This window comes from Barbus barbus (genome assembly GCF_936440315.1).
Source record: "Barbus barbus genome assembly, chromosome: 46".
Lineage (NCBI taxonomy): Eukaryota > Metazoa > Chordata > Actinopteri > Cypriniformes > Cyprinidae > Barbus > Barbus barbus.
Window position 1 is genome coordinate 23,577,658 of NC_136724.1, and position 288,358 is coordinate 23,866,015.

A 288,358-nucleotide genomic window follows, 5' to 3' on the forward strand; every position below is an offset into this window, starting at 1 on the left:
TTTAATTCTTCATGCAGTGATCTGGGTATTGTTTAGTTATGCAAACAATATTACAGAGTATTGAGTAAAACTAAAAATGTGGAAGGTTTTGTAGATTTTAAATTAATATTTCACATTCATGAGACCAAATTTAAATTAAAATGTAATATTATATTAAATTGTATTATACACGTATATCTTTTAAAATTATGTATGCATTTACAATAAGGTCAGTAACAGATCAATTACTGAACGTATATTTAAAACGATGAAATAAAATGAATAAATAAGATTTTTATTTGATTCATTTTCATTGGCTCGCCATTGGCCCGTATAAGGAGTCAAACTCACTGATTGGACGCGCCGCGTGTCTATCAAAAGTGCGCCAGTTGGACAGGCGGCATCAGACGCGAAGACGCTCCGTCCGCGCCGTGATTGGCTGACACGGCTGTCCGTCTGCCGTTTCTGGCCTGCGATTGGCTGAGAGTGTCAGAGGGCGGTGACGTGTGTGTGCGGTCAGTGAAGAGCGCAGGGCGGATCAGCGCGAGGCCGTGACACCGACACACGCGCGGAAAACTCTCGGAAATCAACGGAAACGGTGAGAATAAACTTAATAAAATCTGTTAACTCTACTTTATAATTAAGTTGATCCGTAGACAGAGTGAGGCGGGAGTTTGTGCGCGCTGAGGGCGGTTCTCGTGGGTCAGTGACACTGCTGACAGAACTGTCTGCTAATTTATTTATTTATTTGTCTGTCTGTCTGCTAATTTATTTATTTTCCTGTCTGTCTGAGTCTGTGTTTCTGAGCAGCTGGTTTGACAGACTAACTCCTTGTGAAACTTGTGTAAGTGTGTTAAAATAACTGATTCCGTTGATTTGACATAATTCTGATCAGATTGATTGATTAAGATAATCTTACTGTCGATCTATCAGACCTGCTGCTGATTTCAGATCAATTCAAGCTTGAAACTGTTGTTTTTGATTCTGTATGTGACCTGGGAGTTGTGTATTTGTTAGTATAGTTGTGTGTGTGTGTGTGTGTGTGTGGCCTGTCGCACAATATATGACTTCACTCATATATTGACCAGGAATATTAATTATTCAGCATTTCCTAATTTTTTTCTGACAGACTTGGATAATCAGTGAATGATTCAGATGTATTTTTAGCAGAATAAGTTTCTGTGGAGATCATAGCAAAGGCATCAGATGAGATATGAACCGCTTTCTGTCCATCAGTTTGTCATAATTCATCTTTCTGAGGAGTTTGTTGTGTGTTTGAGCTGAATCCTATATGATCCATCCTGCTGAGGATTTAGATGTGACACAAGCATCAGAGGATTACAGGACACACACACACACACACACACACACACACACACACAACCAGGCAACCGACATTTGTACATGCTCACATATTGGTACGGCATGCAATTTGTGCCAAAAACCTGTCAACTGCTTTGTGCAATACATGCATGTCTACTGTTACTGCCTTTGTTTTATTGGTGTTGTCTTCCTTGTCATGCATTCAGCTCAGTTTGATGCTTTATAAGTTACTGTGAGGTTCTGCAATATAGATTATAGATATCCAGATAAACATCTTGTACATTTTTTAATATGGAGTTTTCTAATCATTTAGATACATTGTTCAGTAAATTTGAATTAATCTATGGCCTGTAGTAGGTTTCTTTTTTGTGCTTTGTCATAATATTCAGAGTAGAAAGATGTTAAGGACTTATTATTGAAAAATAAATCAAAGCTTTTTTTTTTTTTGATTGATTGAGAAAACATCAAACAGTCTTTCCATGTTGCATCGGTCTAATTTGTCTTCTGCCTAGTGACAGATTAATTCACACTTACAGTCTGAGTTTGATTTAACACATGCCAGATATTTAAGATACAGGAAGAGCATTTCCTTCCTTTTATAAAAGTAGAGATTTTGCTATCCTAGTTATGCATGATTGCATGGTTAGTGGCATTTTATTATTTGAATTTAGCATTGATTTTCCCCCTCTGTCTGCAGCCCAACCAGAACTGACCTCTGACCCATGGTTTAATAAGCACTATTATGCTTTGTCTGATTCTTGATTGTGTTTATTTTTGCTCATCATGTTGTTAGTTGTGTATTACATTAAAGGCTTTAGACATGCAGATGTTTCTCAGGCATCTTATTTGTATATTTTAGATGTAGATGAGTTGGTTTCTTCATCAGATTTGGAGAAATGTAGCATCGCATCACTTGCTCACCAGTGGATCCTCTGCAGTGAATGGGTGCCGTCAGAATGAGGTGGTGTGGATTACTTGTGAATGATTGTGATGTTTTTATCAGACTCTCATTCTGACGGCACCCATTCACTGCAGAGCATCCATTGCTGAGACACTGATGCAATGCTACATTTCTCCAAATCTGTTTTCATAAACTACAATCTTGGATGGCCTGAGGGTGAGCACATTTTCAGCAAGTTTTCATTTGGGTGTACAATTCTCTTAATGTACCTTGATCTAATATGGTCTGACAGTAAGCAGTTGTATTTTTAGTATGTTAACACAGATTAATACATGCTGCAACAAATGTATTGCTCAATATTACTTAATCCTAGTTAATGCATGAACTAATGGGACCTCATTGTAACGCACAGGCCGTTTGTGAGTCAAGAGATCAGCCAATATTGAGTTACACTTCACAGGTGAGCTTTATGAATGAATTTGCATTGTTTATGAATGACTTATTTGAATGTTTTTTGCTTGAATTCCATGCAGCCGGGTCACAGCTAACTGGACTCATCCGGTTTTGTTAGTTTTTGGCTTCTACTGAAGTGTCCTTGCGTGATTCATGGGTAGTTCAGCATTAGGTTTTATCATCTACACACTGATATAGCTCATAAACTGTGTCATACTCATAACCTGCATGAGGAAGTGAAAGGAGAAGGGTTTTTTTATATGAGATTCATTGTAGGAGCTTCTTTTTTTTGTGTGTCAGATAGTTTTCAAAGAAGAGATCGTCGTTCAGTGATTTGATAGTCTTCTTAGAGACTTCTGCTCCAATGAAGGTGTAAATAAAACAGCCTGTGTGTGTGTGTGTGTGTGTGTGTGTGTGTGTGTGTGTGTGTGTGTGTGTGTGTGTGTGTGTGTGTGTGTGTAAGGATCGCTGAGTCACAAAACCACGCCCACTCTTCCTGACGGATTCAGAGAGAGAAACCGAATCAGTGGCTGTTGGCGTGTATGTAATTGGAGAGATTGATCCGCCGGCATGTTATTATGTAAACTGTGCGGGTCATTCTAATGCTTATATATAAGAATAACTCATTAAAATGATCTCTGAAGGACCATGTGACACTGAAGACTGGAGTAATGACGCTAAAAACTCAGCTTTGCATCAAAAGAATAAATTGCAGATTAAAATATATTCAAATAACAAATGGTTCTTTTAAATTGCAATAAATTTAGCAGTTTTTAGTGGAATTATGATCAAATAAATGCAGCCTTGGTGAGCAGAAGAGTCTTCAATGTAAATGTCCTGATAGATGTTCATTTGACTCAGTTTCTTGCATTTCTTTGTGGTTTTATATAGCTTCATCTTCAGCTGTTGGTGTGGCTCTTTGTTTCCATGGCATTGTGGGTGGAGCTAAGGAGTGTCTCATGAATAATGTATTAGTTAAGTGTTTTTCTGACAGCCCAGAAATATACGTCCTATTTCACCAACCAGCATTCAAATGATTAAAACGGGTAATTACCTGTGTTTGTTTTGTCTGAATGTTGGAACACTGGTTAGTCTTTTTAGTTTTCCATAACTCACAGTTAAAATAAAATAAATAAATAAAAAATCCAAGTGGTAAATAAAACAAAGATCATTGGAGTATGTTTTATAAGAAAATTCACATGAAAATTTCATGTTAAATTAATGTTACTTGCTGTTTCTTTGTAATTGTTTGTGAAATTCACTAGCATTTTCTGAATTTAATATTTTTAAAATTTTTATATTTTGCATAATTTGTTTAATTTGTATTTATTTATTTATTTATTAATTAAAGTTTTTAGTGTATGGTTCCATGTAAATGTTATTGTTTGTTTATTTTTTTTTTGTCCCCCTAAATATTCAAAGCACATAATAGCAGGGCGTATTTAATTATTTCTTTATACTTTTGTTTGCATATTTTTTATTAACTTATTTATTTAACTTATTTTGTGTTATACATTCGTAAATTTAAAAATAAACAGTTATTAATATTAGTTTGATTGTATTTTTTTCTCAAAAACAATAACATTGTACTGTATTTATTCACAATTTTGTTAAAAAATTATATGTGCATATTTGGGCATAAAACAAAAATAAACTTTTATTTTAGTTTTGTGCATGCATCCTTATTTTCTTAAAGAACTTGCCAGTGTGGATAAATATAATAATTGTGCATGTTTATGTTCAGTTTATTAGTTGAATGTTCTGGATTGTATTTGCCCCGTAGCGTCATGTTGAATAAATGTGATAGATTAGTGCACATGAAGACCCTGGTGATCTGTAATCTCTGACGGCCCGCAGCGGGACGATCTCAGAGCTTTACGCACAATCATCCGCTGGGAAATCTCCAAAATCACCATTATCAAGCCGGTCAGAGAGGAGAGAGAGATTTGAGACAGACGTAATGAACAGAACATATGACTGAGTGAAAAGACATGGGTGATCGTAGCTTCCAGTCTTAATTTAGCTTTCAGACTGAAGTTAATGAGAACTGTTGTCAGGACTGACTTTAGTGCAACAGTCATTTAATAGTAACTGTTTTTTGTTTGGTCTGTCACCAACTGGTTGCATCAAACCCCTTAATTTAAGAAAAACCTTAGTGATAATACCCTTACATTTATAACTAAAGTTTATCTTAATTTTAAGTTTGTTGTAAGTGGACCCTGGTCATTTTTGCTGTTTATTCTAACCATAGACAGAAAGGCCTCATCTGATGATTATGTAAAATGAGCAGTTGCTATTTATCTGGTACTTAGTGTCTCAAACAGATCTTTCAAAGATAATAAGCTTGATGACCTTTGAAACATGCAGGTTCATAAGGAGTCGGCACACCAGTAGGGCTGTAATCAACCAAAGAAAATCTTGGTCGACTGAAGTCCTGAAACTTTCGACTAAAAATCGACTAAAAATGACGTTGTGGAGAAAAAAAAACGTACGTTACATTAATTAGATACGCACTGTGCTCAGTACTTGGTAGCCTTGTTGTCTGCCTAAATTAATTATAAATAAACATAAAAAACTAATAGGCTATTTGCAGTATATTAAATCGTTTTTGACCTAATTATTTTGCACTGAAATGAGTCTGACACACGAGTCTGTCGTCTCTGACAGCGGTGCATCACGTGCACCTGCGCAATATCACAGCCTGTGATTTCTGAAAACAGTACTATGTTGTCAACTAGTGATATCACAAGAACTTTTGAGGAATGTGCAACATAATTTAGAAAATTATTTTTGTCATATGTTATAAGTACAACTGTCAGACACTATCATTTCAGCCGCTCTGCGCAGCTCGCACAGAGCGAGGCTGAAGATAAGAGCTCAGCTTCGCGGCTGAGACACGAATAGACTTAAAGCTTTTACTCTTAATAAACACAAAAGGCGCGTCCACTTTAATAAAAAAAGAATATTTATTAAACAAACAAGAGCAGAAACCAAATAAAGTGCATAACTGAAAAATAAAGCATCTTAGGCTCAAAACTAACACAAACAGTGGGCACAGCGCAATTGCGCAATATTGTGAGAACTGAGAACTGATCGCGCGCTGTGTGAGAACTGAGAAAGTGGAGCACTTCTATCAGAGTGATTCCGCCTATCGCGCCTTCACTAACTTTAAGTTAATCAACAACGAATTGTGACTCCTGGGAAAAACGGGATGTCTGGTCACCCTATCCCTATAACCATTCAGTTGCTGAGGCCATTGTTTCAGATCGCTAGTTTGCGTTTTGGTAGCGTATCCGCCCACTGGGGCTGCCATACTGTGAGATATACAAACGCCCCTCATCTGATTGCGATCCAGTGACAGGGACGCACATTTTAAAAGACAAGACAGTCAACTTAGCCTATAGGATGTATTTTGAATGTCCGGTAGTCCTCAAATAACATTTTAGTCCCGTCTCGTCTCGTTAACGAAGACGCGCATACATTTCGTCATAGTTTTTATCATCAGATATTAATTTTATCTCGTCAACTTCTCGTCTTAGTCACAGAAAAAAGGTTCGTTAACGAATATTTTTCGTCGTCCTCTTCGTTAACGAAATTAACACTGGTTCTTTGGAAGGAGCTAGCTTCTTGTTTTTACAGTAGCTTATTATTAAATAAATAATATTCAGCATCAAACCTTCTAAAGCCTACTTATCTGTCTCTCTTCTCCAGTGGGTTGGGCTAATCCAAAAAAAGTGAAAACAATGGGGGTGTTCTGAAAACAGACTGTTACCTGTGAAACAGGGGTGCTCTGAAAACACCCCCATTAGCAATTAGTGCTTTCCACCTGATGAAATGAGCGCGGCCAAACTGATGAAATGAGCGCGGCAAAAAATCGACCAATCCGATTTTTGGTCGAACCAGACCATATCGACCAATTAATCGACTAATCGACTGGGACGTTACAGCCCTACACACCAGTGTTATTCATATTCCATTGAAGATTGTACTGCTTATCATTCATCAAAAACTCACTGATCTCTGCTTCACTTTCACCTTCCTTCCAGGCGAACCTGTCAGACGACACCAAAGATCAAACGAGTCGTTAAGCACATCCATTCTGATTCACTCTAAGTGGTACAGCCAAAAAAAGAGAAAAAACAGCATGATTTGAACGTTTAAATGCAGGGGATTGTGGGTACACTGAAAGTTGTGTAAGTAGCATTAATGAAATAGTAGGCCTATTTGTCTTTTAAAATATTTAACATTTAAAACGTATAATCTGTTAAATTGACAAAGTAAAAATAATTACAAAGAAATGCAGAGTAACACATTGAATTAATTAGAAAGACTGAAGTAGTATTTTCTTGTAAAACCTACTGCAATTATCTTGTAATGTTTACAACTTAAAAAAAAAAAAAGATAATGAAAAATTAAATAAATTGGTGTTAAAAACTTATTCGGATGGTCTGTTTTATTTGAAAAATAATTCAGTGTTAAATCAAAATTTTCCTTGAAAATGACTTGTAAATTTCACAAATAATTGCAAAGAAACAGAAAGTAAAATATTGGATCAATAAAAAAAAAACCTGCTACAATAGTAATCTAATTTATTTTTGTTTAAACAATTTTCGCTCCGTATTACTAGTAAAATTCACAAATAATTACAAAAAAGGTAAGTAACTTTACATTAAATATTTATAAATGCAGTTAAATAGCAAAAATGAAAGTGTTTTTCTTGTGAAACGTGGTTTGATAATCTTTGTTTACAACTTTTAAAAAATATATTAAAACAATTTTCACTTTGTAAATTGCTAGTAAATTTGACAAATAATTACCAAGAAGCAGCAAAGCATTGAAGCAAGCATGCAGTTTTTAAGTAGCAGGACTGAAATTGTATTTTTTGAAAAACAAGGTAATCTTTTCAATCAAATCAAATCATTTTTTATCATGTTGTAGAAATATTTGAATTGTAAATCGCTTCTGAATTGCATGTTTTGAGCTTGGGCCGCAGTGTTTGTGGTGTTTCTCGGTCCATGTGTGGATCAATACTGCCGCCCGTCAGAGGTCACACACGCTGGGAGAATTGACACGGATCCAGCGCTTCTGGCTGAAGGGAGAGACACTTTCTCTGAGCTGACTGCGCACAAACACACTGGCAGCTCGTCATTAGCTCATGCCGTGTCCCTGTGAAGGAGACTGCGGACACAGAACGAACCCAATGCACCGCATGCATGTGTGTTTTCCATATGTAAATCTGTTCAGAAACAAAATGCATGATTATGCTAATGGCTGTTGCAGTTCATATTAATGTTCACTTGAGACTGAAGCGCATGGCAGAATGACTGTGTTATTGAATTACCGCTCTCAGGGAAATTTCTCACTAATTTGTCCCTCGTTGTATCTCATCAGCTCCATCTGCAGAGGAGACACACCTAAACTGCAAAAAGAAAAAAGTTGAATTCTGTCTCCTTCGAAATTTTGTTTAATTAAATATGTTTCTTGCAATAATAATTTGTGAAATTTACTAGCAATTTCTAAATGAGTCCAGAGTTTGGACTAGGGCTGCCACTAACGACTATTTTTATTTTTATTAATCTATCAACTAATTTATCGATTAATTGATTAATCTAAACGATTAATTTCCATTAAATTAATTAACGATTATATTTATATATGCATGTAAAATTATTATTTTTCTTTTTTAATAAAATCAATTAATTGGAGATTCTAAATAAATAAATCAAAATAAAAACTAACTAACTAAATAAATAAATAAATAAATAAAAACTAACTAAATAAATAAATCAAACAATTGGGGAAGTAATATGGAACTTCAAAACTACTGTGCAATGCCCCCCCCCCCCTGTTCTTCTGTATATTGTTCTTCGTTTATATGATGAGTTAATGAGCTCTTGAATTGGCTGAACTTTGCAGTTTCTTGTGCATCATTTTGTATGCAGATGCAGACGTGTGCTGATTATTTTTGGATCTACAGTCAGTCAGATCTGTGTGTAGATGTGGAAACATGAGGTCAAGAGGAAGAGATCGTAACATGCTTTCTCTGAACCGGTTTTATTTTTACACCGGCTGGCTCTGTAAAGACATGCAACAGACAGTGTGACAGTGTTGTGTTTCAGGGCCTGGCCGTGTGTTTTCATAAAGCGCTCAGTGGAATGGACACCGTTTGTGTCTAGTATCATTAAAGGGGAAGGGCTGAGGAGAAGAGGACTCACTTTTGTCTTCAGCAGTAATAAGAGCATGTCAGTATTTTGAGTTTTACCAAGTTTATGAGATAGAAATGGATTATACTCTAACAACTGATTTGATGAGCCACATTCTAAGTCATTGTGAAATATCTTACATGTGCAAACTTGTGATCACAAATCATTTGATTTCTTTTAAGAGCATATTAAGGCCATTATGTGCACTTGGCAACAACCATTCACACTTAAGTGATTATCAGGCAGAAAGACTTGTTAATGGATTCTCAGAGTTGATTTTGTGTGTGTGTGTGTGAATAGTGTTCAAAATAAGTGCTAATTAAGTTTTAGCTTTGATTTCAATTATTTGTATGAACACTGGAAAATTGGTATAATAATAATTTTTGTTTCCGTTTTAAATTTGGTATTTGTGTACTCTGCTCACGTTTTATTTTTTATATTGTACTTCTTACTTTGCTCATGTACAGTGTTTGCTGTTACGATCCATATTTATTGACCAACCAATAAAAATGCGACATGAAATCAACGCGACATGGCGCTAAAACATAAAACTGTTTACCTCAAGCTTTTCCTCTTTCGCTGCTTCTACTTTTTCAGCACACATTAAAAATACAACTGCTAAATCGTGATTTATTATGCTCTTTGTTTACCACTAGCACATGCTGATGACGTTTTATTCTTCTATAGAAACGTGCGTCAATGGGTGTCATCATCATACAGTCTACACACACGTCATAGACAAGTTTATTATATCCATGTTGCACAGAGTGACATGCAGTGATAGGATTGCAGTGTGTTTTGGGCTTTAGAGTCAAGTGACACACAGACTTGAGTGACTCATTGTTTGATTTTCTCACAGCTGTGTGAAATGGGCCATAGTCATTAGAGAGCAGTTCAGATGTGTTGATCATTGACTGCAGCTGGGTAAGGGTCAGTAGATGACCCAGAGCAAGGTGAGGGGGAGACAGGTGAATGCTGGCTTTGTGCAGACTGTGATAAAGCACAGAGACTGTGTGTGTGTGTGTGTGTGTGTTTGAGTCAGTCCAATACTTCTCTAAACCTAGGATCACGCTCATATACACACAGACACACACACACAGTCACACACCAGTACACAAACACAGACCAATGCATTACAAGTGCACATTGCATATTCATGTCATATGTGTTGTTATTAGGGATGTAACGATTCACTCAACTTACCATTTGATTCGATTCACGATTAATTTTTTACGAAATGAGATTCAAGACAAATTATAAATGAAATGAGTCCTTTTATTATTGCTTGGACAAAATGCTGCATGTTTCTTTGTGAAATTGAAACCACACTACAATAATATACTAATATAGCACTTGCATATTATTGTTCTTTTGTTGGTTTTGATTGCTTCTATTGTCCTCATTTGTAAGTGGCTTTGGATAAACGCATCTGCTAAATAACAACATTTAAATACAATGTAAATGTATATAACAAACTAAATTTGAAATTTTAAAACAAGCCCCAAATCAAATGAATAACACAAATAAAAGAAATCTCCTCATATAAAGAAAATAAGGCTTTGTTTGTGCTCTTTCCATTTAAAATTAGAGGCAACCACTGCATTTTAATCATGATCCAAACAAAGATGCTGCATGCATGCAACATGAGCAGTTTTTAATCTAAATTAGATTGTATAATTTTGCAAAGCAAAAACAGAATGGTCTGGCTTCAGTTTTGTGAAACTATGCATAAAAACTATCTGCATGAAACCGAAACAGCAGACGAGCTGAATGAGACGCAGATTCAGTCTCTGCCAGCAGGTGGCGCTTTAAGCATTTCCTTCCTTGGTTTCCTGCACTTATGAACTTTAATATGCATTATACTGATGATGAAAGATGAAAAGAAAAAATACCATCTAAACTTTTCTAAAGACAGTAAGTTCCCCTCAGACATACATTCACATAAACTCCTACCCCTAATTTAATCGTGATTTGTTTAGCATCTCAAGCGATTTAAATCGTCACACGTTTGAATCGGTTTTCAACCGGCTCTCGGTTAATCGTTACATCCCTTGTTGTTATTCAGCCAGATGGGGTTTTCAGTCATCAAAACAAAGTTTAAAACAGCTTTCACAACATTTATTTATTTATTCAGAGCAAAAAATAATGACACTCATACTTTTTATTTTCATTTTATTGTCATTCAGCGTAACAATAGTTCATACAGTATATCATTCATATATATTGCCATGCATACGGTATTTAGAAAAATAATGACTAGATGGCATTAAAATACTATTCACAGTACAGCGCTAAAATACTAATTAATTGTCATTTTTTTATATCGTTACCCATGAACCACTCTTCTTCAAACCACAAAGATTCACTCAAATTTTACCCAGTTGTCAGCAACAAGTTTTTAATAATTAATAACATTTAGTATGATCAGTTGATTATTTTATATATTTTAATAGATACGTTTCAGAATAAGTGTAAATGTATCTTACAATGAAAGCATGTTTCACCCATAGTTTGACATTTTATTTTCACAAATAACTTGAAGCAGGCACTTTACTTGCATTTATTCATGTGAACACCAGAATAGGACGTCTCGTCTTTGACCCATAAAGATGTTGAGAGTGTAACCGTTAACTAACTCTCTTTAAACGGTTGCTCCGCCATGACAGTAGTGCAAGTTTTGAGCTGCTTTCCATCATGTTGTCAGCGGTTGTAGATTCACATTAGCACATGTGAGCATCAGCAGAAAAAAAGCAGAAGTTAGTGAAGGAAACTGAACCAGGGAATATGAAATAAGAGATGATTGTTGTTGTTTAGCTGCACAAATGCAAGACTTCATAAACTTGAGTTATTGATAATTTGTTGCACAGAAATGTCAGGCACGGTCCGGCTGTTTCTTAAAATCTAGCGTGCTGCCGACCTAGACAGAAGCCCAAAAATGCTGTTGGGTGCGTCAGCTGTTTGACCTTGCTAAACTGTAGGTGTTGTTTGCTAAAATAATATTGAGCGGGCAGATTTACCCTGAAGAAAACAATCAAATGATTATCGACCGGAGCGAAACTGCTGCACAGAGAATGGATAGATGTGTGTTTGATTCATGGTTAGCGTGACCTGGGTTATGTGTGTTTGAGAGGCCAGAATACAGAAACCAGCACAGTTGTGATGTGTTAACCGTTCAGAACATCTGACGTGAAGTTTTGGACCACACCACCAGCACAAGCAGGTAATTAATGTAAAAACCTGCTTTAAATTATATCAAGCGAAGATATTAAACAATGTTTTTATTCAGAAAGTTCTTTTTATGTATTTCTTATATTTTTATAAGGATTTTATTCTTACGAGAAGATTTTTAATGAAGTGAGGCCAGACCCTTAGGTTTTTTTAATCAACGATAATCGTATAAAGCTTTTATAATAAACCTGCATTAATGCTGAGATTTTATTTATTTATTTATTTTTTGCTCTCGTCATTTAAACAATGATTTTTAAGTTGAGACGTGCTATTTTATTATCATTGGTTTGATTTTAGTTTAGTTGTTTTATTTTCTCATAATTTTGGTTAAAGTTTGAATAATTGTGTTGTTTTGTATTAGTTTTTTAATAGGTTTATATTTTTTATTTTATTTATTTGTTTGTTATTGTTCTTTCAAATCTTCAAGTAAAACTAAAAATGAGAAATGTTGTGTAAAACCATTTTTAAAACTTATAGCGTTAACAGAAATAAAATAATTATGGTGACGTTGAATCATATTTCTCTCTGTAGAGAGATTAGATTTAATGAATCTCTAGGTCCTGATTCTCAAGCATGCCGTCACTGAAGTGTGTGTGTGTGTGTGTGTGTGTGTGTGTGTAATAAGATCAGATAATGTTTGTGTTTGGATTCTTAACACACCCACGATTCAATCTCAACTCGTGTGCGAGCAGCATACCTGTGTGTGTGTGTGTGTGTGTGTGTGTGTGTGTGTTTGCACACCAGTGCTCTGTTTGTAGAGCAGTAGATTACACAGGCTTAACTGTGTCAATGGCCTCACACGACCGGAGAACGAACACATTTACTTAAATATAAAAATGAGGACATACAATAGACAATATAAAGCCAGTTATGACTGCAGATTATCCTGAAACCGACAACAAAATGTGCTTAAAAAAGCATAAACTATAAATGTGTCTATGTATGTATATTTATTTATAGAAATATTTATATATATAGAAATGTACATGCGTACACACACACAAATATATATTAGTCAAACGATTAATTGCGAATAATCTCATCTAAAATAAAAGTTTTTGTTTGCATAATATATATGTGTGTGTTCTGTGTATATCTATTACGTATATATAAATACACACATACAGTATATATTTTGAAACTACATGTATTTACATGTCTATATTTATACTCATATAATTTCTATTATAAATAAATATTTAATATATAAATATAACATATTCTTCTGAAATATATACATGCATGTGTGTGCATATAATATATATATATATATATATATGTATATGTGTATATGTGTGTGTGTGTGTGTGTATATATAAAACATTTTCTTTTAAAGTTGTTTTTTTCTATTTTTCTAATATTAGTACAACTAATGAATAAAACCTACGTAGACATATTAAAATGAATAAATAAAAACAAATTACTAAAACTTTGAAATTAAAACAGAAAATATAAAAATGTTCTGAAAAATAATCAAAACAATATGGTAGTTAAATTATTAGTAAGATATAGTAGTATTTTAATAATATTAAAATAACCCTGGTGCATTTAGATTAGATAAAAAAAAAAAAATAAAAACAACAACAAAAAAAAAAAAATTATTTGCCTTAGAATTTGTTTATAAGAAGGGGATGTTTCCTCCAAACCGAGGTTCGGTCAGATTTTGTTCATTTTTGGAGACAAATGAATAGTAAACACCCCACAATGACTGTTAAAGTGAGTTGTGTTAGTTCTGGCCTGCTATATCAAATCACATCATCCTGTGACAAGCCACTTTTCCCTCAATATCTTTCCTTTGTTCAAACACGATGACTTCCGATGTGATCCGCTGTGTTTTATTAGGCTCACGGCCCAGAGAGCTGTTCCTGAATGGGATTTCTTTAACCAGAGCTCGTGAAGTTGATAAAGCATTGCTTTTTTGAATAGCTTGGCTTTCAAATACTCACCTGTTGAAAGTCGTCCAGGCCTTTCCTGAAGTGATATTATAGCTATAGCAGTGAACTGCTGTTATATATTAATGAATCTACGTGGTGTCGAGTTAGCGTGTTACAGATGCGGTTCTTCTGTTTGTCGTGGCGTCTCACTCCAGAGAAGTGAACAAACACTATTTTGCAGCTTACTGTAGCTGAACAGGTTCTGGAAGACAGCGGAGAGCCAGTCGTGTCATATAATGTCATAATGTTTGTAGCTGTGGGGGAAAGTGAATGTAGCTAAAGCTGAAAATCTCAGCACCGCAGTTTATTGCTGATTCACTGCTGCTCTCTGATCCTCTGACGCTCAGATCTTGTGCAATCCAGGTCATATGCAATTGAAGCAATAAGCCATGAGAGAATTATTCGTGTCGTATCTAAAAATGCCCATTAGTTGTTGTCAAATCACTGTAATGCATAACCGAGAGGCTTTTTTAAAGCGTAAAGCAACAGTAATATGATATAAATAAATTGGTTATTAATGACATTTCTTTTGACTCTTTTTATTTTATTTTTAAATTGTTTTTAAAATGTATTTTACTGTAGTTTATTTTGTAGTTTATTTTTTATTTTTTTTATTTTGAGTTGTTCTTTATATTATTTTATAGTTTATTTTATTTTTACATTGTTTTTTAAATTTATTTTATTATTGTAGTTTATTTTATTAATGCTTATTTTATTTTAATGTAATTGTTCTTTTTATTATTTGTTTTTTATTATTGTTTTTCATGTCATTTCTTTCATTTAGTTTTATAGTTTTAGTTTTTATTTGATTTTAATTTCACATTTTTATTTTATATAATTTTTCATTTTATTTGATTAAAAATGAATTTATTGTCATCATTTTTAATTTAGTTTTATTATTTTTATTTTATTTTCTGATAATATTTGTATTTTGTATTTCATATATTTATTTATTTTTCATTTATTGCTACATGAATGTTGCAGACATTGTCAGCACAACATTTCACCTTTTATGTTTTATATAAAGCATGAAACAACAGTAATATGATGTTTAATAAATATCCTGCTTATTAATCACACTAATAACCATAGTAGATGCATCGTGACCTCTGGGTTGTTGTCATGAAACAGCAGGAGTAAGTTTATTGTCAGGTGGTTTGGCTTTGTTTAGCTGCTGGTTTGAAGGACTGATCGCTGCAGTTCAGGATGATGATGTCACCTCACCACAGTAGAGGAAATGACCTCATGATAGTCTTGAGTTCAATTGCATGCTTGAGTGCAGAAGAGAAGTTCAGCTCACAAGTGCCTGCCGCTGCTGTCATGCACCTAATATTCACACACACTTCCTGTCTGAAAGCCCCTCTCTTTCCCTCTGGAACATTCTGTCCTCCTCACTGTGGTGCCTCACCAATAGAGGACGCCACCCAGGATTTGACAGATAGATATGACTCAGCTCTGTGATTTATGAGATCAATATTAATGACTATTTTATTTTATTTCAAATGTGATGCATTTTTATTTTTATTGTATTATTTTAATTTCATATTATTTTATTTTTTGTTATTAATTTTTTTATTATCATTATTAATAGTAGTAGTAGTAGTAGTGCACTTAATTGTATTATTTTTTATTTTATTATTGTTTATTATATATATATATTTTTTTTTTTTAAATGTTATTAAATTATTATTTTGTATTATTGATTTTAATATATAATTAAATTAAAAATTAAATATAATTACATATTTAGTATTTTATTTTAAATGTATTTATTTTTTTATTAATTTATTAATTTTACATTTATTAATTAAATTATTTATTTAAAATTTTTTTTTAAAGAATTGAGTGTATTTAAATTTTAATGAGGGAGAAATGATTCTCAGCTTAGCCTGTTGAACTGATGCTTCAGGATAGCTCTGTTTAATCGGTAATCTCTCTCTCTGTGTGTGTGTGTGTGTGTGTGTGTGTGTGTGTGTCCGTCCCACAGCTGTAATCCTGCTGCGTTACACCGCCGCCACATCTTTAATCTCTGCGATTAGAAAAGCAAAGTCTTGAGATTACACAACACAGGAAGACACAAATTATGAAAGACACCGCAAATGAATCACAGGCTTTGAAAAAAAGGAGTTAAAGAAGGACTGAGTGCATTTGGGTTGGTTTCACCCTCAAGACGATCTTGTTTTTTATCTGCTGCTTTGATTTCTTCTGATAATGGGCATGTTAAATGATCAAACGAGTATCTGATGAAATAATTAAACCCTCTCACAGTTGATGTCAAGAGATTGCATCATAATATATGACGACATCATGACAGAGTGTTTCCTGCACACATTTGTTTTTGCTGCGGTGCATAAATGACAGTAAATACAACATATTAATGAGTATATGTAGTTCTTATTATTGTGATTATTAAGTCTACGTGTTTTCTTCTCATTGTCTTTGTGTTGCAGTAAGAGTCATGGCGGATCTGAGCTTGACCGACGCTCTGACCGACAGCGTTCCTCAGCCTGACGTGGAGAACATGGTGGAGAGGGATTTTATGGCCACGCTGGAGGCCGAGACCTTCGACGATCAGGTCGGAGAGACGGTTGACAAGGCGAACTACGTCCCACTGCTGGACAATGAAGGGAAGGGTGAGTCTGATCTGTTGATGTTCACAGGTTACCCAGCCAAAACATCAGGCATGCCCAAGTTTTATTGCATAATGCTAATCTATTACCAACAAGCTTTCTTTCTTGCATTGCATTGCATTTTTTTATTATTTAATTTAATTTTAATTTTATTTATTATTTTATTGACATGCTTTTTTAATTTTTATTGCACTTTTTATTTTGACTATATTTTACATGCTCTGATTCTTAGTTTTTCTTTTTATTATTATTTTATTACATGTATTTTTTTTTATTATACATTTATTGCATTGAATTTAATTATTTTATTTTATTGCATTTCATTTTTAATTTTATTATTGCATTGCATTATATTTTTTATTTTATTGTGTTACCTTTTTATCTACTTATTTTATAATAGCAGTTGTACAGCATCTCTTTTCACAGATTTAATTAGATTTTTTTCTCGAGATTAAGTATTTGCAAACTGATCTCTCCTGTTTCAATCTCCTGTGATGTTCATTGAATGGTGCTGGGTGAAATAAGCCATTCCTCTGGTGTATATTGGCCTGTGTGAATCTTTTGTGGGTGTCTGTCTGATTGATTTCCAAGAGTTTGTTTGCATTTAGCAAACTGTGTCCCTTTGGCTTTTGAGGATTTTCTTATTCAAATGCCTCTAATTGTGGAGTGTGTGTGTGTGTGTGTGAGCAGATCCGGGTACAGTAGTCGAGAACGGACAGCAGGAGGTCCAAGGGGCTCAAAACCCTGGTAAGAGACACCTCAGATTTTCTCGTCGCTTTAGTTTCGGGTGTCGCTCCATTATTTGAGTCATACCTTGGTTTGCTTGTTTTCGTTCATGCTCATTTTCAGTTCAGATTGTTTTGGTTGGATGGGAAGCCACTCGTCTCGGTGGGCGTAGAGGAGACTAAAACCTTCATTTAGCAAGGTTTTAGTTTACTTTGTAATTGCATGTTTGTCCCGTTAGCAGTGCATTAAACGGCACCTATTTACTGCTCTCCTCAATCTTGATATCTGTTGTCCTCTCTCACATGATGTCTGTCTGCGGGATTTGACTTTGCCAGATTTTTTTATCATTATTTTTCTTTTCTGTTTGTTGATACACACCAGTTAAAATTGTGATGGTGCATATACACTCAAATGGAGTCGAGATCGTGAAATAGGTCCAGTATGTTCATTAACTCACGTCATATACTTTAATGTATGGATATACCTAGATATCTGTTTCTCCTTTACATGCACTGATTTTGGTCAGTCCAAATGAATCCAACTGTAGTTTTTACCTTGTTTACAAATCTAAAAATATGCCAAAAGATTTTTAGCACAAATATTTATTCTCCACTGCTGACCAGTTCATAAGACTTAAACAAGCAACACGACACTACATTTGGATTCTGACTGAGAAAGTAGTCTGATTCAGAGGTTTAAACGGTTAATATTTTAATTTTTAGTGGATTTTAAAGGCATTGTTATTTTAATATAAGTCAGATACTTTTATAGTTTCTATTAATATTTTAAATGAAATGGGAACTGGTTCTACTCAACCCTGGCTGTTAATGCAAAAATTGGGTTAAATGTTTTGTTTAATTTTTTTTTAAACAACAACATGCTCAAACACATAAAAACACATGCCCTTCAAAATTGTATAAAATATTGGGCATGATTTTAAGGTTTAAATGATTAATATTTTCCTTTTTAATGGATTTGTAAGGCAGTGTTATTTGTGTAATTCAATACTATTATAGTTCTTATTAGTATTTTTTTTTAATTAATTTATTTATATTTTTCATTTTTGTTTTTAAGTTTTAGTAATTTTGTGTGTCGTTTCTGTCATTTTATTTATTTATTTAATTTTTAATATGTCTATATACTTTTTATTTGAGGTATTTTAGTGCATCAAATTAAACTGAATTAAAATGAGAAAAAATTGCCTTGGCAGCTATCTAGAAAAAATGAAGTTTATTATTTCAAGTAGTGGTTTTAGTCTTAGTTTCCATTAATTATATGAATTATAACCCAGCTTTAAGGTCTTCACCACCCCTTTGGATTGAGGTCTTTACATGAAGGCTTTTCAGTCTGATTAGTAATTGCTTGTAATTATTATTTTTTTTATCTGATTAACCCCATATTTACTCTCAGCTCTCAGCACACAAGAGCAAAATGCTTCAGAAGGGGCGAGTCAGACGGTCATTGCATGCTGATGCACAAACAAATCTTCGTCTGGATGCTGGAGTCACTGCAGCTCACAAAAGGACCATCTAATATGCAATTTCATTGTACTGCTTTATGATGGGAAAAGACAAAAAAAATAGCATGCCTCAAGTGCATTATTGATTTTATAATGCATTGAATGCATAATGAAAATATGAAGTTCACCAATGTTCTTGAAAGCAACACCCAGGTTTGCTTTATTAATGCATGATGTGTTTTGATGAGCGTCCTTCAGATGGCGCTGTTGTGCTGGAATGATCTCCTGCATGAGCTCTGGATTTCCATTAATCATGATTATGGAAAGTTTCTCTTTGCTGTTCTTGCAGGAAGTAAGTAGGGCAGAGAATATAGATCTGTGAGCTGCAGCCGACGCAGATGTCCAGGGAATAGAGACATTTTTAAGCATGTCTTCATTTATTTATTTGCATATTTGTGGGCGGGGCCGTGCATGCTGCATGCGACGAGGCTGATGTGACCGATTGATTGACAGGTGTGAAGTACTAACCAGCACTGTTGTTCTCTTCCCGTCTGCTATGTCTTTCTGTCCTGTGTCGTGTGTTTCCGCCCTGTCTCGCTTCAGATGACTAGATCTTCTGCTCGTAGCTGCGGCTGCGTCTCGATGCCTCTTCTCCTCCTCTCGCTTGACGCTTATGCCACTGAACCCTCTGGAAAACCCCTTCCTGACACCACCTTCAAAAGCCACAGCTTTCCACCCTGCTTAAGGACATGTGATGTGTTGAGAGACGGAGAAAACCCTGATTCCAAACCCTAGTGAGCTGCTGTCTACATAGGGTGCTGCCTTTTAAGAGGCCGTTCGCACAGGACATGTTCAGTTTTATTAACCCAACCCTAGAAGCAATAGTTTTTGTATCAATTTATCAATTTTGATTCTGCATATCAAATCCGTTTCTTATCTAATCTCGGTTCAGATTAAAATATTTATTAAAAAAAATAGCCTACCTTTTTTTTCCTGCTGCATTTAGGCTATAATCACTACTGCCAACTCAATATTTAACTAAATAACATTTAATTAACATTCAAGTGAGTTCACAAATTCTTAACTTTCAAGTAGCAATAATTAAATCAGTTAATTCAATTTGATTCAGTAATTGAATCAAAAAAACAAAAATAAAAAACAGCTTGAACTGTTAATTAAATAAGCATCATTCTTATTAAAGCTACAATAGGAACCAGTTCTCGATACCTAACCCTACTTGCAACATTTTAGCACAAAAACTAGGTAAAATATTGGGTTAAATATGCATTTTTCTGATAATGTCTTATTCAAAATGCATAAAAACATTGAACACAAAAGTTTCGTAAAATAGTGGATAAAACATGCATTTTATTAATAAAGTAATACAAAACAAAACATGGCATTTAAAAACTGTAATAAAAGTACTGTGTAAAATATTTTTCTTTTTCTAATAATATGATAATCAGGGCAAACACTGGTTAAAATATTGTTAAATATACATTTTTCAATCCATAAAATATGCATTTTTCTAATAATATGACACTCGAAACACGAACATATGGGACTGATAAATTGAGCAGAATAGTCAGTTTTTAAAATGTTTTTAATTAGAATTTTGCATGCACCTGCTAATTTATTGCAATGCATTCTGGGATTTCCTGTCCACGATGCTGCCTTACAATTCATTTTTAATAAGGTATCTTAAAAGGCAGCAAAATCATGACACCTAACTTTATAGACCAGCCATTTTTTTTGAGAACACACTATGATGCCTTACAATGCGGACTATGTAGGTGGCTCACTAGGCTTTGGAACACGCTCTGGTTGTCAGACGCACTCCGGCCTCTCATTTAAAGACATAATCCTCTTCCTCTCCGGCAAAGTCATCTCAGGCACACTGTACAGCAGCATCAGCGGCCGCGGGACGCTCCAAACACACGCCACCGGAGGATTCCCTCTGTGGGCTCAGGGGAAACGGGATCTTTTGAGGGAACGGTAGCTCAGAGTGAGAGATGATATATCTAGTGATGACAGACCGTGGTCACACACGCCTCGATCCACACACACACACACACACACTCGATCTGTTTACTGTCTACTGTCAGGCCTTTCTTCTTTCTCATACAAACACATTTCAACAGTTAAAGTCAACCTGAAATGGTAATTAAACGACTTTGCACATTTCTTATTGTTAATGATTTATCAGAGCATATTATTATTATTTTTTTTTTCTCTCAATTCCTCAATTATTTGTTTAGTCATTGTTTTAGGCTGCTAAAGTGTCAGTAAATTAATTTTAGTTAATGTGATTAATGTTTTTTTTACTAGAATAAAATAATATTGTAATTATTGTTTTTTTCAATATTTCAGTTAATGTGTATTTTATATAACATTAATTTAAATGAAATATTTAAAAGTATATATTTTAAATATAATTTTAGCCAGTTGCTAGATTTCATATTTTAATTTGGTTTAATTGTATATACTAAAATAACTACATTTCAAATATATATATATATATATACACAAAACAATTTGAAAAGAAAAGAAAAAATGTGAAATTAAAATATTAATTAAATGAAAATAAAGTGAAAATATTCATAAAAATAAATCAATAATTGTAGTACCCCAAGTTAAATAACACTGGCTGACTCTGAATATCCTGTTTTACCCCAAAATGCATCACATTATAGAAGTTAAATGGCTTGTGAATGTAGATTCATGTTGACTTTAAGTCTGTTCTTGTCTTAATATCCTAGAGAGACTTTATTATTAGTGATAATCACTTGATTACCTGTAAACATGTTGTATTAGTTCTGATGCACACAGCTTTGTTTATCGTCATACAGCAGTCACCCAAAGAGACGTGTTGTGTTTTCATTGCTGCATTTGATTGCATCGTGCACACAAACATACGCACATGTACACTTCCACCTGTCCTCCTGTCTGGCCATGTTAAAGCTCACTTTGAGACCTCAGCTGCCAGAGTTCATCACACACACACACTGGCAGCTCGTCGCAGTCTCAGCAGCGTTTATATAAGCGCTCGTAGCAGACTGTCCGTCTAAGGCCAGAAACATAGATGCAATCTCTGGGTCAGTGCACTTTAAGTGTGCATGGTTACAAAGATGATATTAATATGTGTAGAGCAGGTAGCATGATTGCAAAATATTTTCAAAACATTTAGCTATTTATTTTACACGCTATTTTCTCAAAATTAATTAAAAATGTCATTCAGATGATTCAACTTATAGTTTGTCATTTGTTGTGATTAGGTAGGTAGTTATTTCAGGCCTGACGCTGCACTCGGGTGTTGTTTTCCTTTTCCTGTTTCTTTCAGCTGCATGTGTTTATAATGACTGATTGATTCGTCTGTTTTTATTGCCTTCTACTTAGTTTTAATGAACTTGCTGAAACCTACACTAAACACTGTCATTCATGGTCTTTTATTAAGAACTTAAAATAACAAGTTTATTTCATGCATTATATTCATAGGATGTCTCGGCTTGCAAAAGTGCTTTTGTAAAGATGAAGTGTGTCATTTTAGCATCACTAGTGGTGCAAAACCAAAAATAAGTAAATAAATAAAATCATACATACATACGTATGTATGTAATTTTTCCCCATCTACCGTTTGTCTTTAATTGTATATGAAATATTAATAATATTTCTGTGTAGCTGAAACACTTTGCAGCTTAGTTTGGTGCTGAAAATGGCACAGAAATCACATGCTGCTTCTTTAGAGTTGGATTGATTGAAATTGCATTTAAAGCAGATCTCATTTAAGCTTGAGTGTTCAACCAGAAACCAAGAGAGCCTTCAAACTGCTGTTTCCTCTTCCTCCACTGACACACATGCTGGCTGCTGTAGTCTGTATTACGTCTGATGTACATGTAGGTTTTTCTAGTGTCCACTCAGTTAATAAAGTTTTTATCGACTGGATCTGACTGTCTGTCCCTGTACTTGGAAATCTGGTTATATGTTGCAGCATTGATTTTGGAGATGTTTTGGATGAACTAGTTTTATAGCTGGTCATGATGTTCATGTTAACAGCTATCAGTGTTTAGATTTTTTTTTTTTAATCACAATGTTAGACTTTTTGGGGAAATTGATAAATGGCTGTGTATTAAAGGGATGTTCACCCAAAACAACATCGGACCCCACTGACTTTCACTGTATGAAGACACTCAGCATCTTCCAATCCAAACCATCTTTTGTGTTTCACAGAAGAAGGAAAGTCAATATGTTGTGTGAACTGTCATTTTAAGTCGACTCACTGCTGTCCTGAGCTTTAGTTTTGGTTAGTTATTCTCTTGGTCATAGCTCCAGTGAGGAGCGTGTGTTTGGGCGGCGTCTATGCGGCGGTGGCTCCTGCGGGAGCTCTATATGGGTCAGCCTGGCCTACTTGAGTCTGTTTTAGGGCTGGACGGCCCCACAGCAGATGTGCTCGATCTGGAGCCGGTGTGTCCCTGATTCTCCAGAGGACAGGAACCTCTGCTGAGTCCATCTCTCATCCAGCTGTGCCCACTGCACGATCAATCACACATTTTGTTTTAGAAAGGCAAGTTTTCAGCGTTTTATTGGCAGAACATAACGCTGACAGCAAGGTATTGCAGTATATTTCTATGCATAATATATTTATACATATGCTTTAAAAAGTCTCTAATGCTATTTTTCCAGCGTCATTGCTCCAGTCTTCAGAGTCACATGATCATTCTGAAATCATTCTAATATACTGATTTGCTGCTCAAGAAACATTTCTGATTATTATCAATGTTGAAAACAGTTGTGCTGCTTTATATTTTTGTGCAAACCGTGATGCATTTTATTTTTCAGGATTCAGAGATGAATAGAAAGTTCAAATGAACAGCATTTATTTTAAATATAAATCTTTTGCAACATTTATAAATGTCTTTACTGTCACTTTTGATCAATTTAATGATGAATGAAATTCATTTATTCTTCAAAAGCAAAACCATCCTAAAAAAGTTTAGTTAAAACTGATAAATATATATATGTGTATATATATATATATATATATATATATATATATATATATATATATATATATATATATATATATATACAGTGCCCTCCATAAGTATTGGAACATTAAACACAAAAATTGCTCTGTTGGCTGTGGAGTCAAGACATTTGCAAATATGATTAAAAGATGAATATGAGACAACTACAGAATGTCACATTTTATTATTAGCCGTTTCAACACATACATGTTTTACCAAATAAAAAGAACAGCACTTTTAGAGTTTCATCCCTCTATCTGATGTGAGCATAAGTATTGGGACAGTTGAACATAAGGCAGATATAAAAGATTAAAAGCTATTATTTAGTTGCAGATCCCTTGCACACAATCACAGCAGTGAGTCTGTGACCCATAGACATCACCAGACTCTTGCTCTCATCCTTTCAAATACTTTTCCCAGCCTTTAATGCAGCCAATCCCAATTGTTGCTTGTTTTGGGAAGTTTCTGCCTTTACTCTCCTCTCCAGCTGCTGAAATTCATGTTCAATCAGATTTAAATCTGGAGATTGACTTGGGCAATCTAACACTTTCCATTTCTTTGCTCTTATAAACTCCTTGACTGAACTGCAGGGTGTTTTGGGTCATTGTCCTGATGCAATGTGAAGCACTTCCCAATGAATCTGGTGGCATTTTCTTGAATATTGGTGGGCAAGATGGTTTTGTACCCTTCCAAATTCATTCTGCTACTGTCATCATACATTAAGTCATCAGTAAAGTTGAGAGGACCTGTTCCAGAGACAGCATGCATGCCCATGCCATGACACCACCTCCACCATGCTTTACAGATGAGGCTGTATGCTTGGGATCATTGCAGTTCCCTTTTTTTCTCCACATTTTTGCTTTCCCATCACTTAGATAAAGGTTCATCTTTGTCTCATCGGTCCATAAACACAGTTCCAAAACTCTTCTGGCTCGCCTTTGTGCTTTTTTGCAAACTCAAAATATTTAAATTTTCTTAAAAGAATGCTGAAAAATGAATGTTGTGACCAGTTTAATGTAAATATATTGTTATATAATTTCTGAAGGTAAGAGTTTGTTGATCCTGGTTCAGTAGTTGCAGTAATATGTTAGTAAAGCTCCTCGTCTCGTCTCGCAGCTCTTAATTCAGCATTAGTTGTCTTCCTTGAGTCTAATCTGAAGGGAGGTCAGTTTTGAGGATGTTTCTCCACTGATGAAGGAGCCGTTTCCCATAATCCCCGTCTGCAGAGGTGCTTTTTGCTGTTTCCTCGTTCTCAGGACTGGTCTTTTGGAGATTTGTGATGTGTTTGAGATCATTGGTAAGCCGTTAGCATTGCATAAGCGCTCTAATCCTGAGGATAAATGTAAAGCAGATGAATGGAGCAGCGCTCTTGGGCCTCCTGCGGTGGAGGGCAGACGAGGAGCGTCTCGGAGCGTCTGCGGGGTCAGACTGAGGACACACTCACTCACTCCTCGTCTTCCTCTTTACCGTGCTTACTGTCCTCACTAGACCTCGCTCTGTTCAAGTCCAAACCTGTTTGTTTGAATATTATTCAAGTGAGCAGATCATGGAAATCAGGATTTCCCTCCTCCTTCCTTTCTTTTGAATTAAGAGTTTCATCTACTGTCTTGAGATCTTCATTTCTTCCTCTTCTTATTTGTCCCCTTGTCCTTCTCTTCTTCCTCGTCCTCATGTTCATGTTTTCTTTCTTCTCATCTTCATCTTTTTTGTTGTTATTCTTCCTCATTCTGCCTCATTATTTGCTTCTGCCTCCTCTTTCTTTTTATTCCTAATTTTCTTCTTCCTAATCTTTTTTCTTTTTCCTCTTGTTTTTGTTTTTATTGTTGTTTGTTCTCATCGTCTCATCCTCCTCTTCCTTAATGCCATCTTCCTCTTCTCCCTAGTTTATTTCTCCTTTTCCTTATCTTCTTCTTCCTCTTGTTGTTGTTTTATTGTTGTTCTTTCTCATCATCTTCATCCTCCTTTTCCTCTTCTTGTTTTTGTTATTGTTGCTATTCCTTCTCCTTCCTCGTCATCTTGTTCTTCTTCTGTTTTTTCACCATCCTCATCTTCTTGTTTTTCGTGATTCTTCATCTTCCTCTTCTTTGTCATGTACATCTTTACCATCTTTCTCATCTCCCTCTTCTTCTTCCTCATCTTCTTTCTCATCATCTTCCTTATCTTCTTTTTCTTTTTCCTTTTGTTTTCATTATTGTTGTTCCTCATCATCATCCCACTTTTCCTAATTTTCTTCTTCCTCCTTTTTCTCAGCTTATTCTTCCTCATCCTCTTCCTGCTTTTGTTGTTGTTATTCCTCCTCTTCCTCATCATCTTCCTCTTCCTCTTCATCTTGTTTCTGTTGTTGTTATCTTTCTCTTCTTCCTTGTTACTACTTTCTCTTCCTGGTTTTATTCATCATCTTTTTCTTTTTCATCTTGTTTTTATTGTTGTTTCATCTTCCTCGTTTGCTTCTTCTTATTTTTGTTGTTATTCCTCTTCTTCCTCATCATCTTGTTCTTCCTCTTCCTCTTATGTGCATTCCTCATCATCTTGTTTTTATTTTTGTAATCTTCATCTTCCTCTTCCTTGTCATTTACGTCCTAATCATCATCATCTTCCTATCCCTCTTCTGTTTTTTCTTCCTCTTCTTGTTTTTGTTATTCCTCCTCTTTCTCATCCTCTTCCTCCTCTCCTTCTGCTACTTCTTGATATTTTTGTTGATTTCCGATTTCCTTCCATTTTATTATGCATAATCTGTAGTTCTTCATGTTATTGTGAACACTGATAGTTTTGTGCAATAAAATGTGATTGTTTAGTCTGATGTTTGTTGAATGTAATCCTTTGACTAGTTTTGCACATTTCTGTTAAGGGTCACACAGAGATACGCAGCAGTTTTTGGCGTCATTAGCAGTTTGCATAATAATCATAAATAACCCTGTTCTGTTGTTGCTTCAATTCCAGATTGGTGGCCACAGTCCTACCGTATGACACTTATTAATTACCGTATGACACCGTATTAAATCATTTCTCAGCACTATAAGCCATTTGAAGCATTTATCTGCGGTTGATGAGAGCGATATAAATACGATCCGGTGGCAGACGTGGATAGAAAGTCAGCCATGAGGTCACCCAGACTCCTTGTCATTGCTCTGCTTCCTCTGGCAAATGTGTCATGAGATGCGGATCGTTCGCCCGGCCAACATTTCAGCACGCCGCCTGCGTCCTCATTGGCAAAGTCGTAAAAATAGACGGGGTCTGTGCGGCCCATGGGACGTTTGGAGGCTCACAGACACTGAAACGGGAAAAGAGACAGAATCACTGTCCACAAAAATATCCTGGGGGTGAAGGTAAGACTGAATGTTCGAACTCTAGGCAAAGACATAAAAAAAAAAAAACAGATAAATAAAAATATTACAGCCTCAAACTTCAGTTTTATTAATCATAAAATGGCTAAAATCATTCAGCGTTCTGAGGACACAAGCAGAAATATTGTGAATAATCTTCATGTCTCACAATTGTTTAAATAATAATGATAATAATACTACTAATAAATTGTTGTTAATGGAGAAAACACTAATATATTTAATTGTATATTTTATTAAAATTTTTAATAATAATATTTATAAATACTGTTGTTGTTGATTTTAATAATTAAAATACTTGGCTTTAATACTGAAAATACTTTTATTAATCTATAAAATGTTATTTATATATTTGTTTACATATGATGATGGTGATAATAATATTAATAATTATTATTATTATTGTATTTAAATATATAAGTAAAATATAAATATAGTGGTGTTTAGTTTTTACTAGTGTTTAATGATTTTTAATTACCGAATGGTATTTATTTTTACTATTTATAATAAATAAATACAAAGTAATTAATTAATATTAATAATAATAATGCTCTGGGTTTTCAACCTATTGTCTTGGCCCACATGCTGTTCTTTATCGTGGATAATCATTTGAAAATTAAATTAAATATACATATAAAAGGGCTAGTCTTAAAGGGATAGTTCACCCAGAAATGAAATGATGTTTATCTGCTAACCCCAGGGCATCCAAGATGTAGGTGACTTTGTTTCTTCAGTAGAACACAAACGAAGATTTTTAACTCGAACAGTTGCAGTCTGTCAGTCATATAATGGCAGTCAATGGGACCCACGGCTTTGAGAGACAGACAAAACCAAATTAAACCCTGCGGCTCGTTTGTGTTCTACTGAAGAAACAAAGTCACCTACATCTTGGATGCCCTGGGGTTAGCAGATAAACATCAAATTTTCATTTTTGGGTGAACTATCCCTTTAAAATGGCAAAAAATAACTACCGACATAATTCATATCCCTGTTGAGCTTCTATTAAAAGTGCATTATTGTAAACACTGAGGCGTGTCAGTGACCCTCTGTGGAGATCAATATCATGCATAGAGATGCTGTCCATTAAGTTAAAAATAAGAAAAAAAGCATTCCTAATAACCGCTGACCCTGTAGATGTGTTAGTAAGTGAGCGGTTAGTTAACTGCACTCCTCAAAGTCAAGCAGCCTCCATCAACGAGGAGAACTAAACGGGACGTGACAGTTTTGGGCTACACGGCCATGATTTTTTGGCATCTTTGCCTCTTCTACTCTCTCATGTCTCGTTCTGGATTGTGTCATAACTCATAACCTACCAAAACACATCTTCACTAACTGGCACAGTCATCACGTCTTTGCTTCTGCTTACAGCATCTAGTTTAAGATGAGCAGTTTATATGAATGTTATGAGCCGATGATTGAACCCGAGCGTTCCTGATGCGATCCGAGAGCAGACATGGCTAAAGGCTCGTCCGGCTCAACAGAAACGACAGGGTTAGTTTTCATAAACCAGAGCTGACAGGATGCTGCTGCTCATAGCTGGGTTAGTTGTTTTCTTCTGAATATACAGCACACATCTCATTCCCTAGTGTGCAAATCAGGCATGTTTTTGCCATCAATAATGCTGCATATGTGTTGCAGACTGTAATGTGTTGCATACATGTTTCTGAAAGAAGTCTCTTGGGCTCACTAAAGCTGCATTTATTTGATTTAAAATATTGTAAAAACTTGAAAATGTTATTGCAATTTGAAATAATTTTCTATGTGAATATATTGTAAAATGTAATTTATTCCTGTGATCAAAGCTGTATTTCCAGCATCATTCCTCCAGTCTTCAGTGTCACATGATCTTCAGAAATCATTCTAATATACTGATTTACTGCTCAACAAACATTTCTGATTATTAGCAATGTTGAAAACAGTTGTGCTGCACAATATTTTTGTGGAAACCGTGATGATTTTTCAGGATTCACAGAACGAAAATAAAATTCAAAAGAACAGCATTTATTTGAAACAGACATCATAAATGTCTTTTCTGCCACGTCTGATCAATTTAATGCAGCCTTGCCTCATACAAATATTTTAATAAATAAATAAATTCTTACTGACCCCAAACTTTTCAGTTTCACTTTTTCAGTATTTCAGTTAATATCAGGTTAAATTGAATAAAATGCCATCTGCAGATGGACTAGGACTATAGGACATGAGACATATTGACTATATTAATGGTCATTTTGTTATGTTTTTTTTGGAGCTGCTTTGTGTAGACAAAAAAGAAAATCAGCTAAATTTCATGTTTTCCATTAAACTAAAGGAACTTAAGTCTCAGTTAATGATTATTTTTGTATGCATTTTCTCTTTTGCAAACAAGCTGTCCATCTGATTCTGTGTACAGATACATTGCCTCGTTTATTTGGCCTGTAAGGTCTGTGGGTGAGATTTGCCTTGACTTTGGCTCAAGAGCACAGACCGCGGGTAAACCGAGCAGAACCCGCCTCTGACCCGCAGGTCCGGACCAAACGCTGCTCTGTTTGGGTTCGACTTTGGCTTTGGTCCTGTCGAGTCTTTTCAGCGTCAGCCGCTCTGAGCCGCCGGCCCGTCTGAGGAGGCGTTGGAGGGGGTTTGTGGGAGGCGGCCGCGTCCAGAACCGCCACTTCGGATCAGGATTGAGTCAGGAGGTTCCCCACCCAGACGGGACCATGAGTTCACAGCGTGCCAGTCAGAGACGCGTCTCGGGCCCGAGCCGCTCGAGCGCTGCGCTTTAACTGTGTGTTCACTTGAGTATGCATGGAAATAGTGTGCTGTGTGTTTGATACGGGGCAGGTGAGTTGAAGGCATGGATTAAAGTCTGTTATCAGAGCGGAAAGATGATTTCATGTCTGTTTTACAGGCACCGTGAACCTGCTGATCCCACAGAAAGAGCCGCCTCTTCAGACTGAGCAGCAGACGTTTGGGACAGACTTACTATCAGGTGAGTTCAGTCTCTGCTTTACGTAGAAAATAAAGCTTTACTAGATCTGTGACGTGCACTGTAAGATTGAGTCCACAATGCAGATTATTGTAGTCAAGAACTGCCCACTTAGACACAAAAGAGACTGTCTGGCTGATCTGATCAATGGCCAGTGTCAGTTTGCTTGTTTTTATGTGGTTCAGGTGTAGGTTTTTCTTGTGAAATGGATTAAATGGCAATTATAGACCAGCATGGAATGCACTCAGTCAAATAGTAGTGTAACAGACTCCACAGACAGTTGTAGAGAAAAACCTATAGCAGAAGAAAATATAGGTATAATTGGATCAAAAAAATCTACTGTATATAGATAGATATTTAAAACAATTCACCACCTTCAATCATTGTTTATATCAGTATATTTTTTGTCAGTAATTTTAATTAGATTTAAGAAATATCTTGGTAACTAGCTGAAATAAAGTCTTTCTTTCTATTTTCCTTTCTTTCTTTACATGTTACTTCACAAACATATCTAAAAAACTATTTGCTATTTAATTTCTAGTTTATCTGCTGTTAAGAGCCTAAAACTAAAATCTAGGCATCTTTCAAAGATTTGATGATATAAAACTCAGACATTGCTAATAAATCGCTTCCTTTAGGAAGAATCGCTTTGTAAATTGCTTTGGATAAAATGTCTGCTAATGAATAAATGTTCATGTAAATCCGGCGTGAAGTGTTCACTGTATCTGTAGTATGACTTTGTTGTTAGTCCCAGAAGTTGTGTAAAGTCAGCCAATCCGCTAAAATCAGCCAGATGGAGAAAGAGTTTTCTGGTTTAGTGTGCAATATGCATCAGATTAACAGTGAACAGACTGTGCATGGAAACTGAGATAATTTCTTACTAAAATTATATTTTGAAACTAGCTGACATGATGATAGGATGGGATGCTCGGTGTTTTCTTCCTGCCTAGAGTGGCTTCTGGTGCTGCTTCAATGTGATTCTGTGGGATTTTTGGGTAATTTTCTGGACCAGCAGGTGAATCACACGAGCACAAATACTGACTCGTTGTTTAAGGTTGTTTAAGGTCGTCTTTGATAAATGACACATGAACATTTTCATCTGTTTGTTTTCTTTCACTAGTAATAACCGGCTGCTTGTGGCGGGTCTGTCTCTGTAAAGCACTCGTCACTTTTCTTCTCTCATTGAGATGCAGCGCAGCATCTTCGCACTCGTTCGTCACGCCCTGTTGTTTTTCTGCTCTCTCCATCTCTCTCTAGACTCAGTGTCTGGTTTTCCTGATCAGTGGAGCTCACAGTCCAGCCCTCCGCAGATGATGGACAGCAGCCCGATTACAGCGTTCACAGGTGACCTCACGTCATAAAGAGAGTTCAAAACCTAAATCACCTGATCTCAGCCGCCATTCCAGCCCAAATTATAGTTTGCAATTTACCAGTGTTTTATTGAAGGTGGTGAATTGTTATATAAATTATATTTATTTTCAATAATAATAATAATAATAAATTCAATAATTTATTTAAAACATGTTGTTATTATACAGTAGAATCTTCTAAATCTTTTATTAAATATTTTTATTAATTTAGCTGTAGTAGTGATAGTTTTAGCAGTAATATTTACTGTAATGATAATTTATTGTTGTTGTTATTATTATCATTATTATATAAATGCATTCAATGTTATATTTAGTAAAATTATATATTTTTTATTTTAATAACAAATTAATAATCATAATAATTAATAAATCCAACTACTGTATTACTGCTAATTATTGCTAATAATGATAATTATTAATAGTAATGTGTGTGTGTATATATATATAATCACAGCATGATTCATGAATATAATATATTCAAATACAAATCAATGATTTGAAATTGAAATATTTCACAATATATCTGATTTTACTGTATTTTTGATCAAATAAATGAAGCTTTGCTCTGCATAAGAGACTCTTAGTTGTTCCACAAATGTGACTGGTATATGCTTTAATTTAAATTTAATTAGCTTATTTTTTTTTTAATCCATAAAATAAAAAAATACATATGGGAAGAAAAAAAACAAATATATATATATATATATATATATATATATATATATATATATATATATATATATATATATATATATATATATATATATATATGCAGTGTTGCGCAGTAGCGTCGCTATAATTAGTGACACTACTAGTTTAACTACATTTCTCAGTAGCGTGGTGGTAGCGTCGCTGTTTTCTGAATAAAATAGCTTTTCAGTAGCTAAGCTCTTTTTTTGATCAAGTAGCGCGGTAGCGCCAACAAAAGCTAACGTTACATTTTCCAAAGAAAGCATTCTGAAACTTGAGCTCAAATCGGAAATATAACTGCTACGATCGCTGATCCTGGATCAGTAAGTGACGCCACAGACACTAAAGCTCGTAACGCCATTGGCTCCTCAAACTGTCAGTCAAACCTCATTATTCCTCCTGCCTCGTCAATGAAGTGCAGCGCGCATTTTAGAGCATCTCAGCTTGCTCGCTGTCTGAAGGTAAATAAAGAACTGTTGATTGAATAAGTACAGCGGTTTCTTTACTCAAAAAACACTATTTATAAAGGATAATGCTTTTTTTTTTTCTTGTATTCGAGGAGCGGAGAAGAGTTTCTAAGTCTAGCATTTGTTGTCAAGTCACAGCCAAATAGCTCGTGCGAAGCGCTGAATCTTTTATAATATGATACTTTGGCCAAATAACAGAAAAAAACTGAATTCCCACATAATGACAGAAAACTGGGGAAAACGGGACACGAAAAAAAAAACATTCTGCTTGACTGACAGTTTTATTGATCACTGAGAGAGCATTGACTGGGTATGATGCTGGCTCAATAGAATTATTATTATTATTTTTATTAAATAGCTTGGATGTAGTAAACTTTTGCCATGTTGCTGTAGCTTAGCTTGCTACATTTCTCAGAGCTGTAGCTTTAGTGTCGTGAAGCTTCATTTAAAGAAGAGTAACTGTTAGCTTAGCTCACTACATTTTACAGGTAGCTTGCCCAATACTGTATATATGTATATGTGTGTATATATATGTGAATATATTAAAATATGAAGTACTGCAGTATATAATATAAAATCACAGTTTATCATTACGGTTAAAATATTACAATAAAATACAACGTATAATATAAAATACTATAAAAACTCAAATTAAATATAAAATTACATAATACTTTTGACTGCATCTTTAGTAATTTAATTTTGGGGTGTGTATATATATATATATATATAGAGAGAGAGAGAGCGAGCTTTGAAAATCATTATTCTAATGTGATTTAGCTGCTTTCCAGTGCCTGCTGCTTGAGGCCGGACCACTCGTTAATTATACGCTTTTATTTGTTCAGTGTCATCTTGTTAAATCTTTCTCCGGCCATTAATTAGGTTTATTAAAATTGTGTGTCCAGCAAAACAACACCTCTAATTACCCCTGACCTCATTTAATGCAGATCTCACATCTTCTCCTCCTGTGATTCCTGTTTTGAATGCGATACACATCTATCTGCGGTAGTTATATTGCTTATAGATGTTGGGGAAACTTTAAGTCATTGTGTGGCAACATCATGTTGAAAGTCAGACAAAAACTACATCTGTGGCTGAGTGCTGATAAATAAAGACTTGATTTGATGTAACCTGGAGCTTTATTCTGCACTCTACTGGGCCACATTAGTAGTAATGCTAGTAATGAAAATGAGTGTGAATTCATTAGCAGGGTAAATGAACAGGCCTGTTTCTCTCTGGAAAGACAATAGCTGATGATGGTGCTGGTTTGAAGGGGCTCTTGGGAGGTGATGAGTCAGGCTCGCATCAGAATTCAGCTCAGATGCGGTGCGGCTCGTGTCTGACGCTGGATTTCACCACCTGTTACAGACCCACTCGCTTCCTGTCAAACCTCACGTCATACAGGAACATACATGTGTCTGATAAACATCATATATCCTAGATGTTACAGCTGCATCAGCATCTCAGATGATGTCTTCCATGTCTGGATCGTATTTCACTCCAATATCAAAACAAAGAGAGAAAAATATGTTTTACTTAAAGCCTTATTAAGGCTTTTTTTTTTTTTTTAGACTATTAAGATTTTTTTTTTTTTGCATTAATTACAATTAAATGGGTCCTTCTTGTATGTGTGCCAAGTAGGTTGCCAAGTATTTATTAATATTTAATAATCTATTTAATAAATGTAATGTGCTTAATACTGTGTAATTTTCATCTTCATTGTTTATTTATTTATTTATTAATACTTCATAAATTATTTTTTACTTAATTTTAACAAATAATGAACTATTTTATTACTACTACTAATACTTAATAATAATAATAATAATTATTATTATTATTTTCTTATTGTTATTATTAGTATTAGTATTATTAGTGTTATTAGTATTATTAGTAGTATTAAAATTATTTACTGTATATTAAAACACCTTTAATACTGTAGAATCTTCTGCTGCAGAATCTTTTTTAGTATTTCTTTATCATTTTTATAAATATTAATACATTTAATGTTAATATTATGAATCATACTGTTATTATTACTACTACTACTACTAATACTGTAGTAGAAGTAGCAGCAGCAGCAGTGTTATTTATAATAGTAATAATACATTATTATTTTTAATGATTCATTCTCGAGATTGTCTTGACCAACCACAAATACATGGTATAATGAAGTAAACATGTCATGTATTTGACTTGTTTCTGAATTTCTTTGAACCCGTAGGTTTCTCTCAGCCCAGCGTAATGTCGGCGGTGATCACAGGTCCTGCTCCTTTCCAGACAGAAAGACCGTCTGGTTTGGCCGAAGCGCAGGAGCCGCCAGCTGCTCAGGCCACCACCGAAGCCCCCAAAATACCAGCTGAACCCCTCTCAGCCACGACACCCAAGAGCCCACGGGACACATCTGCAGGTAGAGAACAGAGACCATGATGTTGAGTGTATGTCAATATTATATACATTTCATGTGCATTATGGTCTCAGAGTTTGTCTTTCTATAAAGCAGTAAAGTTTTATTGCATGTAATCGTCTTCAAATACCGTTCATCCCTTTAATATGTAGTGCATTTCGCTCATGTACTTCACATGTGTTTTGTATCAAGGATTATGGGATTCCTACAGGAGCCCCTGTGGAGCAAATATCTAATCTATCAGTAATTAAAGCTAAGGCTGTCCACTGGTTGGCACTGTAACGAGTGCTAGACTGAGTTACATTATCAGTTGTCAAAACTAGTCAAATCCATCCATTCTGGTATCCCAGGGGCCTTTAGGGCTTCACAGCTGTATGGGGATAGTACAGTGCAGCTGAGACCCAGAGTCATGCCGCTGGTCTATATCAAGCTCAAGAACCATATTCTACCTGGTTTGATGCTCAGGGCTGGTTGTTGATGTGCAAACAGTGTGTTAAACACCTGACAGATGGAGGGTCAGACCTGTAGAGTCATATTAATTCATGCATGAGTCAGTTATCAAGTGCCTAATCATTAAATCACTCAGATGGACATAAGGTGTTTACATCATAAAGCGTACTTGCAATAGCAAAAGTAATATTTTTATCTGTCTCGTGAATAAATTTACGTGTATGAGTTTCTTTATTTTAAAGAATGTGGGTAATCAAACAGTTGACATGTAGCCATTGACTTCCATTGTATTTTATTCCATGCTTTGGAAGTCAGTGGCTACCTTCTGTTTGGTTACCAACAGAATACCTTCTTTTGTGTTCAATAGAACAAAAAAGAACTCATACAGGTTTGGAACGGCTTGAAGGTGAGTAAAATGATGACATGACTTTCTTTTTTGGGTGAACTATCCCTTTAACAGTCACAGATGGAGTGTGTCCCATAATGCATTGCACTCTCACAGGTTCACCCCTGTCAGTCTGAAGAGCACAGATCCGTCTGTGCGATTTATCTGAGCGTGTCATATCAAGACAGATTGTTGGGAACGACACACTTCATATTATAGACTATCCCAGCTAACAAAAATATTCTAAGACAATTCTGCTAATGTTCCCTAATGTTGCTAATGTTTTTAAAACATTAATGTTTTAAAAACTTGTTCTGGTCATGCAAACTTTAAGGAAACAGTTTTAAGTAGTGCTGTCAAATGATTAATATGTAAGATAAAAGTTTTTGTTTACATAATATGTTTGTGTATTGTGTATATTTATGTGTGTGTGTATATGTGTATATATATATATATATATATATATATATATATATATATACACACACACACATTCATCTATATTATATAAATTGTATAAATATATACATGTAAATATTTTCAAAATATATGCTGTATGCGTGTGTACTTATATATACATAATAAATATACACAATACACACACATATTATGTAAAGAAAAACTTATTTTGGATGCGATTAATCGTTTGACGGCACTAGTTTTAAGATTTTGCAAATATTATGGAAATGTTACTTTTAAATGTTCTGTGAACTTTTTTAAACAACTAGCAACATTTAAGTAAACGTTACATGTCCAACGAAAATGTTTCAGAAAAAATGTTCAATGAACAATGTAAAAATAATGTTTTTGTGCTAGTTTCGAGAACATTATTAAATACCAGATAACTCGAATGAAAGTTCTACTAATGTTACTTGATCATTTGATCATAACTTTAAGAGAACCTCGCCATAAAATTAGTCAAAGTTCTGGGAACATTCCCTGTTCTAGAACAAAGATATGTGGGTCAGTCAGCCATTTACTATACGAAACATCATCCTGCATTACATTCAAGATGCGTTCTATGAAAGTCCTAATATCTAAGCAGAAGTAGATTATTTTTGTTAAATGTACATTTTTAATGGGCAATTTAGACCAAGTACCTATGAAGAATGGATTTTTTTTTTCAGTGCATGAAGGTTTGTTTTAGTACTGTTTACATGCCTAGAGATTTTTAATTTTTATTTTAAACGGTTTGTTGTCTTTACTTTTAAAATGTCATGTAACCCCCTTCATTTCTTTTCTCATATTTAGAAATGCAATGGAATTTCAAAGTCTTGTCAAGCAAATCTCTAAACTAACTGCTTTATTGTAGAAATTAAACATTTACAAGGTGTTTCATGTCATAGTTTTTACTATATTGTGTTTTGCAGTATAATTGAAATATTGCCCAATGAGCATGCATTGCTGTAACTATCCATTTCTAAAGCTAAAAAAATAATGCATGCTTTTACTGTCCTCTATCTTGTGCTACATGCACATACTGGTTAACATCTTAAAATATGTTCAAAATTGTTTGATTTTGATCTTTGCAGATTGTAATATTTATCAAATGGGGTGATTAAGTTAGCAAATGTGTGAGAGAGCATAAAAGGGAGTTAGTGCTGCTCTAATTTCCATTCTTCTTTGCATACGAGGTGTCTTTGGTGACCGCTGGTACGATGAGGCCGGCATTCCATCTGACCTGCCCTTCACGCCCAGCGTTTCCACCGTTATCAGTCGCCATGCCGGCCCTCTAGTAGAGAGCAGCCCACATGTCACGGCCGAGCCTCAGTGGTCCCCGAGAGATAGCGGGGCAGGAGATGCAGAGGAAAGGGAAGGTGAAGGATCTGACCGTAAGAAGGAAAAGAAGAAGAAGAAGCGGAGACCCAGGGACGAGGTGTACGACTTCCCCACGGAAATGCAGAGCGAAAGTGCTTTATCCGACAGCCCCCATCAGCCGTCCCCCCACAAGGAACGGGACCGAGACGGAGGCTGGGAAGACGGAGGCCGCTTTGGTGGGAGAGTCAAGAAGCCGAAAAGCCGTAAGAAGATTCCCGAGGAATGGGCGATCCATGCAGAACCCTTCGTCCCTGCTTCGGCTTGCATGCTGCAGGAGTTCACAACTGATTTCTCCCAATCGCCCCTTGAAGTTGACAGCGGACTTGTGTCGCTTTCTGAGGACTTCACCGATGAGAGTCTCATTCCTATGTCTCTTACCCAAGATCTTCTATCCCTCACGGCCACTTCCCCACCGTCCTCAACACATCTTGAACCTGCAATGCCTTCTCCAAAGTCTCCCGGTCGAGCCCCCGATTTATCCCCCCAGCTCGCCTTGTCCATGTCATCCGGATTCAAAGATATCCTCATGGAAACAGAAGATTCTCTTGCTTGCAACCTCAGCGACACTCAGCCTTTTGTCTCTCCTGGTGCGACCCTTGAGGAAGCAATCTTTGGACAAGATCACATCTACACCACCCAAGATTCACCAGTAAAGGAACCCCAGGCGTCCACCCCTGTAAGCACTTGTTTTGTACCACCAATGGAAGCACTGATCTCGGCTCCGCCGTTTTCTCCATCTGGACCTGCGTGGTCTCTTAATAACCACAGTCAACCCTTTGATTTTGATGGTGTTGCCTTTGAGACCGCGGTTCCTGTACCTCTGCCTTCGCCAAAGAGCAAAGCCCCAAAGGAACCCAAAACCAAACAAGGCAAGAAGCCCGGTTCATCCTCATCAAATAGTCCAACCTCCCCTGAAGCAAAGTTGGCAACTCCCCAGAATTCCGGTCTAAATCCGGCCGCTCCGCCGTTCTTCCCTAGTTTTGCAGAACCTCGGGAGCTCAAAGCAGGAGCGCTCGTCACTTTGGAAGGTTTGTTGCGGACTTTTGGGAAGTGGATCCACATAATGCATGGCTGAGTGGACTCCAAGCCTGGGCTTGAGTGATTTAAACTGCGCACCACAATAACTAACACATCACCCGTCAGCTGGAAGCAAGGGTCAGGGTTCGCTCAAAGCGAGCTGGCTTGATTTTGCTTGGGTGTTTCTTCCACAATGAATTACCAACTGTGTAAACAAGCAAGACTCCCCCTTCCTACCTATTAACCTTGTGATCCAGGGTGTACTCTACTAATCCAAACGCTTTGGTTTGCAGTTTGTCGAGGAGGCGTTGTTGTTCCCTCACAATTTTGCATCTCTGCTGTAGTGATTTGTTTCTTATACTAGCACTGGTGGCACCTAACAGTGACAATCTTCTCTCTTGGTTTCCCACCACCCCTTCGTATTTCTCTTCTAGCACTTTAAGAGTGAATAAGAACCCCCTTTCTCACTTTATGAATGTACACAAAGTACAATACAGTTGTAAGTGATATTTTTTCTTTCTTTTTTCTCTTCTATGTTCCCCAGCATCATCTGTTGCAACTCATCAATTAGGTAAGTCAGCATTTGTTTAGTTATTGCTTTCTCTTTATGATTGTGTAACATCTACCGTTCATTCATAACTTCCTATACTTCCCATTTATTGCTGTAGTAGTCTCATGACTAGATATACTGTATGTGATGTCATTAGCAGACACCCAACAGTAATTTGTGGCTTCAAAGCAACTAAAGGTCATTATTTGATTGTGAAAGTTGGCGATTTTAGGCAATTTGAGTGGTTGAGAGTGTTGGTGATGCAAGAGTTTAGCTCTATGCATATTTGTAATGATGCTACTACCAAGAGCATATTGTGAAATGCAAGTGATGCAATTGGCGACATGCAGTGATATAATCATTGTCAGAGTCTGAATGCCTTTTCAAAGTAGTTTGTAATGGAAATGAACTACAGTAGTCAACATTTGAAGTGGATCAAAAAAGTTAATCAAAGTTGTCCTAAGACAAGAACTCATTTTGGTTTTAGGACAATGAAACCTATGGTGAAACTTTTGATCCACTTCAGATGTAGACTAGTTGTAGATTGTAAATCCAAATTAAGTGAATTGGAATGTAGTACATAAAGTACTTGTAGCTCGATAAACAGTTTACTAGCTTGTTTTCAGTAAAGCATTTATAAGTTAAATGTAAACTAGATTCACGAGTGCCATCTGTCGAAATTTATCGTAAAATGGCAGGATGTTTAGTTTCAAGCTATTGAAGTCAACATGAATTTAAAAATTGACTGTTTACTGTGCTATTCAGTTCCTATTGGCACGTTTGAAATCAAAAAAGTGCGCTTCACTTTGAAATGCATGACATTGTGGAAATAAATTGGTCTGCAAATGCTGCTTCATGTAATAACCTTAGCACAACGTAAGCTACGCAACTGCAGAAACGCAGTGTAGTATCTGAGAATGGCTGGTTTTAGATTCTGTGTTTGTAGTGCCTTTATTAGAGAGAGTGTGTGTGTGTGTGTGTGTGTGTGTGTCTGAGCGCATCTGACACAGCTGTCTCTTTTAGTTCTCTGTAATTTTCGGCTCTTTCTCCAGTGGGGAGGGACTCTGTCACTGAGGGAGCTACTTATACACTCCGGGAGACAGGACATCAGCGTTCGGTGTCAGACTTCCCAACATGCAAATTAATGACAGTGTACTGTAAAGTGTGTGTGTGTGTGTATGAGCTCATGAGATGAGAATAAGGAAACTCTGTAAGCTCAGTGTCAAATATCACATTAGAGTGAATTCTATCAATCCGTGTTGTGTTGCTTGCAGTAATACTCCATTTGGTGTTTGTTACCGCGGTAAATGTTTTAGTAAAAGAGTGACTGAACAGAAATCTTCAGCAGTTCTAGAAATACACTTACGGTTTATACCATATGGATCATATTTCTTGTGAATCAGTGTATTGTGAATGACTAATTTTAGTTAAACTTTTAGTAATTTTGTGCATTTGTCATTTTTGTTAGACATTAGTTTTTTTTTTCATATTTTGTATATATTTATTTATTGTATAATTAGCTTTAATTTTAGTACTTGAAGTTTGTTACATATGTCATTCATGTTTTTGAGCATTTTTTTTATTTATTATTATTTCAAATAATATAATAAATACTTACTTGTAATGCATGTAATGTGTAAAAATGCATGTGCAGTCCTCTAAAAAGACTCAATATCCACCAATAGCATGTTTCAAGGACGCACATCTTAAAGTTTTTGTTGAGGACTTTTCAAAGTAAGATTTGTGAGTGAGCGTATCCTGTGAGCCTCTCTGAATGCCGCTGATTGTTTCGGGTCGTGATGTCTTTTGTGTGGTTGTGCTCTTGTGAATCTGAGAGCTGCTGGTGACGGCCAGAGATGTTGATTGTGACCTTGAGTAGCATGTGTTGTTATGAATGGAGGAGTGTTAACACACACAGACACTCAGTGACTCAGCTCTGCTTTTGTTCAGACAGACACTTGCGTTTAGTAGTTTCTCTGTGAATCTGATGTTTTAGATGCCAGTTTCCATTTTATAGAGATTCATTTAGGTTTTTGAATGGGTATTATGGAGCAATGATATTGTATGTTATCTTATTTTGTGTCGTTTAAACATTCGATTTTTGCTGTTTTGCATGTTACAAACTAACAACACAATAAAAATGCTTATTTTTTCATTTTGGCTCCATCTAAATAATGGGCTTCAAAATGACTGACTTTAACAGCTCTTTACTCACACTGACCTGATTACAGCACATCGGATTGCTGTTCACATACAACTGTTGTTCTCAGATACCACGATGAAATGAACATTCTCTGTGTTAGTGCGTCACTGAATTCAGATGGAGTCGGACGGTCAAAGGTCCTAATAATCAGAGCGTTTGAGAGCAGCAGAACGATGGAGCCGTAAAGGTCAATGCATCAATTGTTGTAAACACAGACTGCCTCCAGGGAGGGTGTGGTGTCTGTCTCGTTTCCACGGCAACTGAAAAGATGCTGATGTTTCCATGGTAACAAGGACAGATGCTGAGAAAGTGGCCGTAAGTGCAGCTACCATGTGACTTTTTCCAATCAGAGTCTTATGTCATAAGATGCTGTAGTGTGTGCTCAGCTTCACTGATAATATTCTTCTGTATTTTCACAAATGTATCTTAATTATGCAGATATGTAAATAAGGCAGCCCGGGGCAGGTTTCTGCAACAGTTGCTGTAGCTTCGGTAGGCGGTAGGAGAAAAGCGAACAGGCTGTGATCCACAGAATAATTAGCGTCTGCTCATCGACGCAGGAGACTCGCCTGCAGTCTGAACGATTTAGATCTAAACCTATTCCCAGCTCACATTAAACATCTCAGCAGATCTGAACACCATCAGTTCAATGAAATGCTATTATACTACCTGTTAGTCTGCTGTTTATGTAGTCATTTATTTGTGTTTTCCTTTATTTTTTGCTGTTTCTGTTGTAATTACTTCCAGAAACATATATTGGGTTAAAATAAAATTAAATGCAGAGTTTATCTGCTTTTAAAGCTTCAATCTAGTGCATTTTTAGCTTCTATGTTGAATAAAATTGTTTGTTTTTCATTAGATCGAACTATATTTTAAACTTGTAGTTTTTTGGTATTGAATGCATTTTAAGTTTTTATAATCAATATTTCTCTCTCCGAGATCTTTGAGTGGTTGTTGCTGTGCATTCTGGGATTGTGTATTTCTAAATTTGATTTGAGTTTTTTTTAAAGAAATTAATACTTTTATTCAGCAAGGACACATTAAATGGATGAAAAGTAACAGTAAAGGCATTTATAATGTTGCAAAAGATTTCCGTTTCAAATAAATGCTGTTCTTTTGAACTTTCTATTTATTAAAAAATCCTGAAAAATGAAATGTACCACAGTTTCAACATTGATAATAATCAGAAATGTTTGTTGAGCAGTAAATCAGTATATTAGAATGATTTCTGAAGATCATGTGACACTGAAGACTGGAGTAACGATGCTGAAAATACAGCTGCAGATCACAGAAATAAATTACAATTTAATACATATTCACATAGAAATCACTTATTTTAAATTGGAATAATATTTCACAATTTTACTGTTTTTACTGCATTGTTGATCAAATTATTGCAGCCTTGGTGAGCAGAAGAAATTTCTGTCAAAAACATTTAAAAACCCCCCCAAACTATTGAACATTAGTGTACCTCCTCTTTAGCCCTATTCTCACGGGATTAGTATTATCTGGGACCATGTGTGATTTTGAAATTACCCCCCCACATCTGAATTTCATGTGGTGCATTCACACGGGATAAGTCAAATTTTACTCAAAATTACTGATTTATCTCCGGATACCCGGATGTCAAGGCTTTGAGAGTCCCGTTCTATGGTCCAATTAGATGGATAAAAAAAATTAAAAGAGAAATGAATATAGTTTTGTGCCCCGTGTCATTTACATTTCACCAGGTTAAAATAATATCTCAAGCTTTATACTTGATTTATTTGTAACACATTAAACCTTTTCAGCTTTCTCTTTCTGCAAATTGTATGGTGTAGCGATATGACAGCACCCAAAATACTATCAAACACTCCATCGCAGCTCCATTCTTTGCGAAAGATGGATAAAAAGGCGCACAGGAAACTAAAACCTTGAAAAATGATATACGACCCGCCAAATCACAGAGATGCCGATTCGCACGGGACTAATATTATCACAGGACCGCTGTGTTAGGCGAAATATGGTAGGTCATTTGCGGGGGAATTTTTACTTTACAAATTACAGACATTGAACGATTCGACAGCTCAGGTTGAGCGATGCTTTGATTGATGCTGAAAAATGTTGTGTATAATAGACTGCAATTGAATTGATCTGTCTCCCCTTCAGACAAACTATTGAACATCTGAGCATTCAGCACACGCTGAGGTTAACTTTATCACAGCTGGCAGGGACAGAGAAAGAGCAGCTCTCCTGATGTGTGTTTGCTGGACTGGATTACTGATTGTAAAGCCCCTGGCAGAGGCTGTGTGCGGCTCTGAGTCTCAGAGCTGGTGACCGAACCAAAAGTGCCTATAGGTCTCAAACTCAAGGAATGGTGAGTTTGGATTGGGAAGCCGTTATAGTGCTTAGTGCTTACGGCAAGACATGTTTTGTCACTTTTAGTGATGGAATTTACTAGGGAGGAGTTTACAGCTGGAATAAAGCTGGTTTGTTTATTGCTAAAAGCATTAAATAATAAATCAATCAAATTAAATAAATAAAGCTATAAATAATAAAAAATGACACAGAACAAAATGATTAAATGTAATAAACAAACAAATAAATAAATAAAATCTAATTCAAAATATTTACAAGAAATATAATAGTATATCAGTCATTCTAAAAGCAACCTTTCTCATATTTAAGTGTAAGTTGAAGTAATAAAATAACTAATGCTAAATAAACTAAAACAAAAACTTAATAAAAGAAACTATATAGATGTATGAAAAATAGAAAAAATGACAAACACTAAACAAAAATACTAAAACTTTAAAATGAAAAAGAACAGAAAATGTAAATACCAAATTAAAAATATTAGAAAAATATATAATGTGATTCTAAAGGCACCATTTTTCAGTTGTGTGTAGTTGAAGTAATGAAATAACTAACTAAAAAAATAAAAATTAATTACTATATAGACATTCACAAAACTAAAATGAATAAAAATGACAAAAACGCATAACAGAAAAACTACTTGAGTTAAAATTCCAATGAAAACAGAAATGTTTTTTGAAAATTAATTCAAAATATTAACAAAAACTCTAATAGTATATCAGTGATGGTAAAATAACACTAGTCATCTGGCTTTTCCCATAATTCCCATAATCCCACTCAACATAACTCGACCTTACTCACTCGCGCTGTGTTTTTGGACACCGGCATTCTTCAGAGTCGCTCGCGGTGACCAGGCTCATGTTGCCATGGCAACGGGAGGCAGTTACTTGGGAGACCTAAGGAAGCAGGGCTACCAAGGAAACAATATTGGCTCTTAGGAGGAGGGGTGATGGGCTAAAAATAGCATCTGGGTAGATGGTTGTTGGCTTTATGTTCTCGCAGCTTCCCGACTTCATCTCTTTTTGACCACCTGTGTGTTTCTGCTGTGACATTGATAAATGTCTTCCGCCGCTGCACTAAACCTCCACCTGCTCTTTTTATATCCTGCTACTGCTGCTGCTGCTTTAGGATCTCATTCCTAACATCAGTTACTAGAAGAAAATCTTGTAGTGTAATTAAAGTCTGCATGCGGCTGCGTTTATTTGTGATTCTACTGTCCGTTTGAATCTGTGTTTGGTGTTTTTCATCAGTATGTAAGTCGCTTCGAGCCTTATGCTACATAACCCATCATGTAGGTCAGCCAAGAGACTGTACATACATGTAGGTCAGGCTGTATGTTGGCACTGGAACACTGGTGGCCCTCATTTCTGTTCAATGCTTTTGTTCAAGCAGGCAGCGAATATATGCATGTATGTGTGTGTGTGTGTGTGTGTGTTATTTATTTTGGATGTTTAAAATAAATAAATAAAGTGAATATGTATGTATGTATGTATGTATGTATGTATGTATGTATGTATGTGTGTGTGTGTATATATAATATAATTTATTTATTTATTTTTTAAATTTGTTGATTTATTTTAAACATCAGTCTGAAAATCTGACAACTTAAAATGTAAACAGCTTTGATTTGTATTCAATCTTTTTGTTGTGCTGACTGGTTGAACATTCACATCCAAGTAAAAATCTGTTTCCATTTTATTTTTGAGCCATAAATTTATTTATTTATTTACTCATTTTATTTATTTATTTACTTACATTTCATTCACTTATCGCATCCAACTAAAAGCTGTTTGCATTTTATTTTTTAAAACATTTATTTACTTATTTATTTAACACGTGAATCTCAAATCTGTATTTTTGTTCAGACAACAGAAAATCTAAATATACATATATATCATGTTTAAACAGGCTGCACATTATTTTCAAAACTTTATTTATTTATTCATTATTAATTAATTTACAAATTAATTTACAAAATTTGGTTTGTGTCTGTTTGGGAATTTACAAAAAAAAAAACAGAGTATTTATTATTTTTGTTTATTGTATTCATTTTTTTTCCATCCCCATTTTTTCCCAACTGGTCCTAGCCACATGTTATATGTGGTTTAAAGTCCTTAGAAAGGCCTGTTTTATTTCTTTTTCTTCATATTTCTTTTTTATTTTTAGTAGTTTTATTTCTTTTAATTAATTTGTGATGCAACATGTATGCTGTCAAATACACAGTGCAAGAGCAAAAGTAACTCTACTTGTAATATTTGACTTAATTTTTAGTTCTTAAATGTACTTTTTATTGCAAATGCAAATGCGCAAAAACAAAAGAAAAAAAGTCTGTATTCTGCGATCCAAATTCTGAATATTCCTAGCAGAATAATTTTTCTGCTCATGTCACTCTGCACAGGATTTTTTTTTTTTCTACTCATTTTTGTTTTTTGTTTTAGAATTTTAAAGGGGAATGAAAACAGGTTCTTTCCATACATTATTGATGGCAGATTTAGTACACAGTGCCGTATCGCCCTGGTTCAGTTTGAGTTCAATACCAGACAGAAGTCTTTCACTTGTGCTTATGTAACGGGGCCGGTGGGTCTCAGTCCGGGGTCAGATGAGATCATCCTTACAGTGTCTCTGTCCCTGACGGCCTGGACACACTCACGTGGGGACGCGGGATTGATTAGACACGTTCAGTGGACAGGCGCTCAGTGAGCCTCACAGACACCCAGACGTGAAGCAACTGTGCAAGCGCTGATTCCCTGCTGGAGTCAGTGAGATAAATGCATGATGAAAATAGTTTCTGTTTGAGTGAATCCAGGGATTCTTCCAACATTTTTAGCAGTGCTTAATAAGGCAAGCATAACATTGCAACAGCTTTTGGTTGGTTAAAGAGATGGAAATGGGATGAGGATGGGAAGTTGAGGAAGCGATTCTGTTGAATGTGTTTGAAGACGCCCTTCAACCTAAATCATCATCTGATAATTGTCATCTTGAGCGCTTGCGTAAGGCGGTTCATTCGCGGGTCACGATCTCGAGGCTGGTGGGATGTATGTTCTACTGAAACAACAGTTGCTGATGGAGGAAATTAGGCTCAGAAATGACGGTGCTTATGTAACCTGATGGACGCTTTGTCTGCTTGCATTAACAATGCATTGAAGGTGTGCTGACAAAGCGTCTCAATGTTGTGGTTTTTTTTTCTTGAATTAAACCAGAATGAAAGATTCATGACTCATGACAACTTACCAAGCAGTTCACACATTGCATCAGTTTACTACTTTGGTGGAATGTTCTGGATTCAATGTCATTTCACTTTCACTTCTAGCAACAGCGTCTGTGAAAGTATCATATGTTTGTTTTGATTCCAGAACATTGCTTTAAGTCTTGTTTGTATTTGTTTAGTTATTTATTTATTTAATAATATGTTTTATTATTCAGTATTGGTACTAAATACTGTATACAAATATATATATATATTTATTGTAATGTATTATTTTTGTTATTGTTATTAGTAATGGTAGTATTGATAATATTAACATTATTCATTTAGAAATTTATTAATTTAATAAAAAGTTTATTATTATTATTGTTAATACTACTACTACTACTACTAATATTAATAGTATAAAATATTTTATAAATTTAATAGAATAAATATGCATTCGTTTTAATTGTAACAATTTATTAGTAGTTAATTGTAACATTATGAATAATAATAATAATAATAATTATTATTATTATTCAAAACAATATTTTCCTCTGAGCTGAGTCAAGGGTTTAAAACTGTGTTTTCTGGTCATCTGGCATCGTTCTATTTTAGTTTGTTCATTATTTTTTCCTCTGTCACTTTTCGTTCTCTGATTGGAGCACTGTTTAAAAAATCCATAAAAATAGGGCGTAATGTTCTGTATTATTTTGGAGTTTTCTGTAATTACTTTTACAGGTGTTTTGCCTGTTTTGTTTTTTAAACTTTACATGGCATTGCCTTGTCTTTTAGATTTAATAGAATAAATGTATGTCCGTAAAATGTATGCAAAATGTTCCAATAATGATCTGCCAGGAATTTTTCAGTTATTTTACGCATTTATTTCTTACAATGAGGAATGATGTTGTCTATCTGATGATTCATGCACAGGCACATGTTGCTGTGGCAGGAAATGCAACAACAAAGACAATTATTTATTCAGATTCGAACATCACATATTTAGAGACATCAAACAGTATAAATTCAACACAGACAACAGGTGAAGTTCAAAACTGCATGTAAGAGGAAAACATAAACTCATTGTTTAGGCATATCGTCCATATGCAAATCTGTGCCTCCGATAATCTAATACTGATATATTCTGTATGTCTGGAAATTTCCAGACTGATTATGTTACCCCAAAAGACTTACAATAGATGTGCGCACTCTCTGAAATTGTGTGTGCGAATGAATCTTCATTAAGCCCTTCCTCATTATGCATGCATGTAGCCTCAGGGATGATAGTAGTGTGTCACTATCAGAGAGAGGAGGGAGGAAAATATGGATGCAGAGAGGACAACGTGGAGAAAACCAGCGAGGCAGAGAGGAAGGAGGGAGCTAGTTTTGGAGCAGCGAATGAACAGCCACATTACGAGGCATGTGATTCCTGCCATGGCAAAAGGCTGGCTGATAGAGAGAGAGAGAGAGACGCTTCCAGCCAGATCTCAGTGCTGCTTAGTCTGCTGTTGTGTGTAGAAGCAGCAGAGAAGGTTACGTTGTGAGATTACAAGTCAGACAGACATTTACATTTTAACACAGGAAAAGGACTAAGACACAAAAACACCCAAACCAGAAGCAGAGACAGGGGAACAGAAGCATGTCCTCTCTCTCGAACCAACAACCGGCCTCTCCGTTCTCAGAATATAGTGAGCTATGTAAAGTCCCATCCATGTCCACATCCGCCACCCCTCCGGGATGGGACTGGCAGCACGGAGACCTCGGGGCGCCGCAGAGTTTTGGAGGTGGGCTTCGAGCAACGGGAATGACGGATGAGGACAAACTATGCTTCTACGAGTCTCCTTCTGAGCTCAACGTCCCTGGGCGAGGAGCCGTTCCAACAAGCGTGTCGTTTGGCAGCACCGGGGACAGTCCAGAAAGCTTCTCGTCCTCGTCTCCATCGGCTGCGTCTCCTGGAAGATTTGCGGCTTGCACTGCGGACAACAATGGTATGATGCTTCTGGAATCACCTGCGGGACACGACGAAGTTCTGTCGCCTCTTGAACCCTTGAAACCGGCTCCGTTCTCCGGATTGCTTCCAGAACAGAGTCCCAGCACGCCGTCGCCCCAAACGCTTCCAAACTACTGCGTCATTGGCGTGGTCAATGATAGTTACCTGGAGAGCAAAGATGAGCGGCCGAAGGCTGAAGGGTCATCGCATGAAAGTGAGGAAGAGGAAGACTTTGAGCCTTGCTTAATGGGAAGAGCCGAGCAACAGAGGAAGGCGATGAGGCGAGCGATGTCAGAGTGTTCGCACCTTTCCGTACCTGCCAGTTTCGAGCTCCCAGATAAGTATCCCGGTGGAGGTGTTCTTGACCAGTTGCCTTCGCCCATTGGAGGACCTCGTCGCCAGCATGCAGGGCCTATGAAACGCTCTCTAACCGTAGCTGACGATCAACCTCCGACCCCGCCGCCAACTCTATCGGCCACTCGCAACGACCTACGGAACGAGACCGAACTACATTTCCCCCCTTTCCCTACACGCAAAGACCAAAGCAGCTTTCCTCTCTTACCTGTAGAAGACCTGTTGGAGGGACCGTTCATTGACAAGGACCAAGGAGTCGTTCTACCTGTGCCGGTGACAACATGTGCCCTTAATGGAACTTGCAACAATGCTGGAGACAAAATTGACACGATTCCTGAGGTGTTTGAGGGTAGGTGATTGTGAAGCGAGAGTCAGTTTTGAGCTGTAGGTTACAGACCGTTTTTTTATTGGTGCAATGTGATAGAGAGAAGCATGGCATAATCATTCTTAGAAACAAAGAAATTAAGGTTTGGAAAGCATGTATTCTTAAATAAAGGCTCTAAAAGGTTTTTTGTTTTTTTTTGCAGTGATGCCATGTAAGAATTATTTTGGATTTCTCAAAGAACCTTTAGTGAACAGTTCCTAAAATATCAATTTTTTTAATAGTCTTAAAAATAAAGCTTCTTTATTGGCATCTTTTGCACCTTTAACATTCTTCACACTAATAAAAAATGGTTCATTTGGAATAAAATGTTACCTTTTTCCAATATGAAGAACCTGTTGTGCATTGATACAAAAAAGGTTCTTCATGAAACCGTGGATGCCAATAAGAAACCTTTATTTTTAGAAGTGCATATAATTGGGTTTATTGAGTCAGTATGATGAGACATGAGTCCTAGACTGCGTCTTTCTGATGGGTAGCGGAGGAGATTTATATAGTGTCTCTGTTCTGTGTGTACGGCACTATCACGCCACTGCCAGCGCATGCTCATTACCCGCTCCAGATGAGCAGCGGATAGCGTAAGTAATTTCTGTCCTGATTTCCTAGAGTAAAACCTGCCCCTCGGCAAATCCAGGTCAGAAATTCTCATCAACCTGCATCACATTTTTAATGATGGGTAGAGCTCCAGAAATCTCCTGCTGCACCCTACAACGGTTAACGCTTACGAGTTTTGGTTTTTGTTGAAATAGTAATTCACTGGAGGGATGTGTTAAATAGTCTAGTTTAATCCTTTAGTTGTCTTCTGGCTGGTTGACAGTGAACATGCATTATAGCTAATGTCTGAATGAAACATTCAGGAAGCAAACAAAAGATAAAAATGACTGGTGCAATGTCTGATAAATGGAAAAGCAGGTGCAGATAATATAAAGTGTGATTAGAGTTAATGATTGTGAGTCATGGATGGATGCTTGTTGCACACGAGTTTTCTGTTTGCAGTTATTAATGCAGGATGTTTGTGATTTCTTGGAATAATCAGGGTTGATTTAGTCTGGATAGTTTTTAGTAAAATGGGAGTGTCTGGAGTTGGGCGTTACTGAAGATCATGTGATCTGTGTGCATGACAAATTACATTGAATTCACAAGACTTGCTTTTACTGTTTGAACATTTAACAAAGATGACGGCAGTACTTAAACTTCCAACTGTTATATTATCCAAAAAGTTGGCAAAAAAGGTCTAAATTCATAATGAAATTGAATTTGAGACACTTTGCATCAGTAGTCCTATTCAGAAACATCAAAGTAAATGAGAAGCATTGTGAAAAATACGGTATCTACAATCCCAGAAGGATTTGGTTTATTAAAGGACACACGGAAACTGAAGGTCATTTTCTCTATCGTTTTTGCAGAGGTTGCATCACAAAGTACATCTGTGGAAACTAGTCCCGTCAGGCTAGTATCTGTCTGCATTGTAGGTGTCTTCACAGACTGATTTTCTTGATTTTGAGCAGGTGTTGTTCTGCTCTCAGGCTTAACTGCATTTCTCGCTGACATGCACTCAGTAGTTTCTCATCTGCTTTGATGCATCACTGTGAAACTCCTGTCTTTGTTATTATAAATGCACCTGAGCCATGTGGAAATCAATCAGCTTAATGCAAGAGTTCTTAGTCGACTCAATGCATAGATATTTCTTACAAATAGCTGAAATCCACGCTCCGCTTTGCACCGCTCTGCGGTGACAGATTCATTTTAATACAGGATGCAGTATTTCTGCTTGCTGGAAGCAGCTTACATGTGCAAAGAGAAATGCTGCTGAAATATCAATGATATCTGATTTTATTTATTTCTTTCATGCTCACTAGAATGAAATATTCAATGCAAAATGTGAATAGGCAAATAGGCTCCTTTTTAAACCAGTTTCTTGACAAATGAAATATGTTTATGACAGAACCAGATTTCTGTGCAGGGTTTATGGGAGCAGATTTACCAACTATACATTAACAAAGAGCAATGTATTTATTAGGATGATCTTTATTAATGGTAGTTATTTTTAGTTCAGATCTATTAAATGATATTATCAGCTGCATCCTTTGATTTCAATAATGTATTAGTAAATATTAAAATTTAGATTAATAAATGCTTTCAAACTATTTTTCATCAGTTTATGTTAACTAATGTAGTTAACTAATGTTATCTAATGGAACCTTATTGTAAAGTGTTACCGGTTTACCTTCTGCTGTTAAATTTAGTATTATTTTCATTAAAAACGGACGGCTATAATTACGCGAGTGAGTGCACATCACACTAATGTTCTCTAGCAGATTATAGCAGCTAATGACTAAGGTAAATGGTTTTGCTAAGTGCAAATCTAAGTTGTGTTTTCTCTGAAACTCTATGCAGTTATTAGTCTGCAGCTTTAGCTTTTGTCCTTCAACTCAAGGACATGATGCTTCTCAAAGAGACAGACAGCCTTTGTAATGGATCTGCCATTGAACGTGAAGTGACCAGAGAGCCGCCTGTAAGATATATTACTCATGAATGCCGGCCAAACACAAGACCGCGTCTCTTTGGCCTCATAACAGCTCTCCGCTTTAGTCTTCCTTCTCTCAGCTTCATTCAGCTCTCATTTATCACACGGCTCTCTAGAATACTTGACTCTGATTGGTCCAATTATAACACGTTTTCTCAGTTAAGTGATTTTCTGCATGCTAGTTTCATGTTCCCATTTACACTCCACACACTTTCTTTCTCACATAATAAAATAAGGTATACTCAACTCAATTGTCCTATCCATTTATTTAGTGATTTAGTAAGTCATTGTACAATAAGCACCACAATGTACCGTTGCCCAGAAGTGAAAATGAAGTTTACTTTGTGTTCAGATTATACATGGACTTAAGTGAACTCAGATCTGTTTCTTTCTATTTACTTTTAAGCATGTAGCATATACAGATATATGTATTGCATTCATTTACAGCCTTTTGCTGTTGAATTATCATGATTGTGACCCAAATTGTGTCAGTCCAATCAATTTAAATACAAAAATGCATCTGTAAATTAAATTATCTTTCAGGTATCTCGAGTTTAATGAATCTTTTTGTCTTTTGTCATTGGTTTGGCTTTCTTTTGGAGTAAACAAGTGAAACTTGTACAGCTTTTTTTGGCCATGATTTGCACATTTGTTTTGCTCTTGTGTATATATTAATCTGTTTTCAACTGTTCGACCTGTTTCTTCCTACCAGAAAACTCTGAGAAGAACAAGCCGGAGGTGAACAAAATGGACGCTGTCCAGAAGTTTGACGACTTTAATGTTTCCAGCAAGACGGACAAAGATCAGAAGATGGAAACGGTGGAGGAGAAAGACAAAACTGTCCACACAGACAAACAGACAACCAAAGGAGAAAACACAGAAGCTGTGGACAAGATCAAAGACGTGGATGAGGGTAAATCAGAGAAGGTGGACAAGGATGAAATCCTTCAAGTAGAAACGCCAGTGAAAGTTGAGAAGATTGAATCGCTGGAGAAAACGACTAAAGATGAGACTGAAAAGGCTGATAAGGTTGAGAAGACCGCAGACAAAATAGAGACGACAGAACAGATTGATTCCTCTCCAAAGATGGAGAAAGAGAAGGTGGAGCCGGTGGAAAAGGTTGTGCTGAAGATGGAAGAAGTGAAAGTCGTGGAGAACAAGAAGGAAGTGAAAGTCGAGGAGAACAAATCAGATCAGAAAGTAGAGAAAGATGAGCAGAAGAACAAAGAACATGTGAAGGAAGTGGAAAAGGAGAAAGCAGAACAGAAGACTGAACAAGACAAGACCGAAAAGGACAAAGTAGAACAGAAAACAGAAAAAGCTGAGCCAGCTGGCAAGAAACCTGCCAAAGCTGAGAAGGACGAGAAAGCCAAAAAACCAGCTGCTAAACCCTCAGCGGCCAAGCCTGCAGTAACCAACGGTGCACCTGGAAAAGACTTGACTAGTCCTGAGAAGAAGACCAAGGTTTGTCAAAACGTTCTGCTGTCTCTTCGTCCTCCATTGACCTTCCTGCTTTTGCTTCTGCTAATGCTAATGAGTTTGATTCTGTTCTTAAAGCATATTAATGCCAAAACCAAAATTCATTTATCACTTATGTGGGGTTGGGAATCGAGAACCTAAAACTAACTTTATTTTATTATTATTTATGTACTATTATAGTTTTCATTGCTATATTGAATTACCTTTTCTATTTGTAATTTTTTTAAATTTTTTAGTAATTTTATCTGTTTTTTCATTTTATTAGTTTATAAATCTACTTTTTTTTCAGTTTTAATATAAAAAATTTTTTTTTCATTTTTAATATTATTTATTTTATCTACTTATGATGTAATTTTTATTTTTTAGTTATGTTTTTAGTTATTGTGTTATGTTGTTTTTTTATCTCACTATTTATTTATTGGTTAAGTTTAGTGTTTTTTCAGTTAGTAATTTTATTCCTTATATGTAAACAATAAATAAACAAATACTTGCATGCTTACTTGCTTATTTCAATTGGTTTCCAAGACTATCTAATATTTATATTTTGCTTAAGCTTTTTCAGTGACCAAAAACTGTTTTAATTGTTTTAAAGTTATTATCATTAACTAAAACTAAGATTAATTTTCATTCTGGTCCTTTAGTTCCTTTACATTTAGGAAAAGAAATCAGGAAATTACTTATGATTCCCATCCCTACATTACCATCTAATAAACAGAGTAAACTTAATGTTTACTCCAGATGAAAATTTAGTCTGATCTCAATCTGATCTTGTGCTTTTATCAGCCTGCTCTGCTCATGTCGCTGCCGTTATCATTTGTCCTTATTCTGTTTTTTGTTCATCGTTTGCCATCCGTCCGTTGGGTTTGCTGTCCATCCATGCAGCCTGTCGCCGGCGCAACCAAACCTAGCTCTGCCAAGCCCCGGCTGAGCTCCGCGTCCAGCGCTACAGCTGCGCCCAAGCGCTCCACCCCTACCTCAGCCGCCAGCGCACCCACCCCCCTCAGCAAAAAAGCCCCTGTGCCCAAAGCTCCCGCCCCGGCTACTGCCACCAAACGGCCAGCCACAGCGTCCACACGACCCTCCACCGCATCCAGCACAGTCACCAGAGAGGTCAAGCCCAAGGTGAGTCCCCATCCATCTGCTGAAGACGACGTCCAAACCTCCTTCCAGAGGTGGAAGCGGCTCAATCCGGCGCTCATCTCTGCATGGATGCTCTGTTTGTGTGTCGTTCATGCTTGACCACATCAACATGTGTTTTATAGCTTTACTGTTGTTTAAACAAAAGATTGTGGTTGATTATCAAAAGAGGTCTGCAAGGCTGCATTTTATTTGATTAAAAATACAGTAAAATTGTGAAATATTCGAATTTAAAACAGCTGTTTTCTTTATGAATATCTGTTAAAAAGTAATTTATTTCTGTGATCAAAGCTGAATTTTCAGCATCATTACTCCAGTCTTCAGTGTCACATAATCTTCAGAAATCATTCTAATATGCTGATTTGCTGCTCAAGAAACACTTCTGATTATTAGTAATGTTGAAAACGGTTGTGATGCTTCATATTTTTTGTGGAAACCATGATGCATTTTATTTTTCAGGATTCACAGATGAAAGTTCAAAAGAGCAGCATGTATTTGAAATGGAAATCATTTGTAACAAATATCTGCTGAAACTTGATCAATTTAATGCATCCTTGCTGAATAAAAGTAATGATTTATGAATCTTGATGTACATCTACAAAGAAGCTTACTAATATTAGAGCTCCTAAAGTCATAAAAATGATTTGTCATACATTTTTTCTAGGAAGCTAGAGCTAGAAATGGCTCACTGCGGCATCTATAAAATGTTTTATTCCAGTCATGAACCACTTGGAAGGGCCAGGGAAAAAAACTAATGTGTTTTATGATGTCTCTAGATGATATTTTTCAAATCTGACGCACTCAACCTTTGCTCTTGTTAAATCTCTGATATAATATGAGCAATGTTCAGTGCAAGTCTTCCCTCTAGTGGCCATCTGTGTAACTACACTACTGACTAAAGTCAGTGTTTAACTATTGAAATTCAATGAAGGTTAATATGTACAATCAGAGATTAGATTAACAATAACAAACACGAAATACAATTTCATTTTTGATTCTAAAGCACATGTTGCCACATTAATGTTAAGAAATATGATTGAATCCCCAATAAGAAAAGAGAGGTGTGTCACATAGTAAAAAAAAATAGCATGAAAGGATTTATTTTTTTGGTTAAGTTGTATTGGTGTGATTGGATTGTTAGGAACTGACTTAATCTGAACCTGGCAGGTTATTTTTAGAGCAACAGTAACATATTTTTGGCTGAAACGTCTGTTTGATTATGATGGGCTTTTTTTTACTGCAGAGAGAATATCAGAGTGCAGCTGACCCCAAATAACCCTGTGTTTTCTCCTCCGACAGACGGCCACAGAGAAACGCCCACCTGTTCCAAGGGCTGCTGTCGCTCCGGCTCGGCCCACCGCAGACAAACCTGCTACTGCAACACGCACAACCACCGCAACGCGCACCGCCACCAGCGCCCCTGCAGCACGACGCCCAGGTCAGACCCAATGCATTTAAAGATGAGCCATTGCATTTTGAGTTGATTTATGAAATGCTCGGAATATTCACATTATGCATTTCTATTTTTGTGTTTAGTTACAAAGACTGAAAGCAAACCAGGAGACGAAAAAAAACCAAGCACACCGAAACCTACAGGTAGAGCAAACACAAAATATGTTGAAGGAAAAAAAAAAAAAAAATATATATATATATATATATATATATATATATATATATATATATATATACTGACCAAAATGATAAACGCAACACTTTTGTTTTTGCCCCCATTTTTCATGAGCTGAACTCAAAGATCCAAGACTTTTTCTATGTACACAAAAGGCCTATTTCTCTCAAATATTGTTCACAAATCTGTCTAAATCTGTGTTAGTGAGCACTTCTCCTTTACCCAGATAAACCATCCACCTCACAGGTGTGGCATATCAAGATGCTGATTAGAGAGCATGATTATTGCACAGGTGTGCCTTAGGCTGGCCACAATAAAAGGCCACTCTAAAATGTGCAGTTTTATCACACAGCACAATGCTACAGATGTCGCAAGTTTTGAGGGAGCGTGCAATTGGCATGCTGTCTGCAGGAATGTCCACCAGAGCTGTTGCCTGTGAATTGAATATTAAATTATACATTTTATTATTGATGACTGCTGAAAATTAAACTTTGCATCACAGGAATAAATTATATTTTAAAATATATTCAAATACAATTATTTTAATTGTAATAATAATAAATTTTTTATAATATATTAATGTGCGTGTATAAATAATTTTTTATTTAATTAAGAATAAATATTTTTATTCAGTTTATTTATGGCTGCTGCAAATTCATCTTTGCATTACAGGAATAAAGTACATTTTAAAATATATTTAAAAGTTACTTTAAATTATATTAAGATTTCACAATATTGCTGTTTTTACTATATTTTTAATCAAATAAGCACAACTTTGGTGTGCATAAGAAACTTCTAAATCTATACAAATCCTAATTATTCCAAACTTTTGAGCAGTAGTGTATGTAGAAAAATACAACAATTCAGTGTAGTGACTTAATAGCAACAAGTCAAATATATTTTTAGAGATGTTGCGCTGACAAACACTCAGAAGTGAATTGCGCAGCAGGAATGAGTTTGGGATAATCTCGCACATGGAGACCGCTGCGCTGCTTCTTACCCCCGTTTCCAGAGATTGGAACTGAACGCAGCGGTGCAGAGAGATTATTTTAATCTGACACATAAAGAGGGTTTTGTGCTACGAACTGAACATTCAGATATCGCTCAAACACACAGCATCTAAAGGTTTTGGCATTGCACACATTTCCCTTAAAGGGATAGTTCACCCAAACAATTTCTCGCCCTCGAGTCGTTCCAAACTTGCAAGACCTTTGTTCATCTTCGGAACACAAATGAAGATATTTCTGATGCACTCCGAGAGCAGGATATAATCCAATGTGACATCAGGAGTTCAACCGTAACTTTACTTGTGCGCAAAGAAAACAAAAATAATGACTTTATTTAACAATTTAACAAGTCTCCTCCGCGTCACCCTGGTGCCATTTTGCAGAGTATCACATACGTTAACAACATATGAAGAGTTCATTTGCAAAAACTGATAAACGCCACTTTAAAAAACAAATGAACCACATATAGCGCGATCTGAACCCTCTGTGTATTGCGTGTAATCACATTCATAAATCTATGATCACAACAACGTTTGTCAGGCATCTGCATTGTCATCTGAGCAGATTACAAAGATTAAACCAGTTATTTTTTTAACTCTAAAACATGAAATGCTTTTGCTATAAAACAAACTTTTAATATGTAAAAAAAAACATACTTTCAATGAACTTAAATGTGTAAATTGCCTGTATTTATTTATTTAGTTATTATTACTTAATGAAAACAATCCAAGTGCAGTTTGATTGATATTACCTGGAATGCGTAAAAAAATAAAAAAAAAAGTGATTTCTGAAAAAAAAATGTACATGGATATATGTTCAGATCAAAGCGTACACAACATAAACAGCGTATCCACGTACATATGTTGTTTACGTATGTGATGCTTTCCTAAATGGTGCTATAGGGTGACTCGGAGGAGATGAATTGTTAAATAAAGTCGTTATTTTTAGTTTTCTTTGCACACAAAAAGCATTCTCATAGCTTCCTAAAATTACGGTTGATGGCACATGAATTATTTTACCGATCTCCTTGCTACGTTTCTGAGCCTTGATCATGTTAGGACCCTACTGTCTATGGAGCTCTTAAAAATATCTTAATTTGTGTTCTGAAGATGAACGAAGGTCTTCCAGGTTTGGAACAATATGAGGGTGAGTAATTAATGACAGAATTTTCATTTTTGGGTGAACTGTCCCTATAACGTTCTATGGAAGTGTTTTCAGAGTTCAGCTACAAAGGAGTGTTTCTCGTTTGTAACATAGTTAAGGTAAGCTGACGTCTGTGGTTTCAGATGCCGCCCGCTCTAAACCCGCTCCTCTCAAAGCCTCCACCACTACAAGCAGCATCGGCGCCACTCGCCCTCGCACCACCAAAACAGCCGTCTCCAGCAGCACTACAGCCGCTGCTGCGGCGGAGAAGAAGCCGGCGGTCCCCCGCGCGCCTCGACCCGGCTCCACCTCCAGCGCCAGCGCCACGACTCGCAGCACAGCGCGGCCCAGCTCCACACCGGCACCCGACATCAAAAACATCCGCTCCAAGATCGGCTCCACAGACAACCTCAAATACCAGCCGGGAGGAGGAAAGGTAACCGCCACACGTAGTGGACATGACTGAGAACAGCAGTTAGCTGTAAAAGTGATATCGGCTAGTATTCTGTCCTCTAGCTTTGCAGTGTTTTCGTATTTAATAGTATGTATATGTTGCACACTTAGGAAAAAAAAAGTACAGTGGTGATGCTTAGCAGTTTATTTACTAATTTAGTGCTGTCAAACGATTAATCGAGATTAATTGCATCTAAAATAAGAGTTTTTGTTTACATAATACATGTGTGCTGTGTATATTTATTATGCATATATAAATACACTCAAATGCATGTATATATTTCAGAAAAATAGGTTATGTTTGTATATTCATTTATTATATAAATTATATGAATATAAAAATAGACCTGCAAATACATGTAAATATTTTCAAAATATATACTGTATGTTTGTGTATTTATATATGTATATAAACATAAATATACACAGAACACACATATATTATGTAAACAAAAACTTTATTAATCGTGATTAATCATTTGACAGCACTATATTATTTACATACTATTGTACTATTTGATAATTTATTTATTTTCAGTTTTTATTTTAATTTGTTTCATAATTTTTTTATTTTACTTTTTATAATTCTGTTTAGCTTTGATTTATTTTTATTTCAGTTTCTCCTTTTAGTAATTTTTCTAATTTTTATTATGACAGTCAGACAAGTTTGAGTAGTTTCTCTTCTGCAGAATGTGCCGCTGTCATCTTTATTATACTGATCTGAAACTGCATTATTTAAACAAACGTCTTTCTTGCACGACTGCAACTGTGTCCGAAACCTGAGAAATGATGATGTTACAGGCAGCATCCAGAGGCATCAGTGCAAATCTTCTTTAATATTATTATTATTCAATTAAATATTAATCTAAATAAGCTTTCCATTGATGTATGGTTTGTTATGATCGGACAATATTTGGCTGAGATACAACTATTTGAAAATCTGGAATCTGAGGGAGCAAAAAAATCTAAATATTGAGAAAATCACCTTTAAAGTTGTTCAAATGAAGTTCTTAGCAATGCATATTACTAATCAAAAATTAAGTTTTGATATATTTACGGTAATAAATTTACAAAATATCTTCATGGAACATGATCTTTATTTTATATCCTAATGATTTTTTGGCATAAAAGAAAAATGGATGATTTTGACCCATACAGTGTATTTCTGGCTATTGCTATAAATATACCCCAGCGACTTCAGACTGGTTTTGTGCTCCAGGGTCACATATGTAGAATAACGATTATAGATTTTATTATTTAGTAATATATTATTACATAATTGTAAAACAATTAATAATATAATATATGCAATGCATGTAATTAATTTACTATATAAAATGTTCATGTATCTTTTTAATGCATAATTGTATGAATATTGAAATCTATCATTTATTGTAATTATTAAATATTATATATAATTAATAAACAATAAAAAATGATAAAACAATTAGATGTCTTAATCTTAATCATAAATATCCTTTTTCAGCTTTTAATTGCATTTCTAGAGAAAAATAAGCACATCAATCATTAAATATATTCTCTATATGCTAAAACGCTGCCTGTTAAGTCACTGCCTTTGGTTTTGGACACAGCTCTTCTGTCCTTATTTTTCTATTTATCTGCAAACGGAGTCCTGTTTCCCAGTCTAATGTGATGATGAGTCAAAAGCAGCATGATTCACTTTCCTTTAGAGTGTCTATTCTGCTCATGTTGACATCTATATTAGTCTAAACATATGTAAACTAGCTCCAGTCTTCATAATCATTATATATCACTCACGTCCTGAAGTCACAGCTTCACTTTCTGGTATTGCATCCCTCCTCCCATGTTTGTGGTTCATCCTGGTCTTTTTCCTGGCTGAGCTCTTTCGCTTTGACTCTCTAACACTCTCCTGTTCCTGAGAAACGTCTCCTGTCACCACAAAGAGTTCAAGAGCGTCGTCTAGTATAAGCGAGGTTTTAAAGCGAGGTCACAGTCTGTGTTTGGAGCATGAAGATGAATCGTGCATGACTGGAGTTTGTCCACGTGAGATCGTCACACTGCACTGAAGAGCGTTACTAACCGCCCCAGTTCTGCCTGTTCCTGCCTCTTCCTCTGATCCTAAAGTTTTGCTGGTTCTCGTGAGGTTACAGTAGGGTTTAGCTCGCCTCGTCTCCACTCGTACAGTATGAGCGATTGACTCGAGGGCTGTATCTGGGCTTGTTCTGCCTGCAGGTCTCAGTGTCTCAGAGCAGGACAGACGCTCAGAGCTCGCCCTCCAAAGAGACCAGCCAGGGCAAAGTGAGTTCATCCGCTCATCACACTCACTTCTGCACATCTCTGTCTCCACTGCAGTCTTTTCAAACTCGCCTTCTCTTCTCAGTATAGCCCACCAGATCTGGCATTACAGTGTCTTTAGTAGTAGCGTGATAGATTGACAACTATAAAATTAAATATTATATGAAGAGTTTATTTGCAAAAACAGATAACTCATGGTTATCATGTTTTTGCAAATAAACTCTTCATATAATATTTAATTTTACAGTTCTAAATTAAATAATTACATAATTATTTAATTATTTTTATAAATAATTTATTTATTATTCAGCTAATAATTTATATTAATTAATTAGTTGAATAAATCAAATTGTCTGTGTATTTTTGCCTGTATAATATATGTTTTTATGATATATATTTTAATAGCAAAATACTTATGTATTTTAATGATAATATGCAAAAGATTAATTACATATTTAATTATTTGTTATAATTAATAATAAATACTTAGCCTAAAATACACACATTTCTATTATATAGTGTTACTGTGTTATTGTTATTAAAAATTGCATTACTCTGATTCAACTCAAATTTTAGTACTGTAATACAAAATCAATTATAGAACATATACTTAAAATTAAGTATATATATTATTGAGTTATTTATATAACTGTTATAATGTTCATTAATATTTTATAAAAACATGTTTATATATATATATATATATATATATATATATATATATATATATATATATATATATATATATATATATTCATGATTTATATATAATTATGTTTTTCAATAAATCTAATTAATAATAGCAATATAATAAGATTATAGATGTGTGATTGTATTGCTCATTTTTATCAGCAGATATTGATATCAGATGGAGAAAAAACACAATGTTCACATAGTAATCTCTCTGGAGATCTTTGAGTGCTTGCATTGGGTTTTTGATCATCTAGTCATTGTTTATCATATAGTGTTTGGCTCTTGCACCTCATTATTTAAATGCTCTACATCACAGCCGGGATGCTCAAATTACATCGTTTGGGTAGCACTTAATAAAATGCTGGCTGTAAATAAAATTAGAAATAATTAAAATATTGCTTAACCCTTGTTGGTTTTAAAATGTGCAGCAGTGAACAATCACAAAAGTAATGGCATTGCATTCTTCACAGAAATTAATTTTCAAAAAATTTAGGTGACGTTCACTGAGAAGCCCGTAGGATCTGATTTGAGTATCCCTGCTTCACAAAGTCCATTTGTAGCTCACCAACCACATATATTCATCGGTCAATCTAAATTTCTATCATTTCTAATTTCTATCAGTTTCATTCACTTTAATGGTGATTTTTATATGCTAAGTTTACAAACGAGGGGAAACGGTGAGCTAATGGTGTTCACACTAACAATCAACGGGGCGATTTCATTGTCAATGATGCTAGTTGCTTTTAGATGCTTCTGCTTGTGTCCTCTGTTGTCTTCCCTCTCTAACCTGGTCCTCCCTGGTGTCCCGTCCCTCCCGGCCCGCCGTGCTCTGTTTTAGGTTCAGATAGTCTCCAAAAAACTGGACTACAGTCACGTGACTTCTCGCTTGGGCTCCAAGGACAATATCAAACATGTTCCTGGTGGAGGGAACGTAAGTAACGTTACTGCATGCGGTGTAGCCGTCGTTCAGACAAACACAGTCACTGTGCCACATGATGCACTCAGACCCAACAATGAAGCGCTTTCTTCACTTATGAACGAATAAGAGCGGGGAGAAACGCTGCCAAATCCAATGTTGCTGAGCTGCATTTTCCAAAACAACATTTCAAAGCAAATCATGGTGACAGCAGAGGTTTGGATTCGGGATGTTTGTTCATAATCTTCTCTCACACTAACTCAAATCTCAGTTTTAAGAGATGCTTTTCATCACCTTGTGTTCAAGCACTGCATGCTACTTTTATTTTAGCAGTTAAGCTTCGATTTGAGCAGCTTCATCAGATGATTGTGTGTTCACAGATCCAGATTCTCAACAAGAAGGTTGACTTGAGTAAAGTGACCGCAAAGTGTGGCTCCAAGGCCAACATCAAACATAAACCAGGTATGATGAGACCAGAAACGAATTGTTGAACCGTAAATAGTCATTTAAATGACTTTAAAGCTTTCAGTTCCTTCTCTTTCATCTCAGCGTTTAGACCAGTGGGTTTGTGTGTTTTTCTGTAGGTGGAGGTGAAGTCAAGATCGAGAGCCATAAGGTGAGCTTTAAGGATAAAGCTCAGCCCAAGGTGGGCTCGATGGATAATGTCAATCATGAGCCTGGAGGCGGGAACGTTACGGTGAGTTTGGCAGGAAGATCAGTTGCACGAACTTTAAAAAGTGCCTCTGAGATGTTATAAGTGAAGTCAAGACATACTTTATTCTATATTCAGACTTCAGATTTTTAAATTAAATTTAGGGTGTTTAGCGTTTAAAGGAATAATTCGCCCAAGTATCTGTAACACTGCCCTGCGTCATATCTGCTGAGTGAAATCCAGAGTTTCGATCATTGTCCTATTCCTTGACTCTTCTGTCATTACATTGTGTACTAAGACTGACAGAAAATGAAAAGTTGTGAAAGTAGTCCCCAGCTAGGTAACTAGTTATGATATAGCTGGGGACTACTTTCAGGTGCTGCGTAATATCACTGCGCCTGCTGCACCCACAGTACGGCAGCAAATATCCTTGATTATTACGCCAGAACGAGAGAATAGTTCCTAGCCATATCGGCCTAGAAAATCACAACTTTTCATTTTCTGTCGGTTTTAGTACACTATTTTCAAAAATAGTGGAGTGTTCCTTTAAAATATCTCGCTTTGTGAAGTTAAAGTTGTTTATTTTGGGTGAAATGTTCCTTTAAAAGCTGTTTTATTTTAAATCTATGGTAAGTAATATTACACTTGCATGGAGAGTTTAAAACATGCTGATATGAATTCAGTGTCTTTTTTATTTTTCATACTTTTATGTTTTAAGTCCATGTGTTTTTGCAGTTTTCATTCCAGCCCCCCAAAAAAATCACTTACTATGTGTTAGAAAAATGTAAAGTAAAAGTTATATTTAATTTCTCTGGTATTGTTAAAGACAAGAGTAAGGACTTCTGATTGGAAAAAAAGAGCAAATTCCAGAGCAGTTTCTGGACTCGCTCTGCTGGGTTCAGGCCGCTGTGTGATAGTGATGTCACCTGCCCCTCAGCCTATGGCCATCCATTTCAGTCACATGACCACATGCTCCGCCCATTATTATTTTGCACCCATCCACTCTGAACACACATTTGTGATTATGATCATACTGATACCGTTTTTAAACTTTAACATACGTTTACTGGGACCTTTGGAAACAGCATGAATTTCAGACTTTTTTGCTACATCTGTAATAAATATTAAACGAGTTTAAATTAAGCATGTTGAACAGAATAATGCTGCAGTTTTACATTGCAGTGTGGGTTAGGTTAAGTTTTATTTTGGATGTGTTTTATGTGAGGATCTGTTCATCATAGTTTTAAGTCTTTGTTGACATAAGTTTAGAATTATTGAAAAGTTTTATTTTCAATAATTATATATATTTCTGTTCTTCTGAACATAATTCTTACAGTTTAAGTGCATATGCAGATGATTGGCATGCGTCTCCGTTTGCATGGATTTCTATTCATTCCCATTCATCTTTCGTAAGTTTAAGTTGAAATTGAAGGTGGGCTCCGTTCCACATGGTAGTTGATTATTTTCTACATATGTATGAAATTTTGTCATTACATTTCTGTCATGATTTTTGATTGTAAAGTTTTGCTTTGTTCACTGTACAGATATACGGTACCAGTGTAGAGTTTCATTTTATAATACAAAAAGTCATGTAGTGGTCAAAATAATAAACACATAAATAAATCTGGACAATCAACCAAAAAAAATTAAAATCTGATCATTTCATACATATAAAATAATATATTCCTATAAAATATTCCTATAATTTTGCAGGACACTATAGTTAATTTGTGTAAGTGAGGATAGCAAAATAAAGTAAACTGTGACATAATACACCCAAAAATTCTTCATACAGTGGACTACTAGTAAAGCTGATAAACATTTGGGACCAAAAATTGTATTTGACCCTTTGACCTGACCATGTTTTGTTACATAGCTTTCTATTAAAGTTATCTGACATTATCAAGATGAATTTGTTCTGACACAGCTTAACTATTATATACCATTTTCTAAACTATAGCAAATAAACTGTGATAATGTGAGAAATATTGAAGGTGTCTGAATAAATTTTGGTTTGACTGTATATATTAGTGCTGTCAAATGATTAATCACAAAAGAATAGTTTTTATGTAATATATGTGTGTATACTGTGTATATTTATTATGTATATAAAAATACACACACATACAGTATACATTTTGAAAATATTTACATATATATTTATGTTTATGTTATATATAAATATATTTAATATACAAATATAACATTTTTGTATATGTGTGTATGTATCATGTATATGTATATGTATATATATATATATATATTAATTATATTAAAATATTTTTTTAAATAAAGGAATTATTTTTGGGTTATCAAACACGAGTTGAGTCCAGCATGTCTAAACTGGTACTGTATATCAGCCATATTCCTTCACCATGCAAGGATTGTTTTCTATTCTGTTCATGGCTGTGTGTCCATCTCCATCTCACCCTCATCTCTCGTATTGATGGCCTGCTGTGTGTTTCTAGGCTGAGGGGGCTCAGGAGACTGCTGAGGGTAGCGGGGCTCCCTCTAGTGGTGTCTCGGCCACCCAGCCGTCAGCTGGCGCTGCCCAGGAGAATGGGCTGAAGGAGGGCGGCCCCTGCAGGAGTGAGGAGCTCCGGGACCCGCAGGGCCTGGACTCGCTCATCCCTGAAACAAGTAAGTTTGTGTGTAACCTGGCCCGAGAAACCTGAAAAGACTAACCTTGTCAGAGCAGAGGTCCTTTAGAACTGAAGACTCTCATTCACATCCCATTTCTCACATTTACTGCTAAATATGATTTGTTTCTCCATCATCCCATTACTTTGTGGCATTCATTTATTTATTTTTTATGCTGCATGTGAATTGTTTGTTATTCTTGTCTGGTTTACTACTGTACAAGAGGTCGACCGATTAATAGTGTAAAACCAATAATGACATTTTTTTGGGGGGGGGGGGTCTCATTACTGATTAATTTGTCTGATTTATGATTAAAAAAAATATTGAGTATAAACACTGAATATAATATTTTTTTAATTAAGAGCAAAATATTTAATAGAAACATTGAATGTAGCATTTTATCTATTTTTTTAAGTAAAATGAAATTATTGAAATTAAAACAATTTTGAGTATATTCAAAATATGGAATAAAACATTGAATGTAGCGTTTTTTTATTTATTATTAAAACATTGAATATAACATTTTTAGAGTAAATTTAAAAACTTTTTTTAAAGTAACATCTTAGGTAAGATCAAAATCTTCAATAAAAATTTGAATAGACATTTTATTTTTTAATTGTCAAAATATTGAATAAAAACATTTAATGGACATTTTATCTTTTTAGTTAGGTCAAAATATTGAATAGAAACATAACGTTTGAATTTTTTTTGTAAAATCAACATATTAAATCCTAGGACACTGATGTAAGATTTTGAAATCAAAATATTGAATAAAACATGGAGTAATTTAAAAAAAAAAACATTGTGTCAAAATATTGAATAAAAAAATTTAATGTTTTTTTTAGGTATTCTTAGGTTACTTTTGTAGGTATTTTTAGGTTATTTTTGCTTAAAACAAATTGAATGTTTAACTTTAATTATGGTAAATCACTTAGAGTTACATAATTTTGAGTTAATTGATTTTGCCATCAATTTTCATCATGTTAATGAAACGAATCTTGTGTAATATAACTTGTTTGTTTGTTTTTATTGTATTGTATTTGTTTTGCCATGAAAATAGCCTGTGATGCTGACATGGCATTAAATAAATATATACTACTACTACTTAATTATTACTTATTTGAACAGGTAATCTGTTATCGGTGCAGATGTATCAATCGGTCGACCTCTGTGCTGAACAGATGTTTTTAAAGCACAGTTTTCTGATCTCCAAACCATCTTGACCTCTTCTTATTTTTCAGGCATCTAACTCGACTTTTTGCTATCACTCTGCCCTTTTCATTTCACCCCCCGACCGCTTCCTCTCCTCCCCTTGTTTATGTCCTGTCCCTCCTCTGTCCTGTCTTTCTCCACACTCTGTGATGCAGATTGAGTCTTTCAAGCTAAATTTCCGCGAGAACGCCCGCTCTCGCACGGACCACGGCGCTGACATCATCACCTGGCCCGTCTCGGGTGACAGCCCTGTCCACCCTCACCTGCTCCGCAGCAGCGTCTCGCTCAACGACTCCCTCGCGACCGCCGGCCTCCCTCGCTCTCACACCACCCCGGCCCTCCTCTCCTCCGAGGAACAAGGGGGTGGCGTTGGCTCGCTCACCGGACTCCGGACGTGATTTCTGTCTTTTCATTGGTCTGCTGCTCTTTAAACCCCGCCCCCTACCATTGCTAAGACTCATATGATTGGTGTGCTCTCTGTTGATGTTCCTGATCGGTGAGGCTGTACAGACTACAGTCATCAGGATGTGCCTCAGTCGAAGGCGGCTGGGAGGGAAATCTGTAAACTCTGACGTTACACTTTAACATGGCTAAACTCACGCTACTCATACCTAGCTACATCACTTGTTGTAGAGCATGAATCTAGTTTAGTTTCTTTTCTTTTTTTTTATCTGTGTTCCAACTCCTGGACCGGTATTCATAATCAAACCTGCACATGCCCATCTGATCATCACACACAAACACATCAGGATCCATCTGGACATCATCTCTCGCTGCCTTCAAGTGCACATGGGACGTTTGTGCTTACGAGTTATTTACCATGCGATCGTGTCATGAAAAATCACTTTATGACAAAATCAAGCTTTTTTTTTTAGTGCCAAAGCAACAAAATGAAGAGCAAAGGATGTGCATTAAAGGGATAGATCACCCAAAAATGAAAATTCTGTAATTAATTACTCACCCTCATGTCGTTCCAAACCCGTAAGACCTTCGTTCGTCTTCAGAACACAAATTAAGATATTTTTGATGAAATCCGAGAGCTCTCTGACCTTCCATAGACAGCAAAAGTTACTACCACGATTTTTTTTTTTTAACAGTGTAGAAAACATTTCCACTTGAATTACATTCAACGCATTAATTAAACATGCTATTTTAAAGTAGAAAAACTAACTTTTTCTTGTAAAATAGTTTTATTTACTACTAATAAAAATCATTTTTACAGTGGCGGTTTCTTTTAAAACATAATTCAACGTTTAATATATTCAACATGTGAAAAAATATGCAATCTACTCACCTTTACTGCAATTCTGTAGTTCACATCATACATCTTCGCAGAGATTACCAGTCTTTGAATTTTCAAATGCAGCGAAAGCTTGCTTTTCCTGCTTTTCCACATTTGCATACGTATACATGGATTTCAATAGTGTGAACATCCCTTTATGCATCATGAACTAAGTATTTTCTGAAACTTTTACACTTAAAATAGCTAATAACAGCTTTAACTTGGAAAGTCTTCCAACACGAGCTGCTAGATGCTCGTCTCGTAAGCACGATCATTCCCGCTTGATTTGAAGGCAGCTTCATTCAGCATACGGGGCTGTCATGTGACCCTCTCTCACCGCACCCTTGATCTCCAGTAGAAGCACATAGGCTTCCTGAAACTATTCGTGATGGTGTGTTTGAGTGAATACTGTAGCAATGCACTGTTGTTAAACGCTTTCTTTTGACTCTTCGTTTTATTTTCGTGACCAGCAGATGTTTCCTTTTCCTCGTTATTGTAAAGCAATATAACGTCTCCTACAATGCCTATAAGACATGAAACTCCACGTAAACGCACAGCAAACAGCGCTCATAGTGTCAAACGCAGCTCCAGACGGCTTCGTGAACGTGAAGAGGGTCTGAGATGGACGTGTGAAGGAAAAATCCCTTGTGGGAAAAGAAGTGCACTTGTAGTATACCTCAAATATTAAAAGTACATTTAATATATTGACTATAACATGATATTACTGCGATAAAAGCACAATTAAGTGTATTTAAAGTATACTTTCATAACTACACAATTAAGCACACTTTGCAATAGTCAAATTAAGTTTTACATTGAATTACATTTTTTAAAGTACACTTATTTTGATATGTTGACTAACACAATAAAGCACATGTAAAATACTTGATTATTAATATTTAACTGTTACGTGCTCTGCAATATTTAAGTTGAATATATTTTACTAAAACGCAACTTCATTACAAATTTGTTTGATTAAAAATACATTTAAATACAAGACCTACAACAGAAATGACATTAAAATATTGTTTTTAGTTTTACATGCGTTTACACTTTAACCATCAAAAACAAAAGAATTATGAAATTGCATGTAAAGATGTAATTAAGTCTTACTTAAGTAATCTTAAGTTCAGCTTATTGCATTTCATATAAATTTAAACCATAATGCACTTTAATTTCAATTACCATGCAATTAAGTGTCTGAAAACATTAGATTCTTTCAAAGTGTATTATTTCCCTAATACTCTTTTTAAAAGTATGCTAAAGTGTGCTTCTTTTTCACGAGGTGAAGGAAGTAGATGTTGATTGATGCACGAGGGGTTTCTCTTAGCAATGATTGGTTGATGTTTTTGCATGATGTACAGTGCGTGCAGTATGTTTTTATATGGAAACAGGGGTCGAATCTGTGCCTGCCTTTGGAGGGACGCAGAGACAGAATGTCACAGCCTGAAACCTTTTCTTTGAATAGTTGCTTATGAGCATCCAGTGAAATTGTGAGTGAGTCTGGTGGTGGTTTGAATTCCTCTCTTATTGCATACGTTTCTGCAGGTCTTCTTTAAGAATAAAAGCTTGGCATTATAGTGCGATCATGTGAGTGGAAAGGTTCCTGCGGGGTTTTAACGGTGGAGCCTGTAGCTTATTTCTCTTGTAGCATTTTCTGTTATACAGTAGTTTATCTTCAGATAGCCTTTTTGAGGTCGCACAGAATCACACGCTTGACATGTAGCTGCTTGGTTTAGTGTCCTTTTGGTGTAATAATGGGGTAAGAGGATGTGGCTGTTCTTTTTGTGTTATTTTCTTCATCTGCTGTGGGTGGGACGGTCGGTCAGACATTTTTAGCGTGCTTTTCTTTTTATGAGAATGACAAATTATTGCATCTATTGCTTATTCTCATCAGACCTCTTTAATCCCAGAACATGCAAAGCAATAAGACTGTCGATGTGACGGATCCCAGATTTTGACTCTTCATCTACATCATGCATGACAGTGTAAAGCATTCAGATCATGAAATATTATGTGATTAATGGAAAACTTGACGAATGCATGGCCTTGTTATAAAATCCAGTTTTTGAGAGGTATGGCTTCTTTGAAATAAGTTTTAGATAACAAATACAAGTAGGACAGTGTACCTTCATTGTGTATTGCCATTTTTAAAGATTATTTAAATAATTCACTTATGTGGAAAATGCCAAAATATGATTGCATTAATTTACAAATTGATGATTTTGGGGCAATAACGGTTATTATTTATAGTCTTTTTTTTCCAGGAAATGAAAAGTGTGTAAATATTAGGCTAAAATCTGAAGGGTCTTTCGTTAAGGACCTGTAGTCTTTCAGGACAGCGGCTGTTTGTAGTGAAAAGGTCACATTTGAATCGGTTCCCTGTGCCTGAATGAACCCCGAGAACAATCGTACTATCATTTATAGCCTCTTTACATGTATTTACAGTTGATTTCCCTTTGGTTTTACTGCTGTCTCTGTGAATGCATTTATTATTGGCATAAAAAACACATTTGCAATGGTCAAAGAAGCTGAGGGCTGATATTATGTACCTTTAACGGCTATTATTCATATTATTATTGTCATTTTTGCCCTGCATTTTTTTTTTTGTGGAAAAGGCAGAGAGCAAATGTATTTAAACTATATTAAAGCACATGTATTTGGCCGCCGTGTCTTTAATGTTGTGGCGAGCTTGGTAGCGCTTATGCCCAGATGATGCCAGGTGGGTCACGTCCAGGTGGGCATTGATATTAGCCCTCTTAACGTCTTCTAATACCTTCTAATAACCCTTTATATGAATCTTAGTCTTACAAGAAGAAGATACTCGGAATAACACTGTCAAACTAAAATGGGGATTGCATTGAATGTGTTTCAGTTGCACAGATTTTATTGTGCCATGAAGGACCAGGGCATCCTGTTGAAGCAGGGAGAGGAGAGGTCCAATTATTGTTATTATTATTATGATTTTGTTTTGTTTTTCTTATTTGGGAGTACTCTGGGAGAGATGTTGCCCTGGAACGTAAAGATGTACAACCCTAAAGTAACATGGAAACTAAAGGAACGTGACATTAATGTGCGGTTTGTTTTCCTTTATTTTATTTTAATTTGAGTTTTTCCGTGAAAATCAAATTTCATTATATTTTTTTTTTGGTTTGAATGAGGTGTTTATTGTGGTTAATTGTTAACTATGATGTGATTATTAAACATTAAATAAAACAGTGTTGGGTTTGGTCTTTACATATTAAAGCAAATATTTATTGTCTTCGGGTTCATAAGTGTTTACATGCTTCACAAATAACATTTTGTTTACATTTGTTTTATATTGCAATATATTTTATGAGCTCATAATTTTATATTTCTGAATATTAATTTTACTTTTCTAATATTCTCGGAACAACCTTGAAAACTGCACAGGTGTGACTTAAATCTGTTTTTAAAGACAGAATATTGATTTGATTTTTGTTTATTACTCAAGGTAATATTTTTATTCTGTCATAAAAAAGAAACTATTATGAAAAGGTGAGGATTTATACACTGGTTAGTTTCATATTTTGTAATATACCCTTTTATATTTTTGTAGTGCAGATGATATTTTTGCATAGACATTACTTCCATTGCCTTAAGTCCTACATCGCCATCTTTTTATTATTTAACATTTATTTCACTGCCATATTTCGGTACTTGTCTTTTTGTTATGTAAATATTAGCTAGTAATTTTCCATCACGAGATCACGTGAGGTCAGGCATAAACCTTCCCGCCATCTGCGCAAGACTTCAGTCTACGGCGGGAACTTTCTCAACGTCAATTTTTCTCCTCAGGTTTTCTAAAGATTAATTTAGTAGATTTCGACGATATAATGTTATTCAAGGTACAAACTTTGTGCTGATATACAGTTCAACCAATTGTATAGATTATATTTTTGTAAAGTTTTAAAGTTTAAGGATCTTTTATTCGGAGAAATACAGCAGAGGAAATGTGGCAACGGTACGTAACGACATTTACGCTTTTTTTGTTCATTAATAATTCACTTATTAAAGTGCTTAATTACATGTTATTGTTGCAAACAGTACTTTTAATGAGGTGACAAACTCAACGTGATATGAAAGCCACAAAGATGTGAATTTTACCGAAAGATATCTATGTGAATGATGAAGATTAAGTATATTGTGTATAACGTTACAGTAGCTGCATTAAACCAAATATATTTATTGATAGGTTATTTTCTCTAGAGGAAATGTCTAAAAAGTCCAAATGGGTCAAGAAATGCAGTTTCATGGGAACGTTAAAGCATTTTTGGGATCCATCAATAACACAGTTCATGATTTAAGTTACAAAGGTAAGGTACAGGTGTACTAAAGTAATATTGGACGATTATTTTATTATCAAGTCGTGAAAAACAACAGCAGCCTGTGAATGAACCGGTTCTTTTTAATGAGTCTTTTTGACGATTCTGAATATCACCCACTTGTTATTAAACATATTACTATTGTAGCTTATGATGGCAAATTTTATGGGACACTTTATGAGACAGTGGCATATTGGGACACAACCAATATCAGAAATACAAAATATAATGATATTAAGTGACTCAAACATGCTCAGAATAACATCATTGGTGACATGGATATCTTGAATGAAGCTGCAGAGTGGAATAGGGTAAGTATTTAATGAATTTGTCCTAATTTTGTGAACCATACGTCAGCCAGGTAATGTATTGTAATCAGTTATGGGAAAAAGTGTTTGCATTGTTAAAATATGCAATACTTATATGAAATGCACAACATTTGTAGATCTTACCCTCAGTACCATTTGACATAATTACACTAAATGGACAAAAGTATCCTTCTAATAAACAGGTTTGACTACTTTAGTAATTTCCATGAGTGCAAATCTTAATGTAGGTAAGGTTAAAAAAGACATGTTTGATTCAGTCAGTGTGAAAGAACTTGACTGGTCTGCAGAAATCCTAATCCCAGCTGGACTCCTCTGGTGTGATCAATTTTGACTTGTATATGAACAAACGTATTGGGACGCCCCCATCTTTAGAACAGAAAAATGCACTTCCAAAACTGTGGCAACAGATGGAAACATAATTCATGTATTTAAAAACTGTCTTTCTATCTCTGTTGCAACAGTTTTGGACGTGTCTAAAATGACTGTATCCGTAAGTTCGAGTCATTGGTGTTTGGTGATGAGTTTTTGGCTCAAGGTCTGCATTTAAAGTCACGCCAGAGGTGTTCAGCTGCTTTCTGCAGACCAGAACTGTTGAACCGTGCCTTATACACAGAGGCACTGTCATGTTAGAATAGAAAAGGGTCCTGTCCAAACTGTTGCTATAAAATTAGAAGCACACACTTCCCTAGAATATCATTATATGCTTAAACATTAAGATTTATACTCATGGACATTACTTAAGTTGTCAAACCTGTTTATTAGAAGGGGGTGACCCAATACTTTTGTCCATATAGTGTACTCACAGACTTAATAGATTTACATTATGTTTGTTTGGGTTTTGTTGTTGTTGTTTTTCATCACACCTTTAATGCCCGCTTTTGCACACACAGTGAGACTGAATGTTAAAACAGAAATGGAAAACAAAACCACAGACACAAGAATTCAGAATTGCAGTTTTTATTGCTTGATCAGAACCAGTACATGAATGTGGTTTCACGCAAACAAAAGCTTTATAGTGGAGGATTACTCTTCATCATGTCCTTTCTGTAATAAGAGAGGAAAGAGAATGTAGGTATCATAGTAGTGTACTATATCAGATTTTGTAATTGGACAGAAAAAAATACCTTGGATCCTGAATCACGGCTCTTGGCTCTCAGCTTGTTGACCTGAGATTCAGCAATATCAGCCCTCTCCTCTGCCTCATCCAGCTCATGCTGCAGCTTACGGAACTTGCCCAGATTAGAATTGGCCTGTTCCTCCTGAAAATCACATTAACAAGAACATATTGTTAAAAATAATACAGAGACAACAATACTTCAATATCCAAGTGGCATTGTTTACTTACAGCCTCCTCAGCAGTTCTCTTGTAGGACTTGACCTTCAGCTGGAGTTTGTCAACAAGGTCCTGAAGACGTGCCAGATTCTTACGGTCCTCCTCAGTCTGTAAACAGTGGGTACAAAGTGACTTCATTGTCATCGATATGGTATGACTTAAACAAAAAACAACAACAACATTTATTTGTATGACAGTGACCTGGTAGGTGAGCTCCTTGATGCGTCTCTCATATTTCCGGACTCCCTTCACAGACTCGCTCGCCTTTCTCTGTTCCAGCTCCACCTCGTTTTCCAGCTCTCTCACCTACCCAAACCAAAAAATTATTTTAAATTCACCAACTCTGAAGCTCTGAACACAAATATTAATGAACAGCACTAATAATCTTTACAAAAAGTACAAATAGATATTGCATCATTAAGAAACGAGTTTGATAAACTAACCCTGGCTTCCAGTTTCTGGACCTGCTTCTTGCCTCCCTTCATGGCGATCTGCTCAGCTTCATCCAGACGGTGCTGCAGGTCTTTGATGGTCTGCTCCATGTTCTTCTTCATGCGCTCCAGATGAGCACTGGTGTCCTGCTCCTTCTTCAGCTCCTCTGCCATCATGGCAGCATCAGTGATGGCCTTCTTGGCTTTTTCCTCAGCATTCCTGCACTCCTGCACTGCCTCCTCAACCTCAGTCTGAAGCTGAGTATTATCTCCCTCCAGCTTCTTCTTCTGATTCAGCAGGCTAGTATTCTAAACATAGACAATATTGACATTCATATAGTCTCTAGATGATATTATGTACTAAGAGAGGGCTTGAAGTTTTTGTTAGTGTGAATATGTGGACAGATGTGTCATACCTGAGAATGCAGGAGCTGAACTCTCTCACTGACGTCCAGCAGTTCCTGTTCGGCCAGTTTCCTTCCTCTCTCAGTCTGTTCCACCAGGGATCTCAGCTCGTCCAGTTCAGCCTGCATCAGATTGTTGCGTCTATCCACGATGGCGATGTTCTCTTTGAGATCATCATTACCACGCAGAGCGTCATCCAGCTGCAGTTGGGCATCCTGTGAAGGACAAGTTTTACAAATTAATAGGCTGAAGAACGATATTGGAATTCACTGAAGAGTCTTAAAATCTGAGTTGAAGATTCATCATACTTTAAGATGTCCATGAAGACCCTTGAGTTGCTTCTGGGCTTCTGATGCCTGTCTGTTAGCCTGGCTGAGCTGAATCTCCATCTCATTGAGGTCTCCCTCCATCTTCTTCTTCAGTCTGAGAGCTTCATTCCTGCTGCGAGTCTCTGATTCAAGTGAGCTCTGCAGGGTATCAACCATTCTCTGCTGGTTCCTCTTGGCCTGCTCCATCTCTTCATCTTTCTCAGCCAGCTTACGTTCAATATCAGCCTTTACTTGATTGAACTCCAGTTGAGCTCTCAGGATCTTTCCTTCCTCATGTTCAAGTGAGCCCTTTCAATGTGAAACAGTTTTAAGTCCTTTGTCTTAAATCAGCTTTATGTGACCAAAAAAGACATGATAATTTAAGGTTACCTCAGCCTCCTCCAAGGCTGTCTGGATCTCTGCTTTCTCCTGCTCCAGCTGCTTTCTAATTTTCTCCAACTCATGTATGCTTTTTCCTGACTCTCCAAGTTGCTCAGTGAGGTCAGAGATTTCCTCTGTTAGACAGAAAAATAACTGTAAAGCAAATTTATGCTGAAGACATCATCCGTTAATTCTGCAGGTAACCAAAAATATAGTTACCTTGGAGGTTCTTGTTCTCTCTCTTCATGGTCTCAAGATGATCCAGGACTTCTTCATAAGAGTTCTTCAGTTTGAAGAGTTCAGTGCTAAGAGATCTAGACTCTTTCTGGGCACTTTCTAGTTCAGTCTGAGACTCCTCATACTTCTGCTTCCACTCAGCCAGGACCTGTTAGGCATTTAATTAGGTGTTTATTTAATGTCTAATAAAATTATTAAAGTAAGACAAAAGTAAAAAAAAATATTCACATTAATTTGTTGCATTACCTTGTCAAAGTTTCTTTGCTTCTTGTCCAGAGCAGCAGCAGCAGCATTGGATCTCTCCACATCCACCATGAGATCTTCAATCTCATTCTGCAGCCTGTGTTTGGTCTTCTCCAGTGAGGAGCATTTAGCATTAACAGCTTCCACAGCTTCTTCTGCTTCTTGAAGACGCTGAGCCAATTTTTTCCTAATTGTGTCAGCGTGGAGATTTTAAGTATTGGTTAGAAATAATGATGAAAAAAATATAAACATAAAACCAAGTAGTATATTTCCCATTACTTACTTAGCATCCTCCAGCTCCTCAGTCCTCTGGATGGCATCAGTTTCATACTTGGTTCTCCACTGAGCCACCTCAGAGTTTGCCTTGGACAGACTACGCTGCAGCTCAGCCTTGGCTTCTTGCTCCTCCTCAAACTGCTCCCTCAGCAGATCAGAGTCGTGACGAGCAGACTGAACTGCATGGGCCAGCGCATTCTTAGCCTGAAAGAACAAAATAGTCAGTTACTTGGATGTGGTTTCTGGTAACAAAAAGGATTCAACTTCTGGAAAAACTTAAATGGATTGCAGAACAAACCTTGATTTCCTCTTCTAGTTGTCTCTTGAGGTCTTCAATCTGCTGAGTGTAGGACTGCTTGCCTCTGGTTAACTGAGACACCAGGGAGTCTTTCTCCTCTAGCTGTCTGGACAGTTCACCTGAAATGGCAAAAAAAAAAAGTTTTATAGTTATGACTAATTTTAATTTTTTAACTGAAAATTGTAATTAAAATTGCTAGATTTTGTAACCTTACCATTCTCAGTTTGCAGCTTGGCTTTTTGCATGGTGAAGTCATTGATTGTGCGCTGGCCTTCCTCAGCTTTGGTTCTGTACTCACTCATCTGGTCTTCCAGAGTTCTGCACATTTTCTCCAGGTTGCTCTAATAAAATATAATGAGAAAGTGAGTGATATTGATTTTACGTTGCAGTCTCATGTAATCTGTCTTATTTGTTGCCACTAACCTTTGACTTGACAATCTGCTCCATGTTGGAAACCACATCATCAAGCTCTAACTTCAGTTCGCTCTTCTCTTTCTCCAGCTTCTGCTTCACTCTCTGAAGGTTGTCGATCTGCTCTCCCAGATCAGCTACACTGTCGGCATGTTTCTTCCTCAGTGTAGCAGCGGTGGCCTCATGTTGCAGAGTGGACTCTTCAAGGTCTCTGCGCAGCTTCTGGAACTCAGCTTCACGTTTCTTGTTCATCTCAATCTGGGCAGCAGTGGCTCCGCCAGCCTCCTCCAACCTCTCACTGATCTCCTCCAGTTCTCTGGACAGATCAGCTCTCTGTTTCTCAACTTTAGCACGGGCAGCTCTCTCAGCCTCCAGCTCTTCCTCAAGCTCTTCAATACGAGCCTAAAAATGGAGAAAATTGAAGGATTTGGAATTAATCCTATTGAATTTACATGATTCATTTATATGATTCATTCTTGTTTGGTTTAAATATACCTGCAGCTCCTTCAGTTTCTTCTGGAGCTGGGCACTAAGGGCTTGTTCGTCCTCAATTTTGCTGTTGAGCTGTCCAATTTCAAAGTCCTTCCTTAAAGGTGATATCAAAAAAATTGAGTGATTTAATTATATTTTTTCCAAATAAATTTTTTTTTTTTTTAAATATTCTTACTTCTTTAGCTTCTCCTCCATTTGCTGTTTATCATTTTCCAAGTCCATAATGCTCTCCTGGGTTAATTTTAAATCACCTTCCAGCTTTCTCTTTGCCCTCTCAAGATCCATGCGCAGCTTCTTTTCTTGCTCCAAGGATCCCTCAAGCTTATTATATAAACTATAATTAATATGCCTTGTCTTGTGAAACATCACATATCATACTTAAGGTGTTTAGAGTGAGATTTTGTGGTACTCACATCATCCACTTGTTGCTCCAGCTTGGCTTTGGCTTTAGTGAGAGTGTTGACTTTGTCTTCCTCACTCTGGAGGTCATCCAGCGTTTGCTGATGGGCCTCCTGCAGAGCTTTCTTCTCCTTGGTCAGCTTAGCAATGATTTCATCAAGTGCTGACATTTCCTCTGTGAGATTTTTAACCTAAGCAAAAGAGCATTAGATCGGTAAACACTCAAAAATGTGTAATGCTGACAAATCTATAAAAGGTATAACCACTAACCTTGTTCTCAGTGGCATGTTTCTCTTTCTCCACTTTGGCCAGAGTGAGCTCAAGATCGTCAATGTCCTTCTTGAGCTCAGAACATTCATCCTCCAGCTTTCGTTTCTTTGCAACCAACTCTGCATTCATTTCCTCTTCATCCTCCAGTCTCTCAGTCAGTTCTTTGACTTTGGCCTCAAACTGGATCTTGCTCTTGATCAGACCCTCACATCTCTCCTCAGCATCTGCAAGATTATCTTGCTCCTATCAGAGCAAGAAAAAAAAGAGAATTTATAGACAATTTAGATTTTTTTCCTCTTTATTTTTTGGATTTGTGAAAAGAGAAAAGACGTTTTTCCACGTGAACTTACAGACTGCACTGAAAGCTGAAGGTCATTCTTCTCTTGGAGTAGAGAAACCATCTTTTCTTCAAGCTCCTTTCTGCGGGCTTCAGATTTGGCGTAAGCCTCCTTCAGCTTGGTGAATTCTTCCTTCATGTTGGCCATTTCTTTCTCAGTCTCAGCAGATTTCAGCAGAGGCTTAATCTTGAAGTAGAGCTTCATCCAGGGCCAATTCTTGACACCCATGAAGGCACGTACGTTCCACTGGATAACCAACAAAGAATCTCTGCAAAGTAATTCAATGTATGTTAACATAGACAAAAGTGATGGATATCTTCTTCAATATAATAAGAAGACGTTACAATTAGGGGTGTAGCGATACACGTATTCGTATTGAACCGTTCGGTACGAGGCTTTCGGTTCGGCATGCATTACAAACCGAACGATTCGTTAGACTAATCCTATTACAGCATATTATCCTATTAGGTTAGACTAGTGCGTGTGCGCATAGAGAGTGTGTTCTTTCACTGCACGATTCAGTCTATTAAAATGCATTTAGAATGATCACAAAATTCAAGATATAGGGGCAGAAAATGTAGGCCTATATATTTACATAATTTCATATAGTTAATCAATATCACAGTAGAGTGCCGTTTTTTCTCTCCAAAAATCAGCATGATTACAAAAGATTTTTACAGCAGTTCAATAAGCAAGAAGTTAATTGATATTGCCTGTTTTTGCTCAGTTTTGCCAACAAAAATAAGTCCAAACACAGGCACAGCACTGTTTTGCGTCTCTGAGCAACATGTTTAGTTCCTGAATTAATCGCCTGTTAAATGATTCGGTTCAATCGCAACGAACGACTCACTTGTTAACAGTGACTTGCTGCCACCTGCTGGCGGTTTTAATTTCACATTTAAAGTATCTTTTAATTTTTTTATTAATTTCAAACATCAGTTAGTTGCCAACGTTTTATGTTTAAAATATCAAAACATTTATGCATTTGTAACTGCAGTTTAAAGGCATTACATGTTCCTCTGAGCTGTGTTAAACATTGTGTAAAATCATCTAACTGCCATTCAGAAGCAACTTCTATGTTTCTCTGCATTGCAAAGGTGAATTTTGTCAATACTGACTCCATTTGCTTGGCAACAGCCCAAATGTCTTATTGACTGATTAAATGTAAAAAATTTACTCAAAAGGTGATGCACACTTTTAGAAAAAAAATGGTTTATAAAAGGTAAAAAATGCCCATAAAAGGTAAAAATCAATTTAAAATTATTGGAAAAGATTAATCTGCTACATGATAATAGGCAACATCAACTGGAATACTTCAAACTGGAGCTGTTTTTGTTTTATATGCTGCTAAATAAGACACCCCAACAAGTAGCTCCATCATTGTTCAAAGTAAAAAAAAAAATAGTTTTAATAAATAAAAAATTAGCATTTTTTTATTTTTGCTGTATCGAAAACGTACCGAACCGTGACACCACTGTATCGTATTGAACTGTGAATTTTGTGAACCGTTACACCCCTAATTACAATTACACTAACCTGCGCTCAACAATCTTCTGGAACTCCATTCTTGAGAGAATACCGCGAGCTCTTGCTTGAATCCCAGTAATGATGAGAGCAAGACGGTCATCTCGCATCTCTTCAAGGGTACCCAGGAGACCAGCCTTGAAGAACACCTTTACAAAATATGTCAATATTTATTTATTATTTTTTCTTTACACTATTATGATAATTTGAATTGGCTAAGTGAAGAGAAATTTTGTTAGAATATTTTATACCTTAGTATGTCCTAATTTATACTGGCTGTGGTCAAGGTCCAGTGAGCCCAGCAGTTTCTCAGCAGCTTTCTTGTTGTCAATGAACTGACCCTCAGGGATAGCAGATGGGTTCAGAATACGGTATCTAACAAGAGGTACAAAAGTAACAAAGTTTTACCCCCTGTGCATTAAAATGCTTAGTTGAGTGTTTATTTTAGTGTCTCTTTCAGGTTTTTCACCTCTGCTTGAAATCTCCATACAGGATCCTGTTGGGAAATCCCTTTCTGCAGATTCTGATGCCCTCCAGGACACCGTTACAGCGCAGCTGGTGCATGACCAAAGGATTCTCCATCGCTCCAGGAGTCTTAGTCTCATTGGGAATCAGGCAACGCACAAAATGAGGGTGAGTCGACCTCAAGTTGGTCATCAGCTTGTTCAAGTTCTCCTGTGATTGAAAAATAAACCATAACATTGTAAGGTATGCAATTTTGAACTTTTTGTTTAGATTATTTGTTTTAATAATCCTTACCCTGTGAAGGGCTGACACAGTCTGGAAAGACGAACCCTTCTTTTTGCCACCTCCTTTACCACCTTTGGCATCTTGGGCTGAAACCAACAGAAAATGTGAAATAAAAGTGTTTTAGCATGTCACATTACAGTTCAAACCATAGAAAAAAAAGTATACTGAATTCGGGTTGGGTACCGAACTCTGTACATTTAAGGGTACTGACCGAATTGAATCGGTACTACAGAGTACCGATTCACATTAAATTATTTAGTACCAGATTTCGGTACCTGAGAACACATTTGGGCGTTCTTTTTGAGAGAGAGAGAGACCTCGTGACATGATGTCACTCCTGCAACTCTTTAAAACGCAATACACAGGGAAAACCGAAATGTTCTGAAGTGTGTTTACATTTCTAGGGCCCTATTTTTCAAAATGTTGAAATTGAGAGTTTTGGACTTATTTTTTTCACCGAAATAAATGTTTTGTTATTACACAGAGTAAAGTACCGAAAAAAGGTACCGGTACCGAATTTCAGGTACCGGTACCGTACCGGTTAAAATGTGAACGGTACCCAACCCAATACTGAATATGCTTTACTGAAGATCAGTACACACCTGAGTCAGCCCCAGCATATCCAGCAAACAGGAATGACAGCAGCTTCACAGTAGACTTTTGGAAGAGTCCAACCACAGTCTCATTAAGAGGGTCCTTGTTCTTCACCAGCCAGTTTGAAATGTTGTAGTCAACAATGCCAGCGTAGTGAACCAGGGAGAAATGGGCCTCTGGTTTACCCTTGACAATTCTGGGTTTCTGGAAAGTAGGATTCTTCCCCAAATGGTTGTCATAAAGCTTAGCTTTGAATGTTGCATCACTAGCTTTAGGGAACATGCACTCCTCTTCAAGGATGGACATGATACCCATAGGCTGCAGAGAACAAAGTATAATGGAAAAAATATAGTGTAAATAATATGAAAAAGCGAGAACACACAAAACACATTTTTTAATTATAATTAATATTTCTGCACATAAACCCACCTTTTCAATTAACTCAATACAAGCCGCTAAGTCCATGCCAAAGTCAATGAACTCCCACTCAATACCCTCCTTCTTGTATTCCTCTTGCTCCAACACAAACATGTGGTGGTTGAAGAACTGCTGCAACTTCTCATTAGTGAAGTTGATGCACAGCTGCTCAAAGGTGTTGAACTGCAGGTGGAATATATTATATAATCACATTGGTCAAACAGGTTGCACTGCTTGTTTTATTTGTTTTAGAATAACAAAAATCCATTGATGTCGTCTTACATCAAAGATCTCAAATCCAGCAATATCCAGCACACCAATGAAGTACTGGCGAGGCTGTTTGGTGTCCAGTGATTGGTTGATTCTCACAACCATCCACAAGAACATCTTCTCGTACACTGACTTTGCCAGAGCACCAATAGAGTAGTACACCTGAAAGGAGTGGAAGAACATTAAAAAACATTATTAAAATATAGCTTTTTTTTTGTTTTGTTTTAACGTGATTTCCAAGCTCTACATTTTACATTATATAAAGTTTCTTCACCTGTTGGACACTCTGTCCCTTGGTCACCCACTCATTTCCTACTTTAACTCTCGGGTGGCACAAACCCTTGATGAGATCAGCAGAGTTCAGGCCCATCAGATATGCTACTTTGTCAGCATCTTGTGAAGAAAAGTGGTTTGTTTCAATTTAGAACCATTTATTAAAAAGTCACCAGTGGCAGTGTGGTAATGATTGTACACCATCACTTACCTTCAGTCCCATCAGCCTCTGCCTGTTCCTCTCGTTGCTTCTGCTTGAACTTCATGTTGCCGTAGTGCATGACGGCACCAACCAGCTTGTAGATGCCTGCCTTTTCATCTGTAGTGAAGCCCAGCACATCAAACGCATCCTGCCATTTGAAAGCAGCATGACAAAGCAATAATATAAGTCTACTTTTATTATCCTTTTTGTGGCACTTCACAACGGTTCTAATTTATGTATATTTTGTTTGATATAGAGATATGTTACTAACGTCAGTGGCAATCAGCTCTTCAGCATCATCAATGGATGCCACTTGTGTCTCTCCTTGGGAGATGTAGGCGTAGTCATAGGGGTTGTTGGTGATGAGCAGCATCTCTAAGGAGAAATGGGAACATAGATCAGAAAAATACTCTTCTAATTAGAAACAGTAATGTAATAGATGTGACGGGTGATTTTACCCAGCAGTTCTGGTTTCTTCTGAGACAGGATCTGGTAGAAGATGTGGTAGTCTCTCTCAGCCTTGAGCTGGTAAGTGACACGAGACTTCTCCAGCAGATCTAAATTAGGAAAATTCACAAAGTTATTGCTGCATTAAAAATATTTGTATGTATTACAGTTTTACAATCATAACCATGATAATATAAAGCATACTCACAAGTTTCAATATCTGCAGAAGCCAATTTTCCACTTACACCAAAGTGAATTCGGATAAATTTACCCTGTTCAGTTAGAAAAATAAATAATTAATAATCACATAATTTTTGTTTTATATCAATTATATGCAATATACACCATTTGGACACAATGCGTTCTCCACTATGAGGGAGGACTTACGAATCGGGAGGAGTTGTCATTTCTGATGGTCTTGGCATTGCCAAAGGCCTCCAGGGCAGGGTTAGCTTGGATGATTTGATCCTCCAGAGTACCCTATAAACAAACCATATCATTTTTATCCATATCAAGTAATATTCATATTGTTTATTTTAGCACAGGTAGTTTTGTGGCTATATTCACCTTCTTCTCAGAAGCTGCATCTTTTTTCCCAGTTACAGCAGCAATGCTGGCAAAGTACTGGATGACTCTTTTGGTGTTCACAGTCTTTCCAGCACCGGATTCTCCACTGTGGATTAAAACAATTGACATTTTTATCATTTAAACACATTAAGTACATTTAATTTCACAAAAAAGTGAGGCTGAAATCACTTACGTGATCAGGACTGACTGGTTCTCTCGGTCTGTTGGGTGAAATTCACAAAGAAATTTTTTTTATTCTTTGTTTTATGTATAATATTTTATCATATCAAGTTGTTTAGTTGAATAAATGTGAAATACAATTCTAACCTGAAAGCATGTACTGGTATGCGTTGTCAGAGATGGAGAAGATGTGAGGAGGAGCTTCAGTCCTCTTCTTTCCTCTGTAGGCTTTGACCACAGAGGAATCATATACTGGCAGCCACTTGTAGGGGTTGACAGTGACACAGAACAGCCCTGAATAGGTCTGTAATGTGACAAATGAATAAGTTCGGTACAATTATACACACAAGTAATTGTGGTAGATTGATTTAGACTCTCATTCATCACTCACGTAGATCATCCAGGCTGCGTAACGCTCTTTGAGGTTAAACAGCACAGCGGGCTCGTGCAGGAAGGTGAACATCGCCATGTCCTCAATTTTATCAAACTTTGGCGGGTTCTGAGGGTGAACATCAATCTCCTTCACAGTTACGGTCTGTAGAAGCCACACCAAAATGTTTTAGCATTCACACTGCAAATCTATTCTACATTGATACCATTGCTGTGTATAATCAGTCCAAAGATTAGACCTTACCTTTCCAAATTCAGTCTCAACAGTGACTTTGTCACCGTCTCTACTGGTGATGGAGGCTTTGACATACTCAACCTCAGGATCAGGAACAAAGCATTCCTTCTTCATGTCGAAGGGCCGAGTTTGGGCCTCCAGACGCTCCTTGTCTGACTTGCGCAGGAAGGAAGCAGCAGAGCCAAACTCTGCCATGACGGCGTCAGACATTCTGAAACCTAGAAGCAAACAGCCTTATAAATATAACGTCCTTCTTTGACAAAAACTGCACAGAAGCACTATCAACACGTAACTGGCATCACTGGCATTTCAGTACTGTAGATAAAAAATTTTAGGAGATGCAAAACTTCTCACCTTGTGTTTGTCAAACTCTGTACACTATGACTGCAGAGCTGGTGTTACTGTAAGGACGAAACAATAGACTCATTATTGTTTCAGAACAATGATAGGATTCTGATCATTAACCCAAAATTGTAATGGTTATATCTTTATGTATCAGTTCTGGAAGCAGTGATTGTGAGGATTGTCCAGGAGATCTTCCTTGGTCTTTCTGCTTGGAGGCTCTTACCTTGGGTTGTCCTGTGTGTTGTGTCCCTCCAGAGTTGATGCTACCTTTTTATAGGGAGTCACTGATCCCAAAATGGTGGTACATTGTGGATACCCCACCCTGGTCCTGCTAAATAAACCTTCAAATGATTGAATGGCATAGGATGTTCACCGGCAGTTTACATATATGGTGTGATGTAACAATAGGCTTAAAGGAGGAAGGACACCCATGTTGCTTTAAAGATTCATCAGTACCATCCTAATCAGGAACTCCTTTTACGACGTTGTCTCAGGTCAAAAAGAACAACAGTAGTTTATTTTGGGTCCCCTCCTTATAGAGCAGAACACCTCTTGACGTTTGAGAAATGTGAACCTGTCATGGTATGCTACAACAATTTTTATTGTCTTGCTCAGCCTCTCCGTTGTTGTTATTTTTTTCTCAGAAAGACAAGCTTTGCAAATAGCTAATGTGATGCATCCAATTAATATTAAAGCTTAATGCACTGGCAAAGTTTGTTCAAGAGGTGACCACTTAGGGAAGTTATTCTCTTATGTAAGACATGAACCAATTCCACTTATTTAAAGTACCACTATCAGCTCAAGGCTAATCATAATCACCCTTTTGTCAAAGTAACGTCTGCACACTTTTTGTGAGATATCAGGTTTAACTTTTGCACACATTGTAAATGTTCCAATGTCATTGCTTGAGACAGTCATATTAGCTAAGTAAAGAGAAGGCCTAAAAGAAAACGTGACAAATAATTTAAGTCTTTCTATAGATGGAGGCGATGGACAGCCAACAGCTGGCCTTTTGTGCCGTAGCACAAGGTCAGCAAAGGCCTACGGCTCAATTGTCATGGCTTGTACCGCTAGACCTCAACCTCTTGCAGTTCTTGGTGATGTCCCATTGTTTTTCCTCTATCCTTGAGTACAAAGATAGCCATACTGCATTTTTCTCAGCTTCTTTACCGTCACTGCTGAGGTTCTCAGATAGCTGTAGATGGGGGCCTCTGCAGTGTGAGAGGCTCCAGCAGCTGCTCTTTGTGCTGCAAATGCTGTGGTGTGAATTGTTGCAAGTGGTGTATCTTTTATTAGGAGCCTTTTAACATTAGGATTAGGATCAACAAGTGATCTTTTTTACAACATCAGTATCAAAGTATTGTTGTTAAAACATGCATACTTATGAATTATATTTACTTCTGTTATTTTAGACAGTTGTCAGGGTCCTAGAATATCTGCTTTGAAGGTCACAGCATTGTGTACTCTAGTTTGTCATTTTAATATCCTTAAAGTTTCTGATTGTGACCTGCAAGACCCACTATGGATGGAAGAGTTTAAATGTTCTTTCATTTTTAAGATTTTGAAAAATTATAGCATATTATAGATGAAGAACATGATGACACAGATTTAAAAACATACTAGACATTAAATAATAGGAAAGAAAATAGGGCTCCGTGATTTGTGGAAAAATAAAATCTAATGGCATTTTTTCATTATTTAAAATGCAATTTAAACAAAAATATTAATATTGTTAATTTTACTAAATAAAAATGAAACAAGAAATATTACTATTAGTTCACTGTAAAAAAATAAATAAAGAAAAAATATAATTAGCTGTAGCTAATTCTGGGGCAGTTTTCTGACTGTCTATTGTCCCTGTCAAATAATGAATAAAATAATTATAAAAACTGTATTTTACATTAGAACTGTAAAATGACAAAATTAAAACAAATACAAACACCAGCACATAATCATCTGAAACAAGCAGCATATATATTTCATTAAATCACAGCCTTTACAATTTCATAATTGCATTAAGCCATATTACAATTTCATTTTTATTTTAATTTGTGGTGTTTGCAAAGCACTCTTACTCTTTTGTTAATAATGAACCCCTTTAAGAAAATTCCTTAACCTGCATAAACTGTGTGCCATGCAATGTATGTCAAAATGTGGCAAACAACCTTATGTAGACATAAATCCGTGTAGGTTGTGGACAGCATCTTTTTATATGTCCTAGTAATCAATAATTATCTGTATACCTATATTTAGGTATGTTTTTCCTGTTAGCCATTTGGACCCATCCATCACTATGTCCTTGGAAGTTCAAAGATCATTTCTGGTTTGCATGTCAGATTTTTGGGTCAAGCAGACGTTTTCTCAAGGTTTTGAGTTGAATGTGAAATTGTCTGCAGCATGTCGCTTACATGGTTTCAGTGGTTGGCGTGAGTACCTCATTAAGGCCTTCACTCTGAATTAACAGGAGATCCGGAGAACCTTAACATCCTATCTCTTTTTCTTCAGCTGCCAGCTCCGTCACTTGCCGTGACGAGGTGGAACATTCTTATCCACACTCTTCCCTGAGACGGAGGAGGTTCATTCTCAGCTGTTTAGGCCCTCGGCTCACCATAAGGTCAATGACTTGACCCATTGTGCATCATGACCATTGAGCAGGCTATTAATGGAGACTGGGGGGGTCTGTTTGTTTGATTTACTTCGACAAGTGTCCAACTGGAAGTCTCATGACGCTTTGCATCCTTTGATTGAATTGCTTGTCATTTCTTCGTTATCCCTTGCTCAAGCCAGCTGTATGATGGAAGCAGAGAATGCAGGTATTAATAATTGCATGATGCACACCTATCTATCTATTTATCTATGTAACACTTTATTTTAAGGTGTCCTTGTTACACGTTACATATACTTACTATTATAATAACAATAAATTATGCAGAATTACATGCAAGTAACCCAAAACACTAACCATATAGTAAGTACATGTAGTTAATTAATATTACTATCTATCTAATCTTAATTTGTTTGCTTTCCACAAGAACACATGCTACCATTAGTCAGCTTTGACCTCTGCTGTGCAAATGTTTATTTTTCCCTCACGCTCTTGCTTCTGGAGTTTCTACCTCGACTCAGCCACACAAGCACTGTGCTCCCTGCAGGAGAAGACCGTCACTTTTGAAGCTCAGATGAAGGTAATGCTTTTTCTTTTTGAGTTTGAATTGCTCAGTGTTTTAATTTGACAGGAAACAATGTTTTAATAAGGGACAAATATCATATTTGATGAATACTGAATTAAACCCTTTAAGAAACTAAAACTCACATGACCATAATATACGAGAACCAAGAAAAAAAGTAAAATGAGTAAATGGACTAATTTTTATTAAAAATCTAATTTAATTTGTCATTGGTTATGGTTGTTCGGGGATTAATCTCATCAAACCTTATGGAAATGACTGCGTTGCACTTCACACCAAAATCAAAAGAAAAGAAAAAATTGCATAAAGAAATCAAAGCCTACTTTTAAGACCTGTAAAATATTTATTTGCAGTTCTAAATCTCAATCTCATTGCTGTTAGATGGGAAAAATAATGTAAAATGTACAGTACGTTTGTAAAGTACAATTGAAAATCTAAATCATTATAATATCTGTACTGGATTTAATTTAATTTATGTTGGTGTCTTCCAAATTATGTCATAATTAACAAAATCATCCATAAGAATGAAACCATTAATTTATTAAGTTTGCTTTGCAAAATATGTTGAGTCTTTCTTTTGATTTTGGGGTGAAATATGACATTTATCTGTGAGATTTATGATAACTTTCATTTGGTTAGTAACTAAGAGTGTTTTGACAAGTAGGGCGGAGTGGGGCAAGTTGTCACAATGTTATGTTTCAGTAGCTCTAAAGTATGGTTTATTATGCAAACTGCATAAATGTATTCTTTAGAAGTGCTAAAACTATTTGTGAAGCATGTCCTCCAAACTAAATTTCTAGTATCAAGATAGATGTTGGGTAAATAAGTGAACACAATAAACACTGACATACATTAAGATCAAAATCAGTTGTATGATGTATAGTTGAACTGTTCTCAGGAGTATTTTTTATATATATCAGATAATATATCATTGATAGTTATCTCATCTCTTTCTTGTGCTATCATGCTTTTCTCTCTCTCTCTCTTTTACAAGATGTAATTAAATACATTTTGCTTATGCATTACTTAATGCATTGGGTAACATGAACTAACAATGAACAATACTTCGGGGGCATTTTTGAATCTAGTTTAATGTTAATTGCTACATATACATTTTTAACATTTCAGTTTGTATAAATTCAAATTGGTATATTATGAAGGGACATAAATTAACAATAAAAAATAATGTAAATCTAGTAAAAATTAACATTCACCTAGATTAATAAATTGCTGTTCGTCATTAGTTAATGATATTTAATGCATTCATTTTAACTAACTGAACATTTTTGTAGTGTGTTGTAGCGTTAAACGTTATTTTGTGACGATAACAGTGGAAATTTTCAATAGATTTTTTGAAGCCTAAAACAATTGTATACATAAATTGATGTTCAGAAATGTGACAACTTGCCCCACCCTGCCCTACATGGACACCTGCTAAGAATGCATGCTTGATTAGAGATTCAAGGGTGGTGGTGCCCTCAGGTGGTGGTGACTGATTATTACAGCTCTCATTGTCACAGCATTGTGGAGGTTACTTCAGGTTTACAACTGTCAACCAGTTAACTGATGAGAAATATATTCTATATTCTGCAAACCAGCTGTTCTCAAGCAGTAGATGGTTACAGAAGAACCTGACGAAGTAGCACTTAATGTTGGGCACAAGCAATATGTGACCCTGGACCACAAAACCAGTCATAAGGATCAATTTTGAGATTTCAAATCATCTGCACAGATGAAAGATGAATAAGCACGCTTTCCATTGATGTATTGTTTTTTATGATAGGACAATATTTGGCCGAGATATAACTATTTGAAAATCTGGAATCTGAGGGTGCAAAAAAATATTGAGAAAATCGCCTTTAAAGTTGTCCAAGTGAAGTTCTTAACAATGCACATTACTAAATAAAAATTAAGTTTTGATATATTTACAGTCGGAAATTAACAAAATATCTTCATGGAACATGATCTTTACTTAATATCCTAATGATTTTTGGCATAAAATAAAAATGTATAATTTTGACCCATACAATGTATTGTTAGCTATTGCTACAAATATACCCCAGCGACCTAAGACTGGTTTTGTGCAGCGGCAATAAGCCCAAACGAGCCCGTGTCACCCCTCTCTTTATCTCCCTGCACTGGCTCCTGGTTGCAGCTCGCATCAAGTTCAAGACACTGATGCTTGCATATAGAACAGCCACGGGCTCAGCACCCTCCTACTTCCACTCACTTTTAAGAATCTACATCCCCTCCAGAAGTCTGAGATCTATGAGTGAGCGACGCCTCATGGTACCATCACAGAGGCACAAAATCACTTTCCAGAACTTTTTCGTTCACCACTCCTGGCTGGTGGAAGGATCTTCCCACCCCTATCCGGAATGCTGATTCCCTGACAATGTTTAAACGACACCTGAAAACTCATCTCTTTCGTCTCCATTTGACTTCGTCTTAAAAAAAAAAAAGGCTTTCTCTTTCCTTAATCTCTCCCTGTCTAGTTTGTACTAATCTGAACAATGCCTGAAACTTTGTATTGAAAGCACTTCCTGTGTTTATTTGCCTCTTTGTGATGAATCGCTTATCACAAATGTATGAATCTTATTTAATTGTATCGATATATAGGGAATATAATAGATCCATGTCTGTGTAAAATGGTAAAGCATTAATATCCTTTTGTTTCCTGAGGTTGAGCTGTCAGAATATACACAATGTAATATTCAGTGGTTTATAACAATCTGCATTATGTGGTTTGCAATAGTTTTTTAAAACTGAGGTAAAGGACAACTTAAAAAATGAACAAAACATTTTCCTGTTTAATTTAATTTAGATTTGAAAGTAAACTACCCTAATGGACTAACTACCCTGCCATTCATGCAGCTGAGTTACTGTTGTGTGAAGTATTATTTTGGGATACTGTAATGTCTACAGGGTTAAAAAAGACAAACGAGGATGAAGTATTCTTTTGCATGTCTGGTTTATTCTACTAAACTACAGAAGAGATCATCACAGCAATCTGTGTTTGCAGAGATCCAGCTAATATTTTCACTCCTCGTCAGCCCCCCTCTGAAAAAGAAAAGGAATGTTGGAAGATGAGAATTTTAACTTGATTCAGTTCCATTTTTGTGACCAAAATCCCTTGTTTTAAGTAACTACTCTTACCTTAGATCCTGAATCACGGCTCTTGGCTCTCATCTTGTTGACCTGAGATTCAGCAATATCAGCCCTCTCCTCTGCCTCATCCAGCTCATGCTGCAGTTTACGGAACTTGCCCAGATTAGAATTGGCTTGTTCTTCCTACAGAATACACACAACAGTATTTGTTAAAATTAGTCATACACATTAATTGCGTATGATCATATCATATGATAGCACCAGTGGGGGAAGTACTCACAGCCTCCTCAGCAGCTCTCTTGTAGGACTTGACTTTCAGCTGGAGTTTGTCCACCAGGTCCTGAAGACGTGCCAGATTCTTTCGGTCCTCCTCAGTCTATGCAAAGCAAAAAAAAATTAAGTATGCATTATATATTTAAATATTGTAACACTGCATTTTATGCATTTAATAAATGGAATACATTTATGTATTTAATAAATAATAATGAAAAAAACAAGGCAAAAATATGCTTCTAGGCAATATTTTTCCTACCTGGTAGGTGAGTTCTTTGATGCGTCTCTCATATTTACGAACCCCCTTGACAGAGTCACTGGCCTTTCTCTGTTCTATCTCCACCTCACTTTCCAGCTCTCTCACCTAACAGATGTGTCAAAAAATTTAATCGAACAGAATTAGCATTTTACAGAAAACACATTAGACTTGTTTTTGAAAACATCAGCAGCTTACCCTGGCTTCCAGTTTCTGGACCTGCTTCTTGCCTCCTTTCATGGCGATCTGCTCCGCTTCATCCAGACGGTGCTGCAGGTCTTTGATGGTCTGCTCCATGTTCTTCTTCATGCGCTCCAGATGAGCACTGGTGTCCTGCTCCTTCTTCAGCTCCTCTGCCATCATGGCAGCATCAGTGATGGCTTTCTTGGCTTTTTCCTCAGCATTCCTGCACTCCTGCACTGCCTCCTCAACCTCAGTCTGAAGATGATTATTATCTCCCTCCAGCTTCTTCTTCTGATTCAGCAGGCTAGTATTCTAAACATAGACAATATTGACATTCATATAGTCTCTAGATCAGAGGTTTTCAAACTTTTTTCAGAATGACCCTATTTTTTTCTTTTTAAATTGACGCGACCCACACACACACACACACACACACACACACATATATATATATATATATATATATATATATATATATATATATATAGAAAGAAGGAAGGAAGGAAAGACAACCGCGCTACAGACCGATCTTATGTCCCACCGTAGAGCTCCGGAAGGATGCTCTGTTCCAAAATCAAATCACTGTCGGTGCTTCTGAAATTAGTGAAGGTGCTTGCCTTAATGCATATCTATTCTGACATATCATATTTTGTCCACATAGTTATAATTATCACAATGTCATTGCGATTTCGAGAGAATATGCGGATGTCACTTCTGAACGTTTGTTGCAAGTATGCCACATTGGTCCTCTTAGTAGCATGAAAAACGAAACTTTTATTCAAATTCTGAATGGAGAATAGGCTATAGCTATACAGCAAAGAAAGCACGCAAAGTGCGCTTCCTTAAAAAGCTGTCACTCGTTTCAGTTTATCGCGATCTCTAATTCCGCTATAATCAAATAATCTGTCAACACAGCACAATTAATCTCTTGTTTATATCACCTACACTTTGATATAAACAAGCTACAGCTTCCAGAACTCTGGACTGAACAAGAACACTCGCTCTCTGAGCGGTGAGTAAATTCTGACTCACTAAAGCTCCTCTGATTGGCCATTGCGTTATAGAAATCAACAGATACGTCTCTGATTTGCTACAATGTACAACGCTGAAAAAACAGAGCGCAAACACAAATACACATTTGATTCTGACCTGATGCGGCTGCCGGTTGCTTTCATTTTGTTGTTTATGTTGTTTAGTTGCTTCTTTCCTGAGTCATGAACTGGTTATATACATTTTCCTTAAATCATCTTGGCGACCCATCCTGTCGCGACCCAGGGTTTGAAAACCACTGCTCTAGATCAGGGGTACTCAACAGGCGGCCCACAGGCCGCATCCGGCCCGTCTGCATTAATTTTGTGGCCCGCGTCATATTGAAGATGAATGTATTTTTATTACAGTTTGCGCTCAAAATGCAGTTTGATTTTTTTATTTTTTTTATTAAATGTAGCCTATACAATCGCAGTAGTAAAAACTGCTCCATCTCTGCAAACGTTGTAACTAACCACGCGCGGCACGCCCCAAACAACTTAAAAGAGAAGCGCTGTCCAAAAAAGGACATGATTTTACGCCACAACATCAGTCAAGTGTTTGAAATAACTTCATTTTGTGAGCTGATGTGCGGTTTTTGTCACAGAACGAGGCAGATAATATATTCTATACGGTAAAGGCAATGTCGATTATCATTGGATTATAAATATACTTTATTATGAAAATACCAGAGATGGCTTGAAGAACACAGTTAACCATATATTGTCGCGTCGTATGTTTATTGTCGTATACTATTGAATATTTAAATAAATAGCTAGATTGCGAACAGATTCAATCACCCACGCAATCTTGTTCATAAATGACAGGATTCATATGTCTATTAAAGCCTTAAATCACAATGTAATGTTCAAATCTGCGTTCGCACTGCCACTGATCCAGAGAGAGCAGTTTACTTAGATATGAAACATCTTTACAAAGTCTTTTGTATGGTTATTTCTGTTACAAACATTCAAATAATCACAGAAGTATTGGAATAAAAGTTTATAGTTCGGATATAAACACTGCTGTCTACAGAAGCGATCAAAATATAATAAATCACCTTATTGAAAGTGACGATGCTTCAAATAAAGATTGTATCAATTACAATGTAATGTCAGCAGGTAGTGACTTAAACTGAGATTTGTTAAAAAAAAATTATTCATTCAGGAATGAAACAAGTGAAGTCTTTATGAGCAAGTCATGAAGTTATGAGTTATGAATGATTTGTTTAAATTTTTTATCAATTCGTTGAATATTGCATTCTAAAATAAACAACAGCAATTTTTTCTAGAAACTAGTAAATTACATGTTATTTTGTTTAGTTGTCCATTTTTTTCAGAATCATGGTGGAAGAATAGTGATATCTATTTTAAAAATAAAATATTGATTCAATATAGTTAATATAAATATGAAAACTAGTACTTCTTTCTAAAGTACTTTGTGAACTTTGTTTGCTCAAGAATGTTTTTATTTTTAGCATTTTGAGTTTGTTCATACTCTGTTCAATATAGCAAATAAACTTTAAATCCAATTTTTTGTTCCAGATTTAAATATACTGTATATATATATATATAAGACTTATATAAGAAATAAACTGTATTTCTAAATCAGCAAATATTGTCTTAAAGACTGATAATGCAAATTGTAATTTGTGGCCCTTCACATCGTATGTAGTTTAAATGCGGCCCGCTTGGCCTCTGAACTTGAGTACCAACTGCTCTAGATGATATTATGTACTAAGAGAGGGCTTGAAGTTTTTGTTAGTGTGAATATGTGGACAGATGTGTCATACCTGAGAATGCAGGAGCTGAACTCTCTCACTGACGTCCAGCAGTTCCTGTTCGGCCAGTTTCCTTCCTCTCTCAGTCTGTTCCACCAGGGATCTCAGCTCGTCCAGTTCAGCCTGCATCAGATTGTTGCGTCTCTCCACGATGGCGATGTTCTCTTTGAGATCATCATTACCACGCAGAGCGTCATCTAGTTGCATTTGGGCATCCTGTGAAGGACAAGTTTACAATTTAAAAGACAAAAGTGGAATTTCATCTAAGCATCATAAAACCTGAGTTGACGATTCTTCATACTTTGAGATGTCCATGAAGACCCTTTAGCTGCTTCTGGGCTTCTGATGCCTGTCTGTTAGCCTGGCTGAGCTGAATCTCCATCTCATTGAGGTCTCCCTCCATCTTCTTCTTCAGTCTGAGAGCTTCATTCCTGCTGCGAGTTTCTGATTCAAGTGAGCTCTGCAGGGTATCAACCATTCTCTGCTGGTTCCTCTTGGCCTGCTCCATTTCTTCATCTTTCTCAGCCAGCTTACGTTCAATATCAGCCTTTACTTGATTGAACTCCAGCTGAGCTCTAAGTATCTTGCCTTCTTCATGCTCAAGGGAACCCTATGAAGAGGAAAAGTAGGTCATTTTAAGATATGTCAGATGAATATTAGTTTTAGGGGAATATTTGGTTTTTCGTTTACCTCAGCCTCCTCCAGAGCAGTTTGTATCTCTTGTTTCTCCTGCTCCAGTTGTTTTCGAACTTTCTCCAGCTCATGAATATTCTTCCCACTCTCACCAAGTTGCTCAGTGAAGTCAGAAATTTCCTCTATGAGATAGAAATAACACATGACCTCACAAATGCAAGAAAGTAAATTAATGGTTTGGAGATGTAACACCATCCTCACCTTGGAGATTTTTGTTCTCTCTCTTCATGCTCTCTAGGTGGTCCAGTGACTCCTCATATGAATTTTTCAATTTAAAGAGTTCAGTGCTCAGAGATCTAGCTTCTTTTTGGGTACTTTCCAGTTCAGTTTGGGATTCCTCATACTTCTGCTTCCACTCAGCCAGGACCTGGTTAAATTTAACAGGGCCAAATAGCCAAATAATATTAAAGAATTGTACTGGACACTCTCCATTGTTAGACATTTATAACTTTAAATGCTTTTAAGGTAATGACTTTCACTCTTTACCTTGTCAAAGTTTCTTTGCTTCTTGTCCAGAGCAGCAGCAGCAGCATTGGATCTCTCCACATCCACCATGAGATCTTCAATCTCATTCTGCAGCCTGTGTTTGGTCTTCTCCAGTGAGGAGCATTTAGCATTAACAGCTTCCACAGCTTCTTCTGCATCTTGCAGACGCTGAGCCAGCTTCTTCCTGTAATAAATAGTCAAAATATATCATATATCTGAAGCATCATTCATTACACTGTATTTGAACATGTTTAAAGGCTGCAAACCCTAGTGGAAAAGTCAGAAGATATTTTGTGTATTGTTACTGAAGACCAAAAATCTTAAGATTTAAATATTCTTTGTTTCTTACTTGGCATCCTCCAGCTCCTCAGTCCTCTGGATGGCATCAGTTTCATACTTGGTTCTCCACTGAGCCACCTCAGAGTTTGCCTTGGACAGACTACGCTGCAGCTCAGCTTTGGCTTCTTGCTCCTCCTCATATTGCTCCCTTAGCAGATCAGCATCATGACGAGCAGACTGAACTGCATGGGCCAGGGCATTCTTAGCCTGGAGACAAACACATATTTAGTGCCAGTGGATTTTTATTTCTTTACTTAAATATTTAGCTAAATTTTGGACAGAGAAGGAGATTTTGAAAACCTTGATTTCCTCTTCTAGTTGTCTCTTGAGGTCTTCAATCTGCTGAGTGTAGGACTGCTTGCCTCTGGTTAACTGAGACACCAGGGAGTCTTTCTCCTCTAGCTGTCTGGACAGTTCACCTGAAATGCAATATTAAAAAATGTATCATTACGGCACCTTTGGTAACATAACATAATATTTTGTTTTCTTACCATTTTCAGTTTGCAGCTTGGCTTTTTGCATGGTGAAGTCATTGATTGTGCGCTGGCCTTCCTCAGCTTTGGTTCTGTACTCACTCATCTGGTCTTCCAGAGTTCTGCACATTTTCTCCAGGTTTGCCTTGAGAATGAATTATAAGATCGTTGATTACTTTCTTTCACTGGATTATTTAGACTCTTAGCATCATTTCTTTTACTTACCTTTGCCTTCACAATCTGCTCCATGTTGGAGACCACATCATCCAGTTCCAGTCTCAGTTCACTCTTCTCTTTCTCCAGCTTCTGCTTCACTCTCTGAAGGTTGTCGATCTGCTCTCCCAGATCAGCTACACTGTCGGCATGTTTCTTCCTCAGTGTAGCAGCGGTGGCCTCATGTTGCAGAGTGGCCTCTTCAAGGTCTCTGCGCAGCTTCTGGAACTCAGCTTCACGTTTCTTGTTCATCTCAATCTGGGCAGCAGTGGCTCCGCCAGCCTCCTCCAACCTCTCACTGATCTCCTCCAGTTCTCTGGACAGATCAGCTCTCTGTTTCTCAACTTTAGCACGGGCAGCTCTCTCAGCCTCCAGCTCTTCCTCAAGCTCTTCAATTCGGGCCTGGTAATGTGAGGAAAACCAAAGTTAAAGCTAGCATTCCTTACTGTCCCACTATCAAACATTTTAAGAATGATGAATTTTACCTGCAGCTCCTTCAGTTTCTTCTGGAGTTGGGCTGCCATTGCCTGCTCATCTTCAATCTTGCTATTGAGCTGGCTTATTTCAAAGTCTTTTCTGCCAAGTAAATAGGATTTACATGAAGAGAGGATAATACAAAATGGATTAAACTTCTTTTAATATTAAAACTGAATTTTAAATATTTTATAATATGTTACATATATTACTTCTTTAGCCGCTCCTCCATCTGCTGCTTATCATTTTCCAAATCCATCACATTCTCTTGAGTCAACTTCAAGTCACCCTCAAGCTTTCTTTTAGCTCTCTCAAGATCCATGCGGATTTTCTTTTCTTGTTCCAGAGAACCTTCAAGCTAAATTTAGGCCAAAATAATTATAACACTTACATTATAAATAATAAATAATTATGCAATTTCATTTGAATTCTAGTTGTATGCGTTCTGGCTCTTACATCATCCACTTGTTGCTCCAGCTTGGCTTTGGCTTTAGTGAGAGTGTTGACTTTGTCTTCCTCACTCTGGAGGTCATCCAGCGTTTGCTGATGGGCCTCCTGCAGAGCTTTCTTCTCCTTGGTCAGCTTAGCGATGATCTCATCCAAAGCTGCCATCTCTTCTGTCAGGTTTTTAACCTGTAGAAATGTGTCATTGTATCAGTGGACTCCTTACAAACCATTTTTACATCTCTAACGTGTTGAAAACTGACCTTATTCTCAGTGGCATGTTTCTCTTTCTCGACTTTGGCCAGAGTGAGTTCAAGATCATCAATGTCCTTCTTGAGCTCAGAACATTCATCCTCCAGCTTTCGTTTCTTTGCAGTCAGCTCAGCATTCATTTCCTCTTCATCCTCCAGTCTCTCAGTAAGCTCTTTGGTTTTAGCCTCAAGCTGGATCTTGCTCTTGATCAGACCCTCACATCTCTCCTCAGCATCTGTAAGATTATCTTGCTCCTATCAGAGTGAAAAAATAATTTATTATTCATTTAGATTGGTGTGTGAGTGTGTGTGTGTTTGACTTCTGAAAAGTAAAAACTTACAGACTGCACTGCAAGTTGAAGGTCATTCTTCTCTTGGAGAAGAGAAACCATCTTTTCTTCAAGCTCCTTTTTGCGGGCTTCAGATTTGGCGTAAGCCTCCTTCAGCTTGGTGAATTCTTCCTTCATGTTGGCCATTTCTTTCTCAGTCTCAGCAGATTTCAGCAGAGGCTTAATCTTGAAGTAGAGCTTCATCCAGGGCCAATTCTTGACACCCATGAAGGCACGTACGTTCCACTGGATAACCAACAAGGAATCTCTGTAGATATTGAATAAGCATGTTCAGTCTTACGTTATATATTGTAAGTTGGGGAAAACATTAAAGTCTGAAGAGCTAAAAACTAACCTTCTCTCCACAATTTTCTGGAACTCAATTCTTGATAGAAAACCACGAGACCTGGCCTGAATTCCAGTAATAATAAGTGCAAGACGGTCGTCTCGCATCTCCTCAAGTGTACCCAGAAGGCCAGCCTTAAAAAACACCTGAATAGCAAAGAATTTTGCATCAAAAAGGATGAAAATGAAACAGTGGCTTTGTAAAAAGTTACTGTTAACATAAAAATACCTTAGTATGTCCTAACTTGTACTGGTTGTGATCAATGTCCAGAGAACCCAGAAGTTTCTCTGCACCCTTCTTGTTATCAATGAACTGTCCCTCAGGGATAGCAGCAGGATTTAGGATCCGGTATCTACAAAAAAAAAATTTTCAATCACTTGGTGTCACACATAAAATTGTTTTGCAAGACACAAAATAATTTAGTTTCATAGTTACCGTTGTTTAAAATCTCCATACAGGATCCTGTTGGGAAATCCCTTTCTGCAGATCCTGATGCCCTCCAGCACACCGTTACAGCGCAGCTGGTGCATGACCAGAGGATTCTCCATCGCCCCAGGAGTCTTAGTCTCATTGGGGATGATGCAGCGCACAAAGTGAGGGTGAGTTGACCTCAGGTTGGTCATCAGCTTGTTCAGGTTCTCCTGTTGGTAGACCATAGAGGATTTGAATGTATATGCAATAAAACCACGTGAGACTTAATGTGTATGTATGTTTTCATTTATTTATTGATTTTTTTCTTTCTTTCTCAGAAATTATGTATGTCCTGATCTCTGTATGTATTTTCCCTCTGAAAAAAAAACATGTGAGACAAAGCAGTGTTATATTATTAAATAGCCTCACATACCCTATGGAGGGCTGACACTGTCTGGAAGGAAGAGCCCTTCTTTTTGCCACCTCCTTTTCCACCCTTACCTCCAGAATCTGTAGCTGTGAAATACATGAAATTTGTTGTTACTACTATACAGTAAAATTAGTGCTTATTATATTTTCATATTATACATCAGTGTGTACTTGCCTGAGTCAGCACTAGCATAATTAGCAAACAGAATACCCAACAGCTTAAGGGTTGATTTCTGGAACAACCCTACAACAGTCTCATTGAGAGGGTCCTTGTTCTTCACCAGCCAGTTTGAAATGTTGTAGTCCACAGTGCCAGCGTAGTGAACCAGGGCAAAATGGGCTTCTGGTTTGCCCTTGACAATTCTGGGCTTCTGGAAGTTAGGATTTTTGCCCAAATGGTTGTCATAAAGCTTAGCTTTGAATGTTGCATCACTGGCTTTGGGGAACATGCACTCCTCTTCAAGAATGGACATGATACCCATGGGCTAAAATGAGACAGTCAATTTGTGACAAATGATAAGTCTCAACTGTTGTGGAAAACTGACATATTGTCTATGTAATATTCACACACCTTCTCAATTAGCTCAATACAAGCCTGCAAGTCCATGCCAAAGTCAATGAACTCCCACTCAATACCCTCCTTCTTGTATTCCTCTTGCTCCAACACAAACATGTGGTGGTTGAAGAACTGCTGCAACTTCTCATTAGTGAAGTTGATGCACAGCTGCTCAAAGGTGTTGAACTGCAGGTGGAATATATTATATAATCACAATGGTCAAACAGGTTGCACTGCTTGTTGTATTTGTTCTAGATTAAAAATAATCAGTTGATATTTTCTTACATCAAAAATCTCAAACCCAGCAATGTCCAGCACACCAATGAAGTACTGGCGAGGCTGTTTGGTGTCCAGGGATTGGTTGATTCTCACAACCATCCACAAGAACATCTTCTCGTACACTGACTTTGCCAGAGCACCAATAGAGTAGTACACCTGAAAAGGAAATTTGATGAATTTGACACTGCAAACTCTACAGAGCGATTTTTCAGTGATGTGAACTATACGATTTTGTTTGTATATCTTGGAAAGATGTTTTTATATCATGGGAAGACTAATGTCCAATCTTTTAATTTGTTACCTGCTGGACATTCTGTCCCTTGGTGACCCACTCATTTCCTACTTTGACTCTTGGGTGGCACAAACCCTTGATCAAGTCAGCTGAGTTTAGGCCCATTAGATATGCGACTTTGTCAGCATCTACATGTTAAAAAAAGAATACAAAGCTATGACTCTATATACAACATATCTTAGACTTTTTCCATTTAGAAAGTTGAGATTGCAATTTATTCTGACCCTCAGTCCCATCAGCCTCTGCCTGTTCCTCTCGTTGCTTCTGCTTGAACTTCATGTTGCCATAGTGCATGACAGCACCAATCAGCTTGTAGATGCTGTTCTTCTCCTCTTGGGTGAAGCCCAGCACATCAAACGCTTCCTACAGCAAATATACAGAGCGTGTTAAAATGCCTAATATTCTTCTTTTTGGCAAGTACATTAAAAGTCTTCCTTTAAACTCTTTAAAGGAATAGATGGCCAAAAGTGGATCACAAAAGGAGAAGTTTTTCCAACATATTCACGCTACTCTTTTCCTTCTACAAAACTATCATACAGTATAGCTTCAGAGGAACAAGTTCTGTGGACCTTTACTTTTTGGAGCCTGATAGCCCCTAATCATTATATGCTTTCTGTATGGGAAAGCCACAACGTTATCATTTTGTGTTCCATACCAGAAATGCAGTCATACACGTTGTCAAAAGTCCTAATGATGGAATTTAAAATTGGGTGGACTGTTTCTTCTAATATTTTATAACATGGTATCTTGTATTGTGAACTATGTGTGAACAAACACCCACATCAGTGGCCATGAGCTCGTCACCGTCATCAATAGAAGCCACTTGTGTCTCTCCTTGAGAGATGAAGGAGTAGTCATAGGGGTTGTTGGTGATGAGCAGCATCTCTAAGGAGAAAGAGAACACAGATATGAAGCTTTTAGTGCAAGTTCTGTTAGAAAGATTTTAATGCCACGCCATTCATATTAATAGATCTGGCCAATCACCACTTGACACCTGGAGTATATAAGCACTGAACTCTGTTTCATTTTCGCACGCTGAGGTTCCGTACTCAGTAAGGGAAACGGTCGCTTAAAACTTTAGCCTGACTTTTCATAAATTTACTCTTACGACTTAAGACTGGTTTTGTGGTCCAGGGTCACATATAATTTAAAATTAACCTTCTGTGAATGATTGCATAAATGCCAAATATTGTGCAACGGCTTAATATCACAGTAAACGTTTGTGGTTGTTTGATCGTCCTACTATGATGTAAAAGTGTTAATATTTTCAAAACGGAGAATGTGAAACACTAAACGGGGCTTTTAAGTTCATGTCCTCTATCATTCTGAATGCTCATCGAGCTGTCGTGTCAACTCTACTCACGTCTCAATCACCAAATTATATTTTTTGCCTGAACGTTCACGTAAACTTTCATTGAAGACTATCCGTGCCTGCTGTTAAAAACATGGCTGCTAGTCTCCTTCAGCAATCCGTCTTCATCACTAAATCAGCCTACAACATGATAAGTATTTATAGCCTATTGTTTTATGCACTTGTGTGGTTGGGTGTAGAATTCATTTTTTGCAAGGTTATTCACACACATGTGTTTAAGACAAAGCGCACTTGGTTATACGAAGTGAGCGCTTATTGTCTGATTGTTCATGTATGAGATTAATCCAGCGGACTAGCGCTGCATTAATAACCCAAATTGAGCCTAGGTTTCACTTTGGCTCAGTGTGATATAAAAAATCAAATAAAAAAAAAATGTTCTAATTAAATAATTATTTGCCCAGTGCATTGGTTCGCATAATTTGGCTATAAATACTAAATTTCTTGTTTAAATTTAGATTTTTGTGCCCTGTGGAATATTAATGTACTGGTCAGTTGCATGCCTGTTCGTGACGCATATGCTATGCTGTTGTGCTACATTAATCCTTGTGCAAGGGTTTTCATTAAAACAATGCTTTTGACTGGTTCACTAGCTAGCTAAAGTTCATTAGCTTGTAAACTAGTGAACTTCCAATTAGCTAGTAAGGCGTTGTTGTTAAATAAAAAAGTTCTGATCCTTCTGAAAGGGTAATGTACCACAAGGTTTATTTATCAATCTTCGTTCCGTGTTCCATGCAGTCATAGTATTTCTTTAACGTATATTTCATGTGATCTGGTTTCACTGGGGGTTCACTTGGGTTCCAACGGTTAGATGGAGTCCTGTCTGCAGAGTCTATCGAGCATTTGTGGGAGTAAAGCCTGAGAATATTTATATTTATTACAATTCTGGTATTTATGCTTTTCTGAGAATTTCTTTTAAAACTTAAATTCTACCTTCTATCATTTTACTAACCTAATGGCTATCCCATCATGATGGGGTTGTTTAGAACCCCATGATGGAGAGAACTGTGGCTCTCACCTCATCTTTACTCAGGCCATTCTTTTGGACTGGTGCATTCAGTTTCCTCATACCTATTGGCTTTGGTCTTACTTGGCCTATCGTGGCCGTCGCATGACATTCTAAGTATTTATTTTACTTATGGTTTGGGGATGGATGGAGTTCTATCAAGCGTGTGGAGGAGTCTAGCCTAAGAATATTTATTTATTATGAATCTGTATTTATGCTTTTTCTTAGTCGCTGTTAGAACCTAAATACAACCTTCTAACTCTTTCGGAGCTTCCACACAACTCAGTCTGTCGGGGCCTCCACGCCACGAAAAGTCCATTTACTTCCTGTTTGTAATAATTTATGTTCCAAATTCGTATGTGATGCATCGGAAGTACCACATCTAATCCACAAAATGACAGTTGACAAACTGAATGTTTTAACTCGGTGAAATGTCGGGCAACAGGTGATTTACTGTTAACTCTATTTATGGCACTTCTGTGCTCATTAATACAAAATCTTAATTGACGATTGGTCTTCCCCACATATTAAAGACCACAAGGCCAGCAAAGTAAAGTAAATATATTACATTGGTTGAATGACACGAAATAAAATGTCTAATTTCAAATTCTTGATTCCTAGAATAACTCACAAATTTATTCACTTTTTAGATTACAACAAGCCAAACGATGTCTACATGGAAAAAATCACATTGGCCCTTTATTTGTTTTTGGATGCATTTCAGAGGTAGCTATACAAACTGAAAGTAAATGGATTTTTTTTTGTCTTAACACTGTACAACGAAATGGTTTGAATGAAGATTTAAATCTGTCTAGTTTTGTTTTATAATTTATTGTTTTTTTTGTTGTTGTTTTTTTATATGTTGGTTAATTATATTATGATGGATTGGATTTTGATTCATATAAAGTTTTTTTTTTTTTTTTGACTTTGTATCCTTCTATATCTCCTCTGGATATATTTGTAAATTGTCAGTGAAGTAAATTGTCTATCACTGGTCTATTAGTTGATTAGATACACGTTTGTTGAGATGTGATGAACTGAATAGAAAAATTAACCGTTTCAATAGTATGTGAACACTGAGGAACGTCCTTCCTGGCCAAAACATTTGTTGATTTTAACATTTTCTGAGCACTTTTTTGCACTTTATAAGAATAAAAGAAGATTGCCAGTATCTCGGCATGTAATCCTTTTATTTGGATACTGAACAATTTTTTTTCACAACAAGTTTTTTTGCTGGATTTTATTATTGACTTGAAATTGTGATACATGTGAATGGAACTAAGCGCAAGATCCTCCTTTTTTAAATTTTTGATACTTTGCATAATATAGCCTGTTGTGACCATCAGGCAAGTCTGAATATTATTGTTTATATAACTCGGCCTATCATGGATTTTCTCATTACATGAACTACGCCGTCTTTCTATGTTAAATGGCCTAATGCGGCCTCTCATATATAGCATTGGTTATACAGACATTTGTTTATAATTATTTATTTATGACGCTTTTTGTCATAAAATGACTTTAACTTTAGGTATCAATTCACACTTCTTTTTGGGGGTAGGCTCCGCCCCTGCCTTCATCTTCAGGCAGGACCTGCGAAATCTGCATCCCCAGGATTTGGACAAAGGACTAAGGAATAACTTTTCCTTAGAACTAGACTTGAATCATCAAAGCTGTTACTATCAGTTAATTCTTTATGGAACAAATACCATGTAAACATTCACCTTATCTCTGAGTCTTTCTGAATAGAACAAAAAAGACTGATGATTTTACCCAGCAGTTCTGGTTTCTTCTGAGACAGGATCTGGTAGAAGATGTGGTAGTCTCTCTCAGCCTTGAGCTGATAAGTGACACGAGACTTCTCCAGCAGATCTAAATGAATTGATGCATAGATGAATAACAAACCAGATGCATTTCATCAGTGTCTGATTGTTGGAATGATGTTGGCAGTAAAGTACTTACAAGTCTCAATGTCAGCAGAAGATAACTTTCCACTGACGCCAAAATGGATACGGATAAATTTACCCTGTATATATAGCAAGACTGCAATATATAACATGCTCATACAACATTTTGTGAAGCAAATATAAAAATATGTGCACCAATGTGAACCCCACTTACGAATCTGGATGAGTTGTCATTTCTGATGGTCTTGGCATTACCAAAAGCCTCCAGAGCAGGATTACATTGGATGATTTGATCCTCCAGAGTACCCTGTGAAAATGTAATTTTAATAATACTAGTTTACAACCGGTGTACCAAGTTTTCAGATCACACCCATAAATATTTTATGACGTTGTTTTATGTAGTCTTGTAAAATAATAATAGTAGGAATCACAAAAAGTCACAGTGGAAAAATAAAACTGACAATATGTGACTTGTATTTAATTTATGAATACATTATTAATTGAATATGAATGAATGAGACATTTATATAGCGCTTTCCTTGTGTATCGCTGTACACCCAAAGCAATTTACAATCATATGAGGGGATCTCTCCTCAACCACCACCAGTGTGCAGCATCCACTGATTTTATGTACTTATGAAGACATTATTAATTGAATAATTATTTTTGTATTCTATGCTACATAGAAGGTATATTAATTTGTCCAGTATGAGTGATTATTTGGCAATTAAGCACCTTTTTCTCCATTGATGGATCCTTCTTGCCGGTTGTTGCTGCTGCAATGCTGGCAAAGTACTGGATGACTCTTTTAGTGTTCACAGTCTTCCCAGCACCGGACTCTCCGCTTGGAATAAAAGCAGCTAATTAAAAGACTGATAAAATGCACCATAGAAAGAAAATATTGTTTACAGGAGGAATACTATATTAAATCATTATATTTATTACGTACGTGATCAGGACAGACTGGTTTTCTCTGTCTGTGAAAGAAAAAAAAACACAAGAAAGTTGCTTTGAAATTTAAATACACTTTGCATTTTTAATCTCCAAAAAAAAGAAAATGTACAAGTCAGATCACCTGACAGCATGTACTGGTAGGCATTGTCTGAGATGGAAAAGATGTGAGGAGGAGCCTCAGTTCGTTTCTTTCCTCTGTAAGCAACGACGACTTCCTGGTTGTACACCGGCAGCCACTTGTAGGGGTTGACAGTGACACAGAAGAGCCCAGAGTAGGTCTGTAAGAGATTCACAGCAGGTTCAGATCTGCTCATACGTGATAAAGTGAATCTGTGAGTGTTTTAAGACTCCACTCACGTAGATCATCCAGGCTGCGTAACGCTCTTTGAGGTTAAACAGCACAGCGGGCTCGTGCAGGAAGGTGAACATCGCCATGTCCTCAATTTTATCAAACTTTGGCGGGTTCTGAGGGTGAACATCAATCTCCTTCACAGTTACGGTCTGTAGAAGCCACACCAAAATGTTTTAGCATTCACACTGCAAATCTATTCTACATTGATACCATTGCTGTGTATAATCAGTCCAGAGATTAGACCTTACCTTTCCAAATTCAGTCTCAACAGTGACTTTGTCACCGTCTCTACTGGTGATGGAGGCTTTGACATACTCAACCTCAGGATCAGGAACAAAGCATTCCTTCTTCATGTCGAAGGGCCGAGTTTGGGCCTCCAGACGCTCCTTGTCTGACTTCCGTAAGAATGGAGCAGCAGGCCCAAACTCCGCCATCACAGCATCCCCCATCTTTCAGTCAGGCTGAGGCAAAGATGACAAGATTCTCTGAACTTAGAAAACTACAAAAAAAAAAACATAATTTTATATATATATATATATATATAGATAATATACAGTATATATAATGTTAATGCAAATAAATACTGTATACTAATGATGGTCAGATTCACCGATTCACATAGGTACATTAGCATAAAAGTTAAGAATATGATGCATCAGTTTAAAAAAGTGTGCATTGGATACAAGTTGGCATTTGTATTATGATTCTTGATTTCTACATATTTGCATCGCTAAAAAATTATTTGTGTATAATTATTAGTGCATCCAAAATAAGTGTTTCTTTACATAATATAGGATGTGTGTGTACTGTGTATATTTATTATGTATATATAAATACACACACATACAAAATGTATTTTGAAAATATTTACATGTATATTTGTATAACTTATATTAAACATGAATATATTTAATTTAGAAATATAACATTTTTCTTAAATATATACATGCATGTGTGTGTGTGTGTAGGTGTATATATATATATATATATATATATATATATGTATATATATATATATATATATGTATATACATAATAAATATACACAGTACACACACATATTATGTAAAGAAAAACTTTTATTTTGGATACAATTAATTATTTGGCAGCGCTAATAATTATTTGTAGATGCGCTATACTTTTATTTAGAGAGTGACCAATAATTTGTGACCAATATTTTATAGATACATTGATTTATCTTCTCTAAACTGTCTCAAGCACGTTCTCTCATCACCACTGCTGCTACGTGAATATGACGTATCACAACACCACGGAGACCGAGGTGTGTCCTGAAAGTCACATATAGATTAACATGGCAGAGCTAGAGCTGCATCTTCCACCAAATAATTACAATGAACCAAAGAAATAAAAGCAAACTATCTATACCATATTGAATTGCATAGCATCTTTTTTTTCCCATTGCATCGTATTGCATTGTGTTGAAACAAATCAAAATCAGATCACACTACGCAGTCAACATAATAGGGGTGAATCGCATCACATCGGTAGCTGCTTCATATGTATTTTTAATCTGTTGTATCGTTGGCTATGCATCCAGATACGTGTTGAATCAGCCTCAGTTATGGAGATGCACATCCCTAATATATACTATATTACTGTATACAAATTAAGATAATTATCATGAGCATGTCCACCATATACTTGATATTTCTAATCAGCTCTTGCTCTATTAGTAAACAAGATTCAAAATGGAAATATTGCATAAAAAGTGACGACCATTATAAAAGCCTTCCTTACCAGACAAAATCGAAGAAAGTCCTTGCAATGAAAAATAAACATTAATAAAAACTCATGCTATTCTGTTGTTCAGTCCTCATGAACAGTTTAGTCTAAATTATCTGTGCTGCTGTAACGCAATCAAAATACTGATTTGTACTAATAAAAACCATCTTACCTTTAGGTAGTACAATGATGTGAACTTGCAACACTGTGCTGTAACGTATCTCTTTATATAGAGGCACAATGACTGTGACGTTGACTCTGTATTTGGTCTGGGTCACTTGTGTGTGTGGCTCTTTCCGGGTGCTTGAAAAAAATCTTTGTGTGTGTCACAATAGTTTAGCATGTGGTGTGTGGCAGTAGTGTGAAGATCAGAAAGGATCTAAATCACAATGGTGCTATTTTTGTCCCATATGTGTTAGTTATTTACTCTATTTTATTTTGTGTTATTTAATTTATATTTTTGCTATTGTTTTTGTTGTTGTTTTTGTTAGATATCAAATATTATGTCTCTCTCTCTGTGTGTGTGTGTGTAAGATCAGAAAGGATCTTAATCTTTTTTTTTCTCTCTTATTCTCTCTTCTAGTTCAATTCAATTCAATTCAAGTTTATTTGTATAGCGCTTTTTACAATACAAATTGTTGGAAAATTTGTATCGTAAAATCCAAATCTAGTTTCACTCCGCAGTGTCTGTATAGCTGTATATATGCATCTTATGGTCATATATGTACGTTTGCTTATGTGCATGTGTGCATTTGACTTGTATGTATTGTATACACCCCTAAGTCTGTTAATAAAGGGAAAAAAGAAAGGATCTTAATCACGATGGTGCTATTTTTGTCCCATATGTGTTATGTATTTATTTATTCTATTTTGTTTTTTTATTTAATTTGTATTTATTTTGTTTTTGTTAGATTTTAAATAGTATATATGTATATACACTATATTGCCAAAAGTATTGGTTCACCCCCTTCTAATGAACATGTTTGACTACTTTAGTAATTTCTATGAGTACAAATATTAAAGCATATAATGATATTCTTGGGAATTGTGTGCTTCTAATTTTATAGCAACAGTTTGGACAGAACCCTTTTCTATTCTAACATGACAGTGTCTCTGTGTATAAGGCACGGTTCAAAAAGACACGATTGATTCGGTCAGTGTGGAAGAACTTGACTGGGTGGTGACCCAATACTTTTGGCTATATATATATATATATATATATATGGATGCGATTTGGTGGTAGTGTGAAAGATCAGAAAGGTGATATTGTCCCATATGCTTTATTTATTTTTTTGTTATTTAATTACTCAATTTAATTTTGTTAGATTAGATATATATATTTGAAGTCTAACAAAAAACAAATATATATAAATTAAATAACAAAAAAAATTTATATGTAGCAAAAGACACTCTTATGTATACCTGCTTCACACCATCTTTTTTAAATCCAATCATAATCATACAAAGCCTAATAAATTCCACCAACAACTGTCTCACATTATGGACAGTGCAATTATTTCTTGTCACATACACATGATATGCTTCAGCTGCGCTAGTATGCTTTTCTAGAACTGTGTGTCGTTTTCTGTCTTCAAAGAGAGAAAGGCATGCACTGGGAATTTCACAGGTTTATCTTTGTGCTCAAGGATAAAGACAAGGTAACAATGCCTCACAAGCAAGATGGCTGTCACAGAACAGTAAAATTGTCAGTAGACAGCTGTGACGGCAACAATGGATATTTGCGACCATTTGTTCTCGCCTAATGCAGAGACAGCTGCAACTCTCTTGCTTGCTCTTGTCTGTAGCTATGACCGTTCTTGACCGCCCAATGATAAATCCATCACTTGTGTTTTATAGGTTGTACCAAGTTCATGTGCAGGCATTCAAATGAACAACAGCTTCATTCATGTTCATCCAGTCATTCTTTAATTCTTCAGTCTTCCAGCTTTAGAAATATTTCCAAAACAAATACATTAAAATGATTCTGTAAAATACAAAATTCAATTTGTATTTATATATTCCGAATACATTACAGCAGTCCTGCAGGTACTGTAACATGGAGGTGATTGTCATTTTAGTAGAAAGAGCATGATGTGCAGGTCAAACTAACTGTCTTAGCCCCAGATCTGTTGCTAAATAGCGATAATGTACAGCATTGATTTGTAGGGGAGCCGCGTGAGCCATCACTCAACCTTTTGTGAGGTTTCGGGCCTGCCTTGACCTCTCGTCTCTCAGTTATTCTGCACCCTCTCAACAAGAACCTTACTTAGTCTTAACACTTGGGCAATCTATTCTAGGCCCCTCATCCTCCACAGCGCCTCATTCTCAGCTGTCTGCTCACCCTGGTTTATCAGCACTCAAGAATAAGAATGGAAGAAACAGTGGCACCTTATGGCTAATGAATTTTGTAATTTGAGCTTCCTTTTGTCAGTAGTATAGAATGGTCTTGCATCTGTTGAGTTAAATAGGAATCTATTGTGTCCTTTCTTCTGCTGCTTCAGGCCATGCAGCTAGTTTTGCTACTAATAATTTTATTAAAAGACTGGAATACTATAAGTGTAATTCCCTTTCGAGGGAACTTCGAACTGCATCCTCTAGGGGTCGCTATGGGGGAATGCCTTGGCTTGATCGGTGTCTTGAAGCATATATCTAATCACAACAATAACATTGGCCGACGACAGCCTATGGCGTTACTACCTGCGCGGCCACAGTATAAAGGGGTGCCGGGAAAATACGTCATTCTCTTCTTCGTCTTCACTGACCGTTTGTTTATGTTAGCAGAAGCTAAGCACGACTAGGAGTGTATATTCTCTCGCACGGAGGCTTTGTTCTGATACCTGCAGTTTCACACGGCTCGCGGGTTGTGTGTGTGTGGTGAAGGGCAAGCGAATTCAGCTCTCGAGGGAGTTGAATGTGCTCGTGTGCTCATCGTGATGCATTCGCAGGCCTACTGAGAGGGAAGGTGAGTGCTTCACTTTTTACCCAAATTGTAATACCCGTGTCTGCATGAGTGTGTTCGCCTCTCGCTGGAATAGCAACACATTCGCGGCGGCAGCTCCGTTCTCGCTTGATTCCGGAGGTAATCTAGCGCGTTGGCGGAGCATGTTTAGCTCCCGTGGGAACTGAATACATGCTGCGCGTTGCGACTGCGGTGAGGATTATCTGACAATTGCCCGCGATTTGCGGTTCATGAGCAGAACAGGGAAAGGACCTGACGGGAAATCTTCCCTATCAGTAAGGAATTACGATGTGGAAATGGACAGATGATTTTTAACATGTTCTAACCACATTGTACTGCACTCCGGGAGCCCTCTCTATCCTGTGGATATGGTCTTACCTGTCAGTACTAGATCCAGCCTGGATGATGGCCTACATCTTCGGCCTCATGCTTGCTGGATCATGCAGCCAAGTCGCTAGGCTTCTGCAGGAGCCTCCTTGGCCTTCAGGTCCCAGTATAGCGTTGCAACCCAGGACTTGCGGGTCCTTCATTCAGGCTGAGCCTTTTTCGGAGATTATTGCTTCGTGATGTGCTCCCTGACCTCCTGGCTGGGTGTTTGCTTCGAGAAGCTGCCCCGGCCAGGATGCGCTACTCGTGTATCGCATCGAGAGGCTTCCTGAGATTTGAGTCACACTGTCCTTATGGTTGAACCAGTGAATCACCCCTCCGTACACTGCTTTCCCAGAGGTACGAGTGAGAGGTGTTTCTGCGGGAACCCTTCCTGAGTGCTTTAGCTCTGAGGAGCTAAAGCTGAGGATGTATGGTTTTTGGCTAACCCGTGGTCTATGCTCTCTATCAAGATGGAGAGCGTAGAACTACGTTCGTGTGTCGTAGGGACCACCTCAGCCCGAGGGCTGAGAGCGCCGCTCTGAACATGGCAGTGCTCCAAAACCTCACTGCGGGAGGTTCTTTATGAGCTCTGTGGCAGTGACACCAGGAAGTTGGTCGCTTGCTGCCTCCCTGTTGAGTTACCCTGTTGGTCAGGCCTGGCAATGCTCTCCTCACCTAGAGGTTACTTTTGAGCTTGCCACTCCCGGTCAAGGGTCTGAGGGCTCCTCTCACTGTTCTGTTCCCTCTGGAGCTCCGTTGAGCAGCAACTTCAGGTTGTTAGGCTCCTCTCTGCCTCCCTGTCAGGTTGCTGTCCTTGTTGGTTGAGCTCAGCATAGGCCTCCGCTCTCTAGAGCTCTGCCTTGGTAGAGTTAGCATTGCTCCCCTCACTATAGAGGGTCACCTATGAGCATGCTGCTCCCTCCCAAGCTCTCCTTGTTGGTCGAGCTGGCATTGCTCCCCTCAACTTAGAGGGTCACCTATGAGCATGCCGCTCCCTCCTGAACTCTCCTTGTTGGTGGAGCTGGCATTGCTCCCCTCACTATAGAGAGTCACCTATGAGCATGCTGCTCCCTCCCGAGCTCTCCTTGTTGGTTGAGCTGGCATTGCTCCCCTCAACTTAGAGGGTCACCTATGAGCATGCCGCTCCCTTCTGAGCGTCTGAGTTCCCTTTCATGCTGAGAGTTAAGTTCTCCGCTCTTCAAAGCTCTGCAATGGTAGAGCTAGCTTTACTCCACTCATCATAGAGGGTCACCTATGAGTATGCTGCTCCCTCCAGAGCATCTGAAAAGACGGTGTTTACAAATCCATGTTATGGTAAGTGCGCACGCTAGTCTTTGTGCACTTTCTGAAAGCCAGGTTGTGGTAAGATCGCACACCGTGTTTTGCGGTCTTTCTAAAATCCTGTACGGTATGGGTTACGCGCTGCGGCTTCGTACCCATTCTTTGAGTCGGTCAGGCCCCGGTTTCACCTTGGGCCCCACTCTACCTATGTATGTGCTGAGTTCCCTCTCATGCTGAGAGTTAAGTTCTCCGCTCTCCAGAGCTCTAAAGCCATGGTAGAGCTAGAATTGCTCCCCTCACTATAGAGGGTCACTTATGAGGATGCTGCTCCCTCTCGAGCATCTGAAAAGAATTCAGCTCTGTGAGTCAGCAACTTCAGGTTGTTAAGCTTCTCTCTGCCTCCCTGTTAAGTTGCTCTCCTTGTTGGTAGAGCTAGCTTTGCTCCCCTCAGCATAGAGGGTCACCTATGCGCATGCTGCTCCCTCCCGAGAATATTTCAAATCCATGATATGGTAAGTGCGCACGCATGTTTCTGTGCAATTTCTGAAAGCCACGTTGTGGTAAGATCGCACACCAAGTGTTTTGTGGTCTTTCTAAAATCCTGTACAGTATGGGTTACGCGCTGTGGCTTCGTGCCCATTCTCTGAGTCTGTCAGGCCCCGGTTTCACCTTGGGCCCCACTCTACCTATGCATCCCCAGTGATACTACTTGAACAGGGTGTTGTTACCAAGGATCTGTTAGGGTTAGAACTGAGACAGTTCCTTCAGCGAGCTCTTGCAGAGCAAGCAGTAGCCCCTGGGTGACAGGCCAAGACTTGGCTCGGCTCGGTTCAGAACGGCACAGCTCAGTTCGGCTCGGGTTGCGTTTCCACTGCAGTTTAGTACCGCTTTAGAGTGGGCGGGATTATTCACGTGTCGTTATAGTTGCGCCGCCTCTACTGCCGCGACTCCTGAAAAACGTTTTATAACTTAGAAAATCATAAATATAATAAACACTAACTGACATAAAATATTACAAAATGTAAACTTATTTTATTCCAACTAGATTTCAAGGCAACATTTCTCATTTTTATTTAGTTTATTGATGTACTAAATGAAGCTAAAACTGAAATAATAATAATTAATGAAATATAAATTGTATGTTGTATAAATTAATAAAAACTATGTAGACATTTAAAAAAAAGACAAAAACAGAAATAATTGCTAAATTTAGCTAAATGTAAAAATAAAAACAATAATTTAAATATTCATAAAAAAATTATAATAGTTTATCCGTTATAGTAAAATAACACTTTCTGTGTTTTTCAAAATTCTGCAACATTTTGGGAAATTATGGGGGGAAAGTTTTTAGTATTTTGAAAAATAAAGTAGTTTTGAGTATGTCAAAAACAAAGCTTAATGAGTAAATTTTTCAGACTATCCTTTGGTCACTACAGTAAATGTGACATTGATCGTGTCTCCTTTGTGTCTCTCCCTGCTCTTTGGAACATTCTCAAATCATTCTGGATAATAAGATCATTAGGTTTTGTGTCTGCTTCAAAAAAAATCTGAAATTTTTTCACAGCTGTTATGCTGATAGCACCACTAGAGACCAAAATGTATTTACACGAATAGAAAATCTTCATTAATTACTGGTCTCAATTTTTGAAACCATTGCATATTGCTTACATTTAATATAGTTTATCACCAAATGACACCCTCTGGTGGCTGTATCTGTACACTGCAATGGTCATGGTCATCAGCACAGTATCATGATAGACTGGAGTATCCAATGAACCAGGCTCATAACTTCAGTGTACATTTAGTATTTGAAATATCAACATTAACTTGTACATGTATCCAAAACATGTGAAATGTTTCCAATGATTTCAAATTATTTTAACAGTAAAAATCCAAGATTTATATATATATATATATATATATATATATACAGGTCCTTTTCAAAAAATTAGCATATTGTGATAAAGTTCATTATTTTCTGTAATGTACTGATAAACATTAGACTTTCATATATTTTAGATTCATTACAACACAACTGAAGTAGTTCAAGCCTTTTATTGTTTTAATATTGATGATTTTGGCATACAGCTCATGAAAACCCAAAATTCCTATCTCAAAAAATTAGCATATCATGAAAAGGTTCTCTAAACGAGCTATTAACCTAATCATCTGAATCAACTAATTAACTCTAAACACCTGCAAAAGATTCCTGAGGCTTTTAAAAACTCCCAGCCTGGTTCGTTACTCAAAACCGCAATCATGGGTAAGACTGCCGACCTGACTGCTGTCCAGAAGGCCATCATTGACACCCTCAAGCAAGAGGGTAAGACACAGAAAGAAATTTCTGAACGAATAGGCTGTTCCCAGAGTGCTGTATCAAGGCACCTCAGTGGGAAGTCTGTGGGAAGGAAAAAGTGTGGCAGAAAACGCAGCACAACGAGAAGAGGTGACCGGACCCTGAGGAAGATTGTGGAGAAGGACCGATTCCAGACCTTGGGGGACCTGCGGAAGCAGTGGACTGAGTCTGGAGTAGAAACATCCAGAGCCACCGTGTACAGGCGTGTGCAGGAAATGGGCTACAGGTGCCGCATTCCCCAAGTCAAGCCACTTTTGAACAGAGAAGCAGCACTGGACTGTTGCTCAGTGGTCCAAAGTACTTTTTTCGGATGAAAGCAAATTTTGCATGTCATTCGGAAATCAAGGTGCCAGAGTCTGGAGGAAGACTGGGGAGAGGAAAATGCCAAAATGCCTGAAGTCCAGTGTCAAGTACCCACAGTCAGTGATGGTCTGGGGTGCCATGTCAGCTGCTGGTGTTGGTCCACTGTGTTTTATCAAGGGCAGGGTCAATGCAGCTAGCTATCAGGAGATTTTGGAGCACTTCATGCTTCCATCTGCTGAAAAGCTTTATGGAGATGATTTCATTTTTCAGCACGACCTGGCACCTGCTCACAGTGCCAAAACCACTGGTAAATGGTTTACTGACCATGGTATTACTGTGCTCAATTGGCCTGCCAACTCTCCTGACCTGAACCCCATAGAGAATCTGTGGGATATTGTGAAGAGAAAGTTGAGAGACGCAAGACCCAACACTCTGGATGAGCTTAAGGCCGCTATCGAAGCATCCTGGGCCTCCATAACACCTCAGCAGTGCCACAGGCTGATTGCCTCCATGCCACGCCGCATCGAAGCAGTCATTTCTGCAAAAGGATTCCCGACCAAGTATTGAGTGCATAAATGAACATAATTATTTGAAGGTTGACTTTTTTTTGTATTAAAAACACTTTTCTTTTATTGGTCGGATGAAATATGCTAATTTTTTGAGATAGGAATTTTGGGTTTTCATGAGCTGTATGCCAAAATCATCAATATTAAAACAATAAAAGGCTTGAACTACTTCAGTTGTGTTGTAATGAATCTAAAATATATGAAAGTCTAATGTTTATCAGTACATTACAGAAAATAATGAACTTTATCACAATATGCTAATTTTTTGAAAAGGACCTGTATATATATATATGTGTGTGTGTGTGTGTGTGTGTGTGTATGAACAAAAGGCATTCTGACCAGTGTAAGTCTAAATGCATTGTGCATCTGCTGCATCATGTGTCCATGTTGAAAACTTGATGGATAGACCCCATATGCTTCAGAGCACTGGTTCACATAGCGTGGTTGATGCCTGTCACTGTCCCTCAGAGAGATGACAGAGGGGCCATACCCTTCAAGTTGTCTTGTTTACATGGCATTGTTTCCTTTACTTTAGCCTTGAGGACAAAGATAACCTGTTAAAATCCTTTGAGTCCCTTTGTGATGGAAGAGATCAGCTAGGGTGGTGTCATGCTTTGAGACATAGTATGTAGGACATCTGTAGATGTCCATTATTGGCATGAACTCTTTCTACTTAAGTTACATGACCTATTGAGGGAGAACAATGCCTACTCAATGCCATACTTGATTGCTAAACTACCTTGACTTTTTAAAAGTTAAGGCTACATCTCATTTAACAATGTTAATGCACACATTGGCTCTAATTTATTGAAAATTGTCACTGCTTGAAATTTTCATTGTCAGTCTTTACATCCTTAAAAACCTTGTTTACTGCCTACAGATGTTTTACAGTATGTGCGTCAGAGCCTCCTCTTATATATAGTATGTGCTAAGCTTTATGGAACTCTTAATATAGCACAAGTGACAAGTGTTAAAATTGCCACACTTTCTTCATCCTCTCAAGTGTTGAGTAACCCCCTCCCTTCCCAGACTCCTCCTTTATTCAACACGTCTGTCAGAGCCACTGCGTCACCTTGAGCAACAACAGGCATTTGTCACATCTGTCCTACCCAGTGAGTAGTTCTGTACTGGACAGTTCACTCTTCTGAAACATTCATTTGGGACCATTAGAAAAGGTAACTCAACTATATATGTTTATCTACAGATTTTATATTGTTTAGAATTTTTAATATGTATTGTAGTCCGTGTTGGGTAAGTTACTTTCAAAAAGTAATTAATTACAGTTACTAATTACTTCATCAATATTGTATTTAAATTACTTTACTAATTACTCTGTCTGAAAAGTAACTTAGTTACTCAATAAGTAACGTAAGTATTCAAATTGCTAATTAGGCTAGCTTAAAATTCCTATAAACCTTAATATAAATCTTAATATAAAAATTAATATAAAACTCTTTATTCTTTCAATTTGAGTAAAACATAGAATAGTTTAGCCTTTTAGCTTTAAAACAACTGTAATACTTAAACTTTTTTTAATAAAAAAATGTAATCTTCTTTGGTTAACAAATATACTCTGAAAAATATCTGACTTACAAAAAGCTTAAAAGTTAAACAATACATTTCAGTTTGGCAAGATGTTCAGGAAAAGCCCAACTAGTAAAATCCGTACAGGTTTATGTAAAAATAACACGTTAACTAATGTAGGTAAGAATAAATTACAGAAATGATCTTCTCTGCTGAATAAAGCAATGTCAGATCGCGCTGTTCTTATGAAGCAAATTCCTCATAGTAGTATTTTTTGCATATAATGAGCTCCAATACGGAAAAAACCGTACTTCACTTTCATACGGATTACATAATCAGAAATATTAGTTTTCGATTTGAATTCGTTCATTTAAAAGTAGAAACTTTAAGCTGTTAGATACGAGAAAGACTGCACCTCGCTTTCATACGGATTACATAATCAGAAATATTAGTTTTCGATTTGAATTCGTTCATTTAAAAGTAGAAACTTTAAGCTGTTAGATACGAGAAAGACTGGTCTTGCTTTACTTTCATACGGATTACATAATCAGAAATATTAGTTTTCGATTTGAATTCGTTCATTTAAAAGTGGAAACTTTAAGCTTTCAGATACGGGAAAGACTGGTCTTGCTTTACTTTCATACGGATTACATAATCAGAAATATTAGTTTTCGATTTGAATTCGTTCATTTAAAAGTGGAAACTTTAAGCTTTCAGATACGGGAAAGACTGGTCTTGCTTTACTTTCATACGGATTACATAATCAGAAATATTAGTTTTCGATTTGAATTCATTCATTTAAAAGTGGAAACTTTAAGCTTTCAGATACGGGAAAGACTGGTCTTGCTTTACTTTCATACGGATTACATAATCAGAAATATTAGTTTTCGATTTGAATTCATTCATTTAAAAGTGGAAACTTTAAGCTTTCAGATACGAGAAAGACTGCACCTCGCTTTCATACGGATTACATAATCAGAAATATTAGTTTTCGATTTGAATTCATTCATTTAAAAGTGGAAACTTTAAGCTGTTAGATACGAGAAAGACTGCACCTCGCTTTCATACGGATTACATAATCAGAAATATTAGTTTTCGATTTGAATTCATTCATTTAAAAGTGGAAACTTTAAGCTTTCAGATACGAGAAAGACTGCACCTCGCTTTCATACGGATTACATAATCAGAAATATTAGTTTTCGATTTGAATTCATTCATTTAAAAGTAGAAACTTTAAGCTTTCAGATACGAGAAAGACTGCACCTCGCTTTCATACGGATTACATAATCAGAAATATTAGTTTTCGATTTGAATTCATTCATTTAAAAGTGGAAACTTTAAGCTGTTAGATACGAGAAAGACTGCACCTCGCTTTCATACGGATTACATAATCAGAAATATTAGTTTTCGATTTGAATTCATTCATTTAAAAGTAGAAACTTTAAGCTTTCAGATCACCTTTGCTGTTACTTAGAGTTTTGGGAGATTGACCTGCATTATTGCAGATGATGTGGATTTAATTGCATACATTAATACATTTAATCACATAAACCAGAGCACCAAATAAATCTTGACACAATGACAGTTTGTAGTAGTTAGCTGATGCCTGATTAAAAGGGTTTTAGCAAGTATTTGGACTCTGGTTTGACTTTTGATATGAAAAGTTCTGTAAAACTGAGTTTATACCTGTGGTGACAATGCAATTTAGTTTTAAAATAACACAACAGTGGCAGAAGTTCAGTTTGCAATTTCAATTTCTTTATTCTATTTATCTAGAGACTAATGGATTCAAAGAGACACCAGATTTTGGAAGATGGGAGAACTTCATTCTTCATCATGTCCTTTCTGTTTAAGGGAGAGAAAATAGGTAAGATTAATTTATCTTATTAGAAAGTATAATAAACTTTGCCCATGAAAATAGGGCACTAACAGGTCTCTCAATAAACTTGGCATTCAGGAGTTTTGCTTATCAAGGCTTTTGTGACAACAGCATATTATTTTCTAATTGAAAGTTATTGAATCATTTGTGGGTATGTTTACACAGTCCTTTATTAGTTCCTTTCTTCCTTTCCATTTTAATTTTAGTTTGTTTAGTTTATGTCAGTTAATGATGGTATGCATCACATCTGCCAAGTCAATTAACATTTGTATGCGGATAACAAACACTCACCTTAGAGCCAGTGTCACGGCTCTTGACTCTCAGCTTGTTGACCTGAGATTCAGCAATATCAGCCCTCTCCTCTGCCTCATCCAGCTCATGCTGCAGCTTACGGAACTTGCCCAGATTAGAATTGGCCTGTTCCTCCTAATTAAAAACAAAAGGCTGTTGCAAAAACAATATGTAGAGCAGTATACGGTAAAGGGATGACCCAGAAATGAACTCACCGCCTCCTCAGCAGTTCTCTTGTAGGACTTGACCTTCAGCTGGAGTTTGTCAACAAGGTCTTGAAGGCGAGCCAGATTCTTGCGGTCTTCCTCAGTCTGTTAATAGATTTTTGATTATTTTTGGTCCATGTGGTTTGTGGATGGGGATGGGGATATCATATTGAATAGAGAAAGAGACCTGGTAGGTGAGCTCCTTGATGCGTCTCTCATATTTCCGGACTCCCTTCACAGACTCGCTCGCCTTTCTCTGTTCCAGCTCCACCTCGTTTTCCAGCTCTCTCACCTACCCAAACCAAAAATAATTTCAAATTCATCAATTCTTTAGAAAGTTATTGATCACTGAATCCAAATACTCATATATTATAGTTATCTTCATGAAAGTGAATATAAAACATTATTAAGAACTAAATTTGATAAACTAACCCTGGCTTCCAGTTTCTGGACCTGCTTCTTGCCTCCCTTCATGGCGATCTGCTCAGCTTCATCCAGACGGTGCTGCAGGTCTTTGATGGTCTGCTCCATGTTCTTCTTCATGCGCTCCAGATGAGCACTGGTGTCCTGCTCCTTCTTCAGTTCCTCTGCCATCATGGCAGCATCAGTGATGGCCTTCTTGGCTTTTTCCTCAGCATTCCTGCACTCCTGCACTGCCTCCTCAACCTCAGTCTGAAGCTGATTATTATCTCCCTCCAGCTTCTTCTTCTGATTCAGCAGGCTAGTATTCTAAACAGACAATATTGACATTCATATAGTCTCTTGATGATATTATATACTAATAGAGGGTTTGAAGTTTTTGTTAGTGTGAATATGTGGACAGATGTGTCATACCTGAGAATGCAGGAGCTGAACTCTCTCACTGACGTCCAGCAGTTCCTGTTCAGCCAGTTTCCTTCCTCTCTCAGTCTGTTCCACCAGGGATCTCAGTTCGTCCAGTTCAGCCTGCATCAGATTGTTGCGTCTATCCACGATGGCGATGTTCTCTTTGAGATCATCATTACTGCGCAGAGCGTCATCTAGCTGCAGTTGGGCATCCTGTGAAGGACAAATTTTACAAATAAAAGACATACAGAATCTCATAAGATTTCAATTTTGTTTTACAAATTGTTGGTAAAGCATACTTTAAGATGTCCATGAAGACCCTTGAGTTGCTTCTGGGCTTCTGATGCCTGTCTGTTAGCCTGGCTGAGCTGAATCTCCATCTCATTGAGGTCTCCTTCCATCTTTTTCTTCAGTCTGAGAGCTTCATTCCTGCTGCGAGTCTCTGATTCAAGTGAGCTCTGCAGGGTATCAATCATTCTCTGCTGGTTCCTCTTGGACTGCTCCATCTCTTCATCTTTCTCAGCCAGCTTACGTTCAATGTCAGCTTTGATCTGATTGAACTCCAGCTGAGCTCTAAGTATCTTGCCTTCTTCATGCTCAAGGGAACCCTATGAAGCGAAAAATAGATAATTTAAAGAAATGTCAGATGAATATGAGTTTTGGGGGAAAATGCTGTTTTTCGTTTACCTCAGCCTCCTCCAGAGCAGTTTGTATCTCTTGTTTCTCCTGCTCCAGTTGTTTCCGAACTTTCTCCAGCTCATGAATATTCTTCCCACTCTCACCAAGTTGCTCAGTGAGGTCAGAAATTTCCTCTATGCGATAGAAATAACACATGACCTCACAAATGCAAGAAAGTAAATTAATGGTTTGGAGATGTAACACCATCCTCACCTTGGAGATTCTTGTTCTCTCTCTTCATGCTCTCTAGGTGGTCCAGTGACTCCTCATATGAATTTTTCAATTTAAAGAGTTCAGTGCTCAGAGATCTAGCTTCTTTTTGGGTACTTTCCAGTTCAGTTTGGGATTCCTCATACTTCTGCTTCCACTCAGCCAGGACCTGGTTAAATTTAACAGGGCCAAATAGTATTAAAGAATTATGCTGGACACTCTCCATAGTTAGACATTTATAACTTTAAATGCTTTTAAGGTAATGACTTTCACTCTTTACCTTGTCAAAGTTTCTTTGCTTCTTGTCCAGAGCAGCAGCAGCAGCATTGGATCTCTCCACATCCACCATGAGATCTTCAATCTCATTCTGCAGCCTGTGTTTGGTCTTCTCCAGTGAGGAGCATTTAGCATTAACAGCTTCCACAGCTTCTTCTGCATCTTGCAGACGCTGAGCCAGCTTCTTCCTGTAATAAATAGTCAAAATATATCATATATCTGAAGCATCATTCATTACACTGTATTTGAACATGTTTAAAGGCTGCAAACCCTAGTGGAAAAGTCAGAAGATATTTTGTGTATTGTTACTGAAGACCAAAAATCTTAAGATTTAAATATTCTTTGTTTCTTACTTGGCATCCTCCAGCTCCTCAGTCCTCTGGATGGCATCAGTTTCATACTTGGTTCTCCACTGAGCCACCTCAGAGTTTGCCTTGGACAGACTACGCTGCAGCTCAGCTTTGGCTTCTTGCTCCTCCTCATATTGCTCCCTCAGCAGATCAGCATCATGACGAGCAGACTGAACTGCATGGGCCAGGGCATTCTTAGCCTGGAGACAAACACATATTTAGTGCCAGTGGATTTTTATTTCTTTACTTAAATATTTAGCAAAATTTTGGACAGAGAAGGAGATTTTGAAAACCTTGATTTCCTCTTCTAGTTGTCTCTTGAGGTCTTCAATCTGCTGAGTGTAGGACTGCTTGCCTCTGGTTAACTGAGACACCAGGGAGTCTTTCTCCTCTAGCTGTCTGGACAGTTCACCTGAAATGCAATATTAAAAAATGTATCATTACGGCACCTTTGGTAACATAACATAATATTTTGTTTTCTTACCATTTTCAGTTTGCAGCTTGGCTTTTTGCATGGTGAAGTCATTGATTGTGCGCTGGCCTTCCTCAGCTTTGGTTCTGTACTCACTCATCTGGTCTTCCAGAGTTCTGCACATTTTCTCCAGGTTTGCCTTGAGAATGAATTATAAGATCGTTGATTACTTTCTTTCACTGGATTATTTAGACTCTTAGCATCATTTCTTTTACTTACCTTGGCCTTGGCAAGCTGCTCCATGTTGGAGACCACATCATCCAGTTCCAGTCTGAGTTCACTCTTCTCTTTCTCCAGCTTCTGCTTCACTCTCTGAAGGTTGTCGATCTGCTCTCCCAGATCAGCTACACTGTCGGCATGTTTCTTCCTCAGTGTAGCAGCGGTGGCCTCATGTTGCAGAGTGGACTCTTCAAGGTCTCTGCGCAGTTTCTGTAACTCAGCTTCACGTTTCTTGTTCATCTCAATCTGGGCAGCAGTGGCTCCGCCAGCCTCCTCCAACCTCTCACTGATCTCCTCCAGTTCTCTGGACAGATCAGCTCTCTGTTTCTCAACTTTAGCACGGGCAGCTCTCTCAGCCTCCAGCTCTTCCTCAAGCTCTTCAATTCGGGCCTGATATGAGGAAAACCCTAGTTAATGCTAGCATTCTCTCCAACTATGTAACCTTTTAAGAATGATGAATTTTACCTGCAGCTCCTTCAGTTTCTTCTGGAGTTGGGCTGCCATTGCCTGCTCATCTTCAATCTTGCTATTTAGCTGGCTTACTTCAAAGTCTTTTCTGCCAAGTAAATAGGATGACACAAAATGGATTAAACTTCTTTTAATATTAAAACAGAATTTTAAATATTTTATAATATGTTACATATATTACTTCTTTAGCCGCTCCTCTATCTGCTGCTTATCATTTTCCAAATCCATCACATTCTCTTGAGTCAACTTCAAGTCACCCTCAAGCTTTCTTTTAGCTCTCTCAAGATCCATGCGGATTTTCTTTTCTTGTTCCAGAGAACCTTCAAGCTAAATTTAGGGCAAAATAATTATAACACTTACAGTATAAATAATTATAAATTATTATGCAATTTCATTTGAATTCTAGTTGTATGCGTTCTGGCTCTTACATCATCCACTTGTTGCTCCAGCTTGGCTTTGGCTTTAGTGAGAGTGTTGACTTTGTCTTCCTCACTCTGGAGGTCATCCAGCGTTTGCTGATGGGCCTCCTGCAGAGCTTTCTTCTCCTTGGTCAGCTTAGCGATGATCTCATCCAAAGCTGCCATCTCTTCTGTCAGGTTTTTAACCTGTAGAAATGTGTCATTGTATCAGTGGACTCCTTACAAACCATTTTTACATCTCTAACATGTGTTGAAAACTGACCTTATTCTCAGTGGCGTGTTTCTCTTTCTCCACTTTGGCCAGAGTGAGTTCAAGATCATCAATGTCCTTCTTGAGCTCAGAACATTCATCCTCCAGCTTTCGTTTCTTTGCAACCAACTCTGCATTCATTTCCTCTTCATCCTCCAGTCTCTCAGTAAGCTCTTTGGTTTTAGCCTCAAGCTGGATCTTGCTCTTGATCAGACCCTCACATCTCTCCTCAGCATCTGTAAGATTGTCTTGCTCCTATCAGAGTGAAAAAATAATTTATTATTAATTTAGATTGGTGTGTGTGTTTGACTTATGAAAAGTAAAAACTTACAGACTGCACTGAAAGTTGAAGGTCATTCTTCTCTTGGAGAAGAGAAACCATCTTTTCTTCAAGCTCTTTTCTACGGGCTTCAGATTTGGCGTAAGCCTCCTTCAACTTCAGGAATTCTTCCTTCATGTTGGCCATTTCTTTCTCAGTCTCAGCAGATTTCAGCAGAGGCTTAATCTTGAAGTAGAGCTTCATCCAGGGCCAATTCTTGACACCCATGAAGGCACGTACGTTCCACTGGATAACAAGCAAGGCATCTCTGTAGATATTGAATAAGAATGTTCAGTCTTGCATTATAAATTGTAAGTTGGAGAAAATAAATAAAGTCTGAAGAGCTGAAAATTAACCTTCTGTCCACAATTTTCTGGAACTCAATTCTTGATAGAAAACCACGAGACCTGGACTGAATTCCAGTAATAATAAGTGCAAGACGGTCGTCTCGCATCTCCTCAAGAGTACCCAGAAGGCCAGCTTTAAAAAACACCTGAATAGCAAATAATTGTGTCAAAAAGAATGAAAATGGAACAGTGGCTTTGTAAAAAGTTATTGTTAATATAAAAATACCTTAGTATGTCCTAACTTGTACTGGCTGTGATCGATATCTAGAGAACCCAGAAGTTTTTCTGCACCCTTCTTGTTATCAATGAACTGTCCCTCAGGGATAGCAGCAGGATTTAGGATGCGGTATCTTCAAAAAAGAAACACATTAACAATCATGTTTTGCTTTTAGTGTTTTTTTATTTTTTTATTGTTTTTTTTAAATATATGTATTTATGTTATATAACAGAGTTGGTGATGAAATTTGCAATAACTTAACACACAATGTTATTTTGTAGAACACAAAAATAATTTAGTTTCATAGTTACCGTTGTTTAAAATCTCCATACAGGATCCTGTTGGGAAATCCCTTTCTGCAGATTCTGATGCCCTCCAGCACACCGTTACAGCGCAGCTGGTGCATGACCAGAGGATTCTCCATCGCTCCAGGAGTCTTAGTCTCATTGGGGATGATGCAGCGCACAAAGTGAGGGTGAGTTTGTTTCAAGTTGGTCATCAGCTTGTGCAGGTTCTCCTGTTGGTAGACCATAAAGAATTTGAATGTATATGCAATAAAACCATGTGAAACAAAGCAGTGTTATATATTATTAAAGAATCTTACATACCCTATGGAGGGCCGACACTGTCTGGAATGAAGAACCCTTCTTTTTGGTACCTTTGCCACCCTTACCTCCAGAATCTGCAGATGTGAAAAACATTACATTTTTTGTTGTTACTATTATACAGTAAAATTAGTGCATATTATATGTTCATGTCACACATTAGTGTGTACTTGCCTGAGTCAGCACTAGCATAATTAGCAAACAGAATACCCAACAGCTTAACAGTTGACTTCTGGAACAACCCTACAACAGTCTCATTGAGAGGGTCCTTGTTCTTCACCAGCCAGTTTGAAATGTTGTAGTCCACAGTGCCAGCGTAGTGAACCAGGGCAAAATGGGCTTCTGGTTTGCCCTTGACAATCCTGGGCTTCTGGAAGTTAGGATTTTTGCCCAAATGGTTGTCATAAAGCTTAGCTTTGAATGTTGCATCACTGGCTTTGGGGAACATGCACTCCTCTTCAAGAATGGACATGATACCCATGGGCTAAAAGGAGACAGTCAATTTGTGACAGTCAATATGTCAGTATGACTAAAAAATAGGACCCCCCCCCACCACCACACATATAGTATATTCATTAATATTCACCCACCTTCTCAATTAGCTCAATACAAGCCGCTAAGTCCATGCCAAAGTCAATGAACTCCCACTCAATACCCTCCTTCTTGTATTCCTCTTGCTCCAACACAAACATGTGGTGGTTGAAGAACTGCTGCAACTTCTCATTAGTGAAGTTGATGCACAGCTGCTCAAAGGTGTTGTACTGCAGGTGGAATATATTGTATAATCACACTGACAAAGTAACAAAGAACTGAAGTTCTTGAATAACAATAATCAGTTGATGTCAGCTTACATCAAAGATCTCAAATCCAGCAATGTCCAGCACACCAATGAAGTACTGGCGAGGCTGTTTGGTGTCCAGGGATTGGTTGATTCTCACAACCATCCACAAGAACATCTTCTCATACACTGATTTTGCCAGAGCACCAATAGAGTAGTACACCTGACAAAGGATATTAAATTTGCTGAATTTGACACTGCAAACTTTACAGAGTGATTTGTCAGGGATGTGAGAGATACAGTTTTGTTTGTATGTCTTGGGAAGACTGTAATGTCCATTAGAATATTTGGTAACACTTTACAATGTTTCCTTTAATTTATTACCTAACACGAACAAACAATAAAAAATACATTTATCGCAGTATTTATTCATCTTTGTTAATGTTAGTTAATGAAAATACAGTCGTTCATTGTTAGTTCATGTTAATTCACAGTGCATTAACTAATGTTAACAGGCACAACTTTTGATTTTAATAATGCACAAGTAAATGTTGAAATTAACTAAGATTAATAAATGCTGTAGAAGTATTTATTGTTCATTCTTAGTTCATGTTTACTAATGTTAACTAATGAACCTTATTGTAAAGTGTTGCAAAATATTCTTTTCATTTGTTACCTGTTGGACACTCTGTCCCTTGGTGACCCACTCATTTCCTACTTTGACTCTTGGGTGGCACAATCCCTTGATCAAGTCAGCTGAGTTTAGGCCCATTAGATATGCGACTTTGTCAGCATCTACATGTTAAAAAAAGAATACAGAGCTATGACTCTATATACAACATATTTTGGACTTTTTCCATTTATAAAGTTGAGATTGCAAATTATTCTGACCCTCAGTCCCATCAGCCTCTGCCTGTTCCTCTCGTTGCTTCTGCTTGAACCTCATGTTGCCGTAGTGCATGACGGAACCAACCATTTTGTAGATGCTGTTCTTCTCCTCTTGGGTGAAGCCCAGCACATCAAACGCTTCCTACAGCAAATATACAGAGCGTGTTAAAATGCTTAAAGTGGAAGTGAAGCAGTCAGTCAAGTGTACATTATTCAGTAAATTGATTTCCACTTTAATTAAAAAATTCATAACAAACATTATTAATGTAACAGTTTTAAAGAAAAAAGGATGTTTTGTTTTAGCTTTTGGAGGAAGGGCGCCTCCATCTTGCAGTACCACAGCGTGTGACATCACGGGGTTGGTTCGGTACACTAGCCAGTAAAGTAATATAAGCATTTCTTTACTTTTTGATCACACAAATGGTATTTTAACACACAAATGTTTTGGTTTTCACCATAATTTGGATGAATATTCAACATATAAAATATCTATGTCAATATCACCTCATTACGAAGTTTTGATCATTGTATCCCAAACATTGTTTTCATAATGCGAGGCGCAACGTGATGTAAACAAACAACACTTCATACAGTATCGTTCATATGGCATTATGTCAGACCTTTCAGACATATTTGCATTACACTGGCTCGTTCACCAGTAGTGGTATAACATATTTTATGTTCACCTGCTGTTAAGTTTAACTAATCACCTCTCTGAATGATCGTGCTAGTGCTGCTTTATCATTCTCTCGTTTTTAAGCCTCGTCAGTTTAAACATTAAAACGTTTAAGCCATTCAAAAGCGCATCAGCATGAAAGTGATATCAATGCAGTACTCGTGCGCTGTGACGGATTGTTTCTCTGCACACATGCGCAAAATTGAGTACCAAATTGAGTCCTCTTTCTAGTCTGCTAGAGAAAATGCACAGAATATTATGTCAGAATGGCTGTTTTGGCGAGTATCCACGTAAATGCGATTTGTTTCCGACCCGCTCTTCACCCCAAATCAGAGCAGGTTTTCGACTTCTAACGGCAGTACTGCTCGGTCCCCTCGCCGTATCTGTTGAAATGCATGAGCAGTTGCACTGATCATGGGCTCAACAGTCCTTTCAGGTTTGTCTTCCTCCATTTCAATAAGCGTGTGTACATAATGTAAAGATATACTTATTATTTTACTGGCCAACGGAGCGAATCAACCCCGTGACGACACACGCTGTGGCACTGCAAGATGGTGGTGCCCTTGCTCCAAAAGCTAAAACAAAACATCCTTTTTTCTTTAAAGTTACATACATTAAAGTTTCTTTAAGTTACATCAATCATTTTTAATTAAAGTGGAAATCACTTTACTAAATAATATAAACTTGACTGACTGCTTCACTTCCACTTTAATATTCTTCTTTTTGGCAAGTACATTAAAAGTGTTCCTTAAGGAGTAGATGGGCAAAATTAAGAATCATTTAGTCATTTTAAAGTCGTTCTAAACCTGTATGACGACTTACTTCTGTGAAACACAAAAGGAGATGTTTTTCCAACATATTCACGCTACTCTTTTCCTTACACAAAACTATCATAGCTTCTGAGGAACAAGTTGTGTGGACCTTTACTTTTTGGAGCTTGATAGCCCCTGATCATTACATGTTTTTACTGAATGGAAAAGCCAGGACAAAAAAGTAAAAAGTCCTAATGACAGAATTTAACATTTTGGGTGGACTATTTCTTCTAATATTTTATAACATGGTATCTTGTATTGTGAACTGTCTATGTGTGAACAAACACCCACATCAGTGGCCACCAGCTCATCACCGTCATCAATAGAAGCCACTTGTGTCTCTCCTTGAGAGATGAAGGAGTAGTCAAAGGGGTTGTTGGTGATGAGCAGCATCTCTAAGGAGTAATGGGAACAGAGATAAAAAAAGACAGTAATTTGAGACAGTAATAGCAAATGATATGACTGATGATTTTACCCAGAAGTTCTGGTTTCTTCTGAGACAGGATCTGGTAGAAGATGTGGTAGTCTCTCTCAGCCTTGAGCTGGAAAGTCACACGAGACTTCTCCAGCAGATCTAAATGAATTGATGCATAGATGAATAACAAACCAGATGCATTTCATCAGTGTCTGATTGTTGAAATGATGTTGGGCAGTAAAGTACTTACAAGTCTCAATGTCAGCAGAAGATAACTTTCCACTGACGCCAAAATGGATACGGATAAATTTACCCTGTAAACATAGCATAACATGCTCATATAGAATATCATGAAACCAATATAAAATGACAACACTAATGTGAACCACACTTACAAATCTGGAAGAGTTGTCATTTCTGATGGTCTTGGCATTACCAAAAGCCTCCAGAGCAGGATTACATTGGATGATTTGATCCTCCAGAGTACCCTGAGCATCAGATGTTTATATTAATTGTGTAAAACATTTGTTAAATTCATACTTCATACTTTCATACATATTTCCTTACATTAAAACAAAGGTATGGGAAGATATATTTATGTAGACATCATTAATTTATATAAATGAATAAAAATTGTATGCTATGCTAAGGTATATTCATTCATCCAGCATTAGCCATTCTTTGCGAATTAAACACCTTTTTCTCCGCTGATGCATCCTTCTTGCCGGTTGTCACTGCTGCAATGCTTGCAAAGTACTGGATGACTTTTTTAGTGTTCACAGTCTTTCCAGCACCGGATTCTCCACTTCGAATAAAAATGGCTCATTAAAAATTTCATAATAAGCAGCATAGAAAGAAAATACTGGTGAAAGGACGAATGTTATACTACATCATGATATGCATTACGTACGTGATCAGGACAGACTGATTTTCTCTGTCTGTGAGAAAAAAAACACAAAGTTTCTTTGTAATTTATATACACATTGCATTATAAATCTCCAAAGAATATTACAAGTTAGATCATCACCTGACAGCATGTACTGGTAGGCGTTGTCAGAGATGGAGAAGATGTGAGGAGGAGCTTCACTCCTCTTCTTTCCTCTGTAGGCATTGACGACTTCCTGGTTGTACACCGGCAAAAACTTGTAGGGGTTGACCGTGACACAGAAGAGCCCAGAGTAGGTCTGTAAGAGATTCACAGCAGGTTCAGATCTGCTCATACGTGATAAAGTGAATCTGTGAGTGTTTTAAGACTCCACTCACGTAGATCATCCAGGCTGCGTAACGCTCTTTGAGGTTAAACAGCACAGCGGGCTCGTGCAGGAAGGTGAACATCGCCATGTCCTCAATTTTATCAAACTTTGGCGGGTTCTGAGGGTGAACATCAATCTCCTTCACAGTTACGGTCTGTGGATATTATACAAAAGATGTTTCACTCCTCAAATCTAAAGAACTAGGTACTCTGCATTGACACCATTACTGTAAATAAACTATCCAGAGATTAGACCATACCTTCCCAAATTCAGTGTTAACAGTGGCTTTGTCACCGTCTCTACTGGTGACGGTGGCTTTGACATACTCAACCTCAGGATCAGGAACAAAGCATTCCTTCTTCATGTCGAAGGCCCGAGTTTGGGCCTCCAGACGCTCCTTGTCTGACTTCCGTAAGAACGGAGCAGCAGGCCCAAACTCTGCCATCAGAGCATCCCCCATCTTTCAGTCAGGCTGAGGCAAAGATGACAAGATTCTCTGAACTTATAAAACTTGTTTACAATTAAAAAAAACAACAACATAAAAAATTTGAAAAATTGACACTTATGACTGGTTTCACAAAACCAGTCATAAGTGTCAATTTTTCGAAGTTGACATTTCTACATCATCTGAAAGCTGAGTAAATAATCTTTCCATTGATGTATGGTTTGTTAGGACAATATTTGTTTGAGATACAACTATTTGAAAATCTGGAATCTAAGGGTGCAAAAAAATCTAAATATTGAGAAAATCACCTTTAAAGTTGTCCAAATGAAGTTCTTAGCAATGCATATTACTGATCATAAATTAAGTTTTGATATATTTACGGTAGGAAATTTACAAAATACATTCATGGATCATGATCTTTACTTAATATCCTAATGATTTTTGGCATAAAAGAAAAATAGATAATTTTGACCCATACAATGTATTTTTGGCTATTGCTATAAATATACCCCAGCGACTTAAGACTGGTTTTGTGGTCCAGGGTCACATATATAAACTTATGCAAATATATACTTATGATGGTCAGATTCACCGATTCGCATCGGTGTATTTGCATAAAAGTTAATGATGCGATGCATAGATTTAAAAAAGTGTGCATTGGGCACAAGTTGGCATTTCTATTACGATGCATCGTTTCTAAAATATTTGCATCGGTAAAAAATTATTTGTGTATAATTATTTGTAGATGTGCTATACTTTTATTTAGAGAGTGACCAATAATTTGTGACCAATATTTTATAGATACATTGATTTATCCTCTCTAAACTGTCTCAAGCACGTTCTCTCATCACCACTGCTGCTACGTGAATATGACGTATCACAACACCACGGAGACCGAGGTGTGTCCTGAAAGTCACATATAGATTAACATGGCAGAGCTAGAGCTGCATCTTCCACCAAATAATTACAATGAACCAAAGAAATAAAAGCAAACTATCTATACCATATTGAATTGCATAGCATCTTTTTTTTCCCATTGCATCGTATTGCATTGTGTTGAAACAAATCAAAATCAGATCACACTACGCAGTCAACATAATAGGGGTGAATCGCATCACATCGGTAGCTGCTTCATATGTATTTTTAATCTGTTGTATCGTTGGCTATGCATCCAGATACGTGTTGAATCAGCCTCAGTTATGGAGATGCACATCCCTAATATATACTATATTACTGTATACAAATTAAGATAATTATCATGAGCATGTCCACCATATACTTGATATTTCTAATCAGCTCTTGCTCTATTAGTAAACAAGATTCAAAATGGAAATATTGCATAAAAAGTGACGACCATTATAAAAGCCTTCCTTACCAGACAAAATCGAAGAAAGTCAAAGTCCTTGCAATGAAAAATAAACATCATTAATAAAGAGTCATCCTCTTCTATTGTTCAGTCCTCATGAACAGTTTAGTCTAAATTATCTGTGCTGCTGTAAAGCAATCAAAATTGTATTTTATACAAACCATCTTACCTTTAGGTGGTACAATGATGTGAACTTGCAACACTGTGCTGTAACGTATCTCTTTATATAGAGGCACAATGACTGTGACGTTGACTCTGTATTTGGTCTGGGTCACTTGTGTGTGTGGCTCTTTCTGGGTGGCTGAAAAAAATCTTTGTGTGTGTCACAATAGTTTAGCATGTGGTGTGTGGCAGTAGTGTGAAGATCAGAAAGGATCTAAATCACAATGGTGCTATTTTTGTCCCATATGTGTTATTTCAAATTTCATATATATATATATATACTATGAAATCTAACAAAAAACAAAAAGTTATAGAAATTATATAACAAAAAAAATATCAAAATGTTATTTATATGAAAATAACAAAATATCAAAATGTACACTTAAATTTGTATATTTTGTTACTTTTTGCTAAACAATCAAATATCTTTCTATTTACAAATTATTTTTTTGGAGGGGGGGTGGACAGAACATTACAGTTGTGGACACTTTTGTATAATGCATCAGTTAAACCTGCTTCACAACATCTTTTTTTAAATCAAATCATAATCATACAAAGCCTATTAAATTCCACCAACAACTGTCTGCTATGCAGACGATGTTTTGTCTCACATTATGGACAGTGCAATTATTTCTTGTCACATACACATGATATGCTTCAGCTGCGCTAGTATGCTTTTCTAGAACTGTGTGTCGTTTTCTGTCTTCAAAGAAAGGAAGGCATGCACTGGGAATTTCACAGGTTTATCTTTGTGCTCAAGGATAAAGACAAGGTAACAATGCCTCACAAGCAAGATGGCTGTCACAGAACAGTAAAATTGTCAGTAGACAGCTGTAACGGCAACAATGGATATTTGCGACCTCTTGTTCTCGCCTAATGCAGAGACAGCTGCGACTCTCTTGCTTGCTCTTGTCTGTAGCTATGACCTTCTTGACTGCCCAATGATAAATCCATCACTTGTGTTTTATAGGTTGTACCAAGTTCATGTGCAGCATTCAATTGAACAACAGCTTCATTCATGTTCATCCAGCTCTTCCAGCTTTAGAAATATTACCAAAATAAATACATTAAATGATTATGTAAGAGACAAAATGCAATTTGTATGTTTAAAGAAGTGTATATATTCCAAATACATTACAGCAGTCCTGCAGGTACTGTAACATGGAGGTGATTGTCATTTTAGTAGAAAGAGCATGATGTGCAGGTCAAACTAACTGTCTTAGCCCCAGATCTGTTGCTAAATAGCGATAATGTACAGCATTGATTTGTAGGGGAGCCGCGTGAGCCATCACTCAACCTTTTGTGAGGTTTCGGGCCTGCCTTGACCTCTCGTCTCTCAGTTATTCTGCGCCCTCTCAACAAGAACCTTACTTAGTCTTAACACTTGGGCAATCTATTCTAGGCCCCTCATCCTCCACAGCGCCTCATTCTCAGCTGTCTGCTCACCCTGGTTTATCAGCACTCAAGAATAAGAATGGAAGAAACAGTGGCACTTTATGGCTAATGAATTTTGTAATTTGAGCTTCCTTTTGTCAGTAGTATAGAATGGTCTTGCATCTGTTCAGTTAAATAGGAATCCATTGTGTCTCAACGTCCTTTCCTCTGCTTAAAATTGAATATAGTTGATCAATAAATGACACCCTCTGGTGGCTGTATCTGTACACTGGTCATGGTCATCAGCACATTATCATGATAGACTGGCGTATTCAATGAACCAGGCATTTATCAACATTAACTTGTACATGTATTCAAAACATGTGAAATGTTTCCAATGATTTCAAATTATTTTAACAGTAAAAACCCAAGATTTTATATATATGTGTGTGTGTGTGTGTGTGTGTATGAAAAAAGGCATTCTGACCAGTGTAAGTCTAAATGCATTGTGCATCTGCTGCATCATGTGTCCATGTTGAAAACTTGACGGATAGACCCCATATGCTTCAGAGCACTGGTTCACATAGCGTGGTTGATGCCTGTCACTGTCCCTCAGAGAGCTGACAGAGGGGCCATACCCTTCAAGTTGTCTTGTTTACATGGCATTGTTTCCTTTACTTTAGCCTTGAGGACAAAGATAACCTGTTAAAATCCTTTGAGTCCCTTTGTGATGGAAGAGATCAGCTAGGGTGGTGTTATGCTTTGAGACATAGTATGTAGGACATGTGTAGATGTCCATTATTGGCATGAACTCCTTCTACTTAAGTTACATGACCTATTGAGGGAGAACAATGCCTCCTCAATGCTGTACTTGACATATTGTTTAACTACCTTGACCTTTTAAAACCTAAGGCTACCTCTTATTTAACAATGTTAATGCACAAATTGGCTCTAATTTATTGAAAATTGTCATTGCTTGAAAATCATCACTGTCAGGCTTCTATGTTCAAGTCTTTACATCCTTAAAAACCTTGTTTACTGCGTAAATATGTTTTACAGTATGTGCGTCAGAGCCTCCTCTTATATATAGTATGTGCTAAGCTTTATGGAACTCTTAATATAGCACAAGTGACAAGTGTTAAAATTGCCACACTTTCTTCATCCTCTCAAGTGTTGAGTAACCCCCTCCCTTCCCAGACTCCTCCTTTATTCAACACGTCTGTCGGAGCCACTGCGTCACCTTGAGCAACAACAGGCATTTGTCACATCTGTCCTACCCAGTGAGTAGTTCTGTACTGGACAGTTCACTCTTCTGAAACATTCATTTGGGACCATTAGAAAAGGTAAGTCAACTATATATGTTTATCTACAGATTTTATATTGATTAGAATTTTTAATATGTACTGTACTGTATTGTACTGTAACGGTATGACCATTTTTAATCACCTTTGCCACGAGTTAATGTTACTTCAAGTTTTGGGAGATTGACCTGCATTATTGCAGATGATGTGGATTTAATTGCATACATTAATACATTTAACCACATAAACCAGAGCACCAAATAAATCTTGACACAATGACAGTTTGTAGTAGTTAGCTGATGCCTGATTAAAAGGGTTTTAGCAAGTATTTGGACTCTGGTTTGACTTTTGATATGAAAAGTTTTGTAAAACAGAGTTTATACCTGTAGTGACAATGCAATTTAGTTTTAAAATAACACAACAGTGGCAGAAGTTCAGTTTGCAATTTCTTTATTCTATTTATCTAGAGACTAATGGATTCAAAGAGACACCAGATTTTGGAAGATGGGAGAACTTCATTCTTCATCATGTCCTTTCTGTTCAAGGGAGATAAAATAGGTAAGATTAATTTATCTTATTAGAAAGTATAATAAACTTTGCCCATGAAAATAGGGCACTAACAGGTCTCTCAATAAACTTGGCATTCAGGAGTTTTGCTTATCAAGGCTTTTGTGACAACAGCATATTATTTTCTAATTGAAAGTTATTGAATCATTTGTGGGTATGTTTACACAGTCCTTTATTAGTTCCTTTCCATTTTAATTTTAATCTGCTTTAGAGTTTATTTCAGTTAATGATAGTATGCATCACATCTGCCAAGTAAATTAACATTTGTATGCTGATAACAAACACTCACCTTAGATCCAGTGTCACGGCTCTTGGCTCTCAGCTTGTTGACCTGAGATTCAGCAATATCAGCCCTCTCCTCTGCCTCATCCAGCTCATGCTGCATCTTACGGAACTTGCCCAGATTAGAATTGGCCTGTTCCTCCTAATTAAAAACAAAAGGCTGTTGCAAAAACAATATGTAGAGCAGTATACGGTAAAGGGATGACCCAGAAATGAACTCACCGCCTCCTCAGCAGTTCTCTTGTAAGACTTGACCTTCAGCTGGAGTTTGTCAACAAGGTCTTGAAGGCGAGCCAGATTCTTGCGATCTTCTTCAGTCTGTTAATAGACTTTTGATTATTTTTGGTCCGTGTGGTTTGTGGATGAGGATATCATATTGAATAGAGAAAGTGACCTGGTAGGTGAGCTCCTTGATGCGTCTCTCATATTTCCGGACTCCCTTCACAGACTCGCTCGCCTTTCTCTGTTCCAGCTCCACCTCGTTTTCCAGCTCTCTCACCTACCCAAACCAAAAATGATTTAAAATGTATCAGTTATTTAGAAAGCTATTAATCTCTGAATCCAAATACTCATAAATTATAGTTATCTTCATGAAAGTGAATAGAAAACATTATTAAGAACTAAATTTGATAAACTAACCCTGGCTTCCAGTTTCTGGACCTGCTTCTTGCCTCCCTTCATGGCGATCTGCTCAGCTTCATCCAGACGGTGCTGCAGGTCTTTGATGGTCTGCTCCATGTTCTTCTTCATGCGCTCCAGATGAGCACTGGTGTCCTGCTCCTTCTTCAGCTCCTCTGCCATCATGGCAGCATCAGTGATGGCCTTCTTGGCTTTTTCCTCAGCATTCTTGCACTCCTGCACTGCCTCCTCAACCTCAGTCTGAAGCTGAGTATTATCTCCCTCCAGCTTCTTCTTCTGATTCAGCAGGCTAGTATTCTAAACATAGACAATATTGACATTCATATAGTCTCTAGATGATATTATGTACTAAGAGAGGGCTTGAAGTTTTTGTTAGTGTGAATATGTGGACAGATGTGTCATACCTGAGAATGCAGGAGCTGAACTCTCTCACTGACGTCCAGCAGTTCCTGTTCGGCCAGTTTCCTTCCTCTCTCAGTCTGTTCCACCAGGGATCTCAGCTCGTCCAGTTCAGCCTGCAGCAGATTGTTGCGTCTATCCACGATGGCGATGTTCTCTTTGAGATCATCATTACTGCGCAGAGCATCATCCAGCTGCATTTGGGCATCCTGTGAAGGACAAGTTTTACAAATAAAAAGACTGCAGAATGTTATAAGATTTAAATTTTGTTTGACAATTGTTGGTAAAGTATACTTTAAGATGTCCATGAAGACCCTTGAGTTGCTTCTGGGCTTCTGATGCCTGTCTGTTAGCCTGGCTGAGCTGAATCTCCATCTCATTGAGGTCTCCTTCCATCTTTTTCTTCAGTCTGAGAGCTTCATTCCTGCTGCGAGTCTCTGATTCAAGTGAGCTCTGCAGGGTATCAATCATTCTCTGCTGGTTCCTCTTAGCCTGCTCCATCTCTTCATCTTTCTCAGCCAGCTTACGTTCAATGTCTGCTTTGACCTGATTGAACTCCAGCTGAGCTCTAAGAATCTTTCCTTCCTCATGCTCAAGGGAACCCTGACAGATCAATTACCTTGGTTAATAAAAAGCCTGTTCGTGCCTATTAGCATGCCCCTTACTTTGTTCTTTTAAATAAATACACAGATAAAACTAAAAATCTCAACAATTACATATTCAGATAATACAACCAATATACCTCAGCCTCTTCCAAAGCTGCTTGAATTTCAGATTTTTCCTGCTCCAGCTGCTTACGAATTTTCTCTAGTTCATGAATGTTCTTTCCACTCTCACCAATTTGTTCAGTGAGATCCGCAATCTCCTCTATTTAATAGGCAAGGTAATAATGGTTAAAGGGATAGTTCACCCAAAAATGAAAATTATGTAATTAATTACTCACCCTTGTGTTGTTCCAAACCCGTAAGACCTCGGAACACAATTTAAGATATGTTTGATGAAATCTGAGAGCTCTTTGACCCTCCCATAGACAGCAAGGGAACTACCACCATCAAGGCACAGAAAAATACCAAGATGATCGACAAAGTAGTCCATGTGACATCAGTGGTTCAAGCTATGAGAATACTTTTTTGCACAAAGAAATAGTAGTAGAGACGGAAATGTGGAATAAAGTCATTATTGTGTTTTCTTTGCGCAAAAAAAGTATTCTCGTAGCTTCGTAACATTACAGTTGAACCACTGATGTCACATGGACTACTTTGTCGATCATCTTGGTACTTTTCTGTGCCTTGACGGTGGTAGTTCCTTGCTGTCTATGGGAGGGTCAGAGAGCTCTCAGATTTCATCAAAAATATCTTAAATTGTGTTCCAAAGATGAAAGAAGGTCTAACGAGTTTGGAACAACACGAGGGTGAGTAATTAATGACAGAATTTTCAGTTTTGGGTGAACTATCCCTTTAATACACAAAAAGTCAAGAAACATTCCATTTATGTGATATGTAAAAGCTTAGATGAATAATATAGCAAGGGCACCTTGGAGGTTCTTGTTTTCTCTCTTCATGGTCTCCAAATGATCCAGAGATTCCTCATAAGAGTTCTTCAGTTTGAACAGCTCAGTACTCAGAGATCTGGCCTCCTTCTGGGAGCTTTCCAGCTCACTCTGAGACTCCTCATATTTCTGCTTCCATTCAGCTAGGACCTGTTTGATAGATTCAGAGACTTTGATTAGCTACCACTGGAGCTTTCACTGAACACAGAAATATTATTTATCTATACAGTATCTATACAGTAAGTATGTTTTATTCACCTTGTCAAAGTTTCTTTGCTTCTTGTCCAGAGCAGCAGCAGCAGCATTGGATCTCTCCACATCCACCATGAGATCTTCAATCTCATTCTGCAGCCTGTGTTTGGTCTTCTCCAGTGAGGAGCATTTAGCATTAACAGCTTCCACAGCTTCTTCTGCATCCTGCAAACGCTGAGCCAGCTTCTTCCTAAAAATGTTACAGAGAATCAATGCTTTACAGAGAGTTTTTATGTTTATATAATTTTTGTAGGTTTGTATGGGATTCCTGTTCATACTTAGCATCTTCCAGCTCCTCAGTCCTCTGGATGGCATCAGTTTCATACTTGGTTCTCCACTGAGCCACCTCAGAGTTTGCCTTGGACAAACTACGCTGCAGCTCAGCCTTGGCTTCTTGCTCCTCCTCATATTGCTCCCTCAGCAGATCAGCATCATGACGAGCAGACTGAACTGCATGAGCTAGGGCGTTCTTAGCCTATAAAAATATCCAGTCAATTATACATAGAATTGTAATGGACAGCTGGTAATAAAACCATTTAAAAACTGAAATATACCTTAATTTCCTCCTCGAGTTGCCTCTTGAGGTCCTCAATCTGCTGGGTGTAGGACTGCTTACCCCTTGTTAGCTGAGAGACCAAGGAATTCTTCTCTTCCAGCTGTCTAGAAAGCTCCCCTACACAGAATTATAACCATTACAGAAATGTGTCTAACAAATACACAAGATAAAGTAATACCTTATCAGAGTACACACCATTCTCAGTTGTTAGCTTAGCTTTTTGCATGGTAAAGTCATTGATGCTGCGTTGTCCTTCTTCGTATTTTGTTCTGTATTCTGACATCTGGTCCTCAAGGGTCCTGCACATTTTTTCTAGGTTTGCCTGCATAGAATTTAAATGTAATAAATCAAGTTGAAAAACTTAGTATAATTCTTGAGTACACCTTAAGTAAGGAAAAGCAATTAAAAATTCTAACATGGGAATAGAATTTATCACCTTGGCCTTGGCAAGCTGCTCCATGTTGGAGACCACATCATCCAGTTCGAGTCTCAGTTCACTCTTCTCTTTCTCCAGCTTCTGCTTCACTCTCTGAAGGTTGTCGATCTGCTCTCCCAGATCAGCTACACTGTCGGCATGTTTCTTCCTCAGTGTAGCAGCGGTGGCCTCATGTTGCAGAGTGGCCTCTTCAAGGTCTCTGCGCAGTTTCTGTAACTCAGCATCACGTTTCTTGTTCATCTCAATCTGGGCAGCAGTGGCTCCGCCAGCCTCCTCCAACCTCTCACTGATCTCCTCCAGTTCTCTGGACAGATCAGCTCTCTGTTTCTCAACTTTGGCACGAGCAGCTCTCTCAGCCTCCAGCTCTTCCTCAAGCTCTTCAATTCGGGCCTGGTAATGCAAAGAAAACCATAGTTAAAAGTTAGTATTCCTTACTATCCACATTTGCATTTACATTTATTCATTTAGCAGACACTTTTATCCAAAGCGACTTACAATTAAGGAATACAATAAGCGATACATTATAAAGAGGCAAACAGACACAGGAAGTGCTTGTACGTAATACAAAGTTCCAGCCATTGTTCCGAAAAAATGCTAGCTAGACAGAGTGAATAAAGAAAAAGAGTAAAGGTTTTTTTTTTTTTTTTTTTATAGATGAAGTCAAGAGATGACGGAAGAGATGAGTTTTCAAGTGTCGCTTGAAAATTGTCAGGGATTCAGCATTCCGGATTGGGGTGAGAAGTTCATTCCACCAGACAGGAACAGTGAATGAAAACGTTCTGGAAAGTGATTTTGTGCCTCTCTGTGATGACACCACAAAGCGTCGTTCACTCGCAGATCTCAGAATTCTGGAGGGGATGTAGTTTGTCATAAGTGAGTGGAAGTAGGAGGGTGCTGAGCCAGTGGCTGTTCTATATGCAAGCATCAGTGTCTTGAACTTGATGCGAGCTGCAACCGGGAGCCAGTGCAGGGAGATAAAGAGAGGTGTGACATTGGCCCTTTTGGGTTCGCTGAAGACAAGTCGTGCTAATGCATTCTGAATCATCTGTAAAGGTTTAATTGTGTGTGATGGAAGTCCAGCTAGAAGACCATTGCAGTAGTCCAGTCTAGAAATGACAAGGGCCTGGACAAGAAGTTGTGCAGCATGCTGTGTAAGGAAGGGCCTGATCTTTCTGATGTTGTGCAATGCAAACCTGCAAGAGCGAGCAGTTTTTGCAATGTGGTCTTTAAAAGTCAACTGGTCATCGAAAATTACACCAATATTTCTAACTGAACTTGATGGGGTAATTGTTGATGAACCTATCTAGATGGTAAAAGAATGCTGTAGAGTTGGGGTGGCAGGAAAGACAAGAAGCTCAGTCTTTGCCAGGTTGAGTTGTAGATGATGTTCTTTCATCCATGCCGAGATGTCCGCCAGGCATTTCATCCATGCCGAGATGTCCGCCAGGCAGCCTGAGATCCGTGTAGCTACTGTTCGATCATCAGGTCGAAATGAGAGATAGAGCTGTGTGTCATCAGCATAGCAATGGTAGGAGAAACCATGTGCTTATATGATGGAACCCAGTGATGTAGTGTATGTGGAGAAGAGGAGGGGTCCAAGAACTGATCCTTGAGGAACCCCAGTGACCAGTTGATGTGCTTTGGATACCACCCCTCCCCAGGCCACCTTGAAAGACCTACCATTGAGATAGGATTCAAACCAGCGAAGTGGAATCAGACCAGGAGAGAGTTGAATGTTTTGAAGAGATTGCGTGTGTCAGATGCGCTGTTGATCTTGTTGTGGAAGTATGAAGCCTTGGCAGTGTGGACTTCAGCAGAGAAAGATGAAAGCAGAGAATGATAGATACTCAGGTCTGACGGATCTTTTGATTTGTGCCATTTTCTCTCAGCTGCCCTGAGTTATGAGCGATGTTCACGAAGAACATCAGATAACCAGGGGTTAGAAGGACCAGCATGAGCTGGCCTGGAGAAGAGGACATATATTGTCTGGACAAGAAGTTAAAGTGGAGCACAAAGTGTCCGTTGCAGCGTTCACATCCAGAGATGAGAAATGGGTAGGTGAGGGAAGAGAGGAGGACACTACAGAGGAAAGATGTGAGGGTGAAAGAGAACGAAGGTTTCGTCTAAAGGTAACTGGTAGAGGTGTTGGTGGCTCGGAGGTAGCAAAATATAGGTTAAATCTAATGAAGTAGTGGTCAGAGGTGTGTAGGGGTTTTACCAAAATGTTGTCTGCAACACAATTGCGTGTGTAAATTAAGTCCAGTTGGCTGCCAGATTTGTGAGTGCTTGTTGTGGTAAGGCATTATAAGTCAAATGATGCTAGGAGTGAATGGAAATTTGCAGCATAAGGCTTGTTCAAATGAATATTGAAGTCACCAAAGTCCAACTATCCATCTTTAAAAGAATGCATCAAATTTACCTGCAACTCTTTCAGTTTCTTCTGGAGTTGGGCTGCCATTGCCTGCTCATCTTCAATCCTGCTACTGAGCTGGCTGATCTCAAAATCTTTCCTGTGTTACAGAAAATATTTGATAAACTATATTAACAAGGACTCAGTGATTTGCTTTCTTGTATAATCATTGCACCCTCTGTGTAAAACACACTTTTTAATCCTCTCTTCCAATTGCTGTTTGTCATTTTCCAGGTCCATCACACTCTCTTGGGTCAACTTCAAGTCTCCCTCGAGCTTCCTCTTTGCCCTCTCCAGATCCATACGAAGCTTCTTTTCCTGTTCCAGGGAACCCTCAAGCTGAAATGACAATACTTTGTTCAGCATTTTCTTTCATGGTAACTGTCATACCTTTTTCATGTACAATAGAATTGTCAACAAACCACTCACATCATCCACTTGTTGCTCCAGCTTGGCTTTGGCTTTAGTGAGAGTGTTGACTTTGTCTTCCTCACTCTGGAGGTCATCCAGCGTTTGCTGATGGGCCTCCTGCAGAGCTTTCTTCTCCTTGGTCAGCTTAGCGATGATCTCGTCCAAAGCTGCCATCTCTTCTATCAGGTTTTTAACCTGTAGAATTGTGTAATTGTGTGTCATTGGTGGACTCCTACCGAACAATCTCTTGCATCTCTAACATGTTCAGTGTTGAAAACTGACCTTGTTCTCAGTGGCGTGTTTCTCTTTCTCGACTTTGGCCAGAGTGAGCTCAAGATCATCGATGTCCTTCTTAATCTCAGAACATTCATCCTCCAGCTTTCGTTTCTTGGCAGTCAGCTCAGCATTCATTTCCTCTTCATCGTCCAGTCTCTCAGTCAGCTCTTTGGTTTTAGCCTCAAGCTGGATCTTGCTCTTGATCAGACCCTCACATCTCTCCTCAGCATCGCAAAGATTGTCTTGCTCCTGTTTATTTAGAGAAATAAAATGCTATTTTATCTGCATATCTCTAAAAATCATTAGTCATTAATATTAACACAATCACAAACTCATCAAAAGCTTGTAAGCTCACAGATTGAACTTGAAGTTGTAGGTCGTTCTTCTCTTGGAGAAGAGAAACCATCTTTTCTTCAAGCTCTTTTCTACGGGCTTCAGATTTGGCGTAAGCCTCCTTTAACTTCAGGAATTCTTCCTTCATGTTGGCCATCTCTTTCTCCGCTTCAGCAGATCTCAGAAGCGGTTTGATCTTGAAGTAGAGCTTCATCCAGGGCCAATTCTTAACACCCATGAAGGCACGTATGTTCCACTGGATAACAAGCAAGGCATCTCTGCAATGTGACACAAGCATTTTCATATATTTCACATTAAGTGTACAAGTGGCTTTCTTCTGTAAATTAATAGCCTAAAGCTGTACCTGCGGTCAACAATCTTTTGGAACTCAATTCTTGAGAGAAGACCACGAGCTCTAGCCTGAATATTTGTGATGATGAGAGCAAGGCGGTCATCTCGCATCTCTTCAAGAGCACCTAGCAGACCAGCCTTGAAGAACACCTTTGGGAATAAGAAGGCTGTCAATTTATTTAGTCTTACATTATGCAAGTAATTATTCTATGCATGGCAATGTCAAATTGCTTCATTCTCCAATGTTTTTGTAATTTACGGTTTCACATAAACTGAATAAGACATTTTATTAGGGTACCTTAGTATGTCCAAACTTGTACTGGTTATGGTCAATATCCAAAGATCCTAACAACTTCTCAGCTCCTTTCCTGCTGTCTATGAATTGACCCTCTGGGATGGCAGCAGGGTTCAGGATACGATATCTGTTATTGTATAATAGTTGGATAATAATTTGTATCTCTGGTAAATATTGAATGAGGAATTAGGAAAAAATATCCACTATTGATTGTGTAGAAATGTGTCCACCCTGGTTGCATAATTTGCAACTGTATTGTAAGTCAGTAAATTTTTTACCCAGATGCAACTTAGATTTCTTGTATTCATAAGTGAATGTACCTCTGCTTGAAATCTCCATACAGGATCCTGTTGGGAAATCCCTTTCTGCAGATTCTGATGCCCTCCAGCACACCATTACAGCGCAGCTGGTGCATGACCAGAGGATTCTCCATCGCCCCAGGAGTCTTAGTCTCATTGGGGATGATGCAGCGCACAAAGTGAGGGTGAGTTTGCCTCAAGTTGGTCATCAGCTTGTTCAGGTTCTCCTGTGGATAGATATTAGCCATCATTTTGCCAACATATATTTAGGTTGTTTTAAGTTATTAAGAAACCAAGTCATACTAAAAGATTAGTTTCAATATGACTCTGTGTAAAAGGCACTGTGTATGTTACCCTGTGAAGGGCAGACACCGTCTGGAAAGAAGAGCCCTTTTTCTTCTTCTCCTTTCCTTTGCCACCTCCTCCACCGCCCTCCGTGGCTGTTTAAAGAAACATTTTTTTTTTTTTAAATTAACCTCACATTAAATCCTTATTTGTCTTGACTTTTTCTCCCTTAGGCATCAACAAAACACACCTGAGTCAGCACTAGCGTAATTAGCAAACAGGTTAGACAGCAGTTTCATGGTGGATTTCTGATAGAGGCCAACAACAGTCTCATTAAGAGGGTCCTTATTCTTCACCAGCCAGTTATTGATGTTGTAGTCCACAGTGCCAGCGTAGTGAACCAGGGAGAAATGGGCCTCTGGTTTACCCTTGACAATCCTGGGCTTCTGGAAGTTGTTTGATTTCCCCAAGTGGTTGTCATAAAGCTTAGCTTTGAATGTTGCATCACTGGCTTTGGGGAACATGCACTCCTCTTCAAGTATGGACATGATACCCATGGGCTAGCAAACAATAGAGCGAGGATTTTCAAATTAGCTGAGCAGTGTTGATCCAACAACTGAGATCTCAAAAATGTTAAAACTCACCTTTTCAATGAGATCAATACAAGCTTGCAAGTCCATGCCAAAGTCAATGAACTCCCACTCAATACCCTCCTTCTTGTATTCCTCTTGCTCCAACACAAACATGTGGTGGTTGAAGAACTGCTGCAACTTCTCATTAGTGAAGTTGATACACAGCTGCTCAAAGGTGTTGAACTAGAACAGATTAGCAGTGTTTTCAACATGCGTAGAAAACTTATAGCCACAGAGTGACACATTGTTATTTTTTAATGTAGTGTTGAGAAGTCACAGTTTATGCAAATTTATCTGTATATAATGTATTTCCATATTATCCAATTGCCAATGTCCTCCTAAAAAATTACTAAATGTTTATCAAACATACACAATTTAAAGTGAACAGTTCTAGAATAATGGATCAAAAACATTCTTGGCATGTTTTATTTAGGCAAGTATATAAAGTACACATTTTTTCCCCATAATACATTTCTATAAGACCACCACCTCCCCTATTACCACCTGCCATGAACAGCAGTAGCTAGTTGAAAATTGGGATTGTGCGGACATAAACTCTTTAAAAAAGACTGTCCTAGAACTTCCTTCAATAGAAGACAGGAAAGAAGCCTGTGCCAAACCAGCTCTTGGATCTATAACTATATATTAGAATTATATAATCTATAATTGTGCATTTAGTAAACTTGGATATCAATTAAATGATATCAATGGGCTCAGTGAAATTTGACTTTCAAGGTATACAATGCCATACACTACACCTGCAATTAAAATGTCCAAGCTTAGCCCAAGGAGGGCTTCCTGTTCCTGTGGGCAGTCCAGTTCCTGTGTTTAACCCCGGAGGGCTCCTGATACCCCCTAAACTACCCCATGGATTTTTTTTGTGTGTGTGTGTGTGGGGGGGTAGTAGAGAAAATGCCTATTTTTAGTGGAAGCAGAAACGGACTGATTTTGTGCATGTCTCTTTAAATGCAAATGAGCTGCTGCTCCCCGCCGCCTTTTCCAAAATAGAGCTGTGCCATTACAGATCGTACCTGCTAAAAAACATCTGTTTTGGTTCCGATTATCATGTTTATCTCGCTGAAATCATGCGTTTTAAACCATATTAGTTTCAACTTCTGATATATGGTTTTCTAAGTTCCTAAGTTCTCGTTCACACACAAGTTTACGTTAAAAACACACATGAGTTAAAAAAACAGTCGGTTATGACTGAAGGTAAACAACTGGGAACTAAATTGCACATTTATATTAGATCTGTGTGGCAGCAGCAATATACAGTAAATAAATTAATAAATAAACTGATCTCTTGTCTCCGCTGAGGCTGGGACTCTAAACAGTGTTCTATGCTCGTCTGTGCAGCCAAAGGCAGAACAGTTAGCATGTTTTGCTCGAACTTTCGTCATGGCATTAGAACTGGTACACCGTTGTCGCTTGCAAAATCAAAATGACGGCGCCGTGGGTGGAAACTTACAGATTAAGGGAAGGTAATATTATAATGAGATCCCTTTGCAACCTCACTAGGGGAGCGAAATCAGACGCGCTCGCTTTTTCAGTTACTGCGTTAATCTTTTTCACTTTTCCTTGGTTAGTAGATGCACGGTGAACCTGATTATAGCACTTAAAACCTGGAAAAGTCAGATTTTCATGATGTCACCTTTAAGTTAGATTGACTTCCCATGGCATGTTGAATTAGAATATTCTGTCAAACTATAGCCTATAAGAGCCTAAGTAAAGTCATTTTTAAGTTTGTTTTTGTAAGACTGGACTACTGTAATTCCTTGTATGCGGGTGTGAGCCAATCGCTGTTAACTTGCTTACAATTAGTGCAGTATGCTGCTGTTAGATTTTTGATGTGTGTTCGTAAACACCATCATAAAACACCTATTAAGCTTCTTTACATTGGCTTCCAATTCATTACAGGGTCAATTTTAAATTACTTATCTTAGGCCCCATTTACACTAATGCATTTTTGTTTTAAAACGGAGTTTTAGAATGAAAACGATCAACGTTTACACTGGCGTTTCAGAAACGATCTCCGTTTACACTACACAACCGAAAACGCATGTCACATGACCGTTCATGCAGGTACAATCTTAGGTATGTATAGTTAGATTCCCTATTATTTAGATGGCGGACGCGTTTACGTGTTTGGAGCGGTCAAATGGGGAATCTACCTATACATACTGTATCTATGGGTACAATAACTATGTTATTGTTTACACGGTCGTCAAGGATACGCAGAGCAGATGTGGGCAGCCACGTCATCGTTTTCAAAAGTCTCCGTTTTGATCCGTTTACACTGAAACACAACCCCAGAGTTTTCAAACTAAAACAGGGTCTGCAGTGTTTTCAAAAGTCTCCGTTTTTGACCTCGAAAACGCCGGAGTAGTGTAAACGATAGGCTTAACCGTAGCAAAAGTTACGCGTTTCAAAACAAAAACGCACTAGTGTAAACGAGGCCTAGTATATAAGGTTTTACACAATTTGGCACCCTCTTATTTAACTGATCTTTTACATGTACACAAACCCCAAAGGAATCTAAGGTCATCTAACCGGATGATTTTAGATGTCCCTAGGGCAAGATTAAAATTGAGTGTTGACCGGGCATTTTCAGTGGTGGCCTTAAACCGTTGGAATACTTTTCCTTTATATCTTAGACTTTCACCTTCATTGGGCTCTTTTAAAAGAAATTTGAGACTATATTTATTAGAGTTAGCTTTTGGCTCAATAGATTGTTCTAACAAAGTGGCTCCCCTCTTTTTCCTGTGAGGTTTGTTTTATTTTCTTACTTATTTATCAGTCTTTTTCCTTTCTGAGATGTTGGTCTCATTTTTATTTGCTGTTGTAAGTTTGTTATTTTACCCTTAGTTGATTGCACAGCACATTTGTCAACCTTGCGTTATTTTAATTGTGATCTATAAATAAAATAAACCAAAAAACAAACAAATAATATAAGATACATTATATATCCCCTCCCCCCAGTGTTCAAACCAAAACAACACCATTGGTCTAGATACAGAAGAGTGACTAATAGGAAACAAAATCAAATACTCACATCAAAGATCTCAAATCCAGCAATGTCCAGCACACCAATGAAGTACTGGCGAGGCTGTTTGGTGTCCAGGGATTGGTTGATTCTCACAACCATCCAGAGGAACATCTTCTCGTACACGGATTTGGAAAGAGCTCCCATAGCATAGTACACCTATCCAAGATAATACATTAAAATTATATAGAAAAATTAGTTTTTTATGGTTATGTTAATGATGAAGGGATGTTAACCAAGAAGTAGTCTCCACCTGCTGGACACTTTGTCCCTTGGTGACCCACTCATTTCCTACTTTGACTCTCGGGTGGCACAGAGCCTTGATGAGATCAGCAGAGTTCAGGCCCATCAGATAAGCTGATTTATCAGCATCTGTCAATTATAAAAATGGTTGACGTTAAGGAATCTTCTATCTACCAATATCCAACCAATGCATCATATGTCAGCATTTTCTCCTAATACTGACCCTCAGTCCCATCAGCCTCTGCCTGTTCCTCTCGTTGCTTCTGCTTGAACTTCATGTTGCCGTAGTGCATGATGGCACCAATCAGCTTGTAGATGCTGTTCTTCTCCTCTTGGGTGAAGCCCAGCACATCAAATGCTTCCTACAGCAGATTTATCATAACATAATTGATGCCTCATATTCTAGTTTGTATTGTCAGTAAAATTTATCTTAAAAAGATAATGTCAAGATTTATTAAATGGAATTCATTGCTATTTTTGAGATAACACACATCTGTGGCCATCAGCTCGTCAGAATCATCAATAGAAGTCACTTGTGTCTCTCCTTGAGAGATGAAGGCATAATCATGAGGGTTTGCTGTGATCAGCAGCATCTCTGAGAGAAAAGACACAAATAGACATTATGTTTTAATACATTTTTGTTGTAAAACTTTAATGAACAAAATTATAGCTTTTTGGTTTGAACACATTTTTGCCCACCTAATAGCTCCGGTTTCTTCTGAGACAGGATCTGGTAGAAGATGTGGTAGTCTCTCTCAGCCTTGAGCTGGAAAGTCACACGAGACTTCTCCAGAAGATCTGTTCATATAGAATTCACAAAATAAGCATTGTATCTAAATGGGGACATTCCATAGACTAATGCAGGTCATCTTACATGTCAGTTGATTGTGATGAACATTAAGCAGAGCAACAACTGATGTAGCCAATACAGTGCAGTTAAAATACCCCTAAAAATATTGGGGCAAGATTGTCCCTGTATAAGTTTCTGTCTCATATTTATTCCATATGATATAGTTAAGCAATATAACATGAGCAATAAGTGCAATAACACAAGACTGCTGTTTTTCCCGAATAACACAAGTGCAAATGCAAAACTGATTTTATACAACAGTTCAATAATTAAACTTATATTGTGTTTTATTTTAGACTGAATGTTGTCTGATTTCAATTTTACCAATGATAATATTACCCATAAAATACATAACTGAAAGAATGAATGATTCAAAGACTCGTTGAGCCATTTACCGCTACCTACTGGCAGTTTTAGTGTTTTACTTAGAGTATCATTTCACTTCAAAATAATTTCATATTTCCATATTAATAAAAATAAATAAATAAAGGGATAGTTCGCCTAAAAATTTAAATTCTGTCATTATTTCCTCACCGTCAAGTCATTTCAAACTTGTATGACTTTCTTTCTTTTGCGGAACATAAAAGAAGATATTTTGAAGATTGTTGGTAACCAAACTGATTTACATACCATTGACTTCCATTTTATGAATAAAAAAAAACTCAATTTATCTTCTTTTATATTCCACAGGTAATTTCTCAGCCAAATTTGATGTACGTTTAATTTGACATTAATTAGATTAATTAATCGCCACATTGTGTTATTACATTAAAAAATCTTAATCGCTTGACAGGCCTAATAAATAATTGCATGTAATTGCTTTAAGTAATTTTTGTTTTTTATCACGAGTGCAGGGCTAAATGTTATTAGCTTTATGTGTTTGTTACTTGTTTTACTGTGAAACTTTTTGTGTCGCCATTTTAGCCAGGACTCCCTGGAAGAAGAGATTTTACATCTCTATGGGGCTATCCTGGTAAAATAAAGGATAAATAATATAATTATTATTATTATTAATCATTTTTCAACTAACCGAAAACTTTCTGCATTTGTAGAATTAATAGAACAACAACTTTATTTATATATTTAGACAGGCAAATGAAGACATTCCCAGATGCCCTATATAGCTTGTTTCTGGGCAGTCATAAAAGATAATAAAAGATAAACCAATAAATAATCAAAGATGTTTCTTACAAGTCTCAATATCAGCAGACGCTAGCTTGCCACTGGCAGCAAAGTGGATCCTGATAAACTTGCCCTGTTCGAAAGGAATATTGTCTTTTAATACAGTGGAAAAATGAACATGATTTGTAACTTAAAATGTTGTCTACTCACAAAGCGAGATGAGTTGTCATTTCTGATGGTCTTGGCATTGCCAAAGGCCTCAAGAGCAGGATTACACTGGATGATTTGATCCTCCAGGGTTCCCTAGAAAACACAGCATTTGAAATGTGTGTATGATGAATGGCAATCATACAAAATGGCAGTACAATAATTTCATTTTGAATTCAGATCTCCACAATTTACCTTCCTATCAGTGGTCTCCTTCTTTGTAGGACTAGCAGCGATGCTGGCGAAGTACTGAATGACTCTCTTGGTGTTCACAGTCTTTCCAGCACCGGATTCTCCACTGTTAACATAAACCAGTCTTAGAAATCTATTAAGAATCCATTCATAAAAATGTAACAAATAAACTCTACAAATCATCTAAAACACAAAGTCTTACGTGATAAGAATGGACTGGTTTTCTCTGTCTGTAAAAGCAAATATTTAAATTATAATTATTAATGTAATATGCATGAACATTAAATGATTTTCACATATAGCTTGTGCTGTTTTTGGTTGCATATAAAATATTTAAAGCACTGTCACATAGATGCACCTGACAGCATGTACTGGTAGGCGTTGTCAGAGATGGAGAAGATGTGAGGAGGAGCTTCACTCCTCTTCTTTCCTCTGTAGGCATTGACGACTTCCTGGTTGTACACCGGCAGCCACTTGTAGGGGTTGACCGTGACACAGAAGAGCCCAGAGTAGGTCTGTAAGAGATTCACAGCAGGTTCAGATCTGCTCATACGTGATAAAGTGAATCTGTGAGTGTTTTAAGACTCCACTCACGTAGATCATCCAGGCTGCGTAACGCTCTTTGAGGTTAAACAGCACAGCGGGCTCGTGCAGGAAGGTGAACATCGCCATGTCCTCAATTTTATCAAACTTTGGCGGGTTCTGAGGGTGAACATCAATCTCCTTCACAGTTACGGTCTGTGGGGAGATCAGTTTTTTGAGTCAAACTAGTGTCACAGTGTCTGTGCTTTTTTTGTGCACCATCAGGATTGCTTTCATTTATGATTTATTTAGCAGATAGATAAGCCTTTTGTCTCTCAGGTGAAAATCACTTAATATTCAAGCCCATTACCACTCCCTCGCGTATTGGCTTTCGATCACAAAACATGTCTTTAAAAATGTAAATTAATATATTGTTTCCTGTGAATGAGTAAGCAGAATGATTTTCACATAATTGTGAAGTAAATATTCTAGCCTACAAGACTGATTACTCAAAAGTCTTATTCGGGACTATGTATTGTGGCTTTTATGGCCTTATTTCAGCTACATTTTTTTCCCCAAAACTTATTAACCACGCATAATATTTTTTTTCTAAAAAATGCAAACATGTACATCCATCTTGGTCACATATTATTGTAGCACAGTTTGTGCTGAATACAAAAAAAATACATGTTGGTCAATAGTATATGTAGCTGAAATAAGCACAAATATCAGGGCATGTCAACACATCTCAAGGGCCCCAAAATCACCTCAGACCCCAGAGGGTTAACCATAGTAACTTACAAGAATAATAGCTACATAATTAGAATTCATTAGATAGTGGGGCAATTTTAATAAAAAACAAACTCAAGACAAAGATGATTTAGGAGAGGGTCAAAGACGTTAAGGTGTCCACATCAAAAGTGATTTTATGTCCATAGAAAGCACATTGAATGTAAACAAGTTTTTGGAGAATAAAATGTCACAATTTGGTTGAAATGTTACATTGTCATTCAGTGTAACACAATATTTATGTAAAAATTCAAACAACATGCTTATTCTGACTTGTACATATTAAAATTTATAAAAGAATAAGGGAGCATATTAAATTGTATTGTGTTTTAAATGAGTAAAAAATTCTTACTGACAAATGGGCAAAAAAATGTAGAATTACAACATACAACAATAATTAGTATTTGGGGTGAATGTAATTCGTCTTTTAATGTGTTATAAATAGATTTTTGTTGTAAATATGCCTGACAAGATTGTTACACTGAATGACATTTTAGTGGGTGTCTTCGGTAAATTAGGGAAAAATTTATATTTAATTTTTGCTCAGAAAAACAAAAATGCAAACTGTAAACAGAACTTTTAAATTTTGGGGGGGAAAAACAACAACAATTTAAAGCAGCATTACACTTAATGTTTTTATGCTTTAACCCTTTTTCGTCTTTGACCCGAGATGTGACATTATTATTGTATTTTTCACAGTATTTTATAAGTTATCTATTGTTATAAGTTATTGAATTTATTATTATGATCATTTTCCCAACTGTAATTATCCAACTGCTTATTCTGAACTAAATCAACCCTTTATATATATATATATATATATATATATATAAAACTCACAATATTAATTTAAATCCATTTGATTATTCACAATACGACTGCTGAAGCTTATTAAAACGTACCGCTCCCTTTGAAGTCTCACAGGTGACTATGTTACCATCTCGACTGATAATAGATGCTTTAAGAAACTCCTCTTCAGCATCAGGAACGAAACATTCTTTCTTCATGTCGAAGGGCCGAGTTTGAGCCTCCAGACGCTCGATGTCCGACTTCCTGAGGAACGGAGCAGCAGCTCCAAACTCCGCCATATGAGCATCCCCCATCTTTCACCGATCTGTTGGATTACAAATAAACTTAATTTGACATGATCATAATTTTATTAAGTGACATGACCAGTTTTCAAATTTTGTAAATGATTTCAAATTAAACTGTTTATTAGGATCAATCAAAGCTGACTTTTTGCTGCTCAAAAAAAAAAAAATATATATATATATAAATATTATTTTTATGTTGAAAAGAGCTGAGATTTTTTTCAAGTTTTTTTGATGAATAGAATGTTCAGAAGAACAGTATCTGATCTGAACACTGAGAATTAAACAGTAACACACCTTTGTGCCAAACATTAATTCATAGCGTTAACACTTATATCTTGTGGTTTTATATGTTATAAAATATTAAACAAACATCCTAGCGTTCTGAGACATTTAGACAATGAAAGACATTTAGACACTTGATTTCATTCATGTAGTCAGGAATTATAGTTTGGGAAAAGTCTTAACTAGTAAAATGTGTATAAGTTATGTCATAATAACACAATAACAACAGATGCAAGTAATCTTAGGCTACTCATCAGAATGATATCCTCCAGTGGATCCAGCTGCGCGACGCATTGTGAGGTAAATTCTGGGTTATTTCTCTCAGCGCGTATTTCTTCCAGAAACAAAAAATAATGTTAACCGGGATGAACTTGTTTGTTTGAGTGGAGGCGATGTGGACGTTTACATTCGCGTGCACCTCACGTGGATATTCGAATCTGAAAAGCGCGTGACCGCATTAGAGATAATGAGTTGAGACAGGAAAACTGGACATCGCGTTGGTTTCATACGGATTACTTTATCACAGAATATTTGTTTTAGACGGGACTTGCTTCATTTAAAAGTAGACATTTCAAACTTTCTATACATATTCACGTTGTTTCATTTACGTGTCTGTGAAGAGAGGTGACAGAGACAGAGCCGGCAGAGAACACACCCTGTTTATTAATTTTAGAAAAACACATTGTTTCGTTGTTATTATGACTATACACAAATAAAAGTAGACCCTTTGCAGTTTCAAATGATACCTTATTCTTATCTGTACGATCAAAACTGACAGAGTATTTTTTTTGTTCTTTTCGCGGTCATAAAGAAAATACGACCCCAGGGGGTTAAGTACATAAACGTTATCTTGTTCAGTAGGACTAAAAACTACTTACTTCTACTGTTCTGTTCTTCAGAGACAGATGGTTCAAAGATCTAGTTCCACACAAAAGAAAGATTTCTACTACTGACTACCAAATACTCAAACCCAAATGACTACAATAAAACAATAGTACCAGACAATGCAGTTCCTCCTCTCTGTTGTAAAGTCAATGATACTATAACCTACTATGAAACTATTGACTACAAATTTGAAGTTAATTTCTTGTAGGAATCACAGCTCCCCTCAATTTACCTAAAAAAGAAATGACACAGTTGATAACGTATCATGCCTCCTTTTATAATGCAATTGTTCCTCTAAATATGGATGTTGGCATCACACAAAGCGACCTGCTCGCTCAGTTTGGTCAGGAAGGATGGGTTGGGTATGATGGGGAAAAGTGGGGGGGTTTAATGTGGTATTGTTTGTCATTCGTGTCAGGCTCAGGGTTAATAATGGTTATTGAGTTTCAAAAAGTGGATGTTAGAAACATATGTATCATCATCAACCAAAAATGATTTTACTCACCCTCTGTGTACCTGTTAAATAGAAATACAAAAATATAAGCAAATGGCCAGGAACAATTTTGTATAACATTCATCTAAAATATGTATAGGGAAATCCAAAAGGTATCTCTTTCCAAATGTCTTCTTTAGAGAGATTAGATTAATTCTAAAGGCACTGACTATTCCTTTGGTTTCCACTAGAGGCCTCACCTGTTTAACAGTTATTGGATGGGCCTGGTCAAGGTCAGTGTCTAGCTGGTGTGAATATTTCAGTTTGTGCTGTACACTTGAGCACACAGATATTGCTGTGACATTCCTGTTGAGTGCCTCTCCTTGATTGAGAGGCACAGCTTGCATGATCCAACCTCATCGATTGACGAACAGCAAGTGACCTTTCTGTAGAGATTCTGTTCATAACTAAAGGCATTCGTTGCTTTTTTTTATATACACTCAGCTCAATAAATTTCATTTCAGGTACACGTATGTGTGTATATGTATTCAGGTTTGGGACCTGTAATATTATCTTATACTACTGAACTCTTGATACAGATAAGCAGGATCAAATAGCAGAGCCACTTTCCTGCAGACAGACAGGCAAGCACTATTGTAACCTTAAGACCTGCAAGCTGATAAGTCGGGGTCAAGACACTCAGACTAACAAGGAACAAGAAGTGTTCGATGAGTGTTAATAACTCGCCACCTCACGCCTGCTGCCATAGTGTCTAATAGTCTGAAGGGTGCTAATTATGAAACCCACTGAAGGCACTTCCTAAGAGCTCCCTGTGAGATTCTTTAAGGATTTACAAACGGTCACACTTGAGTGTAATTATAACACTTGAAATGCAGAACTGATAAGAGTACTATTTTTGGATATTATCTAAAAATGTGTTGTGTTTCAAAATTCAAAACACAAATACTCAGGAGAAATCATAAAGAAAGTATATAAAGTAATTTGGTTTATGTTCATAAAGTGGGTTTGATCTTTGGACAATTAACTAAACCTGTTGGTGCCAATCAAACAACAACAAGATATACCTTTATTTTTCTTTCCATTTGCCCTTGAGTATAAAGATAACAGTGTGAAATTCTTCCTGAGTGCTTCTGGCCGATTGAGGACAGCTCGGCCCACATGTTGAGATCTGGGGTGAAGCAGGTGCTGTTTTGTAAAGGGCTCCATGCACATAAATAATAATCTAGTTATAGATTTTGGCACACTTGTTGGCCACATTGACTTCACTGAAGTTACATGTCCAACAGAGGGAGAACAATGTGCTGCTGGTTACAAGGTGGATATTATTAGATTTCTTTTATACCAATTGAAGAGCTTTAAAATATCAAGTTTTTTTTTCTTTCTCTTTTTAGTAATAAAAGTTCAATTTATAGTTCAAATTATGGCAATAAAATATACTTTGAATTGTTCATACATTCACAAACCATTTGTCCTCAAATCCAATAAGGCGGCAAATTTGAAAATTTTGCCTCATTAATTATGTAAAGATAGCCAGTTTCATTTTGTTTCCACCATTACAGTAAAAACTGTCAGTAAGCGATTCAGCCGTTGAAGCCTTAAAATAACATATATCCTATATGGTATCATTTCAAGGGGCAGAATAGTTGGTTTCCTCCCCTCCACTCCTCCATTCTCAGCTGTTCAGGGTTGACCTGCTCATCACCTTGAATTACTTGTACAATTCCCAGTGCGCGCGCACACACACACACACACTCACTCACTGTTATTTTGCCCTATATTACCTATAAAAGTAAGGATTCATTTGGTAATTAAGAGTAAATCATGTGGTTTTCCTTTCTGAGATGCAAGGAACCTCAGAGCTCGTCTGTTTAAGGTAATAAATCAGCTGCAAATCAACTAAAGCAATTGTATCACACACATCTTGTTAAAACTTCATATTTTCATCAATAAGTAAAAAAGGTTTTAGACTACGGTCATTAACTGTCCATCAGAGCTTTTTAAACTCATTAAAATGTTAACACACACACATACTGACCAAGGAATCAAACCTGAGACATTCCAAATGAGGAATGTTGTGCTCTTCCAATTGAAAGTTACGTTTTCCTTTCAATTTTTTTGTAATCTTCCATTTGTCTTTTATTTAGTGCTTTAGATTCAATCATTCAGTCACTGAATGTGAATAGAACAGAAGCATAAATTAACAATATATCTCAATGGAAGAACATCCTCTTGTACCTTGTGTCATACTTTATAAAATCAGTTTTCTTTTTTTATCAAAAAGCACAAAAATTAAAAGGAAAAAATGTTAACATTTTGATAAAAAAAAAAAAAAAAGTAAATAGCCCATTTTCTATTTTACGATCATGTAAAGCTTTACTTTTGCATAAGCCGCTTAATATACTTGGCTTATTATTTTATGTGCTTGATTTAGAAGCATTTTCTTCAGTAGATTATAACTAAAAGTCTTCAGTCTTGATTAAAAGGCTGATCTAAAGTGACACCCAATGTATTGAAGGTGAATGCAACAACGTTAAAATTATTTTTAAAAAACAAAACAAAAAAAAACAGCATGAAGCAGGCACATTCATTTTATTCTACAGAACTACAGATAATGAAATCACACTGAGCAACACTGAACAAGCCTTTCAGAAAGATCCATGTGAGAGCCTCACTCTTCATCGTGGCCTTTCTGTGAGAGGAAGAGACATGAAAAGGATATTGGGTAGTAGAAGGTATTTGTTGCTTTCTTTTCGTTTTTCTTTTTAATTATTGTTCGTTAGGCTGTTTAGTTAAGCATCAAATCTAAAAGCTAATTCTGTTTATGCAATAGTATCTCTGTAACTTGGGTGAGGCAAGTGCTATAAGAGAGTTATCTTTCCCCAAAACAAAAATTTGGACGTGCACCACCTCATACACTGGGTATGCATTAAATAATAGTGTTGCTTTTGAGTAGTAAATTGTTTCTAATTGATATTAACTCTTTGATCAGACAAACAGTTTTTCTGATTGATCACAATAATTTCAAAATCAAAGTAAGACCAATTGTAATTGAGGTCACTGATGATGATTGTATATTGAGTTACCTTAGGTCCTGTGTCACGGCTCTTGGCTCTCAGCTTGTTGACCTGAGATTCAGCAATATCAGCCCTCTCCTCTGCCTCATCCAGCTCATGCTGCAGCTTACGGAACTTGCCCAGATTAGAATTGGCCTGTTCCTCCTAAACAAACAACAATATATCATGGTCAATAATCTTTTTTTGCATGTTTTGAAGTCCCAAAAGCAGATAAACCAATATTTTATAAATTTAGCAAAATTATATTTTGAAATTCATATTAAGGTGTTCCCAATTTTAAGATTTGAAAATATTTTCATGGGGGAAAAAACTAAAATAATACATTTTTGCCATACCGCCTCCTCAGCAGCTCTCTTGATAGGACTTGACTTTTAGCTGCAGTTTGTCCACCAGGTCCTGCAGACGACTCTTACGATCCTCCTCGGTCTGCAAAAAGAGTATACAGTGACTATGTAAGAATTAGCTCTTATTTTATTATTTTATTTTTAGGAAATCTAATCGTAGGGATTCAATATTGATTTGATTAATTGATATTAATCAAAACGTCTAATTTATACTTTATCAACGATCGTCCAGCAAGCGTTAAAATCAGTATATCTTAACAATTCTGTTTATTTCGGGGCCACGATAATAATACAGAATTGGTTGGGTAAATTTATGAGCACAGGTAGCGGCTATGGGGAAAGTTTTAGGCATGAATATTACACAACAGAAGACAGAAGCTTGCTTTATTAATGAATCAAAGTTTATTTGCTAACTGTTTATTTGCTAACTCTACAATACAACTAAGCTAAATAAAACAAAACACACACATACATACAACTCTTAGGTAGTGTGTTTAGAGTTCTTACGGCTTCAGGTGTTAAAGTTTCTTTGGTCGTAACTTGGAGGCATGTGTGGATTCTTGCCAGATGGTATATGGCTGAGAGCGCTTCGCAGCGCGATCAAATGACAAAGCCGAAGTTGCGAGCAAGCAAGCAAGCAATGAACATAGCTTTTGTGTCCATTTTAAACATCCCGATTTGGGGTCCACCCACGGGCGACTGACCCAATCAGATTTTTCCTGTGGGGCGGAGCCCCGCCCCGCACGACTTCTTTCCGTGCATACATTATTGGCTTAGTTATTTTTAATTCCATGAAGCAAATATCGAAAGCAGATTTCTATACGTGTTGTAATCATACATTATGATGCTAAAAGTTAACTTTCATCAATACCAACTTCAACATCAAACATCAGGTATTTGGCATACACGAAGCACATACCCTAATTTTATATACTACATGGTTAAGGCATAGATTAAAATATCCTAAATTCTAAATAATCACACCAAGCATATGATACTAAACACTAGTGATCTACTATCGGTTCCAATAACACAGCAAGCTTATAAATTACATACAAAAAATACAACCTGAATATATATTGTCTCTTGAGTATATTGCTTTAATAGCTGCAGCGATTATTAATTATCCTTTTGGAATACTTTATAAAAGCTTGAGTCTTTTGGTCTGTCCAAAAAGGGGAAAAGAAAAGCATTTCTTTTTGGAATGCGAGTCGAAATGGGAGGTATCCGGAGGTCATGAGAATGTCACTTTGGGTGTGATCTACCTTGTTGATAGCATCATTGAATTATGCGTTAATGGTCAGGAGATTCCGGGAGAGTCTGTCACTGGAACATTTCCAGATACAACGTTCTTTGTACTGCTGTTTATTAGATTTTATTTATGGTAAACCGGTCAGGAACAACATTGAAGTTCTGTTCTTTAAATACAGCCAGATGTTCTCCTCAAATCTATCATTGTTTTATGGGTCTCATGAGATGATAAGACGATTGTCCTCTAGACAGGGAGGCATCAGTAGGCTTTTATGACTCACACATGTTCAAGAGAATCTCAGTTTTCCTTTGGTATGTGAGATTCTATAGTTATGTGGGTCTGTTCAATAAGGCTCTACAACTACATTGTGTGAAAATGGTATGAATGGTATAAATACAAAGACATTTATTTGTATGTGAGAAAATATCACCTGGTAGGTGAGCTCCTTGATGCGTCTCTCATATTTCCGGACTCCTTTCACAGACTCGCTCGCTTTTCTCTGTTCCAGTTCCACCTCATTTTCCAGCTCTCTCACCTAAGAGTTGGGTAAGATGGTTACTAATTAAACAAAATAAGCATTTTAATTACAGAAAAAATACACTTTCCTAAAACACAAGCAGCTTACTCTGGCTTCCAGTTTCTGGACCTGCTTCTTGCCTCCCTTCATGGCGATCTGCTCAGCTTCATCCAGACGGTGCTGCAGGTCTTTGATGGTCTGCTCCATGTTCTTCTTCATGCGCTCCAGATGAGCACTGGTGTCCTGCTCCTTCTTCAGCTCCTCTGCCATCATGGCAGCATCAGTGATGGCCTTCTTGGCTTTTTCCTCAGCATTCCTGCACTCCTGCACTGCCTCCTCAACCTCAGTCTGAAGCTGAGTATTATCTCCCTCCAGCTTCTTCTTCTGATTCAGCAGGCTAGTATTCTAAACATAGACAATATTGACATTCATATAGTCTCTAGATGATATTATGTACTAAGAGAGGGCTTGAAGTTTTTGTTAGTGTGAATATGTGGACAGATGTGTCATACCTGAGAATGCAGGAGCTGAACTCTCTCACTGACGTCCAGCAGTTCCTGTTCGGCCAGTTTCCTTCCTCTCTCAGTCTGTTCCACCAGGGATCTCAGCTCGTCCAGTTCAGCCTGCATCAGATTGTTGCGTCTCTCCACGATGGCGATGTTCTCTTTGAGATCATCATTACCACGCAGAGCATCATCTAGCTGCAGTTGGGCATCCTGTGAAGGACAAGTTTTACAAATAAAAAGACTGCAGAATGTTATAAGATTTCACTTTTGTTTTACAAATTGTTGGTAAAGCATACTTTGAGATGACCATGAAGACCCTTTAGCTGCTTCTGGGCTTCTGATGCCTGTCTGTTAGCCTGGCTGAGCTGAATCTCCATCTCATTGAGGTCTCCCTCCATCTTCTTCTTCAGTCTGAGAGCTTCATTCCTGCTGCGAGTCTCTGATTCAAGTGAGCTCTGCAGGGTATCAACCATTCTCTGCTGGTTCCTCTTGGCCTGCTCCATCTCTTCATCTTTCTCAGCCAGCTTACATTCAATGTCTGCTTTTATCTGATTAAACTTCAGTTGGGCCCTCAGGATCTTGCCTTCCTCATGTTCAAGAGAACCCTGCCAGTTGATGAGAAATTTTTAATCAAGATGACTTCTCTTTTCTCTTTTACCATGCATGGTTACATGTATAACATCTTAAATATCCAGTATCTAATGGCAACAGAAATTTCACATTACACAATCAATATACCTCAGCCTCTTCCAGAGTTGCTTGAATTTCAGATTTTTCCTGCTCCAGCTGCTTACGAACTTTCTCTAGTTCATGAATGTTCTTTCCAGTCTCTCCAATTTGTTCAGTGAGATCAGCAATCTCCTCTGTTTAATAGGTAAGGTAATAATGGTTAGTACACAAAAAGTCAAGAAATATTCCATTTAGGTGACATGTTGACATGTGAAAGCTTAGATGAATAATAAATCAAGGGCACCTTGGAGGTTCTTGTTTTCTCTCTTCATGGTCTCCAGATGATCCAGAGACTCCTCATAAGAGTTCTTCAGTTTGAACAGCTCAGTACTCAGAGATCTGGCCTCCTTCTGGGAGCTTTCCAGCTCACTCTGAGACTCCTCATATTTCTGCTTCCATTCAGCTAGGACCTGTTTGATAGTTTCAGAAACGTTGATTAGATATAATTTGAGCCAGATGAATACTGAAAGATTATATATCTATACAGTAAGTATGTTTTATTCACCTTGTCAAAGTTTCTTTGCTTCTTGTCCAGAGCAGCAGCAGCAGCATTGGATCTCTCCACATCCATCATGAGATCTTCTATCTCATTCTGCAGCCTGTGTTTGGTCTTCTCCAGTGAGGAGCATTTAGCATTAACAGCTTCCACAGCTTCTTCTGCATCCTGCAAACGCTGAGCCAGCTTCTAAAAATGTTACAGAGAATCAATGCTTTACAGAGAGTTTTTATGTTTATATAATTTTTGTAGGTTTGAATGTGATTTCTGTTCTTACTTAGCATCCTCCAGCTCCTCAGTCCTCTGGATGGCATCAGTTTCATACTTGGTTCTCCACTGAGCCACCTCAGAGTTTGCCTTGGACAGACTACGCTGCAGCTCAGCCTTGGCTTCCTGCTCCTCCTCAAACTGCTCCCTCAGCAGATCAGAGTCGTGACGAGCAGACTGAACTGCATGGGCCAGGGCATTCTTAGCCTATAAGATATTTAAAATGAATGTTTCCTGTCGGACAACATCTCCAGGACGCTATGCTCCATCTGACTAGTAAGCCAATTCTCAAATAACTGCTATGATGGCTTTTGTTCTACCCACTTAAATGATAGAAGTACTTGCGTTGTCCAATCTATGCAGACTGTGTCTGTTCCCCGAATAGTGAGGTCAAAATATACATTTAATGCAGGATCTAGAAAAAATCTGATCGTGATTAACCTGTTAACCCGAGGGTCGTGTTTGGGCGTGTCTGCGCTTTTAATTACCTTTGTTTTAGAACAATATTCAATCAATTATCATTAACTATATATAATTTTAATGCTAAAACACTAAAGATTAATGATCTGAGCTTGTTTTTGAAATCAATACACCAGAGAGGAAAGGGTTTATTTAAACAGAACAAAGTGAACGGCAGTACTTGCGTTTGATCGCCTATAGCTCTGGTCAGCTCGGACTATTCCAAGACACACCAGCATACATTTCAAGGGAAGGGTCCACTCTTCAAAATGCATCCCACATTGAAATACTCGTGCAGGAAGGTGAACATCGCCATGTCCTCAATTTTATCAAACTTTGGCGGGTTCTGAGGGTGAACATCAGCCTCCTTCACAGTTACTGTCTGTGGGGATATTGACAGTGAAAACAGTGTCTATGCATATTATTTTGTCCATGCAAATAAAATTAATCTACTAATTTGTTCATATTATGGAGAGGCTCAGGTAAGCATTTTGAATAGTTAAAAAAAAAGAATATATATATTTATAAACATTAAAGTAGAGAAATGTCTTTGAGAAATTGTGCTTTGTGTCTTTATTTGAAATCTTGAACTTACCGCTCCCTTTGAAGTCTCACAGGTGACTTTATCACCATCTCGACTGATAATAGATGCTTTAAGATACTCCTCTTCAGCATCAGGAACGAAACATTCTTTCTTCATGTCGAAGGGCCGAGTTTGAGCCTCCAGACGCTCGATGTCTGACTTCCTGAGGTACGGAGCAGCAGCTCCAAACTCTGCCATCTGGGCATCCCCCATCTTTCACTCTGCTCACAAGTGCATGCACACAGATTACTATATCAGATATTATATATAGGAGCCTATTTGGACACTTAAGACACACAAAATAAGATAAATTAACAAATTGTAAAGAAACATAAAACAAGTAAAAAATAAAAATTGTCCTGTTTGAAATGCTAAAATTAGATCTAGTGTAAAAGACAGTTTGTTTGTAGTTTAAGGAACATGTTGATTGTTAATGTGATTCTGTACACCTGTGTGAAGAGAGAACAGATTCAAGCATACGGAGCAAAAATGTGTGAAGAGAAAATATCCTTCAGCATTAGTTATATGCCAGATACAGACATGTGATCTAATGCAATACTCAGACATTTATAAGTGTCCTAACAATGTGGGACCACTGTATATGATAACGTGTGGTAGTAGGACTTCTAATAAATTAATATCTCATATGAGATATGTCACTTGCAGTCAGTGATGTTGCATTGTTGTCACTTACCTTTGTACTTCACCTCTTTGTACTTGCCGTCCTGGACACACACACACACACACACACACACACACAAAAAAAAAAAAAAAAAAAAATATATATATAAAACTAATAAACAAAAGTGCAACCTGAAAAAACATCTCTCTGCCTTAAACGTAATAAACACCAAAGGAATTATTAATAAGATCAGGCTTTCATAAAGTCTGAGGCATCTCTGATGGCTTACCGTTTGATGATACAATAGAAAACCTGTCTGAAGCCATTGACTCTCCACCCCTTTTTATAATGTTAGAGGTCCTCTAAATATGGTTGCAGGAATTTTCTGAAGCATGTTAGTGTCTCAGTTTGGTTAGGATGTCTGCTGGAGGCAGGGGCACATTTATTTTGTATAGGGTGTCATTCATGCCAGTAAGGAACAATATTCATTGTCATTATCATTTGACTCATTTACCCTTTAAATTAGTCTAAACTGCAATGTCTTCTGTTCAGCAAGTTTTTGTTAGGTAAGTTCAACACAAGTTCAGCACAAATGGTGCAAAGAAAAAAAAGTTTGTGCTCGCTGCAAAAATTAGTATTTTTGTCTTGTTTTCCAGAACAAATATCTAAAGATTCTTAAAATCAAGGTACATTTACTTGAGAGGCATGATAAAATGAGATTTTAAGTTTTGTTTTCTGAATGTATCAAAATTAAGTGAGTTTTTGCTTAAAATGAGGACAAAAAATATATATATCTTCCAAATGGGGCAAGAGAAAAGAAATCTTGTTTTCCCTTTAAATCAAGATTATATTTCTAACCCCATTTGCAGACATTTTTTCTTGTTTTAAGGAAAAACTAAAAATTTTGATAAATTTTTCAGAGTCAGTTTAAGTCAGTTTGCTTCTCAATGAAATGTATCTTGATCCAAGAAGGTTTAGATATCTGTACTGGAAAACCAGACAAAAATACTAAGCAAGAAAGTCATTTTTGTTGTCTTTTACCATTGCGCCTATGAACAAACCGCTAATGTGACTTCTTTGAATTAAAATGTCTGCTAAACTGAAAAAGAGAATGGGTTTTACATCAGTTAGCAGGTGTTTGCTCAAAAAGGAATGCATCTCATTGTTTGTATCAACTGATCTGTACCTTGCTCAAGGACAAACTAAGTCATTTCACACTGTCCATCATAGATGCTTTATATCCGCTCGAGCTCGAGCAGCTGAATCCGTAAGGGCAAGGTCAGTTTCCAGCTGGTGGGATCGCTTCACTCCGGCCTCATCGCTGACACGCCATTGTTCCTTTGCCTTCACACTTGAGGACAAAGATAACCTGTGAAATTCTTGCTGGGTGCTCCTAAATGATTGAGAAGAACAGCTTGCGTGATCTCTGCTACCAGCATCCATTTATGTACGTTTACAGCAGGTTGATGTCACTGCCACTGGTCGATGTATGCACATCATCTCCTCAATGTGAACTTGCTATTCATCATATCCTTTGACAGGAACGGTGTCTAATTTGTTCAGTTTGGCAGACAATTCTGAGCTTTTTTTATATCAGCAGCATCAGAATTACTAGAACATAGGGCATTCAAAGCCTTTTAGGCGTTCAGTTGTACTATGTTCAGATATGATGACCTACATGTTTAAGGGCTCTGCATAAAGTGCATCTTCAGTGAGATTTCACTATACAGTGACCAACACTGAACACCTTAATTGCTTAAATGGACAGTTCTAACAATTCTGTTATCACTTACCCTCATGTCATTTCAATCTGTATGCATTTCATCCTTCTGTGGAAAACGAAAGAATACATTTAGAAGAACAACATTGGATCCCATTGACTTTCATTGTATGGACAAAAACACTGAGATATTTTTAAAATGTGTTTAAAAAGAAAGTCATTGAAGTTTAAAATGTATGAGCCGTTAATGCTGGAATAATTATTCTTGGGTGAACAAGATATTGAATTTGAGGTACCAGGTACCTGTCACTTACTCTTTATTTTTTTCTGTGTTTTCTGCCTTTTATTTAGATAGTAAAGGAAAGGTCCGCAAGCCGGGTCTCAAACTCGGGACACCTGAAGCGTAACGGCGCTGCACGTTAGTGTGCTGCCCACGAGGCCATCGGTGCCAACGTCACTTTAATTTTTTAATGGCATTACTTTTTATATGCATTTTTTCCCCCTAAAACTACTGAACTCTGTTATCAGCTCTTTAATGATATGTATGCAACAGCTACGTGCACAGCACTCCATCAGCTTGCATTGTCTGCACTGAAACATATGGAGGTCTGTGGCAGACCGTCAGTCATCCTCTTACCACTGTCTTGTTTGTTCCACATTGTTTCCTTCCCATTGTCCTTGAGTACAAAGATAACCCTGTGAAATTCCTATTGAGCCTGATGAACAGATAAAGCGGATGCCGCGTTTGCAAAGGTCTCCAAGCGCATAAATAAACGTCAAGTGCTACATGTTGGCACCCTTGCAAGCCGTATACATACTACTTAAGTTACATGTCCAACTGAGGCAAAACGATGCCGGTCACAAGACAAGGGTTTATTATTAACCGTCATGCAGGATTGTATCAAGTTAAAAGTTGAATGACAGAAACAGAAGAAATAGTCATTGTTTGTTTTCTTGGCATAACCATTTGTTCGGTTTGCATAATGGAAAATTGGTTGCACGTTTTACTTTACAGTTGTGTTTCGCATGTACATACCATGTACTTTTTATAGTAATTACAATAACTTGGTACTAACTAGGTACTAACCCTGAAACTACCCTAAACCTTTCCCATGTAGTTAGCTTATATTACGCAGTACTTAAGTACACTGTACAGGTCATTGCACATACTGTAAAATAAAGTGCAACGAAAAATGAGTTCATTAAGCAAATGAACAAAGATCAATTCATATAATATACGATGTTCATCTGTTATTCTCATTATGCACCTGTTGCTGGATGCATGCAGGGGTCAACTGGCTCTTAAGACTATTTGTTAACCATAAGGATGAAAGGTCAAAGTTTAAGATGCTGATAGATATATTTTAAATCAACAGGGTCTTCTCACAGTCTTGTGAGATGTCAAGCCAGCAGTTATTATCTCCTGACTTATGGCAATATATCTTGATATATATCAAGCACATTCTGCTGTGGTTTAAGGTTGCAGGATGGTTGGTTCCTCTGTGAACCTTTGAGGGGCTCCTCCCTATATTCAGACTCCACCTCCAGTACTGTTCTTCAAATTCAGCACTAAGGTTTACCCACATACTCTTTTCTGTTTAGGCGTTCCGCGTTCAACCTGGCAAGCAGCGGCTCTTCATCAAGGATGCATTGTTTAATTTAGAAGTTTTAATTTGGAATTGTTGAATATATCTATTGTTTCATTTGTTTTGCAGGTCTCAAGTCTTGTGCACTCGAAAGAAAAGAGGACATTTGATGCAGGTGAGAGATTAAATAAAGAAATTCTGTAGTATTATCATTTCAAACTTTTTTTTCTTTTTATCATGACCATGTACTGTAGATGCTTTGAGCTTTATCTAACGATGATTTTTCCTGCTCTTTCAATGTGGAGGACATTTAGAGAACAAACATTGATCTGTCAGAGCGTGCACACAGGGAAAGACACCATGACTCTGCAACGATCTACCAAAGAAAGTCTTGGGTTTCATTCATGCTTGAAAGAATGAATAATGTGGTAGGTGTTTTTTCCTCTTAGCAGAAAGTGTAGCAAATGTTAAACTGTATTCTATAAGACAATATACATAAGTAGCATTTGTCATAAATTATGCAAGTAACTTTTCTAATCAAAATTAAATGCATGACATTAAACGTTTAAAAGTTCTACCAACATGATGTGTTGGAAATTAACTTCAGTAAATTCATCATATGCGTTGAATTGGTAAAGTAGTGCAAATTTCATGCACTGCAAACATTCAGTTTCTTAATTGCTAAATTTTTCAATTTGAATTTCAGGAAAAAATAAGATAAAAAAAGTGTATATAAATTATATTTCTATTTATATAATGTTATTTAGATGTCCAATTGTTCAGATTTACTTTGATTTATGGATCTCTGTGCACATTTACACTCACCACTGTTGGTTGCTAGCATTTCTACACTACTGCAGTATTTAACATGCTCCAGGAGCTGAATTTATCTGTCTATATTCCCATTGGTAATCACTACCGCACCGTCATTGTATTTTTCCATAAAGTTGAACTTAAATAGAGTTGACCACCAATAATCCCTGGTACTTATGTCGCATTAAATTGCATATTCCCATTGAAAATGCATCAGGTCAGTGGAAAAAATTAGGAAAGATAAACTCATTTAAATCTAAATTAATTTGGAATAATTCAGCAAATGAATGGCTAATGCAAAATCAATAAATGTAAATCTATACACACATGTATGTGGTTTACTAGGAAACCTGTATGTTCCTGTACATTCCTATGAATAGGAAAGTGCCTGCCAAATATCAATAACATTTTAAATCACTGTTTTCAAATATGACAGACCACAAGAAAAGCACACTTTATTCTAAAGAACTACAGGTTATGAAGTCAAGAAGCATGGAGTCAAACCAAACACGACTTTCACTCTTCATCGTGCCCTTTCTGTGAGAAAAAGAGAGAAGACAAAGAAAAATGTTTGGAAGATATATTTGTTTTAGTTTTTGCAATAACTCAAATCTTAAGACTCACTTTGAATCTACACTCAAGGAGACACATGAAAGAGCAACATGCTTTAGGTCTGAAGGGTAAACACTTTAGAAACTTTTACAAAACGGTCTCTTTCATTGAATGGTGAAAGGGCTAAACATTGTCCATTGCTTCACTGAGCCTTCTTACACTTCAGGATAGTAAAGACACCAAATACTGCATAAAACTAAGATAACTTACCTTAGATCCTGTGTCACGGCTCTTGGCTCTCAGCTTGGCAATATCAGCCCTCTCCTCTGCCTCATCCAGCTCATGCTGCAGCTTACGGAACTTGCCCAGAATAGAATTGGCCTGTTCCTCCTAATTAAAAACAAAAGGTTGTTGGCAAAAATAATACACAAAACAATACGTACGTGTATATATATATATATATATATATATATATATATATATATATATAGTGCCTTGTGAAAGTATTCATACCTCTTTATTTTTTTTTACATTTTATGTTGCTGCCTTATGTTAAACTGCTTTAAATTATTTGTTTTTCCACATCAATCTACACTCCATACATCATATTGACAAAGCAAAAACACAATTGTCACAACTTCGTAAATGTATTAAAAATAAAACTGAAATAAGTACATTGCATAAGTATCCATACCCTTAACTAAATATTTAGCTGAAGTACCTTTACAGCCTCAAGTCTTTTTTGTTTGATGCGACAAGCTTTGCTCGTCAACATTTGGCAATTATCTGCCATTTGTCTCCTCACCTCTTCACCTTTCAAGCTCTTTCAGGTTGGATGGGGGCAGATGCACATTTTCAGGTTTCTCCAGGAATATTTGATTGGGTTCAAGTCCAGGCTGTGGCTGGGCCGGGACATTCATAGAGTTGTGTTTAAGCCATTCTTTCTGTGTGCTTATGGTCACTATCCTGTTTGAAGGTAAACCTTCTGCCCAGTCTGAGGTTCTGAATGCTCTGGACTGGGTTTTCATTAACTCTGGGGTCGATGGTCTCGCCGACGAGACAAGCTCATTTTTTTTCTTATCAGTGCAAAAGACACTAAAAATACTCTGTTGATTTTGGTCACACAAATAAGTGTTATACATCAATCGAAACTGTTAAGTGTCTACTTTTGTTTGTGTACACTCACAATTACAACAAAACTTTGTCGTTTTGGGGAGAAAAAAAATTGGGTGCGCTCTTTGTCTTCTCTGTCTCCGCGAACTGCTATTTGAAACACGTCACTAAAATGAACTGTAAGTCAGCGAAAACACAACACAGAGACATGGGAGTTATATCTATAGAAAGCTTGAAGTGTCTACTTTTAAATGAAGTAAGTATTATCGAAAACAAATATTTTGTGATGAAGTAATCCGTATTAAACCAACACGATGTTCAGTCTTTCCCGTATAACTCATTATCTCTAATGCGATCCCACCTCTTGCGGCTCGCGCCGTTCATATGTAAATATCCACGTGAGCCGCGTGCACATGGAGACGCCCAACATAAACAAAGAGTGAGGAGGTCATTCATCACGGCTACTGTTCGTTTCTGCAAGAAGACGAGCTGAGTAAAGGCTGGATTTCCCTCAAAATAAGAGTCAATAATGTTTCTTTTTTGCATTAGTTTTATATATATATATATATATATATATATATATCGGTGTATTTGCATAAAATTTAATGATGTGATGCATAGATTTAAAAAAGTGTGCATTAGGCACAAGTTGGCATTTCTATTACGATGCATCATTTCTAACATCTTTACATCGGTAAAAAAAATAATTGTGTATAATTATTTGTAGATGTGCTATACTTTTATTTAGAGAGTTCTCTCATCACCACTGCTGCTACGTGAATATGACCTATCACAACACCACGGAGACCGAGGTGTGTCCTGAAAGTCACATATAGATTAACATGGCAGAGGTAGAGCTGCATCTTCCACCAAATAATTACAATGAACCAAAGAAATAAAAGCAAACTATCTATACCATATTGAATTGCATAGCATCTTTTTTTCCATTGCATCGTATGGCATTGAATTGCATTGTGTTGAAACGAAATCAGATCACACTGCGTCATAATAGGGGTGAATCGCTTCACATCGGTAGCTGCTTCATATGTATTTTTAATCTGTTGTATCATTGGCTATGCATCCAGATACGTGTTGATTCAGCCTCAGTTATGGAGATGCACATCCCTAATATATACTATATTACTGTATACAAATTAAGATAATTATCATGAGCATGTCCACCATATACTTAATATTTCTAATCAGCTCTTGCTCTATTAGTAAACAAGATTCAAAATTAAAATATTGCATAGAAAAAGTGACGACCATTATAAAAGCCTTCCTTACCAGACAAAATCGAAGAAAGTCCAAGTCCTTGCAATGAAAAATAAACATCATTAATAAAGAGTCATCCTCTTCTATTGTTCAGTCCTCATGAACAGTTTAGTCTAAATTATCTGTGCTGCTGTAAAGCAATCAAAATTGTATTTTATACAAACCATCTTACCTTTAGGTGGTACAATGATGTGAACTTGCAACACTGCTGTAACGTATCTCTTTATATAGAGGCACAATGACTGTGACGTTGACTCTGTATTTGGTCTGGGTCACTTGTGGGGAAGTCGTGGCCTAATGGTTAGAGAGTTGGACTTGTAATCCAAAGGTTGCGGGTTCGAGTCTCGGGCCGGCAGGGATTGTAGGTGGAGGGAGTGAATGTCCAGCGCTCTCTCCACCCTCAATACCACGACTGAGGTGCCCTTGAGCAAGGCACCGAACCCCCAACTGCTCCCCGGGCGCCGCACTGCTCCGGGTGTGTGTTCACGGTGTGTGTGTGTTCACTGCTGTGTGTGTGTTCACTGCTGTGTGTGTGATGGGTTAAATGCAGAGCACGAATTCCGAGTATGGGTCACCATACTTGGCAGTATGTCACTTCACTTCACTTGTGTGTGTGGCTCTTTCTGGGTGCCTGAAAAAAATCTTTGTGTGTGTCACAGTAGTTTAGCATGTGTCAAGTCAAGTCACTTTTATTTATATAGCGCTTTTAACAATACAGATTGTGTCTAAGCACTGAACAGTATCAAATTTGAGAATAGAGTGTCAGTAATGTATAATAATAAGATTAAACACTCAATTTTCAGTAAAAGGCATTTCTTTATTGAATTCAGAGATGTCATTTTCTAGCTCAGTTTAGTTAAACAGTATCTGTGAAATCAAATTGATGATAATCACTAGAAAAGTGTCCCCAACTGAGCAAGCCAGAGGCGACAGCGGCAAGGAACCAAAACTCCCTCTGTGACAGAATGGAGAAAAAACCTTGGGAGAAACCAGGCTCAGTCGGGGGGCCAGGTCTCCTCTGGCCAGGATTTTAATGTTTAAATATTGATTTAATAAAAATTTTAAATGTATTATATTTCTATTTTTATATTGTTGCAATTTCTAACAATAATAGTATTATGTAGGTATTTTATTTTAGTTAATTTGTTTTATTTTGAGTTTTATTGTATTTTTAGTCGAGGTCTTCACTGGGGATATGTTCCCGGGGCTCATCCAGGTGTCCGGCCTCCGCCGACGATCAAGAGTATGTCTGCCTCCCGAACAGTGTTGGGTAGATTGTTCCAGAGTTTGGGTGCTAGAAAGTGTGTGAAAGATCAGAAAGGATCTAAATCACAATGGTGCTAAATTTGTCCCATATGTGTTATTTATTCCATTTAATTTTTTTGTTATTTAATTTATATTTTTTGTTTGGTTTTATTTTGTTTTTGTAAGATTTCAAACAATATATATATATATATATTGTATATATAAATGTGTGTTTGTGTGGCGGTAGTTGAAAGATCAGAAAGGATCTTAATCACAATGGTGCTATTTTTGTCCCATATGTGTTATTTCAAATTTCATATATATATATATATATATATATATATATATATATATATATATGTATATATATGTGTGTGAGTCAGTACACAGCATGTTTATGTTGATTTTATGTAGTTAAAAATTACATGTACCATGTTTTACAAAAGTTCAGACTGAAAGTACATGAAAATGTCAAATGGTGTAACCGCCAAAGAATGAGAAATGTGAAATATTTTATCTAGATGGCATGTAAGCTTTCTCGTAGAAATAAATACTTCATTTTAAAATATCACACAAAAATAGATTTTATTAGAGTCATCTCTAAATGTAAATTTTAATGTGTGTTTGCAATATTTGGCAGGACATATGCTGAAAACACTTTTCTAAATTCTTTTCTAAATAATCTTTGACAAATGATGTACAAAATGTTAAAAACCATATTATTGTACTAAACTAGATGATTACATTTTATTCCACATGAATTGTCCTGTATATAATTATATTTTTATTAAAAATACTGGTTACGCCAATTGACACAAACCAGTTGCACCACCTGACCATGTTGCTTCTACAGCCAAAGGGCATTGTTTGTTGAAGAAATTGACACTGAAAATCAAGCAGGACTGTCAACAAGTTCAGCTGAAGTGTTTTTTTTTTCTTACAATGCTAAAAAAAATCTGGCAACACGAAATTATCAGTGATGAACAGTGACCTCAAGTCTTGTATTGTAATTACAGTCAAGAAACAATATTTGACAAGAAATCATCATAGTGATGAACAGTGAACTCATGTCTCATATTGTAATTTTAATTTTCATATTGTAATTTCATATTGTATTGTGGCATTTATTGGGGAAAAGGGACTCTTACAGTATCTCACAGAAGTGAGTACACCCCTCACATTTTTGTAAATATTTTATTATATATTTTCATGTGAAAGCACTGAAGAAATGGCACTTTGCTACAATGTAAAGTAGCGAGTGTACAGCTTGTATAACAGTGTAAATTAATGTCTAAACCGCTGGCCACAAAAGTGAGTACACCCCTAAGTGAAAATGTCCAAATTGGGCCCAATTAGCCATTTTCCCGCCCCGGTGTCATGTGACTCGTTAGTGTTACAAGGTCTCAGGTCTGAATGGGGAGCAGGTGTGTTAAATTTGGTGTTATCGCTCTCACTCTCTCATAGTGGTCACTGGAAGTTCAACATGGTATCTCATGCCAAAGAACTCTCTGAGGATCTGAAAAAAGAATTGTTGCTCTACATAAAGATGGCGTAGGCTATAAGAAGATTGCCAAGACACTGAAACTGAGCTGCAGCACGGTGGCCAAGACCATACAGTGGTTTAACAGGACAGGTTCCACTCACTGGTCTGGTCGACAAAAGAAGTTGAGTGCATGTGCTCAGCTTCATATCAAGAGGGTTGTGTTTGGGAAATAGACATATGAGAGCTGCCAACATTGCTGCAGAGGTTGAAGGGGTGGGGGGTCAGCCTGTCAGAGCTCAGACCATATGCCGCACACTGCGACAAATTGGTCTGCATGGCTGTCGTCCTAGAAGGAAGTCTCTTCTAAAGATGATACACAAGAAAGCCCGCAAACTGTTTGCTGAAGACAAGCAGACTAAGGACATGGATTACTGGAACCATGTCCTGTGGTCTGATGAGATCAAGATAAACTTATTTGGTTCAGATGGTGTCAAGCGTGTGTGGCGGCAACCAGGTGAGGAGTACACAAGTGTGTCTTCCCTACAGTCAAGCATGTTGGTGGGAGTGTCATGGTCTGGGGCTGCATGAGTGCTGCCGGCACTGGGGAGCTACAGTTCATTGAGGGAACCATGAATGCCAACATGTACTGTGACATACTGAAGCAGAGACTGGGCCACAGGGCAGTATTCTAACATGATAATGACCCCAAACACCTCCAAGACGACCACTGCCTTGCTAAAGAAGCTGAGGGTAAAGGTGATGGACTGGCCAAGCATGTCTCCAGACCTAAAGCCTATTGAGCATCTGTGGGGCATCCTCAAACAGAAGGTGGAGGAGCGCAAGGTCTCTAACATCCACCAGCTCCGTGATGTCGTCATGGAGGAGTGGAAGAGGACTCCAGTGGCAACCTGTGAAGCTCTGGTGAACTCCATGTCCAAGAGGCTTAAGGCAGTGCTGGAAAATAATGGTGGCCACACAAAATATTGACACTTTGGGCCCAGTTTGGACATTTTCACAGGGGTGTACTCACTTTTGTGGCCGGCGGTTTAGACATTAATGGCTGTGTTGAGTTATTTTGAGGGGACAAGCAGTTATACAAGCTGTACACTCACTACTTTACATTGTAGCAAAGTGTCATTTCTTCAGTGTTGTCACATGAAAAGATATAATAAAATATTTACAAAAATGTGAGGAGAGTACTCACTTCTGTGAGAAATTGTAATCTTTGGTTAACATCATCACAGAATTTGTTCAAATGTACTCACCAACTTTCTTCTGATACATTATTAAATCATTTATGTATATTACATTATATTATATGATACTATAGATTGCTTAAAGGGATAGTTCACCCAGAAATTTAAATTTCTCCATGATCCCCCTTCCCCACATATAAGCCATCCTAGGTGTACAATATATGACTTTCTTCTTTCAAATGAATACAATTGGAGTGACATTAAAAGTGAATGGGTGATATTCAATAGTCCAATCAACTGCATCCATCCATCATAAAAAAGTGCTCCAGACAGCTCCAGGTGGTTAATAAAGGCCTGAAACGAATCAGTGTGGTTTTGAAGAAAAATATCCATATTTAAAACTTTATAAACCTTAATAGCTTCTGCTATCTATCGTACTTGCGTTCACGAGAGAGTGGCATTCCAGCGGATGATGTAGGACTTAGCATAAGCACTAGTGAGAATATGCTAGTCTCACGAGAACCAAGTTTTATTTACAGCAAGGGAAAATCAATCTCCTCTTGGCTTATATTGAAATCCTTCGACATTTTTCTTTACAAATCCTCATTTTGTACTTCTAATTCGTGACCAGTGCTTTTGTAAGGGTATTACATATAATATTAATACGTAATTTAAAGAAATAGTTTAATTTAGCTCAAAGGGAATAATTTATGATTTTATAGGGATTTGAACAGAATCAGTGTTACGGCGATTCACTGAACGAGCCGTATGACAAATTCTGCACTGGATATTTAAATCCCAAATATAGTGAAAACACTATTAAATAGCACAGTAACGAAATCGACAGATTAAGGCATTAATTTGTGAGCAGAAAACACAAGATACTTCTCTTTTCAATGTAAATAAGATTTTATTTATATAAACCTAAAACATAAACTAATCTAACACATGAACACAAGCATTCACACGTTGCAGAAAGAGAGAAAGTGAGGAAAGGATGAGTTTAAGAGAATGGAAATGTGAAATCCCAAGTTTACAGCAATATGTGCTATTGCATAGACCTGAACAACCATCAATCACTTATATAACCCTCGCTTTGAGTTTCTCAATGAGGCTAAAATTTATATTAAATACACCAATTAGAACCTGTTAGAACCTGGAGGTGTGTTGCTTGCTTTGCCTGTGTAACGGGGTTGTGTCCTCGTTGCAGACAGGGGGTTCCCCGAAGTGTCTGATTGGCTGGAAGTTCAGTAGTCTTTGAAGCGTTGGGCGTTGGCTGAACATGCGAGTTGGGTCTGCTGGAAGTTTAAAGCCAGTGCAGTCGAAGCTGGACTTTGTATCAAACTTACATTAACACACGAAACTCCACGGAAAGAAAAGAAACTAAAGTAAAAGAATAAAATTAAAAGGATGTGACGAGACTATGTTGCTTTCCTTCTCATTATGGCACGTGGGCTAGAGCACGCTCAAAGAGCAGCACGCGGTGAGAGGGACGAGAGATAGAGAGAACAAAAGAGCACAAAAAAAAGTAAGAAAGAAGGAGGGACAACAGTTTTAAACTCGCTTCTGGACACATCCCATCTGGATGTCTTGACCAATTAGATACTGTCCTTGCTTGGGGTGTTGGTCTGTTTCTCCACCAAATCATAAATCAACTTGTTATCTGTTCAGTCAGAGGTCCAAACTTTACAAACTCTTGCAAAGTAAACCTTTTTGAACATGATTTCATAATAAGACTATGATGCATTTGACAAAGAATTGATTGGAAGGAACATTCACAGCATGAATTTTCAAGCTCATACATACTAAATATGCAATATTTATCTTTAAGGCTCGAGCTATTCAATAATGATTAAAAAGACATACATATTATTTGATTAAAACATGATATGTGGGTACAACATAAAAATGTCATTTTAGGATGATTTTATGTGCATATGGAGAAGAAAGTCTTTGTGCAGTTCTAAGGAGAACGAAGGCGTTCTTTAGACAAAGGAATGTTGGTTTACACAGGTTTACATGTGAACATCAGTCTTGATTACTTGCAACAAATTTGACAGTCTCCTTCTTGAATTGGAATTATCAATAAGTGTTCGTTTGTCTCAGTGTTGCAAGCTGTTTGGTGACAGAGGCTTGCTAAGTTAGGATTGCTTCAGTAAATTGGAGCTAGGAATCCGGACAGATTTATGATATCCTGTTTCTTGGAGCCTCTCTTTCTGGAATCTCAGCTTCTCATGTTTCAATGTTCTGATGCATCTTAAAATTGTCTGATTCAGTCTCTGATATCCTACACTTTGTTTTGCTCTCTCCTACGATTCCATGTTCCGTCACTTCTCACCAGAGCTTATGCTACGCCTACGTCATCCGCTGGAACCCCACTCTTGTGAACGTGTGTACGGTAGTTAGCAGAAGTTAGAAATTACGGTTTACAAAGTTTTAAATATGGATATTTTCTTACAAAAGCACATTGATTCGCTTCATGGGGCCTTTATGAACCCCTGGAGCCATCTGGAGCACTTTTTTATGATGGATAAGTGCAGTTTATTGGACTTCTATTGGACTATTGAATATCACCCATTCACTGCCATTATAATGCTTGGAAGAGCCAGGACTTTTTTTAGTATAATGCTGGTTGTATTCGTCTGAAAGAAGAAAGTCATATGCACCTTGGATGGCTTGAAGGTGAGTAAATCAGGTGGTAATTTTCATTCTTGGGTGAACTGTCCCTTTAAAATGTTAAGTGAATGGAATAGAAATATGCGTTAAAGCTAGCCCAAACATGTGCAACATAATTATTTTATCCTAGACTTACAGAGCTTTAATAATAAAGTTGTAGATAAAGGACCAATTTCTCAAAAAATATAACATTTAACGCTTGAAAATTGTTTGAAATAGTAGGTTAGTTTATATTACATCTTTAATCAGCATCATAAACTAGTGATATTTGACTAAATTGGCCAATAACAGAAAGGCTTGTAATAGGAGTCAGATGGTGTAACCGGTTACACCACTTGACATTTCAATTTAAAATTAAATTTGACATGCATTATCATGGACACCAATGGAACTACATGGCCTTGGTGGGAATATGTCAAATTTAATTTTTAAAGTTAATACTCATTTTCATAATAATGATGAATTATCAATGTATTTCTGAAGTCATACCATTTGACATGTATACCTAACCATACCCTAAAAATGTCAAATTATCTCACATTTTAAAGAGAGTTACGAACCTTTGCATGCAGCAGTTGGTATCACCAGAGGTCCTTCTCTGTGACGTAATTTCCTGTCACATGATCTTCTTGCAAAATATTAATAAAATGGATCCTTGAATGGTGGTTACACCACCTTGACACTCAAGGAGTTTGTCTTGACTCCCCTAATTCCCCAAATTAATTATAATATTCAGAACAATGGTGCTCCATGTACTTGTATTTACTATTAAATAGTACTAATGTACGGTTATACCAAACTAGCTGATCTGGTGTTTTATTGAGAATGTCACCTTTTTTAAACAAGATACATTTTTTTTTTTTAAGGTTACACCACATTGATGTTTTTGCAATAATCCCCCAAATATTCTTTCAAAATTAATTAAAACCAGAAATTTTAGACTTGGTCCACAAAAAAGAGAATGTATGCAATTAATTTGCATATTTATTTAGAAATTTTAACCCTTTTAAATTTAATTAAACCATATGGAGACAAAAAATGTGCGTCATGTCATTGACCCATATACACATATATTTATATATATATAATATGAAATCTAACAAAAAACTAAATAAACCAAAAAAAATTGTAATTATATAACAAAAAAAATTGGTATGTAGCAAAAAAATAACAAAATATCAAAATTTACACTTACACAACATTACAGTTGTGGACACTTTTGTATAATGCATCAGTTAAACCTGCTTCACAACATCTTTTTTTAAATCAAATCATAATCATACAAAGCCTATTAAATTCCACCAACAACTGTCTGCTATGCAGACGATGTTTTGTCTCACATTATGGACAGTGCAAATATTTCTTGTCACGTACACATGATATGCTTCAGCTGCGCTAGTATGCTTTTCTAGAACTGTGTGTCGTTTTCTGTCTTCAAAGAGAGAAAGGCATGCACTGGGAATTTCACAGGTTTATCTTTGTGCTCAAGGATAAAGACAAGGTAACAATGCCTCACAAGCAAGATGGCTGTCACAGAACAGTAAAATTGTCAGTAGACAGCTGTGACGGCAACAATGGATATTTGCGACCTTTTGTTCTCGCCTAATGCAGAGACAGCTGCGACTCTCTTGCTTGCTCTTGTCTGTAGCTATGACCGTTCTTGACCGCCCAATGATAAATCCATCACTTGTTCACAAGTTCATGTGCAGCATTCAATTGAACAACAGCTTCATTCATGTTCATCCAGCTCTTCCAGCTTTAGAAATATTACCAAAATAAATACATTAAATGATTATGTAAGAGACAAAATGCAATTTGTATGTTTAAAGAAGTGTATATATTCCAAATACATTACAGCAGTCCTGCAGGTACTGTAACATGGAGGTGATTGTCATTTTAGTAGAAAGAGCATGATGTGCAGGTCAAACTAACTGTCTTAGCCCCAGATCTGTTGCTAAATAGCGATAATGTACAGCATTGATTTGTAGGGGAGCCGCGTGAGCCATCACTCAACCTTTTGTGAGGTTTCGGGCCTGCCTTGACCTCTCGTCTCTCAGTTATTCTGCGCCCTCTCAACAAGAACCTTACTTAGTCTTAACACTTGGGCAATCTATTCTAGGCCCCTCATCCTCCACAGCGCCTCATTCTCAGCTGTCTGCTCACCCTGGTTTATCAGCACTCAAGAGTAAGAATGGAAGAAACAGTGGCACCTTATGGCTAATGAATTTTGTAATTTGAGCTTCCTTTTGTCAGTAGTATAGAATGGTCTTGCATCTGTTGAGTTAAATAGGAATCTATTGTGTCCTTTCTTCTGCTGCTTCAGGCCATGCAGCTAGTTTTGCTACTAATAATTTTATTAAAAGGCTGGAATATTATGTGTAATTCTTACTGCAGCACATTCAGTTAACACAACAGTGGCAAGGAAAAGACATTTCTTTTTTGAATGAGCCAGCAGATATGATTCTTATTATAGTTTCAGTGAGATATACAGTGGGGTTCAATGTTGTTATAGTTAACTAAAAGTAAAACCATAAATATAATAAACACTAACTGACAAAATATTAAAACATTTAAACTTATTTTATTCCAACTTGATTTCAAGGCAACATTTCTCATTTTCATTTAGGTTAATGATGTACTAAATGAACTAAAGCTAAAACTGAAATAATAATAATTAATAACATATAAATTGTATATTGCATAAATTAATAAAAACTATGTATACATTTTTTTTTTTTTTTAAAGACAAAAACAGAAATAATTGCTAAATGTAAAAAATAAAAACAACAATTTAAATATTAATTTAAAAAACTAATAGTTTCTCACTTATAGTAAAATAACACTTTCTGCAACATTTTGGGAAATTATGGGGGGGGGGGGGCGTTTTAGTATTTTGAAAAACAAAAACAAAGCTAAATGAGTAAATGTTTCAGACTACCTTTTGGTCACTACAGTAAATGTGACATTGATCATGTGTCTCCTTTGTTTATGCAATTTCTGTGTAAATTGCTCTTTGGAACATTCTCAAATCATTCTGGATAATAAGATCATCGGGTTTTGTGTTTTACTTCCAAGTCTGCTTCAAAAAAAAATCTGAAATTTGTTCAGTTGTTATGCTGATAGCACCACTAGAGACCAAAATGTATTTACAAGAATAGAAAATCTGCATCAACTACTGGTCTCACTTTTTGAAACCATTGTATATTGGTTAAAATTGAATATAGTTGATCAATAAATGACACCCTCTGGTGGCTGTATCTGTACACTGGTCATGGTCATCAGCACATTATCATGATAGACTGGCGTATTCAATGAACCAGGCATTTATCAACATTAACTTGTACATGTATTCAAAACATGTGAAATGTTTCCAATGATTTCAAATTATTTTAACAGTAAAAACCCAAGATTTTATATATGTGTGTGTGTGTGTGTGTGTGTGTGTGTATGAACAAAAGGCATTCTGACCAGTGTAAGTCTAAATGCATTGTGCATCTGCTGCATCATGTGTCCATGTTGAAAACTTGACGGATAGACCCCATATGCTTCAGAGCACTGGTTCACATAGCGTGGTTGATGCCTGTCACTGTCCCTCAGAGAGCTGACAGAGGGGCCATACCCTTCAAGTTGTCTTGTTTACATGGCATTGTTTCCTTTACTTTAGCCTTGAGGACAAAGATAACCTGTTAAAATCCTTTGAGTCCCTTTGTGACGGAAGAGATCAGCTAGGGTGGTGTTATGCTTTGAGACATAGTATGTAGGACATGTGTAGATGTCCATTATTGGCATGAACTCCTTCTACTTAAGTTACATGACCTATTGAGGGAGAACAATGCCTCCTCAATGCTGTACTTGACATATTGTTTAACTACCTTGACCTTTTAAAACCTAAGGCTACCTCTTATTTAACAATGTTAATGCACAAATTGGCTCTAATTTATTGAAAATTGCCATTGCTTGAAAATCATCACTGTCAGGCTTCTATGTTCAAGTCTTTACATCCTTAAAAACCTTGTTTACTGCGTAAATATGTTTTACAGTATGTGCATCAGAGCCTCCTCTTATATATAGTATGTGCTAAGCTTTATGGAACTCTTAATATAGCACAAGTGACAAGTGTTAAAATTGCCACACTTTCTTCATCCTCTCAAGTGTTGAGTAACCCCCTCCCTTCCCAGACTCCTCCTTTATTCAACACGTCTGTCGGAGCCACTGCATCACCTTGAGCAACAACAGGCATTTGTCACATCCGTCCTACCCAGTGAGAAGTTCTGTACTGGACAGTTCACTCTTCTGAAACATTCATTTGGGACCATTAGAAAAGGTAAGTCAACTATATATGTTTATCTACAGATTTTATATTGATTAGAATTTTTAATATGTACTGTACTGTATTGGACTGTAACGGTATGACCATTTTTAATCACCTTTGCCACGAGTTAATGTTACTTCAAGTTTTGGGAGATTGACCTGCATTATTGCAGATGATGTGGATTTAATTGCATACATTAATACATTTAATCACATAAACCAGAGCACCAAATGAATCTTGACACAATGACAGTTTGTAGTAGTTAGCTGATGCCTGATTAAAAGGGTTTTAGCAAGTATTTGGACTCTGGTTTGACTTTTGATATGTAAAGTTTTGTAAAACAGAGTTTATACCTGTAGTGACAATGCAATTTAGTTTTAAAATAACACAACAGTGGCAGAAGTTCAGTTTGCAATTTCTTTATTCTATTTATCTAGAGACTAATGGATTCAAAGAGACACCAGATTTTGGAAGATGGGAGAACTTCATTCTTCATCATGTCCTTTCTGTTCAAGGGAGATAAAATAGGTAAGATTAATTTATCTTATTAGAAAGTATAATAAACTTTGCCCATGAAAATAGGGCACTAACAGGTCTCTCAATAAACTTGGCATTCAGGAGTTTTGCTTATCAAGGCTTTTGTGACAACAGCATATTATTTTCTAATTGAAAGTTATTGAATCATTTGTGGGTATGTTTACACAGTCCTTTATTAGTTCCTTTCCATTTTAATTTTAATCTGCTTTAGAGTTTATTTCAGTTAATGATAGTATGCATCACATCTGCCAAGTAAATTAACATTTGTATGCTGATAACAAACACTCACCTTAGATCCAGTGTCACGGCTCTTGGCTCTCAGCTTGTTGACCTGAGATTCAGCAATATCAGCCCTCTCCTCTGCCTCATCCAGCTCATGCTGCAGCTTACGGAACTTGCCCAGATTAGAATTGGCCTGTTCCTCCTAATTAAAAACAAAAGGCTGTTGCAAAAACAATATGTAGAGCAGTATACGGTAAAGGGATGACCCAGAAATGAACTCACCGCCTCCTCAGCAGTTCTCTTGTAGGACTTGACCTTCAGCTGGAGTTTGTCAACAAGGTCTTGAAGGCGAGCCAGATTCTTGCGGTCTTCTTCAGTCTGTTAATAGACTTTTGATTATTTTTGGTCCGTGTGGTTTGTGGATGAGGATATCATATTGAATAGAGAAAGAGACCTGGTAGGTGAGCTCCTTGATGCGTCTCTCATATTTCCGGACTCCCTTCACTGATTCGCTCGCCTTTCTCTGTTCCAGCTCCACCTCGTTTTCCAGCTCTCTCACCTAACCAAACCAAAAATGATTTAAAATGTATCAGTTATTTAGAAAGCTCTGAATCCAAATACTCATAAATTATAGTTATCTTCATGAAAGTGAATATAAAACATTATTAAGAACTAAATTTGATAAACTAACCCTGGCTTCCAGTTTCTGGACCTGCTTCTTGCCTCCCTTCATGGCGATCTGCTCAGCTTCATCCAGACGGTGCTGCAGGTCTTTGATGGTCTGCTCCATGTTCTTCTTCATGCGCTCCAGATGAGCACTGGTGTCCTGCTCCTTCTTCAGTTCCTCTGCCATCATGGCAGCATCAGTGATGGCCTTCTTGGCTTTTTCCTCAGCATTCCTGCACTCCTGCACTGCCTCCTCAACCTCAGTCTGAAGCTGAGTATTATCTCCCTCCAGCTTCTTCTTCTGATTCAGCAGGCTAGTATTCTAAACATAGACAATATTGACATTCATATAGTCTCTAGATTATATTACGTACTAAGAGAGGGCTTGAGGTTTTTGTTAGTGTGAATATGTGGACAGATGTGTCATACCTGAGAATGCAGGAGCTGAACTCTCTCACTGACGTCCAGCAGTTCCTGTTCGGCCAGTTTCCTTCCTCTCTCAGTCTGTTCCACCAGGGATCTCAGCTCGTCCAGTTCAGCCTGCAGCAGATTGTTGCGTCTCTCCACGATGGCGATGTTCTCTTTGAGATCATCATTACTGCGCAGAGCGTCATCCAGCTGCAGTTGGGCATCCTGTGAAGGACAAGTTTTACAAATAAAAGACATACAGAATATTGTAAGATTTCACTTTTGTTTTACAAATTGTTGGTAAAGCATACTTTAAGATGTCCATGAAGACCCTTGAGTTGCTTCTGGGCTTCTGATGCCTGTCTGTTAGCCTGGCTGAGCTGAATCTCCATCTCATTGAGGTCTCCCTCCATCTTCTTCTTCAGTCTGAGAGCTTCATTCCTGCTGCGAGTCTCTGATTCAAGTGAGCTCTGAAGGGTATCAACCATTCTCTGCTGGTTCCTCTTGGCCTGCTCCATTTCTTCATCTTTCTCAGCCAGCTTACGTTCAATGTCTGCTTTTATCTGATTGAACTCTAGTTGAGCTCTCAAGATTTTTCCTTCCTCATGCTCAAGGGAACCCTGACAGATCAAATAACTTGGTTATTAAAAAGCATGTTCATTTCTATTAGCATGCCCTTTATTTTGTTCTTTTAAATAAATACACAAATAAAACAAAAAATCTCAGCAATTGCATATTCAGTTAATTCAATCAATATACCTCAGCCTCTTCCAGAGCTGCTTGAATTTCAGATTTTTCCTGCTCCAGCTGCTTACGAATTTTCTCTAGTTCATGAATGTTCTTTCCAGTCTCTCCAATTTGTTCAGTGAGATCAGCAATCTCCTCTGTTTAATAGGTAAGGTAATAATGGTTAGTACACAAAAAGTCAAGAAATATTCCATTTAGGTGACATGTTGACATGTGAAAGCTTAGATGAATAATAAATCAAGGGCACCTTGGAGGTTCTTGTTTTCTCTCTTCATGGTCTCCAGATGATCCAGAGACTCCTCATAAGAGTTCTTCAGTTTGAACAGCTCAGTACTCAGAGATCTGGCCTCCTTCTGGGAGCTTTCCAGCTCACTCTGAGACTCCTCATATTTCTGCTTCCATTCAGCTAGGACCTGTTTGATAGATTCAGAGACTTTGATTAGATATCATTGGAGCCTGATAAATACTGAAAGATTATTTATCTAAACAGTAAGTATGTTTTATTCACCTTGTCAAAGTTTCTTTGCTTCTTGTCCAGAGCAGCAGCAGCAGCATTGGATCTCTCCACATCCACCATGAGATCTTCAATCTCATTCTGCAGCCTGTGTTTGGTCTTCTCCAGTGAGGAGCATTTAGCATTAACAGCTTCCACAGCTTCTTCTGCATCCTGCAAACGCTGAGCCAGCTTCTTCCTAAAAATGTTACAGAGAATCACTGATTTACAGAGTTTTTATGTTTATATAATTTTTGTAGGTTTGAATGTGATTTCTGTTCTTACTTAGCATCCTCCAGCTCCTCAGTTCTCTGGATGGCATCAGTTTCATACTTGGTTCTCCACTGAGCCACCTCAGAGTTTGCCTTGGACAGACTACGCTGCAGCTCAGCCTTGGCTTCTTGCTCCTCCTCAAACTGCTCCCTCAGCAGATCAGCATCATGACGAGCAGACTGAACTGCATGGGCCAGGGCATTCTTAGCCTATGAGGATTGAAAATACCCTGTCAATTATACATGGAATTGTAATGGACAGCTGGTAATAAAACCTTTTAAAAACTGAAATATACCTTAATTTCCTCCTCTAGTTGCCTCTTGAGGTCCTCAATCTGCTGGGTGTAGGACTGCTTACCCCTTGTTAGCTGAGAGACCAAGGAATCCTTCTCCTCCAGCTGTCTAGAAAGCTCCCCTACGCAGAAGTATAACCATTACAGAAATGTGTCTTAACAAATACACAAGATAAAGTAATACCTTATCAGAGTACACACCATTCTCAGTTTGTAGCTTAGCTTTTTGCATGGTAAAGTCATTGATGCTGCGTTGTCCTTCTTCGTATTTTGTTCTGTATTCTGACATCTGGTCCTCAAGGGTCCTGCACATTTTTTCTAGGTTTGCCTGCATAGAATTTAAATGTAATAAATCAAGTTGAAAAACTTAGTATAATTCTTGAGCACACCTGAAGTAAGGAGAAGCAATTAAAAATTCTAGCATGGGAATAAGAATTCATCACCTTGGCCTTGGCAAGCTGCTCCATGTTGGAGACCACATCATCCAGTTCGAGTCTAAGTTCACTCTTCTCTTTCTCCAGCTTCTGCTTCACTCTCTGAAGGTTGTCGATCTGCTCTCCCAGATCAGCTACACTGTCGGCATGTTTCTTCCTCAGTGTAGCAGCGGTGGCCTCATGTTGCAGAGTGGACTCTTCAAGGTCTCTGCGCAGCTTCTGGAACTCAGCTTCACGTTTCTTGTTCATCTCAATCTGGGCAGCAGTGGCTCCGCCAGCCTCCTCCAACCTCTCACTGATCTCCTCCAGTTCTCTGGACAGATCAGCTCTCTGTTTCTCAACTTTAGCACGGGCAGCTCTCTCAGCCTCCAGCTCTTCCTCAAGCTCTTCAATTCGGGCCTGGTAATGCAAAGAAAACCATAGTTAAAAGTTAGTATTCCTTACTGTCCAACTATGCATTTTTTTAAGAATCATCAATTTTACCTGCAGCTCCTTCAGTTTCTTCTGGAGTTGGGCTGCCATTGCCTGCTCATCTTCAATCCTGCTACTGAGCTGGCTGATCTCAAAATCTTTCCTGTGTTGCAGAACATATCTGATAAACTACACTGTAAAAAATCTAACAAAATGCTGGAAGTGCGAAAATATTTAAGTTGAGCTAATTTTATTGCTTGGCCTTAGTTGAGAGGACATATTATATTAAGTCTACACAAATATATTTGAAAAACATTGAATGAATGGTTATTTTCAAATCCAGTCAACAATTAGCTATGCTAATGTTGACTAAACTAATAAAAACACGTATACCACATGCACTATAAAACTTCAGTAAAGGTTGAGCCAACTTAAAAATAACAATTCAGGCAACACTTTGAAGTCAGAAATTGACTGAATGTAAAATATCTGTGTAACTAGTTACTAAATAATAATTAGTTGAAACCCTTTGAAATTTTTACAGTGTATATTAACAAGGACTCAGATAGTGATTTGCTTTCTTGTATAATTATTTCACCCTCTGTGTAAAACACACTTTTTAATCCTCTCTTCCAATTGCTGTTTGTCATTTTCCAGGTCCATCACACTCTCTTGGGTCAACTTTAAGTCTCCCTCGAGCTTCCTCTTTGCCCTCTCCAGATCCATACGAAGCTTCTTTTCCTGTTCCAGGGAACCCTCAAGCTGGAATGACAATACTTTGTTCAGCATTTTCTTTCATGGTAACTGTCATACCTTTTTCATGTACAATAGAATTGTCAACAAAACACTCACATCATCCACTTGTTGCTCCAGCTTGGCTTTGGCTTTAGTGAGAGTGTTGACTTTGTCTTCCTCACTCTGGAGGTCATCCAGCGTTTGCTGATGGGCCTCCTGCAGAGCTTTCTTCTCCTTGGTCAGCTTAGCGATGATCTCATCCAAAGCTGCCATCTCTTCTGTCAGGTTTTTAACCTGTAGAATTGTATAATTGTATTAACGACCGCTTAAGACACCACTCTTGCATCTCTAACATGTGTTGAAAACTGACCTTGTTCTCAGTGGCGTGTTTCTCTTTCTCGACTTTGGCCAGAGTGAGTTCAAGATCATCAATGTCCTTCTTGAGCTCAGAACATTCATCCTCCAGCTTTCGTTTCTTTGCAGTCAGCTCAGCATTCATTTCCTCTTCATCCTCCAGTCTCTCAGTCAGCTCTTTGGCTTTAGCCTCAAGCTGGATCTTGTTCTTGATCAGACCCTCACATCTCTCCTCAGCATCGCAAAGATTGTCTTGCTCCTGTTTATTTAGAGACATAAAATATAATTTTATCTGCATATCTTTAAAAACCATTAGTCATTAATATTAACACAATCACAAACTCATTAAAAGCTTGTAAACTCACAGCTTGGACTTGAAGTTGTAGGTCGTTCTTCTCTTGGAGAACAGTAACCATCTTTTCTTCAAGCTCTTTTCTACGGGCTTCAGATTTGGCATAAGCCTCCTTTAACTTCAGGAATTCTTCCTTCATGTTGGCCATCTCTTTCTCCGCTTCAGCAGATCTCAGAAGCGGTTTGATCTTGAAGTAGAGCTTCATCCAGGGCCAATTCTTAACACCCATGAAGGCACGTATGTTCCACTGGATAACAAGCAAGGCGTCTCTGCAATGTGACACAAGCATTTTCATATATTTTACATTAAGTGTACAAGTGGCTTTCTTCTGTAAATTAATAGCCTAAAGCTGTACCTGCGGTCAACAATCTTCTGGAACTCAATTCTTGAGAGAAGACCCCGAGCTCTAGCCTGAATATTTGTGATGATGAGAGCAAGGCGGTCATCTCGCATCTCTTCAAGAGCACCTAGCAGACCAGCCTTGAAGAACACCTTTGGGAATAAGAAGGCTGTCAATTTATTTAGTCTTACATTATGCAAGTAATTATTCTATGCATGGCAATGTCAAATTGCTTCATTCTCCAATGTTTTTGTAATTTACGTTTTCACATAAACTGAATAAGACATTTTATTAGGATACCTTAGTATGTCCAAACTTGTACTGGTTATGGTCAATATCCAAAGATCCTAACAACTTCTCAGCTCCTTTCCTGCTGTCTATGAATTGACCCTCTGGGATGGCAGCAGGGTTCAGGATACGATATCTGTTATTGTATAATAGTTGGATAATAATTTGTATCTCTGGTAAATATTGAATGAGGAATTAGGAAAAAATATTCACTATTGATTGTGTAGAAATGTGTCCACCCTGGTTTCAAAATTTGCAACTGTATTGTAAGTCAGTAAATTTTTGACCCAGATGCAACTTAGATGTCTTATATTCATAAGTAAATGTACCTCTGCTTGAAATCTCCATACAGGATCCTGTTGGGAAATCCCTTTCTGCAGATCCTGATGCCCTCCAGCACACCGTTACAGCGCAGCTGGTGCATGACCAGAGGATTCTCCATCGCCCCAGGAGTCTTAGTCTCATTGGGGATGATGCAGCGCACAAAGTGAGGGTGAGTTGACCTCAGGTTGGTCATCAGCTTGTTCAGGTTCTCCTGTGGATAGATGTTATCCATCACTCTGCCCACATATATTTAGGTTGTTTTAGATATTAAGAAACCAAGTCATACTAAAAGATTAGTTTCATTATGACTCTGTGTAAAAGGCACTGTGTGTGTTACCCTGTGAAGGGCAGACACCGTCTGGAAAGAAGAGCCCTTTTTCTTCTTCTCCTTTCCTTTGCCACCTCCTCCACCGCCCTCCGTGGCTGTTTAAAGAAACATATTTTATTCTTAAAATTAACCTCACATTAAATCCTTATTTGTCTTGACTTATTCTCCCTTAGGCATCAACAAAACACACCTGAGTCAGCACCAGCGTAATTAGCAAACAGGTTAGACAGCAGTTTCATGGTGGATTTCTGATAGAGGCCAACAACAGTCTCATTAAGAGGGTCCTTATTCTTCACCAGCCAGTTATTGATGTTGTAGTCCACAGTGCCAGCGTAGTGAACCAGGGAGAAATGGGCCTCTGGTTTACCCTTGACAATCCTGGGCTTCTGGAAGTTGTTTGATTTCCCCAAGTGGTTGTCATAAAGCTTAGCTTTGAATGTTGCATCACTGGCTTTGGGGAACATGCACTCCTCTTCAAGGATGGACATGATACCCATGGGCTAGCAAACATTAGAGCGAGTAATTTCAATTTAGCTGAGCAGTGTTGATCCAACTACTGAGATCTCTAAAATTTTAAAACTCACCTTTTCAATGAGATCAATACAAGCTTGCAAGTCCATGCCAAAGTCAATGAACTCCCACTCAATACCCTCCTTCTTGTATTCCTCTTGCTCCAACACAAACATGTGGTGGTTGAAGAACTGCTGCAACTTCTCATTAGTGAAGTTGATGCACAGCTGCTCAAAGGTGTTGAACTAGAACAGATTAGCAGTGTTTTCAACATGGGTAGAAAACATATAGCCACAGAGTGACACATTGTTATTTTTTAATGTAGTGTTGAGAAGTCACAGTTTATGCTAATTTATCTCTATATAATGTATTTCCATATTATCCAATTGCCAATGTCCTCCTAAAAACGAACGACTAAATGTTTATCAAACATACACAATTTAAAGTGAACAGTTCTAGAATAATGGATCAAAAACATTCTTGGCACGTTTTATTTAAGCAAGCATATAAAGTACACATTTTTGCCCCATAATACATTTCTATAAGACCAGCACCTCCCCTATTACCACCTGCCATGAACAGCAGTAGCTAGTTGAAAATTGGGATTGTGCGGACATAAACTCTTTAAAAAAGACTGTCCTAGAACTTCCTTCAATAGAAGACAGGATAGAAGCCTGTGCCAAACCAGCTCTTGGATCTATAACTATACATTAGAATTATATAATCTATAATTGTGCATTTAGTAAATTTGGATATCAGTGAAATGATATCAGTGGGCTCAGTGAAATTTGACTTTCAATATATACATTGCCGTACACTACACCTGCAATTAAATTGTCATCTTATGTTGCATGGACAGTCCTGTTGAGAAATCCGGCAACCATATTCACTTGTCTAGTTGAACTGTGTCTCGATCAGGGGTGTAGTTTGCGGGGTTGGGGGGGGGTAACCCCCCAATAACCAAAACTAGCAAGTACAACCTTCCAGTATTTATAACATGGTTAATGGAAACCTAGAATCAGGCTATTAATTAATTATTTACATTTTATAAGCGCTAACATGTATGAACTGAACGGAGCAGTTATCTGCACAATATGACTGAAGCGCAGTTCTTTTAATTGTGCATGAGTGGTGCTCGAATCACCGTTTACTCTGCGTGTGTTCACCGGCGCCCTCAAAAAGTGTGATAAGATTTGCATGAGCCATTCCTGTTGTGAAGCTGATGGTAAAATGTGCGATCCACTTGAATTCTATTGAGAAACTGCCACTTTAAAATGCTATGGAGAAACATTATCTAAAAAGACTGATGAATAGATCATCTAATCTTGCACCAGCACTAACATATTAAAATATTTTTAAGATACTCATGACCACCTAGAATTTATCATGTTTTATTGTAGGCTTAACTATTGTAATTTTTGTTTTAAAACGGCATTTTAGAATGAAAATGATCAACGTTTACACTGGCGTTTCCTCTGCGTTTCAGAAACGATCTCCGTTTACACTTCACAACCGAAAACGCATGTCACATGACCGTTCATGCAGGTACAATCTTAGGTATGTATAGTTAGATTCCCTATTATTTAGATGGCGGACGCGTTTACGTGCTTGGAGCGGTCAAATGGGGAATCTACTTATACATACTGTATCTATGGGTACAAAAACGATGTTATTGTTTACACGGTCGTCAAGGATACGCAGAGCGAATGTGGGCAAAACGTCACCGTTTTCAAAAGTCTCCGTTTTGATCCGTTTACACTGAAAAACAACCCCAGAGTTTTCAAACTAAAACAGGGTCTGCAGCGTTTTCAAAAGTCTCCGTTTTTGACCTCGAAAACGCAGGAGTAGTGTAAACGATAGGCTTAACCGTAGCAAAAGTTACGCGTTTCAAAACAAAAACGCACTAGTGTAAACGAGGCCTAGTATATAAGGTTTTACACAATTTGGCACCCTCTTATTTAACTGATCTTTTACATGTACACAAACCCCAAAGGAATCTAAGGTCATCTAACCGGATGATTTTAGATGTCCCTAGGGCAAGATTAAAATTGAGTGGTGACCGGGCATTTTCAGTGGTGGCCTTAAACCGTTGGAATACTTTTCCTTTATATCTTAGACTTTCACCTTCATTGGGCTCTTTTAAAAGAAGTTTTAGACTATATTTATTAGAGTTAGCTTTTGGCTCAATAGATTGTTCTAACAAAGTGGCTCCCCTCTTTTTTCCTGTGAGGTTTGTTTTACAAACCCGATTCCAGAAAAGTTGGGACACTGTACAAATTACGAATAAAAAAGGAATGCAATAATTTACAAATCTCATAAACTTATATTTTATTCACAATAGAATATAGATAACATATCAAATGTTGAAAGTGAGACATTTTGAAATGTCATGTCAAATATTGGCTCATTTTGGATTTCATGAGAGCTACACATTCCAAAAAAGTTGGGACAGGTAGCAATAAGAGGCCGGAAAAGTTAAATGTACATATAAGGAACAGCTGGAGGACCAATTTGCAACTTATTAGGTCAATTGGCAACATGATTGGGTATAAAAAGAGCCTCTCAGAGTGGCAGTGTCTCTCAGAAGTCAAGATGACAAGAGGATCACCAATTCCCCCAATGCTGCGGCGAAAAATAGTGGAGCAATATCAGAAAGGAGTTTCTCAGAGAAAAATTGCAAAGAGTTTGAAGTTATCATCATCATCTACAGTGCATAACATCATCCAAAGATTCAGAGAATCTGGAACAATCTCTGTGCGTAAGGGTCAAGGCCGGAAAACCATACTGGATGCCCGTGATCTTCGGGCCCTTAGACGGCACTGCATCACATACAGGAATGCTACTGTAATGGAAATCACAACATGGGCTCAGGAATACTTCCAGAAAACATTGTCGGTGAACACAATCCACCGTGCCATTCGCCGTTGCCGGCTAAAACTCTATAGGTCAAAAAAGAAGCCATATCTAAACATGATCCAGAAGCGCAGGCGTTTTCTCTGGGCCAAGGCTTATTTAAAATGGACTGTGGCAAAGTGGAAAACTGTTCTGTGGTCAGACTAATCAAAATTTGAAGTTCTTTTTGGAAAATTGGGACGCCATGTCATCCGGACTAAAGAGGACAAGGACAACCCAAGTTGTTATCAGCGCTCAGTTCAGAAGCCTGCATCTCTGATGGTATGGGGTTGCATGAGTGCGTGTGGTATGGGCAGCTTACACATCTGGAAAGGCACCATCAATGCTGAAAGGTATATCCAAGTTCTAGAACAACATATGCTCCCATCCAGACGTTGTCTCTTTCAGGGAAAACCTTGCATTTTCCAACATGACAATGCCATACCACATACTGCATCAATTACAACATCATGGCTGCGTAGGAGGAGGATCCGGGTACTGAAATGGCCAGCCTGCAGTCCAGATCTTTCACCCATAGAAAACATTTGGCGCATCATAAAGAGGAAGATGTGACAAAGAAGACCTAAGACAGTTGAGCAACTAGAAGCCTGTATTAGACAAGAATGGGACAACATTCCTATTCCTAAACTTGAGCAACTTGTCTCCTCAGTCCCCAGACGTTTGCAGACAGTTATAAAAAGAAGAGGGGATGCCACACAGTGGTAAACATGGCCTTGTCCCAACTTTTTTGAGATGTGTTGATTCCATGAAATTTAAAATAAACTTATTTTTCCCTTAAAATTATAAATTTTCTCAGTTTAAACATTTGATATGTCATCTATGTTTTATTCTGAATAAAATATTGAAATTTGAAACTTCCACATCATTGCATTCTGTTTTTATTCACAATTTGTACAGTGTCCCAACTTTTTTGGAATCGGGTTTGTATTTTCTTACTTATCAGTCTTTTTCCTTTCTGAGATGTTGGTCTCATTTTTATTTGCTGTTGTAAGTTTGTTATTTTACCCATATTTGATTGTACAGGACATTTGTCAACCTTGCGTTATTTTAATTGTGTTCTATAAATAAAATAAACCAAAAAACAAACAAATAATATAAGATACATTATATATCCCCTCCCCCCAGTGTTCAAACCAAAACTATTGGTTACATTGGTCTAGATACAGAAGAGTGACTAATAGGAAACAAAATCAAATACTCACATCAAAGATCTCAAATCCAGCAATGTCCAGCACACCAATGAAGTACTGGCGAGGCTGTTTGGTGTCCAGTGATTGGTTGATTCTCACAACCATCCAGAGGAACATCTTCTCATACACTGACTTTGACAGAGCACCAACGGCATAGTACACCTTTTTTGTGGGATAAGTAGAGTAAATGAAGGATAAGTCTCACTGCATAGGCATTTGGTTGTTTTGTAAACAGTATGTTAATGATATCACAAAGTAGTCTCCACCTGCTGGACATTCTGTCCCTTGGTGACCCACTCATTTCCTACTTTGACTCTCGGGTGGCACAGAGCCTTGATGAGATCAGCAGAGTTCAGGCCCATCAGATAAGCTGATTTATCAGCATCTGTCAATAATAAAAATGGTTGACGTTAAGGAATCTTCTATCTACCAATATCCAACCAATACATATGTCAGCATTTTCTCCTTTTCCTAATACTGACCCTCAGTCCCATCAGCCTCTGCCTGTTCCTCTCGTTGCTTCTGCTTGAACTTCATGTTGCCGTAGTGCATGACGGAACCAACCAGCTTGTAGATGCTGTTCTTCTCCTCTTGGGTGAAGCCCAGCACATCAAATGCTTCCTACAGCAGATTTATCATAACAATTGATGCCTCATATTCTAGTTTGTATTGTCAGTAAAATTTATCTTAAAAAGATAATGTCAAGATTTATTAAATGGAATTCATTGCTATTTTTGAGATAACACACATCTGTGGCCATCAGCTCGTCAGAATCATCAATAGAAGCCACTTGTGTCTCTCCTTGAGAGATGAAGGCATAATCATAAGGGTTTGCTGTGATCAGCAGCATCTCTGAGAGAAAAGACACAAATAGACATTATGTTTTAATACATTTTTGTTGTAAAACTTTAATGAACAAAATTATAGCTGTTTGGTTTGAACACATTTTTGCCCACCTAATAGCTCCGGTTTCTTCTGAGACAGGATCTGGTAGAAGATGTGGTAGTCTCTCTCAGCCTTGAGCTGGAAAGTCACACGAGACTTCTCCAGAAGATCTGTTCATAGAATTTAGAATTCACAAAATAAGCATTGTATCTAAATGGGGACATTCCATAGACTAATGCAGGTCATCTTACATGTCAGTTGATTGTGATGAACATTAAGCAGAGCAACAACTGATGTAGCCAATACAGTGCAGTTAAAATACCCCTAAAAATATTGGGGCAAGATTGTCCCTGTATAAGTTTCTGTCTCATATTTATTCCATATGGTATAGTTAAGCAATATAACATGGGCAATAAGTGCAATTGTCACGGAACGGCGAAGGAAGCACCGCGAAAAGACGAGGTCAGGGTCCAGGTGCAGGTAAGGTGCTTTTAAGACAAACAAAAAGGCCAACACGGCACAAAAAAACAAAACAGAAAAGGACTGGGATACAAAACGGCAGCACAGTGCATGTATCCCAGACCAGAGCAAACAATAGAAACAAAATCACTTTGACACATTTACCAAACAATTAACAAATATCAAATAACGCAACCAGGCAGAGTGGTGGGAGAGGGGAGACTAAATAGTCTGTGGCAATGTGGAACAGGGGGAGGGATGGTGGAACAGGGGGAGGGATGGCGGGCCAGGCCCGTGTAGCGGAGGGGGACCTGGGGCCTGAGGCAGCGCCGGCGGGATGGAGACCCAGGGCAGAACCAGCGGCCACCACAGCGGTGTGTGTGGAGCTGCCACCCTGCAGCGGGCAATGGTGGGCTCCACCGCTTCTGGGGGCACATCAGGGTGGGGAACTTCAGCAGACACCGCCGCCATCTCGGGAACTTCATGAGCGAGCACAGCTGTCTCGGGAGCTTCGTGAGCGAACACAGCTGTCTCGGGAGGAACGTGAGCGAACACAGCTGTCTCGGGAGGAACGTGAGCGAACACAGCTGTCTCGGGAGCATCGTGAGCGGGCACCGCCACCTCGGAAGCCTTGTGAGCGGGCACCGCTGCCTCGGAAGCCTTGTGAGCGGGCACCGCCACGCTGGAAAGACCACGAGCAGACCACACTGCTCGCACCGTCATCAGTGGGGGATCCTGCACGCTGTGCATCAGCCCAGGATGCTGCGGAAGCAGGCGCGAGGCACTGGGCGCGGCCGCCGATGCCTCCGCCGCCCCCCGGATCGTCGCCTCGGGAGAACTGTGAACGGGCTCCGCAGCTAACTCCACTCTGAAGGCTGAGCCGCTCACCTGCAGAGCCAGGTCGATGTAGTCCTCCAGCTACTCCTTGGGGTCCCAGTATGGCACAAGGGACTTGAAGGGCTCGGCCAGGCCTCCGTAAAAGAAGACCATGAGGCAGGTCTTATCCATAGCCGGCCGCCGAGCCACTCCAATGAAGTCCCTGGCATACTCCTCCATGCTCCGGTCTCCCTGGCGGATGTTGAGCAACCTCCCTGCTGGACCCATGCTTGCTGGTTGCGTTCTGTCACGGAACGGCGAAGGAAGCGCCGCGAAAAGACGAGGTCAGGGTCCAGGTACAGGTAAGGTGCTTTTAATACAAACAAAAAAGCCAACACAGCACAAAAAACAAAACAGATAAGGACTGGGATACAAAACGGCAGCACAGTGCATGTATCCCAGACCAGAGCAAACACTAGAAACAAAATCACTTTGACACATTTACCAAACAATTAACAAATATCAAATAACGCAACCAGGCAGAGTGGTGGGAGAGGGGAGACTAAATAGTCTGTGGCAATGGGGAACAGCTGCGGGTGTCGTGAGTGTAATAATGATGCGGCAGGTGTGAGTGAAGTGGCAGGTGTATTTGGTTATGGGAAATGAGTCCGGGAGGATGGGAGATGGCGGCCTCCTGTGGCGACAGGGTGAAGTGCCGGACCCGGACTCATGACAGCAATAACACAAGACTGCTGTTTTTCCCGAATAACACAAGTGCAAATGCAAAACTGATTTTATACAACAGTTAAATAATTAAACTTATATTGTGTTTTATTTTAGACTGAATGTTGTCTGATTTTGCTCAATGGGACTATGGGATCTCTATGGGACTATCCTGGTAAAATAAAGGATAAATAATATAATAATTATTATTATTATTATTAATCATTTTTCAACTAACAGAAAACTTTCTGCATTTGTAGAATTAATAGAACAACAACTTTATTTATATATTTAGACAGGCAAATGAAGACATTCCCAGATGCCCTATATAGCTTGTTTCTGGGCAGTCATAAAAGATAATAAAAGATAAACCAATAAATAATCAAAGATGTTTCTTACAAGTCTCAATATCAGCAGATGCTAGCTTGCCACTGGCAGCAAAGTGGATCCTGATAAACTTGCCCTGTTCGAAAGGAATATTGTCTTTTAATACAGTGGAAAAATGAACATGATTTGTAACTTAAAATGTTGTCTACTCACAAAGCGAGATGAGTTGTCATTTCTGATGGTCTTGGCATTGCCAAAGGCCTCAAGAGCAGGATTACACTGGATGATTTGATCCTCCAGAGTTCCCTAGAAAACACAGCATTTGAAATGTGTGTATGATGAATGGCAATCATACAAAATGGCAGTACAATAATTTCATTTTGAATTCAGATCTCCACAATTTACCTTCTTATCAGTGGTCTCCTTCTTTGTAGGACTAGCAGCGATGCTGGCGAAGTACTGAATGACTCTCTTGGTGTTCACAGTCTTTCCAGCACCGGATTCTCCACTGTTAACATAAACCAGTCTTAGAAATCTATTAAGAATCCATTCATAAAAATGTAACAAATAAACTCTATAAATCATCTAAAACACAAAGTCTTACGTGATAAGAATGGACTGGTTTTCTCTGTCTGTAAAAGCAAATATTTAAATTATAATGATTAATGTTATATGCATGAACATTAAATGATTTTCACATATAGCTTGTGCTGTTTTTGGGTGTATATGAAATTTTTAAAGCACTGTCACATAGACGCACCTGACAGCATGTACTGGTAGGCGTTGTCAGAGATGGAGAAGATGTGAGGAGGAGCTTCACTCCTCTTCTTTCCTCTGTAGGCAATGACGACTTCCTGGTTGTACACCGGCAGCCACTTGTAGGGGTTGACCGTGACACAGAAGAGCCCAGAGTAGGTCTGTAAGAGATTCACAGCAGGTTCAGATCTGCTCATACGTGATAAAGTGAATCTGTGAGTGTTTTAAGACTCCACTCACGTAGATCATCCAGGCTGCGTAACGCTCTTTGAGGTTAAACAGCACAGCGGGCTCGTGCAGGAAGGTGAACATCGCCATGTCCTCAATTTTATCAAACTTTGGCGGGTTCTGAGGGTGAACATCAGCCTCCTTCACAGTTACTGTCTGTGGGGATATCAGTTTTTTGAGTCAAACTAGTGTCACAGTGTCTGTGCTTTTTTTCGTGCACCATCAGGATTTCTTTCATTTATGATTTATTTAGCAGATAGATTTAACCATAGTAACTTACAAGAATAATAGCTACATAATTAGAATTCATTAGATAGTGGGGCAATTTTAATAAAAAACTAACTCAAGACAAAGATGATTTAGGAGATGTGACATTATTATTGTATTTTTCACAGTATTTTATAAGTTATTGTATTTATTATTATTATTATTATCCCCACTGTAATTATCCAACTACTTATTATTCCGAACTAAATCAACCCTTCATATATATATATATATATATATATATATATATACACACACACACACACACACATACTGTATATATACACTGTCGCTCAAAAGTTTGAGATCAGTAAAAAAAATTTATATTTTTTAAGGGAGTCTCTTCTGCTCATCAAGGCTGTATTTATTCAATCATAAATACAGAAAAAACAGTAATATTGTGAAATCTTATTGCAATTTCTAATATTGGTTTCCTATTTTAATATACTTTAAACTGTAATTTATTTCTGTGATCTGCAGCTGTATTTTCAGCATCATTTCTCCAGTCTTCAGTGTCACATGATCTTCAGAAATCATTCTAATATACTGATTTATTATGAGTGTTGAAACTGTTGTGCTGCTTAATATTGTTTTTTGGAACGTGGTACTTTTTTCTTTGATGAATACAAAGTTAAAAAGAGCAGCATTTGTTCAAAATATAAATCTTTTCTAACAATGCAAGTATTTACTATGACTTTTCATTCATTTAACACATCCCTCCTGAATAAAAGTATTAATTTCTTTAAAAAAAAAAAAAAAAAAATGTACTGACCCCAAACTTTTGATGAGCATTGTATATTGGAACACAAAATTTATTTTTTAAATAAATGCTGTTCTTTTTAACTTTTTATTAATCAGAGAATCCAAAATTATATATCACAGGTCCAAAAAAATATGAATCAGCACAACGCTTTCCAACATTGGTTATAAATCAGCATAATAGAATGATTTCTGAAGGATCATGTGACACTGAAGACTGGTGTAATGATGCTGAAAATACAGCTGCAGATCACAGAAATAAATTACATTTTAAAGTGTATTAAAATAGAAAACTGTTATTTTAAATGGCAATAATATTTCACAAAATAACAGTTGCTTTCTGTATTTTTGATCAAATAGATACAGCCTTGATGAGCAAAGAAACTTCTTTAAAAAACATAAAAATTCCTACTGATCCCAAACTTTTGAGCAGCAGTGTATATATATATATATATAAAACTTACAATATTAATTTAAATCCATTTGATTATTCACAATACGACTGCTGAAGCTTATTAAAACTTACCGCTCCCTTTGAAGTCTCACAGGTGACTTTATCACCATCTCGACTGATAATAGATGCTTTAATAAACTCCTCTTCAGCATCAGGAACGAAACATGCTTTCTTCATGTCGAAGGGCCGAGTTTGAGCCTCCAAACGCTCGATGTCCGACTTCCTGAGGAACGGAGCAGCAGCTCCAAACTCCGCCATCTGGGCATCCCCCATCTTTCACCGATCTGTTGGATTACGATTAAACTTTTTTTAACATGATCATAATTTTATAAAGTGATATGACCAGTTTTCAAATTATGTAAATGATTTCAAATTAATTACAAAAACATTATCTTGTTCAGTAGGACTAAAAAGTCAAGTCACCTTTATTTATATAGCGCTTTTTACAATGCAAATTGTGTCAAAGCACTGCACAATATCAAAAAAGGAAAATAATGTGTCAATAAGTTTAAATAGTGTCTTTGCAATCAGGTCGACGATATCGCTGGAAATGAAGCGTCCCCAAAAACTACTTACTTCTACTGTTCTGTTCTTCAGAGACAGATGGTTCAAAGCTCTAGTTCCACACAAAAGAAAGAAAATGTCAACATTGTCTCATTTCTACTACTGACCACCAAATACTCAAACCCAAATGACTACAAGAAACAATAGTACCAGACAATGCAATTCCTCCTCTCTGTTGTAAAGTCAGTAATACTATGACCATTGACTACAGCTTTAAAGTTAATTTCTTGTAGGAATCACAGCTCCCCTCAACTTACCGCACAAAAAGAAATGACACAGTTGATAACGTATCATGTCTCCTTTTATAATGCAATTGTTCCTCTAAATATGGTTGTTGGCATCACACAAAGCGACCTGCTCGCTCAGTTTGGTCAGGAAGGATGGGTTGGGTATGATGGGGAAAAGTGGGGGGTGATTTAATGTGGTATTGTATGTCATTCGTGTCAGGCTCAGGGTTAATAATGGTTATTGAGTTTCAAAAAGTGGATGTTAGAAACATATGTATCATCATCAACCAAAAATTATTTTACTCACCCTCTGTGTACCTGTTAAATAGAAATACGAAAATATAAGCAAATGGCCAGAAACAATTTTGTATAACATTCATCTAAAATATGTATAGGGAAATCCAAAAGGTATCTCTTTCCAAATGTCTTCTTTAGAGAGATTAGATTAATTCTAAAGGCACTGACTATTCCTTTGGTTTCCACTAGAGGCCTCACCTGTTTAACAGTTATTGGATGGGCCTGGTCAAGGTCAGTGTCTAGCTGGTGTGAATATTTCAGTTTGTGCTGTACCAGTGATGGAGCATTTGTCTTCTTCCCTGTACACTTGAGCACACAGATATTGCTGTGACATTCCTGTTGAGTGCCTCTCCTTGATTGAGAGGAACAGCTTGCATGATCTACCCGACCTCATCGATTGACGAACAGCAAGTGACCTTTCTGTAGAGATTCTCTTCATAACTAAAGGCATTCGTTGCTTTTTTTTATATACACTCAGCTCAATAAACTTAATTTCAGGTACACGTATATGTGTATATGTATTCAGGTTTGGGACCTGTAATATTATCTTATACTACTGAACTCTTGATACAGATAAGCAGGATCAAATAGCAGAGCCACTTTCCAGCAGACAGACAGGCAAGCACTATTGTAACCTTAAGACCTGCAAGCTGATAAGCCGGGGTCAAGACACTCAGACTAACAAGGAACAAGAAGTGTTCGATGAGTGTTAATAACTCGCCACCGCACGCCTGCTGCCATAGTGTCTAATAGTCTGAAGGGTGCTAATTATGAAACCCACTGAAGGCACTTCCTAAGAGCTCCCTGTGAGATTCTTTAAGGATTTACAAACGGTCACACTTGAGTGTAATTATAACACTTGAAATGCAGAACTGAAAAGAGTACTATTTTTGGATATTATCTAAAAATGTGTTGTGTTTCAAAATTCAAAACACAAATACTCAGGAGAAATCATAAAGAAAGTATATAAAGTAATTTGGTTTATGTTCATAAAGTGGATTTGATCTTTGGACAATTAACTAAACCTGTTGGTGCCAATCAAACAAAGGTATACCTTTACCTCAGCTTCTGTGACACTTATTTTTCTTTCCGTTTGCCCTTGAGTATAAAGATAACAGTGTCAAATTCTTCCTGAGTGCTTCTGGCCGATTGAGGACAGCTCAGCCCACAGGTGCTGTCTTTGTAAAGGGCTCCATGCACATAAATAAGAGCATCTAGTTATAGATTTTGGCACACTTGTTGGCCACATTGACTTCACTGAAGTTACATGTCCAACAGAGGGAGAACAATGTGCTGCTGGTTACAAGGTGGATATTATTAGATTTCTTTTATACCAATTGAAGAGCTTTAAAATATCAGGCGTTTGTTTTTTGTCTTTTCACTTTTTTGGTAATAAAATATAGTTCAAATTATGGTAATAAAATATACTTTGAATTCACAAACCATTTGTCCTCAAATCCAATAAGGCGGCAAATTTGAACATTTTGCCTCATTAATTATGTAAAGATAACCAGTTTAATTTTGTTTCCACCATTACAGTAAAAACTGTCAGTAAGCGATTCAGCCGTTGAAGCCTTAAAATAACATATATCCTATATGGTATCATTTCAAGGGGCAGAATAGTTGGTTTCCTCCCCTCCACTCCTCCATTCTCAGCTGTTCAGGGTTGACTCCACCTTTAATCATCTGCTTATCATTGACCTGATCATCACCTTCACCTTGAATTACCATTCCCAGTGCGCGCGCACGCACACACACACACACACAGTTATTTTGCCCTATATTACATATAAAAGTAAGGATTAATTTGGTAATTAAAAGTAAGTCATGGGGTTTTCCTTTCTGAGATGCAAGGAACCTCAGAGCTCGTCTGTTTAAGGTTTAAAGCAATTGTATTCATGTTTGCATGTCTTGTTAAAACTAAAAAAGGTTTTAGACTACGGTCATTAACTGTCCATCAGAGCTTTTTATACTCATTAAAATGTTACCACACACACATACTGACCAAGGAATTAAACCTGAGAGGAATGTTGTGCTCTTCCAATTGAATTGTTTTTGTTGATTTTTTTTTTTGGAAATTGTAACCTTCAATTTGTCTTTTATTCAGTGCTTTACATTGTCATTCAGTCACTGAATGTGAAAAGAACAGAAGCATAAATTAACAATATATCTAAATGGAAGAGCATCCTCTTGTACCTTGTGTCATACTTTATAAAATCTTTTTCTTTTTTTATCAAAAAGCACAAAAACTAACAGGAGAAAATGTTAACATTTAGATTTTTTAAGTAAACCCATTTTCTATTTTACGATCATGTAAAGCTTCTAGTTTTGCATAAGTCGCTTAATATTCTTGCCTTATTATTTTATGTGCTTGATTTTCAAGCATTTCTTCAGTAGATTATAACTAAAAGTCTTCAGTCTTGATTAAAAGGCTCATCTAAAGTGGCATGATTTCACCCAATGTATTGAAGGTGAATGCAACGACGTTAAAATTATAAATAAAAAATAAATTAATAAAAAAAAAAAAACAGCATAAAGCAGGGACTTGCTTGCACATTCATTTTATTCTACAGAACTACAGATAATGAAATCACACTGAGCAACACTGAACAAGCCTTTCAGAAAGATCCATGTGAGAGCCTCACTCTTCATCGTGGCCTTTCTGTGAGAGGAAGAGACATGAAAAGGATATTGGGTAGTAGAAGGTATTTGTTGCTTTCTTTTCTCAACTGAAAAAGTTATTTATTGTTCATTAGACTGTTTAGTTAAGCATCAAATCTAAAAGCTAATTCTGTTTATGCAATAGTATCTCTGTAACTTGGGTGAGGCAAGTGCTAAGAGAGTTATCTTTCCCCAAAACAAAAATTTGGACGTGCACCACCTCATACACTGGGTATGCATTAAATAATAGTGTTGCTTTTGAGTAGTTTCTAATTGATTTTAACTCTTTGATCAGGTAAACTGTTTTTCTGATTGATCACAATAATTTCAATATCAAAGTAAGACCAATTGTAATTGAGGTCACTGATGATGATTGTATATTGAGTTACCTTAGATCCTGAATCACGGCTCTTGGCTCTCAGCTTGTTGACCTGAGATTCAGCAATATCAGCCCTCTCCTCTGCCTCATCCAGCTCATGCTGCAGCTTACGGAACTTGCCCAGATTAGAATTGGCCTGTTCCTCCTAAACAAACAACAATATATCATGGTCAATAATCTTTTTTTTTTTTTTTTTTTGCATGTTTTGAAGTCCCAAAAGCAGATGAACCAATATTTTATATATTTAGCAAAATTATATTTTGAAATTCATATTAAGGTGTTCCCAATTTTAAGATTTGAAAATATTTTCATGGGGGAAAAAAATAAAATAATTAATTTTAGGCATACCGCCTCCTCAGCAGTTCTCTTGTAGGACTTGACTTTCAGCTGCAGTTTGTCCACCAGGTCCTGCAGACGACTCAGATTCTTACGATCCTCCTCGGTCTGCAAAAAGAGTACACAGTGACTAAATTGTGTGGAAATTATATGAATGGTATAAATACAAAGACGTTTATTTGTATGTGAGAAAATATCACCTGGTAGGTGAGCTCCTTGATGCGTCTCTCATATTTCCGGACTCCTTTCACAGACTCGCTCGCTTTTCTCTGTTCCAGTTCCACCTCATTTTCCAGCTCTCTCACCTAAGAGTTGTGTAAGATGGTTACTAATTAAACAAAATAAGCATTTTAATTACAGAAAAAATACACTTTCCTAAAACATAAGCAGCTTACCCTGGCTTCCAGTTTCTGGACCTGCTTCTTGCCTCCCTTCATGGCGATCTGCTCAGCTTCATCCAGACGGTGCTGCAGGTCTTTGATGGTCTGCTCCATGTTCTTCTTCATGCGCTCCAGATGAGCACTGGTGTCCTGCTCCTTCTTCAGTTCCTCTGCCATCATGGCAGCATCAGTGATGGCCTTCTTGGCTTTTTCCTCAGCATTCCTGCACTCCTGCACTGCCTCCTCAACCTCAGTCTGAAGCTGAGTATTATCTCCCTCCAGCTTCTTCTTCTGATTCAGCAGGCTAGTATTCTAAACATAGACAATATTGACATTCATATAGTCTCTAGATGATATTATGTACTAAGAGAGGGCTTGAAGTTTTTGTTAGTGTGAATATGTGGACAGATGTGTCATACCTGAGAATGCAGGAGCTGAACTCTCTCACTGACGTCCAGCAGTTCCTGTTCGGCCAGTTTCCTTCCTCTCTCAGTCTGTTCCACCAGGGATCTCAGCTCGTCCAGTTCAGCCTGCATCAGATTGTTGCGTCTCTCCACGATGGCGATGTTCTCTTTGAGATCATCATTACCACGCAGAGCATCATCTAGCTGCAGTTGGGCATCCTGTGAAGGACAAGTTTTACCAATAAGAAGACTACAGAATGTTATAAGATTTCACTTTTGTTTTACAAATTGTTGGTAAAGCATACTTTGAGATGTCCATGAAGACCCTTGAGTTGCTTCTGGGCTTCTGATGCCTGTCTGTTAGCCTGGCTGAGCTGAATCTCCATCTCATTGAGGTCTCCCTCCATCTTCTTCTTCAGTCTGAGAGCTTCATTCCTGCTGCGAGTCTCTGATTCAAGTGAGCTCTGAAGGGTATCAATCATTCTCTGCTGGTTCCTCTTGGCCTGCTCCATCTCTTCATCTTTCTCAGCCAGCTTACGTTCAATGTCAGCTTTGATCTGATTAAACTCCAGTTGGGCCCTCAGGATCTTGCCTTCCTCATGTTCAAGAGAACCCTGCCAGTTGATGAGAAATTTTTAGTCAAGATTACTTTTCTTTTCTCTTTTACCATGCATGGTTACATGTATAACATCTTAAATATCCAGTATCTAATGGCAACAGAAATTTCACATTACACAATCAATATACCTCAGCCTCTTCCAGAGCCGCTTGAATTTCAGATTTTTCCTGCTCCAGCTGCTTACGAACTTTCTCTAGTTCATGAATGTTCTTTCCAGTCTCTCCAATTTGTTCAGTGAGATCAGCAATCTCCTCTGTTTAGTTGGCAATGTAATAATGGTTAATACAGAAAAAGCCTAGATAAATATTCAATTTAGGTGACATGTGGAAGCTTAGATAAATAATATATCAATTTCACCTTGGAGGTTCTTGTTTTCTCTCTTCATGGTCTCCAGATGATCCAGAGACTCCTCATAAGAGTTCTTCAGTTTGAACAGCTCAGTACTCAGAGATCTGGCCTCCTTCTGGGAGCTTTCCAGCTCACTCTGAGACTCCTCATATTTCTGCTTCCATTCAGCTAGGACCTGTTTGATAGATTCAGAGATTTGATTAGCTACCATTGGAGCTTGATGAAAACAGAAAGATTATTTATCTATACAGTAAGCATGTTTTATTCACCTTGTCAAAGTTTCTTTGCTTCTTGTCCAGAGCAGCAGCAGCAGCATTGGATCTCTCCACATCCACCATGAGATCTTCAATCTCATTCTGCAGCCTGTGTTTGGTCTTCTCCAGTGAGGAGCATTTAGCATTAACAGCTTCCACAGCTTCTTCTGCATCCTGCAAACGCTGAGCCAGCTTCTTCCTAAAAATGTTACAGAGAATCACTGATTTACAGAGTTTTTATGTTTACAAAATTTTTGTAGGTTTGAATTTGATTCCTGTTCATACTTGGCATCTTCCAGCTCCTCAGTCCTCTGGATGGCATCAGTTTCATACTTGGTTCTCCACTGAGCCACCTCAGAGTTTGCCTTGGACAGACTACGCTGCAGCTCAGCCTTGGCTTCTTGCTCCTCCTCATATTGCTCCCTCAGCAGATCAGCATCATGACGAGCAGACTGAACTGCATGAGCCAGGGCGTTCTTAGCCTATAATATATTTAAAATAAATGTTTTCTGTTATGGAGAAGGGACCATAGCTGTAGCATAAGGCTCTAGTCTCTTTGAGGAGTGTGGGTTTGAATCCCACTGCTCCTAGAAGAGCTTATTGGGTGACAAGGTAGTGCAGTATTTAAGGTGAATGACTGCTACACTTTGCTACTCTAACCTTGTGGGTAGTAGTAGTTGCCATACCTTGACTTCCTCCTCTAGTTGTCTTTTGAGGTCCTCAATCTGCTGAGTGTAGGACTGCTTGCCTCTTGTTAGCTGAGAGACCAAGGAATCCTTTTCTTCCAGCTGTCTAGAAAGCTCCCCTAGATAGAAGTATAACCATAACATTACAGAAAGTGTGTGTGATTTTGGGCATTTATCTAAAAATTAGTGCTGTCAAATTTAGCATGTTAATTTTAGGCAATGAGAGAAAGTAATATGCGTGTCAGATCCGTGTCACGTTCAGCAGCGGCAGCTCTTAAAGAAATAGCAGGTAAATAACCTAATAACCCAGCTGCTGTGATGTCTGTTCATCAAAGAAAAAAAAGAGGATATCAATAACTTCTATTGCTTCAAGGGGTTCATCTATATTTAACCCTTGTGCGTCAATAAAAAAAAGTTATAAAGGACATAAATGTCCGCATCAAAAAAACTGTCATAAAAATGTGAAGCTTGGGAGCACAGACGCAAGTTTGGTCTCATTTTAAAGGAGACCCATGGCAGATTATTGTTGAAGTAAAAAAAGTTCAAAAAGTGAAACCAAAAAAAAAGAATTTATGAAAATGATTTATGAATATTTTATATAAAATATATACTTTATGAAACATGTTGAACTGTAAACCTGCTAGAAATTCAAAGCCATAAATCTAAACATGTTTTGTTCCAAATTTGAGGTTGATATCTCAAAAAATTAGCTTTCAGTAAGATTTTGTTTGGGCGCAGTACCAAATTTTCCCCATTAGATGCCAGCAAAACTCAGCTGGTGCACACAGTGCTTGGATTTGTGATTTGCAGGAGAGTTTTTCTCTGTCAAATATTACAAGCACACACACAATTAATTTTTTTATGAAACATACAAACCACACTCTGACATCTATATCAACACACCCACACAATTATAGCTGCATTATTTATCCAATTGGCTCTGTAACATGCAGAAGCAGAAAACAGGAATAAAGCGAGTATTTGCTTTATAGGCCAAAACTGAAAGAATGGCACCATTTGGTAAAAAAAGTTGCAAAATAATAATTTTGAAGCCTTGCCACCAGAATGAAAGCCTATTTTAAAAAATTGCATAATTTTACAGTGAAATGGCACGACAATTAAAAATAGCAGTTTTAATGGGTTTCAATGGCAACATTTTTGTCCTCAAGGTCCTGAGAGGAACTATTTTTTTGTACCTAGTGCAAAATAGATTTATTAAGTGAAATAGTAAAGTTCCAATAAAAATACACACCTGTGCCAAAATGTATGCAGCTGGCAATAACACAAGCAAAATGATCAAAAAAACTAAACTGAAAAAAAGTCCAAAAGGTCGCACAATGCTTAATTTAGAATGTCGTATTTGATCACTTAATTCAACTTCTGTATATTTCTGCTGAAGGGCACAGGTATCCATTATTGGTTTATGCCAATAATGAGATTGATTAAGTTCACTTAAATTAGAAGTTATTTTCTCAACTCTAGCTCTCAACTATACTGTAATGCTGAATTATTTTCAATGGTTAAATATTAGGGAGGGAAACAATTATAGACAGTAGTATTGGTTTCAGTGATACTGGCCTTCAGTCATTTAAAAATGGCATTAAACAAATATCAAAAATATACTGTCTTGACGGTTGTACATTAATTTGAAGTTTGAATTTGAAATGATTGCAATATAAAAGTATATTTAAAAACTTTAACATTAGATGGGATTATTCGCGATTAAAAATGTGTGATTAATTAGTTATTTTTTTAATCGACTGACAGCACTACTAACAATACATGATCAAATAATATATAATCAGAGTACATACCATTCTCAGTTTGTAGCTTAGCTTTTTGCATGGTAAAGTCATTGATGCTGCGTTGCCCTTCTTCATATTTTGTTCTGTATTCTGACATCTGGTCTTCAAGGGTCCTGCACATTTTCTCCAAGTTTGCCTGGACACGTTATGTAATTGAATATTGAATAAAGCAGAACGAACACATGATTGTAAAGATCAGCTGAAGTAAAGACAATTCAAATTTCTAACATGGAAACAAGAATTTATCACCTTGGCCTTGGCAAGCTGCTCCATGTTGGAGACCACATCATCCAGTTCCAGTCTGAGTTCACTCTTCTCTTTCTCCAGCTTCTGCTTCACTCTCTGAAGGTTGTCGATCTGCTCTCCCAGATCAGCTACACTGTCGGCATGTTTCTTCCTCAGTGTAGCAGCGGTGGCCTCATGTTGCAGAGTGGACTCTTCAAGGTCTCTGCGCAGCTTCTGGAACTCAGCTTCACGTTTCTTGTTCATCTCAATCTGGGCAGCAGTGGCTCCGCCAGCCTCCTCCAACCTCTCACTGATCTCCTCCAGTTCTCTGGACAGATCAGCTCTCTGTTTCTCAACTTTAGCACGGGCAGCTCTCTCAGCCTCCAGCTCTTCCTCAAGCTCTTCAATTCGGGCCTGGTAATGTGAGGAAAACCATAGTTAAAGCTAGCATTCCTTACTGTCCCACTATGTAACTTTTTAAGAATCATCAATTTTACCTGCAGCTCCTTCAGTTTCTTCTGGAGTTGGGCTGCCATTGCCTGCTCATCTTCAATCTTGCTACTGAGCTGGCTGATCTCAAAATCTTTCCTGTGTTTCAGAATATATTTGATTACCACTGTTAAAAAGGATTCAGATTGTGAGCTGTATTCTTGAATAATCATTTCACCCTCTGTGTAAAACACACTTTTTAATCCTCTCTTCCAATTGCTGTTTGTCATTTTCCAGGTCCATCACACTCTCTTGGGTCAACTTTAAGTCTCCCTCGAGCTTTCTCTTTGCCCTCTCCAGATCCATACGAAGCTTCTTTTCCTGTTCCAGGGAACCCTCAAGCTGGAAGGGCAATAACAAAGTGTTTTATTTAGCATTTTTTCAGAGTTCATTTACATCAGAATTGTCAACAAACCACTCACATCATCCACTTGTTGCTCCAGCTTGGCTTTGGCTTTAGTGAGAGTGTTGACTTTGTCTTCCTCACTCTGGAGGTCATCCAGCGTTTGCTGATGGGCCTCCTGCAGAGCTTTCTTCTCCTTGGTCAGCTTAGCAATGATTTCATCCAAAGCTGCCATCTCTTCTGTCAGGTTTTTAACCTGTAGAAATGTATAATTGTAGTAATGACCGCTTAACACACCACTCTTGCATCTCAAACATGTTCAGTGTTGAAAACTGACCTTGTTCTCAGTGGCGTGTTTCTCTTTCTCCACTTTGGCCAGAGTGAGCTCAAGATCATCGATGTCCTTCTTGAGCTCAGAACATTCATCCTCCAGCTTTCGTTTCTTTGCAGTCAGCTCAGCATTCATTTCCTCTTCATCCTCCAGTCTCTCAGTCAGCTCTTTGGTTTTAGCCTCAAGCTGGATCTTGCTCTTGATCAGACCCTCACATCTCTCCTCAGCATCGCAAAGATTGTCTTGCTCCTGTTTACATATGTCTTTGTATGATTAAATAAAATTTAGGAGTTGCATGTCATTCATGAATTCATAAAAATCACAAACTCACAGATTGAACTTGAAGTTGTAGGTCGTTTTTCTCTTGGAGAAGAGAAACCATCTTTTCTTCAAGCTCTTTTCTTCGGGCTTCAGATTTGGCGTAAGCCTCCTTCAACTTCAGGAATTCTTCCTTCATGTTGGCCATCTCTTTCTCCGCTTCAGCAGATCTCAGCAGTGGTTTGATCTTGAAGTAGAGCTTCATCCAGGGCCAATTCTTGACACCCATGAAGGCACGTACGTTCCACTGGATAACAAGCAAGGCATCTCTACAACATAATGGCACACATTAATATCTTAAAACCAACTAATATTGTTGATCTCAAATTTTTTGGGTGTCTGATTTCTAACCTGCGCTCAACAATCTTCTGGAACTCCATTCTTGAGAGAATGCCGCGAGCTCTTGCTTGAATCCCAGTAATGATGAGAGCAAGACGGTCATCTCGCATCTCTTCAAGGGTACCCAGGAGACCAGCCTTGAAGAACACCTTCAAAGAAATATGAAAATTCTAGTTTTAGAGATTCAATTAAATTAAAAGAGGGGGGGGGGGGGGGGTGTAGTGTGAAAATCAGTGTTTTTCCAGCCCATCTTTAAACATGTTCATTCATACCTTAGTATGGCCAAACTTGTACTGGTTGTGATCAATGTCCAGAGATCCCAGTAGTTTTTCTGCTCCTTTCCTGCTATCAATAAACTGTCCTTCAGGAATAGCAGCAGGGTTTAGGATGCGGTATCTGTCACAGTAACAGTATTAATTGAAGCAAGTTAACGCTGTTGATGTTTTTTTATTCAATTATCATTTTGAATAAATATATTTTTACCCACAAGTTAGCATTTTATATATGTTGATGAATAAATAAAATCATGAAAACTTTTAAATTTAACAGAATCTGCAATCAAAATTAAATGTACCTCTGCTTGAAATCTCCATACAGGATCCTGTTGGGAAATCCCTTTCTGCAGATTCTGATGCCCTCCAGCACACCGTTACAGCGCAGCTGGTGCATGACCAGAGGATTCTCCATCGCCCCAGGAGTCTTAGTCTCATTGGGGATGATGCAGCGCACAAAGTGAGGGTGAGTTGACCTCAGGTTGGTCATCAGCTTGTTCAGGTTCTCCTGTGGATAGATGTTATCCATCACTCTGCCCATATATATTTTAGGTTGTTATACTGTTTAAAAAAAGATTAAGAAGCCAAATATACACAGCGTGTTATTCATTTCAGTGTTAAAAACACTATATGTTACCCTGTGAAGAGCAGACACTGTCTGGAAAGAAGAGCCTTTTTTCTTCTTCTCCTTTCCTTTGCCACCACCTCCTCCCTCCGCGGCTGTTACAAAAAATATAGATCATGTTCCAGTGTATTGTGTATTTAAAAAAAATCACACAAAATATTAATTTGTTTGTTTCTTGGATTCTTTTCTAATTTTTCAGCAACACACCTGAGTCAGCACCAGCATATCCAACAAACAGGTTAGACAGCAGTTTCATGGTGGACTTCTGATAGAGGCCAACGACAGTCTCATTAAGAGGGTCCTTATTCTTCACCAGCCAGTTATTGATGTTGTAGTCCACAGTGCCAGCGTAGTGAACCAGGGAGAAATGGGCCTCTGGTTTACCCTTGACAATCCTGGGCTTCTGGAAGTTGTTTGATTTCCCCAAGTGGTTGTCATAAAGCTTAGCTTTGAATGTTGCATCACTGGCTTTGGGGAACATGCACTCCTCTTCAAGGATGGACATGATACCCATAGGCTAAGATAAACAGAATTAAATGAAATTAGCTTTATTGATATAACACCTGAGATATCTCAAATTTAACAACTCACCTTTTCAATGAGATCAATACAAGCCTGCAAGTCCATGCCAAAGTCAATGAACTCCCACTCAATACCCTCCTTCTTGTATTCCTCTTGCTCCAACACAAACATGTGGTGGTTGAAGAACTGCTGCAACTTCTCATTAGTGAAGTTGATGCACAGCTGCTCAAAGGTGTTGAACTGCAGGTGGAATATATTATATAATCACAATGACAAAATAACTAAAAATTGAAGGTGTTCACATTAATCAGTTGATGTAATCTTACATCAAAGATTTCAAATCCAGCAATGTCCAGCACACCAATGAAGTACTGGCGAGGCTGTTTGGTGTCCAGAGATTGGTTGATTCTCACAACCATCCAGAGGAACATCTTCTCGTACACTGATTTGGAAAGAGCTCCCATAGCATAGTACACCTATCCAAGATAGGATATAGAAAAATGTGTTTTTTGTGTGTTTTTTTTTGATGGTTATGTTCATGATGAAGGGATGAAGTAGTCTCCACCTGCTGGACATTCTGTCCCTTGGTGACCCACTCATTTCCTACTTTGACTCTCGGGTGGCACAGAGCCTTGATGAGATCAGCAGAGTTCAGGCCCATCAGATAAGCTGATTTATCAGCATCTGTCAATTATAAAAATGGTTGACGTTAAGGAATCTTCTATCTACCAATATCCAACCAATGCATCATATGTCAGCATTTTCTCCTAATACTGACCCTCAGTCCCATCAGCCTCTGCCTGTTCCTCTCGTTGCTTCTGCTTGAACTTCATGTTGCCGTAGTGCATGATGGCACCAATCAGCTTGTAGATGCTGTTCTTCTCCTCTTGGGTGAAGCCCAGCACATCAAATGCTTCCTACAGTAAATATACAGTGTCTCTAATAATTAACTGCATTTCATTGCATGTTTTGCAGACTTCAGTTCCAAGACTTGAGAAGTCAGTATCAAGAGATGTATGCATGTTTTTGATAACGCACATCAGTAGCCATCAGCTCGTCAGCATCATCAATAGAGGCCACTTGCGTCTCTCCTTGGGAGATGAAGGCGTAGTCGTAAGGGTTTGCTGTGATCAGCAGCATCTCTGAGAGGATAAAACAATATTTTACATCTCATCACTTACAGTTTTGTTACCAAAGTTGTGATTTTGCTTACCCAGAAGTTCTGGTTTCTTCTGAGACAGGATCTGGTAGAAGATGTGGTAGTCTCTCTCAGCCTTGAGCTGGAAAGTCACACGGGATTTCTCTAACAGATCTGTTTGTAGAAATTTAGAAGTTAAGCTGTTACCATCGGCAACTTACCATCATCTTTAAAATGAAAAAGTTACAAAGGAAAATGTTTTTCTTACAAGTCTCAATATCAGCAGAAGCAAGCTTTCCACTGGCAGCAAAGTGAATGCGAATGAACTTGCCCTGTTTAAGAACAACAGCTCAGTGTCATTTCATTTCAATCAAATCAGCATATTTTACAGTGGTTGAGAGGTCTCAATGTGCTGCAAATAGTAAAAACACCAACAAATTAAGAAAACATCATCAGTTTGACAACACATGTGCTGCAAATACTCACAACACGACCAAATACAGAAATGTGCTGTAAATACGCACAGCCTACATTGGAAATGTTTAAGGGAAACACAACAAATGACAAACCTGGCTGGGACATGCTTATCAATGTCTCCTCTGAAAGGTGAGATTTTTGTTTATTTTAACATCCTGATCATATGGTTTTACTATTTAAAAGTAGTGTTTTTAATATGCTTTTAGACAAACCATGTGCCAATCTATTAATCAACACCATTCCTGAGTATTTTCTCCTTAAAACTGTAGTTTGGCTGACCCAGAAACGCGGTTTGAAACAGCCGTCGTCACATCAAGGGATAGATTCCGATCACAAGCATGCAAAATATACTACTACCAGCACAAAACCAAAAATAAATTAGAGCAAAACAGCCATGAAGCCGTGGTTTAATGTGAATTTAGAACCACTAACTTGCATTATAACCTGTGGAAACAGTGGAAAAGTAGCCAGGAGTCAGACCCAGCTATGCACGAATTGGAATCACAAACGACTGCATTCAGTCTTAACGCATTTTAGGACACAACATCGTAACTTTAACGAATGTTACAGTATTCACTGTAGTTGTCCGCTAGTAAAAACAGTTTTATCAGTCATTATCCGTGTATGCCATTGTTTCTCGTTTACTACAGTTCAGTGGATCAGGAGGTGTGACTGGTGTGAGTGGAGGCGGGGCTCATTTGCATATTCATAGATCTGTGTACAGTTAATGAGGCAAGGGTGTAGAGTTACATTCAAGCTATTTTAAGGCATGAGAAAATTATTTTCACAAGAAAAAACACTTAAATATGTAATTTTGATTATCAAAGATGAGTTTAAAGGGATAAAATATTTTAAATAAAAAAAACATGCTATTTGTACAATTGTGGTTATTCAAATGTTAAACTGTCAAACATGGTTACTATACTTTTACTATAATAAAACCATGGTTAATTTTCCTAAAGAGGAGTTGGAATATAAGCTTACATAATGTTTCACACCCCTTGAAACATTTCCATTGTGGTCTGAGCTACTTGCAACACTTTTCTGTATTTGGTTGTGTTGTGCGCATTTGCAGCACATGTGTTATCAAACTGATCAAGAGTTTTTTTTTTTTTATTTGTTACTGCTTTGGTGGCCAGGGGCAGTGGTGGCCTAATGGTTGGAGAGTCGAGCTTGTAACCCAAAGGTCACGTGTTCGAGTCTAGGTACCGGCAGGGATTGTCTGTGGGGGGAGTGAATGACCAGCGCTCTCTACCACCCTCAGTACCACAACTGAGATGAGGCCCTTGAGCACTGAACCCCCAAATGCTTCCCGGGCGATGCAGCAAAAATGGCTGCCCACTGCTCCAGGTGTGTGTTAACAGTGTGTGTGTGCATGTTCACTACTCACTGCTGTGTGTGTGCACTTGGATGGGTTAAACGCAGAGCCCAAATTCAGAGTATCTGACACCATACTTGGTCACACATCTATTTGTGTATGTTTTTTAAGTTGTAGCATGATGAGCCGTAAGTTTTTTAAACTAGAGGCCGATAAAACTCACAAAGCGAGATGAGTTGTCATTTCTGATGGTCTTGGCATTTCCAAAAGCCTCCAGAGCAGGATTACACTGGATGATTTGATCCTCCAGAGTACCCTAAAAACAAGACAGATATGCTGCAGATATTAAAGAAATGAACATTAATGTTGTATTTTAGCTGATTATTGTTGTAGTCAAATTTGTGTTCATTTTGTTTTTGGACAAATAACTAATTATTTTCAGTGTTTCCCACAGGATTTTGTGAGACTTGTGGCTACAGGTGACATCACATTAATTAGCATATTTATGACGTCATTTAATCAGGATTGCGTTCAGACAAGTTTTGGCAGTGATCTGTTGTACTTTCTAAACTATCACATACTTTAATACAACTGAATGCCCAATAAAACTGTTTACATTTATATATTTTCTGTTTTCATATATAAAACGAGTATAAATAGTGACTAAACACGACCCATTATTAATACATGTTAACCAGGAATCACTTTCACTTTACTCCTTTCCAACCGAATGAAAGCTAAGGTTTATCCAAAAAAGTGTCTAGGTTTGAAAAAAAAAAAAAAGCAGCTAAAAGGATGTGAAAGTTGCTAAAAATGGCTAAAGTCGCGCTCGTGTGTGAGAGACCTGGGGGCTGCTGGCACTGGCCGGTGGATATTTTTGGCGGTCAATGTGGATATTGTGTCAGGCTGCCACAAATAAATCAATGTATTAGGAAACACTGGTTGATCCAGTTTGTAGCGTTGCATGACGAGTCGACGACGTGTACATAAGAGTTATGCAATGTACACAGGTCATCCAAATGAGGTCAGAAAGAATGGAAATTAGAATTTTATCTTCCTGGGCGGGTCGCAGTTTACCTGGGTGGGTCGCCCAGATAAAGCTTATGTATGGGAAACACTGATTTTCAGACAAATATTGAACAGGTCTGAAAATCACGTAGTACTCGTACAGCATTTAAAACAAATTCAAGTAAAAGTAAAATTGTACCTTGAAAGTATAAACTAGGTAATTAAATGTAAATTGTTGCTTTACATCCCTGATCATTATCAGTGCATGGATTTGTTTCTAACCTTCTTGTCACTCGTCTCCTTTTTTCCACTGCCAGCAGCGATGCTGGCGAAGTACTGAATGACTCTCTTGGTGTTCACAGTCTTTCCAGCACCGGATTCTCCACTGTTAACATAAACCAGTCTTAGAAATCGATTAAGAATCCATTCATAAAAACGTAGCAAACAAACTCAAAAAGATCATCTAACTAAAACACAAAGTCTTACGTGATAAGAATGGACTGGTTTTCTCTGTCTGTAAAAGCAAATATTTCAGTTATAATGATTAATGTTATATGCATGAACATTAAATGATTTTCACATACAGCTTGTGCTGTTTTTGGGTGTATATGAAATTTTTAAAGCACTGTCACGTAGATGCACCTGACAGCATGTACTGGTAGGCGTTGTCAGAGATGGAGAAGATGTGAGGAGGAGCTTCACTCCTCTTCTTTCCTCTGTAGGCAATGACGACTTCCTGGTTGTACACCGGCAGCCACTTGTAGGGGTTGACCGTGACACAGAAGAGCCCAGAGTAGGTCTGTAAGAGATTCACAGCAGGTTCAGATCTGCTCATATGTGATAAAGTGAATCTGTGAGTGTTTTAAGACTCCACTCACGTAGATCATCCAGGCTGCGTAACGCTCTTTGAGGTTAAACAGCACAGCGGGCTCGTGCAGGAAGGTGAACATCGCCATGTCCTCAATTTTATCAAACTTTGGCGGGTTCTGAGGGTGAACATCAGCCTCCTTCACAGTTACTGTCTGTGGGGATATTGACAGTGAAAACAGTGTCTATGCATATTATTTTGTCCATGCAAATAAAATGAATCTACTAATTTGTTCATATTATGGAGAGGCTCAGGTAAGCATTTTGAATAGTTGAAAAAAAAGAATATATATATATATATATATAAACATTAAAGTAGAGAAATGTCTTTGAGAAATTGTGCTTTGTGTCTTTATTTGAAATCTTGAACTTACCGCTCCCTTTGAAGTCTCACAGGTGACTTTATCACCATCTCGACTGATAATAGATGCTTTAAGATACTCCTCTTCAGCATCAGGAACGAAACATTCTTTCTTCATGTCGAAGGGCCGAGTTTGAGCCTCCAGACGCTCGATGTCTGACTTCCTGAGGTACGGAGCAGCAGCTCCAAACTCCGCCATCTGGGCATCCCCCATCTTTCACTCTGCTCACAAGTGCATGCACACAGATTACTATATCAGATATTATATATAGGAACCTATTTGGACACTTAAGACACAAAATAAGTTAAATTAACAAATTTTAAAGAAACATAAAACAAGTAAAAAATAAAAATTGTCCTGTTTGAAATGCTAAAATTAGATCTAGTGTAAAAGACAGTTTGTTTGTAGTTTAAGGAACATGTTGATTGTTAATGTGATTCTGTACACCTGTGTGAAGAGAGAACAGATTCAAGCATACGGAGCAAAAATGTGTGAAGAGAAAATATCCTTCAGCATTAGTTATATGCCAGATACAGACATGTGATCTAATGCAATACTCAGACATTTATAAGTGTCCTAACAATGTGGGACCACTGTATATGATAACGTGTGGTAGTAGGACTTCTAAAATGTAATATGTGACTCTGGACCACAAAACCAGTCTCAAGTCTCTGGGGTATATTTATAGCAATAGCCAAAAATACATTGTATGGGTCAAAATTATCCATTTTTCTTTTATGCCAAAAATCATTAGGATATAAAATAAAGATCATGTTCCATGAATAATTTTGTAAATTTCCTACCGTAAATATATCAAAACTTAATTTTTGATTAGTAATATGCATTGCTAACTTCATTTGGACAAATTTTATTTTTTTGCTCCCTCAGATTCCAGATTTTCAAATAGTTGTATCTCAGCCAAATATTGTCCTATCATAACAAACCATACATCAATGGAAAGCGTTCAGCTTTCAGATGATGTATAAATGTCAATTTAAAAAAATTGACCCTTATGACTGGTTTTGTGGTCCGGGGTCACATACCTCATATGAGATATGTCTCTTGCAGTCAGTGATGTTGCATTGTTGTCACTTACCTTTGTACTTTACCTCTCCTGACACTGATGAATTACCGTCCTGGACACACACACAAAACAAATATAAATAACTAATAAACAAAAGTGCAACCTGAAAAAACATCTCTCTGCCTTAAACGTAATAAACACCAAAGGAATTATTAATAAGATCAGGCTTTCATAAAGTCTGAGGCATCTCTGATGGCTTACCGTTTGATGATACAATAGAAAACCTGTCTGAAGCCATTGACTCTCCACCCCTTTTTATAATGTTAGAGGTCCTCTAAATATGGTTGCAGGAATTTTCTGAAGCATGTTAGTGTCTCAGTTTGGTTAGGATGTCTGCTGGAGGCAGGGGCACATTTATTTTGTATAGGGTGTCATTCATGCCAGTAAGGAACAATATTCATTGTCATTATCATTTGACTCATTTACCCTTTAAATTAGTCTAAACTGCAATGTCTTTTCTGTTCAGCAAGTTTTTTGTTAGGTAAGTTCAACACAAGTTCAGCACAAATGGTGCAATGTTTAAAAAAAAAGTTTGTGCTCGCTGCAAAAATTAGTATTTTTGTCTTGTTTTCCAGAATAAATATCTAAAGATTCTTAAAATCAAGGTACATTTACTTGAGAGGCATGATAAAATGAGATTTTAAGTTTGTTTTCTGAATGTATCAAAATTAAGTGAGTTTTTGCTTAAAATAGGACAAAAAATATATATCTGCCAAATGGGGCAAGAGAAAAGAAATCTTGTTTTCCCTTTAAATCAAGATTATTTTTCTAACCCCATTTTCAGATATTAACAATTTTGATACATTTTTCAGAAAAAAGAGTTTAAGTCAGTTTGCTTCTCAATGAAATGTATCTTGATCCAAGAAGGTTTAGATATCTGTACTGGAAAACCAGACAAAAATACTAAGCAAGAAAATCATTTTTGTTGTCTTTTACCATTGCGCCTATGAACAAACCGCTAATGTGACTTCTTTGAATTAAAATGTCTGCTAAACTGAAAAAAGAGAATGGGTTTTACATCAGTTAGCAGGTGTTTGCTCAAAAAGGAATGCATCTCATTGTTTGTATCAACTGATCTGTACCTTGCTCAAGGACAAACTAAGTCATTTCACACTGTCCATCATAGATGCTTTATATCCGCTCGAGCTCGAGCAGCTGAATCCGTAAGGGCAAGGTCAGTTTCCAGCTGGTGGGATCGCTTCACTCCGGCCTCATCGCTGACACGCCATTGTTCCTTTGCCTTCACACTTGAGGACAAAGATAACCTGTGAAATTCTTGCTGGGTGCTCCTAAATGATTGAGAAGAACAGCTTGCGTGATCTCTGCTACCAGCATCCATTTATGTACGTTTACAGCAGGTTGATGTCACTGCCACTGGTCGATGTATGCACATCATCTCCTCAATGTGAACTTGCTATTCATCATATCCTTTGACAGGAACGGTGTCTAATTTGTTCAGTTTGGCAGACAATTCTGAGCTTTTTGATATCAGCAGCATCAGAATTACTAGAACATAGGGCATTCAAAGCCTTTTAGACGTTCAGTTGTACTATGTTCAGATATGATGACCTAAATGTTTAAGGGCTCTGCATAAAGTGCATCTTCAGTGAGATTTCACTATACAGTGACCAACACTGAACACCTTAATTGGTTAAATGGACAGTTCTAACAATTCTGTTATCACTTACCCTCATGTCGTTTCAATCTGTATGCATTTCATCCTTCTGTGGAAAACGCAAGAATACATTTAGAAGAACAACATTGGATCCCATTGACTTTCATTGTATGGACAAAAACACTGAGATATTTTTCAAATGTGTTTAAAAAGAAAGTCATTGAAGTTTAAAATGTATGAGTTAATGCTGGAATAATGATAATTCTTGAATGAACAAGATATTGAATTTGAGGTACCAGTATTCTAATGCTGTCACTTTCTTTTTTGTGTGTTTTCTGCCTTTTATTTAGATAGGACAGTAAAGGAGAGGTCCGCAAGCCGGGAATCAAACTTGGGACACCTGAAGAGCAATGTGGTGCCCACGAGGCCATCGGCACCGACGTCACTTTCATTTTTTAATGGCGCTACTTTTTATATGCATTTTTTTCCCCCTAAAACTACTGAACTCTGTTATCAGTTCTTTAATGATATGTATGCAACAGCTACGTGCACAGCACTCCATCAGCTTGCATTGTCTGCACTGAAACATATGGAGGTCTGTGGCAGACCGTCAGTCATCCTCTTACCACTGTCTTGTTTGTTCCACATTGTTTCCTTCCCATTGTCCTTGAGTACAAAGATAACCCTGTGAAATTCCTACTGAGCCTCTGACGAAATTGGAGCAACTGATGAGGGACATCGAGAACACATAAAGCGGATGCCGCGTTTGCAAAGGTATCCAAGCACATAAATAAACATCAAGTGCTACATGTTGGCACCCTTTCAAGCCGTATACATACTACTTAAGTTACATGTCCAACTGAGGCAAAATGATGCCGGTCACAAGACAAGGGTTTATTATTAACCGTTATACAGCATTTTAATAAGTTAAAGCTCAAAGACAGAACCAGAAGACATTGTCATTGTTATCTTGTAGTAATATGAACAATTGGTAGCACTTTATTTTACAGTCCTGTTGCTCATTTACATATTATGTACTTGTTATAATAAATTACAGTAACTTGGAAATAACTAGGTACTTACCCTGAACCTACCTCACCTAACCCTAACCTACGTAGTTACCATATATTTTCCAGTACTTACTTAGGTAAGTTCAATGTATGTGCAGGTCAGTGCACGTACAACTGAAAAATGAGTTCATTAAGCAAATGAACAAAGATCAATTCATATAATATACGATGTTCATCTGTTATTCTCATTATGCACCTGTTGCTGGATGCATGCAGGGGTCAACTGGCTCTTAAGACTATTTGTTAACCATAAGGATGAAAGGTTAAAGTTTAAGATGCTGCTAGATTTCTTTCAAATCAGAAGGGTCTTCTCACAGTCTTACAAGAGGTCAAGCCATCAGTTATTATCTCCTTATGGCAATATATCTTAATATATATCAAGCACATTCTGCTGTGGTTTAAGGTTGCAGGATGGTTGGTTCCTCTGTGAACCTTTGAGGAGCTCCTCCTATATTCAGACTCCACCTCCAGCACTGAAGTTTAATCACATACACTGTTCTGTTTAGGCATTCAGCGTTCAGCCTGGCAAGCAGCGGCTCTTCATGAAGCATCCATTGTTTATTGCTTGTTTATTAAAAGTTTTTAAATTTGGAATTGTTGAATATATTATTTAATTTGTTTTGCAGGCCTCAAGTCTTGTGCACTAAAAAAAGAAAAGCGGACATTTGATGCAGGTGAGAGATGAAATAAATAAATTCTGTTGTATTATCATTAGAAGGTTTTAAGCTTCTTTATTTATCATGAATATTTACTGTAGATGTTTTGAGCTTTATCTAACCATGTTTTTGTCCGGCTCTTTCAGTGTGGAGGACATTTAAAGGACACAGGTCTGTCAGAGAAGCACCCTTCATATAGTAGAGAGTGCAAACAGGGGAAGATGTCTAAGCAACCATCTACCAAAGAAATAAATAAATAATGTGGTGGGTGATTTTCCTTCTAGAAGAAAATATAGCAAATGTTAAACTGTATTCTGTAAGACATTATACAATGTCAATTGGGTAAAGTAGCATTGGTCAAATTTTGCAAATAACATTTCAAATGAAAATTAAATGCATGACATTTTACTTATAAAAGTTTGCAAGTTTTAACAATTTGTGTAAATTCATCAAATGCATTGAATTGGTAAAGTAGTGCAAATTTCATGCACTGCAAACATTCAGTTTCTTAATTGGTACATTCTTTCATTTGAATTTAAGGAAAAAAGAATATCAAAAAAGTGTATATAAATTATATTTACATTTATATAATGTTACTTAGATTTTAGCGATGACCAGTTACTTCTGTGGCTCTCTGATTTAAACACTGAAGCTCCCCAAGTTACTGTACTGTTGGTTACTAGCATTTCTACACTACTGCAGTATTTAACATGCTCCAGGAGGTGGAGTTGATCTGTCTATATTCCCATTGATAATCACTTAAAGGGGTCATATGATGCGATTCCAAGTTTTCCTTTCTCTTTGGAGTGTTACAAGCTGTTTGTGCAAAGATAAGATCCCTGAAGTTGCACAGACTAAAGTCTCAAAACCAAAGAGATATTCTTTATAAAAGTTAAGACTCGACCACGCCCCCCTAAAACAGCTCGTTCAAACACGCCTCCACATGTCTACGTCACGGTCTGGGGAGATTTGCAAAACACCACCCAAATGTTTACGCAAATAAAGACTTTTATTCTCGCTGTGTTTCGTTGTGAAAGCGAAACTACTTTGTTTGGGCTTCCAAAAGAGGACACAACTAGAAATCAGTGGTTAAGTTATATTTACAACACTGTTCCAGAACAGTTCAACCCAAATATTCGAGTGTGTGCATCGCATTTTACGGAGGACTATTTTCTGAAGCTAGGAGTAGCCTGCCAAAGACTGTTTCTATAAAGTGGGGCAATTCCAGCTTTGCAAGGACAGTCTGGCGCTTCTGACTCACAGCCTGTAAGTATGTTTTCATATTTAATGAATTTACCACTGACTATTCAAATGCAAGTTTTGAGCAGTGTAGATTAACATTAGTACTTGTTATTTGTGGATTCTCCGATCACAAATGCAGACATGGTAATGTTTACATCACGCGATGCGTAAAAAGACAGTATAAGTCATTAGAATCAGTAATTATGTGCCCACTGGATGCAACAAATGCCTCGTTTATGATGGGTTTTATTGTTTTTTTTGTCGTCGTGCCGGGTAACAGCATCACAATACGGTTTCTTTCTCACGCTTGAGGTGTTCGGCCAATCACAACACACTGGATAGCTGGCCAATCAGAGCACGCCTCGCTTCTCAGAACGATGAGCTTTGTTAAAATCGGCGCATTTCAGAAAGGCGGGGCTTAGAGGAGCACAATAATGCACAGTATGTGGAAAATAATGTGTTTTTTTTTACTTAAACCGCATAAACACATTGCATTACATCAAATACACAAAAATAATGTTCTTTTTAGCAACGTCATATGACCCCTTTAAATAGAGTTGCCCAACAATAATCTCTGGTAATCATGTTGCATCAAACTGCATATTCCCATTTAGGGCTGGGCGATATGAACAAATAAATGATTTATATAATTATATAATAATCTTTTTCATATCAGTCGATACCGATAATTATCACGATAAATGTCAAATCTTTATTTCTTTCAAGTTTTAAGTCAGAATTTTGCTCCAAAGTGAAAGTTGTAGAAAATAGACCATTAATTTTCCTTAACAAAATAAATTTATATAATTAATTTCTTGTGATATTGAGTGATATTGTTTCAAATCAAGAAACAGGTTTGGGTTGCCTGATCATATTAATAATAATAATAATATCACTTTTTTGTGATGGTAATGGTAAAAAATATAGCTATATGGTTTTTAGGTATGTTAGCCTAATTGTATGAAAGACAGTAGTCTAAAAACATTCTGAATAAATGCACACATGCTATAGCTTAATCACAAATACATACATTATAATTATATATCATTACTCCTCTAATAAAATTCCCACATTTCTGCCACAATACCATGGTGCAGTGAGTGTTACTACAGTAAATCCTTGGTAAATGATGGCGATGTGTAGACTGAAAAGCCTTCTGACTGTCTCGATGTACACAGTGTTTCTCCTGTTTCGTTATAAACTACTTTAAATCACAGAGTCATTTGTGTTCATCGCTGAATTCAAGCGCTTCACACTGGCTCTCACAGCGCTGTTTAGTGCTCGCTTGACCGAGTAAACGCATCTGCTCTAGTGAAGCTCGTTTGACTTTGATCCGAGCGGACAAACGGTTTGTGGCGCGATTCAAACGAGTCGCGCTGTTTCGTTCCGCTTTTGGCGCATAAACATTATATCGAACTCTTCATATTGTTTTATCGAGGAAAATTATATGGTGATAATTATCGTTATCGAATCATCGCCCAGCCCTATTCCCATTGAAAATACATCTGGTCAGTGGGTAAATTTGTAAAGATAAACTAATATAAATCAAAATTAATGTGAATAATTTAGCAAATGAATGACTAATCAATGAATGTAAATATACACACATGTATGTGGTTTACTCTTGGAAGCCCGTACATTCCTGTATGTTCACATGAATAGGAAAGTGCCTGCCAAATATCAAATAACTCTTTAAATCATTGTTTTCAAAAATGACAGACAACAAGTTTCATTTGCACACTTTATTCTAAAAAACTACAGGTAATGCAGTCAAGCAGCAAGGAGTCAAACCAAACAAGCCTTTCAGAAAGAACAAGTGAGAGTTCACTCTTCATCGTGCCCTTTCTGTGAGAGGAAAAGAGAAGAGAAAGAAAAATGTTTGGAAGGTATATTTGTCGTTTGTTTTAGTTTTTGCAATAAATCAAAACTTAGACTCACTTTGAATCTACACTCAAAGAGGCATAAAAGACCAAAATGTTTTAGGGCTAAAAGGTAAACACAAAAATAAACTTTTACAAAATGGTCTCTTTCATTGAATGGTGAAAGGGTTAACCTTTGTCCATTGCTCCACTGAGCATTCTTACACTCTAAGATAGTAAGTACACCAAATACTGTGTAAAACTAAGATAACTTACCTTAGATCCAGTGTCACGGCTCTTGGCTCTCAGCTTGTTGACCTGAGATTCAGCAATATCAGCCCTCTCCTCTGCCTCATCCAGCTCATGCTGCAGCTTACGGAACTTGCCCAGATTAGAATTGGCCTGTTCCTCCTAATTAAAAACAAAAGGCTGTTGCAAAAACAATATGTAGAGCAGTATACGGTAAAGGGATGACCCAGAAATGAACTCACCGCCTCCTCAGCAGTTCTCTTGTAGGACTTGACCTTCAGCTGGAGTTTGTCAACAAGGTCTTGAAGGCGAGCCAGATTCTTGCGGTCTTCTTCAGTCTGTTAATAGATTTTTTATTATTTTTGGTCCGTGTGGTTTGTGGATGGGGATGGGGATATCATATTGAATAGAGAAAGAGACCTGGTAGGTGAGCTCCTTGATGCGTCTCTCATATTTCCGGACTCCCTTCACAGACTCGCTCGCCTTTCTCTGTTCCAGCTCCACCTCGTTTTCCAGCTCTCTCACCTAACCAAACCAAAAATGTATCAATTCTTCAGAAATTTTTCTGGAGCAGAATTCTCTTAAATAGTAATTTTGAACTTCATGAAAGTAAGGCTTTTTAAATATGAAAAAAAAAATTAATTAAGAACCAAGTTTGATAAACTAACCCTGGCTTCCAGTTTCTGGACCTGCTTCTTGCCTCCCTTCATGGCGATCTGCTCCGCTTCATCCAGACGGTGCTGCAGGTCTTTGATGGTCTGCTCCATGTTCTTCTTCATGCGCTCCAGATGAGCACTGGTGTCCTGCTCCTTCTTCAGTTCCTCTGCCATCATGGCAGCATCAGTGATGGCTTTCTTGGCCTTTTCCTCAGCATTCCTGCACTCCTGCACTGCCTCCTCAACCTCAGTCTGAAGCTGAGTATTATCTCCCTCCAGCTTCTTCTTCTGATTCAGCAGGCTAGTATTCTAAACATAGACAATATTGACATTCATATAGTCTCTAGATGATATTATGTACTAAGAGAGGGCTTGAAGTTTTTGTTAGTGTGAATATGTGGACAGATGTGTCATACCTGAGAATGTAGGAGCTGAACTCTCTCACTGACGTCCAGCAGTTCCTGTTCAGCCAGTTTCCTTCCTCTCTCAGTCTGTTCCACCAGGGATCTCAGCTCGTCCAGTTCAGCCTGCAGCAGATTGTTGCGTCTATCCACGATGGCGATGTTCTCTTTGAGATCATCATTACTGCGCAGAGCATCATCTAGCTGCAGTTGGGCATCCTGTGAAGGACAAGTTTTACAAAATGAAAATACTGTAGAAGTTTGTCAAATTTTTAACTTTTTTCAACACAAATATTTTGTCTTAACCCTCTGGGGTCTGAGGTGATTTTGGGGCCCTTTAGATGTTTTGACATGCCCTAATATTTGTGCTTATTTCAGCTACTTATACTATTGACCAACATTTTTTTGTATTCAGCACAAACTGTGCTACAATAATATGTGATCAAGATGGATGTACTGTGATCATCCCTGTGAAGGACAAGTTTTACAAATAAAAAGACAGCAGAATGTTATAAGATTTCACTTTTGTTTTACAAATTGTTGGTAAAGCATACTTTGAGATGTCCATGAAGACCCTTGAGTTGCTTCTGGGCTTCTGATGCCTGTCTGTTAGCCTGGCTGAGCTGAATCTCCATCTCATTGAGGTCTCCCTCCATCTTCTTCTTCAGTCTGAGAGCTTCATTCCTGCTGCGAGTCTCTGATTCAAGTGAGCTCTGAAGGGTATCAACCATTCTCTGCTGGTTCCTCTTGGCCTGCTCCATTTCTTCATCTTTCTCAGCCAGCTTGCGTTCAATATCTGCTTTGATCTGATTAAACTCCAGCTGAGCTCTAAGAATCTTTCCTTCTTCATGTTCCAGGGAGCCCTGACAGATCAAAGAACTTTGCCATTAAAAAGTACTACGTTTGATTTGTTAGCTGATAACTGATAAATACATCTGCTACATCTACGCATAACACATTTTACCTCCGCTTCCTCCAGAGCTGCTTGAATTTCAGATTTTTCCTGCTCCAGCTGCTTACGAATTTTCTCTAGTTCATGAATGTTCTTTCCAGTCTCTCCAATTTGTTCAGTGAGATCAGCAATCTCCTCTGTTTAATCAGAAAAAAATGAATACTGGTTTTTACATAAAGTCAAGATAAATATTTGATTTTTAGTGATATTTATGTGAATGCTCAGATGACTAATTATCCAAGGGCACCTTGGAGGTTCTTGTTTTCTCTCTTCATGGTCTCCAGATGATCCAGAGACTCCTCATAAGAGTTCTTCAGTTTGAACAGCTCAGTACTCAGAGATCTGGCCTCCTTCTGGGAGCTTTCCAGCTCACTCTGAGACTCCTCATATTTCTGCTTCCATTCAGCTAGGACCTGTTTGATAGATTCAGAGATATGAGTAACTACTATTGGAGCCCAGCATAAAACAATGAAAGGTTATTTCTTTAACCGTAGGTTTTATTCACCTTGTCAAAGTTTCTTTGCTTCTTGTCCAGAGCAGCAGCAGCAGCATTGGATCTCTCCACATCCACCATGAGATCTTCAATCTCATTCTGCAGCCTGTGTTTGGTCTTCTCCAGTGAGGAGCATTTAGCATTAACAGCTTCCACAGCTTCTTCTGCATCTTGCAGACGCTGGGCAAGTTTCTTCCTTTATGAATAAACAGAATCAGTCAGATGTTTGCATGGTATGCTACATGGAAAACCCAAATATTTTCTGTTCATACTTGGCATCTTCCAGCTCCTCAGTCCTCTGGATGGCATCGGTTTCATACTTGGTTCTCCACTGAGCCACCTCAGAGTTTGCCTTGGACAGACTACGCTGCAGCTCAGCCTTGGCTTCTTGCTCCTCCTCATATTGCTCCCTTAGCAGATCAGCATCATGACGAGCAGACTGAACTGCATGGGCCAGGGCATTCTTAGCCTAGAAGATATTTAAAATGAATGTTTTCTGTTATGTAGAATGGCTCATAGCTGTAACATAAGGTTCCAGTCTCTTTGAGGAGTGTGGGTTTGAATCCCGCTGTTCCTAGAAGAGCTTATTGGGTGACAAGGTAGTGCAGTAATTAAGTGAATACCTGCTACGCTAACCTTGTGGTTAGTAGCAGTTGCAATACCTTGACTTCCTCCTCTAGTTGTCTTTTGAGGTCCTCAATCTGCTGAGTGTAGGACTGTTTGCCTCTTGTTAGCTGAGAGACCAAGGAATCCTTTTCTTCAAGCTGTCTAGAAAGCTCCCCTAGATAGAAGTATAACCATAACATTACAGAAAGTAGTATTTTGATCTTGGGAATATGTCTAAAAAACAAAAAGTAATAGCCAATCAGAGTACATACCATTCTCAGTTTGTAGCTTAGCTTTTTGCATGGTAAAGTCATTGATGCTGCGTTGCCCTTCTTCATATTTTGTTCTATATTCTGACATCTGGTCCTCAAAGGTCCTGCACATTTTCTCCAAGTTTGCCTGGACACGTTATGTTATTGAATATTGAATTAAGCAGAAAGAACACATGATAATTCTAACATGGGAATAAGAATTCATCACCTTGGCCTTGGCAAGCTGCTCCATGTTGGAGACCACATCATCCAGTTCCAGTCTGAGTTCACTCTTCTCTTTCTCCAGCTTCTGCTTCACTCTCTGAAGGTTGTCGATCTGCTCTCCCAGATCAGCTACACTGTCGGCATGTTTCTTCCTCAGTGTAGCAGCGGTGGCCTCATGTTGCAGAGTGGACTCTTCAAGGTCTCTGCGCAGTTTCTGTAACTCAGCATCACGTTTCTTGTTCATCTCAATCTGGGCAGCAGTGGCTCCGCCAGCCTCCTCCAACCTCTCACTGATCTCCTCCAGTTCTCTGGACAGATCAGCTCTCTGTTTCTCAACTTTAGCACGGGCAGCTCTCTCAGCCTCCAGCTCTTCCTCAAGCTCTTCAATTCGGGCCTGGTAATGTAAAGAAAACGATAGTTAAAAGTTAGTATTCCTTACTGTCCAACTATGCATTTTTTTAAAAATCATAAATTTTACCTGCAGCTCCTTCAGTTTCTTCTGGAGTTGGGCTGCCATTGCCTGCTCATCTTCAATCCTGCTACTGAGCTGGCTGATCTCAAAATCTTTCCTGTGTTGCAGAATATATTTGTTTACAACTCTTAATAAAGATTCAGAATGTGAGCTGTATTCTTAAATTATTATTTCACTCGTTACATAATACACACTTTTTAATCCTCTCTTCCAATTGCTGTTTGTCATTTTCCAGGTCCATCACACTCTCTTGGGTCAACTTTAAGTCTCCCTCGAGCTTTCTCTTTGCCCTCTCCAGATCCATACGAAGCTTCTTTTCCTGTTCCAGGGAACCCTCAAGCTGGAAGGGCAATAACAAAGTGTTTTATTTAGCAATTTTTCCAGAGTTAATTTTTAACAAACCACTTACATCATCCACTTGTTGCTCCAGCTTGGCTTTGGCTTTAGTGAGAGTGTTGACTTTGTCTTCCTCACTCTGGAGGTCATCCAGCGTTTGCTGATGGGCCTCCTGCAGAGCTTTCTTCTCCTTGGTCAGCTTAGCGATGATCTCATCCAAAGCTGCCATCTCTTCTGTCAGGTTTTTAACCTGTAGAAATGTGTCAGAATGTGTCATCAGTGGATTCCTACCAAACAATCTCTTACATCTCTAATGGTGCTTTTCCACTGCATGGTACGTTACGGTTCAGTACAGCTCACTTTTGGGGGGGTTTTCCACTAGTTACAGTACCTAGTACAGGGGTACCCAACCCTGATCAAACACACCTGTCTATAATTATCAACTGCTCCTTCAGATCCTTATTAGTTGGTTCAGGTGTGTTTGATCAGGGTTGGAGCTGAACTCTGCAGGAAGGTAGATCTCCAGGAACAGGGTTGGGCACCCCTGACCTAGTACCTGGTACTTTTTTCAGTACCACCTCAGCTGAGGTTCCAAGCGAGCTGTACCGTTACCAAAATGTGACGTGTAAACTAGAGGTCTTCATGGAGGACCCGGGACCCGTACTGGTTCAGGTCTATACTTTAAATGGTCAGCCGGGTCGGGTCCCAATCTATTACTTCGAGTCCCGGGTGTGATCGAAGAACACCGTGAGTGATCAGTGTCAGTCAGCATGCGTGTGTTTTATAACTTGCCATTTGTAAAATTAGGATGAGAAAATTGTGGGAAATAAGGTGAATTTTTTTTATATAAATAAATAATTAAATAAAAACACGCGTTACCTCACAGCCGTCAGAAGCAGAGCGTGGGCGGAGTTAGTACTGCAAGCGGACAGTGATCACATGGATTCCTTCATGAGTGATGTGAAAAAAGAAAAAAAAAGATGAAACTAAACTGAAGAAGAGACGCACCTGTTATTGAACACGCACGCAGTAAAGTGAAATGCACTTCTTGTTCTGTACGTTTTTTGCTAAAAAAAAAATAATTGCTCCAAGACTTTATTACAACCAACAAAAAGTATTGTTGTAGGGTAAACGTAACAGTCGAAGATGACTCGAGATGAAAAAGAAAAAAAAAAACTGCGAAGTTGCATTAGTCATCCGTCACAACCGTGACAGCAAGTAGACTTTTAAAGCAATAATGAGTGGATTAAAGGCTCTTTCAGTCGGCAAGAGAGAGGAACAGCCTAACATGAATGGAAATGTATTGGCAAGGAGGATTATATGCATCACAGTCAGTACTAACAGTAGTAGGCCTAAGGGATTTTTTTATTTTTTTTTTGCAATTTTGTTATTGACTTAATAGCAGTTTGCTTTGCAATATGTGCCGATCGGGTCTGTGTCTTCCCAGCCGGGTTCGGGTACAACTTTCGAATAATGGTCGGGTCCGGGTAGTATATTTAAGGCATTTCTCGGGTCTGCACGAGTTCGGGTCCCACTTTCAAATAAAATACGGGTCCGGGTCGGTTCGGTTCGGTACAGCACATTTACGGGTCTCTTCGGGTTCGGGTATGAATTTTTGGACCCGTGAAGACCTCTAGTGCAAACCCTGCTGATCACTGATTGGCCGGAGAGAATCATCACTACCTGCGCCAATGAACTTGTGACACGAGACACAACAGACCCGCTAGATTTAAATGAGCACAGCCAGCGAACGATCAAACAAAACTTTTTTTGAATGAATGAATGAATGAATGAACGCAACTGTTTTGAACGAGCGTACGTTCAAAACAACCAATACATTTTTTTTTTAACAACCAATAAATGGCTGTTTCGTGGTCTGTTGAGGAAGTACAGATGTTCCTCTCATTGATTGCCGAGGAGCGGATCCAGCGAGAGCTTGATGGGGCGATGTATATAATCCCACCCACTCTAAAGTGGTACTAAACTGCAGTGGAAACGCAAACCAAGCCGAGTCATACCACGCAGTGGAAAAGCGCCATAACATGTTCAGTGTTGAAAACTGCCATCTCTTCTGTCAGGTTTTTAACCTGTAGAATTGTGTAATTGTGTGTCATTGGTGGACTCCTACCGAACAATCTCTTGCATCTCAAACATGTTCAGTGTTGAAAACTGACCTTGTTCTCTGTGGCGTGTTTCTCTTTCTCCACTTTGGCCAGAGTGAGTTCAAGATCATCGATGTCCTTCTTGAGCTCAGAACATTCATCCTCCAGCTTTCGTTTCTTTGCAGTCAGCTCAGCATTCATTTCCTCTTCATCCTCCAGTCTCTCAGTCAGCTCTTTGGCTTTAGCCTCAAGCTGGATCTTGTTCTTGATCAGACCCTCACATCTCTCCTCAGCATCGCAAAGATTATCTTGCTCCTGATTACAGATACAGAAAATGATTTGTATTTATATTAATGTCTTTGCAAATATACATTTTATTCATTGAATCTTGAAATCGTAAACTCACAGTTTGGACTTGAAGTTGCAGGTCATTCTTCTCTTGGAGAACAGTAACCATCTTTTCTTCAAGCTCTTTTCTACGGGCTTCAGATTTGGCGTAAGCCTCCTTCAACTTCAGGAATTCTTCCTTCATGTTGGCCATCTCTTTCTCTGCTTCAGCAGATCTCAGCAGTGGTTTAATCTTGAAGTAGAGCTTCATCCAGGGCCAATTCTTGACACCCATGAAGGCACGTACGTTCCACTGGATAACAAGCAAGGCATCTCTACCAAATAAAACAGTTTCTGTTCCATTTGTGTTTTTTTATTGAGCATTGAAAGATTTAGATGACCACCAAGTTACCTTCGTTCAACTAGCTTCTGGAACTCATTTCTTGAGAGAAGTCCACGTGATCTAGCTTGAAGATTGGTGATGATAAGAGCAAGGCGATCGTCTCTCATTTCTTCAAGGGTACCCAGCAGACCAGCCTTGAAGAACACCTTAAAACATAAAGATGTTATTTCAGTGACCTATGATCACTATTATAGAACAGGCATTCTGTCAAAGTCATCTGTGTACAAACAAACAGAGCAATGCTGAAAATGCCCTAGAACCATGGTACACTTTTCAGGGATGTCAGCATTGTAGAAGCTTACTTATACAGTAATTGTCTCGGCACGTTAAACCAGGATAGGACTTACCCGTTAGGTAAAGGTAGGCAACTGCCTTGGGCCCCCAAAATCCACGGGTCCACTAAAATGCTTTTCAGATAAGAGATGTGCATGAAGCGCAGAAACGCAAACAGATGCTGTGGTGTTTGTTACCACGACTGTCTGCCTGTCCCGAACGTGCTTCTTGTGTATCCTTGTTGCAAATGAAATATCATGTATCTGAAGCTGTAATTAAATATTAAGCAACAGTGCGTATGTTTATTGTTTTAAATGGCGCTTAAGTCTGAAATACACTACATAATTTTTGCCCCAATTTTCTCCGATTACAGTCTGGAAAAGTTGACATTAGTTGCCGAAATTCAGAGCCATTCTGCAGATTTGAGTTGGAATTACATAGAAAGTTGTGTAGTGTATATGATGTTTGAGATTTTTTGCTGATTTTAGAGCATGTTGTTTTTATTTATCACGCTTCTCCAAGCAACAAGGCGCACGTTTCTGCTTGAGTTTGTTGTGATCAGAACAGCTTGAAAGTCGTGTATGATCCCCAGTCATGTAGTGTATGATGGCCAGTTTTCCTTTGTCAGTATTTACAAAGTCGGCAAGTGTGTGATAGTGTTTTAAAAATCGTGTAGTGTATTCCAGCCTTTTTCTCGTTTATGACAAGAACTCAAGTAGAGGACGCATTTGGAGTTACTTCAACACAGACAATCAACTCTGACATACCACTGAATTGCGCTGCACATGTTCATTTTTGGTTGATATTCAAAAATATAAGAAAGTAACCTCAAGGTTGATTCAGGTAAATGTGTGCAAATATATAGGGCCCTGGGTTGGAATTTAATCAGAGCTTGTAGCAAAAATGCCACCAAAATGAACAAAAATGCCCTATAAATTCAAGACAAAGGGGCAAAAAATGTCCTTGCACTATTAAGCAATGTATTACAGCTCCTGCAATTAAAATGAAATTTGAAAATGATTAAAAAGTGTAAATTTGCGGAATTACATTTATATCTGATCACACTGCATCAGATTGCTTTTATGCGCTGCTTTGTGCAACGTTGAGCCTTATAACCAATCAAACGTGTTTTTGTTGAACTTAGGAATGCATTGGCCAATGAGAGGCGCTTATGTTAGTCAGTGCTGGATACGCCCAAGCTCATAACAAACCCTCATCATAAACAACACAGTGCAGATATGAGACATGTAAATAGCTAAAAGATTAATTTAGTCAATTCAATGATTATAACGGGAGTTTTTGCATAACGTGTAATGAATGTGACATTTCCAAAACGCAGACACAAAACAAAAACATTTTTATATTGTTTTCTAAATCGATATTAATAATCATCATTACAATATAAAGAACAATCATCTACAATAATTATTTGTCATAATATTGCAGCCCTATGAGCTCTTTTTTTTTTTTTTTTTACATGTATAATTTTTTTTAATAGGCTACAATTTGAAACAGCTATTGTTATTGACAACAGTTTAAAAATATTGATTAAAATAATTGGATAAATTTGAGTATTTGGCATTAAAGATAGCATAGAATGGGATTATAATAAAAAGGTGATTATTAAAATTGGAAATCAATTCTAGGGAGTAAATTTTACCCCTTAATGGAAAAGTTCATTTCTGACCCTGAAAAGGCCCCATTCCTATATTTTGCCTGGGGCCCCCAAATCACTAAATACGCCCCTGGATAGAACATATTTCAAAACTAAAAAAACTACACACAGAACTACACAGAATCTAGAAAGCAATTACTATTAATCATAAATACCTTAGTATGTCCAAACTTGTACTGGTTATGGTCAATATCCAAAGATCCTAACAACTTCTCAGCTCCTTTCCTGCTGTCTATGAATTGACCCTCTGGGATGGCAGCAGGGTTCAGGATACGATATCTGTTATTGCATATAAATAAATAATACAGTAAATTAAATCAGAAATCAATATTCAGGAATCACTGTATATGAAATATTCGAAAATGACAATTCTTGTTACTTAATTTATACCTCTTTTTGATCTAAGTGACCTAAATGTTTTGTATTCATAAGCACCTCTGCTTGAAATCTCCATACAGGATCCTGTTGGGAAATCCCTTTCTGCAGATTCTGATGCCCTCCAGCACACCGTTACAGCGCAGCTGGTGCATGACCAGAGGATTCTCCATCGCCCCAGGAGTCTTAGTCTCATTGGGGATGATGCAGCGCACAAAGTGAGGGTGAGTTGACCTCAGGTTGGTCATCAGCTTGTTCAGGTTCTCCTGTTGACATATATTAGCCATCACTCATCCCGTATGTATAGCATGCTCTTTAAAGAGATTAAGAAATCAAATCATGCTATATTAAGTTAATCATTTTGGTGTGTAAAACACTGTTACCCTGTGAAGAGCAGACACTGTCTGGAAAGAAGAGCCCTTTTTCTTCTTCTCTTTTTTTTTGTCACCTCCTTCAGCCATGGCTGTCGCAAGAAACAAATGTTAGTTTTTTTTCTTAAAATGAACCTTGAATGAAATCCTTCTTGGCTCTTTAAAATCAACAAAACCCACCTGAGTCAGCACCAGCGTAATTAGCAAACAGGTGAGCCAACAGTTTCATAGTAGACTTCTGATAGAGCCCAACAACAGTCTCATTAAGAGGGTCCTTATTCTTCACCAGCCAGTTATTGATGTTGTAGTCCACAGTGCCAGCGTAGTGAACCAGGGCGAAATGGGCCTCTGGTTTACCCTTGACAATCCTGGGCTTCTGGAAGTTGTTTGATTTCCCCAAGTGGTTGTCATAAAGCTTAGCTTTGAATGTTGTATCACTGGCTTTGGGGAACATGCACTCCTCTTCAAGGATGGACATGATACCCATGGGCTATAAAGAAGGCAGGTTTATATATTAAAACAAATCTTATGTAAATTAAATAAAGCAGTGGTGCCCAACCTTTTTTTCCAGGGGAACCATTAATATAAAAAAAAATTTAATGACCCCATTTAAAAAAAAAAAAAAGTTACGTTTGTAATAATTAAACAACAGAAACATTAAAATTATGATATTAAACGATGGATGGACGGATTGTAAATGAACAAAAAAATCTTGGTTGGATGACCACAACATGGCATGTTATCTACTAATATGTAGGGCTGGGTATCGTTTTGATTTGATCAATTCCGAGTCTGCTTATCGATTCCCAGTTTCGACTCCAATGTGATGATATCAAACATATTTATTCTGTGCCTCTTTTTGCATTTAGTTGCAGCTGAATACCATGAACAAAAATCAGGAGGCTACATAAAAACTGGATTTGTTTAATTGCTGTTTGTGTGAAAAATAGAGCTGCATGATTCTGGATAAATTATGTTTTTCGCTTTTTTTAATGGAAATTGTGGTTCTCGCGCGATTCTGAAGAAAAAACTAAAAATCACATGTAATTTATGAATGAATGATTCTATATCTCAAGATTTACTTGTTTCATTACTGGATGAATATGCATTTTTTAAAGAATCTCTAGAACAGGGCTATTCAATTAGTTTAATTTGAGGGCCAGATTATTGAACTGAACATTTGAAGGGGGCCAGGTGGGGGCAGTCATCCCCCCACGAGAGGTTTATTTTCAAACTGTAACAGTTTCATCCCTATTTGTAACCTTCAAACTAGAGTAAGCCCCCAGGTTGGGAACCACTGAAATAAAGCATAAAGATGAGTTGTTCAGAGAAAAGGCTTTGTACACTCACCTTTTCAATGAGATCAATACAAGCCTGCAAGTCCATGCCGAAGTCAATGAACTCCCACTCAATACCCTCCTTCTTGTATTCCTCTTGCTCCAACACAAACATGTGGTGGTTGAAGAACTGCTGCAACTTCTCATTAGTGAAGTTGATGCACAGCTGCTCAAAGGTGTTGAACTGCAGGTGGAATATATTATATAATCACAATGGCGAAATAGGATGCACTGCTTGTTTTATTTGTTTTAGAATAACAAAAATCCATTGATGTCGTCTTACATCAAAGATCTCAAATCCAGCAATGTCCAGCACACCAATGAAGTACTGGCGAGGCTGTTTGGTGTCCAGTGATTGGTTGATTCTCACAACCATCCACAAGAACATCTTCTCGTACACGGATTTGGAAAGAGCTCCAGTGGCATAGTACACCTGCCCAATAGACATTAAAATGTTGCAAAAAATATGTTTAGGTTAACAGTATGTTAATGATGAGCTGATGTGTTCCTGTGGCTCAGTGGTAGAGTATTGCGTTAGCAGTGGGTTCAATTCCCAGGGAACACACATATTGATAAAAAATGTATACCCTGAATGCACTGTAAGTCGCTTTGGATAAAAGCATCTGCTAAATGCATAAATGTAATGTGAATTACAAAGTAGTCTCCACCTGCTGGACATTCTGTCCCTTGGTGACCCACTCATTTCCTACTTTAACTCTCGGGTGGCACAGAGCCTTGATGAGATCAGCAGAGTTCAGGCCCATCAGATAAGCTGCCTTATCAGCATCTGTCGTCAATAATAGAAGATGGTTAATGGAAATTAATCACTATCAGCCGATAACTGTATGCATCCTGTCAGCATTTTCTCCTAATACTGACCCTCAGTCCCATCAGCCTCTGCCTGTTCCTCTCGTTGCTTCTGCTTGAACTTCATGTTGCCGTAGTGCATGACGGAACCAACCAGCTTGTAGATGCTGTTCTTCTCCTCTTGGGTGAAGCCCAGCACATCAAATGCTTCCTATAGCAAATATACAGTGTCTCTAGTAATTCATTGCGTTACACTGCATGTTATATAGACTTTAGCTCTAAAGTTTGAGAGGTCAATGACAACACATTTATGGATGTTTTGAGATAACGCACATCTGTGGCCATCAGCTCGTCAGCATCATCAATAGAGGCCACTTGTGTCTCTCCTTGAGAAATGAAGGCGTAATCGTAAGGGTTTGCTGTGATCAGCAGCATCTCTGAGAGAAAGAACACAAGGCACTTAGACATCATGTTGTAATATGTCATAGACAGGTCTTGCTTTTTTGCCCACCTAACAGCTCCGGTTTCTTCTGAGACAGGATCTGGTAGAAGATGTGGTAGTCTCTCTCAGCCTTGAGCTGGAAAGTCACACGAGACTTCTCCAGAAGATCTGTCAAGAAAAACATTTACTTTAAAATCATTAATACAATGCTTTTAAATAATTTTAATATGGAACTAAGCATGAGTTTTCTTACAAGTCTCTATATCAGCAGAAGCCAGTTTGCCATTTGCAGCAAAGTGAATGCGGATAAACTTGCCCTGTAGGAAAAGAAAATCACAATTATTTTTGTAAAAGCCATTCTTCAGTTTTCACCGCTATTTAATTCACTTACAAATCTGGAAGAGTTGTCATTTCTGATGGTCTTGGCATTGCCAAAGGCCTCAAGAGCAGGATTACACTGGATGATTTGATCCTCCAGAGTTCCCTAGAAAACACAGCATTTGAAATGTGTGTATGATGAATGGCAATAAAAAAAATGGCAGTCCAGTAAGTTTTATTTTAAGTTAAATGGAGGTCTCCACAGATTACCTTCCTATCAGTGGTCTCCTTCTTAGTAGGACTAGCAGCGATGCTGGCGAAGTACTGAATGACTCTCTTGGTGTTCACAGTCTTTCCAGCACCGGATTCTCCACTTTAGGTTGAAAAATCACATGTTAAGAACTACACTTTTATTATAGATAATTTTATTACACAGATATTATTGAAAGTGATAAACAGAAGCAGACTTACGTGATAAGAATAGACTGGTTTTCTCTGTCTGAAAAGGGCAATAAAAATATGAAACATCAGTTACGTTTCAACCAAACTCAAGTGTAGCATAGTGGCCTGTTCTGATGGGGTTGTAAAAAACGGATAATAATGGAAAAATGCTGAACGTATTTAATAAAAAGCAACTTAACTATTTAATTGTGCTTTGTTAGAATAGTGAAATATATAGACTCATCAAAACGGGGAAACCACTTCCAATTATTTTATGTTGTGTTGTCAGAAACTATTTCTCCATTAATTATCTGTCACTTGATAGAAACTAGTCAAGTTAGGCAGATGTCAACATGGACAAGTTATATGACAGTCTCAAAAACCACAAACAAAACTATGCAAAGTAGAAAAATACAGCATAGGAGGACATCAGAATATTAGTTGCAACAAGTGCATTTTCACTTATTGGCATTCAATTATTTTAGTGTCAGGTTAATGTGATATCTGGGTCCTAAAGTAAAACCAGCCTGACAGCACCTGACAGCATGTACTGGTAGGCGTTGTCAGAGATGGAGAAGATGTGAGGAGGAGCTTCACTCCTCTTCTTTCCTCTGTAGGCAGTGACAACTTCCTGGTTGTACACCGGCAGCCACTTGTAGGGGTTGACCGTGACACAGAAGAGCCCAGAGTAGGTCTGTAAGAGATTCACAGCAGGTTCAGATCTGCTCATATGTGATAAAGTGAATCTGTGAGTGTTTTAAGACTCCACTCACGTAGATCATCCAGGCTGCGTAACGCTCTTTGAGGTTAAACAGCACAGCGGGCTCGTGCAGGAAGGTGAACATCGCCATGTCCTCAATTTTATCAAACTTTGGCGGGTTCTGAGGGTGAATATCAGCCTCCTTCACAGTTACGGTCTGTGAAAAGCAAACATTCCTACAGTTATTACCCAAAACGATAAGTTCCTCTTATGCAGTGAAGTAATAAACAAGAGTTCAACTTTAACTTACTTTGCCTCTTTCAGTATCACAGGTGACTTTATCACCGTCCCGACTCACAATGGTTCCTTTCACATACTCCTCATCAGGATCAGGAACAAAACATTCTTTCTTCATGTCGAAGGGGCGAGTTTGGGCCTCCAGACGCTCCCTATCCGACTTCCTGAGGTACGGAGCAGCAGCTCCAAACTCCGCCATCTGGGCATCCCCCATCTTTCACTCTGCTCACAAGTGCATGCACACAGATTACTATATCAGATATTATATATAGGAGCCTATTTGGACACTTAACATGCATAAAGATAAAATAAAATTAACTAATTTTAAAGAAAAAAATTTACATACAAATATACAGGAAACACTGTTTAGGTTTTCTTTCTTACTGTTGCAAGGAAAAAGAAATCTTTCATACATATTTATAGGTTTTTAAAAGATGCTTCAAGCCACAATCCATTTCACCCTGGTTAATGAAGCTGTATTGCCGTAAACCAAATGTACAAATTTCATTATCAAATTCATGCATTACGACCATGAAACACTAATATGAGGTGCATTACCTCTGACAGCTGCCAAACCAGAAAATATTACTGCAAATGCTCCCCTACAACCAATGCGATCAGAGATAATGGTTCAAACTCCATCACCATGAATTACAACGTTATTAGTCTCATTATTATTCAAAATAATTAAGAAAATATTGATTAAAGAAAGACTTCAGCTTGCTTGGTGACCCTTAAATATTTGCATGTTACCTTTTCAAGTTGTAGGTTTGAGGGAAAGTTGAATGTCCGAAGCTGAGGATTCTCTCGACAGTGTGTCCTTCCTCTCTTTTATAAAGCCACTATCCATCTAAATAAGGGAGTTGGCACACTGTTATGCCAAAGTGCTATTGTGTTTGGTTCAGCTGAGGTAGGGAGGGATAAGCATAGTTTTTCATACACCAGTCATTCCACCACTGCCAACAACATCCCATAATGGAAAATAATTACAGGGAGAAAATTAAAATCACCAAAGACAATGCTTTCACCATTAAGCCCTGTTTATATTCAAAATATGCTAAAATCATTTTTTAAGCATGACCCCCCCCCCCCCCCCCCCCCCCATAGGCAGTCTGAATCTCACAGCATTATTAGCTTGTGTTGCATCATAAATATGTATAAATGTACATATAATTTTGAAGTATATACCTTTGTAACTGCTTCATAGAAGTCTAATAGAATAATCAGACAGGTAAGTAATCCTAATAAAGTAACAGTTGAGATTCAACCATGGTGTTTGCGTTTTCATTTTCTCCTAATGCATCAACATGAACAAGCACAATTTCCCATGTCAAAAAGACATTCAGATTTCATTCATATAACTTGTTTTGGCATGTATGCAGCAAAAAGCAGGGGAATGTAAAAATTACATCCAAATTTGGCTATTTATGGAATAATTTTTCCAGGCACATGCAACTACTAAGGACAACAGAACTTTGAAATGTCACAGTGAACAACTATCTGTCATACTATGGGTTCAGATGGGTTGAAGGTCAATGAGCGACAGATGAAATGATTCCTTGCCTCATTGGCACAGGATCATATCCTCATTTGTCCTTGGGTACAAAGATAACCCTGTGAAATTCTTGGAAAGTGACGCCCATTAATTGAGAATCACAGGTTGGGTAGCAGACAGTAGCACTTCCATTTATGTAACGCTGTGAAATGTTTCACTGAAAGACAAATATAAACAAAGGAAGAGTGATGGACCACTTTGTTTTATTGCAGTGGTGAAACTAAAGCAGTGACGGCCTTGCTGTGATATCCTGTGCATGCGTCCACCATCACAAGACAAGCGAGACATATGAGGTATCGTCTTTCTGTCCGGTCAAACATTTGGTTACCTACCCAATCCTGCTGCATGTGTGCCCCTGTCATGGTGTAAATTATCTTTGAGGTTAAACTAATAAAACACAGTTGGAATTCTTATTCTGATCTAATTCTCTCGTTGACCTTTTACTATTGTCATTTTACTGATTTTGACATTTGAAATCGCTAATTAGGGAAGAAGTGTTTGTATAAAGACTATTATTGTAAGTCAGTGTTTGCCCTCAGACAAGTATGGTTTCTACTAGTGTGATGACGAAGAGGGACTATAATAAGATGTTCTGCCAAGTCAAGACAACTAGGCAGCAAATGTCAGACGTTAACAAGGTGCAAGTGTTCAACAAGTGAGATCGTTTTCATTGTGCATGCATTCATCACATCTACAACCAAACCCTCAGAGACTTCTCCAGGCAAGAATCTCATGAGGACGATTAGTCGATTGATCTACAGGATTTACAGAACGAGAGAGGACGTCATAATGGTAATTCAATAAAGCTACGATGCTAAATTGGTCTCTGCTGTCTCTAAGAGACTATATGTGACCCTGGAGCACAAAACCAGTCTTAAGTCGCTGGGGTATATTTGTAGCAATAGCCAAAAATACATTGTATGGGTCAAAATTATTGATTTTTCATTTATGCCAAAAATCATTAGGATATTAAGTAAAGATCATGTTACATGAAGATATTTTGTAAAATTAGTAATATGCATTGCTAAGTACTTCATTTGGACAACTTTAAAGATGATTTTCTTAATATTTAGATTTTTTTGCACCCTTAGATTCCGTATTTTCAAATAGTTGTATCTCAGCCAAATATTGTCCCATCCTAACAAACCATACATCAATGGAAAGATTATTTATTCAGCATGATGTATAAATCTCAATTTTGAAAAATTGACGCTTATGACTGTGGTCCATGGTCACATATTTGATATTGTCAAATGTTATACTGAAATACATTCGTATTTAGGGTTCCCATACATTTCAACCAATGATTTAGGACTTTTTCCAACGTTTTAGAGAAATCACGGAGCAATTTCTGCTCATAACAAGAAAATCACTAGCAATTCATCACATTGCCAAGAATCCAGCTAACAAGGATTTTGTTAATATATTTGCAGGTTTGAAATGACCATGGGTACCCAGTGTATAGCTCTAAAGATTTTTTGTTGTATATGGGGGAAAAAGTTGTTTTTTTGTCAAAATTTGATATGCTTCTGATTGTTACTTGTATAAACATTTGGGAGCGCTATAGTGAAGCTCTGCAGGACAAACATAGACTGATCTTTTGACCATTATAGAATCAGGAGCTGCTGTCCAGAGAGTTTTTACGGTGAATCACTGGCCTCGTCTCATGAGCTCACCTACAAAAACTGAAGAGCCAGAAATACACAAACCAGCAAAATACTGATGGACCAGAGGTACAACAGAGCATTCAACACCAATGTCTAAATGCATTCAGCTTTAGACTTCCAAAGAACATATTCACTTCTAATCACTGTGATTTTACCAGATTTTATTGTAATTAAACTTGGTTAAAGATTTATTAATAATTACAGCATTATTTAGTAAGTGTTGTGCAATCATCAGATTTATTACTATTATCCTTTATTATTCAAGTAGCAGTAGTAATAATAATAATTAAAATTATTACTAACAATTCAGAACTATTAAGTGCATTTTAAAGAATCTAACACAGAGGCGTTTACAAGAGAAAGCTACATAACTCGTGTTTCCAATGTTCCTTATTTCAGTAATCAGACAAAATGGAGAGAAAGACATCAGACACAAAATAAATCCTGACTGTCAACATTCAAATGAACCTGTGCGTTCCTTCCCTCGTACTCTTCAGCCTCGATCTTCAAGGTAAGTTACAGAGAAATAAGGGACGCTATGAGCAGTGCGATTTCAATAAGCCTCATTAAAGGAATATTACAGGTTTATTGCAACTTAAGCTGTCAAATTATATCACAAAATTGTCTCAGTTTGTACAAAACAGGGTAAGTGTGCACAGTAAAGCACTTACAATGGATGATGCACTAGAGGGTTTAAAAGCAGAGATATGAAGGATGTATTGTTTTTATAGCACAAATTCTGTTATGTTGTTTCTACACCTGGTTGTTTAATAGAGACGGCTCAACATAAAATCTGGAGTAACTGACAACACGTCCCAGCTTCTGCACATACAACTTAAGTTGCATTCCTATTATATTCCTTTAACAAGGAGTGATGTGTAACATACAATAATAAGTGTTTCTAGTATCATGCCTCAGTCCAATCAGAATGCACATAAATAATCCTCTACGCTTCTCGCCCGATGCGTCGATCAGTCCTGCAGCGATCCTCTTGGCATGCCATTCTTAGCAGCAATGAATTAAAATAGTAAGAGAACCAATTCCATCCTTCTTCCATCTGGAGTGAGAACTTAAGCCTGTTTTATTAAGGGATGAATATATATATCAAAATGACCTCTGTCATTTTGAGCCCTTATCTCATATTGGTCTAATATATTACTAATAAGTCACCGAATGCTACATGGGTCAGACAATGTTTAATTAAAAGTGTATGCCCTTGTTTATGCCACTGTGCACTGACTTGTGTACTCTCTGGACACGCTTCGGTACCCTTCACCCCTCACACTTCATGACGGAGTCCATGTGCCACGACTCCACCGACACGTGTTGGGAATGACTACAAATACAGGATTATTAGGACAGGACTCCGAGGTCAGTCCCTCAGTATTTGCAGTTGAAGAGTGAAGGCTAGGTCTCTGGGTTGGGTGTAGCCAGAAGAGGAACGTTATCCCTTCGTCTTCGGACCAGTGGAGGACGGCGGTACTGTTCTCCATCCGCAAGCGTCTGTGGAAGGGGTTTGCGTTTGCTCTCCGGGAGAAGCAGGATGGAGAGAACCGCCAGCAGGGCCAGAGACGAGTAGACCACATGATGCAGAAAGTAGCCGTAATGATTACGCAGATTCATGAGAGGAGAACTGAGGCGGCCCACGCAACCCAAAGCCATGACCGCTCCCACACCACTTCCTCTGTGGACACAAGAATGGAACATTAAAACCACCACTTTCATGGTGTGTTTCTATGGAATCTACTGTCTCAATGGAAATAATACCCAACTACTGGTTGAAGAAAAGTGGAAGCAAGATGGAACTTTTTAAGTTGCCTTCGAGTGATATTTGAGTTATCGTAAATATTATTTTCCCAGTTGGAAATTGGACATTAATGGCCTCTCAAGTTGGGAAAACTCAATCTTGGTACCTGAGTTTCAGAGTTTGGCAAGCCATAAACTTTTGGTTTTGGGAGTCCCCAACAACAGGTTGACATGCATGCAATATCATGTTTTCTTATAATATGCATTTATTTTGACCTTATTTGCCCAATGACTCCCAAACGATTCGTTCAACTAGTCATTTTTCCAAACCCCTCCTTTGCATGACGCTAATCTGCTGTGATTGGTTGGTTTCATTTAAAGCAGTGTTTGTGAGCTTTTAACGATCCTAGTGGTAAAGAATGAATTAGCATTTTCATTCAGACCAATGCGAAAATCATGTTTTCCCAGGTCTGCGCACGCAAAAAATGGGTGGGCAATATGCTAATGTTTCATGTTGATGTCAACATGAAACAGCTTGGGATGCATTTTAAAAGCGACTCATTTCAATGATTCAGAGTCGACTCTTTTTTTTTTGAGAGACAATAACTTTATACACGGTGCACTTTCAGATTTAAAACTTTGCAGGATGTTTTCATTCACTTAGAGCTGTGTTAAAGCTCATCTTCAAAAATCCGTAATAGAGGCACTTTAAGTTTTATTAATTTTTTCCCACATCTTCATTGCTTTCTTGTTCCCTTACAGTATATGTATGTTCATAAATAACCATTTGAAGAATATTGAGCAACACTTTACTTAAGACCATTATGTATAATGCATTATAAAGGGTTATTAAAGTATTAAATTATAATGCATTATAAGTATTCATAATGTGCATTGTAATACATTATATCTTGTCATAAATAATTATAACCAAATTTAAAATGCATAGTGTAACAATAAATTGACAAGTGTTATAATGAGCGTTACAAGGCATAATTAATGCATTAAAACTACTTTTATAATGGATTATACATAAAGGCTTTAAGTAAAGTGTTACCAAATAATGTAGTTATTTTACACTGTGAAAACAACATTTATTTGACCGAAATTCCAATATTTATATGGTTGTCAACAGATGGGATGCTACATTTTTTTAAATCCATCTTCAGTGCATTTTGGCTTTAATAAGATTTCTCCAAGAAACAGGCAAAAATGCACCTGGTTTCCTCCATGATTACTATTTTGTTCCAACAACAAAGCACTTCAACATGACAAACTCATAATTACAACTTCAGAAGTAGGACATTTCCAATAACAAGTAAAGGCAGCATTAGTGGCATCTCCCAACATTACAATTAAGCATTATAATTACACGATCAAACTATAGTTTGGGGACCAATTCTCACTATTAACTAACTATTCTCTACAACGTCTGCCTAAATAAACTCCTAATTTGCTGCTTATTAATAATAGTTGTTAAATTTGGGTATGGAGTAGGATTAAGGATCTAAAATATTAAAGAATAAGACATTAATATGTGCTTTATAAGTACTTACAAACAGCCAATATGCATGCTAATAAGCAACTACATAATAGTGAGAATTGGTCCCTAAAGTGTTACCAATTAAATATTATAAGATTTACAACACAACATTACAGGCATTATATTTATGCATCTGGTAAACGCTTTTATCCAGTGCTTTCAGGATTTACAGTTTATTACTTCATACATTCTCTAGGAATCAAACCCATGACCTTGCTGTTTTTTAGCGTCATGCTCTGTCGGCTACAGTAAAACTCTTAATAAGTGAACAACTGGTGCAAACTCTTCCCTCCGTTTCATCCCAGGAGAAATACTCTTGGCGGAAAGCCAGCACAACACAGAAGAGATGCATAAATTACATCCCTAACCGGCTCTCTGGAGTCCAGCAGGGATCATGCTGCTTTCTTGACTCTCTCATTGTCCATACATTACATGCATTCTGCTGCTTCAGGAGCTAAAATAACCGTGAGGTTCTGACGGTGCGCTAGTAACCAGCCCCGTGGGAGCGTGTGTTTACCTGATGACGGTGGGCATGACTTCAGCGGTGAACAGAATGGAGAGGGAGGCGGCCGCTTGGGACGAGAACAGGCCCATTATAGAGAACACAGTCATGGCTGACTCGCTCAGATCTGCAGGGACACATTCATCTAAGTATTAGACTTTAGAAAGCCAAATGCCTGAAAGAATTACCTGGACAATGTTTGAAACTTGTATTGCAAGCACTTCTCATGTTATTGCATCCTAATGCTATGCTATATGATATGACTCTTTACTTTATTCCACATTTTAAGCGTCTGCTAAAAGAAAACCTGCCAAGTATATGTCCAGATCATATTCCACTTATAAAATATAAAGCAAAAATAAGTGTGTGTGTGTCAAAAAAACAGTCTTAAGTCGCTGGGGTATATTTGTAGCAATAGCCAAAAATACATTGTTTAGGTCAAAATTATCTATTTTGTAGATAATTTTGTGTGTATTTGATACACACAAAATATATTACCATAAATATATTAAAACTGTACTGTAAATATATTCAAACTTAGTGTTTGATTAGTAATATGCATTGATAAGAACTTCATTTGAACAACTTTAAAGGAGATTTTCTCAATATTTAGATTTTTTTGCTCCCTCAGATTCCAGATTTTCAAATAGTTGTATCTCAGCCAAATATTGTCCTATCATAACAAACCATACATCAATGGAAAGCTTATTTATTACTTAATTATTCAGATTTCAGATGATGTATAAATCTTAATTTTGAAAAATTGACCCTTATGACTGGTTTTGTGATCCAGGGTTAAATACACACACACAATATATATATATATTTTAGTGCATAAAAGAGTCTATTTTTAGACTTTGTTTGCACTGTGAAATTATTTTCAACAATTAAATGCGTTTACAACATCTAAGAAAAAAAAATAGAATTGGGTAGTAGTATTTGTTTTAAATGTATGCAGTTTATTATTATTGTTTGTTTGTTTGTTTGTTTTTTAATCATTGTGTCCTGGATTATTTTTTATAAATGTAGAACTGTGATGAATGGGATTTATGTTTATTTTATTCTTTGCAGTAATGAGAATTTGAGGTGAAAAGTGATCTCACTGCAATCTTAGAAGTCTCAAAAATATTTTCTTTATTATGAAAGAACATTTAAAATAACTAAAAATAAACATTTAAATGTATAAAAAATGCTTAAAAAACACTTTGCTTCTTTGTTTTGATTTTAGGGTAAAATATCACCAAAAAAATCCTGAGCAAAAAACACTTACAGTCCATGAGTCCGAGCAGGATTAGGGAGGCCAGTCCGGTCAAGGTCATGGCTAGAAGAAGAATTCCACGACGACCACACCTGTCCACCGTTGCCCAGAGCAACAGCCAGGCCCCGCCCCCTGCACAGACAGACAGCAGGTACGTCCAATAGAAGCTGGGGGTGAATCCTCTGACGTCACCTCTGAAGGAGCTGTAGCAGTGACTGATGCCATGAGAGATGAACCTGAACACAAGACAAGAGTCACCGAGAATACACTTCACCATACCATAAACCAATGCTATGCAAGACCAGCCACCTAATAATCAAACAAGACCGAAATGTAGGAATAAATTAGTGCTGTTAAATGATTAATCGCATCCAAAATAAACCTTTTTGTTTATATAATGTCTGTACTGTGTATATTTGTTATGTATATATAAAGACACATATAGAGCATATGTTTTGAAAATATATGCATGCATGTGTATTTATATATATATATACACACACACACTGTATATATAAACGATTAATCATTTGACAGCACTAGAATAAATGCAAAAATAAATGTAAAATGTTGAAATAAATAAATCTGGCAATATTTAAATAAAGTAATACATGCTTGTGGTAATAAATAAATATATGCATACATTAATAAATGAATGTATAAATAAATATACAATTAAAAATAAGTATATAAAAATTTTTAAAGAAAACAATCAGTGAAGGGGGAAAAATTAAAATTAATTTAGGACAAAATTATATTTAAAAAAAAATATTTTAGTTTTAGTAAGTCATTAATTCCTTTATTTTCTTATTACATGTATAATTTTTATTAATTTCTGCCGGTTGGATCCTCCATATTTCTCCATTGTCAAATATGACATTCAATTAATAATTTTTGCTATTTTGATGTTATTTTGCAAGAGCAACATCCAACACTTGGGTACCGACTCTAACATCTAAAACTTGACTTACGAAGTGAATCCCAACACACACAGGTTTTTCCAGATGTTTCTGCTGTGCAGCAGTTCTGGGAAAGACAGATGAGGACGTCCAGGAGACGAGGACACCTCCGTGTCCAACTCTACATCAGACAAGAATGCACAGTTTGTTCCTTGAGAACTGAACTAATATTAGAAGAAAACCTCAAGCAGAACCTGTGTTTGCCTTCCAGAACGAATCTGGAAACATTTTCCAGCGTCAACAAGAGCAAGATATTTTTAAACTGACCCGAGAAGCTGTCATCATCTCTCTGCCGCTCGCTCCGTTCACTGAAGGAATTCATGTCTCCTGTTCTCTCGGAGAGCAGAAGCCAGCGCGGCGATTCGGGAAACACTCCCGGGATCCTGAAGACAAACAAACGCATCGTTAAATGCCAGCTAAAAGAGCAGCTTCATGCATTAATAGGATAATCTGCTCAACAAAGAGCACAACTGGGAGAAGCGACACCGTCTGGTAGTCACAGAAACGAAGATGATTCATCATTACTAACGAGCGCTAATGTGCGCTGGCTGCACTCAAAGCTCTGAAGCTTCACAGGGATTTCAGATCAATATTTCTGAATGATGCTGAAGGAGCAGTCGCTTTGCATTTAGGCTGATGAAGTGTTGAAAAGCCTCCTGTTCCCAGCTGCTACAGTGTTTAATAACACAAGAGATATTATCCACTGCACTGAAGGCCTGGCCTACAGGAAACCGTGTTTACGTAACATTATGCATCAAATGAATCACCTGCAAATGTGTTTTTCAGAAAGCAGCTCATGGAACTGGTTTCGGGTCGCAGAAAGGTCACTTCCATTACCAGGTCAGTACTTTCTTACGTTCTTACATTATAACTCTCTAACATCAAGTGTTTATCACTTGCAAACTTTTGGTTTGGATTTCTGTGATGATCTGAATATTGTTTTGTGATTGGTTTTCATGTACCTTGAACAGTAGAGCATGACAAAGCATATGTTGATTAAAAACCCTGAATGCCGTTTAAGTCGCTTTGCATAAAAACATCAGCCAAATGCATAAATGTAGAAATATACATTTTCACACTTTTTAGGACCAATTTTGGAAAACACTGTTTTTGATTATTTGAGGGGGAAAAAATTTAAAATATTATCATGTATATATATATTACATTTGATATATTTTATGCTGATATATTATTATTGTAGTATTTATTATTTTAGCATATTATAGTATTAGTATTTTTTATTTAAATTGTATTTATATTTTAATGTAATTGAATTTTTATTATAATATTTTCTATTATACTAATATATTTTTTTATTTGTTTTTATTAAATTTTATTTTGGTTTTAGTTATTTTCAAATGAGAAATTGTGCCTTGGCAGCCATATTTGTATTTATTTATTTTTCAGTTGACGTTTATTTTATTTTTTTACAGTAATAATTTTTATTGGTTTTAATTTTAGTTTTAGTTAACTAGATGCAGTTAGCATCTATACAAAGTTAGATGCTAACTGCATTTCATTAGCTCTGTACTTGTACTCTGCATAAATGACAATAAAGTTGAATCTAATCTAATCTAATCTAATCTAATAACCCTGATATACAATTAAATATTGGTTTAAAAGGGTCAGTGTAATTTTTTATGCTTTGACACAATCTGCATGGTATAAAGTGCTCTAGAAACTAAGGTGACTTGACCATCTGCCTCAAACTTTCTAACAGGTTCACCACTAATATCAAGTGACATCAAGTACACAAACCAAAACCACAGGATCAATAGATGTCATTCATTACGGACTTACCCGTAGCACAGGAACAAGGACAGAGGAGCTGCTCCGGTTCCCAACAGGCCCCTCCAGGAGCCGCAGCCGAGGGCCACGGCCAGCAGCAGGAGCTCGCCCGCAAACACGGTCAGACCGGACATCATCGTCACCAGCAGCCGCAGCGACGGGTCACACAGTTCCAGACCTGCAGCCAAACAGCTTCAGAGGTCACTGATGCTTGAGGACAGTGATGTGTGTACTTCTGTGGTTCTAGATACACGGTCAAAGGATTCTGTGGATGCTTAAAATATCAACTACACTGCAATATATGATCTTCCTCAGTATTTTGGGGCTGTATTCCAGTTCATTAACTTAACAAAATGACATGAGAAATTTTGAAAAAAAGTTATCAAAATTAAGGCAAGACACCTAGATGTATAGGGTAAAAACTAACTAATAGATATACTTACATTATTGATTGCATGATTACATTACATTAAGAAATGCAAACAATTTTCTGAAACTCTGTTTAAATATGCAAATGAGGGATTATATAAAGTAAATACACTATTTTGCATAAATTTCGAAGTCAGTTTCATAATTCTTCTTTGAACATATTAGAGCTAAAGGTTTTACAGAGAGGAATTAGGATTTCTTTTGTTATCACTCCACAAATCAGAAAATACTGTCAGCAGACAGAAAAAGAAGAAAACAAATTCCAACAAGGTTTTAGGAATAACTTTTGAACAACTTTAAAGGAGATTTTCTCAATATTTAGATTTTTTTGCTCCCTCAGATTCCAGATTTTCATACATCAGTGGAAAGATTATTTATTCAGCTTTCAGCTGATCTATAAATCTCAGTTTCCAAAAATTGACACTTAAGACTGGTTTTGTGGTCCAGGGTCACACATATATATATATATATATATATATATTTTAAAATATAAGATTTTATATAAGAAAATAAGATTTTGCATCTCAAGTATTGCTAACACTTTATTTTGAAGGTCACTTTTGAACATTCTGTTGACAATAAGTAATGCTGCATCTACATGTCAACTAACTCTCATTAGAGTATTAGTAGACTGTCTGCTTCATATCTGCTAACTCTTTAATGTGATGATCTCTCAAAAACATAAGTAACTTTGCAAGCACATCTCAAATTGTCCTAGCCCTACCAGTCTAATACTCTACTAACACTAATAAGAAATAGCAGATATGTAGGTGCAGCGTCAACAGAATGCATTGAAGTGACCATCAAAATAAAGTGAAACCAATGTAGCTTGATTTAATAATGTTTCGATATTTATACTGTAAACAAAACCAATGCTGAGTGAGATCATTTCTTGCAGCGTAACAACAAACAAGCTCTGATGTTTATCACTTGAGTGTGTGTGCGTTTGACTTACGTGTGACATACAGCGTGAGGAAGACTCCGGCGCTCGCCGCGGCCAGACAGAAGCGCATGGTGATGAAGACGGGCGGTGAGGGCGACACACACACCAGCACCCCAAACACCACCGCCAGCATCAGAGACACCAGCAGAGACTTCTGCCTGCCCAGCCTGAACACACACAACAAGCCAATAAACACTGGAACGACCGAACAAACAACAAACCCAAGAGACGGTCACTCACCGGTCAGCCGTGTAGCCCAAACCCAGACAGCCTGTCAGCGTCCCCAGAATGAAGCACACCTCCTCCACTGGAACCAGCCAGTACCGCGAACACACCAGATCCCACTGGGGACAACAGGAAGCCAGGACACAACAGACAGGAAGTCAGATGTTGTTTGGTAGCAGTGGCATGCAAACACAATTGGTGATTTTAAAAGACTTCCTGTTCATAAGAAAGAACGCTGTGAACTCTGAAGACTCGCGAGTTTGTGTTTTCTTCCAAACAGACTTCAGCTTCACTTCAAGATTACAGAAGTTATATGTCAGAGCTTCAATATCTGACATTAACTAAAACCATTAAAATGTTTTCTTGTTTATTGAAATAAATCTGCAATAAAATATAAATATTAATCTTAAATCTTAAGTGTTGCCTTGGCAACTAAATGAAGAAAGCTGAAATATTAAAATGACTAAACTGAAATAAAAATATATTCAAAATCGCGATTAATCGCATGCAAAATAAAAGTTTTTGTTTACATAATATATGTGTGTGTATTGTATATATTTATTATGTATATATAAATACACACACATACAGCATATATTTTGAAAATATTTACATTAATTTATATCATATATAAATATATTTAATATATAAACGTAACATTTTTCTTAAATATATGCATGCATGTGTGTGTATTTATATATACATAATAAATATGCACAGTACACAAACATATATTATGTAAACAACTTTTATTTTGGAATAATTATTTTTGAATTAAATTAAAAATGATTGCATGTATAAAAGTTCATTCAAAACTTTTATATACAAATATATAAACTAAAATATAAATACTACATTAAAAACTTTGCTTTGGCAACTAAATGAAATAAGTTTAAGTTCAAACACATAGGCCTGGTTTCACAGACAGGGCTTAGACTAAGACAGAATTAGGCCATAGATCAATTAGGACATAAGTCATTTTTATAAACATATTTAGAAAAAAAAACATTACCGGGGTGCATTTTGAGACAAAACAAAGGCACTGATATATTTTAAGAGCAGTCAGTGCAAGTTTATTTCAGCTGAAACAGCTCAGAATTACATTTTAGTCTAGGACTAGTCTTAAGCCTTGTCTCTGAGACCGGGGGTATAATATAAATATACACAGACATGTAGAAATACAGAAATATATATATATATATATAAAACTACAATCTAAAATTAAAAACTAAAAATATAAGTTAATTCAAAATTATAATTGCTATAATAGTATATTAAAAAAAAAAAAAAAAAAAAATAACCACATCATTCTAAAATTCAATATGAATGAGTCAGATGTCATGTGACCGAACAGCTGCATCAGGACACAAGCACATGGAACACAAAAGAGTTAGTCAGCTGAAATGTGACCGAACCAGTTGTACTGTACACATGACTAGTCTTCAGCCCACACTAACCACAACAGCGTCAACAAATGAGAGCACCAACTAACTTTAGCTCCGTCCCAGTTTTGCATCAAATACAAATGTATGTAATTAATACTCAAGAACACATTAGCTGAACATTTCTTAGAATTTATAGAGTTAGAGTTCAGATGAACTTCAGACGTGTTTAGTCGTGAGAGGAGGAATCTGATGAATGCAGACCGGACACAGAGCTTGACAGACATGACCTGAAACGCGTCACGCTCACACGAACACAATAATGCAACAAGCCATGCATCTATTTCAAGCAAATCTGAGACTGACTCCCCATGATAAGCAACAAGACATTCTGACAGTCACTTTCTATTTCTGCAGCATTGCACTGAAACCTCACATTTAACATCAAAAAGCATTAACAGCAAAAAATTACGTTATATCATTTTTTGCCAAATTACTTGATGTTGCTTAAAATACGATGACAGCAGGAGCAAATGAAATATGCTGTGACATTCATAATAATTCATTCATGTCCATGGAGTTTTTATGATATAATAAAAGACAAATATTGTATGATTATTGCATTTTTCTCTAGCAGTCCCTGAATAACCACTTTTTTCTGTATTAGTTTCATTTAGTTCACACAAAATATGGAGTCAAATCCATATTATCAACTAAAATTAAAAATATAAAAAATTGTTAATTGGAAAAAACATTAAACGTTTATTCTAAATGTTTATATATTTATTTATTTTATATATGTATATATATATATATTAGTGCTGTCAATCGATTTAAACATTTTTTTCACATTTTTCTCAAATTAATCGCGATTAATCCCTCCTAACATTAAAGTTTTTAAATATACTTTTATATTGTAATAATGTCACATTCAATCTTCAAATGTACAAACAACATAAAGACAGTATATTTTTAATATTTCTTTAATGGCATCTTTTTTATGATTGAAGGTCAGCATCACTGATATCAATACTACTGATGTCTCTATAAAATAGTTTTTTCCCCTGAATATTTAACCATTGACTGCAGCCATTCAGCATTATAGTATAACTGAGAGCTATCAATTCTAACATTTATTAGACTTGACTTCTAATTTAAGTGAACTTAAAACAATCTTCACATGAACCCATTATAATAAATGACGTATTTACCTACCTGTGCCCTTCAGCAGAAATATACAGAAAATGAATAGTTACCAAACACTGAACTCTAAATTAAATATATGAACCCCTTGAAGCTATAAAAGTTATTGATTTCCTCTTTTTTCTTTTGTTTGGCGCGGAGGCGAGATTAGAGCGCACGTTTGATGTGGTCATAAAGACGTTCTACATCTAAATAAACGCAATCCTTTTCAAGAAAAAAAAGTGACAGAAGCAGCAGTTGTGAATGGGGTGGCCAATCCTAGCCCCGCCCCTGCGTTAATTGCGTTAAAAAAAATGTACGTGTTAATCTGAAAAAATTAATTGCATGCATTAACATGCTAATTTTGACACCACTATATATATATATATATATATATAAATAAACAAACAATTTTATTTCAGTAAGTTGTGAAGACAATATTTTCTAATTTTATGTTTATTTACTAAAATTACTCAAGTGGAAACAAAAAATATAAAAGTAAAAGCTAAGAACAGGAAAAAAAAATTATTAAAAAAAAACAACAAATGACTAAAATTAAATAAAATTAAATAAACACCAATAAAATTAAGTTAAAATTCTAAGAACAAATTCAATTAGGCTAAATTAGTTGTAATGAAATTAAAATTATAATAATAAATATATTATTTGGATTGTCCCAATAGTTTAGGCAATATAGTGTACTTATTAGTTCAAAAGTGTCGGCCCACCTCTGTGACGATATTATTGGTCAGGCCTTCGGTGACGTTGTAGTCATATCCAGCTTCACAGTCCTTCACACACGACTGCGTGCCGTTGACGAACATGTGCTTGCACTGGCCCAGATCTCCGTCTCCTTTCTCGGTCCTCACGGAGGCGCCGGTCACCTGAGGAGTGGGCGAGGCTCGTGGAAGACTACAGCAGAAGGGCGGGGCCAGGGTCAGGAGCGGGTCAGAGGACAGCAGGAATGCCAGGAAGAGGTTGGGCAGAATGGAGAGAGCGATGAGGAGCCGCTGCTTCTTACGGCCCAGAGCCAGAATCATGACCTCTCCGGTGGGCGGCAGCGAGGGCGGCAGTGGGAGCGAGGACGGGGCGGGAGAGGAGAGCGTGGGGGAGGACGGGAGCGAGGGAGGAGGAGGAGGACACGGGGACGGGGAGGCCAGCGGGGATGGGGGTGACGTCATGGTTTGGACAGAAGCTGCGCCACACAGACCAGAGCCTTACAGAGACGCTGCTGCTGCAGACACAGGTGAAGAGAGAGAGAGAGAAAGATAGACGGCTGTCTGTGTCTCTCCCTCTCTCTCTTCCTCTGCTCACCTCGAGACAGACGAGCAGAAATAACCTGCAGGATACAAGTGTACATCAAATCAGATAGATAGATATGATGATGCATAACAAACGATAGATAGATATGATAGCTATATATAACAGATAGACAGATCGATAGACAGACAGGAAGCCATAGATATGATATATACCAAACGATAGATATGATAGCTATATAAAACAGATAGATAGATAGATAGATAGATAGATAGATAGATAGATAGATAGATAGATAGATAGATAGATAGATAGATATGTATAACAAACGATAGATATGATAGCTATATAAAACAGATAGATAGATAGATAGATAGATAGATAGATAGATAGATAGATAGATAGATAGATAGATAGATAGATATGTATAACAAACGATAGATATGATAGCTATATAAAACAGATAGATATAGATATGATGTATAACAAACAATAGATATGATAGCTATATATAACAGATATAAATAGATAGACAGACATAGATATGATGTATAACAAACGATAGATAGATAGATATGATAGTTATAAAGAACAGACAGATAGATAGACTGACCAAAATTATAAACGCAACACTTTTGTTTTTGCCCCCATTTTTCATGAGCTGAACTCAAAGATCTAAGACTTTTTCTATGTAAACAAAAGGCCTATTTCTCTTAAATATTGTTCACAAATCTGTCTAAATCTGTGTTAGTGAGCACTTCTCCTTTGCCCAGATAATCCATCCACCTCACAGGTGTGCCTTAGGCTGGCCACAATAAAAGGCCACTCTAAAATGTGCAGTTTTATCACACAGCACAATGCTACAGATGTCGCACGTTTTGAGGGAGCGTACAATTGGCATGCTGTCTGCAGGAATGTCCACCAGAGCTGTTGCCCGTGAATTGAATGTTCATATCTCTACCATAAGCCATCTCCACGTTTGCTGATGACCACACCAGACCAGGATCTCCACATCCAGCATCTTTACCTCCAAGATCGTCTGAGACCAGCCACCCGGACAGCTGCTGCAACAATCGGTTTGCATAACCAAAGAATTTCTGCACAAACTGTCAGAAACCATCTCAGGGAAGCTCATCTGCATGCTCGCCGTCCTCATCGGGGTCTCGACCTGACTACAGTTTGTCGTCGTAACCGACTTCAGTGGGCAAATGCTCACATTCAATGGCGTCTGGCACTTTGGAGATGTGTTCTCTTCACGGATGAATCCCGGTTTTCACTGTACAGGGTAGATGGCAGACAGCGTGTATGGCGTCGTGTGGGTGAGCGGTTGGCTGATGTCAGCGTTGTGGATTGAGTGGCCCATGGTGGCGGTGCGGTTATGGTATGGGCAGGCATATGTTATGGACAACGAACACAGGTGCATTTTATTGATGGCATTTCGAATGCACAGAGATACTGTGACGAGATCCCGAGGCCCATTGTTGTGCCATTCATCCACGACCATCACCTCATGTTGCAGCATGATAATGCACGGCCCCATGTTGCAAGGATCTGTACACAATTCCTGGAAGCTGAAAACATCCCAGTTCTTGCATGACCAGCATACTCACCAGACATGTCACCCATTGAGCATGTTTGGGATGCTCTGGATCGGCGTATACGACAGCGTGTTCCAGTTCCTGTTAATATCCAGCAACTTTGCACAGCCATTGAAGAGGAGTGGACCAACATTCCACAATCAACAATCTAATCAACTCTATGCGAAGGAGATGTGTTGCACTGCGTGAGGCAAATGGTGGTCACACCAGATACTGACTGGTTTTCGGACCCCCCAATACAGTAAAACTGCACATTTTAGAGTGGCCTTTTATTGTGGTCAGCCTAAGGCACACCTGTGCAATAATCATGCTGTCTAATCAGCATCTTGATATGCCACACCTGTGAGGTGGATGGATTATCTGGGCAAAGGAGAAGTGCTCACTAACACAGATTTAGACAGATTTGTGAACAATATTTGAGAGAAATAGGCCTTTTGTGTACAGAGAAAAAGTCTTAGATCTTTGAGTTCAGCTCATGAAAAATGGGGGCAAAAACAAAAGTGTTGCATTTATAATTTTGGTCAGTCTATATAGACAGGGAGCCATACATATGATATATAACAAGATAGATAGATAGATAGATAGATAGATAGATAGATAGATAGATAGATAGATAGATAGATAGAGTCAGATGATAGATAGATAGATAGATAGATAGATAGATAGATAGATAGATAGATAGATAGATAGATAGATAGATAGATAGATAGATAGATAGATAGATAGATAGATAGATAGATAGATAGTATAACAACAGATAGATAGACAGATAGATATTACAGGTAAATATAACAAATGATAGAGATAGATAGTATAACGATGGATTGATAGACAGACAGATAGATATACAGTATATAACAATAGAGAGATAGCTAGAGACATAATTGGTATATATATAGGAGAGTAAGAGATTTCAACTTCAGATGAAAGAATCACATGAAAGAGAGAAATTAAAGAATAAAGGTCAAAAGTGATGAAAGAGTAAAGAGGAGTGAAATGAAGGAATGAATAGAATGGAAGAAATGGAGGAATGCGAGTGTTATGTAAGTGGAATTATAGAGAGACGAAAAGAATTATGGAAACCATATGCATTAAAGAAACCAAAGAATATAAACACGAATATGATTATGTAAATGAGCGGGTCTTCTGAAAATCATTCATAAGCCCTGATATTAAAATGACTTTATTTCTAAAACCTGAATCTGGATCTTTACCTGCTACTGAGCCTCTGACCGCATCAGCTGAACTCCAGCACATCCACACTGAAGATGATGGTGGTCTGCGCGAGTCTGATGTGGTTCTGAAGTGGTTCGACTCGTTCAGTCCAGCGCAGTGAACGTCTCTCCGCAGAAACAAAAGCTCGTCGCTTCACTGCGGCTGATCTGAAGCGTTATATTCGCCGCGCGGAACACCAAACAAACGCGTTAAATGATGATAAATAAAGCCTTGGATGCCGCTGCTCCAGAGATGAAGGCCATGGACTGAAGCAGATCCCCGGCTCCGAGACGCGGACAGGGCGGAAAAACTGGCACGACTGGCGGCGAGTTTCGGAAACAATCGGGAACTTTCGGACAGCATCGGCAAAAGACTTCAGCACAGCCACACGAGGGAGCCAATTATCAAATACAAATGATTTACTGTACTGCATACTATGCACTGTAGTATAGTATAGTGCATAGTATGCAGAACAGTAGTATCAGTATATCGCATGCAGTACAGACTATACACTATATATATTGCTTACTATTAAAAATAGTACATTATGAGAATATCGATGGAGGCAGTATGAAATCTGCACAGTATGTGAATTTATTGTATGCATGATGAAATGCATGAATGACCTACAACGCTTGTCGAAAAAGAAGTATACAACAAGGAACTCCTGTACAAATCCAGTTTTGTGCAAAAATGTGTTCATGTCAGTGTAAATTCAAGTCAAGTGCATTGCATTGTGGGATACAGCATCTCACACAGTGTGCTCTGGATGCCACTGCACATGCTGAATCATAATAGGTCATCTGGGTATTGTATAAATATATATTAAAATACTGTACACACAGGATTGCATACATTTTATTTTATGAAGCACAAATATTCAATGTCTCAATTAATACAAGCTCATAAAACAAATACAAATGTTAAATATTTTTAGATGAAGTATAGCATGTCACACTGTTTTATATCATCATATACATGATTGTAATGTCATGCTATTCTGCCACTACTATCTGATGTCATTATATTTTGTAAGTGTAACCTTTGCAACTGTCTGTCTTGAATGTCCCCATATATATAGAAAAGTTATATATTACATAATGAAAAGCGATGTGTTTTTGTTTTTAAATTGAGCCTATAATTTATTTGCTTACATGTATCATGATAGCACCATGCTATTCTATGAGGTACCATAGCACTACCATCTGATGCCAAACTATTATGTTGTAAAGGTAAACTTTGCAAATTGCAATATATTATATATTTGGAAATTTGAGGTGTGTGTGTGTACATACACACAGTATATATATATTAGTGCTTTCAAACGATTAATCGCATCCAAAATAAAAGTTTGTTTAGATAATGTGTATACTGTGTATATTTATTATGTATATATTATGTATTTATTATGTATACACACACATGCATGTATATATTTAAGAAAAAAATATTATTTGTATTTTAAATATATTTATATATAATATAAATTATATGGATATAAATATATACATGTAAATATTTTCAAAATAGATACTGTATGTGTGGATATTTATATATACATAATAAATATACACAGAACACACATATTATCCAAACAAAAACTTTTATTTTGGATGCGATTAATCGTTTGACAGCACTACATACATACACGTACAATTATATAATTGTATTATATTCAATTATATTTTATATCTGGTGCCATATGCATTTTGTTTGTTATATAGACTGACCAAAATTATAAACGCAACACTTTTGTTTTTGCCCCCATTTTTCATGAGCTGAACTCAAAGATCTAAGACTTTTTCTATGTAAACAAAAGGCCTATTTCTCTCAAATATTGTTCACAAATCTGTCTAAATCTGTGTTAGTGAGCACTTCTCCTTTACCAAGATAATTCATCCACCTCACAGGTGTGGCATATCAAGATGCTGATTAGACAGCATGATTATTGCACAGGTGTGCCTTAGGCTGGCCACAATAAAAGGCCACTCTAAAATGTGCAGTTTTACTGTATTGGGGGGGGGGGGTCCAAAAACCAGTCAGTATCTGGTGTGACCACCATTTTCCTCACGCAGTGCAACACATCTCCTTCGCATAGAGTTGAACTGGGATGTTTTCAGCTTCCAGGAATTGTGTACAGATCCTTGCAACATGGGGCCGTGCATTATCATGCTGCAACATGAGGTGATGATCGTGGATAAATGGCACAACAATGGGCCTCAGGATCTCGTCACTGTATCTCTGTGCATTCAAAATGCCATCAATAAAATGCACCTGTGTTCGTTGTCCATAACATACGCCTGCCCATACCATAACCCCACCGCCACCATGGGCCACTCGATCCACAACGTTGACATCAGCAAATGTGGAGATGGCTTATGGTAGACAAATGAACCTTCAGTTCACGGGCAACAGCTCTGGTGGACATTCCTGCAGTCAGCATGCCAATTGCACGCTCCCTCAAAACTTGTGACATCTGTGGCATTGTGCTGTGTGATAAAACTGCACATTTTAGAGTGGCCTTTTATTGTGGCCAGCCTAAGGCACACCTGTGCAATAATCACGCTGTCTAATCAGCATCTTGATATGCCACACCTGTGAGGTGGATGGTTTATCTCGGCAAAGGAGAGGTGCTCACTAACACAGATTTAGACAGATTTGTGAACAATATTTGAGAGAAATAGGCCTTGTGTGTACATAGAAAAAGTCTTAGATCTTTGAGTTCAGCTCATGAAAAATGGGGGCAAAAACAAAAAAGTGTTGCGTTTATAATTTTGGTCAGTGTATTATATTATATGTTACATCATTATGTTATATCACTTTATTTTATTAAAAGTTATACATTAATTTAAAATAAAATTTTAGGCCTACAATTAAATATTAATGTATTTTAATATCATGAAATGTTATATTTCAGTTTCAAATACAACTCTTTTTGATATTCCATCTGACTATGGTTCAGGGCGATCAGGTGTTGAGTGTGGATCTGTTCTCTTGTGCTGTGTTGAGTAACAGAGCCTCAGTTGAAACACACTCTTTCCTAACCCTGTGGCCAGATTTCAGGTCTGGGACCGCAGATTGCCCCACCGCCACACGGAATCCAGTTACAACACACAAACATCAACAGTTGTGTGAATTAATGAACGTCAGGGTTTGCTCTAGTGGACGTGTAGCGCAGGTTCAGTGTTATCAGCTGCAGTCATCTGCAGCCCTAACTAGATAACTCAGCCAGCAGGCGAGATAAAGCCGTGTCCTCTGCCTGCAGTGGAAGCCACAGGAAGACCGAACAGCCCTGTGCAATGATGCTATCACTATCACCGCCCCACAATGGTGTTGAAATCTCACCCGTCCCACTGCCACCCGGCCTGAGCTCTTCCACGCAAACGCCCAAGTCATCGCGTCCGTTTGAAGAGAGGAAAGATGACATTCTGCTATTGTGTTGTGCAAGTAACAATCAATGCAGATCACCCGAATTAACCCCAATAAATCACATTAACTATTTCAGTGGAGGTAAATCACCACGATTGTTTGATTTAGTATCATTTGAGGACTGCATAAAGTCATTCATTCACATTCTGATTCTGACATTTCCTTGGATAGTTTGTATAAACAGAAAAATCTGACTGCATATTAGTTTTGAAATCATGCAAGTGCTAGTTATCACTCGGGGCTAGTTGTCACAGGGTCTTTATTTCAGTAACTGGAAGATCTTGAGTCAAAGGTTCAAAAGTTCAATTGCACAAATCTGTTTTATTTAGCAGTGGTTTGGTATGTTGGTTTAAAAGACCAGATGCAATCGGTCATTATTTCTGAATGATGTGCTTTAAAGTAAAATTAAAATGTTTTTGAACACAATAGAACCACACGGTCAAAGAGAGCAAACTATAAACTGAAGGTAGATTTTACGGCTCAGCTGTGATGTCTAGACAAGAAATTTCTAGTTTACAATTTTTAACTAAAATATAATATTTGACAAATATTATATCAAACTGTATGGCTTCTCAGCAAAATGTTAAGTAAAACATAAAAAAAATGAATATCTGAAGCAACAGAATAATATGTATAAAATAATATAAATATAGAAATATAATTTGCTCAAAGAAATTGTAATTAAATTATATAAAATTACAAATACAAACATTTTTGGGGGCAATGTGTTTTATATGTTGCTGTAATTTTATAAAATTCATTCCAATGTCTTTTGGCAATTTAATTATATTTTTGATACACAGTATTTGTGTGTAATTCATTCATGTTTGTTGCTTCAAATAATCAGATACATTCTCCTGAGAAGTTATACAGGATCCGTTTTAAATATAGATATACAGACATTTTTTTTTTTTTGTCTATAAAAATGGACTTCCAAAGAATTACTGAAAAGCACAAAAATTACCACGAGTTAAAAAATGTAACTGTTTATTTCAATCAAAACAGAAAACCTCAAACTACAATGCATAAAGAGTTTGTTGTGCTTTTTTTCTGAATGACTCTAGTAGTTTATTATCTCAAATTACAGGATTTATATGGCTCCAACTAGTCATATACACAAGATTATTTCTGCCACCAAAAAAAAAAAGGAATTTCAACTTTCTCTCACAATTCACTTTTTTTCCCTCACAATTCTGAGAAAAAAAAGTCAGAATTGCAAGATATAAACTTGCAATTTTGAGGGGGAAAAAAAGTAACAAATGTGATATATAAACACATTTCAGAAAAAAAAAAAAAAAAAGAATTGCAAGATATAAACTCAGAATTGGATATAATCAGCAATTTTGAGAAAAAACAAGAAAGTCAGAATTGCGAGATAAATAGTTGCAATTACCATTTCCATATTTTTATTCAGTGGTGGAAACAGGCTTCCATGCTCATCTAAGCTGAGATTTGACTCAAATATGGGACCCTGGACCACAAAAGCAGTCTTAAGTGTCAATTTTTGGAAACTGAGATTTATATATCACCTGAGAGCTGCTGAATAAATCATCTTTCCATTGATGTATGGTTTGTTATGATCGGACAATATTTGTCTGAGATACAACTATTTGAAAATCTGGAATCTGAGGGAGCAAAAAAATCTAAATATTGAGAAAATCACCTTTAAAGTTGTTCAAATGAAGTTCTTATCAATGCATATTACTAATCAAAAATTAAGTTTTGATATATTTACAGTAAGAAATTTACAAAATATCTTAATGGAACATAGTTAATATCCTAATGATTTTTGGCATAAAAGAAAAATGGATAATTTTGACCCATACAATGTATTTTTGGCTATTGCTACAAATAAACCCCCCAGCGACTTAAGACTGGTTTTGTGGTCCAGGGTCACATATGTTTTAGTTCACAGTGGATTATTTCCCATGTTCACTTTGAGAAATTATATTTACCCATCCCATCGACCGAAACTATATGAAAAATCACAAAGCCAATCCAGAATGATTCGATCAGGATCAACAGAACCTTCAGTCTCAGCAGGTGTCGTCTCCAGCGGCGTCCTGCTCTTTGGCCTGTAGGTGGCGCTGTGACAGATAGTGTCTGAGCGAATCCACCTCGTGCGACAGGCGCTGGATGTGCAGCTGCAGTCTGTGATTCTCGTCCTGGAGCTGCAGCGCCCTCTGCTGGGTCAGCTGGATGCGCCGGCGCGCTTTATCGCGACTCTTCCTCACCGCGACGTTGTTGCGCTCTCTGCGCTGACGGTATTCCAGGCTGTCTTTGCTCGGGCCACGCTTCTGTCCCATCGGCCGCAGGGTGGAGGCCGGGGGCGGCAGAAGAAACTGCGAAAAATCCTTCCCAAAGATTCGTGGAGTTACCGAGAACGGACAACAAAAAGAAGTCCAGTAAAAAGCTAGAAATTTATATTATTTATAATAGAAAAAGCATGAGATTTCCAAGAAATATAATACATTGGAAAATTACACAAACCAAACTATCCATAAACTAGTGCTCCGAAACTAAAACAATAAAATGAAATGATAACTGAAACATATTACAAAAAATGCAAACGTATTTTATTTCAGCAACATCTCGTTTCTGTTTAGTTTAACTTGAAAATGACTAAAAGAGAATAAAAACTATGACATTCTTAAAAAATATATTTAATACTAACAACAACAACAACTACCACCATCTAAAACCGAAATGTGTCATTTTTCTCTCTCAGGGTGAATTTCATTTTAAAAGTTTCAAGACTTTCATTACATTTACAGTCATGCATTTATCATTTATTGTCCAAACACTAACACTAACACTTCCTCGTGACAAATCTTGGAGGATTATTTCAGTGACATTGAATGAATAAATAATATCTGAAAAAAAATAAAAGTTAAATAAAAATGTTAAAAAACCTATTTATTTAGCTATTTACTATAATTATTTACTGATTAATTTTACTTGTACTCAGACATTTATTTATTTATTATCATTTAACTATACAAACATTAAATATATAATTACTCAAATTAACTATTACCCCTATAATTATTATTTTACTTGTAATCTCAGACATAATCAATAAACATGAGTGCTGTCAAACGATTAATCGCATCCAAAATAAGTTTTGTTTACATACTCTATATATGTGTACTGTGTTTATTTATTTTGTATATATAAATGCACACACATACAGTATATATATTTTAAATATTTACATGTATATACACATTTATACATTAATACTATAATTTATATTACATATATATAATATATGTATACATGTTTAAATTATTAGGCACAAATTAAATGTCAAAGTAAGATTTAGTTTAGACAGACGTGTGCATTTTAGAAATTTGGACAAAAAAAATATGTGTTTGATGTCTTAAAGTCTTTAATTTTACATTTATCAGATGTTATTATCCAAATAACTTAACGACTTACAGGGACATCTCAATCAGTTTGTCCTAAGAGCCACAATATATGGCAATGGCAGAAACTTCTTTAAACAGCTTCTGCGTTACCTGCTGATTCTGCTGCGCTGCTCGTTCAGTGCTGCTGGAGGTCAGACAGGAGGAGTACGGCACGAAGCCCATCATCTGCTCCATGCTCCGGCCATCTGGCGTCTTGGGATAGGCCATGGGCTGGCCGTACAGACCCGCTTCCAGCGGAGGCATCGGAGCACTCATGTTGCTGGAGTCGGGGTTCAGGGGGCCGGCCAGGGAGCTGGAGGACTGATGATGGAGAGCAAACATACAGATGGAGGATGCAGGACTGTCAGAGATGGACATCTGTGGATGAAGACACACAATTCTGAACTGCTCCATATACCAGCTACAGAAACATCAAGGCATGAACTGACCGGTGCTTTGAGAGACGTTTCTCTACTTACAGCTTGTAAAGTCTGCTCAGGGCCGCTGAAGCTTCTCCTCTCTTCTCAAACACAATCTTTATGTGTTCTTCCACAGAATCCGTTATGATACAGGTACTTCAGCGCCTGTCAATGACACCATCACTTCCTCTGTCACAACCATCACTCCTTCCCCCTCTAATTATTCTTGTGTTGCATCATAGATTGACTTCTTTTTTCCTTTTCATTTTCCCTGTTTCATGAGCACTTTCTACATTCTCTAAAAAGTAAAGTAAAGTAAAGTCGTGACGTATTGTCAAGTATGGTGACCCATACTCGAAATTGGTGCTCTGCCTTTAACCCATCCAAGTGCACACACACAGCAGTGAGTAGTGAACAAATCCACACACACACACACACCGTGAACACACACCCGGAGCAGTGGGCAGCCATGCTGCAGCGCCCGGGGAGCAGTTGGGGGTTCGGTGCCTTGCTCAAGGGCACCTCAGTCGTGGTATTGAGGGTGGAGAGAGCGCTGGACGTTCCCTCCCCCCACCTACAATTCCTGCCGGCCGGGGGCTCGAACTCGCAACCTTTCGATTACGAGTCCGACTCTCTAACCATTAGGCCACGACTTCCCCACGACTCTACACCCTCATGTCTATTTGTTGGCCAAACATTTCATTTTCATGATAAATCTTGAAATGATTTATTACAATTATTTCAGTGCCTCATCATTTACAGCATGCATACACAATTTATTTGTGAAATATTGAAAAATAGTTCATTTAAAAAAAGTATTTAATATAAAAATGGATATTTAATATTATATAATTTAAATTTATTTATTATATTAATAATAATATTAATATTTACAACTACAAAATATTAAAAAAAAAAATATATATATATATATATATTATTAACTTTTTATATCTAACATTTATTTTTATTTTATAATCTAATTTATTACGCAAGTTAAATATATTTTAACATTAACTTTAATATATTTGTAATAGTTATACTAGATTTTTGTTTTTAAATCTAATTTCAAATTATTTATTAACAATCTTTACTTATCTTTTTTTTACTATTATTATATAAATTTTTATGTACATTTTAAATATGTAATATTTACTATTCTAAACTAGAATTATTGGTTACACTTTTTCGGTGTTTAATTAAGTAATATTAATTAACCACATGCACTTTCTGTTGGGTTAGGGTTAAGATGAGGGTTTGCTTTAGGGTTAGTTGCATGTAATTATGTATAATTTATTGTTATTACTATAGTAATTATATGTAACGTGTAAAAACGACACTGTAAAATAAAGTGTTACCGAACTATTACTTTATTCTCAGGCATAATAAATGAACACAAAGATATTGCAGAGCTAAATTATGCAGAAATGTCTGTCTAAATTCTGTCTAAACTAAAATGTGCATTCACAATTTGTTAGCATTTTCAAAAGGTAAACCAAAAAGTTCAAGTAAAACATTTTCCAAGTCAAAAATGCAGAATTTGTAAATATTCTGTCGTGACCTTAAAGTCTCCAAACTGTTACAGAAGTACCGAGCAAATGTTACTTTGTTTCCCCATCATTCCTGAATGCCTCATGGTTGATTGGCCAATCAGAGGAGACTCACTGGCGCCTCCTGCAGCAGGACTGAGGAACTGACACAAATCAGGATGAGTATACAGGGAGAAAAACTATTCAGATAAACTGGGTCAATTTATAGCGAGAAATGTTTTAAATGACATGGCATTGCTAAAAATGAGTTTAATGGAGAGCATCATTCCCTACCTTCATTTCAAAGTCGTAAAATTTAATTATTCCCCTTTAAATATTAAAACAACAAACTTAAAGTGCAAGTGACATACTGCCAATATAGTGACCCATACTCGGAATTCGTGCTCTGCATTTAACCCATCCAACATGCACACACACACACACACACACACAGTGAACACACACACACACACACACACAGCAGTGAACACACACACACAGCAGTGAACACACACACACAGCAGTGAACACACACCCGGAGCAGTGGGCAGCCATTTATGCTGCGGCGCCCGGGGAGCAGTTGGGGGTTCGGTGTCTTGCTCAAGGGCACCTCAGTCGTGGTATTGAGGGTGGAGAGAGCGCTGGACATTCACTCCCCCCACCTACAATCCCTGCCGGCCCGAGACTCGAACCCACAACCTTTGGATTACGAGTCCGACTCTCTAACCATTAGGCCACGACTTTAACATAATATAGAGACAAACCAAAAACAGACACTCACCTGTAACTCTGTGTTCATATGAATGATATAAATGAGGTCAATGGGGAACATGGTTTGGACTGGAACAAGTGATGCTTCAGATCCTCAGCAACTCTATGGTATACTCACATATACACATTTAAAAATGTGTTTTTTTTTCCATTTCATTTTAATATTAGTTAAGATTTTTAGCATTTTTTTGTCTTTTCTGCAATTTAGCCTCATATCTACAGTACTTGTAAACATAATTACAACAGTGGTGAAATTTTGCAACCTTGAAAATCCTGTATTGCAACATTTGTACCAAATTCATCTCTTAATACCGTATGCATAAACATCATGGTTTTAAAACCAGTAACTTCCTAAAAACACTTTCAAGGGTAGAAGAAAATACATTACTACAGTCTCCAAGGGTTAAAGACTAAATAACAGTAAATGAAAGTGTCCATTAATAATAGACTAAAAGCTAAATGCGTGACTGTGTTGATGAAATCACGTGTCTTACGTTCTTAGCCTGCATGTCTGTGAGCTCCAGCACGGCTCTCTTCACCTCTTTGGGCTCTTTGCTGTAGATTCGACACAGATTTGAGAGCAGCTTGAGTTTGTCCTGCTCAGATTTAGATCTCATTCTCGGACTCACTGCTGGAGAAACAATCACAGACAAACTGCATGAAATCATTTTATTATTTGAACACAGATTTTGTGTAAGTTGTTCTCACCTCATGTCCCTTTGTCCTTTATCTAAAGCCTCTCCTCCGAAGATGTCTCTGTCAGGGTTCAGGCAGATCCACCGCTGGTTCTCCCAGTCCATGTCTCCTCTGGCTTTGTTCAGGTGCGTCAGAGCTTCAGTCACCTGACACGAATGCCTGAGGTCAAGAAGTGCATACAAACCTCTTACTATCTCATAGAGCACATGTTAGAAAACTTTCAGGATACATTTAAAAAATAATAATAAATTGCCCTCTATTAATGAGCCCAGAATACCACTAGAAATTACTTTACGTTTACCAAATAATTTACTAACTAATTAGATTTTCTCCTCCAATAAAAAAAAGAAAGAAAAATAGTTATAAATCTCACAAAAACAAAGAAATGTATGTCATATTTTACCTCTCTTTCTAAAAAATTTTTTATAAAAATTATATACTCATAATATAATTTAATGACCAAATTTTTTAATAAAATCAATTGGAACCACTTTTAGGACCATTAAGATTTTGTATAAATTTTTTTGACAAAAAATAATAATTACTATAAAAAGTTATATTATAATTACTCTTCAAGTTTTATTTTGATATTTAAAAATCAAATTAATAATTTTTTATATTTTCATTTTGAGGTGAAATATAATGTTTCTGTTAGATTAACCAGGTAATTAATTAGTTAAAATTCACAAGAAACAAACTTCTCCATCATCCTTATTCTTTTCAAAAACGTACAATTACACCTGTTATAATACAAATGATGATATTGTCTGACGGACACTGAGCAGAAGTAGAGACCCTTGCAGTAATTATAACCCGCTGCTCTGACCAACAGTGGACTGAACTTTTCACACGCTATAAAAACGTCATCGAGTTTCCCCATCCTCCGCAGAATGTGCAGAAACTTGGCCATGGTATGAAAGTTGTCTATGAAACAGAAAATAAATATTTAAGTGCAATAAATAGTGTTTGTGTTAGGGTTATTAAAGTTAACTAAAGCTAAAACCATAAAAAATGACTTGAAATAAAACACACAAAACCCTAAAAACTTAATCTTATTTTATTTCAGTTAATTGCCAAAGCAACATATCATATTTGTATTTAGCTCCTCGTTGTCCGGGCTGTGATTTAAAGCGAGAGTGTAGTGCCGTTTGGCCTTTTCCAGGTTGTGTCTGAGATGAAACTCATGAGCCCAATCACAACAGATCACTGCTAACAACTTCCTCTGTTCCGCAACTGACAAGAGCATTTTTATTTGTTTGCACATAGAAAAGTCACAAAAAATGTTGTTAAGCGATTGCATTAAATCCATCTTAGTCTAAGAAAGCAGCACTAACTTAAAGGAAAAGTTCACCCAAAAATGAAAAAACTGCAAAAATTTAATAATTTAAATAAAATTGAAAAAATTGAAAGTCCTCCAAGATTAGGATGAGTTTGTTTCTTCATCAGGTTTGTAGAAATGTGTCTCTGCATCAGTGTCTCAGCAATGGATGCTCTGCAGTGAATGGGTGCCGTCAGAATGAGAGTCTGATAAAAACATCACAATAATCCACACCACTCCAGTCCATCAGTTAACATCTGGAGAAGACAAAAGCCAACTCTTAAAAGCGCTCTTTTATTTCCTTCTTGGACAACCAACCAATCACAGTCTTCAAAAGAGATTGGTGTCATAGCTAGCAACGGGGCCTCCTCACTAAGATAACAGTTTTCCTCGCTCAGAGTTGCTCTCAGATTGGTCCTGAATCACTTTTAAACTAAGACTCCTAGTTAGACATTTTTAAGCTAAATTAGGAGCTTTCTAAAAGGATTCTTACAATCTTTAGGAACATGGGCCCTGATTTTGTCTCATAAATGTTTATTTAGCTTTTAAACAAACAAACAAACAACAAAAAAGTGTGTTTTTTTTATTGAGTATCATATTTGATCCATCAGGTTATATAGTCTGACATAGTGAGAATACGGAGGAAAAACAGCTCAGTTTTATTCAGAGACCTGAACAGAGCAAAAACATGTAATTATATGATTAAATTCTGATAGCTTGTTATGAAAGTCGGTGAGAATACTTACATAAATGATCTGAATATCAGTGGTCACTCTATATCTCCAATAATATGTTTTAGTAAGATGAGATGTAGATGATCCAAACATATAATGCAATGCTGATTGAGAGATGAAGAAATAAACGCTCCTCAGAAGATGTGAGATGAAGATCATTCCTCCGCTGAGGAACAGAGAAAGTAAAGCTTCTGGAAACAAACGCTCCTCAAAAGATCCTGATGATCAGATTTGAGACGCACTGATTTATCTAGAAAATGATTGATGGAGAATCAAGTAAAGCTGAGCTGCTTCAGTCCAGTAAGTGTTCATCTGGAGATATGACTGCAGTTATTCTGACGTTTACTTGATCAAAATCAGTCAAGATTTGACACGAGAAGCAGCAGCTGAAGCTGGACACTTGTACAATTACACTAAAAGAGCTTTTACTGGATAAAACACTCTAAACGATCAACCAGACGACAGAAAGCATGGAGTAGATGATGCTTGAATCATGTTGATCATTTAGAGACTTTAGAAATGCATGTATCAGTATGATACTGTAGGCATTATAGACTTAAGGTCTTTAACACAAACCTCTGGTGATGTTTCAGAGAGTTTCAGCATCTTTTTAATGCATGTTCTGGCTTTGAGGTTCAGCGCCAGGATCCAGTAAAGCAGGGCTGCGTAATACAACGCTCGGATCCAGACAGCTTCAGCTCCTTCACAACTTCTAGACCTCATGTTGATGAAGAAAGACACAGATTATCACCGAAACAATGCTTTATTCGTCAGTGAATGTAGTTCAGAGTTACCAATAGTTTCACAGTGTTTGTGTGCGGAAATGAGAGCTGCTGTTGAACGCAGAGACAGATGAGGATGATCTTTCAGCTGAATAAACTCTCTCAACTCTCTCTCAGTTTTAAAGATTGTCAAAATAAATTAGATAAACACAAATGTTTGTTGGCTCAGTAAACTGGAGTGTATCCTCAGGCACATCAACAAATTAATAGCTGTAATAATTAAACATAAATACGACACAATGTGCCCTTTGAAGCATTTCTTATTCTGAAACAGTCAATATTTTCAGTGGCGCTTTAAGGCGAAACAGGAAACTCATGAATATTCATGTAAGCCCCGCCCCCCATCAGAACACCGGCTGCTCAGGATGGGTTTGATTCAGAGCGTGTTTGCTGCAGAGGCTGGGTATCATGTGCATGGGGTGAGTGCAAAATACACTCATTTAGTCATCACTGCATTTAATTAGGCATCGAGGCTGATGAGTCAGCGACTGACAGGGGTTTATACAGGTTTTGGATGCGTGTCCTACTAAAACACATCAGGATGTGAACAGGATTTCTATATTCCTTCAATATATTCTTAAAAAATAGGGGTTTTAAAATCTTTAAAGGTCTTTCTTTAAAGAAAATTACCATCAAGATCTTTCTGGATCATTTCCAACACTGTGAAACATGTTTTTCTTCAATATTTTTGTCATGTTTTCCATTACAAACATCTAAACATTCTTAAATGAAGATAATTGACCTGAGAAGCAAAACAATATCGATATATTATGTCTTGTTAACACATATATTATCTTGTCTTGTTTTCTGAAAAATGTGTTTTTGCTTAAAACCACACAAAAATATCTGCCAGTTGGGCGAGAAGAATAAACTTAATTCAAAAAGGCAAGACAAGGTTATTTTTTCTGAACAATTGATGGATATTTGTTCTTGTTTTAAGCTTAAACTCACTTAAATTTGGAAAATTATCTTACATAATTTTGCTTCTGGAGTAAATATATCTTGATTTAGTAATATGTTTATATGTTTAATGGTAAACAAGACATTTCTGCAGTGAAATGATGACAGAAATTCCTATATTTGTGTATGTATATGTATATATATATATATATATATGTATGTTGTTTTTTTAATTATTGTTTTTGATTTGTGTGTTCGAATTGTGTCAGCTCTTGGATATTTATTAAATATTTAAATATTTATTTAAAAAAATGAAATAAATAAATAAAACCTTACGTATAAATATGATTAAAATGTTTTGTCTTGTCCTCGTTATTGTTGAGAAAACCTAATTCTAAGATAAAATCTTATTGATGATCAGTGAATTATGTGTAGCCTACCAAACAATCACTAAGAAAAAAGAATTAAATATCTAGCCTAGGGGTGTGTGATATAGACAAAATATGATATCTCAATATTTTCTGTGATTTTATCGATAACGACAATCTTTTCCTGAGTCTCGCGCTGCAGGTCTGCCGTGGACAGCTGACTCTGTGTCAAATTCTTATATTTGATCAATAGTCTATTAGAATAATGAGACATTTGGGCTGTTGCCGAACAAATAAAATCATTATCAACAAAATTAATATTTGCAATGTAGAGGAAACAGACGCTGCATCTGAAGAGAGATTTAGATGTATTTATTTACACACTGTTTAATGCAGGACATGAATGCATTTAACCTGCAGTTACAAATGCATAAATAATGTTTTGAGATTATAATCCTAAAACGTTGAATACTGATATTTGAAATTATTTTGAAAAAATGAAAAGGTGAAATTAAAGCCGCTAGTTGGTGGCAGCAAGTCACTGTTAATGAAAGAATCAATGCGATTCAGGAGCAAAACACCATCATGTTGCTCAGAGAAGCTAAACAGTGCTGTGGCGAAATAGAGCAAAAACAGGTGATATGGTGTCTAAAACGTAAGTCTATTAATATTAACTTCTTATTGAACTGTTGTATAGGCTAAAATCAATATCACATTTGTTATATTTTGCGGAAAAAAGTCACTCTTCGTGTGATATTGATTATCTATATGAAATGATATAAATGTATACATTTTCTGCCCCCACATCTTGAATTTTGTCAGCATTTTATTAGACTGAATCATGCAGTGAAGGAACACACTGTAAATGAGCACAGTCAGTCTAGTTAGTGTTTAAGCACTCATAGCTCCTCTTATAATCTGTATGATAAATGAATCTCTTTGCTTTTATCGTACGTACATCTGCACTTTTGTTGCTTATGATGAGGGAATTCGCGAGTTTCAGTCTAAACAAAATTCAGCGATGACTAATCTGAACGCCTCTGATTGGCCACTGCATTCCTAAGCTTAAGAATCACTTTTTTCACTTTTATTCCCAGATTCAGGAAAATTCTCCAGCAGAGAGAGCCGGCCTGGAGCCCTTCTTTGATTTTATTTTGTCTATTGGACACACCAGACTGGTGAGATCTCAAACACGTTACACTAAAACACAGTATGTATGTTCTGATGCTGATGTTTGTGTTTGCTCTCAGAATAAGGAGAGCAGCCTGCTGAAGGACCTCCTGAAGGCAAACGTGGAGAAGCCGGTGAAGCTGGAGGTTTACAGCAGTAAAGTGATGAAGATCAGAGAGCTGGAGGTCGTTCCCAGCAACATGTGGGGCGGTCAGGGCTTATTAGGGGCCAGCGTTCGCTTCTGCACTTTCCAAGGGGCCAATCACAACGTCTGGCATGTGCTGGTGAGCTGCGCTGTTTGATTTCAAATAATTATAAATATCATTATTATTATTGTTATTATTATTTTTTAAAAAAAATTTTGGGCCATCCATTTTTTTTCCATGTTATACAGTGGGGTCCAAAACTCTCAGACCCCCTAAAAAAAAAAAAAAAAAAAAAAAAAAAAAAAAAAATATATATATATATATATATTATTATTATTATTATTGAATTAGAAAACCACATATAAAATATGTAATTAATATAATATAATATTTTATATAATAATATATTATTATTATTACATTTAATAATAATAATAATAATAATAATACATCAATTAAAATAAAATAATATATAATAAAAAAAAAAAAAAGATATTACCAGCATAATTTAAATGAAAATGTGCATTTATTGTAAACAAAAACAAAAAAAATACTTGTATGTAATGACAGCATCTCTGGAGCTACATGAAATATTAAAATTTTAAATTAAAATGACCAATAACCTACAAAATAGTGCTGAAGAATTTCTTATTAATCTTATTAACTAATTTCTGTTTAAAATATCAATATCTTAGCATTTCCTGATTTAAATTAATTAATATTTTCTAAGACTTTTGGAAAGAACACTGCAACATTTAATTTATAAATCAATATTGATTTACTTGAGAAGCAAAATTACTTAAGATAAGTCTTGTTTTCAAAAATAAATAAATAGAGATGGATTTAAAGTCAAGTGAAGTCGAGCTTTATTGTCATTCTGCTACATGTGGGGACATACAGTGGAACGAAATGTCGTGTCTCGCAGGACCACGGTGCTACATAAATACAGACATACAACAATGAAGTAAAAACCATAAGAAGAGAACCATAATAAACCATAAGAAGAAAAAATAAACTTTCTCTTTAAATTAAAATGAAACATTTGGACCCCGCTGTATGTTGTCTTTTTTATGTTATGTATTGATATGTTTGTGTCAGGACGTGGAAGTGAATTCTCCGGCTGAACTGGCTGGACTGAAGCCGTATTCTGACTACATTGTTGGCGCAGACCAGGTGCTGCAGGAGGTAAGATGTGTTCATCAGTCTTTCAAGCAGCAGATGTTTTCTCTGATATGAAATCACACTCTCTGTGGATTCTCACAGTGGGAGGACTTCTTCTCGCTGATCGAGGCGTCGGAGGGCAAAGCTCTGAAGCTGCTGGTGTATAACACACAGAGCGACCGCTGCAGGGAAGTGCTCATCACTCCGAACGGAGCCTGGGGCGGAGAGGGAAGGTACAGCGGTCAACACATTCAGAATACATTCAGATGCAGTTTACTGATGCTGCTCATTGTACTTTGAAACTTGCACATCATGCCATAATCATGGTAGACTCTATTTCAGTCTTATTTAGTATCATTGAGATACTATTATAGATTTAATTAATGTTTTAAGTGTTTTTATATTTTCAGTTTCCTCTTATATTTTGTTGTTGTGCAGTTTTGTATTTATTTTAAAATGTATTGTTATTGTTTATTATTAAATACATTTATTTATAGCTGAAGTGAATTTTATTTCAAGTAACTAGAAAGTGTTTTATGGTTTTGGTTTTAGTTTTAGTTCATGATAATTTTGTTTTGAATGCATCTCACCAGTGTTTAGTATAATTTATATAGTCCTATACTTATTAATTTTATTTCTATATTTTCTGTTTTAATTTTTTCAAGTGTTTTTGTCTCATAAAAAGTCTATATAGTATTATTAATTTTTATAATTTTATTAGTTTTAATTTCCTTAGTCTGTTATTTTAGTTTTTCAACTTAAACCAAATGAAAATGAGATGTTGCCATGGAAAGTGATAAATGAAAAACATTTAAGTTTTATTTATTATTTATTTTGTTATTCAATTAGCATTTATTTAATTTCAAGTATTGTTTATAGTTACAGTTTTAGTTGAAGATAATAATCCTGTTTTGGAGTGAATGAATCTGTCCAGTGTTACTATATCCATCCATCCATCCATCCATCCATCCATCCATCCATATCCATCCATCCATCCATCCATATCCATCCATCCATCCATATCCATCCATCCATCCATATATCCATCCATTCATCCATCCATATATCCATCCATCCATCCATCCATATATCCATCCATCCATCCATCCATCCATATATCCATCCATCCATATCCATCCATCTATCCATCCATATCCATCCATCCATCCATATCCATCCATCCATATCCATCCATCCATCCATCCATATATCCATCCATCCATCCATATCCATCCATATCCATCCATATATCCATCCATCCATCCATCCATCCATATCCATCCATATATCCATCCATCCATCCATCCATCCATATCCATCCATCCATCCATATATCCATCCATCCATCCATCCATCCATCCATCCATCCATATATCCATCCATCCATCCATCCATATCCATCCATCCATATCCATCCATCCATCCATATATCCATCCATCCATCCATCCATCCATCCATCCATATATCCATCCATCCATCCATCCATATATCCATCCATATATCCATCCATATATCCATCCATCCATCCATCCATCCATCCATCCATATCCATCCATCCATCCATATCCATCCATCCATCCATATATCCATCCATCCATCCATCCATATATCCATCCATCCATCCATATCCATCCATCCATCCATCCATCCATCCATATATCCATCCATCCATCCATCCATCCATCCATATATCCATCCATCCATCCATATCCATCCATCCATCCATATATCCATCCATCCATCCATCCATATATCCATCCATCCATATCCATCCATCTATCCATCCATATCCATCCATCCATCCATCCATATCCATCCATCCATATCCATCCATCCATATCCATCCATCCATCCATATATCCATCCATCCATCCATCCATCCATATCCATCCATATATCCATCCATCCATCCATCCATCCATCCATCCATATCCATCCATATATCATCCATCCATCCATATATCCATCCATCCATATCCATCCATATATCCATCCATCCATCCATCCATTAATATCCATCCATCCATCCATATCCATCCATCCATCCATCCATCCATCCATATCCATCCATCCATATATCCATCCATCCATCCATATCCATCCATCCATCCATATCCATCCATCCATATATCCATCCATCCATCCATCCATATATCCATCCATCCATCCATCCATATATCCATCCATCCATATCCATCCATCCATATATCCATCCATCCATCCATATCCATCCATCCATACATCCATATCCATCCGTCCATATCCATCCGTCCATCCATCCATCCATCCATATCCATCCATCCATCCATATCCATCCATATATCCATCCATCCATATCCATCCATCCATCCATCTACTTTTTATTCATTTTTATTTAAGTTTTTGTTATTTTAGTACATCATGTTAAATTAAATGGGAAGTGATGGAAACTAGCTAAAATATTTTTATTTAACTTTTTTTTTATTTCAAGTAATAAAATGCAATAATTTGATTTATTTAGTGGTTTTACTTCCCTATAATAACTGCGCTGTGTTGTATTCTCGTGTGTGTCTGTGTGTGTTGTCAGTCTGGGATGTGGCGTTGGGTTTGGGTATCTGCATCGTATCCCCATGCTTTCGCTCGCGTCTCATCAGCACCAGAACTCATCTGCAGCATCTGAAACCCAAGAGGATAAACACTGTTCTGAGGTACAGACAAATCAAGCTCACAGGGACACAACCAGGTCACATTTCACTATAAAAAAGAAAGAGAAACTGTTTAAAAAAGATATTTTACATAAAGATTAAGTAAGTTTTAGGACCCTCACAGCTTCATCATTTATATTCACCCATTTTGGGGTGAAATGTGACCTGGATGAGTTTATAAATCATAATGTTCAGAATATTTAGAGTTTAATTTTATGAGTCTCATTCCAGTTATTATTAGATAACTCCTCAAACGAGACGGAGCGTGACGTGACAGCAGACGCTCGTGATGGATTCATTCAGGACACGACTGAAGCTTCAGCAACGTGTGAGAAATCACCTGGTGGGTCAAATAATCATTACACATCAAGTCATAAAGATATCAGAAGAAGATATGTTAGCGAAATTGTGATTATCTTTAAAGGAATTGTTCACCTAAAAATTTAAATTTGCTGGAAATTCACTCACCTTCAGGTTATCCAAGATCAGGATGAGTTTGTTTCTTCATCAGGTTTGTATAAATGTGTGTCTGCATCAGTGTCTCAGCAATGGATGCTCTGCAGTGAATGGGTGCCGTCAGAATGAGAGTCCAAACAGCTGATAAAAACATCACAATAATCCACACCACTCTGATTTATCTGCTTCCTTTTTAATAGTGGATGATGATGATGGAGGCATCTGCAGCAGTGAAGATGTGTCTGCTTTGAGTAAGCATCAAAATTCCTTTAAAAAGAGAGTGAATGAGCTTTATCTTCATATTCTCTCTCCTCCGCTCACGTCTCATATTACTCCCTCGTGAAGGTCGGTCTGAAGACGGCGTGGTGATCACGACAGAGGTCCAGAAGGATGATTCGGGGATCTACGACATTCAAACACCACCTGTGATCTTAAATATGGAACCAAAGGATGATGAGGTTGTAACATTTACACCGAAAACCATCTCATAAGTGTAACTTGTGCCTCAGAGATGCATTGATCCGTGAGCGTGTTCTCAGGGCATCGTTCGGGCAGAACTAACAGCTGCTGAATTATACGAGAAGACATTAGAAGCATGTCACTGAAACTATTTACTGCTATTAGAAAGTGCCGACATGTAGGATTACACAGAAAAGATGCTTTATTTTAAGTGATACACATAAACACTCATGCTTTATAGGATATTAAGAAACTATATCTTCAGCTGTGCATCTTACAATAAATGTCTACAGTATATTTCACCCCAAAACCAAAGAAAAAATATATACAGTATTGGAAATTAAGCCTGTTTAAGAAACATTTTCCTTTAGAGTTTTTGCATTGTGGTATTATTTTAATCACAATCCAAGCACATTTCCATAGAAATATTTAATTATTGTAATTTAATTTTTATTTTCAGCAGTGATTTTAATAACTGTAATACAGTAATATCTCAGGAAAGCAGCTGGAACTCATTGTCATGAATGTTTTGGATACTAGTCCATTAAGCTGTTGACTGAATGTTTCTGAAAGCAGTTTATTTTACAAATATAACAAATAATCAGGTTATATTTGCCATCACCCCCCCCCCCAAGGTTATCTTATATGATGCATAAAAAAAACACTTATTTAAGGAACTGATTATTCATCATATAAGCCCAAAGGCCACACTGTACACTAATCAAGTGCTAAAAAAAAAGTTTAAAATGTTTTATTTTGTGCATAGTTGGTGCAATAGAAAAAAGAGTAAATAAAACTATAATTGAACATTATTTATTCTACATTATAATAAAGTGTCACGTGTGATCAACAGAGAAACACCTCATGCTTATTGCTGAAATATTGACATGCAAATGCAGACACTGTTTACTGCTTCTGAAAATGAGAGACATACAGATAATAATAATAATATCTAGACTGATCATTGACCCATAGAGGATGCATGTCATAGTTTTGGTGAATATATCAGAATATAAGTTCAAAAGTACTGACCTGCTGGGTTTATTGAGTGAGCTCTTCTTTTATCAGGATGAACGATTCCTCTGAAGGCTTTCAAATTTCATTAATGCATTAAAGAATGATATAATTACGGTGGCCGAGAAAGCTCAACGCGCTGCAACTTCAGAAAACACATGCAAATAGACAAAACACCAGCAAATCAAGAAAACATCTTCATCATTTTGACAACACATGCGCTGCAAATGCTCACAACACATGCAAATTGAGAAACGCTGCAAATCCTCACAACACATGCAAATTAAGAAACGCTGCAAATGCTCACAACACATGCAAATTAAGAAACGCTGCAAATGCTCACAACACATGCAAATTAAGAAACGCTGCAAATGCTCACAACACATGCAAATTGAGAAACGCTGCAAATCCTCACAACACATGCAAATTAAGAAACGCTGCAAATGCTCACAAAAACGTGCTGCATGTACCACAATGGAAATGTTTCAAGGGGACCCAAAAAAAGTGACGGACCAGCTGGGATTTGCTTATTGTGCCGTGGCTATTGGTTGAGTTGTTGGTGAACTGAAAGGTGAGTGTTTTTTTGTTGTTGTTGTTTATTTTAACACCCTGATTGCATAATTTCTTTGTCTTTTGGATATTATTAGATTAATAATGACAAATTACACGATTAATGTTATTATGTAAGATGGCTAACTTATCCTCAACTAAATATAATTTCAAGGTTAATGAAAATAAATTTGCAATGCTTCATTAATTGTTAAAACCAGGTCAAAATAAAAATGTCAGTAAGAATAATATTTTAAAATTTATTCAGGCCCTTTTAGTAGGCTAATGAAAGAAAGGACATTTGCATGTGTTGTGAGGATTTGCAGCGTTTCTTAATTTGCATGTGTTGTGAGCATTTGCAGCGTTTCTCAATTTGCATGTGTTGTGAGCATTTGCAGCGTTTCTTAATTTGCATGTGAGGATTTGCAGCGTTTCTCAATTTGCATGTGTTGTGAGGATTTGCAGCGTTTCTCAATTTGCATGTGTTGTGAGGATTTGCAGCGTTTCTCAATTTGCATGTGTTGTGAGGATTTGCAGCGTTTCTCAATTTGCATGTGTTGTGAGGATTTGCAGCGTTTCTCAATTTGCATGTGTTGTGAGGATTTGCAGCGTTTCTCAATTTGCATGTGTTGTGAGGATTTGCAGCGTTTCTCAATTTGCATGTGTTGTGAGGATTTGCAGCGTTTCTTAATTTGCATGTGTTGTGAGCATTTGCAGCGTTTCTCAATTTGCATGTGTTGTGAGCATTTGCAGCGTTTCTCGATTTGCATGTGTTGTGAGCATTTGCAGCGTTTCTTAATTTGCATGTGTTGTGAGCATTTGCAGCGTTTCTCAATTTGCATGTGTTGTGAGCATTTGCAGCGTTTCTCAATTTGCATGTGTTGTGAGCATTTGCAGCGTTTCTTAATTTGCATGTGTTGTGAGCATTTGCAGCGTTTCTCAATTTGCATGTGTTGTGAGCATTTGCAGCGTTTCTCAATTTGCATGTGTTGTGAGGATTTGCAGCGTTTCTTAATTTGCATGTGTTGTGAGGTTTTGCAGCGTTTCTCAATTTGCATGTGTTGTGAGCATTTGCAGCATTTCTCAATTTGCATGTGTTGTGAGCATTTGCAGCGTTTCTCAATTTGCATGTGTTGTGAGCATTTGCAGCGCATGTGTTGTCAAAATGATGATGTTTTCTTGATTTGCTGGTGTTTTGTCTATTTGCATGTGTTTTCTGAAGTTGCAGCGCGTTGAGCTTTCTCGGCCACCGTATATAATGCATATAACAATCATTTTGGTTTATTTCAGTTGTCATTTATCTTTAATAACCAGATGAGCCTGTAAAACTGGTCCAGAGCTGAATCTCCAATAAAAGCAGGTAAACATCAGGTTACCAACACTAGGATGTTAAACAGGACCTGATTCTGTCAACATCACCTGCTCGGATCCTGAGGTTCTTCTCAAGAAAAAGTGTGCATTTAAACTCGTTCATTCTTGGTTAATTTATTAAGCTGTTATTTACCCAAAATATACTGCATATAATTACAATCAACACAGGAAGCATAAATACAGGGGATGTGGACATGGACGATTTAAAACCTTTCGCGGTTTTGTTTCTCGATTTAGTTTCTGATGGTTTTGTATTATCACAATTGTCTTTAACCTAAGATCAAATATATACATGAATACATTTTGCTATAACACTGTGCAAATCTTTGTATGATTGACAAACATTTGCAGAAGTTTTTTGTTTTGCATAAATTAACATGAACTGAGTTTTGCATCCAGTGATGTCATCCTTCAATAGTTCATAGCTTTTATATATATTTATTTATTTATAGTGTATTTTCCTGTCCACGCACAGGAAAGATAACACTCAGCAGCAAACATCTGGATGAAGGAATAATTCATCTAAAAATGAAAATCATCATTTATTCACCCTCATATTGTTCTAAACCAGTCAGCTGTTATTTTTCCAAAGAATCTTCATGCATATATTTCCATATGACAACCGCATACAGTTATTTAAATTTTCAGCATATGTAAAGAATTTTCAGTTTTGGGGTGAATTATTCCTTTTAAAGCAATAGTTCACCAAAAAAAAATTAATTGCTGACATGTCCTCACCCTCAGGTCATCAAAGATGGACATGAGTTAGTTTCTTCATCAGGTTTGTAGAAATGTGTCTCTGCATCAGTGTCTCAGCAATGGATGCTCTGCAGTGAATGGGTGCCGTCAGAATGGGTGCCGTCCAAACAGCTGATAAAAACATCACAATAATCCACACCACTCCAGTCCATAAATTAACATCTGGAGAAGACAAAAGCTGAAACAACTTCATATTGCTGCTTCCGGCTAAAATACAAGTCCATAATCCATATTAATAATAATCTCCTGTTGTCTCTCACATCAAAATCCAGCCATGTATGTGTTTAGAGCTGTTTTGGCTTGTAAACGCTGCTTGATCTCTCCTGATTCAGTCCAGAACACTTTATCACTGGAGGAAGCGTTATTATGGATTATGGACTCATATTAACGTTAAAAACATCTTAATGCTGGATGTGTTTCATCTTTTGTGTTCTCCAGATGTTAACTGATGGACTGGAGTGGTGTGGATTATTGTGATGTTTTTATCAGACTCTCATTCTGACGGCACCCATTCACTGCAGAGCATCCATTGCTGAGACACTGATGCAGAGACACATTTCTCCAAACCTGATGAAGAAACAAACTCATCCTAATCTTGGATAACCTGAGCATGAGCACATTTCAGCAATTTTTCGGTGAACTATTCCTTTAAAAAAAACAAAAAACATTTGTTCTATGTCTGCTTATGATGTTTCGAGTATTTCTGCTCTCAACTCTTCCGGCATCGTATTTTACATGAAAAAGCACCTTTTTGAAGACACCGTACATTTTCTTAAAAAGAAACGTAAATAAAAACCTCCTAATCTCCAACTCAAGTTCAAATTGACTATAAAATAATTACAATATATGTACAAAACGGATGCATTGATGATCACAGCACGTTAGTGAGAGAGAGATGCATCATGGGAAACGGCGTTCTTGGAGTTTTCTCAGATGTTGGTTCCATCTACGCGGCGCTCCTGAAAGATTCTCGATTGTTTAAAACCAGTTCCTCGGCTTTGACGACGTCATTGGCAACAAACACATCACTGGAATGTTAAATGAGAAGAGGAGAAAGTGGCGGTAAAACAAAAAAACATTCAATATGGCATCCATCAAAAGAGAATTCATGCCAAGAAAAAATAATAAAAACCATACAGGTGGCAAAATCTCTCCAAAAAACACTTATGTCACGTCTTTTGCCATTTGTCAGCGTGTTTTCCAGCGATCCTCTTTCCCGTTTACTCTGGGATAATCATGCGTGAGCCGAGCGACCCGTGCGAGGAAGATGTAGACGTCAGACAGAACCGGGAGTGCAGGTGAGCGTGTGCTTTGAATGTGAAGTGTTACGAATGGAGTTTCCTCAGAGGGGGCGGGACCTCACGTGGATTTCTGCCGGTAGTGGAGCGTCAGATCGCCGCCGCTCTTCCAGATGAAATGCTTCACCGTCCGCAGATCCATGTTGGGATCCAGAACCTTTGGAAAGCATGCAACATCATGTCACAAAGACGACATTTCTTTAAATTCACATCATGTGTGATTAAGTTTATATACAGGAAGAATATACAGTTCAAGTCATCATGGGAAGGTCATATTTTATGAGTTGGGAAGTGTTTAACCCTCATGTTGTGTTCTGGTCATTTTGACCCACATAGGATTTTATTTATTTAGTTTTTTGTTTTTCCTCCAGAATTGCTAGTTAATGTTATGGCACTGGACTAACAACTTACAGATAATTTTTTGTACTTTTGTGGAATTTTTTCACACCTTGTTACACTTCAAAAATGACCATTGGCTTTGATCGTAGGTTTTTATTGATTTGAGCTCATGCACCTCAGTTTTTGAGCCAAAAGTACCCACAAATAATGTTTTTCACTCAAAAACTGAGGCTTATGATCAAATGGTTCCAAAAATAAATAACCCATGCGAATTGAAAGAAAAGTTGATAAAAAGATTGAATCAACATTGGATCAAATCAATGAAGCCTATGGTCATCTTTGAAGTGTAACAAGGTGTGAAAAAATTCCAGAGCTCTAATGTAGTAAACTAATTGTTAAACAAATGAAACCTTATTGTGAAGTGTGACTAGAAATGGTAACCAACAAAAACGACAGGTACAGTATCAAAATGGCCAAAACAACAAAATTGCAATAGTGTTTTTGTCGTCTAATGAAATACCTGGTCTTGACAGAGCAGCTCGATCTTCTCTTCTGCTAGCACTGCCATGTCTTCCTCCTCCTTCTGTTCACTGGGCTTCTCTGCGGCCGAACCGCCCGTCTGCAACTCACTGTCCAGGTTTATGATCTTCTCATACACATGCTCCATCACCTTCCTCACCTGTAACATGTCACTGGCCGACAAACGATCCCTATGAACACAAACACATGACTGTTCATTTCCATGCATGTCGATGTGCAACGCCATCCAATAAGTGTATTCTGGGATGAGTTGAAATTACTGCTTGTGCAACAGATGTCATGAACGGATGATAAAAATAAATCGCCCACTTTTTCAGTGCCATTTATTTAGAAAAACTTCAACAAAGAGTTTAAAGGGACAATTCACCCCCCCAAAAAATAATTTATTCATCTTTAAAGTGTTCCAAACCTGTATGAGTTTTTATATTCTGTTGAACATGAAAGAACATATTTTGAAGAATGTTGGAAACCATACACTTGACGGTACCCATTTACTTCCATAGTATTTTTTTTCTTGAAACAAAAAAACATTACTTTTCAATGTCCATTCTGCAAGTTGTAAAGACCTTCTTCATGATCTATATTTGTATATAATGATTCCACATCCATAGTAGCCGATATAAAGGTTTCTGTATTTTTCAAATTCTTAATAAGATTTAATACAGGAGTTGTATCTTGGATATAGGAAGGAAGTTCACTAACCATTGGTTTTATAAAATAGTCCTTCAAATTTTGAGGCTGGTTCTGTAATAGACTCATTCCCACTAATTATGGGTCTCCCTGGTGGAGTTTGATGTATTTTAGGCAACATATAAAAAGTAGGAATTCTAGGCTCTTTGCAAAACAAAAAATCTAATTCATTCTGTGAGATCCATCCCTCAGTCTTTGCATGTGTCAATATATCAGTCAATTCAACTCGAATCCTCTCAGTCGGATCAGACTTCAGGGGCAGATAGTACTCATCAAGGCGTCTTCGATGTATTGATCTCTGCCCCAAACCCCAACAGCACCTCACTTATGCGCTCTTTTTATTACTAAATCATCATCATTAGAAAGCAAATCCAAAGCTTCAGCTTCTTCTTTCGAAAGATTATATTGTTTTTTCTTCTTTTAGAAGCAAACATCTTGTCAGTTTCGTACGTGACTTTTTTATCGAACGAATTCGACGTTGAATTGGAAACACAAGGGTTAAATGTGGCTTAAAAATTGTTCTCTTCTTATCATAAGTATGTATCGCTGCTTCCGTTGTATGATACCAAACTTTTAGTTGGAGGTTCTGATGAATCTTAAATAAGTCCACTTTAGTCTGAAACTCTTTAGCGGTGTTTACAGGGGCATAAGTAAGGCCTTTTGATGAAACAGAAAAGCAGCTTGACGGTAGAGTGATTTTAGAAATGTTCGAGTCCTGCTTTGAATCTGAGGTCTTGATCGATCATTTCCTGTTCTTCTGAATCTCTGATATTTTCTTGACTTGTTTTGTAAAAAATCTCTTCTGGGTGATATCTCCGATACTGATTCATCATCGTCACTACTAGGCCAATTAAAAGACACAGATCTCCTTCTCTGAGGCTGGAATCTTTCATTCTTTTGAGGCCATAAATACACATTATGCTCCTTTATAATCCAATTCATCTCTTCCGAATTTTGCTTCTCGTTTAAGCTTTTCAGTGAGTTGCTCCAAATCATCTTTTAATTTGTCTTCAAACTGCAAATATGATTCTTCCCCTTTAGCTGCAATCTCCTCTTTAATTTGAGCAATTTGTTTTTGCGTTTAAATCTTCAGTTTTTTTGCTTCAATCAGTAACAGCATTAAATCAAGGGAGTATTTATTCCAAATTGCTTCCCATTTTTGTTTAAAATCCGTGTCTCCATGGCCAAACGACATGAATTTTTTAATCCTAAAACCTCTTGGAATCATATTCTCTCTCCAGTAATCAGATAACGTGACCATGTGCAAGTGTAATTTCAGTTTCTTGAATTCATATAACAGTTTTTTTAAATAATATATATTTTTTCTCTCCACTTCCAATATTTGTTACAGTGTTTTGAATTGATTTGAATTTATTGATTATGATTACGATAAGTAATTCTCTCATTGTTACTTCGATACCTGTTCCGGTGACTGTCATGTGATGAGTTTTTCGAAATATCTTATTTTGAAGAATGGTAGAAACCAAAGAGTTGCCGGTAGGCATTGACTTCCATAGTGTTTTTTTTTTACTTCTATGGAAGTCAATGGCTACCATCATCCGTTTGGTTCCCAACATTCTTCAAAATATATATATAAATAAAAAAAGTGTCTTCAACAGAAGATAGAAACAACTTGAGTGTGAATAAATTATGACAATTCTCATTTTTGGGTGGGCTGTGCCTTTAAACCATGATAAACCTGTATGTCCTTCTTTAAATTATTGTTACAAATCTACTTCTCTATAGAGAAAATCAAGGGATTTTTACACCAAGAACCAACTGTTGCATCTGTCTAAGAAGCTTCAGACTGAAACATCACTGTCACACGTACTTCTTTAATGTTTTTGCTCCGGAGGACGAATGGGGCTGGAGGTAGAATGGGATTTTGTTGAATTTGGGCATGTTTTTCTGTAGGAGAAAGAAAAATGCACTTATATGACAGAAATACCAAGTGTAAATCACTTTGAAGAGGACTTTACGGACACTTACGTCCACTGTGATGTCGATGACCCACTGCGGGACCGTCTCGTTGAGTAACATGGACTCAGTTTCTCCACCGGAGTCTCGACACAGCAGCCTGAGCAAAGACACAACACCATCAGCGAACACCAGCATCTACAGAGCTGATCAAACACAAGACACACACCTGAATAACGTCCTTCCTCCCGCTTCACCGAAAATCACCGGAGTGTGTGGTGGCACCTGGAAATATCCGTTTCCTTTCTGTATCCGGCTCTCGTGTTCACCGTTCACTGAGGAAACACATCAAATATGGCATCAGGATCGTCTGAAGAAAATATTAAGCATGAAATCAAAATGAAGATTTTAATGTAATTATAAAGAAAAATAAACACGTAAAATCAAGACCTGTGCAACATTATTTCCTGCTGAATATTCTATTTCACTCTGAAATGTCTCATTATGGAAGATAAATGAGTTCTGATGTGAGCATAAGTATTGGAGCAGTTGCCTCACAGGTCTTTCTAAGTGATCAGCTGTGTCCTGTTGCATTAATTCTTCAGATATTAAAAGCAGGGAATGTCGTATCAGTTATATCCATTACTTCTGTATTCTGAATCCTGCATTCGATGATGACACACAAACCAGGATGAAGACGAGGGAGCTGACTTTGAGAAAAGCAAGCAATTTGGATGCTAAAAGAAAAGAGGAAGTCAGTTAGAGCTCTAGCAAAAACAAAGGCCATGGAGAAATCAAGAGTTTGGAAACCACCAGCAACGACAATTTATTGGCCTATAGTTACTCAATAAATAACTTAATTATTCAAATCGCTAATTAGGCTACATCTTAAAATCCCTATAAACCTCAATAGAAATTAAACTCTATTCATTCAATTTGAGTCAAACATAGACATTATTTAAATTTTTTATTTATTTTGTATCTAGGTGAGGACGTTTGCGCACAGGTGACTGCATATAATGAGCTCAGATATGGGAAAGACTGTACCTCAGTTT

The 288,358-nt window shown here is 37.3% G+C and overlaps 12 protein-coding genes and 1 pseudogene across 24 annotated transcripts in view; 3 read left to right on the plus strand and 10 right to left on the minus strand.

The window, feature by feature from the left end:
* The first annotated feature begins 485 nt into the window (after window positions 1–485).
* On the plus strand, window positions 486–72,044 carry LOC306864933 (uncharacterized protein). Of its 2 annotated transcripts, XM_079409235.1 has the most exons (20): window positions 488–577; window positions 16,472–16,654; window positions 17,342–17,398; window positions 30,089–30,169; window positions 31,424–31,510; window positions 34,918–35,103; window positions 35,918–35,956; window positions 37,570–38,781; window positions 39,315–39,341; window positions 53,031–53,782; window positions 54,680–54,919; window positions 56,234–56,372; window positions 56,471–56,530; window positions 58,855–59,147; window positions 61,379–61,444; window positions 62,973–63,065; window positions 63,431–63,512; window positions 63,635–63,747; window positions 66,171–66,342; window positions 67,584–72,044. In XM_079409235.1, exons 2-20 carry the CDS (start codon window positions 16,480–16,482, stop codon window positions 67,589–67,591), a joined length of 3,882 nt encoding a protein of 1,293 aa, XP_079265361.1. In that variant the 5' UTR covers window positions 488–577; window positions 16,472–16,479; the 3' UTR covers window positions 67,592–72,044. The 2 variants fall into 2 exon arrangements, with proteins under 2 accessions (XP_079265362.1, XP_079265361.1); XM_079409236.1 differs by lacking the exons at window positions 17,342–17,398; window positions 35,918–35,956 and having other exon boundaries at window positions 486–577; window positions 67,710–72,044.
* Window positions 48,705–49,766, plus strand: LOC306864996 (uncharacterized protein; the record flags this gene model as incomplete). The annotated part of the gene is made up of 1 exon (XM_079409328.1): window positions 48,705–49,766. One exon carries the CDS (start codon window positions 48,705–48,707, stop codon window positions 49,764–49,766), a length of 1,062 nt encoding a protein of 353 aa, XP_079265454.1.
* Window positions 72,045–74,534: 2,490 nt separating the features above from the next.
* On the minus strand, window positions 74,535–85,392 carry LOC306864938 (myosin-6-like; the record flags this gene model as incomplete). 3 transcript variants are annotated; one of them, XM_079409250.1, is made up of 37 exons in its annotated part: window positions 74,535–74,555; window positions 74,636–74,770; window positions 74,857–74,952; window positions 75,046–75,150; window positions 75,288–75,584; window positions 75,692–75,895; window positions 75,989–76,297; window positions 76,379–76,503; window positions 76,589–76,754; window positions 76,853–77,036; window positions 77,133–77,329; window positions 77,424–77,542; window positions 77,638–77,764; window positions 77,847–78,236; window positions 78,330–78,420; window positions 78,502–78,647; window positions 78,740–78,916; window positions 78,996–79,238; window positions 79,346–79,601; window positions 80,870–81,006; window positions 81,109–81,232; window positions 81,327–81,532; window positions 81,617–81,678; window positions 82,210–82,519; window positions 82,631–82,801; window positions 82,901–83,050; window positions 83,163–83,281; window positions 83,373–83,511; window positions 83,635–83,738; window positions 83,822–83,920; window positions 84,019–84,082; window positions 84,198–84,290; window positions 84,378–84,483; window positions 84,571–84,598; window positions 84,705–84,861; window positions 84,949–85,092; window positions 85,192–85,392. In XM_079409250.1, the coding sequence occupies 37 exons, from the start codon at window positions 85,390–85,392 to the stop codon at window positions 74,535–74,537; spliced, it is 5,802 nt and encodes a 1,933-aa protein (XP_079265376.1). The 3 variants fall into 3 exon arrangements, with proteins under 3 accessions (XP_079265376.1, XP_079265375.1, XP_079265374.1); XM_079409249.1 differs by having other exon boundaries at window positions 81,617–81,687; XM_079409248.1 differs by having other exon boundaries at window positions 81,617–81,693.
* A 6,272-nt stretch (window positions 85,393–91,664) lies between these two features.
* On the minus strand, window positions 91,665–107,393 carry LOC306864941 (myosin-7-like; annotated as a pseudogene). The gene is made up of 36 exons: window positions 107,193–107,393; window positions 106,950–107,093; window positions 106,714–106,870; window positions 106,588–106,615; window positions 106,374–106,482; window positions 105,853–105,945; window positions 105,694–105,757; window positions 105,505–105,603; window positions 102,138–102,241; window positions 101,581–101,719; window positions 101,366–101,484; window positions 101,071–101,220; window positions 100,801–100,971; window positions 100,234–100,714; window positions 99,825–100,030; window positions 99,618–99,741; window positions 99,399–99,535; window positions 99,056–99,311; window positions 98,727–98,969; window positions 98,476–98,652; window positions 98,232–98,377; window positions 98,031–98,121; window positions 97,558–97,947; window positions 97,351–97,477; window positions 97,160–97,278; window positions 96,870–97,066; window positions 96,521–96,704; window positions 96,236–96,401; window positions 96,032–96,156; window positions 95,643–95,951; window positions 95,354–95,557; window positions 92,551–92,847; window positions 92,356–92,460; window positions 92,104–92,199; window positions 91,872–92,006; window positions 91,665–91,775 (listed from the first exon to the last, which is right to left on the minus strand). The product of its transcript is annotated as a myosin-7-like (transcript).
* Window positions 107,394–119,783: 12,390 nt separating this feature from the next.
* On the minus strand, window positions 119,784–132,907 carry LOC306864935 (myosin-7-like). 2 transcript variants are annotated; one of them, XM_079409239.1, is made up of 39 exons: window positions 132,879–132,907; window positions 132,719–132,745; window positions 131,158–131,370; window positions 130,909–131,052; window positions 130,673–130,829; window positions 130,556–130,583; window positions 130,342–130,450; window positions 130,041–130,133; window positions 129,896–129,959; window positions 129,706–129,804; window positions 129,522–129,625; window positions 127,746–127,884; window positions 127,531–127,649; window positions 126,928–127,077; window positions 126,667–126,837; window positions 126,251–126,560; window positions 126,080–126,153; window positions 125,783–125,988; window positions 125,481–125,604; window positions 125,264–125,400; window positions 124,920–125,175; window positions 124,601–124,843; window positions 124,348–124,524; window positions 124,101–124,246; window positions 123,917–124,007; window positions 123,452–123,841; window positions 123,245–123,371; window positions 123,054–123,172; window positions 122,764–122,960; window positions 122,415–122,598; window positions 122,138–122,303; window positions 121,934–122,058; window positions 121,546–121,854; window positions 121,256–121,459; window positions 120,854–121,150; window positions 120,609–120,713; window positions 120,431–120,526; window positions 120,216–120,350; window positions 119,784–119,890 (listed from the first exon to the last, which is right to left on the minus strand). In XM_079409239.1, the coding sequence occupies exons 3-39, from the start codon at window positions 131,356–131,358 to the stop codon at window positions 119,870–119,872; spliced, it is 5,817 nt and encodes a 1,938-aa protein (XP_079265365.1). In that variant the 5' UTR covers window positions 131,359–131,370; window positions 132,719–132,745; window positions 132,879–132,907; the 3' UTR covers window positions 119,784–119,869. The 2 variants fall into 2 exon arrangements, with proteins under 2 accessions (XP_079265365.1, XP_079265366.1); XM_079409240.1 differs by lacking the exon at window positions 132,719–132,745.
* Window positions 132,908–135,981: 3,074 nt separating this feature from the next.
* Window positions 135,982–163,641, minus strand: LOC306864934 (myosin-7-like; the record flags this gene model as incomplete). Of its 2 annotated transcripts, XM_079409237.1 has the most annotated exons (38): window positions 135,982–136,082; window positions 136,403–136,537; window positions 136,618–136,713; window positions 136,790–136,894; window positions 137,035–137,331; window positions 137,439–137,642; window positions 137,728–138,036; window positions 138,176–138,300; window positions 138,967–139,132; window positions 139,241–139,424; window positions 139,513–139,709; window positions 139,789–139,907; window positions 139,986–140,112; window positions 140,227–140,616; window positions 142,646–142,736; window positions 142,830–142,975; window positions 143,066–143,242; window positions 143,330–143,572; window positions 143,679–143,934; window positions 144,021–144,157; window positions 144,306–144,429; window positions 144,623–144,828; window positions 144,956–145,041; window positions 145,137–145,446; window positions 145,531–145,701; window positions 148,571–148,720; window positions 148,815–148,933; window positions 149,028–149,166; window positions 149,296–149,399; window positions 149,504–149,602; window positions 150,846–150,909; window positions 150,987–151,079; window positions 151,179–151,281; window positions 151,378–151,405; window positions 151,534–151,690; window positions 151,770–151,913; window positions 153,389–153,600; window positions 154,741–154,998. In XM_079409237.1, the coding sequence occupies 37 exons, from the start codon at window positions 153,587–153,589 to the stop codon at window positions 136,062–136,064; spliced, it is 5,823 nt and encodes a 1,940-aa protein (XP_079265363.1). In that variant the 3' UTR covers window positions 135,982–136,061. The 2 variants fall into 2 exon arrangements, with proteins under 2 accessions (XP_079265363.1, XP_079265364.1); XM_079409238.1 differs by lacking the exons at window positions 153,389–153,600; window positions 154,741–154,998 and adding an exon at window positions 163,441–163,641.
* Window positions 157,774–162,995, minus strand: LOC306864940 (myosin-6-like). Its single transcript, XM_079409252.1, has 11 exons — window positions 162,397–162,995; window positions 162,129–162,308; window positions 161,868–162,033; window positions 161,633–161,757; window positions 161,191–161,499; window positions 160,901–161,104; window positions 160,497–160,793; window positions 160,302–160,406; window positions 158,611–158,701; window positions 158,285–158,419; window positions 157,774–157,890 (listed from the first exon to the last, which is right to left on the minus strand). The coding sequence occupies exons 2-9, from the start codon at window positions 162,195–162,197 to the stop codon at window positions 158,618–158,620; spliced, it is 1,359 nt and encodes a 452-aa protein (XP_079265378.1). The 5' UTR covers window positions 162,198–162,308; window positions 162,397–162,995; the 3' UTR covers window positions 157,774–157,890; window positions 158,285–158,419; window positions 158,611–158,617.
* Window positions 163,642–182,426: 18,785 nt separating the features above from the next.
* LOC306864936 (myosin-7-like) lies at window positions 182,427–218,420 on the minus strand (the record flags this gene model as incomplete). Of its 5 annotated transcripts, XM_079409245.1 has the most annotated exons (39): window positions 203,148–203,262; window positions 203,651–203,785; window positions 203,989–204,084; window positions 204,177–204,281; window positions 204,372–204,668; window positions 204,776–204,979; window positions 205,066–205,374; window positions 205,508–205,632; window positions 205,737–205,902; window positions 205,997–206,180; window positions 206,267–206,463; window positions 206,668–206,786; window positions 208,482–208,608; window positions 208,722–209,111; window positions 209,195–209,285; window positions 209,383–209,528; window positions 209,609–209,785; window positions 209,867–210,109; window positions 210,192–210,447; window positions 210,530–210,666; window positions 210,790–210,913; window positions 211,092–211,297; window positions 211,427–211,509; window positions 211,622–211,931; window positions 212,006–212,176; window positions 212,263–212,412; window positions 212,502–212,620; window positions 212,715–212,853; window positions 212,975–213,078; window positions 213,150–213,248; window positions 213,343–213,406; window positions 215,093–215,185; window positions 216,160–216,262; window positions 216,364–216,391; window positions 216,520–216,676; window positions 216,756–216,899; window positions 217,119–217,327; window positions 218,203–218,242; window positions 218,392–218,420. In XM_079409245.1, the coding sequence occupies 37 exons, from the start codon at window positions 217,317–217,319 to the stop codon at window positions 203,242–203,244; spliced, it is 5,820 nt and encodes a 1,939-aa protein (XP_079265371.1). In that variant the 3' UTR covers window positions 203,148–203,241. The 5 variants fall into 5 exon arrangements, with proteins under 5 accessions (XP_079265368.1, XP_079265370.1, XP_079265369.1 ...); XM_079409242.1 differs by lacking the exons at window positions 203,148–203,262; window positions 203,651–203,785; window positions 203,989–204,084; ... (34 more) ...; window positions 218,203–218,242; window positions 218,392–218,420 and adding exons at window positions 182,427–182,527; window positions 182,848–182,982; window positions 183,063–183,158; ... (32 more) ...; window positions 198,045–198,188; window positions 199,585–199,785; XM_079409244.1 differs by lacking the exons at window positions 203,148–203,262; window positions 203,651–203,785; window positions 203,989–204,084; ... (34 more) ...; window positions 218,203–218,242; window positions 218,392–218,420 and adding exons at window positions 182,427–182,527; window positions 182,848–182,982; window positions 183,063–183,158; ... (32 more) ...; window positions 198,045–198,188; window positions 199,585–199,785.
* Window positions 218,421–224,508: 6,088 nt separating this feature from the next.
* LOC306864937 (myosin-7-like) lies at window positions 224,509–239,355 on the minus strand (the record flags this gene model as incomplete). 2 transcript variants are annotated; one of them, XM_079409247.1, is made up of 37 exons in its annotated part: window positions 224,509–224,618; window positions 224,909–225,043; window positions 225,124–225,219; window positions 225,302–225,406; window positions 225,550–225,846; window positions 225,954–226,157; window positions 226,493–226,801; window positions 226,903–227,027; window positions 227,138–227,303; window positions 227,396–227,579; window positions 227,656–227,852; window positions 228,046–228,164; window positions 228,262–228,388; window positions 228,470–228,859; window positions 228,944–229,034; window positions 229,132–229,277; window positions 229,347–229,523; window positions 231,448–231,690; window positions 231,782–232,037; window positions 232,115–232,251; window positions 234,209–234,332; window positions 234,489–234,694; window positions 234,812–234,879; window positions 234,980–235,289; window positions 236,150–236,320; window positions 236,420–236,569; window positions 236,805–236,923; window positions 237,016–237,154; window positions 237,277–237,380; window positions 237,455–237,553; window positions 237,639–237,702; window positions 237,777–237,869; window positions 237,974–238,076; window positions 238,175–238,202; window positions 238,682–238,838; window positions 238,918–239,061; window positions 239,155–239,355. In XM_079409247.1, the coding sequence occupies 37 exons, from the start codon at window positions 239,353–239,355 to the stop codon at window positions 224,598–224,600; spliced, it is 5,805 nt and encodes a 1,934-aa protein (XP_079265373.1). In that variant the 3' UTR covers window positions 224,509–224,597. The 2 variants fall into 2 exon arrangements, with proteins under 2 accessions (XP_079265373.1, XP_079265372.1); XM_079409246.1 differs by having other exon boundaries at window positions 234,812–234,891.
* Window positions 239,356–242,508: 3,153 nt separating this feature from the next.
* LOC306864792 (solute carrier family 22 member 17-like) lies at window positions 242,509–258,714 on the minus strand. The gene is made up of 10 exons (XM_079409024.1): window positions 258,393–258,714; window positions 255,049–255,659; window positions 251,772–251,875; window positions 251,544–251,698; window positions 250,172–250,337; window positions 248,639–248,754; window positions 248,384–248,492; window positions 247,425–247,648; window positions 246,170–246,281; window positions 242,509–244,047 (listed from the first exon to the last, which is right to left on the minus strand). The coding sequence occupies exons 2-10, from the start codon at window positions 255,499–255,501 to the stop codon at window positions 243,771–243,773; spliced, it is 1,716 nt and encodes a 571-aa protein (XP_079265150.1). The 5' UTR covers window positions 255,502–255,659; window positions 258,393–258,714; the 3' UTR covers window positions 242,509–243,770.
* A 4,080-nt stretch (window positions 258,715–262,794) lies between these two features.
* LOC306864943 (uncharacterized protein) lies at window positions 262,795–265,857 on the minus strand. Its single transcript, XM_079409257.1, has 3 exons — window positions 265,712–265,857; window positions 265,344–265,610; window positions 262,795–264,176 (listed from the first exon to the last, which is right to left on the minus strand). The coding sequence occupies exons 2-3, from the start codon at window positions 265,608–265,610 to the stop codon at window positions 263,859–263,861; spliced, it is 585 nt and encodes a 194-aa protein (XP_079265383.1). The 5' UTR covers window positions 265,712–265,857; the 3' UTR covers window positions 262,795–263,858.
* Window positions 265,858–271,833: 5,976 nt separating this feature from the next.
* LOC306864888 (Golgi reassembly-stacking protein 1-like) lies at window positions 271,834–279,652 on the plus strand. Its single transcript, XM_079409170.1, has 9 exons — window positions 271,834–271,900; window positions 273,847–273,927; window positions 274,000–274,203; window positions 275,164–275,250; window positions 275,329–275,459; window positions 277,794–277,914; window positions 278,143–278,254; window positions 278,568–278,618; window positions 278,713–279,652. Exons 1-9 carry the CDS (start codon window positions 271,847–271,849, stop codon window positions 278,856–278,858), a joined length of 987 nt encoding a protein of 328 aa, XP_079265296.1. The 5' UTR covers window positions 271,834–271,846; the 3' UTR covers window positions 278,859–279,652.
* A 2,199-nt stretch (window positions 279,653–281,851) lies between these two features.
* Window positions 281,852–288,358, minus strand: part of LOC306864889 (WD repeat-containing protein 48-like) — a 19,375-nt gene continuing 12,868 nt past the window's right edge. Inside the window, exons 15-19 of one of the 2 annotated variants that reach the window (XM_079409172.1) lie at window positions 287,533–287,638; window positions 287,376–287,463; window positions 287,218–287,294; window positions 284,677–284,866; window positions 281,852–283,974 (exon numbers count right to left, since the gene is read on the minus strand). In XM_079409172.1, coding sequence (XP_079265298.1) covers window positions 283,879–283,974; window positions 284,677–284,866; window positions 287,218–287,294; window positions 287,376–287,463; window positions 287,533–287,638 — 557 coding nt within the window. In that variant the 3' untranslated portion in view covers window positions 281,852–283,878. The remainder of the gene's footprint in view (window positions 283,975–284,676; window positions 284,867–287,217; window positions 287,295–287,375; window positions 287,464–287,532; window positions 287,639–288,358) is intronic. The other variant, XM_079409171.1, reaches the window with a different exon arrangement.

Bases quoted from the DNA above. Each gene is read 5' to 3' on its own strand.
- LOC306864933 (XM_079409235.1), top strand. From the start codon at position 16,480: ATGGCGGATCTGAGCTTGACCGACGCTCTGACCGACAGCGTTCCTCAG. The intron at 17,399-30,088 runs GTAAGAGACACC...TCTGTTTTACAG, and splicing joins CCAAGGGGCTCAAAACCCTG to GCACCGTGAACCTGCTGATC. The intron at 61,445-62,972 runs GTGAGTTCATCC...GCTCTGTTTTAG, and splicing joins AAGAGACCAGCCAGGGCAAA to GTTCAGATAGTCTCCAAAAA.
- LOC306864935 (XM_079409240.1), bottom strand. From the start codon at position 131,358: ATGGGGGATGCTCTGATGGCAGAGTTTGGGCCTGCTGCTCCGTTCTTA. The intron at 127,078-127,530 runs GTAACAAATGAA...ATCCTTTGTCAG, and splicing joins AGGGACAGAGTGTCCAACAG to GTGTACTACTCTATTGGTGC. The intron at 126,154-126,250 runs GCAAGTACACAC...TCACATCTGCAG, and splicing joins TTATGCTAGTGCTGACTCAG to ATTCTGGAGGTAAGGGTGGC.
- LOC306864940 (XM_079409252.1), bottom strand. From the start codon at position 162,197: ATGATGGATGTGGAGAGATCCAATGCTGCTGCTGCTGCTCTGGACAAG. The intron at 160,794-160,900 runs GTATGACACATC...GTCTATGTTTAG, and splicing joins TTCAGCTCCTGCATTCTCAG to AATACTAGCCTGCTGAATCA. The intron at 160,407-160,496 runs GTAAGCTGCTTG...CCCAACTCTTAG, and splicing joins TCCAGAAACTGGAAGCCAGA to GTGAGAGAGCTGGAAAATGA.
- LOC306864792 (XM_079409024.1), bottom strand. From the start codon at position 255,501: ATGACGTCACCCCCATCCCCGCTGGCCTCCCCGTCCCCGTGTCCTCCT. The intron at 251,699-251,771 runs GTGAGTGACCGT...GTGTGTGTTCAG, and splicing joins TTGGGCTACACGGCTGACCG to GCTGGGCAGGCAGAAGTCTC. The intron at 248,755-250,171 runs GTAAGTCCGTAA...GTTTGTCTTCAG, and splicing joins TCCTTGTTCCTGTGCTACGG to GATCCCGGGAGTGTTTCCCG.
- LOC306864943 (XM_079409257.1), bottom strand. From the start codon at position 265,610: ATGTCCATCTCTGACAGTCCTGCATCCTCCATCTGTATGTTTGCTCTC. The intron at 264,177-265,343 runs GTAACGCAGAAG...ATCTTTGGGAAG, and splicing joins CAGCGCAGCAGAATCAGCAG to GATTTTTCGCAGTTTCTTCT.
- LOC306864888 (XM_079409170.1), top strand. From the start codon at position 271,847: ATGGGTTTGATTCAGAGCGTGTTTGCTGCAGAGGCTGGGTATCATGTG. The intron at 275,460-277,793 runs GTACAGCGGTCA...GTGTGTTGTCAG, and splicing joins GCCTGGGGCGGAGAGGGAAG to TCTGGGATGTGGCGTTGGGT. The intron at 277,915-278,142 runs GTACAGACAAAT...GTCTCATTCCAG, and splicing joins AGGATAAACACTGTTCTGAG to TTATTATTAGATAACTCCTC.